Genomic DNA, 243793 nt, shown 5'->3' with positions numbered 1-243793 from the left:
TGACTGAGGGGGTTGCCCAAATAATCTTCTTGGAAATGAGATGTGCCAATGCCAATTCAACTGCATACCAAATATCATTGACCTACAACTAGTGGTTCCCCATAAACTGACCTAATCAGAAACTAATGCATTGTTGATGCCACATCCGCAAACAGCACATCTTAGTCTCGCTTTTTACACTTTGTCAAGGTGAGACAAAAACTTTTCTAGCATTTTATAAGCAGACCCTTAATGGAAAACACAATTGAAAATGAACTACAAAATGAGTATAAATTTATTAAAAAAATATCTGTATTAATAACAACAAATGAATATCAATAGAACGATTTAACAAAGACATTATATCTTTTCCATAAAAAGAGATCAGTCTGTAACAGATTTTGATTGTTCATACCACGTATTCTGTGAAGAATATAACATTTTCAACAATATAACAGCCATCATCAACAAGCCTGTTTCATATTCTTTTTTATTGTCATTTAAACTCGAAATTTCCTATGTATACATGTGAAGTATGACTTATTGATTCATTTGAAATATAACATACAAGAGATATAAAATGACTGCATTTAATCATACAGTATTATAATAAAAAAGGAATGAATTTAAAACAAAAATAATGTTTGAATCTTATTGGAATGTTTGAAAATGCTAAATATAAAAAGAAACATGGATATGTTAAAATGAAATGCAATAAGTACTGGTAAATAAAAAAATAAAAAAAATATATAATTGTAAATGTATATAAAAAATGTTTGATAATATATAATTTTATCAATTATGTGTTACATATATAAGATGTATTATCCTATACTTACATACATCATTTAACTATGATTGCTATACAATAACTAAATATATATATTTACATACATAACATATCATAACACAGAAATTAATCCATCTTTCTGACCTTAATTTGGTTCAATGAATGGTTTACTCCAAAAATAAATTTTTCAAAAACAAAACAAACAAAACAATACATCTAAAAAATTTAAAAATTGTACACAAAGGGTAAAAATATAAACAAAATAATTTCTTTTTTGATTAAATTTAAGAAAACAAATAAAACAAGGACATATTTTTATTTCATTAAGTTTGTAAAAAGTAAAATAAATGGAAAACTTTAATAAATTTTGAACATGGCCAGTTCAAGATGGAATCATTCTGAACAGCAATCTGAACATTCTTCTCCATGCACAATCATTCATGTATTCATCCACTACTAGATGCCACATTTAGAAATAAAAGTGTCTTTCATTCAAAGAATCTTGCAAACTGCTGTTCAACAGCTTCTATCTGAAACTGTCTTATGAGATTACTGGGTGGTATCTATATACACATCTCCTGAACGATCAACAGTACGGTAAACACTGCTGCCGCCATTGGTTGTTTGGTACACATCACCACCTGATACAACTCTTTCCTCGAGGACAACCTGCTCTGGTTTTCTAGATTTCTTCCTTCTCCTTCTTCGTTCCTCATCGTAATCAGGCATATACTCTACAGCTGGAAGGTACTGGGTCTGTGCCATTCTTGGAGATTCATATTGCCTAAAATACATTAATATTTACAGGTTATGTTATATTTGTTTGGTGATAATTAAACCCTCAATATGAAAGCAGCTAGCATCAAAGAAAACAGATTTATAAGTAATATTTCAAATGTATATGCCAGATGTCTTGGAAAATTTCTAAATAAACACATGAAAACACCTTTGTTGTTCAAAAAAAAAAAGAAGTAAAGGAAATTTTACCCATAAACCTTTTTTCCAAGGTTAAATTGATTGCCTCTCTTCATGCACCTGTACGTATGCATTTTGCTAAGTAAAGAAAACTTCTTAAATCTCCTGAAAGTCTTGATCAACAGTTATTCTAATTTTATTTGATGGGTATATTTTGTTGAAATACAAAGACTGATAAATGTGATACTTACAAATATTGTGGCTCTTGTTGTACATATTCAATAGTCCTGCAAAATAATAGGCACAACTTAGAAATACTAAATTTGGAGGTCTCTAAACTGTTGATTCCAATGGGTTTAAGTGCATTGATTTGGAGTATCCAATAAACCTCTTGTTTACTTCTTAAAGGACATCAGACCTTGGGTCATTTAGATCATTCGAGAGAACTTTGATGATTTCAAAAGACATATGGTGAATGTTGTGTCCTGGCACTACTTAATCTTCCCATTACATTTCATTCAAATAACATAATAAAAGAACATTGTTGTGTATCAGTAAAATTTCTGATATAAAATCATACAATCATATAAAAAATATTCCAATAATCCAAATGTAATTCTTTTTATACATGTATTGTGAACCTAGTAGGCAATTTTTCTATTTTAGTTTTGACTAATATGTATATTGGCTCCTGTTTGCTAAACACCTAAACATGTACATACTGGTTCACACAAAGATATAAATCTGTTGTATACGGTACACCTTTGGACTTTGGTAGATAGTAAGGTGACCAATAGTTGTCTCATGAATCTCTTATTTGTATATTGTGTCAAATCCACACTAACATAATACAATTGAAGGTTAAATATTGTTTTTTTACATGTTTAAAAAGCAGCTAGTCTATTCAAGCATCAACCCTTGGTGTTTTGTGTAGTAGAGTCATATCAGCAGTTTCTCTACAAAAAAGTGAATGTAGACATTTCTTTAATTGTTTTAGTGTATATTCGTTAATTTGACCTTACGAGGTAATCAGGCTTACTTTTGCACAATTTTCGAAGACAATTTTCTGCTCAATGAGCCAATCACAAGGTGATAATACTGATATTAGATGTATGTCATACACAGAAATAAATACTTACTTGTACTGAGGAACCATCTGTAAGTTAATGTCTTTAAAGTAAATTGGATCCCTAAAAAATAAGTGGAAAACACAATTATAAAATTTCAATTTATAATTTTCATCTGATACCAAAATTTTTTTCAGTAAAACCAGAGAATATTCCCACAGACTTTAGATTTCACAGAATAGCAAACATTGCAATTGATTTTTTTTTCTCATTCCTTCTTGTTTTGAATACTATATATGGGTATCTAGTTAGTTACCCCCCTCAGTTTACAAGGTCATGCTTATTGTCTCAGGTCACTTTTAAGCAAACTATACAGCTCTAATATGACCTGATTTCTCTATATGACAACTTAAATGAAAATGTCAAAAATATTTAATACCTTAAATGAAACAAATTAATTTTTATCTTTATAACTAATATTTGACAAAAAATTTTTTTTTCACATTTAACATAATTTACCATTTATTTCGATTTTTTTCTCTCAGAAGTTTCCCTTCATTTAACTGAAGGAGATTTTGTTAACTTACTCCCCTATGTTAATATCTTATCCTTTAATTGTTTTTGAAAACCTAAAAAATCTTCTAGTCAAATAATATAATGTCTTAATGTCTTGCCTAACTCTACATGCTGTAATATTTCATTTCATTCTTCTAGGAACTGCGAGAGATTTTGCATTGAAAAACAACTCTATATACAGGAATAGAAAACATAAAAAAATGTCTTGCATATAAACTATTGAAGACCCATTGGTGGCCTTCGGCTGTTGTCTGCTCTATGGTCGGGTTGTTGTCTCTTTGACACATTCCCCATTTCCATTCTCAATTTTATAGAAAGTATGAAATGTTTCTGTTGAGTTTCAGTCAATTCAAAGTAAACTGTTGCAGGGTAATTTGCATTCACATTTTTGTTTAGACAGTATATAAACACTATAGATAGCAAAACTATTTTTCTCCCACTAAGAAATGGAGGAGCCATGATAAAAATCAATCCATATATTGGTTATATATAAATTGTACTCATTTCAATGGAAGCTCAACCTTCCTAAATATATATTTTACAATAAGTTACATGGTCCTAAGCAACATATTGCAAATGTAGATATGGAAGCATTATGCACTTTCTACTACTACTTGTTTTAAATTCTACTACTATTTGTTTTAACTGAAAAGCTAAAAGCACTGGATTCATCACTGATTAAGTAAACTGACTTTTGAGATGATAACTTTCTGGATTAATATATAAAATATATCTATGGGTTTCATAGCATTACTAAGATTTATTGTAAGATTTATACAGTACTTACTTCACAGTAGTCATTGGTCTCTGGACTGGTACTTCCTCAATCATTCTTGGAGAAGCTTTCTTTGCACATAATCCTAGTACAAATAAAAATATATTACTTTAATACAACTTACAAAAATGTTGAACTTATTGGCATCCAGGTTGACCAAATCAGACTGACAGATGATAACTTCAAGTGTTTATGCCATTAAAAACAATATTTACAAAATAACAGTGCAAAACTCACTTTACTATTTAGCAAATTTACTGACTGTGCGAGGGCTTTATAGCCAGTCAAGGTCGTTAATAACCCCCATCTTCATATTTAGCAGAAAATAATCTAAATTACCATACAAGTTTTCTTTACTCTCAATATTTATAGTACTTTTAATGATCCCAGAATGTTTAACTATTTGTTAAATAAACTGTTAACACAGAGATATGTCTCGCCTATTTGTTATTTTGATAATGCAAATGTTGAAATTAAAATAACAATACTTTAACATGTAAGTTATGCAAATATTCAAATTCAATGAACCATGACTAAAGGTACAGGGCTAAACAATCTCCATGGAAATGAGATGTGCCAATGCTAATACAACTGCATACCAAATACCATTGACTTTTCATAAGTCATTCCCTTTAAAGAAACCTTACAACAAACACTAACTTGTAAACTAAGCAAAAGTTTCAAAGTCAATAGACCATGACTGAAGGGGCGGGGCCAAATAATCCCCATGGAAATGAGATATGCCAATGTTTATACAACTGCATACCAAATATAATTGACCTACCACTAGTGGTTCCCCATAAACTGACCTAATCACAAACTAATACATGAAAACTAAGCAAAAGTTTCAAAGCCAATAGATCATGACTGAAGGGGCAGGTCCAAATAAACTCCATGGAAATGAGATATGCCAATGCTTATACAACTGCATACCAAATATCATTGACCTACCACTAGTGGTTCCCCATAAACTGACTTAATCACAAAGTAATACACGAAAACTAAGCAAAAGTTTCAAAGTCAATAGACCATGACTGAAAGGGCCGGCCAAATAATCTTCATGGAAATGAGATATGCCAATGCTTATACAACTGCATACCAAATATCATTGACCTACCACTAGTGGTTCCCCATAAACTGACCTAATCAGAAACTAATACATGACAAGAGTGCACACGCTGAAATGTCTCGCCTTCTTTACTAATCATTGATATTATGTTGATAGTCCTAAATATAAAGCTTTATGAACCATGAAAATGAGGTCAAGGTCAGATGAACCATGCTTGGCAGGCATGTACAGCTAACAATTCTTCCATACAACAAATAGAGTTGACCTATTGCTTATAGTTTAAGAAAAACAGACCAAAACACAAAAACTTAACACTGAGCAATGAACCTTGAAAATGAGGTCAAGGTCAAATAAAACCTGCGTGACTGCCAAATAGATCATAAAATATTTCCATACACCAAATATAGTTGAACTATTGCATATAGTATAAGAAAAACAGACCAAAACACAAAAACTTAACTATAACCACTGAACCATGAAAATGAGGTCAAGGTCAGATGACACCTGCCAGTTGGACATGTACACCTTACAGTCCTTCCATACACCAAATATACTAGACCTATTGCTTATAGTATCTGAGATATGGACTTGACCACCAAAACTTAACCTTGTTCATTGATCTATGAAATGAGGTCGAGGTCAAGTGAAAACTGTCTGACGGGCATGAGGACCTTGCAAGGTATGCACATACCAAATATAGTTGAACTATTGCACATAGTATTAGAAAAAAAGACCAAAACTCAAAAACTTAACTTTGACCACTGAACCATGAAAATGAGGTCAAGGTCAGATGACACCTGCCCGCTAGACATGTACACCTTACAATCATTCCATACACCAAATATAGTAGACCTATGGCATACAGTATAAGAAAAACAGACCGAAACACAAAAACTTAACTATAACCACTGAACCATGACAATGAGGTCAAGGTCAGATGACACCTGCCAGTTGGACATGTACACCTTACAGTCCTGCCATACACCGAATATACTAGACCTATTGCTTATAGTATCTGAGATATGGACTTGACCACCAAAACTTAACCTTGTTCACTGATCCATGAAATGAGGTCGAGGTCAAGTGAAAACTGTCTGACGGGCATGAGGACCTTGCAAGGTACGCACATACCAAATATAGTTGAACTATTGCACATAGTATTAGAAAAAAAGACCAAAACTCAAAAACTTAACTTTGACCACTGAACCATGAAAATGAGGTCAAGGTCAGATGACACCTGCCCGCTAGACATGTACACCTTACAATCATTCCATACACCAAATATAGTAGACCTATCTGGCATACAGTATAAGAAAAACAGACCGAAACACAAAAACTTAACTATAACCACTGAACCATGAAAATGAGGTCAAGGTCAGATGACACCTGCCAGTTGGACATGTACACCTTACAGTCCTGCCATACACCGAATATACTAGACCTATTGCTTATAGTATCTGAGATATGGACTTGATCACCAAAACTTAACCTTGTTCACTGATCCATGAAATGAGGTCGAGGTCAAGTGAAAACTGTCTGACGGGCATGAGGACCTTGCAAGGTACGCACATACCAAATATAGTTATCCTATTACTTATAATAAGAGAGAATCTAACATTAAAAAAATCTGAACTTTTTTTCAAGTAGTCACTGAACCATGAAAATGAGGTCAAGGACATTGGACATGTGACTGACGGAAACTTCGTAACATGAGGCATCCATATACAAAGTATGAAGCATCCAGATCTTCCACCTTCTAAAATATAAAGCTTTTAAGAAGTTAGCTAACGCCGCCGCCGCCGCCGCCGGATCACTATCCCTATGTCGAGCTTTCTGCGACAAAAGTCGCAGGCTCGACAAAAACTAAGCAAAGTTCAAATAATCTCCATGGTAATGAGATGTGCCAATGCTAATTCCACTGCATACCAAATATCATTGACCTACCACTAGTGGTTCACCATAAACTAGACCTAATCGCAAACTAATACATTGTTGACGCTGCCACCGGAAACAGCATCCATATGTCTCTCTTTTTGACTCTTGTCAAGGGGAGACAAAAATGTGTTAATTATTTCATCAAATTTTTCAAAAGTTTCAACATGCAAACAAATGAGACAAATCAGGAAGCGGTTTAACAAGTTACACATGTTATTACCCATAATTCATTAGTTACCTTGAGCACATATAATTACTGACCTCTTGTGAAGCAACAGATGATTATAACTGCAGTGATGGCAATGGCAAGTAAGATACCAACTACAATGGCTGCTATCTCTGCTGCAGTCAGTTTTTCAGATGATTCCACAGTAACTATGGTTGCTAAAATAAAATTAAAAATACATCAGCATGTAGTGACATTTTTTCCAAAGGTGTGAAATTTTTTTAAAGATATGCCAAGCAACTGATATATTAAATATGGTGTAAAACCATAAAAATTTACAAAAATAAATTAAAATGTGCATTAAATTAAGTATTGAAGGAATGGGAAAAACCTCAATAACAAAAATAAATGAGCAAAAGCATTCTCTCTTTTTTTTCAAAAACAAAAATAATTCATACATTTTCTTCAAATATACATACAAAGGACAAGTTACTCAATATAATCAAGTAATGAGAAATCATAGAATATGCAAGTGTTGGGAAGGGGGAAGGGGGGAATGAAAAGAAACATACTCTTTACTCCTTCTTGAACGTGGAATTCTATAACAGATGACTGTCCAACGGTATTCTTAGCAATACAAGTGTAGGTTCCAACATCCTGAAGACTGTCCATATCTACTAAGAATGTATCAGAGTAGTGATTGAGTAGTGTTGTTCCATCCTTTGTCCAAGACCACTCTGTGGCAGCAGGATTAGATCTTGTAGCACAATGTAAAGTAACAGGGTTACCAAGAACCCTCTTGAACTCTGTTATTGTGACAGCACTGATTGGAGCAACTACAAAAGGCAATTTTCACATACTTATAAACCAGATCAATAAAATGTCCATATTCCCTGGTGAGTTGAGGATTTGCATACAGTATTGTATCACTCTTAAAAAGGAGCCATTATTACAGAATGATAATATCTAAGATGGCATTAGTCAAGTTTATTTGTACATATAATTGAGCCATCAGCTGATTTAAGTTAAAGACTCAATTTTTTGCATGCAAACTCAAACTTTAATAATGTAACAATACTATCACATCTATACATTGATAAGGATATTTATCCACTCGAGGTACTTTAAAATGCAAGGCATGCTAATCTTTTTATAATTTTAAAATTTAACTCTACCAGAGTGGATAAATATATTGTCAACAGACTTTAGTGGTAGAATACATTTCTCTAATGATTAGATGAAAAATGAAGAATGACAGATTTAAAAGTGTATGATTTTTCAAACCAGTCCAATTGCATATAAATTTAAAGCAATACTTACATCTAACATTAGCATCCATACTAGCTTGGGCCATTCCCTGTGAATTAGTGGCTACACAAGTATACAGTCCACCATCAGTACTGATAGTGCTTGTTACAGTCAGTTGTGGTCCAGTCTGAATCATTTTGTCAGCATAGTACCAAGCAAAGGTAGGAGCAGGATCTCCTTTAGATGTACAGGTAGCATCGAAATTAGCACCAGCAATCACATCCACATATACTGGATTAATTCTGACATCGAAAGGCGCAGCTGGAAAAAATATCAATAACCAGTCAGTAAATTGCTATAATGTATATACGGTACATAAAATCATATTGACTCAGTTTCACTTTTCCTAACATGAAGTATTAAAACAACAACTCTCATTTGCAATAGTTAATATGATTGTTTATGATTTCACCCTTCAGCTACTGCAGATACAAGTCAAAGAAGTGTAAACTAGTGTATAATAAATGCTTAAAATAATTGGTAACTTTGAGATTTCCTTATTTTTTAAAATTTTTTATATTGCTACTTTCTTAATACAAAAAAAAAACATTGAGAGAAGTCTTCATCTGTTGAATTTAATTAAATATAATTATGAAATGACTGAATCTGACAATACCACAACAATAGTCCTGACTGTACCACAACAGCAGTCTAATGACTGAACTAGACAGTACTACAACCAAAGACTAATGACAATACATAATAAAAAAAAAAATGTTTCCAGCATTTGCTTTATATATACCTTGTGTATCAACATTCAAAGTGACGATTTCACTCTCTCCTGTACCAACGTCATTTGTAGCCAAACATTGGTATGTACCGACATCACTAGCCTGTAGATTATAGATGGTAAGACCAGACTGGTATAATCCACCTCCAGCATATTTGTTTCCACCGACAGTCAATGTTTCTGTCACACCACCCGACACCTTTCTCCAGATTACTGCTGTTACAGCAGGGTTGGCAAGGTGTGTACATGGAATGTTGACAGAACCACCACCAACACCATTAAATGTTGAAGTTGAAGTTGAAATAGTTACATCAGGCTTGTCTGTAATAAAATTCATATTTATTCATATTAGGTAATGCTCACAGAACCACCAAAAAAATTACAACAACAATGAATGTGGAAGTCATTGATAAAAAAGTAACATCAGGCTTTTCTGTGAAGAGAGATACTGTTATATGTATAATAGCATCTACAAACTGTAATTTACACTTTCAATTTTTCCTACACATTTTGTTCAGTATGTGACCAAAGGTGTTAGTGCAATACTGAGTTAGGCATGTGGTTTCATAATTTGACCCAGGTGAATTTTTAAAATATGAAAATTATTGTTCAGTTAAAATTATTCTTAAAGATTGTTTTATGTATGTTTTATTGGCAACTTTTTGTTTCACAGTCCTCATATTAATATCCATACCTATGGGTCCATAAATTTTTGTTATGTTTACTTCCTTTATTTTCATTGTTACTGTGTGATGCAATTTTACAATTGAGACAAAAAACACCTTTTATTCTATTTTTTTTTTATAGCTGAATGGCTATGGTTTCAGGAAAGGTATCATTCAAACTAGTTGATATTCTACTTGGGACCAAATTTTGGGGACGCATGTGACATTTTCATGTCTTTAGTCAAACGCTTTCATGGATTATGAAATGTATACAAAATCATTTAGTTTGAAAATAATTTTGGCCACAAATTGTATCTGTTAAGATATCATTATCAATAAAAAAAAATTAGTAGAATTTGGGTAAAATCAATACTTACTTAATAAACCTATAGATATGTCATTTTAACCAAAAATAAGTGAAATATTTTTAATCATGTTGAGGGAGGAGCTATCCAAAGAAATACAACATTTTCCCACATAGTTATCAATGCAAAATACTATCCATCAATTTTCCTGAAAATAATGCTAATGCTTCATCACTCCTGTTTTGACTTCATTTTATCATGAAAATGTCTACATATACAGCTTCAAAACCAGCTCTAATAGCTTTTTCTGATTTTTAAAGTTCTTTTAACAACTTACACTGAACATCAACTGTAAGAGCTGCTTCATCTAAACCATAGTTGTTACGTGCACGGCAAGTGTAGGTTCCCATGTCAGTTCTGGCAGAGTTTTCAATCCTCAATTTATCACCAGTTGCGAAAGCTTGAACACTGTTATCTTTATACCAGGTGTATGTAGGTGTTGGATTGGCTGTACTGACACATGTGGCAAGTATTAAGTCCCCTTCTGTAACTGTTATTCTGCTTGGTGTTACATAGGTCAGTCTTGGAGGCTCTAAAAATCATAATTATTCAAGTTTTAGCTTTTAATAAAAAAAATTAAATATATGAAATCAAATTTTGATGTAAGAATGTCTTACTAATTTGTTGTAAGAATGTCTTCCTAATTTGTTGTAAGAATGTCTTCCTACTTTGTTGTAAGAATGTCTTACTAATTTGTTGTAAGAATGTCTTACTAATTTGTTGTAAGAATGTCTTACTTATTTGTTGTAAGAATGTCTTACTAATTTGTTGTAAGAATGTCTTACTTATTTGTTGTAAGAATGTCTTCCTAATTTTATTTGTTGTAAGAATGTCTTCCTAATTTGTTGTAAGAATGTCTTACTTATTTGTTGTAAGAATGTCTTCCTAATTTGTTGTAAGAATGTCTTACTAATTTGTTGTAAGAATGTCTTCCTAATTTGTTGTAAGATTCCTAATTTGTTGTAAGAATGTCTTACTAATTTGTTGTAAGAATGTCTTACTAATTTGTTGTAAGAATGTCTTACCTATTTGATGTAAGAATGTCTAACTACTTTGTTGTAAGAATGTCTTCCTAATTTTTTGTAAGAATGTATGTCTTCCTAATTTGTTGCAAGAATGTCTTCCTTATTTGTTGTAAGAATGTCTTACTAATTTGTTGTAAGAATGTCTTACTAATTTGTTGTAATAATGTATGTCTTCCTAATTTGTTGCAAGAATGTCTTCCTAATTTGTTGTAAGAATGTCTTCCTAATTTGTTGTAAGAATGTCTTCCTAATTTGTTGTAAGAATGTCTTACTAATTTGTTGTAAGAATGTCTTCCTAATTTGTTGTAAGAATGTCTTCCTAATTTGTTGTAAGAATGTCTTCCTAATTTGTTGTAATAATGTATGTCTTCCTAATTTTTTGTAAGAATGTATGTCTTCCTAATTTGTTGTAAGAATGTCTTACTAATTTGTTGTAAGAATGTCTTCCTAATTTTTTGTAAGAATGTCTTACTAATTTGTTGTAAGAATGTCTTACTAATTTGTTGTAAGAATGCCTTACTACTTTGTTCATCGTAATCTGTTAATAAAACAATACTACAGTTAACAACAACATCAAAAATGCCTTGTGACATAAAATAAGATGTGGTATGATTGCCAATGGGGCAACTATCCAACAAGTCCAAATAGAGTGGATTTAAGCAATTACAGGGCCACTGCTAGTTTACTTATTTAACTTAATATAAAATCAACATCATTTAAATGTAACAATAACACAGAACTTTACCTCCTACAACATCCAGATAGACTTGATTACTAGATCCTGTTCCTACAGTGTTAGTAGCTTGACATATATACTGTCCTTCATCATTGTCTTCTACGTTAGAAATGGTGAGAGCTGGAGTCTGGACAGTTCCACCAGAGTATCTATTGTTACTAGATATAGATAGGGTTGTAGGAACACTATTCACCACTTTTTGCCATGTGATGGAAGTTTCTTTAGGATCAGCTGTGACAATACAGTTAATAACAACTGACTCTCCAACATTGACTGTTGGTTTAATACTAGCTACTACAGCTGGTACATCTGAAAAATTAAAACAATAACTCAAGTTAACAACTTTGTTTTGATCAAAGTGGATAAACCATTTGCACTGCAAAACTTCCAGATCAATGGATACTAAAGGAAAAACAATTGACTCCATTGCTACAAGATATGCTTATCTAATTATCTATACTTTGTTGACAATTTATGTCTTTATGTCTCACCAAACTTTCCAACATGTGCAAGTCCTTTTCCAAAGACAAATGTTCGACACTTAAGTATTCAAGGGTGTCCGAAAATGAAAAGAAGCATGAAAATGGTTTAAATACACATACAATTTTTTTTAAGATTTTGGGGTTGGGGGGTGGGTGCATTCTCTGATTCTTCTAGGTGCCCAATAAGACAATCAAAATGTAACCACAACCATTTGCAATTTCATACAACATTTAACTTACATCCTTCCACATTGAGGAAAGTCTGTGAACTTTGACCCGCTCCAATTCCATTTGTAGCATGACAAATATAAGCTCCCTCATCACTGTCCTCCACATTAAATATGATCAATGATGGTGAACTAACAGTTGAACCTCCATATTTAGCTCCAGTCATGGTGAGTGTAACAGTCTGGCTGTTGACTAATCTGGTCCAGAAAACACTTGTATGATCTGGGGAGGAAGTGACTTCACATTCTAGAGTGATGGGGTTACCTCTTTGTACACTGTAGGAGCTCTGCAAAATTCGGACTGTTGGAGCAGCTGTTAATAAGAGAGAGAAATTAATCATAACTTTACATATGGTTATGTTTTAAAATTTATATTTATCCAAGATATAAAAGTGGCATCTGAGTAATAAATGTTACCTCATTTCATACACATAATAAAATGCTTCTCTTGTTTCTAAAAAATCCTTGAAAATATGCTGATATACAGCTATGCAATAAATTGTTGTCATTTAACAGTTGTTACTTTAGCCTGTTTTCAGCATTAACATCCCCCCCCCCCCCAAAAAAAAATACTAACCTCCTGTAACAGCTACAACTCCTCTTGAACTTTGACCTGTTCCAACAGAGTTGGTAGCAAAACAAATGTACTCTCCTACATCATTACCATCAGCAGTTAAGATAGTCAGGGATGGTGTCTGTACAGTAGAACCAGAGTATTTGTTGTTGTTTTGTACAGTGATGGTCTGTGTGACACCATTACCACTTATTCTCTGCCAGTATACACTTGTATGAGCGGGAGATGATGTAACAGTACATCCAATTACCAGTGTGTCACCATAACCAACAGTGTATGATGTCTGAGTTAATACAACAGTTGGAACATCTGAAAAAGTCATAAAGATGTTCTGTCATTTTGACTAGTAATACAGGGAATTATATGATAAAATTTAGTGGAACTATTTTATGTACTACCTCAGTTCTGTAGGTAAACAGGAGTGGATATTACTAAATACTTCAAAAAATTAATCAGGACACTTCACATGGAACAATCTAATTTTCATCAAATTTGTTGGAGTATGAAACAATTGTAAAGCCTCAAAATCATCACAATTCCTATGTTTATTCAACACATGTTAATTATCAAAAGTGTATCATATGTTAATTTCTCATAAGCTCATCAAATAAGCAACATTTGTAGAATATAAAAATTTTGAAAGGACAGGGTAAAAGAAATTGAGATATTCTTTAAAAACACAATCAATTAAAAACCAACAGTTCAATAATATAAAAATCACTCACAATGTCACTGAAGCATGGGGTAAAATAGGCCGATTTTTTTATCGAAACTATAAGGTATGGGTGCCAATACAGTAGCATTTTATATGTATTAATATCCTATCATGAATGCTTTTTCATTCAAAAACCTAATGGAACATTCAAAATTTGAACAATGCATATTTAAAAAAAATTTATATATAATCTATCAAAAAGGACATGTTTGGTATTTTCTTCAATATACAGTTAAATGAGTTCATATTGTAAAACACATATTTGTAATTATTAGTGTAGTTTGATTTCCAGTTTAAGAGGCTTTTCATTTTATGTACAATTTAACCGCCTTGGTGGTCTTGTGGTAGCGTGTTCGCCTCGAGTGCGAGAGGCTTTAAAGACTTTAAAATTGGTATTTGCTGCTTTTCCGCTAAGCATGCAGCATTAAGGAGTAAGAGCAAAGACTGGTTGGCTCAGAGTCAGAATAATGTATCTGGGTAAGATTACATGTCTTCCTGCGGACTGTCACCTTGTGAACTAGCATGTTAAAAATCCAGCTCAGCGTTTCGGTGTAGTACAAAGCAGGGTTAATATTCATATTACATTAACATGTTCTCGTCCTGAATATGCATATTGATTTGCTGCTGGACGTTAAGCAGCCATCCATCATCATGTACAATTTAACCAGTTTGTTACTTTTTCATGAATAAATGCTCTATTAAGAAAACTTTTCATTCACAACAGTATTATAATTTACTTAATTTTGACGTACACTTTTAAGATGTATACATTGTATGTCTCTGAACAAATAACACATAAATGCAAACAAAAATTATTGACAGTTAATTTCTAAATCTTTTTTCAAAGTATTTGCATTTTTCCATCAGATGTAAATTCATTTACTACCTAACACCACTTCCTACCTGATTTCTATGTGGAAAAGTAATTTTTTTTCAAATTTTAGTGTTAATCATCTGCTATTTTTGCACTTGGGAAGAATTAATCTATTATATTTTTTTATCAAACACTTTGAAAGTGTACATAGGACAATAATTACTTAGCCATATTGTGGTTTCATTCATTTTCATGGGTTGCAATTTTCTTAGATTGAGAAAAAATTATATATTCTTGGATATTTGATTGAGTAGTTTTGCCAGAGTCTGCCATCAAGCCTATAGAAAATTTGTACTTCGTTGAACATTTAAATTGGAGGGTTACATTAACCCCTGAAATCCATGGAAATTGGTATCCAAGGAATAAAAATGAATCCAAAGTAACTTATAGAACTTACTTCCGGCAACATTAAGAACAGTTATTTGACTCTGTCCAACACCAACACTGTTTTCAGCCAAACATCTGTAACTGCCAGCATCAGCAGCCTGAGTACCAGTTATAGTGAGAGATGGTGTATTCAGTGTTGATCCGCTATATTTATTGGTGTTGGTCACAGTAATGTCTTGTGCTTGTCCATTTATAATCCTCTGCCAGAATACCCTAGTATGAGCAGGATTGGATGTAACAGTACAACCCAATACAATGTCGCTTCCAATGTTGATAGAATAGGATATCTGAAGAACGTTGACAATAGGTGCATCTGAAATACAAATAGAAATAGTATATATATATATATTATTGAATTGAGAGTTTTACATTACATTTTTTCCTTAATTGTGTTAATTAACAACAACCATATTCATATTAATTTATAATAGAACAATTCTTTTTAATACTGTTTTTGCAGTATACTTCAAACCTATCCACTGCACTACTTAAGATCACCAGCTTTGATATGCTTACATCAAATATGAATGACTAAATACAAAACACTTCTAAACATCAGAACATACATTCAATCCCAAATGATGATTCCACACTTTAAAAAAGTGAATTTAAAAAAAAACTTTACACACATAAACACTTTTGATCTTTTGTGAAAGTAATACATGATAACCAATTTCACTATTTCTGGTATGTATGTATCTAAAAATACAAAAATGTGGTTGAAGAAGAAATTTTATAAAATCCTTCCATTTTCTGAATTCACCTTTGTGATTGGGTGGAAAAGAAGCAAAAATAAATGTCATGTGATACACTTTTTGAACCTCTACTTTCCTAGAATATCTGTATTGAAAATATGTCATTCATCTGGTATTGAATTTTGTTATGTTTTTGAATCCCAAAATCCACAAAACTTTGTAACCTACTACTGCTATTTTCAGTGGTCCGTTCAAGAACGCTGACCAAATTAGTGATGGCTACTTACTTCAAACAACTTAGAAAACCTGACCAGCTTATGGAGATTTTTTACTACTTTTATATTAGTTTTTAAAAAATACCAAATAAAAATTGGTGAGGATTTTTTCAAATTCCTATAGAATTTTGATACCATGTGGTATGAAAATCTTTTTCCATTATATCGTACTTAAAGTTAAGAAATGTTTGTGTGTATTTATCTTTGGGATGGTTCAACAATGGACACAATGGGAGATTCATTATTGAGACTTCAGAAAAATACTGTATACAAATAAAGCTTTCAAAATTCAAAATGTGAGATTTTATTTTTGCAAAACCCATCCAGTTACTGAGTTTGCACAATAATAAAAAAACATTGCAAAATTTTCTGACAGTACTTGTAAAATGATATATTTCTGTAGAACAACTTACTTCCGATGACATCTAAGAAAGTCTGAGAGCTCTGGCCAGTTCCTACAGAATTCTCAGCATAGCATACATAGTATCCTTCATCTGCAACAACGGCATTGTTAATGGTCAGTGATGGTGAGCTAACTGTTGATCCACCATATTTATTGTTAGCTGTGCCCATGATTATATCATTGGCAACACCATTAACTATCTTTTTCCAGTAAACTGATGTGTGTACAGGGTTAGCTGATACAGAACACTGGAGTGTAACAGAACTTCCAACATTGACACTGTATGTAGGAGCAAGAATGTTTACTTGTGGAGCATCTGCAAATAAATCAAGTGTATCAGTATAGTTTTGTAATTCTAGTTTTTGAACTTAGAGCAATGGATTTATATAAGAGCACTGCTCTTGTTTCCTAATCCCATTTTTTAATTACTTGTAGTTTTAATTACTTCGTATCAGTTTATATTAGCATTTATACATAATGAAATCACCAATAAAATATGCTAACACTAAATCAATGTATATACATAATAGGAATATATAAAATATGTGTTTTGGGTTCAGCATCCTTAGGCTAAAATCTCATTGACCAAAATTTCCTTTCACTTATACAGATTATTAATTAAATTCAACTTCTTTATTGTAACCAGAAACAGTGCAAAAATCTATATGTATGTATATGTATATATCCATTTATACTGCAGCTGTGTTATTTATACAGTCAAATTGCATTGACTGTATGATAATTTCTGATATACAGTCACTGACTGTATCACGCCTTGTTTGTGATGTTGATAATGTGTTCGTATAGAGTTTTATTTATGATACAAATAAAAAATAAAAGATTGCCACATGTTTATGACGCTTCAAATTAAAAAATGTTGGTTTTAACCAAAGATATTTTACTTTGAACAGTTTTAGGATTTGCAGTTTAAAGAGAACAGCCATACATTGTCTCAAAATATTCATTTTATTTGTACTCTGTGCTTGAAACAGAAAAGATATTCTCAGCAGAACCATATATTCTATTCTAAGCCTTGTACAAATAAATTTCATATTTTGATATACAAATATATTCATTTGATTAAAAAGATACTTTCTGACTGATGATAAAGAAGCACATTGAATAATAGAAATAAAATATCATGTGTGGATGTGAAAAACTGCAAAAGAAATTGTTAAACTTTCAATTTTCTGTTACCATTGAAATAGTGCAAAATAACAAAAAATGGAAGTTTTACATGTAAGTAATAAAAAAAATAGGACTTACTTCCTATGACATTGAGGAAGGTACTCTGTGACTGTCCTGTTCCAATACTATTTGTAGCATAACATGTATAATATCCACCATCAGAATTTACAGAATTACTAATGGTCAGAGATGGTCCGTTGACTGTAGCTCCACTGTACCTGCCAGTCGCTTCTATGTCAGTGTTTACATTGTTCAATGTTTTTACCCATTTAACACTGGTATGTGCAGGGTTAGAGGTCACTGTGCAAGTCAAGGTCACACTGTTTCCAACAGTAACACTATACTGGCTTTGTTGAACAGTGACAATTGGTATGCCTTAAAAAGATAAAATAAATTATAATTATTACCTTGAAGTCAGGTATTAAGAAATTCTTCCTTAACATAAAATTACAATAAAAACACAAAAGTATTATATGAATGGCAGCTAAAAACTATGGTAAATTAAATCTAAATAACTCACATGAGAATTTTCTTTTCATGAAAATTGATCTTACACCAAAGTACTAACAGAAAACAAGAGATGGTAATGTGGGTAAAATATCTTTTTGACTAAGGCCTAGACTCATAGCTAATATTAGCAAAAACTATGAGTAAAATTGCTAGTTTAGGTCAAAATGTAAATTCAGACATGTTTATAACATCATGGTGAGGCCACATGCCATTCTATCACACTTAAGTGTCAAGATTATGTCTGACTATTCTATCAATGAAATGAACATAATTATGAAAAGCTTGAAATTCTTTTACTGAATTTGTTAATTCAGTGGCCAAATAGTTACTCTTATGACACACCCTCCTTTAAACCCAAAGTAATTACTGTAAATTCATAAATTATTGCATGCATTTATTTTAAAATGCATAATTTGAAGAATGGACAAAAATGTGAGATTAATTATTGTGTTTTTGGAAAAATCTGCATACAGATATATGTATGAGATATCATAATGCAATTCTTAAAATATTGCAATACTCATCCAGTATCATTATGCGCAATAATAAAAAAACCTCGCAATAATTTCTGAATTATCAGTATAGAATTTTTGACTTACTTCCAGTTATATCCAAAAATGTTTGCTGAGACACTCCTGTTCCAACAATGTTTGTAGCTGAGCACTTATAATATCCTTCATCACTATTGGCAACGTTAGAGATGACCAGTGATGGTGAGTTGACCGTACCACCACTATATCTATTACTACCACTAATGACTACATTCTGATTTTGTCCATTAACTTCCCTTGTCCATTGTACAGAAGTGACAGCAGGATTGCCACTAACACTACATCCTAGTGTTACAGATCCTCCGACAATGATAGCGTATTGATTTGAACCAATTGTGGCTATTGGCAGATCTGCGGAGATAAACGAGATATGTATGTTAATAGAAGATCATTCTTTACATAATTTCTGCATGTGTTTTTCACTTAACTACATTCCAAAAAGAAGATTAAGGTGTTTGTAACCACTTTTCATCATATAGTAAGTCTAACTATGCCCTCTATTTTTGATCTAACTTTTCAAAAATTAGTAAAGGATTCTGCTGTGTCAGTGTAAAAGTGAAATGTTGACTGTACAGAATTTGAAATAAAAAGTAAAACATTTTCTTTAGATACTATTTCTTGATCTTGAACTTGAAGTTGAAGATTAGCTTCTGTCCAAGTTTCATAACAATCCATAAAGGTTTAAAAATTTGTCATGTAAAAAAAAAATCCCAGACCCGTCTGTAAATAATAATTGGCAAAACTAAGTCTATCTATCAGTAAATCACTAAAAAATGAAAAAAAATATATTTTCAGAATCTTATCATAAAAAAGCATCTTGCAAAGTTTCATAGAATTCAATGAAGGTTGGACAAAGAAATTGATGTGTAACAAACTAATCCCAAACTCTACCTACTTGTTAACAGAAAAAAAAAAAAGTGCTTTTTAACATATGGAAAAATGCAAAAATAAAATTTCATAATTTTTTCTGAATAGTCTTTTGTTCATAAAAAAGCTTCTGTGCAAATTTCATAAATTCCATGAAGGTTTGACAAAGCTATTGATGACTGAAAAACTTTAACCTAGACTGTATTTATATGTTAACTGTAAAAAAATAATTATTTCCATTTATTGGTACATGTACAATAAGGAAAAAAATGAAAATAAGAATATGCAAAATTTGCTCTGGATAAGGTCTTTTGGTCATAAAAAAGCTTCTGTCTAAATTTCATAACATTCCGTAAAGGTTTAAAGAAGTTAGTGATGTCTTAAAAAAACTTTAACCACAGACTGTTGATGCTGTTAATGTCGACACTGGAATCTAGCACCTAATTATGGTTTTCACCTAGTTGTCATTGATAACTTAATATGGAAGTGTGATACTGTGAGCAAGGCATGATGCCCTATGAAAACACATTCTTGTTGAGTTTGTCATCCACTAAAAAAATATATGCCCCTCCCAGATCTCAGAATCTAAAGAACTACAGGTATTCTAATTATATGTACAAAAAGATTAAGTAAATAGTGTTACCACAGTGGTTGGTAACCTTCACTGTAAAAGATATTTTGTTATCACAACATTTTTGTATATGCTTTTGAAATATTACCCAGAATGCATTTTCTTTAGAGATTTGATTGAGGTGCGTACAACATGCACCTCCATGATCTTAGAAACTAAAGAAAAATAGGTAATTTAAATGTTTGTATAACAAAATATATTGTTACCACATTGGTTGGTTATCCTTCACTGTCAAGAATGTTGTTAACCAATCAAAACAAACAACTTTGGGTATGTTTTTGAAATATCACCCTGAATCTGGGAACAGTATATCTAACGGGAAATGAATCTGATACGCTTTTCAGTATGAAATTGATAAAATCTCGGACTCCCCGAGACTTCCCGAGATTTACGGATATTGGTAGCGTCTGACTGAAAAACTATCAGAACTGCTCAACAAATAAACCACATAACCCTTATTGTAAATAAATACAAGTTTTATCATTAAGTAGATATATTTTGTCATATAAAATTACCAAAATAAGTTTGATTTATTTGATGTGAAGTGTTTTATAATAGTTTGGGAATTTGTAAATCATCGCGGCAATGGCCGCCATTTTTTTATTACCTGGTTTGCATTCTGCACAATTCTGTGATGAAATGCTTGCGATTTTAACAAATTTGAAGTGACAGAATACAAGTTTGATACACTAGCATCACTATAAAACTAGTTTGAATGACATTTTATTGATAATATCAGAAATTATTAGGATAATAGCGAGTCCGTTTTTAACACATGTCCGTTTCTGTTTCGTATCTTTATTAACTATGGCACGACGATAAAATCGACAACAATCAGGTAGTGTCAAGTCCCGTCAATATATATGTTCCTGCCTGAATGCATTAGATTCAGAAATGGTGAATTCCACATAAAGTAAAATAACCTAAACAAAATAAAATATATAAGTTTTAAAAATACTTACTTCCAACCACTGAAAGGGACGTCTGCTGACTTTGTCCAGTACCAATAGAGTTAACAGCAAAGCAGGTATACGTAGCAGTATCAGTATCATCAGCATTATTAATCGTAAGTGATGGATTTTGTGTAGTTGATCCTGTGTATTTGTTTGTATTTGTGTTGGAATTAATAGTAGATGTTTGTCCATTTTTCAGTTTCTGCCAGTACACAGATGTAGCTGATGGAGTACCACTGACAGTACATACCAGGGTTATGGCATTTCCATAATTAACACTGTACTGTTGTTGAGCAACAACAACTGTTAATACACCTTTGAATAGAAAAAAAGTTATTGGTAATTGTAATACACTTTTAAAAAGAAACAATTTATTGGTAATTGTAATGCAACTTTCTTTAAAAAGAGTAAATTGTTGTAAATTGTAACACAACAAGTATATCCTTTTTTTTATTAGATTCAAATTTTATAATTATAAGATAAGGAGATGTGGTATGATTGCCAATGAGACAACTATCCACCAGAGACTAAATGACATAGATATTAGCAACTAATGGTCACTGTACCGTTGACTCAAATTTTTTCAAAGCGTACTTTTCAACTATGATACCACATTGAGGCGTCATTATGGAAGAAAGGGTTAGCTGGTTTCTTTTCAATTTAAAGATACATTCCTCATTTATAAAAAAAATGTCTGACCCATGGAATTAAATACCAGTCTGCCCAGCTACACATGACTGGTCATCTCTTACAAAGTTTCAATAACTTGGTGAATGTCATCAGACAACATATCTATTTATTGAAATAATGGTTTGGATTACCAATATAGCATTTCTCAGAGTTTCAAATACATTAAATACTTACTGCCAATTACATCTAGGTAGGTCTGTGAACTCTGACCTGTACCAACAGAGTTAGTAGCCCGACAGATATAATAGCCTTCATCAGAGTTAGCAGCATTGTTTATAGTAAGAGATGGTGTGTTGACAGAAGATCCTGTATATTTGCCAACAGTTCCAAGGTTGATGGTTGTTGTTTGACCATTAACTAATCTCTGCCATTGTACTGAAGTGTGTGCAGGATTTGCAGTCACAGTACATTGCAAGGTCACAACGTTTCCAACTTGAACAGTGTATGTGTTTTGCAGCACTTGAACAACAGGTATATCTATAAATATAATAAAATTCATCATTAGCTCTCTTTTTTGTTATCAATTTATGAAAAAGCTGAGATTTTTAAAACAAAAAAATAAAGAAGAAAGTACACAAATAAGTGTATTTACCTGATATTCTGCTGATTCAAAAATATTTGTGCGATAGGAGGAAACCATGAATTCAAAAACTCAACAAAATACAATTTTTAGCCACTATATTAGAACCAAATGATTCAACCATGTAATCAAGGACCCTCAAAATATCAATTTTGTCTCAATCCATGAAAATTGAAATCAAGGAAAATAAGTGAATCCACAGTTTACCTTTTTATACATCACTTAAAAAAATAGCATACACATTTACAGATTATGCATATATTTAACACTGATTTCATGATTTTTCACTTACTTCCTTGAACATCCAAGAAGGTCTGCTGGCTGTTTCCTGTACCAACACTATTTGTGGCATAGCAAACATAGAATCCTTCGTCATTCTGGACAGCATTGGAGATAGTTAGAGAAGGACTTGAAACAGTTGATCCAGTATATCTGTTACCAATTGTCACTGATTGGGAAACACCATTAACAACCTTCTGCCAATATACATTGTTGTGTGCAGGATTGGCTGATACTGTACACGTTAAAGTAACTGTTCCACCGAAGTTAACTGAGTATGAAGGCTGAGATATGGCGACCACAGGTATACCTGGAAAAAAATATTTAAACATTATAAAATATACTCTGCATATGCACTTCAAAGAATTTGACAACATGCAACAGTAAATAAATCAAGTCAATGACATACATACATACAATGATAGAAAAACCGTTATATATGTAAAAATTTATTTTACCTATTTTTAGAAGATAACAGTTTTGTATTCAAAGATTTGTGCCCATCAATTCCATAAGACGTTACCAGTAAATGGATATATAGCACTGTCAAATTAAAACACTGAGGTCTGCAAAGCTTCAAATATAATACTGTTATCTACATCCGATACAACTAAAAGAATACTGCTAAATCCTACATAAAATCAGTCACACAATTTTAGTCCATCAATGGTAGAAACAAAACCTTGATATCTGTGGCATTATCCAAACAAAATGAAGTTACAAACAATGTTGTATTAAAATCATTTTCTCTGGTGGATATATGTCCAATTGGCAATTAAAGCACACCTCTAATTTTCACGATCAATACCATTCAAATGTTACCCAAATTTATTGAATTCGGTCTTAGGTATTTTAAACAATACTGTAAATGAAATTTTATTTTGTGATGAATATAAAATCGTGAACGTATCCTCTTGTGTTAATTTGATGTTCAAAGGAGATCAGAACCATGGACAAGGAAAAGGCAAATATAAAACCTCGCAAAGAGATTTCATGATTGAAATTGTGAAATTAAAACTCTGCCAAAATAAATCATTTTACAGTACATGTGTATTTGGGTATTGAATCAGTATTGCTAATGTAAGAACACCTTACTTCATGTGACTTTACAAAAAAATTAGTTTCACATGATTTCAATATCTAATGTCTTCAAAATTACAACTGATGAAATGAAGAAAAGAAAACAGTTTTGACGACTTGCAAAATAAGCAGCTGTGCAAAGAGTACATGGTATTTGAGTTATCATACTGAGAGATGACATACGGACATACACATAGATGAACAGACATAATGGGTCCCATCTAAATATAAGACTGGTGTATAAAAATTGGTTAAAATATGTATTGTTTTGGTTGTAATTGTAAATAAACTTACTTCCAAGAACATCCAAGTATGTGTTGGCACTCTGTCCAGTTCCTACACTGTTAGTAGCGAAACAAATGTAAAATCCTTCATCATTATTATCAGCATTATTAATGGTCAGTGAAGGATTACTGACTGTGGAACCACTGTATTTATTGTTGTTAATGGTAATTGTGGTAGATACCCCATTGATGTTTCTCTGCCAATATACATTAGTATGAGTGGGTGATGCTGATACAGTACATTCAAGTGTTCTACTGGCCCCAATATTCACAGAGTACTGGTTGCTCAGTACAGTTACTACTGGAGTATCTGAAAAAATATATGCACTACCGTAATTAATATCAGTAAAAATTTACATTATTTGAATATTCTTTACATATAAGAGCCACTACAATTTTCAGCTATTAGAACCCATGCAATCTGTTACATATATAAAATAGCATGAGTTCGCGGCGAGGGAAGAACAAAAATCTGCTTCCCCAAATTCGCAGATTTAACATTGTTGTGCTGATATTTAGAGTAGTTATGAATATAAAATGTGTTTTCAGCCTTGTATCACCTTCAATGGATGGATCTGTCGTAGAGTTGTCACTTGTTTAGACGTACTTATCAAAATAATTATTTCTGTGACTGTATCTTACGATCCTTTAAGATAGATATTTAGCTAATCTGCAATCAATTCCATCTTCAAACCTATGATTGCGTTGGATAAAAACCGCAATTTTTATACGTGTGCATGCAAAACAAATTTCTTGGTAGAGGGGTCTAAATACAGCACAAACAACATTTTCCAAAAGACCAAAAAAGTAAAAAGCATATTTAAACAAAACACATTAGTATATATATATATATATATATAAAATGACTGAATAATAGCCAACGATAAATCTTACGGGGCGATGGATCATATAAATATGATACTGTACACTACAAAATATAATATATAACCAGTCTAAAAGGGTACATCATCACCAAAAAATGAAAATAAACGAACAAATGTAACTATAAATAATTCGGATAACAGATATCCTACATTATAGTTACATTTGTTTGTTTATTGTCATTTTTTGGTGATGTTGTACCCTTTTAGACTGTTCATATATATATAAACAAGTCTAAATTGAAAACAACGTTCAAACCTATGATTGCGTTGGATAAAAACCGCATTTTTTATACCTGTGCATGCAAAACAAATTTCTTGTTAGAAGGGTCTAAATACAGCACAAACAACATTTTCCAAAAGACCAAATGAGTGAAAAAGTATATTTTAACAAAACGCATTTGACTAGCAGGTCGAACAACTGATGTTCTTAAACCCTGCTGACTGCCATTGGTGATTGCCAAATAAACGGATCACAAGATGTAACAAAACAGATCTTAATATTAAATTATTACCAAACAGAAAACAATAAACTTGCGGAAAAGATGGTATATGTATATATATATATATATATATTTATATATAAAAGAACAGGTATTCACAAATTAGACTGCTTGAAAAACAGAATTCTAAGATTTTCAGAGATTAATTATTGTAACAGTAAAATTAATAAATTTTGGATTATTTCTAACTAAGGACGATACCAATATTTGAACAGCTAATACACCAGAAATGAGAGTGCTCACTGATCAAGGAGTAAACACTCAATAACCCCCTCTCCTTTTCCCTTTAGAAACCTTTGTTTTCCAGTTGTAAGGACCAAGTCTGACTTATCCTATCTCCAAACATTTTACTTTATAAAATATTATATCCAATAATAATAATAAAACTTCTTTTCTTTTAGCCCCATCTGTTATTGTAAATATCATATCATTGATAAAAGAAAATAAGATTACTAAATGATTGTTTGGGATTGATTGTTGGTTTTCAACGCCACCTTGAGTACTATTGGCTATATTGTGGCAGTCAGTTTTATTGGTAGAGAAACCAGAGTACCCAGAGAGAACCTTGACCTTCGGCAGGAAAACTTACAATCCTAGTCAATTAAAACTGGAGTAGAACACACCTACCACATGCATGGTTTTGAACTCACAACCTCTGTGTTGACAGGCTAGTGATACAGTAAATGAACTATTCAGTCGAGGCCCCAGATTACTAAATACAAAACTTGTCTGAATAAAAAGAAATCTTGGATACAAGTGAATGACCTAATGTTAAAAGTGACAAAAATGCATGTTTCTTTTCCATAAACGTGGTTCTAGTCTTGACAATTTATTGCAGAAGAAAAATAATCTATCTATGAATCTACAATAATCAATTATAGTCAAGCAATTCTCCAATTGGTGACATCAAACAAATGGACAATTAAAAATTGTTAGTAAAAAACTTACTGCCAACAACATCTAAGAAAGTGTTTTGACTCTGTCCTGTACCAATACTATTAGTGGCATAACATCTATAGCTTCCTTCGTCACTTATAGCAGCATTATTGATTGTCAGTGATGGACTGTTGACTGTAGAACCACTGTACTTATTATTGTTCATGTCAACGTTGGTTCCTACGCCATTATTGCCAATTCTCTGCCAATACACCACTGTGTGAGCAGGGCTGGCAGTTACTGTGCATCCAAGTGTGACAGTGGATCCAATATCAACATTATAATTCGGCAGAGTTACAACCACTTGTGGTAAATCTATAAAAATGTAATAAATAATCAGAAATTCATCTTTACTCAATTATCAAAATTAATTGTCATATTTATAAAAATTAAAAAAAGAAAATTAAGTTTCTTAAAAAAATTGTTCACCTAAACATCACCTTCTGAGAAACTACCATCATCTGGAATAAAGACTGTACAAGAATTTGATTAAATATTCTAGGAAATTGAGTGTCACCAAATTTCTGTATGTTCTTCCTTCAGCAGTTATTGATTACATATCAATTACAAAAATTCAAAAAGTTTCATTTAAGATAAATAACCATCTACAGAATTATTTCCTACATATTGCTTACAAATTATCACCATGATTGAAAACGCTATCATATACAACTTACAAATAAATCAATATTAAATATTAAAAAAAAAAATTTCATTGTACCATAAAGTAACTTTTGCTGCATATAAGTGGATATACTATAAACCAACTAATTTCTCTAGAACAATGTATTTGTGCAAGGACAAAAATAATGGCTAACCTAAAGTCATGAAAATGTCAAACTAGGAACTTCTGTTGTATAAACACCCAAAAAAATGTTTAGAAATAAACCATCAAAAGGTATCCATGATAAATAAGTTGGTTTACAGTGTAAACAACAAAATTGTTTCTTACTTCCTGTTACATCAAGGTATGTCTGTTGACTGACACCTGTTCCAGCAACATTGGTGGCAGTACATGTGTAATAGCCTTCATCAGAATTGGCTGCTGCTGAGATTGTCAAAGATGGACCGTTTACTGTAGAACCACTGTACTTATTGTTTCCTGTTCCCATGTTAATATTTGTTGTTTGACCATTCACTACTCTTGTCCATTGTACAGAGGTGTGTGTAGGTGTGGCAACAACTTGACATTCCAATGTAACAGTATTACCTAAGATAACTGAGTACTGGTTTGAAAGTACTGTTACAGTTGGTATAGCTGGAAATATACAAAGAGATATTTCTCATGAAATAAAACAAAAATGCCTTAAAAATGATTTTATTCATTTAGAAATGTCTAATAACAATAGCATTTACATTGTGCATAGAGGTGTTTTCTTAACTGTTCAAACACATGGTTATGTTTAAATTTTTGTTTTAAAATGAAAGACATAACCAGCAACTTACTTTGTTTTTATAAACACCAGTTAAACAGTAACCACATGGAAGAAAGCTGCCATAATATTAGTTATCAAAGATACAAGCATTGTTTATTTATTAATAAAATGTTTGAAACTTGATGTTTTTAATTGAATCGAAGAGACAACTAACAATATTCATTGAGCAAGTCAATTTGTGGCAGTTAAAAAAAGAATACAAAAACTGAAATGTCTCATCAGCTTGAATTCTATGTTGAACATTTTACAGATCAATTTCTTTCTACAGTATCACAATCATTAACATAAAAATAAAGAGAAGTGGTATGATTGCCAGTGAAACAACTAACCAACAAAGGTTACTGTAGGTCTTATCATTATCAATATATGAAAATTTGGTAAAGGTAAAAAGAACCCAGTCAGGTTGACATTTACTTATTACAATCATTCTATATACCAAATACATTGACCTTTTATTTATTATTGAAAACAGTCAGTATTTGAAATTATTTAATAATGACACAGATGATACCCCCACTTGCATATAACATTATAAAGGGACATAATTAATGAACTGTAAGAGTGGCGCAGTTATTGAACCCTGAAAATGCAAAGAAGGACAACCAATTTATGCAAGATAGAAGAAACTTCAGATCATAAGACATCTGTATGCAAGATTACCCAGCTCTTTGATATACCTTCTGAAATATATAGCTATATACAAATAGTTTATGCTGGTGCTGGATTAGCATCCTTATGTCTCACATTCAGCAACATGTTCTGTTAGTGAGACATAAACCATACAAAACTTACTTCCGACAACATCTAAATATGTCTGTTGACTGTTGCCTGTCCCTATACTGTTTGTAGCGTAACATGTGTAGAAGCCTTCATCACTAATTGCTGAAGATGATATCGTCAGGGATGGAGTGGCAACTGTAGAACCACTGTATTTGTTGGTGTTTGTAACAGAAATGACACTTGTGACTCCATTAATTGTTCTCCTCCATTCTACTGAAGTGTGTTGTGGGGTAGCTGTCACCTGACACTGCAATGTTATAGTGTTACCAAAGTTTACTTGATACTGGTTTTGTGGAATGACAACTGAAGGGATACCTGAAAATATAAACATGATTTAGAATTTTATCAGATTTGCAAATAGAACTTTAATTTCAAAATTGTTTTAATCTACCTATGAAATCTCTGCAAGTACTCTTTTTCAACAATACATATATTTAGTCTATGTGACAATGAAAATGTATCCCAGGTTCAAATTCTTTTCCATACATTTCCTGTTTTATGTTCTGAATAAATTATGCTCTTCGTGGTTATCTTTGATTACATCTTAATCAAAATTCGTAATTCATTTTTTTATTCAATTTCAATGTGTTTCATTGTTTTACTGTGTTGTTAGGTTTCTGTTAAATTAAAACCCCAAATCTGATTTTATTCATATTGTAATTATTTCCTTTAAGGATTTGAGTAGGTGTGATATTACTTAAACATAAACATCACTTAAGTTTGGTTTTCTGCAGTAATAGTAACGGAACATGAACAACACTATTACTACACTTTAATTGTGGTGTAAATGTAAACTCCATATTATCATTGAAAAAAAAAAGGTTCTGTTTAAAAAAAATGACATTTCAGGCATAAAAATTATCATTCTTTTCTTTTCTTTTTTTGTTACTGTAAATTCAGAAATTATTGCGATGCTTTTATTATTGCGAAAAATGCGACAGGGTTATAATAATATTTTCTCGCGGTTCGAAGTAAAGCGGGAAAATATTGTATTGACGTTATGGGTAATATGCGTATGGTCCAATCAGAGGGGTTGATTTAGATCCGGGTATGTAGGTATGTTTGATTCGTTTGTCACTTTCTAGCCGCCGTTCGTACGTGCATGACTTAAAATGGACGTCGATATCAGAGAAATAATCCAAGCCGAAGTACAAAGTGCCATACTAGGAACTCAAGATAAACTATTGAACAGCTTTACTTCTCTGCTCGACACACGATTAAATGGTTTCCAGCAAAACATCCAGGATAGCCAGAAGGCATTGTCCGAGTCACAGTTGGCCAAAATCGACGAGACCATGACAGAGACCTTTAAGTTCCGTAAAAGGGGCAATGAAGAACAGTATAAACACAACAAGAAGGTTTTTGTGAAGGTTCTCGAAGCTAACAGCCAGTTAGAATCAGAAAATTTGAACAACGACAACATCCAAACCGCAAAAAGAAAGATTTACGAAGGTATGGAAATGATAAAGTCAAGGCAAAAGCTCATAAAGTTAGCAGATTCTTCAGACGCAGGATGGCGTGTTGTCGACGAATATACTACAAATCCTTTGGCAGAAGATTCCGAAGATGAAAAAAGAATATACAAGGCACAAAGTAGAGCCGATTCCAAGATAAAGAAAGAGAAGGCTAAACGCAAGACCGATCCAAGGCCAACACCTTATAAGACTAAACAACTGGCTCCAGAGAATCCGATTCCAGTTAATACAAACAAGATGTTTCGCCCTGGAAGATGTTTCAATTGTAGTGAAACTGGTCATTGGAGGAGAGAGTGTCCTCATGCTACGGTGCAGCATACAAACAAGATAAGTACTAATATGTTTTTATGTAACGTTAGTAGTAGTAGTCCGAGTACACCTTTGTATTCAAAACAAACGTTACGCAACACAACATTCCTTAGCAATACACATACTACGATTAATAGTAATCGTGTTCACTCAGGTATATCACCTGTAGGTAGCTTATTAGAAAATGTCAATAACTGGACAAAGATAGGTGCTAACGAACACGTTATTAATGTTATACAAAACGGGTATGTGATTCCGTTTTTAACAATTCCAGAGAGTGTAGTATTAGAAAATAATAAGTCGGCGTGCAACAATAAGATTTTTGTTGCGGAAGAAATCGAAAAGTTGTTGAAAAAAGAGTGCATAAGCAGAGTAAAAGAACAACCTCATGTTATAAACCCTCTAACAGTAGCTAACAATGGGTCAAAACTAAGATTGGTATTAGACGCCAGACATATAAATCCACATTTATTTAAATTTCGTCACAAATACGAAGACGCGGTCACAGCTAGACAAATGTTTAACAAAGGAGATTATATTTTTTCATACGATTTGAAAAGTGCATATCATCATATTAGAATTTCACATTTCGACACTACATACCTTGGTTTCAAATGGGGGGATGAATTTTACGTTTACAACGTGTTACCATTTGGCTTGGCAACAAGTGGTTATATTTTCAGTAAAGTAGTTCGGGAAGTCGTAAAACACTGGAGAAGTAAAGGGTTAAAAATAGTTATGTATTTAGACGATGGATTAGGGGGAGGTTCTTCTTATTCGGAGGCATTAACCGCTAGTGATGCGATTAGGAATGATTTAAATCATTTTGGTTTCGAAATAGCACATGAAAAGTGTAATTGGTCTCCAGTACAAAAACTGGAGTGGTTAGGTTTTTGTTGGTGTTTGGAAGAGGGTGTACTGAAAGTCACCGATAAAAGATTGAACAAGTTAAAAAGCGCTTTGAGTGATCTGTTACAGCAATATGAAAAGGGAATGAAATATTTCAAAGTAAGGTCACTTGCTTGTATTGTTGGACAGATCATCTCAACTCAGGCTGTTTCAGGGGATCTTGCACGTTTAAGATCTAGATTTATGTTTGATTGCATACTTACAAGAGAATGCTGGAATTCCAGCGTGATGTTTAGTCTCGAAGCTGTAAATGAATGCAGGTTTTGGTTAGATAATATAGAAAAAATAAATGAGATAGGATCTCAGTTATGTCAGTTGACATACAATGAAGTTCAAGACTATCACGTCTTTTGTGACGCTTCAGAAACAGGTTTCGGGGGTCATTTGACCACAGGTTCAGAGGACGAACCGATAGAGATATACGGAAGTTGGTCTTCCACTGAAAAAGTAAAAAGCTCTACATGGAGAGAACTTGAATCAGTAAAAAGGGTTTTAAGAAATCTTGTGATCAAATTGCATGGTATGACAATTAGAGTTTACACAGACAATAAAAATGTACCACACATTATGAAAGTTGGTAGTAAGAAGAAAGAATTACACAGAAGCGTTATGTCTGTTCATGAAATTTGTCAAGAGAACAAGATCAAACTAAATTTAGTATGGATACCACGCGAGCATAACGATAAAGCAGACAGTCTAAGTAGAAAATCAGATTGTGATGATTGGGAAATCGACGATTGGATTTTTACGTATCTGAATAAGTTATGGGGTCCATATACTTTTGATCGCTTTGCACAGGATTACAATGCAAAATGCAACAAATTCAATTCGAAATTCTGGTGCACAGGTACATCAGGCATTAATGCTTTTTCTGTGTCATGGGATGGCGAGAATAATTGGTTAGTTCCACCACCTCGTTTGGTCCCACAGACCATTAACAAAATGATACAGGATAAAGGTAGTCATACTTTGATTGTTCCTGAGTGGACATCTGCCGCTTATTGGCCAATGTTAGTTGACCAAGTAGGTCATTTTAAATCTTTCATAAGAGATTACCGGTTTTTTCAAGGTGAGAGCCTCACTAAACGAGGAAGGGGTCAAAACGGTATATTTGGCTCGCAGTTCTTAAAATTCAGATTAGTTGCTCTAAATATTAAATGAAAAACATAGATACTTATAATTTTCATTTTCTTAACAGGCATCAGTTTAGATCGTCATGTAAAAGTCGCAATAGAGGACAGTGGAGTAGAAACAGGAAGCCATTTGTATAGTCTATATCCGAAGATGTGTGAGTTATTATTGAACAGTAAAAGTGACAATACAGTCAAGTCGTATTTCTACGCTTTTAGAAGGTGGGAAAAATTCATTACAGAACATGGACAAGATGCTTTACCTGCACAACCGGTACACGTTGCTTTATATTTGACAAATTTATTGAACAATGGATCTACTAGTCATCCCGTTTCCAATGCTTTATACGGTATAAAATGGGCCCATGAAGTGAGTGGGTTACCAGATCCTACTATAAACTCTTTCGTTACTTCCATAGTTGAAGCTTCCAAACGAACCACAACTAAAACCTCCAACAAAAAAGATCCGGTTTCAGCAGAGATATTAATTGAACTATGTACGCACTTTAAAGATTCAGATGATTTACTCATTATTAGAGATTTGACAATGATATTACTAAGTTTTTCTGGTTTTCTGAGATATGATGAAATTAGTTCGTTAAGATTTAAAGATGTCGTTATACATGACAATTATTTGATTTTGTATATTAACAAAAGTAAAACCGATCAGTATCGTCAAGGAAACGAAATTCTCATTTCGAAAGGTTTATCCATAGCTTGTCCATACGTTATGTTCATAAGATATTTAGAATTGGCCAATTTCGATTTTGACTCCAATAAATATTTATTTAGGCAGATTTGCAGATCGGGCAAAAATTGTAAACTTATAGATAAAGACAAAAAGCTAAGCTATACGGCGGCTAGGGAGGCTTTATTAGGTAGAGTTAGGTTAGTTTCACCAAATTGTAATATAGGCCTACATTCTTTCAGAGCCGGTGGTGCAACGGCTGCTGCAAATGCAAACGTAAACGAGAGGTGTTTGAAAAAACACGGCCGGTGGAAGTCAGACTCTAGCAAAGATCGTTACATTGTTGACTCCACAGAGAAACGTTTACAGGTCTCGAAGGAATTGGGTTTATGATATTTGTTTAGCTCTTATTTATTCTGGCCCCCGTTCTTTGTGTAATTTCTATCAAATACGGCGGGCTGTCGGCAAATTGATATTTGCGTTTGTGTTGTTTTCTTTATAGGCATATGTAGTATAGATAATACTAATATTTTCTCGCGGTTCGAAGTAAAGCGGGAAAATATTGTATTGACGTTATGGGTAATATGCGTATGGTCCAATCAGAGGGGTTGATTTAGATCCGGGTATGTAGGTATGTTTGATTCGTTTGTCACTTTCTAGCCGCCGTTCGTACGTGCATGACTTAAACTTAAGTCATATATATATATGTATATATGTATTCATTTCAAGAAGTTTTGTTTTTTGTCATCTCTCTCGTTATAGAAGGTGAGGTCCGACTACCTTTTTCCTGAGATAGGCTTGTGCATTGTCGTCGGATACAGGTTTCCACTTAACAAAATATGGTTTTTCCTGGACGGCCTCGACTATCCGTGAGGGAAATATTTTGGAAAGATTTAAGAGAGAATGTTCATTTATAATGTATAGAAGCATTGAATTATAACATGTTTGTTATTTGTTGTTTAATAGAAACAATATTGTATTTGTTATTATAAAATTACATCCGGCGTCCATCAAATACGGCGGGCTGTCGGCAAATTGATATTTGCGTTTGTGTTGTTTTCTTTATAGGCATATGTAGTATAGATAATACTTGCAATAATTTTAACTCGCATTTTGAATTTTTTTATATGAATTAAACAGGATTGTTCTCAATATCGCAAAAATTAAAATTGCAATAATAAATGCACACAATAATTTCTGAATTTACAGTATATCAGCAATTTTTGACACATGAAGTGAAATGACTACTTTTGCATAAAAAAATCACACCGAAGAAAGAATATTTCATTAATCTACTAATTGGTCAGTTTATTTTCTTACACTTCTTTTTATGACTATTTTTAATCAACAGCAGATTTATAAAAAAAATACTATGTATGAATATGTGTAGTAACGCACTCATCAAATTATTATTACATTATTCATCATTATACTCTATAAACCTAAGACATGAAATCATTGCAGAAAGTATAAAGTCATACATTTCCCTCTAGAAATGGAGACAACCATTAACATAGAAACACAAAGTTTGCACTTATATGACAATTTTAAAAATTAGCCACCTTTAAACAAACCAAGCTTAAATTCAATGTTTTTCTATGTAATATCACTGAAAGGCCACATTCTAATCAAGGACTACTTGGTATGTAACAGAACTGCAACTTGCATTTTTAATTATCATTAATAAATAAAGTATGATGCACACAGTACTTTTGTGAATGGTGTATGGTGCAATGGAGAATAGTGCATAGTACTTTTGGGAATGGCATATTTAGTGCATGGGAGTCCACCTTTGTTATAAGATATTTTTCAATATTGAAATTTGTAATAGCCCCCTTTCTCTGTAAATAAATATTGGAAAATTGGAATGGTGCATTATTTTGTATGGTTCAATATGGAAAAGGAATGGTGTATGATGTATTTGGCAATAGTGAATGGAATGGAGAATGATGCTAGTAGGAAGTTTACACAGATCAAGGATTGTACTACCAGTAAGATGTTGTTCTACTGTAAATTCAGAAATCATTGCGTGCATTTATTATTGCGATTTTTTCAAAAATGGACAAGAAAGCGAGTTTAATTATTGCGATTTCAGAAAAAACTACATACAGATCTATGTTTTAGTTATCAAAATGCAAGTTCTTATTATTGCGATATTCATCTAGTTGCATTATTCGCTTTAATAAAAACCTCGCAATAATTTCTGAATTTACATTATATAAACTTTACTTAGAACAGTGGTCTATCTATACTGCTGGTTGTATTATTTATTAACAAAAATTATCATGAAAACTGAGATATGATTGAATTAACCTGTATAAAGGAAAGAGTGGTGTATACCTCAAAGGGAAAATCAAGTAAGTTTGTATGTTATTCAGAATTTTAAGCCTTTAAAGAAATTTTGTTAGTTATTACAGTACCTTACTAGGTCAAAAAAATGTATATGATATATTCAAATTTTATATTATTACTGTTGAATAATGAAAGCCAACTGCAACACAAAAAATTAGTAAGGGCGCGGAAACCTGTGTCTTGCCTGCGATTGCTGCTGTCAGTGTAAAGGAGTAATATTGACTTAAAAAGTGAGTCCATTTATCAGTAAAATACAGAATTTAAAAACAAATTCAAACTTTTTCTTTTGATGCTATTTCTTGGTCTTGAAGATTAATTTCTGTCCAAGTTTCATAACAATACATGAAGGTTTACAAATTTATCTTGTCAAAAAAATAGAATCCCAGACGGTCTGTAAATGTGAACTGTAAAAAACGAAGTCCATCTATCAGAAAAGTACTAAAATGAAAAAAATATCTTTTCAATGGTTTGCTTCAGACATTATCTCTTAATCAATAAAAGCTTCTGCCTAAAGTTTCATAAAACTCCATGAAGGTTTGACAAAGTAATTGATGACTGAAAAACTTTAACATCAAACTAAATCTGAATGTTAACTGTAAAAAAACTAAGTCTATTTATTAGAAAAATATGGAAAAATGAAAATAAATATTTTCAAAATTTTTCACTTGATACTGTATTATGGTCATAAACAAGCTTCTGTCCAAATTTCATAAAATTCCAACCATGTAGGTTTAACAAAATTATTGATGACTCAAAAAAACTTTAACAACAGACTGAGATTAAATGTTGATGATGACGGCGATGCAATCTAGGATCACTATGTCTTGCATTCGCGAAATAAATTTTGCAGGCTTAACAAAAATTACAAACAGTAAATCACATGGTTGTTCATCTTTCACGATGGTATAAGTGATTGAGGTACCCCCCCCCCCCCCCCCCCCCCCCTCCAACTTAAAATTATACATACTTCCAATAACAGTAAGAGTGGTCTGTAAACTCTGTCCTGTTCCAACACTGTTCACGGCAAAACACACATATGTGGCTTCATCATCCTCCACTACACTAAAGATTTGTAATGATGGATTCTGTACACTAGATCCTCCATATCTGTTGGTGTTTGTATTGGAATTAATTGTTGTAGTCACGCCATTTTTAATCTTCTGCCAGTACACACTTGTCTCAGCTGGGTTGGCAGTCACAGTACAACCAAGAGTGACAGGGTTATTTAGATTGATACTGTAGGATGTGCTTGATACAGTTACAACTGGTACACCTAGTTTAATGAAGAAAGACGCATTTTAATGATGTGAAAAACCATCAGAAAAATACATTCAAGTGTACTGAAAATTACCACAAACAAGACTCTCAAGAGCCTGAATCGCTCACCTTAATTTTTTGCTTAAATCTTTCATCAATGATTATTTTTGCTTTTTAATGTATAGTAATGAGTGGCTTAAAAATTCCATTGAGATGTTCTTTGTATCTGTCATATTTTCTTCAAAAGCAATACATTTTACCCCTATGTTCCATTTTAGCCATAGTGGCTATGTTTCTTGACATACAAGAAAATAAAATACAAAATTTATACTAGATACTCTGAAACTCATTCAGCCCAAGTTTGGCTGAAATTGATTCATCAGTTTCAAAGGAGAAGATTTTTTAAAGTAAGCAACTAGATGAGCAAATTGTGAAAAATTGTCTTTAAAAGGCAATAACTCCTTTAGGACACATTTGACGATTTTGGTCATATTAACTTATTTATAGATCTTACTTTGCTGAACATTTTTGCTGTTTACAGTTTATCTTTATCATTAATAATATTCAAGATATCTATGGTTGAGGGGTGGGGATCTTGACCACTTACAAGATATTAGAACTTTGTCAAATGGTAGGGGGTGGGGGTGACCCCTGGGGACTTACCCTTTATTTGACTTGATGTGCTTTATCATGTAGAACATTTTCAATTATAAAGATTGTGTCTATCACTAACGGTTTTCAAGTTATAATCATTTGAAAATTTAAAAAATTAAAATCCCATAGGGTTCTTTAGTAAACCCCTCCCTTCTTTTGGCCCCTCAAAGTACCCCTTTTTAGACCCCAATGCACAAACGAAACCCTGATTGCACCACTAGACATGTTAGTCTAACATATTGTGAAACCTTAAGTAAATCTGACCAGCGGAAAAAAGTGGCGGAAGAGGGAAGCCATTTTGCAGAAGCTAAGTACTGTTGGTACCTCAGGGCACCACTGCCAATATTTGCATAAAGTTTCATTAGGTTGGCTCTAATAACAAAAGATTTAGAATTTCGATTTTTTTCACATTTTTGCAGTTTCCATGGTAATGGCCGCCATTTTGTACCATTCCAATGTCTCTTGCACAACTTCTCATGGCGGTTCATATTATGGTATTGTTCCATCGACATTGGTCTGACCAATTCGGAGAAATACCATGGACAAAATGTGTGGAAGAATAAAAATAAGACACTAGAGGCTCTAAAGAGCCTGTGTCGCTCACCTTGGTCTATGTGCATATTAAACAAAGGAACTAGATGGATTCATGACAAAATTGTGTTTTGGTGATCGTGATGGTGATGTGTTTGTAGATCTTACTTTACTGAACATTCTTGCTCCTTACTATTATCTCTATCTAAAATGAACTTGGCCGGTAGTTACAGTGGAAAATATTTTGTAAAAATTTACAAAAATTTACAAAATTTATGAAAATTGTAAAAAATTGACTATAAAGGGCAATAACTCCTTAAGGGGTCAATTGAAAATTTTGGTCATGTTGACTTATTTGTAGATCTAACTTTGCTGTACATTATTGCTGTTTACAGTTTATCTCTATCTATAATAATTTTCAATATAATAACCAAAAGCTGCAAAATTTTCTTAAAATTACCAATTCAGGGGCAGCAACCCAACAACGTGTTGCCTGATTGGTCTGAAAATTTCAGGGCAGATAGATCTTGACCTAATGAACAATTTTATCATCATCAGATTTGCTCTAAATGCTTCGGTTTCAGAGATATGAGCCAAAAACTGCATTTTACCCTATGTACTATTTTTTAGCCATGTCGGCCATCTTGGTTCGCGGGCGGGGTCATCGGACACATTTTTTAAACTAGATACCCTAATGATGATTGTGGACAAGTTTGGTTAAATTTGTCTTAGTAGTTTCAGAGGAGAAGATTTTTGTAAAAAATGATAAAAATTTACGACAAATGGTTAAAAATTGACTATAAAGGGCAATAACTCCTTAAGGGGTCAACTGACCATTTTGGTCATGTTGACTTATTTGTAGATCTTACTTTGCTGAACATTATTGCTGTTTACAGTTTATCTCTATCTATAATAATATTCAAGATAATAACCAAAAACAGCAAAATTTCCTTAAAATTACCAATTCAGGGGCAGCAACCCAACAACGGGTTGTCCGATTCATCTGAAAATTTCAGGGCAGATAGATCTTAACCTGATGAACATTTTCACCCTTTGTCAGATTTGCTCTAAATGCTTTAGTTTCAGAGATATAAGCCAAAAACTGCATTTTTACCCCTATGTTCTATTTTTAGCCATGTCGGCCATGTTGGTTGGCAGGCGGGGTCATCGGACACATTTTTTAAACTAGATACTTGAATGATGATTGTGTTTAAGTTTGGGTGCATTTTGCCTAGTAGTTTCAGAGGAGAAGATTTTTGTAAAAGTTTACGGACGACGGACGACGGACGCAGGACGACGGACGCCAAGTGATGAGAAAAGCTCACTTGACCTTTCAGGTCAGGTGAGCTAAAAAAAGAACGGAACAATAACAATATGTCACCCCAACTTCGTTGAGGGTGCCATAATAACTAGATTTGCCATTGCAAGCAATAGTGGATGTCACCCTTCCCCTCTTTGCCACTAAGTGGCAGCCATTTTAGAAATTTTAAACAGTGAATGCAAATATATGCAGTTAGCATTAATATAAAGTTATATTAAGTTTGGTGCATTTTGAAGTTTTTGACATTTTTGCTGGTTTGCATGGTAACAAAGACCATTTCCAAAATTGTAATGACAGACGCCACATTGGTACATGGGATGGAACATACCATCAATGTTTCAATGGATTTGACCTACCATTTTAAGAGAGAAAATGCTACTTTGAGGTTTTTCCCATAGGATTGTAATGGGAAACCTTTCCCCAGTTTCCATGGCAATACAGTAGTTCCGATGATTCTCAAAATCATCCAAAACCTGTATATAGTGGATACCTATGTTGTATAAAAATTTGATGATTTTTAGTTCAGGCATTCTCAAATTAGTCATCAAGAACAAAAACAATATTTTTCACATTTTTGCTGTTTCCATGGAAACGGTGGCCATTTTAAAGTTCCAAAGTTTCACTGCAACTCCACTGATGGTGGTCCTTATTATGCTCAACAGTCATGAAGATTGGTTCCATTGCCTGCCGGACAAAATTAGGTAGAACAAAAATAATAATAATAGGGAAAAAGAAACAGAGGAAAAGCAATATGTCACCTGACATTGTCGATCGGGTGACATAATAAGAACTGAGCAAAAACAATAAGTCTTCCCAAACTTCGTTTGGGAGACTTAATTAAAGAGATGCAACTATGTATGTGGAAAAATAAATGAAACTTATTAAAGTGTTACAGATGGATATGTGTATGTCAATATATCCCCAGACCCTAAAAATATCTGCATTGTTTAATTAAATCATCACTGTTCACTTACTTCCAAAAACATCAAGGAAAGTTTGAGAACTTTGTCCAGTTCCAACCGAATTATCAGCATAACAGATGTAATTTCCTTCATCAGAATTATCAGCATTATTGATGACTAATGATGGTGAGTTGACTGTAGATCCACTGTATCTGTTATTATTTGCGACATTAATGTCTGTGAGGGCACCATTAATAACTCTCCTCCAGTAAACTGTAGTGTGACTTGGGTTGGCTGTCACTGTACATCCTAGTGTCACAGTGTTACCAATCAAGACTGTATACTGGGCTTGTTGAATAACAACTGATGGTACATCTGAAATTCAAAATTAAGATTTCTTAACGCCATGAGCATGGATGAAGGAATACAAATTAACAAAAGTTCAACAATTTTCAACATCTCAGTTTTGTTTTCTCATTTAGTTTATTGGATTATCAGTATTGCTTCATTTTTCAAATTATAGGATGATCGGTTTTGTTAACTGATTCAGTTATTTGGATTACCAGTTTTATTTGCTGTTTCAAAGGAATTTGTCTTAATTAATAATATGTATCAAATGGATGTTAAAGATTAAATTTATTATTATGAAAAATATAATCTGCTATACTATAACATTCAATTCACAATTTGTAAGACTTCATTCATATGAATTCTCATGTTTAACTTATTTTCATGTAAACATATAATTGATCTTAATCTATTACATCTGCAGTGGACATTAAGCAACTAACAATCAATCAATCAATCTATACATCCACATTCATATATCACAAATTTATTTAACTACATATAAATCATTCTACATGCAAATTTTTGATGATTTTGATTGTGAAATGTGTGCTGTAAATACAAATATAAATACATTAACATTACATATATAATGAAAAAATACAACAATACGCACATATTTTTTTCAATCATTACAAAATTAGATTTCATTGCATGACTTACAGATAATAAAAATGGAAAAAAAAACTGGTATTGCCTCATATAACTAACAAACATACTTCCTGTAACATCCAAGAAAGTCTGTTGACTCTGGCCAGTCCCAACAGCATTAACAGCAAAACAGATGTAATTAGCCTCATCATCCTGCACAGCATTCAATACAGTTAGAGATGGTGTGCCAACAGTTGATCCAGAGTATTTGTTTGTATTGGTGTTACTATTTATAGTTGTTGTTGTACCACCCTGAATCTTCTGCCAATAGATAGATGTTGCCGATGGTGATCCTGATACCAAACATTCCAGAGTTCGGGATTGACCAAGAAGAACAGAGTATGAAGACTGTGGAATCTGTACAGTTAACACATCTGTAACATAATCCAGTTTATTTAGAGTATATAGACGTATTTACACTTGTATGCAAATTTGTCCGCCATTACATAAAATCACACAGGTTCCTGTAAACTTTGACATCATAATTCAAAACATTTGACGTCACAATTTAAAAGTGATTGTTGTCTGACGTCAAAAGGTGATTCGGAGTACCGGTAGATCTAAAGTCATTCGGAGGCAAAATATAGCTAAATACCAAAAGTATAAATACGTTTATTGCTGTATACAACATCTATTATATAATGTGTGTATTAAACGGTGTCAGCTACAGTTTGTCAGAAAATCATTACTTTACTAATTTTATGAAAATCATGTGATGAAAGGAATGTTTAAAGATCACCTAAAATTTACCATGCATTCATTATGGAATATTTGAAAGCTTTATTAAAATGACACAGTTAAGGTAACATAATAACATAAGGGAACTGCTCAAAATATTTCTTAAAATAGAGAGATATTGAAATGATTTGATGTTAATTAATTATCAATCCATTAATGAAATTTTGTCACTGAAACAAAGACCCATTTATCTGAGATGCACAACATGTAGGATCTTTCCTTATTAAACTACATCAAGTAAATTTGAAAATCGTGAAATTAAATATCCCAGAAGTGGGCTAGAAAGGGCTAAATGCGAAATGATAGACATGAACTTTTTTTTGTTACAATACCATCAGCTGCAACATAATATAAAACTTACTGCCAACAACATCCAAGAAAGTTTGTGTGCTCTCTCCTGTACCAATACTGTTAGTTGCTGTACAGACGTAGTTGCCTTCATCACTAATTTCCACATTGTTGATGGTCAGTGATGGTGTATTGACTGTAGACCCTGTGTATTTTGCCAGACCTATGTTGATGTTACTTCTCTGGTTATTGATGACACGCTGCCATTGCACAGTAGTATGAGCAGGGTTGGCAGTTACAGTACATACCAAAGTGACAGTTGAACCAAAGTTTACACTGTACTGAGGCTGCTGAACTTGTACAGATGGTATATCTAAATAAAACAAGATAAATTAACTAATAGTTTTCTTTTCGGTTTAGTCAGCTTTCTTTGAGGTTTTATATTTACAATCTCTTATTACTGTCCACTGTTCCGACATTAAGCAATCATCAATCAATCAATCAATCAAATTACTGTCTTTTACCTTGTTTCATGTAATGACTTTTTTCACATTAAAAAACTTAAATCCTCCTTATTTGTTTAACAAATAGCAATAACATCAAATAAGTTGTACTTAAATCAAATGAAATGACCTTATTGTTTTTGTTGAGAATTGTCTTTTTTTGAAAATCAAAAATAGTTTGAATGCCTAAATTGCCTAAAATATACAAAATTTCTTAAGGGAGATAACTCTCTTGTGTTTTTTTTTAATTAGGTTTTATAATATAAATCATGTATATCATCAACTAATACAAAATCATATGTGCAATCTTTCCAGCAATTGTTGATTTAATTAATAAAGGTGAAAGCTAGCAATTTTTTCTTCTATTTTATATTAGTTTTGGGTTTTATTAAAAGTCTATTACTGGTACTTTACTATTGTGAAAGGCCCATTTAAAATAATATTTAGATTCTTGAAGAAAATAACAAGCTGAAGGACTTTTGTCTTGTCTGAATAGAAGACTTATTGAATAGGATTGAATAATAAAATTTGTTCATGAGATTCTTCCAATATTTAGTCTTTAATCTAGTAAAAATTATATTCCAAGGTATTTCACTCATATTTTTTTTACAAAACTGTAAAAGAGGATGAAAAGACCTCTGAAGGTATTATTCTAGAGCAGTGGATCAAGTGGGTTTAACATTGTTCTTTCTTTAGGCATGGCTTGTAGTCATGGTTCAAACCAAATGTTAACATGCTATATCTTACATCACATGTATTAAGCTCAAATTTTTATAATAAAAATACTTAAACAAATTTAAAAACATTTTGAGGAGAATTTTCTTCTTACATTTTGTAAACATTTGCACTCTTATCATCAATCCAGAAATATAACTTACTTCCAGTAACATCCAAGAAAGTTTGTGTACTCTGACCAGTTCCAACACCATTGGTAGCAAAGCAGACGTATGTTGCTTCATCACTCTGGTCAGCATTGACAATAGTCAATGATGGTGTGCTAATGGTGGAGCCACTATACTTATTTGTGTTGGTGCTTATGGTTGTTACAACATTATTTACTGTTTTCTGCCAATAGACAGTGTTAGCAGCAGGGGAACCAGTCACAGTGCACCCCAGGGTTACTGTTTGACCAATTGTAACAGTGTATGACGACTGCTGAATTGTTACAGTTAAAATATCTGAAAAGTAATAAAAACATCAACAAAATAATTTGACATTGAAAATAAGCTGGAAAAGTCCAAAGAATTATTAAAATAAACATAATTTCCTGCTTTTGATATTTTAATATACTTATGTACAATCATTTCCAGAATAAAATTTCATCCTGTTGTCAACAAGATATGATTATGATCTGGTATTTATAATGTTTTCACAACATAACAAAGCTTGTGCACATAATAACTGCAGTTCATAATGTATTGAAGGAATGTAATGTATATTATACAGGAAGACGATAAACACTCCTAAACCCTAAAATGCAGAAAAGACACTTCCTGGGCCCTTTCAAAAACAAATTTGGGCATGGTTCCCTTTTCCAGCTGGTCTAATTGCAATGGTCAATTATAATATTTAGGAAAAAAGTGTTATTATATTTTCACCTCTGTCAAACCCTTATTTGTAGTAAACTCTTTTTTGAAACCCCATTAATAATATGGCCGAGGTTTTCCTGACCTAACACAGCTGGTCTAGGGGGCATCTGAACAGTACTACCATTGAAAAATTACATTTTATAAAAATAAACAATGGTTATTCACATCAATTGAAACTCATTAGAGTAAACTTTTAGAGACCCATTTAATGGACATTCCAATTTCCACATCACTATAGAAATCTGAATTTGCAAACATATCAAATACTCAACTAACAGAAGCAACTCTTGAAATACAGAAACACAGAACTGGTTGTAATGCATCTTATCTTAAGTCCAGTTATTATTGATTTAAAGAATAATTAACATATTCTATAAAAAAAATAGTCGCTAAAGAATTATTGTTATTTCACCTTTTTTAAATAGAGCAAAAAGGGAGCAAGTTAAAGAAGCATAACTTCTAATGCTTGCTATAAATTTACCCACCTTCAATTCATTGCAAAGTGTTTTTAAAATCTTTACTTGTTGTAATGAGGCAATGATTTTTTTAATTTGTTTGTTTACAAATCAGCTGAACCAATTTTTCCAGTTTTAAGAAAAAAATTAAAATGTATATTCATGCTTTTTTTTATTCCTGCCTACTCTACAAAAATTGTCATCCCCGAAAATATATAAAATATCTATGTAGCTGCATTTACCTCAAACAATGTGCATTATTTTATTATGTTTAAACAAAAACAGAAAGGATAACACATCATCCGTTATGTTTGTGTTCTTAAAAATACAATTCTAAATAAGATCTGGAAATGTTTGTTACACAAATATTATACAGAACAAAAATCTGTGTTAAATAGCCCTTTATAATAAGTTTGTGTCATAATTCAGAAAGATATTTTAGGACAAGGTAAGTTGTTTCATCCTCATGCATGAAAAGAACCTGTCTACAAATGGGAAAGATGTTAAGTTAAAAGCAACAGAAGATGACCACAAACAATTAGGAATTTTCTCATTCATAGGTTATATAAAAATACTTCATCAATTTTAAAAATTAGAAGTGGGGTAACCTTGCAAAAAGGACCAAACCAATATCCCCATCATACACAAGTGGTAAAGTGTTATTTTGTGTGCATGTTTGCAATTTTTTTTCTCATGCTTTTCTGCTTGAAGCTTATTATTCACCCTGTTTTGTAAAAATTGATAAAAGCAACAGTTATTTTCTTTTTTTTGCTCATCATAAAATGACCATTTATTTCTCATTTATAAATGCATATTCCTCCATCTCCATTTTTTACGAATTTGTATGACATTGGCATGCATTATATTTTTAAAAAAGAAAATATGTTTAGCACTAAAATTTAATGAATGCTGACAAAAAATTAGAACAAAAATATTGTAATTAAGCTAAAGTACACAGTAATTCTATACATATTTATGTCTTGTACGATATTTTGATTTTTGTTTTTGTTTTGATGGACCGAAATTAAAAACCCTTCTTAAAATCTAATCAAATTTATTTTACTACGCCATGCCAGACATGACCAGGTTTCTCTGTCTCTTGTGGAATTTTTGTCTCAATTTTACATAATTCATTTTGAAATTTTTGTGACATTTTAATTATTGCAAAAACTGTGATAAATCTTTTATCTCATTAATTGGATCTTTTAATTGAAAGAGGGAACATTATAAACTGTATGTAGCATTTCTTTAAACAAATTTATTAATGTCACATTCTTGTCAGATGATAAAAAATTGCAACAAAAAATACACGTAATAATTCTACATAAAAGTTTGTAAAGAATATCATACTTCCAATGACATCTAAGAAAGTCTGTGAACTCTGTCCTGTTCCTAAGCTATTAGTAGCTGTGCAAATATAAAATCCTTCATCATTCAAGTCAGCTGAATTAACTGTTAAAGATGGAGTAGAAACAGAAGATCCACTATATTTATTATTGGCAAAGTTGATGGACTGAAATTGATTGTTGACTAATTTCTGCCACTGTACAGTCGTGTGGGTGGGGTTTGAACTAACTGTACACTCCAATACTCTAGTACTGCCAAAGTTTACTTGGTATGTAGATTGTAAAATCTGAACTACTGGGATACCTGTGAAAAAAAATCATTGTGCATCATTAAAATAATTTTTTTTTTATCTAAGTATACACCATCCTTTTATCAGAAATGAATTTCCAGATTCTACATTCAGACAACTTTAAGTTATCATGAAGATATTCAGCCAATTGGATTGAATTTCTACACTTTCAAATAAGATTTCCATTTAGAAAATGTTCAAATTTTTTGGAATATGTAATGTCAAAGGTTTTCATCGATGACTGATGCCTGTGTAATACTTTGGAATGGTCAACAGTAACTTTTTATCAACCACTGACTCATTATAAAACTTTGAAAAAAAACAAGAGAAAAAAGGAAATTCATATACAAAACATGCTAAAATTGCTGAATAAAACCTAAAAAAAAAAGGATATATATCAAGTTAAAATATATTTTGAAACAGTCTTAACATATTCCAATGCATAAAAACTGCCAATATCTATATTGTATCTTAATGACAAAATTTCATTTAACTGACATTTGTATAAAATAAGAACGTTATGTATCCATAGAAAACCATGCCTCACTAACGTTATTACACTTCCATGTTCAGTGAACTGAAAAATATGGTTCAAAACTATAATTTGGAATATTATAAAAAAACAAGAATGTGTCCATAGTACACGTATGCCCCACTCGCACTATAATTTTCTATGTTCAGTGGACTGTGAAATTGGGGTCAAAACTCTAATTTGGCTTTAAAATTAGAAAGATCATATCATAGGGAACATGTGTACTAAGTTTCAAGTTGATTGGACTTCAACTTCATCAAAAACTACCTTGACCAAAAACTTTAACCTGAAGCGGGAAAAATAACATCATCATTAACATGTGTACTAAGTTTCAAGTTGATGTAATCACAACGCCATGGTAAACTACCTTACTCCAAAACTTAAACCTTATAAGGATGGACAAATGAATGAACATACACACAAACAAATGGACAGAGGGATGCAAAAACAAGAAACACTATGCCACATACTTTTAAAGGAGGGTGAAGTAGCATAAAAATTAAAATCAATTCAGAATTATATATCATATATTCAAATTCAATCTGATTTTTTTTAAATATAAGTGTTCCTTCAATATGAAATCTCTGTATTTTTGGTAGACAGCTTTCTGTAAGTTTAGACAGAATCTTAACAGGTACTTGTAAAAGTAGGATCTGACAAATAAATAAAAAGGAGTAAAATACATCTCCATTTTACAAAGACAAAGAAACGGTTATAACAGTTTTGAATACCAGTAATAAGTTTTATAAATGAAATACTTTACTGTGATTCATTTATTTTCATGGATACCAATTTTCTTGGATTGAGGAAAAAGTGTATTTTCATGGACATTTGATTTCATGTTTTTGCTAAAGTCTGCTACAAGACTTGCTAAATTCTGGCTACAAGCCTATAGAAAATTTGTACTTCGTTGAACATTTAAATTCATATGAAACTTCAAATTTAAAAAAAAAGTTGAATATGTTTTATATACTTGAATGGCTAAGTTTTACTATAAAACAAGTGTACGTAAACTTTTTTTAAAAAGAAAATCCTTTATATATTATCAAAATCTTCATAATATCCATCTATTAAATTATTGTCTTCCTGGTCAATAATTCAACGATATTTTCCCGTATGCAGTGACCTTAGCCACATGACCTGTCGTTAGAACTTCAGCCGCAGCACAGCGCAAGTGCTTTGGGAAAACCCTGATGAAAGAATATAAACAAATGTGTACTGGAAGGTAAAAAGTAGTAACTGATTCTTAAAGAACACATTTAATGCAACAAATCGTTAAACAACATTATGAAAAAGTTTAATTAACAACTGGGAACGCATGGAAAATATAAAAAAGAATGTCATGGCTCTAACAATTTACTTATTCGTCACAAGCTACACATGCTTTGTATTGTATGTTTATCAATGTCACAACCTGGTAAACTTCAGCAACACACTCGAAAGTTAATTAGCTTCCTACCAACAAATACTGAAAGAAACCTTATTTGTTGATAATACATTATAGATTTGTAATAGATATAAAGTACGTGCATGCAGGAGTGTTACAAAATGGGGAAAAGATGGCTTAAATAACAATTCAAAGCTGTAAAGATATATTAAACAATCAATTTTGATTTGCCAAAAAAAACTTTTTATAAATATTTAAAAGAGCGGTCAAAGATACCAAAGGGACATTGAAACTCATAAATCGAAAGTCAACAGACAACGCCATGGCAAAAAAAGTATTTTACTTACTTCCAGTAACGGTAAGTGTAGTTGCTGAACTAGATCCTGTTCCAAACTGGTTCGTTGCCTGACAAACATAACTTCCTTCATCACTCTCGGCAGAACTAAAGATGGTCAGAGATGGGACATTTACAGAAGAGCCACTATACTTATTAGTATTTGCTAAACTGATTGTTGTTGTAACACCATTTGTGGTACGTTGCCAAACAACTGATGTAGCTCCAGGGGTGGATGTTACAGTACATACTAACGTAATGGTGTTACCCACTAACACGTTGTATGATGGTTGCTGTATTACAACTGTTGGTGGATCTGTAAAGTTAAGGTATTATATTAATCATACTGTTATCAAAAGGGGGGGTAACTTCGATATTTTTTTGGTAGGGGTGAGCAATTTTTGCATCAAAAAAAGTACCCATTTTAATATAACATTCACTGAAATTCAGTACCTATAGTTATACAAATATTTAAGAAAGAATGACCTATACTTATATACAATATCTAAAATATGACCTATGGTTATATAAGCACTTAATCTTTATCATCACTCATAAATATACAGGTACCCTTCAGTTTTTATATATGAATTGACATCCTGGGTTCATTTGGGAACTTATTTGAAAGTTGAACTTTCAAATGAATTGATTTTATTTGATATAATTGACCATTAATAACGTAAGATTGTCAATAGCATATTTATATATTATATGTAGATCATACCCCAAATCAAAATACAGTTATTAAACGTAAATGTATTTTAATATATTATGTCATTAAAAAGGAGGGTCATTTTTATATAAATCTCGCAAAATTATGACCCATATTTTTGGCACATCCCCATTTCCCAATAATAGGAAGTAACCTCCCTGTGGTTAAAATATTTCTATTTTTTTGTATTAAATTTCTCATTTATGAAAACATATTTACATTGTTATTTGAGGGAATCACAAAACTTCGTGCTCTAATCACTAACAACTTATACAAATGCTCTCATTGGGACTCTTAACTCATGGGTTGGAGTACAAATCTAGCCCATTGAACCACATCCACTTAATTGAAAAGTGGTAGGTCTATCTCTTTGTAACTCTCATGTAACTTAAGATCAAAAGCCTTAATCAATTCAATATTAGAATTGTAATTTCACATGTTTTCTTTTCAGACAATGTTTTATTTATCTGACAGCAGTCAATTCAGCTTTTATATATAGGTTAAAGGACCGCAAGAAGATCTAGTAACAGTCACACCAAATATCATATTTTAAACAAATGTCTCAATTTATGACAAATCTTACTATATGTCTCCCCCATCCTGATGATCCAACTAATAACCTTCTTTTCAGATGATAATCTTGCAGTTCTTATTCAATAATACTTTCTTTTATAGATAACATATTGTAAATCCTCCCATTGACCCCCCCACCCCCCCCCCCCCCCTCTTTCCCCAGCAAAAAAAAAACAACAACATTGGTTTAATTTAATGAAATATTTTAACTTTTGAATCATACCTCCAACAACATTTAAAGTAGTTGCTGTGCTGCTTCCAGTTCCTACAATGTTGGTAGCAGAACATACATATTGTCCGATATCATTCAGGTCAGCATTATTGATACTAAGTGATGGTGAATTTACAGTACCACCACTGTATTTCCCAGATCCGACACCAATATTTGTAGTGACTCCATTCTGTGTTCTCTGCCATTGGACAGTGGTATGTGTAGGGTTAGCAGTTACAGTACATACTAGTGTTACAGTTTGTGCCAGATTAACAGAGTATGATGATTGTTGTATTTGTACAACAGGAATACCTGTAAGAAAATACAGGACATGTATACATGATATAAATACAAAAAATTCTTCACATCCCATAAAATCACGATTTTCAAATCAAAGGACTGTGGTGTTCAAACCATTAATTTTAACATCAAATATTAATTACAGGAGATTTGGAATATACATCGATGAGTAAGCAACCCAACATCACAAAAACCAAAAGATATCAAATGTTCATCTTCAGCTAAAAATTAAACACCAAGAAAATCTCATGTTTTTATTCAAAGGTGCAACTGATTGTATTTTAGACTAGACATCCAATTCATCATGTTCCATTCCTATAAAAAAGGAGATGTAGGGTATATGTCAATGAGACAGCAACCCAACAACCAAAAGACACCTACCCTTATTTAGGTTGTGTTAAATGTCACAATACATACAGAATAACAGGAATTACCAAAAATGTTGTACAGTAAAACACAAATCACCAACACCAAACTCCTCTGAAAACATAGAGGTAAAAACAAAAAAACCAACAATGAATAACACAAGTCCAGATAGCGACACAAAATGTCTACAAAAAGGGTATAAAAAATGAATACAAGTACTTATAACATGGATGACTTACTATGGATAACAGGAAATAACGGACATAGTTTATGGATAACAGGCAGTAACAGACAAGGTTTTTTTTAGGACTAACTGTAAATAAAAGGCAATAACAGACACAGTTTTCTAAGGATTTACTGTGGATAACAGGCAATAACAGAGACAGTTTTCTGATGACTTACTAAGGAAAACAGGCAATAGCAGAGATATAAATTACTAAGTACTTACTTCTGATAATAGGCAATAACAGAGATAGTCTGAGGATTTACTATGGATAACATACAAGAACAGAAAAAAGTATGAATTTGTATTTACTCAAATTATTAATAATGGTTGAATTTCAAGAATAAATCTACAAATGGTGAATTGCAGTATGTAATAATACATGTACTTTAAGTGGTTTTATTTTTGTCAATTTAAAATTTGTGATTTCTTTGACCAAACCTGTTTGCAAGGTTTTATTTTCACATTTTACTTTTTCATGATTGTAATATTTTCTTAAAGATAAAATTTACACCAGGGGATATTTTCACAATTTTGTTTTAGTCAGGAACTTAGCCAAAATAAGCACTTCACGAAAATTTTCCACTTTATGCTAAACTGTAGAGAGCTTAGTGAAATATACACCAGGTCTACCTGTAGACAATGGGATAACTTTGAACTGACTCATCAGGAATAGACAGTGGGCTGATAACTGAGTACTGATTCACCAGGAATAGATTGATTGATAGATTGATTGGTGATTGCTTTACGCTGCATCAGCACAAAAATACACCAGGAATAGACAATAGGATGATATTTGAGAACTGACTCACCAGGAATAGACAATGAGATGATATTTGAGAACTGACTCATCAGGAATAGACAGTGGGATGATAACTGAGTACTGACTCATCCAGGAATAGACAAAAAGATGATATTTGAGAACTGACTCACCAGGAATAGTCAATGAGACGATATTTGAGAACTGACTCACCAGGAATAGACAGTAGGATGGTAACTGAGAACTGACTCACCAGGAATAGACATGGGATGATATCTGAGAATTGATTAGAACTAGACAATGTTATCTGAGAACTGAAACACCCGAACCGGGCAATGATATCTGAAATCTGATTCACTAGAACCAGGCATTGATAACAGTTGACTCACTAGGACAAGATAATGTTATCCGAGACTGATTCACCAGGACTAGATGTTATCTGTGAACTGACTCACCTGAACTGGCCAATGTTATCTGAAAACTGATTCACCAGGACTAGATGTTATCTGTGAACTGACTCACCTGAACTGGCCAATGTTATCTGAAAACTGACTCACTGGGACCAAACAATGATATCTGAGACCTGACTTTCAGCAATATCTAGTTCTGATGATAGAACTAAACAATGTTATTGGTGAACTGACTAATTTAAACAAATATTCAAAGAGATCTATTAACTTTTTTAAGTAAATGACTTACTTCCAGTAACAGATAGTGAAGTTTGAGAACTGGTTCCTGTTCCAACACTGTTAGTAGCAGTACAAACATAATTTGCAGAATCTGTTGTATCTGTATTAGATATGGTCAAGGATGGAGTGTTTACTGTAGCACCAGTATATTTAGTGACAAGTCCTGTATTGACATTACTTGTAACACCATTCTGAATTTTCTGCCAGACAACACTGGTTTGGAAAGGATTTGCCGAAACAGTACATTCCAATGTCACAGTGTTTCCTATGACAACATTGTAGTTTGGCTGTAATATATTCACTACAGGAATACCTAAAAAAAAATATATTTACATGATGTGTTTTGCAACAAAATTAACTCTGTTTAACAGTTATTCTAATGCAACATCGTTTATAATAGATATACGAAGATGTGGTATGAGTGCCAATGAGACAACTCTCCATCCAAGTCAAAATTTATAAAAGTAAACCATTATAGGTCACAGTACCGTCTTCAACACGGAGCCTTGGCTCACACCGAACAGTAAGCTATAAAGGGCCCCAAAAAATTACTAGTGTAAAACCATTCAAACGGGAAAACCAACGGTCTAATCTATATAAAAAACGAGAAACGAGAAACACTTATGAACTACATCAACAAACGACAACTACTGAACATCAGATTCCTGACTTAGGACAGGTGAAAACAAATGTTCATTTTGATTGGATAACATCACCAATTTTCATGGCATCAATTCACAATTGATACTATGAAAACGTACACGCAAGCGCAGATAACGTATGACAGATTTTAAATGTATGTTTTGACGTTGTTTTCCATCAGTTTCATTAGAATGGAGATAACAATATTGTATTTTAAGCTACGATGGCATCAATTGGTGATTTGGTGGTCGCAAATACCAGTTAACTGGCTCCGCTAACTGATCACCATTAAACTTAATTTGCGACCATCAAATCACCAATTGATGCCGTTGTTGCTTAAAATATAATACAAGTTACCTCCTAAATCAAATGAATGAAATCTGATTCAATAGCTTCTATGATAAATATTTTTGTCAAAATCATATAACTTCATTATAAAACAGAGACCAGAATGATGGAAAAGTGTCACTTAATAAGGATTTTCAAAAGTAGTTTATATAACATAACTCCACAATTAAAAGTTAACTACATTATAGCTAATCATTATGATTAATGCAATTTGATTAACACATGCATTTACAGAATGAATATGTTAAGACTTTATTGCAATTTGAACCTATTTGTACTTTTAACATCAATGAAAAATTCCAATCATATATATAGTCAAAATATTGATGATTGCTCACCCCCAAGGGAACCAGATAAGAAATGTAAGCACTCTGCATAAAACATTACTTGGGTTATGAAGCATAGGTTCAAAAGTCTACTTTCTAATGAAGGACTCCAAACTATACTCATTTATTTCTATTAGACCAAAGGGTATGCAATAACTGGGGAGGTACTGTCAACAGTCAAGTTTAATGTTATTATCAAAGGTATCAATGAATTCACGTAGAAAATGAATATGTCATTAAATATCTGAAAAAAATATTGGTGCACAGACCAATATTTTTCTCTTTGGATGTCGAATATGCACTGACTGAAGAAGGCTATGTCCCAAGTCAGGAGCCTGTTGTTCAGTGGATGTCGTTTGTTAATCTGGTTCAAAATTGTTTCTCGTTTCTCGATTTTTTATTTAGATTAGACCATTGGTTTTCCTGTTTGAATTGTTTTACACTAGTCACTTTGGGGCCCTTTATAGCTTGCTGTTCGGTGTGAGCCAAGGCTCCGTGTTGAAGGCCGTACTTTGACCTATAATTGTTTACTTTTTAAACATTGTGACTTGGATGGAGAGTTGTATCATTGGCACTCATACCACATCTTCTTATTTATATATACCAATATTTTAGGACAAATTTTTGATATATATTTAAATTTTCATCATGGAAATAGAAGATGCTAAGATTTGCTTGATATACCAGATATGGTATAATCCACCAGAAGCAAAACATGTTTTCATATGGACAAATAATTCAGGTAATTTCACACACTATTCAGTATTCTATTGAAACAGACAACAAAAAATACCCCCAAAAAATACAAAGACTGATAAAAATGCATATGAAAAGAGTTAATCAGTAACATAATAACACCTACTTCCAGTAACAGACAGTGAGGTAGTTGTACTCTGTCCTGTTCCTACACTGTTGGTGGCAAAACATGTGTAAACCCCAGCATCACTTTGTGCTGCATTAAAGATGGTTAGAGATGGTTGGGAAATAGTACTACCACTGTATTTGTTGTTGGTGTTGGTTGATGTGATAGTTGTTACTGTACCACCAATATTCCTCTGCCAGTAAACAGAATTGACAGCAAGGTTTGAGGTCACAGTACACACCAAGGTAATGGAGTTACCAGTGGTAACAGAGTATGTTGGTTGTTGGATGATTACAGTTGGTACAGCTAAAAATCAATAACAAAATATTTTTAAGTAATGTATCCTAAGCTTTAAAGTAATAATGTGAACCTTATTTCTGTAGAAATTTGACAGGAATGATAAGATTTACTCCCGAGATGTTATTTCCAAACATACAAATTTACTTACCAGCATGCAAGAACTGACTTTTATTTTGTGTCAAAGAACAAGATGATAAAATTGCTTGTCAAATCATTACATGGAAACCAATTTCTCATCTAACTGATGCAGCATTTCTTGATTTCAATCTCACGCTTGTTGGCTACACAATGTTTTTTCTCAATTTAAAAAGTAATCAATCTGTCCAAATTGTATAAAACATTTAACTGGAAATTGTTTACTAACTTAGAAAGATATATTTTCATCAGAAGTAAAGTGTAACTGCAGACTACATTGGAAATTTCATTCCTTTATTATGACATTGTCAAACTCGAAGAAACCACAAACGTCATTTATGTGAAAGCTTCCATTTCAAAGCAAACCTGATGATAAGAATCATAAACATTGTTGAAAGGGCAAACCATGAAAATCTCAGACATCCTCAGATGAAGTCAGAAGAAGTCATTGATAAAGAAGTTAAGGAAACAGATTTAGATCAAAAGACGATGAAAAATTTTACCTAAATCTGTGACATAGCCATTTACTGTTCCTTGACCTTAACAGTGAGATATTAATGATCAGAAAATTTCACAAAAACAAAGAGTATATGTCCTATGGACTCTATGCTCTGTTCCCACATTTTTTACATTTCCATGTTAAGAGGGTCTCAAAATTTTGGTCATAAAGCCTTATTTGGCATATATATTTGCTTTAAACTGACTATATGGACTAAGTTTTAAAGTTGACTGGACAACAAACTACCATCAAACCAAACATAAACCTTCCTATAACCAAAACTTTAACCTGATATGGGATGTACAGACTAACCTACTGATACAAAAACTAGAAATAATAATGCTGTTCTTTAGTCATAGTGGGCTGGTTGAACAAGTTATACATTATGTCATTTCAAAGGAATACAGTTTGATGATTTAAAAGAACTTTAAATTAAAAATCACAATTAAAGAATTAATCAATGATACAAGTCTACATTAGTGAAGGAGGTCATTAACAGGTAAGATTGCTGAAAATACCAAAAGGTTTGGTGTTTTGGTAATGGTAAATAGTTATGAACAGTATTTATTAGTAAATGGTTATGCAAAAGATGATAGAATCTTGATATACCCTCAAAAGACGAGAATATTAATATACCCTCAAAACTGAATTAACTTGGTGATGCTGGTGATATAGGAATGTGATTCCATAGTTGTCGAAGTGATACATGTTATTAGGATAATCGACAATTGTAGAAATGAAAGGATACCTGTTACAAAGATAATTGCAAATTATAGAAATGAAAGGGTATCTGTTATAAAGATAGTTGATAATAGAAGAAATGGAAGGGTATCTGTTATTAAGATAATAAACAAGTAAAGAAAAGACCAAAAACCAAGTGACGTGATAAAAGGAAAGGGATATCATCTTGTAGACAGTGAGACATACTTCCTGTTACAGTAAGAGTAGTGACTGCACTCTGTCCTGTTCCTACACTGTTGGTGGCAAAACATGTATAATCTCCTGTGTCACTAAGTTCCGTTATGGAAATAGTGAGAGATGGTGTGGTAACAGTATTACCACTGTATTTGTTGGTGTTACTTGTTGATGTGATGGTTGTAATAGCACCACCAACATTTCTCTGCCATTGAACTGAAGTCACGGGAAGGACAGATGAAACCGTGCATTCCAGAGTGACAGTGTTTCCAACAGTAATAGAATATGATGGTTGTAGGACTGTAACTGTAGGTGGTGCTGAAATAAGTTTAAGTTAAATATTCAATGAACGGAAAGAGATTTAATATGAGGGTAGTTATTTTGGGGGTGTCTTGTCCATAGGTCCAAGCATTTAACATATGCCAGACTAATTTTTTTCATTAGGAGGGCCAAATCAATAAGATAACCTCATGATCAAGACACTATTAGAGGAAGTATTGCTCACAAGGTTAACAAATTTACCCTTGATAAATTTATTCTTCAATATACTGCAACTAATTTGAAAAGCATAATCAGAAGAAAATTATATGAATTTTTTTTTACTACCCTTTTCACTAACATTCAAATCATAAATATATAGATATATACATGTAGAATGAAAAACCAAAAACAATGAAATATGATAAAACTTAATACTGGTTAGATGAATTAATAAAAACAAAAATAATGTAATGAAAAATAATATAATTAGATCAAATAATGAAAACATAAAATGAAATAAAATAATGAAAGCTACTACATGCATTTATATCAATTTGCTCTAGAAATGATGTTAAGTATAAAAAATAAGCATTAAGGTCCTAATAGGAAGTTTTTTAATCATAGTTTAAAATTTTTTTTGACGCAACAATTACCATTAACATTTGCAATGAAACCATTTGATCCCACAAAAAAAATCATAAAGGGCACAGCTCGAATAATAAGTACATCCAAACCAATCTTATTAGTAATTAGGGTGATTCAATTTGGACATAACTCAGTCATAGAAGGCAGAAATCTAACAAATGCACAACATATTCTCCCCCATACTGCAAGGGTTTTTTAAGTAAGATAACATGTTAACAAGGTTAACTAAGTTGAACCAAGTTTTTAACACTGACCATATATTTTCTTCAATCTCACATGTGACATACCTTCTGGTAGTGGTGAAAAACCTGCCAAGTTTCATTACCCAACTCCAGGGCTTTTTCAGTTAGATAGCAGAAACACTTTTGTACATAAGCAAAGGGGTGGCAAAGTTGTAGTAATTTTATATATGGTTTTCTTTCTTATTTGCAATACACCTTATTGTAGTGTTGAATGCTTATGTCAAGTTTCCTTACTCTCCCGAAGGGGTTTTAAATTTAGAGAGAGGCAACAATTTGTGACAGATGCACAAGCTGATAGTATAGACCTTCCACAGATTAATCAGTTGGGGCCCAAAAAAAGGAAGTTCACTTCAATTCTAAATTTTCCTCCACAGACTATCTCCTGATCATGAAGAAGCTTCTGACCAAATTTTTTAAACTTCCATGAACGTTAGATTAAAGATATTAAAGTCTAAATACATGAAACACAGACTGTATAAAAATATTAACTGCAAAACAAAAATAATAAGCCCATTTATATATAGTACATAAAAGTAATTTAAAAAAAACTTATTTTACAAACTTTGCTCTAGACGATATCTTTTGTTCATGAGAAAGCTTCTGTCCATTTCTTGTAATATTCATTGTAATATGTTGATGAGAAAATAGCCATGTCTTACTTTTCTTTGCAGGCAACACGAAATGACTGCAGACAATTAAATGTTGTTAAAATAAAGAAATGATTAGCTATTGATGAAGATCTAAGGAACAGTATAACTTTTACAACTGTTTAAAGTTAATAGAGAAGTTTTTGCAAATTAAACATTTATTTAATGCCATTAATCTTTTTCTTCAAACTCAGTCAGATGTAGTTGTTTGTTATTTTGGATACTTTCTCAATGAAGTTTCATCCAATAGAAGAAAAGACAAATGGATAAATTTATTTAGTCCTTAATCAGGTTGGCAATTCCAATGATAGAAATCACATAGTCCTTAATGGTTGGCAATTCCAATGATAGAAATCACAAAGTCCATGCTACAACAATTGTAACACTTCGATAAAAAGAATAAGGTTGTGTAGTAAACCCTTTCATTGAAAATAATTTGCAAATTTAAGATCAGAGATGACAATTAAATCAGTATTTATCCTTGAACCTCAAAAAGCCTTTGTTTTATTGAGGAAATCTCAAAAATGTAATTGATAAAACATTGATAAATAGAGTATGTAATGCAACACTTATTATTTTCTTTTAAATAATTTACTCAGCATGTTTGATTTTCTACCAAAATAATACTATATACTTCCTGTTAGAGACAATATTCTCCATTTGGTTTGTTTCTTTTGTATAGTATCAATTAATTGAAACATAATTTGCATATTCCACAAATCATGCAATAATAATACAAAGTTGACAGAAGCCAAAGAAACTTATGATGTTGAAATAAAATACATAAGTGCAATACTTCACTATCTGTGAAGATAAATTTCATTTTTTTGCCTCTGTTGAAAAGTTTTAGAGGTCTTCTTCAAAGTTATTGAAAACATGTATTTTCACTAAATATTAGAACATTCCAAAATGACTTACTATCCACAATGATATACAAGTGTTTACAGTAAGTAACATACCTCAGCAAAGAGTTTATAAAACAGTTAAAAAGATCTAAACCTTAATAGAAAGGCTAAATAAAGCACACGGATATGATTTTACAGGTGAACAGTATCATAGTTGGTCATAAGCATATAGGAGGTAAGATATAATACAAATACAGTTGTATGTGTTGACAGGGGAGATGCATGTGTAAAAAACAACATTGGCAGAATAAATGCAAATTGTGTAAATGCAAATGGGAATATAGGCCAATGTGAGCACAGCAGGTAGGAAGTGGGTAAATATATAAATGTGATTCCATTGAATAACAGGTATATATGTAAACATAATCAGGTGCGATAAAGCATATATGAAAAGTAGGTGTTTTCACATACTTCCTGTCACAGTAAGAGTGGTGACTGTACTTTGTCCTGTTCCTACACTGTTCGTGGCAAAACATGTATAATCTCCTGTGTCACTGAGGTCAGTAACAGAAATAGTGAGAGATGGTGTGGTAACAGTATTACCACTATATTTGTTGGTGTTACTTGTTGATGTGATCGTTGTAATAGCACCACCAACATTTCTCTGCCATTGTACTGATGTTACAGGAAGGACAGAGGTAACAGTACATTCCAGAGTGACAGAGTCACCAACAGTGACAGAATATGATGGTTGTAGGACAGTGACTGTAGGTGGAGCTGAAACATGTTATCAATGAAAGTTATTAGGTGCGGACAAACGATTTTATTTAGTGTTGAATCTAAGATACAAAATAAAAAATCTCTATTGTTCCACCTTCTTCTTTCAGTTTATTCACAAATTAATAATCATGATCATGTGTACTGAATATTATTAAAGTCATATGAAACTTCAAATTCAGCAAAAATATTGAATATATTTTATATACTTAAATTGCTTAGTTATACTATAAACACATGTAAATGGACTTTCATTTTGAAGAAAATCTTTTATTTTAATCCAAATCTCCAGAAATGTACTACTATTGAATTACTGTAAATTCAGAAATTATTGCATTGTTTTTATAAATTGTAATGATGCGACTTGGTGAGTATCGCAATAATAACTAGCCTTCTTATATCTGATACATCGATATATATGAAGATTTTCCTAAAATCACAATAATTAATTTCACATTTTGTCCATTTTTCAAAAATTGCAATAATAAACACATGCAATAATTTCTGAATTTACAGTTTTGTATTCTCGTACTCTAATTAGCCAACAGCTTTTCCCTATGCAGTGACCTTAACCATTTCACCTTTTGTATGAAATTTATCAACCTCACAGCGTAAGTGCGAGGGAAAACCTGATGAAAGAAAAGGTAATCAAACATGGAAGGAAGTTAGTATTAATTGATTATGTCCAAAAAATAATTACACCATATCATTTAACAACTAATATGACAAAGTGAATTAACAAATGGGAAACTCATGGAAAATAGAAAAAAAAATATACACCACTATGTCACTTATTTTTCATGTGCTCCATGATGCATGTTGATTTTTTATCAGTACATAATGATCCATTAACTTCAGCACCAAAACAAAAAAGTTATTTAGTAACTCAAGTTTTTGATTAATAATCACAGAATAAAATACTTTTTGTCAATTAGACATTACGGATTTGTAATAAATGTAAAAAGCACTTAGTATTATATATATTCGTGTATTGGTTTAATAATTTCCTTAAAATTATAATTACCAAAACTGGTTTCATATGACTTTAAAAATAAATATAGTCACCAATGAAAATTAACAAAACAGATAATCAAATGAAAAGAAATAAACAAGACTAGACAAAACAATGAAAACAATGAAAACAATAAAAACTAAATATAAAACTTAAAACTTGTTATATCCCGTTTACATCTGAACAGGCTTTCCGCTGGCGGTCGCCATTTATCCCATTTTGCGAAAAAATAAAAATTGTGGCGATTTAAATTCATTATTGGCGAAAGAAATATAACGGTTCAATTTCATTCATCTTGTTTACTTTTTACGGGTTTTTCTGACAATACTGGGAATTCACCTTGAACTCGTTACGATTTTGACAGAAAATCAATAATCGGCTGACTGCATTATATAGCTATAGGCAACAAATGGACTAATTAATAAAGGTGATGATTGTATTGTTTAATAAAATGGTGTGGTTAAATGGCGTCACATGTCACCTATGAAGAAATATATTCAAAAGTAAGAACAATCTCAGACTTTAGTCTTTATCCTTCAACTAGATGGGAAGTATATATCTGATAAACTTTATTGAAGATGAATTGCGTGTTCCAAGAAGTCAAAAATGACGATTTCATTATCTATATTGCAATTTTACAGTATCTTTTAAAGGAAATGTTTTTTTTTTTATCACAATATAGATTAAAATATGGATTTGTAGAATTATCATTGACAACAATGTGGCAAAATGATTCTTTTTTGTTAGAAAGAAGGAAAATTTTAAACAAAAACTATGTTAATATTAGTTAGTGAGGAAAAAATTGAAAGTAGCAAAAAATAAACTGTTTTTGGCAAAAGAGGTGGCGAAAATGAAAATTGACCCAGGGGAAACCTTGCATCTGAAAATAAATTTTGATGATAATATAAATTTATTCAGCAACCATTAATCAATAAATCAATCAGTTATTTAACAACACTTAAGTTCAGAAATTATTCAAAGTAATATAGAACAAATAATTCCTACAAAGAATATGAAAACAAAGGGGTCTGAGTGTATAAGGCAACACATTTCAATGAGTATAAACTATTTTATTATGTTTTTAAGATGCAGTATGTACAGAAATTAAACATGATGGCTTGTGACTGGCAAGGTGAATGCATAGAAATGATACTAAACAAGCAACTGTGAAATATAAAATGGAGATATAACCCAATGTGAACACAGCAAGTAGGTAGGTATACATATTTATATATGTGATTCCAATGAATACAATGGAGACGTTAATAAGACAAATCTATAAGCCGAGGTGATTAAAGTGGTAAGGTTTAAAGCAAATATGGAAACTGTAAGTATGGGTGTTTTCACATACTTCCTGTTACAGTTAGGGTAGTGACTGTACTTTGTCCTGTTCCTATACTGTTAGTGGCGAAACATGTATAATCTCCTGTGTCACTTAGGGCCGTAACAGAAATAGTGAGAGATGGTGTGGTAACAGTACTACCACTGTATTTGTTGGTGTTACTAGTTGATGTGATGGTTGTAATAGCACCACCAACATTTCTCTGCCATTGTACTGATGTTACAGGAAGGACAGAGGTAACAGTACATTCCAGAGTGACAGAGTTTCCAACAGTAATAGAATAGGATGGTTGTTGGACTGTGACTGTAGGTGGTGCTGAAACATGATGTCAATTAAAGTTATAAGGTGTGGACAAAACATTTTTATAGTGTATAAAATAAGTCTTTCGCTTGTTCCTACTTCTTCTCTCAGTTAAATCACAAATTAATAAAAATGAACATGTGTACTGAAAAATAATGAAACAAAATACAACAGTGAAGACTTTAAAAACAAAAGACTAGATAATTATCGAAAATGATAAAACAAAACAAATTAAAAAAACAATGAAAACAAAATAAAATAACTGTTGACACAGAGAAATGTCTCGCTAGTCAGCACAAAATTCTGAAAAATACAATCTGGTGGATAGTAACATTGCTAATTAATTCAAAGTTGCTGGACCATGACGTAGGGGGTAGGGCCTCGAAATAGTCATTAAACTGATATAGTCGTTAAACTGATATGTACAGATAGTAACTGCAACTTTATAGAAAATATCACTGATCTATCACAAGAAGTTTCTATCAAACTAACTTTAGCAGAAAAAAATCACATTGAATATTGTTAATTACTTCTAAATCACCAGACCACGACTTAGGAGGCAGGGCCTCGAAATTGTCATGAAACTGATATGTACCGAAAGTAATTCAACTTTATTGAAAATATCATTGACCTATCACAAGTAGTTCATATCAAACTAACTTAAGCAGAAAATTTAATATTGAAAATTGCTAATTAGAGCCTTGAAATAGTTGTCAAACTAATATGTACTGATAGCAATGCAACTTTATAGAAAATATTATTGATCTATCACAAGTAGTTTCTATCAAACTCACTTAAGCAGAAAACTTAACAATTGTTGAAGCAGATGCTGTCGTCATCATCACTGCCTAAAAAGCAACACCTTTGTCTCGCCTTCAACAAATTTTTTTCAGGAGGGACAAAAAGCGAATAAAAGCTTATAACTAAATATACATTTTTCACTACTTAGTGTCTCAGTTACTTCTGAAAATCATCAATGATGATAAGTGTAAGTAAAGAAAGCAGCTAAGCTGATTGATTGATTGACTGATGATTAATTTATATCAGCAAATCAACCAACCCATTAGTGATACAATTACATTTAAGTTCAGAAACTTTATACAAAGTATTAAAGAAAAATATACATACTTTCTACAAAAAATATGAAAACATATAAAATGTATGTATGTGATAGCTTGGGACATGCAATGTGAATGCATTAAACTAAAAGTATACATGCAACTTTGACATAACAGATTGGATATAAGACAATGTGAACACATGAAGATAAGTATATAAATAAGGGTTTGAGTGTATAAGTGAATACTGTTCTACTTGTATGAACTGTTATGTAATGTTCCTGGAGATATAAGCACTAAAAAAAAGATAAATCTATGTAATAGCTTGGGACATGCAAGGTGGATGCATTAAACTGAAAGTATACATGCAGCTGTGACATAACAAATTGGATATAAGTCAATGTGAACACAGGAAGATAAGTATATATATAAATATATGATTCCACTGAATTCAAAGGAGATGAAAAAACCATTTGTATAGGCAGTTGTGATTAAAGTGGTAAGATTTAAAGTAAATATGGAAACTGTAAGTAGGTGTTTTCACATACTTCCTGTTACAGTGAGGGTGGTGACTGTACTCTGTCCTGTTCCTACGCTGTTGGTGGCGAAACATGTATAATCTCCTGTGTCACTTAGGGCCGTAACAGAAATAGTGAGAGATGGTGTGGTAACAGTATTACCACTGTATTTGTTGGTGTTACTTGTTGATGTGATGGTCGTTATAGTACCACCAACATTTCTCTGCCATTGAACTGATGTTACAGGAAGGACAGATGAAACAGTACATTCAAGAGTGACAGAGTTTCCAACAGTAATAAAATATGATGGTTGCAGGACTGCAACAGTAGGCGGTGCTGAAACATTATTTATTGAAGGTCATTAATTTTTAACCAACTCTTATCTACTGTAGACAACAAGACAGCAAATTACAAAAATAAAGATATTTAAATCAAACTTTTTTACTGCATTGGGCATTATCATTATTCATATCATACATCTAATCTTCATAAACATTTAAGGCAAAATAGAAACATGAAAAAAATTTACTGTTAATTTACCTATGACCCCTTCTTTTGATATCTTCCTCTTGACATGGTGTTTTGATAAAATTCTAATTGTTTGTGGTTACAAATCACATGCACAACTTTATGTATGATTCCCAAAGAAAAAAGATGCTGTATATTTGAAACTGTCAAAATAAGGGTAAGCAAAAAGAGTTTTTAAAATCTGTGAATCAAAATGCATCTAAATGTCTAAAAATATAGAGCCTACACAGTCCAATGATTGACTCCAATCTCTGTTGAAATCTTTAAAATACATATTGTGGTGTTTGCACATGATGCAATAGCAGTGAATAATAAATAGGCTAAAAATAAATAAACAATGTGCACAAATACTGGCTTTTTAATGGAAATATTTGGTTTTTTCTCAATCTAAATAAGGCTGTAGGAAAAGCTGTGAACAGACTGACAAAGCAAAAACTATTAAGCCAAAATAAATGACAAATACTTATTGCCCTTTTAAAATTTAAGCATTTAAAGATAAACCTGCAAGATGTTGTTTTAAATTTTAAAGCTGTCCTTTCACAAAATTTCACTATTATCCCATAAACAGCTAAAAAATTATGTTCTCCAAGAATTGATACATTTATCTGAGGTAAAATGGCTAACTCAATTCCACTGAAATATGGCGTCATCATATAATTTTCATGAAAATGAACTAGAGGCTCTAAAGAGCCTGTGTCGCACACCTTGGTCTATGTGCATATTCAACAAAAGACACTCTCCAACATTGTAGACGAGAATAGAATTCATGACAAAAATCTCTGTTTTGTTGATCTTGTATTGCTGATCATTTAGTTTGTTTAGTTTTTCTCTTCTTTCTTTAGTTTTTGCTCAAAACACAAAAGAGGGTAAAAAAAACCCTCATTTAAGGCCAATCACTCCTATAAAGAGTGACAGTCTACTAACTATATCGACAAAATTTTACTTGTTAGTAGATCTTGCCTTGCTGATTATTTTTGTGGTTTAAAGTGTCTATTTATCTATTATAATTTTTATCATATAAGGCAAAACTCAAAATAAAAAGGTAAAAATCTTCATAAAAGAGCAATAACTTGAATAAGGAGTTGTCGGACAATTTCCTCCATAAGTCTTAATTGCAGATCTTGTTTTGCTGATCATTTTTGCTTATTTAAGTTTCTCTATCTATCAAATATATATTTTAAGATAGGCAAAAAAAATTGGTAAAAATCATCATCAAAGAGCAATAACTCAAATAAGTAGTCAACTGACGATTTCGACAATTCAGATTTATTTGTAGAACTTATCTTGCTGATCATTTTTGCAATTTAAAGTTTCTCTCTATGTATTAGAGTTTACAAGATAATAGGCAAAAACGAAAAAAAATGGTAAAAGTTGTCATTTAAGGGCAATGTCGTCTGACAGTTTTGATATATATGAAGAATTGGTAGAGCTTAACATTCTAAACATTTCTGCTCCAGATTTTCTCTATTCATAATGGTTTTCAAAATAATAGGCAAAACTTGCATTTTACCCCTAAGTTCTATTTTTAACCATGTCGGCCAACTTGGTTGGCAAGCGGGGTCATCGGACAGATTTTTTAAAACTTGATACCCCAACGTTGATTGTGGCCAAGTTTGTTTAAATTTAACTGAGTAGTTTCAGAGGAATAAATTTTTGTAAAAGATAACGACGGAAGTCAAGTGATGAAAAAGCTCACATGGCCCTTTTTGGCAGGTGAGCTAAAAATGAAATTGATGTGGTCTATTGTATTGTCCAGTTATTTTTGGAAATTCTGGGTTTATTTTTAGGGATTAATAAACTTGACCTTAGTATGCTTATAACAGAAATTATACAGCTTATAAAAACTAATGTCTAAGCAAAAAGTGCAAATACAAAAGTAAGTGTAATTGGAATAGGCATATAGGCTATTACAAATACTGCAGGAATATGTGCTGGTCTGCACATCTACACATACTTCCTGTTACAGATAGTGTGGTGGCTGTACTTTGTCCTGTTCCGACACTGTTGGTAGCAAAACATGTATAATTTCCTGAGTCACTTTGTGCTCCATTAGATATAGTGAGAGATGGAGTGGAAGGAGTACTACCACTGTATTTATTGGTGTTGGTTGTGCTTGTAATAGTTGTTAAAATACCACCAATATTTCTTTCCCATTGTACTGATGTGACAGGGAGATTGGAGGTAACTATGCAAACAAGAGTGATAGAATCCCCAATTGTAATGGAATATGATGGCTGTTGTACAGTAACAGAAGGTGGGGCTGAAAAAAACAAATTTTACATCACCTTTACCACTGAAATACAACTATCATAAAATATTAAACCAGATCCCCTCATGTGTATTTGTCTGATAAATGACACTGCATACAAACTAGAGGCTCTAAAGAGCCTGTGTCGCTCACCTTGGTCGATATGCATATTCAACAAAGGACACTCTCCAACATTGAAGATGAGAATAGAATTCGTAACAAAAATCTCTGTTTTGTTGATCTTGTATTGCTAATCATTTAGTCGGTTTAGTTTCTCTCTATCTTCTTTAGTTTTTGCTCAAAACACAAAAGTGGGTAAAACAAATTCCTAATTTAAGGCCAATCACTTCTATAAAGAGTGACAGTCTACTAACTATATCGGCAAAATTTGACTTGTTAGTAGATCTTGTCTTACTGATCATTTTTGGTTATTTAATTTTCTATCTATCTATTATAATTATTATCATATAAGGCAAAACGCAAAAAAAATGGTAAAAATCATCATTAAAGGGCAATAACTCCAATCAAGAGTTGTCGGAAGATTTCCACCATTTGTCTTAATTGTAGATCTTGTCTTGCTGATTATTTTTGCTTATTTAAGTTTCTATCATGATTTTTAAGATATGAAGCAAAACAGCAAAAACTTGGTAAAAATCTTCATCAAAGGGCAATAACTCTGATAAGGATTCGACGGACAAATTCAAGAATTAGAATTACTTGTAGAACTTGTCTTGCTGATCAATTTTTCAATTTAAAGTTTCTCTCTATCTATTATAATTTTCAAGATAATAGGCAAAAATGAAAAAAATGGTGAAATTTGTCATTTAAGGGCAATAACTCCTATAAGAAGTCATCTAACAGTTTTGATGTATATGGACAATTCGTAGAGCTCAACATTCTAAACATTTCTGCCCTGTCAGACTTGGTTGGCAGGCGGGGTCATCAAACACATTTTTTAAACTTGATACCCCAATGATGATTGTGGTCAAGTTTAGTTAAATTTGGCCCAGTTTCTTCAGAGGAGAAGATTTTTTATAAAAGTTAACAGACGACTACCGACGACAGACAACAAGTGATGAGGAAACCTGAGCTAAAAAGGAATAATTCACTACACTGTAATATAACTTACTTCCATGTAGCTCTATATTTGGATTGTGTATGCCATTCAACATTGTTGTGGCATAAATACAACACAGCATGCATTTAATTGCCTTTAAAAGTGCAAACACCTTGTTGGTAAATGCAACATTGACAACTGATCAATTATCTAAAAATCAAAACTTCTAATAATAAATCAGCAGAATAAGATTGTAACAAAACTACTCACTTCCAGTAACAGACAGTTGTGTAGTTGTACTCTGTCCAGTTCCTATACTGTTTGTGGCAAAACATGTGTAAGTTCCTACATCACTTTGTGCTGCATTAAAGATGGTCAGAGATGGGGTTCCTGTAGTGCTGCCACTATATTTGTTGGTGTTGGTTGTAATTTGTGTTATGCTTCCACCAACATTTCTTTGCCAATAAACGCTGGTGACAGTAAGTGTAGATGTCACTGTGCACACCAAGGTCACAGAGCTACCAGTGGTTACTGAATATGATGGTTGTTGAACTTGAACTGTTGGTACAGCTAAAAATGAAACATTAAAAACATAATTGATCACCAATTCACAGATCTTTTCCTTCTACCAATGTTTATTTTGAATTATCTTAATACCTTTGACTGAATTATCAGTTAAAACTGAATAGGATGTTTGTTGAACAGTAATTACTTTGAAAATATGTATGTAATGTATTAACTGAAATGGTATCATTTAATAAATAAACTCAATTAAGGTAGATTGAGACACCCTAGGTCTTAATTATAATCCATAGAATTTTTTAATAATTTGCCTAAATGTAGTTTATATCATGCTTTTTTAAAAAAAATAATAAAAAGAATGGGTCACGGGGATTATTTTCACGCTACAGGTTGCGCAAAATTGACAGATTTTGTATAGATTATGCATGGAAAACCCAATTTTCTGCCATAAAACGAAAACTACACCATAGAATTTTGAGATAAAATATGAGAAGATAGCTCTAATAGTATGCTTTCAGATAAGAAAAAGAAAAAATGGGGTCACGGGACCCGTTTTCTTGCTACATAATAAAATAGGTAAATTCCTAACACATTCTATTGTAAAAGTAACTTTATCTGAATTATCTGCCCTTACATTTGAGTTGCCTCCCCTTATGTGGCAAAGTTGGAAAAAATTGAATCAAACAAAAGTATTCTGTTTTTTTGTAAAATACAACCATAAATATGATATAATATGTCATTTTCTCTATTCAAATGAAAATTCTTACACATGAATTACCTACTACTCTCAAAATTTGCACCTTTTATTAAAGATCTAGACCGATTGATTTCTGGTATTTCAAAATCCAAGATGGAGGAAGACACCCTATCTACCTTAAGACAGTTTTAAAGTTTCAGTAAAGGTACATATACAAATAAACTTACATTTCTTACTTAAATCACTTACAGGGATTTATATTTTTGATTCGTCTGAGCTTTTAAATAACAGAGAAATTTTCTGCTTATGATTCTTTTATTTAAGGAACAACACAAGGAAAGAAGATTTTAAGATCCCAAAGACGCCAAAAATTAAACATTTTGGAAAAACTGCAAGTTTTGACATATATTTGTGTAAGAGACAAAGTACCATCAATTTGTAATCTTCATGATAGAATAATAGTGAATAATAAATATACAAAATATAAAAAGACAATGACCATATAAACTGGGTAGCTAAGGGAAATTATGGGATTCATATCATTCTAAACAAAGCTGTGAGAAAATTTGGATTCACAAAGTTAATGCACTAAAGATCCTGTGTTGATCACCTAGATCTATGCGCATCAATGAACACTCCAACATTTTAGACTAGATTATAATTCAAAACAAAAATCTCTTTTATGATGATTTTGTATTGCTGCTATTTTTTTCTGTTTACAATTCCTCTCTATCTTCTCTAATCTTTACCCAAAACACCAAAGAAAGGTAAAAATTGTCATTAAAGGGCAATTACTCCTATAAAGATTAAACTAAAAATTTCGGTAAAATATGAAATATTTGTAGATCTTGCCTTGCTGATCATTATTGCTGTTTAAAGTGTATATCTATCTTTTATAGTTTTCAATATAAGCTAAAACGTCAAAAAAATTGCATTAAAGAGCAAAAATTGCTCAATGATCTTCAACTGTGTACTTTATTTGACCTTTGTTTTTTTACTTTTTTGATTCAGACTGATGAGTCTTTTGTAGATGAAACGCGCGTCTGACATACAAATTTTAAGCCTGGTATCTATGATTAGTTTATTTATATTATATGAGGAGTTACTTACACAAAAAATATAGTTAAAATTGTCATTACAGGCCAAAAACTCCAATGCATCAACTGTAGATTGCGGCCATGTTGACTTATTTGTACATGTTGTCTTGATGAAAATTTTGGCTTTTAAAAGATTCCATCTACCTATTATAGTTTTTAAGATATTACGCACAAACGTAAAAAACAGGTAAAAATAGTCAATTAAGGCAATAACTCCAATAAGGAGTAGACTCACAATTTCCACCATGTTGACTTGTTCGTAGATCTTGTCTTGCTGATTAATTTTGCGATTGAAAATAGCTCTCTACATAATAGATTTCAAGATAATAGGTAAAATTCATCAATTAAGGGCAATAACGCCTATACAAAGTCATCTAACAGTTTTGATGTTAATAAACAGTAGGTAGATCTCAGCTTTCTGAACATTTCTGACCCTGTTAGATTTTATCTATTTAAAGCGGTTTTCAAGATAATAGGCAATACTTGCATTTTACCCCTATGTCCTATTTTTAGCCATGTAAGCCATGTTGGTTGGAATGTGGGGTCATCGGATACATTTTTAAAACTAAATACCCCAATGATGATTGCAGTCAAAATTGGTTAAATCTAGCCCAAAAATCGCAGAGGAGAAATTTTTGTAAAAGTTAATGGACAACAGAAGACAACGATGAAGGACGACAGACGCCAAGTGATGAGTAAAGCTCACTTGGCTCTTTAGACCAGGTGAGTTTAAATAATGTGGACAGACTGAAAAAAGTCAAAATTAAATCTTTAAGGCTCTTCCATTAGTGATATCTCATCCTAATCTCTCACTGAAAATAAAAGCATTTGAAGAGAAAAGATTGAATAAAAGCACAAAACCTTCCTTAAAACAAACAAACGATTAAAAAGTTCTAGTGCATCTCATGTAAAATTGCCAATCTAATATAAATGTTAATACATTAAATAACTAAATTCAAACTATAACTTAACATTCTGCAGAAGACAAAAAGCTTAATTACTTTATAAAACAACTATCACATAGTAATTTAAACTTATTTGATTAACATTCATTATAAAAACATTTTTCATTTCATTTTAGTTCTATTGCCAGATTTTTCATTTATTTTAGTTATAATAAATTTTTTAAAACTATAATACACCTGTAAATATATTGTAAGGCTGTTGAATTTTTCTGTACAAAAAAACACTATACCTTAAAAAAAATTGAGCCAATCTTTTTTTTCTTTTTCTGTCTATGTAAAATAAAGCCTGATCTAATACTTATAGTGCTACTACAATACAAAACAAGTGTGAAAGGAACAGGGATATAGGCTATTATGAATGCTGCATGCACATGTAGTGGTCTACACATACTTCCTGTTACAGATAGTGTGGTGGCTGTACTTTGTCCTGTTCCGACACTGTTGGTAGCAAAACATGTATAATCTCCTGAGTCACTTTGTGCTCCATTAGATATAGTCAGAGATGGAGTGGTAGGAGTACTACCGCTGTATTTATTGGTGTTGGTTGTGCTTGTAATAGTCGTTACAGTACCACCAATATTTCTTTCCCATTGTACTGATGTGACAGGGAGATTAGAGGTAACTATGCAAACAAGAGTGATAGAATCCCCAATTGTAATGGAATATGATGGCTGTTGTACAGTAACAGAAGGTGGGGCTGAAAAAATAAATTGTACATCACCTTTACTCTGAAATACTACTATCATAAAATATTAAACCAGATCCCTTCTGCGTATTTGTCTGATAATTGACACTGCATACAAAAAGGAATAATTCACTACACTGTAATATAACTTACTTCCATGTAGCTCTATATTTGGATTGTGTATGCCCTTCAACTTTCTAGAGGCATGCACTCAGTACAGAATGCATTTAATTGCATTTAAAAGTCAAAACATAGTGTCGGTAAACACAACATTGACAACTGATCAATTATCAAAAAATCAAAACCACACTCTCATAATTATAACCAATCAGAATGAGATTTCAAGAACATAAGCATACTCACTTCCAGTAACAGACAGTGTAGTAGTTGTACTCTGTCCTGTTCCTACACTGTTGGTGGCAAAACATGTGTAAGTTCCTGCATCACTTTGTGCTGCATTAAAGATGGTAAGAGAGGGTGTGCCGGTAGTACTGCCACTATATTTGTTGGTGTTGGTTGTAATTTGCGTTATGCTTCCACCAACATTTCTTTGCCAGTAAACGCTTGTGACAGTAAGTGTAGATGTTACAGTACACACCAAGGTCACAGAGCTACCAGTGGTGACTGAATATGATGGTTGTTGAACTTGAACTGTAGGTACAGCTAAAATGAAACATAAAAAACATTATTGATCACCAAATCACAGATCTTTTCCTTCTACCCATATTTATTTTGAATTATCTTCATACCTTGGACTCACTGATAAAAACTGAGGTGTCAAACTAAGGCTTTAGGAGGGCAAATTTTACTACAGCACATTTCAAACAATATATTATATTTTTGTAGTACATGTACCAATCATTTATTTTGGGGAGGGAAAAAACTAAAACATTGATGGCAGCTTATGAAATTTCTCCAGTAGCCAAACAACTTGTATTTTCACAAATACAACTATAGACATATTGTATAACTTAAGTGAATTTAAGGAATTGTACACAACTGCTGAAAAACAAATGTTTTTTTTTTAATCCAATTTTGATTTAAACTGGTACAGGCATGTAACTTTCTTGAATGCACATTTACTGGAGCTTTAGAAAAAAAGACCATTATTTTCAGGCAAACATTAACTACTTCAATAAAATATTCACACTTAGAATAAATTTGTCATAAAATACACATTCTCAAATCTGTAACCTCAATCTGAAACTTCCTTTTTTTTCTTAAGAAATCATCATTCCAAATTATGCAATTGGCACAAAAATGGAACTGTCCTGACCTTAAATTGTACAATTTAATCATCAGAGGTTTCCATTAAACTTGTCTGTACATAATCTTTAATATATTAAATATACTAAATTTTGTAAGTCAAAAGGCCATGTCTGAAAGGGCAAGGGTAAAATATCACCATGAAAATGCGATCAAAATACAAATACCAGTAACACTTTATAAATTTTGTGCTTCCAAAACCCTTTTTAGGATTTACCTTCATAAGGAATGCTCAAACTTCAATTTTTGACAGCCATGGTTGTGTAATAGCGTAGAAACATTAGGGCTATATTGACAAGTGTTTATTGATAAAGTGAGATTATGTCAGTTTTTGAGATGTGAGAAAGAGACTTATCATAAAAAATGTTCATAATAAGAAAGTAATGGCCATCAGATTACATTCATGTATTACAGTATCAAAACTAAAATCACAGGTACCACCAAAATGAAAACCCTTTAAAGGGCAAAATTCTTTTAGCTGAATACCTGTTTATTGTTGCTCGGCAGAAAGGAAAAGGTTACCTATGCGCATATGGTGCATAAACTTTGGTACTGTAAATTGTAATTTTACTGTTATCTTTTCAAGTCAATCTAATAAAAGTGTTTTAGTAAAACCTACTTCCAGTAACAGACAGTGTAGTAGTTGAACTCTGTCCAGTTCCTACACTGTTGGTGGCAAAACATGTGTAAGTTCCTGCATCACTTTGTGCTGCATTAAATATGGTTAAAGATGGTGTGCCAGTTGTACTGCCACTGTATTTATTTGTGTTAAATGAGGATGTGATGGTTGTTACTGTACCACCAACATTTCTCTGCCAGTAAACATTATTGACAGTTAGTGTAGAGGTCACAGTACACACCAAGGTTACAGAGCTACCAGTAGTAACAGAATAGGATGGTTGTTGAACTTGAACAGTGGGTACAGCTATAATTAATAATAATACCATGTTAATATCTCATTCCATGATTTTACATTGTAAATAATTTAAAAGATATATAAGAGGACTCAATGAAATGTTCTATTAAAAATTCAAGTTTTTTTAACTTATATATCCTCTTAGCAGTGAAGGTCATTAGGTGAAAAACAAAATGCACATTCTGTAGGTAAGTAATCAGTAAATCAATTTTTTCATATTGATTTATAAACTTTTGAAAGCAATCGATGTATAATAATATAGTAACATTAGGGGCTAAATTGACAAGCATTTCCTGATTAACTGAGATCATTCCAATTTGAGAGATAAAATCATGACAGAGACTTACAAAAAAAAAAATTATGATAAGAGAGTCATTGTCAACATATAACATGTATGTATTACAGTATAAGAACTAAAATCACTGGTAAGACAATCGGTAAAGTGGCAAAATTCTTTCAGATGAGCACCTCTTTATTGTACATGCAGCAGAAAAGAAAATGTTCACAATTATCTTTCATGAAATTATAAAAGGCACTAACTGAAAGATATGTTAAATACTGAAAAGCCAACATACATTTGAGAGAAAAATTACATCACCATTAATCAAGTCAGTCTATTAAAAGTGTTTTAGTAAAACCTACTTCCAGCAACAGACAGTGTAGTAGTTGAACTCTGTCCAGTTCCTACACTGTTGGTGGCAAAACATGTGTAAGTTCCTACATCACTTTGTGCTGCATTAAATATGGTTAGAGATGGCGTGCTGGTCGTACTGCCACTGTATTTATTTGTGTTAAATGAGGATGTGATGGTTGTTACTGTACCACCAACATTTCTCTGCCAGTAAACATTATTGACAGTTAGTGTAGAGGTCACAGTACACACCAAGGTTACAGAGCTACCAGTAGTAACAGAATAGGATGGTTGTTGAACTTGAACAGTTGGTACAGCTATATTTAATAATAATACCATGTTAATATATCAGTGCATGATTTGACATTGTAAATAATTGAAGAGGTACATAAGGAGACTCAAAGAAATCAAATGTCATTTCAAACAGACCCTTTTTTTTCTAAAATTCAATTTCTATTAAAAATTCAAGTTTTTTTAACTTATTTATCCTCTTAGCAATGAAAGTTATTAGGTGTAGGTGAGTAATCAGTAAAACTATTAAATAAAATAATACTGTACATTATATAAAACACTTACTTCCAGTAACAGACAGTGTAGTAGTTGTACTCTGTCCAGTTCCTACACTGTTGGTGGCAAAACATGTGTAAGTTCCTACATCACTTTGGTCTGCATTAAAGATGGTAAGGGAGGGTGTGCCGGTAGTACTGCCACTATATTTGTTGGTGTTGGTTGTAATTTGTGTTATGCTTCCACCAATATTTCTTTGCCAGTAAACGCTGGTGACAGTAAGTGTAGATGTTACAGTACACACTAAGGTCACAGAGCTACCAGTGGTGACTGAATATGATTGTTGTTGAACTTGAACTGTTGGTACAGCTAAAATGAAACATAAAAACATTATTGATCACAGATCTTTTACCACTGTTTATTTTGAATTATCTTCATACCTTTGACTGACTGATAAAAACTGAAATGTCAACGAATATAAAATTAAGGAGTTGTGGTGTGATTGCCAATTAGACAACTACCCACAAAAGTTTAAATGAAGTATATGTTAGAAATTAAAGGCAACTGTACAGCCTTCAACAATTAGAAAAACCCATACCTTATATTCAGCTATAAAAGGCACCAATATCAAATATATGAATCAATTCAATTAAGAAAACTAATGGCATAATTAATAACAAAACAATTTTCGAAAAAACAAATATGACAGACATGAACTAATGACAACCACAGAACTACAGGCTCTTGACTTGGGACAGGCTGAGGAGGGTAAATTTGACTACAGAACATTTCAAACAATATAATATATCTTTGTAGTACAAATCATTATTTTCTTTGGATGGAATAAAACTAAAACGTCAGTGGCAGCTAAATGACATTTTCCAGTTGTCAAACAACTTGTATTTTCACAAAAAACTCTTACAGACATATTTCTTAACTTAAGGGTCCATGCAAAATTGCAGAAAACTTAGGATTGGTGAACTGACTGGCACAAACCTACAGTTCACATTGGATTTGCTGGTAGGTGACAATAATTGTAAATCACTGTACTTATTATTGAGAAATGAGGGATTTAACATTCAATCACTTTGCAAAGATTTTACAGCAGAAACCCTTGAACAAAATTAAAAAAAAAGTATGGATAGAATTTAACAATTTGTTTGGAGGGGAAAAAATGGAGACAGCCTCTCTGTATTTTCAATATTTCCAAAAAAATATAAAAATTGGTATAGTCAGATTAAAGAATCTTCTCTGAATTGAATACATTTATAATTTGAAGACTCTACATGGTGATTTCTCCTGTACTTAATAAATAGTTTAGCTCTGTTTTTAATTTGAGTAAATGTTCGTTAGTTGGCTGGAAAAGCATATATAATTGTAAAATTAGGCAATTTGAAACATGGTTTGTAACAATGCACACCAAGTAGGACTTTATCCAATCTAAGGAGTAGAAGCAGTCACCCGAATTAAAGGCCCAGTAAAGATGAATTTTTAAACTTTAGTTGTTTTAGTAAATCTAATGTGTTTGAATTGCTCAATGTATTATTTTTGAAAGAATGATAAAAAAAATTGTATGTCTGCTTCAAACATTATAAATATTTTAACCTGAAATAGGAAATGATTTCATTTTAGTTAGTTTTTCCTGAAATAGTCACCTTCATCACCTCGCCCATTGAAAGTTTGGTTGGAAAATAAAGAATATGGTATATAAAGAATATTTTGGTAATAATATTTGTTGGTTAGGAGTGACACCACTCTTAATTTTGCAACTGTCAAAACTTTTGCGGAATTGTGCTGAAAATCAGGTTTTAATGAGTTGCCTATATTTATGCCGTCACAAATACATCACTAATGATGCAATTGGTGAAAAATCTTCTCTTTCTGACACAATTGGACATTTTAACATCAAGTTTTTACAACATTATCGCAGTTTAAAAAAAATAAGATTTTAGGGCCAAAATTATTGGTTAGTGAATCAACTCCTTTCAAATGTTCAGGAAGATTCAAACCAAAAGATTTTCAAAAAGTACAGGATGATCAACAGGCAAACAATTGACCCTAAAAATATCAATGGCTAAAATGGACCATGTGGGTACAATCTAAGGAATGGTACAAAACTGCTGAAAACAAATGGGTTTATTTTGTTTTCTATTCAATGCAATTAAACTGGCACAGGCATGTAACTTTCCTGAATGCACATTTACTGGAGCTTTAGAAAAGAAAAAAAAAAGTTGGATATTTTTAGACAAACAATAACTACTTCATTAAAAATTTCAAATTTTGTCATACGAATACACAGATCTCAAATCTGTAACCTCAATCTGAAACTTCCTTTTTTCTCTTTTTTTTTCAAAGATATCATCATTCTAAATTATGAAATTGGCACAAAAATGGAACTGACCATAAATGATAGAATTTTATTGTCAGAGGTATCTGTTAAACTTGTCTCAACATAATCTTTAATATATTAAAAGAATTTTGTAAGTCAAAAGACCATGCCTGAAAGGGCAGCAGTAAAATATTTCAATGAAAACTTGATCTTATCTTTCATGAAATTATAAAAGGCATGAAAGATATGTTAAATACTGAAAAGCCAACATACATTTGAGGAAAAATCACATCACCATTAATCAAGTCAATCTATTAAAAGTAAAACCTACTTCCAGTAACACCCAGTGAAGTAGCTGAACTCTGTCCAGTTCCTACACTGTTGGTGGCAAAACATGTGTAAGTTCCTACATCACTTTGTGCGGCATTAAATATGGTTAAAGATGGTGTGCCAGTTGTACTGCCACTGTATTTATTTGTGTTAAATGAGGATGTGATGGTTGTTATGGCACCACCAATGTTTCGTTGCCAGTAAACATTATTGACAGTTAGTGTAGAGGTCACAGTACACACCAAGGTTACAGAGCTACCAGTTGTAACAGAATAGGATGGTTGTTGAACTTGAACAGTGGGTACAGCTATAATTAATAATAATACCATGTTAATATCTCATTTCATGATTTTACATTGTAAATAATTGAAGAGATATATAAGAAGGCTCAATGAAATAAAATGACAATTCAGTTATAGAACCATTTTCTTTTTAAATTCAATATATTATTAAAAAATTCTAGTTTTTTTAACTGATTTATCCTCTTAGCAATGAAGGTCGTTAGGTAAAAAACAGAATGCACATTTTGAAGGTAAGTAATCAATAAAACTATTTTTTCATATGTATCTCCTGTGAAAATGTTATTAACACTAATAACATAAATAAAGGTTTATAACTGTATAAAGAAAAAAAAGTTTAGCATGCTATATGAAACCATATAATGCATATTAAAAATAATTCTAGAACGAAAATTGCAATAATAAGCAAAATCTAGAGGCTAAAAGAGCCTGTGTCGCTCACCTGCATCTGCAACAAAGGCCACTTTTGGTAAAAATTATTAGTTAAAGGGCCATAACCTTATAAAGAGTTAACTGACAATTTCAGTCATGTTGACATATGTGTAGATATTGTCTAAGTTATCATGAAAAAAATGGCTAAAATTATGATTAAAGTGCAATAACTCAAATAACAAGTCAACTGCAGATTTCAGCCATACCTTTTTTTAGTAGATCTTGTCTTGCTGATCAATTTTGCTATTTAAAGTTTTTATCTTTCTACTTTTGTTTTCAAGATAATAGGCAAACATGCAAAATATTGGGGAAAATCTTCATTAATGGGCAATAACTTCAATAACGAGTCGACTGACAATTTCAGTCTTGTTGACTTATATGTAGATCCTGTCTTCTTGATCAATTTGGATTATAAAATTTCTATCTAAATATTACAAATTTTAAAATAATAGGTAAAAATTAAAAGAAATTGAGAAAATCATAATTTAAGGGCAATAACTGCAATAAGGAGTAGATTGGAGACTTCGATTATGTTTGACTTATTTGTAGATCTTTTCTTGCTGATCATTTTTGCTATTTAAAGTTTCTGTCTATCTATTATAGTTTTCAAGATAATAGGCAAAATTGAAAAACTAGAGGCTTTAAAGAGCCTGTGTCGCTCACCTTGGTCTATGTGCATATTCAACAAAAGATACTCTCCAACATTGTAGACAAGAACAAAATTCATGACAAAAATCTCTGTTTTGTTGATCTTGTATTGCTGATCATTTAGTCTGTTAAGTGTCCCTCTATCTTCTTTAGTTTTCGCTCAAAACACATAAGAGGGTAAAAAAAAATCCTCATTTAAGGGCAATCACTCCTATAAAGAGTGACAGTCTACTAACTATATTGGCAAAATTTGACTTGTTAGTAGATCTTGCCTTGCTGATCATTTTTGTGATTCAAAGTGTCTATTTATCTATATTAATTTTTAACATACAAGGCAAAATGCAAAAAAAAATGGTAAAAATCGTCAATAAAGGGCAATAACTCTGATAAGCAGTTGTAGGACGATTTCCTCCATATTGTCTTAATTGTAGATCTTGTCTTGCTGATCCTTTTTGCTTATTTAAGTTTCTATCTATCTATTATAATTTTTAAGATATAAGGCAAAAACACCAAAAAATGGTAAAAATCGTCATCAAAGGGCAATAACTCTAATAAGGAGTCAACTGAAGATTGCGGCCATGTTGACCTATTTGTACATGTTGTCTTGCTGAAAATTTTTGCTTCGTCAATGCTGTGCTTAAGATGATCTGACAACTCTTTGTTCTTCTTTCTGTCCTTGTATTTATTAAATCAGCCAATGAAATTTCAGCCTTTAAATTTTGGAAAGTGTGTATGATCAAGACTAAACCAAAGAATCACGAAAGGTCTACAAAACATCAGTAGAAAAGAGCGCTGTCAGATCCTAGTAAGTGAATAGCGGACACAGGATCACTTTTCTTTTTATCAGGTTGAAACAAGAGTGCACACGCTGAAATGTCTCATCTACTATACTGACCATTGATTTTATGTTGATAGTCATACATATAAAGTTTTACTACAAGTATCACATTAACATTTATGATCCAAGAAATGAGGTCAAGGTCAGATAAACCAAGCCAGACATACATGTACACCTTTATTATTCATTCCATACACAGAATATAGATATTGACCAATGAACCATGAAAATGAAGTCAAGGTCAGATGAACCCTGCCAGACAGACATGTACACCTTTAAATCATTCCATGATTCAAATATAGTTGACCTATTGCTTATAGTATCTAAGAAACAAAGTTAACCGGGAAAACTGAACATTGACCAATGAACCAGGAAAATGAGGTGAAGGTCAGATGATACCTGCCAGACAGACATACACACCTTACAATCATTCCATACACCAAATATAGTTGACCTTTTGCTTAATGTTTAAGAAAAACAAACCAAAACACAAAAACTTAACATTGAGCAATGAAGCATGAAAATGAGGTCAAGGTCAAATAAAACCTGCCAGACTGACATGCACATTGTTCAATATTTCCATACACCAAATATAGTGACCTACTGCATACAGTATTAGAAAAATAGACCAAAACGCAAAAACTTAATATTGAGCAATGAACCGTGAAAATGAGGTCAAGGTCAAATAAAAGCTGCCAGACTGACATGTACACCGTAAAATATTTCCATACACCAAATATAGTTGACCTACTGCATACAGTAAAAGAAAATAGACCAAAACACATAAACCTTAACATTGAGCAATGAACCGTAAAAATGAGAACAAGGTCAAATAAAAGCTGCCAGACTGACATGTACATCGTTAAATATTTCTAAACACCAAATATAGTTGACCTACTGCATATAGTATTAGAAAAACAGACCAAAACACAAAAACTAACCTATTACCACTGAACCATGAAAATGAGGTCAAGGTCAGATGACACCTGCCAGTTGGACATGTACACCTTACAATCATTACATACACCAAATACAGTAGACCTATTGCTTATAGTATCTGAGATATGGACTTGACCACCAAAACTTAGCCTTGTTCACTGATCCATGAAATGAGGTCAATGTCAAGTGAAAACTGTCTGACAGGCATGAGGACCTTGCAAGGTACGCACATACCAAATATAGTTAACCTATTACTCATAATAAGAGAGAAATCAAGATTACAAAAAATCTTAACTTTTTTTTTTTTTCAAGTAGTCACTGAACCATGAAAATGAGGTCAAGGACAACGGAATGACAGAAACTTCATATCATGAGACATCTATATACAAAGTGTGAAGCATCCAGGTCTTCTACCTTCTGAAAAATCAAGCTTTTAAGAAGTAAGTTAACGCCGCCGCCGGATCACTATCCCAATGTCGAGCTTTCTGCGACAAAAAAGTCGCATGCTCGACAAAAATGAGAATGAAAATATCTAAATAGACTCAAATTTTAAAGTGAGGCAAATATCTAGCATACAACAAACTTTGGAAACCTTCAGAAGCACAATTCAAAAAAGGTTTATAATTTTTATTATCCAGGAACATAATTAGCAGCAGTCCTGCTCAAGGTTAATCTAAAAAAAAAAGGCCTCAGACTCACCCTATTTATATAATGTTATTTTCTTAAAAAAGTAAGTTGTGAGATTCCGTCAACACTGTCTAAAATTTATTGGAAAGGTTAAGCATCAGATACAACATTATTTGCTTATCAAAAGACTAGGGTTATATAACAAAAAAATAATGTGATAATAATAAATCAAATTATTGAATGGTTTATCATGCAAAAGCTGATTTTCCATAAAACTAACCAATTGCTAGAATCTAATTATATGAGCATTAAGCATTGCTGATTATTGAATATAACAAACATTATGGAAATTTCTTAGTGGCAAATTCTAATTTTACATTGACAAAAATATGGAAAATAAAACATCCTAAGTCATAAGTTAGTACAACCTAAGTACCAAAAATACCTAAATGAAGAAATACGGACCTACATGTTATAATCATCATTTTTGAGAGAAATGTAACAGATGGTTACTCTTTTAAAAGATGCCTCTTCTCAGGTACAAAATTTATATTGCTATAAAGAATAACAACACCTACTTCCAGTAACAGACAGTGTAGTAGTTGTACTCTGTCCAGTTCCTACAATGTTGGTGGCAAAACATGTGTAAGTTCCTACATCACTTTGTGCTGCATTAAAGATGGTTAGAGATGGGGTTGCAGCAGTACTGCCATCATATTTGTTAGTGTTTGTTGTTGTTGAAATGGTTTCTATGATACCACCAACATTTCGCTGCCAGTAAACATTAGTTACAGCAAGGTTAGATGTCACAAAGCACACCAGGGTGACAATGTTGCCAGTTATAGCAGAATAAGATGGTTGTTGTATCTGAACAGTGGGCACAGCTACAATAAAGCACAGGTTAATCCAAGCATTATCAGATGGGAAACCCTATAGCTTACTATGCAAGTTCCTTTAAATAAGCAAACTTTTCTAATCCTTTTTCTATATGCTGAACAACCTATATACTTGTTATAATTCTAAAAGTTGTCACAGCCAAAAAAAATGTTGCACATGCAAGGAGTGAGCAAGCTAGCAGCTAATAATAACAATATTAAAGCAAAGAAAAATACTACAAAAACACTACTAGATGGTGGAATCTAAACTAAGGCATACTGTATTTTGTGGGGTTTTCTATTTATATTATTATTGTTATTTTTTTTGCAGAAACTTTGATGTAAAAATTAATTTTTGGTGTTTGTAATTTTCAATGATGTAAATTTTTAGCACTTTTGCAGATATTTATTTTCACAAATTAAAACAAAAATTTCATATTATGCATTTAGAAAATTCTTCCCCTAAAAGGAAATAAGCACCAATGACTTTAATGGTAAATCCTCCAAATTATTAGCTCTTAAAGTTAACACATGTCACTTCTACTTTGATAACTACAAAACTCCATCATTATACAAAATTATTTTTATCATTGCTATAGATAAAATTAAAGAACCTATGAGAACAAGCTCACAAGACCCCCTAAAGCATTAAGATTGAATACCTCCCACACAAACTTTCTTTTTATTATAATTATTCTATTATCTAAACACATCCAAGGTTTTTGTAAGAGTAGAATTTCATATAAATTCCAAGTGATCAGTAGAAAAAATTCAATAAAAGTATGTTTTTTAACATAAAGTCTTTTCTCTTCCTATCTGTGACTATTTTAAAATCTTAAAATACCATGATAAAATACATTTCAAGTAATCAACTCTAAACGTTAAATAATTCTATTACTTAATTCCATAGCACTTCAAATATTTACCAAAACATTCTTATTGTACTAAAAATATGTAATGCACATTTCTAGAAGTTAAAATCAATCTCAAATAAAATGCTTCGCTGAGTGCAGCTGGATACAATCGCAGAGGTCCAACCCTGAACAGTTGGGGCGAAAATGGACACAATATTCGCCCGCGATACAGGTCTGAATTTGGATTGTAATTAAATATTTGACACATAATAGGTTTCTGACACCGAATAACTGTAGTCAAAGAACTAAGAATTGGTTATATGATTTGAATTTATATTCAATTTTTTGCTTTTGTGCAATACACTATGCTGTTGCAAATTGACCCCCCACCCAACAAAAAAAAAAAAATTTACCCCCCCTTTTTTTTGCTTTTGTGAAATACACTATACTGTTGCATATTGCGTATCGACACCCCCCTTCAAAAAATTTTTTTGTTTAACCCACACACCCCCCCCCCCCCCCCCCACCTTTTTTCTGCAAAAAAAAAAATTTTTGAAGAAATTCTCTTTTTAATTTCTGAAATCTGAACAAAATTGCCCCTCACAATTTCTTTTTTACCCCCCTCCCTTTATTGGCCCCTTTTTGGCCCATAATTCCTTAACTGTTGGTACCATAACCCCCAAAATCAATCCCAACCTTCCTTTTGTGGTATTGAACCTTATGGTAAAATTTCATAGAGATCCATTCACTTAAAACTAAAGTTATTGTGCGAAAACCAATGTGTCTTCGGACGACGACAACGATGACAACGTCATACCAATATACGACCGCAAAATTTTTGGCATTTGTATAAAAATAATTCACAAGTACTGAATTTCCTATATATATAAAAGACATTTCTGAATTTATATCTTCATGAAATATGCCGATTCTGCACATAGTAGTTATTACAGTTGTTGCTAACCATAACTCTTAAATATCTTATTCCAAAGAGCTCTGTTAACACTATTTGACAATGTCAAAAATAGAAAAATCCGACCTAGATATTGTAAGAAGCAATGGTGTCCAGTTTAATTAATACAGATTTTTTACTGTTGATTTCCTGTTATAAAAATTGAATTAAGCACATGAATATTTTAAATAACATCAATCTCGGATCTGAAAGAGGGAAAGACATAATACTTTTAAATGTTAGTTTGAAAAGACAGTTAAATAAAGTAAATACAAACTCATTAAAGAAACCAGACTACTAAGCATGGATCTGAGAGAGGGAAAGACATAATACTTTAAAATGTTAGTTTGAAAAGACAGTTAAATAAAGTGAATACAAACTCATTAAAGAAACCAGACTACTAAGCATGCAAATCTTTCAAACCACTATTATAAAATAACACCTACTTCCAGTAACAGACAATGTAGTAGTTGTACTTTGTCCAGTTCCTACACTGTTGGTAGCAAAACATGTGTAAGTTCCTGCATCACTTTGGTCTGCATTAGATATGGTTAGAGATGGTGTGCTGGTCGTACTGCCACTATATTTGTTGGTGTTGGTATTGGGTGTAATTTGTGTTATGGTACCACCAACATTTCTTTGCCAGTAAACATTATTGACAGTAAGTGTCGATGTCACAGTACAAAATAAAGTTACAGAGCTACCAGTGGACACTGAATAGGATGGTTGTTGTACACTAACAGTTGGTACACCTTTAGAAAAATAAAATGTACAAGTGTCAGAACTATAGAAAGCAACACAAATAAAAAAATATGTCAAATACATGACCCATTCAAGATTAAAGCACAACCCTTAAAACATTCAGTGAATTTCAAATCAAAAGAATCAATTGTTCCAATTTTGGAAGTAGTAAAATAGAATGATTAAAAATAATTTTGCTTTGTTCACGCATCGTTGTCAATATAATGAAATTTGATGCAACTGTCATACAAGTGAGAGGTTTAGCTAGCTATAAAACCAGGTTAAATCCACAATTTTCTACATAAGAAAATGCCTGTACCAAGTCAGGAATATGACAGTTGTTATCCATTCGTTTGATGTGTTTGAGCTTTTGATTTTGCCATTTGATTAGGGACTTTCCTTTTTGAATTTTCCTCGGAGTTCAGTATTTTTGTGATTTTACTTTTATATATATTATAAACAGTTTTTTTTTTTAAGTGAATTTAATACTTGGAATAAATTATGAACTCTATTTACTGAATAGTGTTAAAAACAATATATATACCATCAGTGTTTAAAAAATATTACACTTATCAAAGATATTCCACCCAAAAATGGTGTATGTTAATGTCTAATGCATAAAGGAAATACAACTATAATTCATTAATCTTTTTCAAAGCCAAATTACTAACTTTTCATTTTCAATTAAAAAAAAACCACTTGAATCACTCACAACAGTTATAGTTCCATGGACACTTTTGGTGTTCCATTGATACCGTGCAGCACAACTATCATAATTTGTTAATTAAATCTCTTGTTAGAAAGTTAAAAAAAAAATTGATAAGTTTTAAATTACAATAACAACGACAATGTCAACACATCTGCCTCAATACCGAATTTTCCAAATAGCAAAAACATCAAGACAACCAATGATGAGGTTCCTAACTAATTCTGTTGGAAAAATGTGGGGGAGGGGGGGAAGTTATTTATTCTTATACTGAAAAAAAAAAATTCTCAAAGGGAAATGGAAGCTTTCATTAATGAATTGAATTCTTATACCACAAAGCAAAACAACTTCTGTAAAAAAAAAATGGTCAAACAGTATATTTTCATTTTTTTTTGTAAAACTCACATTCTCTGAAATGACAATAATTTGGAATTAATAATTTTCATAATTAGCAATGACAGTTAAAATAGGACTACAGTATTATTAAAAAAACATTTTACCAGATGTATATTTAATTAAGATAGTAATTATGTATAAAATGTGAATTGCCATTTAGTTAGGTTATGTCAGAAGTGATATAAAGACAACAAATGACAATGTGAGATTGTATAAGGTGATTCATATGTTTGTTATTTTTATAAAAAGAGTTAGTATTTTTTTAATGTTGATAACATCAATTGTGCATTTGCTTACTCTGTGCCAGTACTGTAACTCTTGTGTCTATATTACTCTGTCCAGTTCCTGCACTGCTGACAGCAAAACAAGTATAATCACCAGCATCAATAATGTCAGCATTAAATATGGTTAATGCAGGATTTGATGTGGTACTACCAGAATATTTATTGTTAGGATTATTTACAGTAGGGTTTATAGTAGTTATAGCACCATTTGAGTTTCTCCTCCAGTAAACAGACGTTAGTGCCAGATTGGAGGATACAGTGCAATCAAGTGTTACAGAGTTTCCTTGCACCACATTAATGGCACCATTGAGTATGGTTACAGTTGGTGAATCTGGAAACATATTGTAAGTACAAAGGTATGTCTGTAAACATTAAATTCAATCATTAATACAACATAAAAGGTTTTATGCAACAACTGAATACCATTAAGACCTTAATCTTGAAGACATTTTTTTTTAAATTGTGTGTTAACTGTCACCTCAATTTAAGATTTAAAAATGCTTAGCAAATAAGTTTCAAAACATGTGAAAACCACTGCATTTTAATGTTGAATTCAATTTTTGTATGATAAGTTCTATGTCAATGCAAAAAGAATTCTTTAAGGGACAAAGCTAAATTTTAATTGAGGTTTTTGTAACAGCAAGTAACTTTTTTACAATAGCCCATTTGCATTGAGTATATTGAAAGGTGCAATATATTACAAAATACAAATTTTGTTAATATTTTTTTAAATGCTTAAAACAGACACTTGATAACCTCAGTTGTTGCAAGAGGATGTAATAACAAATTGTGCAAAAAAGGACGGTCAAATAATAAAGGGAATTAAAGTCTGTTCCACTTTTGATTTACTAAAGAATAGTACATCTAAACAAACAAACAAAAATCATAATTCACAAATCTCAGCAAAACTTTTGTGAAATTTATAGCAAATGGAACAAAGAATAAAACTGTTTCTTCATTAATTTCAAAGTATGCCCAATAATTACTTCTTTGAGGAATATACTGTAGTTTCCTGTAATAATGTTCAATAAACATTACTGATTATTTTATGTTGTTTTGGTTTTGTATTTTTTTGAAAAATGTTGCATTTACCTCATAGAAGTACTAACTGGGCATGCTCAAAAATGTATGAAAGGGTTTTATAACAGTAAAATTCTGTGCACAAGGAAGGAAAGAATATAATAATAAGACAGTCATAAATAGTGTGAAATAATAATACATTTGTTTAAAACTTTCATAAAAAAGACATGTTAACAGGGAATATCATTAATTAGAACAAGATAAAGATATGTCCCTTTCATCATTTGTTTCTTTTTCCTTTTTCTTAACTTTTACCCAGTATCCTAAATAATTATAAATATTTTATCATTTTTCAATTAATTGCTGTAATATTTTTTCCAATATTATTATTACCAATTAAGGAATGACTGTAATATTTTTTTTGTCTATGAAGAAATAACATCAAAAATGTGGTGCACACTGGAAAACAAGCGTAGCGGGTTATTTAACAGTGTGCACCACATTTTTTGAGGTTATTTCAAATAGAGAAAAAAAATATTACAGTCCTTTCTTATAATTTAATTCTAAAATCCGTTTTTAAGGAGTAAATCATGAAAAAACGTTGATGACATCATGGTTACATGACAAATAAATTTATGTCAATGAGCTGATAGAAAAAAAACTTTCAACCAATCAGAAGACAAGTTACATCCAAAATTAAATTACATGAAAATAATCATAAATAAAAGACAGGAAGGAACTGTTATCAAGTTACAAACATTAATTGTTTTGAACTCTGAAAACACATAATTCTAAGAAAACCATGAGCAAAGGCTACTGCAAAAAAAAACTACTTAAGAACCAAATAAGCATGCTTTGATCTTTTGGACAGTTGAGTTCAAAATACATGAGGCAAATATTTAGGGAAAATGATATTTTGTTACATTTCTTTTAATGTTTGTTTATACAAAAAGTGACTATAAACAGCAAAATATAAAATATTTAGATATCCTTGAAGTTAAAGGTCAATATCACAATTCCACCAATAAATAATTTATACTTTATAAATAATTATTCTGAAGCAAAAGAAAAATAAAAGGAAATTCAATGCACTAGCTGAACACTTGGTTTTAGATCATAAATGAAAAGGTAATTGTTATAGACGAAAAGATTTAAAAACAGATGACATTAAATACTAAATTAAACATTAACAAATTCAGCAATTTTATCTCTTGTGAAATCATTATCAATGCTTTTAGTCTCATCTCAATTTCTTTAATATTCTATCATTTATAACTGGCCACCTTTGATAATGTTAAATTGTTAAAAATAAACACTTAAAAGCATTATCAACAACACCCTTACCATGACATGAGATTAAAAAAAAGCCATCACACATGTTTTAAGATTTTGACAACCTTCACAAATAAGGACCTTATTTTTTTTCCAAAATCAGATAACCGTTTATTCTAATGGTACTCATTACTACAACATCAAATAAATCTTGCAAATAAAATTTAAGAAATCTTATAATGAATAAGTCATTACAAAAAAAAAGCTAGCCTCCATTACCTTCCCCTAAAATACCATTCTTATAAAGCATTTTTGGAATCACTCCATCAAATTCAAGAACTGCCACAGGAGTCTTTCATATTAAAATCAGATCTTCAATTGCTCCTGGGGGCCTTTGTGGCTGAGTGGTCTAAGTAGTCGAACTGCAGTATCATTAGCCTGCCTGTGTCAACACCAAGCTTGTGAGTTCGAATCCCTCACATGCCAGGTGCGCTCGATTCCAATCTTAATTGACTAGGATTGTCAGTTTTCCTACCAAAGGTCAGCGGTTCTCTCCAGGAACTCTGGCTTCCTCTACCAATAACAACTGACCACCATAAAATAGCACAATAGTACTAAAAGTGGCATTAAACAACAATCAATCAATCAATTGCTTCTGCTTACTAATATCCAATGAGAGGTGCTAATAAAGTGACCTTTAAGTTAAACACCAAACCATCAACATCATTATCAATTTAAGCTAAAATCAAATTAACTAATAAACTAGTCTATTACATTTGAAAACAGAAACTTTTTATATCTTTTGCATAAATAAAGTCATTAAACAACACTGAAAAGTCAAGAGGATACCAATTAAATCAACAACAGCGTTGCCTGTGGTGGCCATGATTTTATGGTCAGATCATATGTTTTTGTATGTCATATGAATTCGTACTATGCATGCTTTTTCAATGGAAATTGTGACGTCACAATTCATTCTTAATAGCACAAAAACCAATGAGACGAGGATATAAACACAATAAATTTTATAAGATCCTTTCATAAATTATCCCTCCTATATGCAAAATCTAATTACAATGACGCACAACAATAGCTTGAAAATAAGACTTGTGGTCAAGTTGAGATGAAATATATATTTTTTTATTCTGCGGAACTGAAACTAATTTAATCATCTTAGTGAACAAAATGACCTTTGATTCTTTTCAAATGATATTGTAGTGCATAAAAGGATAAAATGAGAAATTCAGTACTAAATATAGATAAGACAGAGAACTACTTTTAAACATAAAATAATACAGAATAAATAACAAAATTACTTACTATTTGAGGTAACAGACAGACTTGCTGTGTTAGCACTTTGTCCTGTACCAGCACTGTTTGAAGCAAAACATCTATATGTTCCAGCATCATTTGAATCTGTATTGAATATGGTGAGTGATGGAGTAGATGAAGTACTGCCGCTGTATTTGTTGGTGTTGGTAGTGGATGTAATTGTAGTGATAGCACTGTTGACTGTTCTCTGCCAGGTAACACTTGTTACAGTTGTAGTGGATGACACAGTACATGCCAAAGTCACAGAACTTCCTGAATTGACTGAGTAGGATGTCTGCGTAATGGTAACTGTTGGAACAGCTGTAACCGAAAGAAAAAAATATTTTTATAGGAATTTTTGACACTGTGAACTTAAGTTTTTTTTGGAGTTTGGACATTCAAAAAATGGCCTCTGATAGATGTGTATTTATCTGACACAATAAATTCTGAAAGATACTTTAATTAGTGGTAATTATCCCACCAACTTTTTTTAGACTGCAAAATAGAATTTCATAGAAAATGAAAATGTGCAAAATCTAAATACAATGACACACAACAATAGCTGGAAAATAGACTTTTGGTCAAGCTGAGATAAAATATTGTTTTAAATTCTACTGAACTGAAACTAATTAAATCATTTTACTGCACAAAATCACCTCAATTTCTGTTTATAATGCTGTTGTAGTGCATAAAAGTATAAAATGAGAAATTTCAGTACTAAATCTGGATACTATAAATTTAGAATTTATTGCAAGATTTTTATTAATGCCAATAATGCAACTGGGTGATGATCTCAATTAATAAGAACTCACATTATGATATTTGTTACATATATCTGTATGCAGATTTTCCTTAAATCGCATTAATTAATCTCACATTTTTGTCCATTCTTCAAAAATCGCAATAATTTCTGAATTTTACAGTAAAAGAGTGCTACTTTTAGACATAGAATAATACAGAATAAATATCAATATAATGTGAATAATGCGACTGGGTGATGATCGCAATAATAAGAACTCGTGCTTTGATATTTGATACATATATCTGTATGCACTTTTTTTTCCTAAAATCACAATAATTAATTGAGCATTTTGTCTATTCTTCAAAAATCACAATAATAAGTGCACGCAATATTTTGGGAATTTACAGTAATAGAGTGCTATATGCTATTTCGAGACGTAAAATAATACAGAATAAATATTAACATTACTTACTATTTGTGGTAACAGACAGACTTGCTGTGTTAGCACTCTGTCCTGTTCCAGCACTGTTTGAAGCAAAACATCTATATGTTCCAGCATCATTTGAATCTGCATTGAATATGGTGAGTGAAGGAGTAGATGAAGTACTGCCGCTGTATTTGTTGGTGTTGGTATTGGATGTTATTGTAGTGATAGCACTATTGACTGTTCTCTGCCAGGTAACACTTGTTACAGTTGTAGTTGACGATACAGAACATGCCAAAGTCACAGTACTTCCTGAATTGACTGAGTAGAATGTCTGTGTAATGGTCACTGTTGGAACAGCTGTAACAGAACATACAATTTATTTTTATAGGAATTTTTGACACTGTGTGAAATAAAGTTTTTATGGAGTTTTGACATTTAAAACATGGCCTCTGATAGATGTGCTTTTATCTGACATAATAAATTCTAAAAGATTCATTCATTACTGGTAATTATCCCACAAAGTTTTGTTTAGACTGCCAAATAGAATTGAAAAGAAAAAGAAAAAGTGCAAAATCTAATTCGATGACACACAACAATAGCTGGAAATAGACTTTTGGTCAAGCTGAGATAAAATATTGTTTTAATTATGTACTGAACTGAAACGAATTAAATCATTTTACCACACAATATCATCTCAATTTCTGTTTATATAGCTTTTGTGCAGAAAAGGATCAAATGAGGCATTTCAGAACTAAATCTGGATACCATCAATTCAGAAATTATTGCGAGGTTTTTAATAATGTGAATAATGCGACTGGGTGATGATAGCAATAATTAGAACTCACGCTTTGATATTTTATACATATATCTGTATGCACTTTTTTTTCCTAAAATCCCAAAAATTAATTGAGCATTTTGTCCATTCTTCAAAAATCACAATAATAAGTGCACGTAATATTTTGGGAATTTACAGTAATAGAGTGCTATATGCTATTTCGAGACGTAAAATAATACAGAATAAATATTAACATTACTTACTATTTGTGGTAACAGACAGACTTGCTGTGTTAGCACTTTGTCCTGTTCCAGCACTGTTTGAAGCAAAACATCTATATGTTCCAGCATCATTTGAATCTGCATTGAGTATGGTGAGTGAAGGAGTAGATGAAGTACTGCCGCTGTATTTGTTGGTGTTGGTATTGGATGTAATTGTAGTGATAGCACTATTGACTGTTCTCTGCCAGGTAACACTTGTTACAGTTGTAGTTGACGATACAGTACATGCCAAAGTCACAGTACTTCCTGAATTGACTGAGTAGAATGTCTGTGTAATGGTCACTGTTGGAACAGCTGCAACAGAACAAAACATTTATTTTTATAGGAACTTTTGACACTGTGTGAAGTAAAGTTTTTTGGAGTTTGGACATTCAAAACATGGCCTCTGATAGATGTGCATTTATCTGACACAATAAATTCTAAAAGATTCTTTCATTACTTGTAATTATCACACAAAGTTTTGTTTAGACTGCCAAATAGAATTGAAAAGAAAAAGAAAAAGTGCAAAATCTAATTACAATGACACACAACAATAGCTGGAAATAGACTTTGGTCAAGCTGAGATAAAATATTGTTTTAATAATGTACTGAACATAAACGAATTAAATCATTTTACCACACAATATCATCTCAATTTCTGTTTATATAGTTTTTGTGCAAAAAAGGATCAAATGAGGCATTTCAGAACTAAATCTGGATACCATCAATTCAGAAATTATTGCGAGGTTTTTAATAATGTGAATAATGCGACTGGGTGATGATCGCAATAATAAGAACTCACGCTTTGATATTTTATACATATATCTGTATGCACTTTTTTTTCCTAAAATCCCAAAAATTAATTGAGCATTTTGTCCATTCTTCAAAAATCACAATAATAAGTGCACGCAATATTTTGGGAATTTACAGTAATAGCATGCTATATGCTATTTCGAGACGTAAAATAATACAGAATAAATATTAACATTACTTACTATTTGTGGTAACAGACAGACTTGCTGTGTTAGCACTCTGTCCTGTTCCAGCACTGTTTGAAGCAAAACATCTATATGTTCCAGCATCATTTGAATCTGCATTGAGTATGGTGAGTGAAGGAGTAGATGAAGTACTGCCGCTGTATTTGTTGGTGTTGGTATTGGATGTTATTGTAGTGATAGCACTATTGACTGTTCTCTGCCAGGTAACACTTGTTACAGTTGTAGTTGACGATACAGTACATGCCAAAGTCACAGTACTTCCTGAATTGACTGAGTAGAATGTCTGTGTAATGGTCACTGTTGGAACAGCTGCAACAGAACAAAACATTTATTTTTATAGGAATTTTTGACACTGTGTGAAGTAAAGTTTTTTGGAGTTTGGACATTCAAAACATGGCCTCTGATAGATGTGCATTTATCTGACACAATAAATTCTAAAAGATTCTTTCATTACTTGTAATTATCACACAAAGTTTTGTTTAGACTGCCAAATAGATTTGAAGAGAAAATGAAAAAGTGCAAAATCTAATTACAATGACACACAACAATAGCTGGAAAATAGACTTCTGGTCAAGCCAATATAATTTATTGTTTTAAATTCTACTGAACTGAATTTAATAAAATAATTTTACTGCACAAAATCATCTCAATTTCTGTTCATAACGCTGTTGTGCAGAAGAGTATTAAATGGGTCATTTCAGAACTAAATCTTGATACCATCTATTCAGAAATTATTGCGATTTTTTTAATAATGTGAATAATGAGACTGGGTAATGATCGCAATAATAAGAACTCACGCTTTGATATTTCATACATATATCTCTATGCACATTTTTTCCTAAAATCGCAAAAATAATTAATTGAGCATTTTTGTCCATTCTTCAAAAATCATAATAATAAGTGCACGCAATATTTTTGGCATTTACAGTAATAGAGTGCTATATACTATTTCGAGACGTAAAATAATACAGAATAAATATTAACATTACTTACTATTTGTGGTAACAGACAGACTTGCTGTGTTAGCACTTTGTCCTGTACCAGCACTGTTTGAAGCAAAACATCTATATGTTCCAGCATCATTTGTATCTGTATTGAATATGGTGAGTGATGGAGTAGATGAAGTACTGCCGCTGTATTTGTTGGTGTTGGTATTGGATGTAATTGTAGTGATAGCACTATTGACTGTTCTCTGCCAGGTAACACTTGTTACAGTTGTAGTTGACGATACAGTACATGCCAAAGTCACAGTACTTCCTGAATTGACTGAGTAGAATGTCTGTGTAATGGTCACTGTTGGAACAGCTGCAACAGAACGAAAAAATTGCATTTTATAGGAATTTTTTACTTCGTGTGAAATGAAGTTTTTATGGAGTTTGGACATTCAAAACATGGCCTCTGGTGGATGTGTTTTTATCTGACAAAATAAATTCTAAAAGATTCTTTCATTACCGGTAATAATCCCACAAAGTTTTGTTTAGACTGCCAAATAGAATTGAAGAGAAAATGAAAAAGTGCAAAATCTAATTACAATGACACACAACAATAGCTGGAAATAGACTTTTGGTCAAATTAAGATAAAATATTGTTTTAATACTGTACTGAAACTAATTAAATCATTTGACTGCATAACATAACCTCTAATTCTGTTCATATTGTTATTTTAGTGCATAAAAGAATAAAATGAGGCATTTCAGTACAAAATCTAAATAAAATAGAGTACTACTACTAGATATAAAATAATACAGAATAAATATTAGCATTACTTACTATTTGAAGTAACAGACAGACTTGCTGTATTAGCACTTTGTCCTGTCCCAGCATTGTTTGTAGCCAAACATCTGTATGTTCCAGCATCATTTGAATCTGCATTGAATATGGTGAGTGAAGGAGTAGATGAAGTACTGCCGCTGTATTTGTTGGTGTTGGTATTTGATGTTATTGTAGTGGTAGAACCTCCGAGTGTTCTCTGCCAGGTAACACTTGTTACAGTTGTAGTGGATGATACAGTACATACCAAGGTCACAGAACTTCCTGAATTGACCGAGTAGGATGTCTGTGTAATGGTCACTGTTGGAACAGCTGTAAAAAATTAACAAAAATTGCTTTAAAACAAAAATTTTGACACTGAAAAATGAAGATCTTATAGAGTTGGGAGACTCAATACATCGCCTATCGAGGCCATGTTTTTATCTGACACAATAAATCATAAAGAACCTTTTATTACTGGTAATTAAATATATATAGTCCACCAATTTTTGTTTAGACTACAAGTAAGATTTCACAGAAAATGAAAATGTGAATAATCTAGTTACAATGACACACAACAATAGCTGGAAAATAGACTTGTGGTCAAGTTGAGATAAAAAAAAATATTTAAAATTCTACTGAACTGTAACTACCTAAATCATTTTACTGCAAAATATGACCTCTAGTTCTTCTTAAAATTTTAGTTTTTAGTGCACTGAAGGATCATATTAAAAAATTGATCTGAAACTAAAATGGCAATACTTCAACATGCAAATGATGCTATAACTTCAAAGTCAATAAACAATGACTGAAGGTGCAGAGGAACACAATCTCTGTGAGAATGAGAAATGCCAATGCTAATACAACTGTATACCAAATACCATAGACTTATTATAAGTGGTTCCCTTAAAACTGACCTAAACAAACATTTTAACATGTAAACTATGTATACTTTTCAAAATCAATGAACAATCATAATGAAGAGGGGGCATATAATCTCCATGGAAATGAGACCTGCAAATGATTATACAAATGCATACCAAATATCATTGTCTTACCATAAGTGGTTTACCTTAAACTGACTAAATCACAAACTTGGACATGGACACTAAGCACACATTTCAAGGTCAATAGATCATGAATGAGGGGGAGAGGCAAATAATCTCTCTTAGTAGGGGCAAGACTAAAAGCAGTAGGTACAACAATTTCACTATTAATAAATATATATTTGATTGATTTCATTCATATTCATTCAAAATAACTTTCTATTTCATATCTACTGTGTACTGATTCAATAAGATACAATTAACAAATACATAAGTACTATATATCTAGCATTTATCAATTTCTGCACTTTAATAATAAAAGACAAACTTGTTTTTTGTCAAATATGTGTCAAAGAAAGAATGCTGGCTTTTAAAATAATGCTTTATCTTCAATGACAAAACAGTAGTGTTAGATAGAACTGTAAAGCATGAAAAGGATTACCTTAACCACTGATGAAACTAGACACTATAATAATTGTACATGTTTATCTCTTATCTTTATCTGGATCTATGACAAACTTCACCAATGACCATTCCTAAAACTTATCAAATCTTTTCAATCTCATAGGTAAGACATCATTTAGCTTGGTTCTTTACAGGTTTTTTTTAGTTTTGAATTCTTTGCATTGTTAGCAGAGCAGAATTAAGAAATACTTCTGGCTATGGTGAGAGTGTTTCATTATTTTATTCCTACCAAGTTCATTTTTTAAACTAAATATAAAAAAGAAGATGTGGTATGATTGCCAATGAGACAACTCTCCACAACAAACCAAATGACACAGAAATTAACAACTATAGGTCACCGTACGGCCTTCAACAATGAGCAAAGCCCATACCGCACAGTCAGCTATGTAAGGCCCCGAAATGACAATGTAAAACAATTCAAACAAGAAAACTAACGGCCTAATTTATGTACAAAAAATGAACGAATAACAAATATGTAACACATAAACAAACAACACTGAATTACAGGCTCCTGACTTGGGACAGGTAAAGCTCTGTTGTAAAGATTTCCCATATGACTCAATGGGAGTGTATCCGACTTAAAAATGTCCAGCATTAGGTTGTCATGTTTAGAAAGATTTAGAGTTTAAGCTCCAGATGAAGAGGACAATTTTATCAATCTGAATAAAAATTGCCTATGGCAGCCACATTATTTCATCAATGACAAATTCTTGTAATTGACCTTACATATACTATTCTTTAATTTGCTTTGGCACAGCCATTTCAGAGAAAAAGATGAAAATGTGGTTTGGCAATGCAGTATTGAATCAATTGAAACCTATGTGGCATCATTGCCACCTTGTTTTCTTCTCAATCAGCATTAAATAAAAATATTTACCTTTTATAAATTAGTTTCAGAAGAGGATTATTTGAAGTTTACCAATCAGAATCACCATCTGCTTCTAGCAACTATTATTTTCATCCAAATGAAACAAAATGTGGAACATTCATTAAGTTTTGTATATGTGTTACCATTTGCATCAGCAATACCAATAACTGGTAATAGGGTATGATTATTAAAAATAAAAAAATATGACAAAGCAACTTCATAGCTAGTGGTCAACATTATTTATTTCACCATGACCTCCAATGTTGCAGGATGTTTTATCTTAATCTAAGATTTAATACATACTATTTGTAATAACATTCAGAGTTGTTGCTGTGGCACTTTGTGCAGTCCCCACATTGTTTGTAGCCAAACATCTATAGGTTCCAGCATCGCTTGAATCTGTATTGAATATGGTGAGTGAAGGAGTAGATGAAGTACTGCCGCTGTATTTGTTGGTGTTGGTATTGGATGTTATTGTAGTGATAGTACTTCCGACTGTTTTCTGCCAGGTAACACTTGTTACAGTTGTAGTGGATGATACAGAACATGCTAGTGTAATTGATCCTCCATTGTTTACAGAGTAAGATGTCTGTTGAATTGTCACAGTTGGGGTGCCTGGAGCTATAAATTAATAACAAAATGAAATCTTATTTCAAATGACACAGTTAGTATCATTTTTTTTAAATAAACCATACAATAATATGGGTCATTTTAAAAAAATGTTCAATTTTTTGAAATTGCAAAATCAAATAAAAGTTCCTAGTTTTAACAATCATCTTCATAAGAAAATCAAAACAAATATACTTCTTGATCACTATATAAATCTTTATGATGTCATACAAGAATATATTAAAACATTCTTTGACAGGTGGTGCAATATTTTGTCTATCCTGTTACCATTTTCAAAAGGAGTTTTGCACTATAAAGAAAAGATCTTGATAAAAATTTTAGCTTGTTTTTCATGAACTATAGTGGTTTTCTAGAACAAAACTTCTATTATTTTCCTTCTGTGTATTGATAGATTGTTTGTCAATTTTCCATGTTTAGTTCTATCCTGTTTCTGGTATTATCTATCCAGTTACCAAAAGCAGTATTACATGTTGTGTGTGCTAAATTGTCAAAGATAAAGGTGTTGTGACTTGTAAAGGAGTTCAAATAATCAAACATTTCATTATGTGTATAAAAATATATCTATATACTATATAAAACGCTTAGGTAAAAAATAGTTTATACTTTTACTGTAACCATAGTCACAGGATAGACAATTTATTATATTATGAACTGTATTGTGAAATAAATATTCCCTTTTTTGCAGTGACAATGTCAGTGACAATGTTTTTCTTTTTTTTTACAAGTATAATATTGTCTTTATTAACAAATTTGTTTGTAACAGCATAGACATGATAGAAGACTATGCACTCCTTTTTGTTTACTAAATTTCTTGAATTCTCTACAATTCTAAAAAAAAAAAAACTGTGATTTTTTGTTAATGTTGAAATAAACATATTCAATAGTTATCTATGTAAATAACGCAAACATTTAAATGAAATATATTTTAATTTCATCAAATAAGATGTAAATGGTGTTATTCAATTCTTGTTACGACTCTTAAATTCTACAAACATTCATTTCAACACTTAAAACAGTATTTTTCATTAAATTTTAGCAAAGGTGTACCGAAATTTTCTTTAAAATGACCTAGGAGGGAGGGTTGGCGCCTTCAAACATCTTTAACCCCATTACATTCTATATGTGCCTGCCCCAAGTCAGGAGCCTGTAGTTCAGAGGTTGTCATTGGTTCATGTCTGTCATATTTATTTTTTGTAAATTGTTTTGTTATAAATTAGGCCGTTAGTTTTTTCAATTGAATTGTTTCATATTTTTCATGTCGAGACTTTTATAGCCAACTATATGGTATGAGTTTTTATCATTGTTGAAGGCTATAGGGTTTTCAATAATTGCTTACATCCACTTCATTTAAACTTTGGTGGATAGCTGTCTCATTGGAAATCATACCACATCTCCTTATTTTCATATTGGAAAAAGAGAAATGTCTGCTTATTCATACATCATTGAGACACCAACCTAACAACACAAAAACTAAAAGACATCAAAAGGTCAACACAAAAACAAGAGAAGGGTTTCTATACAGAATGTCAAGTGTAAAAAAGTTGTTTATAATTAATAAAAAAATGTAAATAATCTGTCATCTCAGTCAGCACTGAAAATGATAAGGAGCTCTTTATTGCAACAGAAAGGAGAAAATTTTAAATCTGTATACATTCATATGCAAAAAGAATTCAATTTTGTTTTTATATAACCCTTATATAAAACCAAAATTCCTTTAAATATTTTCAATTGTTATATAATTGCAGTACATGTCATTCTAATAATAAACCTGAGAAAAAAATATATAGAACACATAAGTAAACTGTGAATTTTACTTATCATCTTTTCATTGATAAAAATATTTTAAAAAATCTATTATAACAGCAAATTTGCTTTTAAATTCATTTTTTTTCAAGGGGAAACAAATATCCTTTTAAAGGTTAAATCAAGGACAGACATGTTTAAGTTAGTACATAAGTCCTTGGTTACATAGACCATTGTAATTTCTAAAGAGTACTGTAAATTCAGAAATTATTGCATGCATTCAATTTGTAATTTCGACATGACAGACCAAAATGTGAGAATAATTATTGTTATTACAGGAAAAGCTGCAAACAAATATATGTGTCAGATTTTAGAATGTGAGTTCTTATTATTGCAAATCTAACACAATCGCATTATTCTCATTAATAAAAATCTGGCAATAATTTCTGAATTTACAATAAATATTTTTGCAATTATAAATAAATGGAGAATATGTCTATGGGCCACAGATGCCCCCGCTTGTAAAAATGCATGAGTCAACTTCCACATACAGATGCAGGATTCAAGTAGTTAGGACCGTTTTGTGATTATAAGCATTGTGAATAAGTTACATAACATTTGGTTGAGGCAAACTAAAGTTAGAGAACGGAAGCGACAGATTTAGCGAATTTTTCCATTTATACAGGGCATAACTCAAGAACGTTCAGAGTGATGCCACCCAATTTCAAACTTGATCTGTGTTTTGTGGTAATAAGCATTGTGTATAATTTTCATAACATTTGGTTGAGGCAAAGTAAAGTTAGAGAACAGAATGAAAAATTCAGCAATTTTTATGTTTATAAAGGGGCATAACTCATGAACGGTAAAAGTGATGCCACCCAATTTCGAACTTGATCTGTGTTTTGTAGAAATAAGCATTGTGTATAAGTTTTATAACATTTGGTTGAGGCAAACTAAAGTTAGAGAACGGAAACGAAAAATTCAGCAATTTTTATGTTTATAAAGGGTTATAACTCATGAACGGTAAAAGTGACGCCACCCAATTTCAAACTTGATCTGTGTTTTGTGGTAAAATAAACATTGTGTATAAGTTTTATAACATTTGGTTGAGGCAAACTAAAGTTAGAAACCAATTTTGGGGACGTACAGACAGGATGGACAGACAGACGGGGCGGACAAAGGTAACACTAAATGTCCCCTCCGCTATGGGAGGTCATAAAAAGAGTGTTAACTAAAGTACAGGTGAATCCAAAAGGTAGGGTCATTATGCATTTCTTCACTGGATATGTTATGAAATAATATCGATTTGGCTGATGGGATATGTTTTGAAATAATATCTATTTAGCTGAAGGTTCTATCATTTTGATTAATAGGTTAAACCGATAAATTCTAAATGACACTGCAAGAATTGATCATTCAGGCAAAGTTTGGTTCTAACTTGCCAAAAAGGATCATTAAGGCAAAGCTTGGTTCAAACTTGCCCTAAAGGATCTTTCTGGAAAGATCTTAGTTCAAACTGGCCAAGAATTACCTAAGTACATGTTTCAGTTTAACACTAAAACAATTATAAAAATATTTCACCAAGAAAGATTCTAACAAAGTGTATCAAAGAATTTCCTTCCCTTATAAAAATTCAGCATAGTTTATCTTATATTTTTTTAAAGAAGTCATTTCCAAAATATAATGTCTAAAATGAAAAAAAGAAAATTTCTTTGTAAACAAAAATCAGATAAGAAATCAAGCAAAGTAACATTTACTTTTCCCAACCTGTTCCTTAATATGTAAAAGTGCTATTGAAATTTCCTGAACATTACATTAAGAAGTTCTTATTTCTGGTGAATGATATTTTGAAATAAACGGGTCACATGACCCATTCTGCCTCCAAGTTTTGATGGACTTTTTTTAAATCATAACATTTGAACAGTAGATATCTTGCACTTTTTTCATTTTATCTAAAAAAAAAATTTCATAAAAACATAAGAGTAGTGTTAACTTTAGTAATGCGTAAAGCAATTATAAGGTATTTGACATATCTTTATGTCCTTGAACAATATTTAGTTTACATTATGTATAAAGTTCGTACCAATCGTTAAAATATTCCAATAAATGTCAATAATATTTATGTACAATTTATATCTACATTTTATTTGTTAACAAAGCCTGACTTCAAAATACTTCATAAAAAAAAACTGTTTTACCTAAAAGAGCTGTGGAAATTCATTGTACAATATGAAGATTTTTTAAGCCCAAGGTAGGCTGTTATCATCTTTTAAGCCCCAGGTAGGCTGTTATCATCTTTTAAGCCCCAGGTAGGCTGTTATCATCTTTTAATTATTTTCTTTCATTTTTCCTTTAAATGTAAACAAATTTGTTATAAAATGTCTTTCAATGCATGAATGAATTTCTTTTAATGTGAATAGTCTATAACACCACAACACTTTGTGGATTTTCCAAAATTAAATTTATTGGTAAATGGAAATACTGGTACTAAAATGACCTTTACTGAACATTTCAACAAAACAAACAATGTCTTTTCCAAGAAAAAATTCCTACTCATTGTGAATGAAATAAAACCTATTGTTTTAATATAAGGTATACATATATTGGCAATACTTAAGTACAATAGTGGAGACTGAAAATGGGTGCTTAACTTATTAAACATCGTGCATTGACTCCATTTTAGAGGAGATAAAAATAACCACTTCAAAGAGAAATGTAATTCACTCTAATGGCCATAATTTGGTCAAAAAATGTAAATAATGTAAACTAGATTAAAACTCATATGTTCTATCTAACTTCTCATTACATATATATATACCAAATATCACCACAAAATCTCCATGAAGAATGGAAAACAGAAGAAAACAGATCCAAAGGCCAAAACATGTCAAATTTCAAGTAAATGTTATTTTAATGTAACTTTATATTGGCTATAATTGATCAAAAGTTTATTAACAGGAACAAAACTCACACATAATTTAAAAAAAATTATAATATAATTAGAAGTACTAGCTTTCAAAAAACTTGTCTGAATTTAGCTTCTCTAAAATCCGAGAAGTGCCTTACCAGAAAGTCGGGCACATTCTGGTATAGCTTGATGACTTCAGTTGCTTGATGACTTCAGTTAAGGACAGACTTTGATTGTTTTTAGGTGGGACTGTCTATTGATAAGAAAATTCAGTATAGAATATGGAATTATGGTAATCATCACATGTACAACAGATTTAGTTTCTTCTTTTTTGTTGTTGTTTGGACTTCAAGTGTTCATAGTTAACCCCTGTAGCCTAACTGTTGGATATATTAATACATTCTTATTCTTTCATGATCAAACTCCACTACTTTTCACCAAGATTTCGATAATGACTATATTAATGCAGAACCAAGTACAGGGGATGGACTTAATCTTTTCCAATACAAGGAAAATAAATCATATACGTCTGATGAAAAAAAATGAACCCATAGGAAAACCAAAACCAATATGTATTGTTACCAAATCTAAACCAAAATGAGAAAAGTGTAAAAACGATGCTGATTTATAAATTATTTCCTTTCCAAGGTTTGAAGAATACATCATCCCCAAAAAATTCTAAAACCTCAAAAATTGTTTTTAAAGAAAATAGACAAAATGCAAAGAAATGGGTAAAAATCATCATTTAAGGGCACTAACTCCTATCAGTAGTTTACTAACAATTTAAGGTGTGCTGATATAAATCTTCTCTTGCTAATTTTTTTTTTGGCTGTTTTTGTTCCCCTAGGCCTACTGGGAATCGACTGATGATTTTAACAAATGTCCTGCTGACTGTTTTCCTTTCTTCAGTGTATTTTTATCTATTATGGTTTTTAAGAAAGTAATAAAAAAATGCCCCCAAAAATGGTAATTATTGTCATTTAAGGGCAATTACTCAATTAAAGAGTGAAACAACGATTTCACCGATGAGACTTACTTGCAGATCTTGTCTTGCTGATAATTTTTGACAATCAAAGTTTGTCTCTATCTATTATAGTTTTCAAGATTACAGGCAAAGTTGGAAAAAAAATTGTGATTAAAGGGCAACAGCATATGACAGTTTTTGGTGTAAATGGAGAGTTGGTAGATCTCAACATTTAGAACATTCTGCCTTGTCACATTTTCTCTATCTATAGTGATATTCAATCATGAAACACATAACTATACCCCTAAGTTCTATTTTTAGCCATGTTGGCCATGTTGGTTGGAAGGCGGGTTATTGGACACATTTTTAAAACTAGATACTCCAATGACAATTGTGGCCAAGTTTGGTTAAATCTGGCCCCGTAGTTTCAGAGGAAAAGATTTTTGTAAAAAATTAACAGATGACGGATGATAAAAAGCCATCTTAAACCTACCATTTTTCCTCTTTGTTCTTTAATAAGTAACAGTGGCTATGTTGGTTGATTGACAGGAATGTTGGGGAAATATATGAAATTAAACATCCAAAGGAAGATTCTAATAAAGTTTGATTATTATTTGTTTCAGAGGTGAACAGTTCTAAAGTTTAAAACATTTGTAAAAGGTTCTAGGGAAATTTGTGTATCACCTGCAATTGCAACTGCTGTCGGTGTACAAGTGAGTCCATTTGTCAGTAAAATACTGGAAAATATAAAAAAAAAAATTCAAAATTTTCCTCTGGATACTGTCATTTGATAATAAAGAGGTTGTGTCAAAGTTTCCAAAAATTCTGTGAAGGTATGCATTAAATAATATTTAATGAAACATCTGCAGGAAGCTCAACAGACATAACCATGCATTACCCTCTTACAACAAAGTACTGGTACTAGCTGTTAAGTTGGTAAATCCTAAACTTTACCATTTTTGACCTAAACAATGTTGCATGCATTCAGGTTATTTTGGGGGAGAAGGATTTGTAATTCTTGAAGAATTTTTAAAAATTTTAATTCATGTTTTAAATGAAGCAAATCCAAGGAAATGATACAGGAGTTGCAACTATAGTTATAACATAAATATAGGACGGCTGATAACATTAATGTCTTTACAGTATCAGTACAATATCCAGATGTTAATTTCATGAAGTTTTCTATTTTCCATGACTACAATTAGGTCACAAATTGGTCAACAGAGCATGACTTTTATATTCATTATATTATTATAAATCAAGTATCAGTTCAATGTTTGCATGGAAGGTTCACAATTATGGCTATTTCCTTTCACAATAAAAAAAAAGTTCTCTAATTCTTTCAACGAGATGGAATCCACAAGTAATTATTGACATTATGACTGCATACATATTTCAGAACAATACACTAAAAGCAAGTTAAATGTTTCAAAGCTTAGCCCTTAATAAATACATCTTTGTTCACCAGAGGCACAATTCAATAAAATGGGAGTCTTTTGACAAAGTCTTGTGTTGCCTGTCTTCTCCAAAAAATATAAGCAGAAATGCTGAAGTTCATGTTTTGTTTTGGGCAAACCATACAAATCATACAGATCAAAAATTAAAATAGCAGGTGTACCCTTGTATGTCCTGTAGAAGGATCTGAGCAAGATTGGTGGTAATCTGTCAAGGGGCTTTCAAGGAGTTGTAAACTTACAAACTGATATAAAGCATAAATGGCTTATTCCATATTTTGGTATGGAAAACCTCGTCACTCAGACCAACATTTAAATAGCAGGTGCACAATGTGTGTCCTGTAGGAGAATCTATGCAACTTTGTTTTAATTCTGTCAATCCATTTTCAAAGAGAATTAACAAAATCTGAAATAGACAACAACAACACAAGTGATTCCTTTGGAATGCCACAGCTTGGCTATATCAGGCAACAAATAAAGTCATGGTGGATAATAAGTGGCTTTCCTGGAGAAGATTTTTAAAAGAAAACCCTAGACCAATAAGTGACATAAAATTATGAATAAAGCTCTGCTCAAACTTGCCCCAGGTGAGCTGAGAAAAAAGTGTGTGCAGGTTACAGGATAATAGATGACATGATTACAATAGCTAAAACTTGTCATGGTGAACTTAAAACTCACTGAAAATGCCAAGAAAACAGTTGCTTGCAGCTTTTTTTCAATTACAGTATTAAAACACATAATAAGTTTTTGTTACAGGAATTGTATAGTTAACAATAAACAAATATAAAGGTGATAGATGTCAAGGGAAGTTCACTTTGCTTCTGGCCAGTTGTTTAATAAACCTATTCAGGACAGGTAAGCACAATTTTTTCATCATCCACTGAACTATGAAGAAGTTGTCCTGGTTTATTCTACAAAGCACACAGCATGTATTCAAGTTTAATAAAAAAAAAAATCTACTATAATGGGGTATTTGGTTTGCCCCAATGAACCTCTTATTTGCTTTCTTTACAAGGCCAAATTTCTTTTCAAAAGAATAGACTGTGACATTCTAGACTAATTTCTAGATAAAAATGAGATCATTTAACCGACCTGAAAATTATCACATACATTCCTTTATCACACGAATCAATAATAATTTGCATAAATTTAATTTGGTCGATTTGCCTTTTTTTTTAACCTCCATTTGAATATACAAAGTTTATAACTGTGCACCTAATTTTCATATTTAAATGGATCACAATTATATGAAACCCTAAACTTCTTGCAAACATTTCCTCTAGATAACCATAAACAATTCCACATTACATGAGCTTTCTATAGAAATGGTTAATACACATGTATTATTTCTATAGGTAATATTAATCAGATATTTTCACAAGGGGTATACAACTTTTGTAATTTCTGTCAAACTGTATAAGAATTCCATATCCAACAGAAAAGAAAACGACATATGCATAAATTACTTTTGTAGTACTTGTATTCAATTTTCCTTAAGCCTGGTAATATCATGTTTTAATTATGAAAATTTTAATGATTTATCTTTCATATAACTATGAATTTACTCTGGGGACACACAGACTAGAAAAATTTAAACCCCCTACTTTGCAGACAAGTCATGCATACAAAAGAATTACCCAACATCATGATGGCATAAATGGGATGTTAAACTATGATTTCTGAATAAAGTAATTCACCAAAACTTTACTTTTGATCAGCTATACAGATTAATGTTCATTAACATAATGAATTATGATTCTATCACAGATAATAGTCATAATACAACACTTTATTGTATTTACTTTCAACCTGATGGTATCTCAGCTACATGTAACAAGATGGTTTAATGGTGTGTTCAAGGCCATGCTATTGGTTGAGTGATAAACACAAGTCACATCCCCTTTTCCTAATAAAAATTCATGAAAAATGTACTACTCAATATAAAATATGCAAAAATAGCTGGTACTCCAGAGTAGGAGAGATAAAATGACAATGAGGAGACAAAATAATCAACCGAGATACAATGTATATTAAATTGCCTACAACTACTTCTGTATAATAGTTCATTTGTATTTAGCCACTTACCATCCATGCTGGGATAAGCACAGTTTAATTGACAGTCATTTGCTTAAAGGCAAATATTTTACATGTATGTTTATTCAGCCCAGTTAAAGAAACCTTAAGATTTCAAGGAAATGCTTGAAATTGCAGCAAGATGAGAGTTTTCCCTTAATGTTGAAGGCGCCACTGTGACTTTGATATGAAAAACAGCAATAAAGATCACTGTTCCTCTGCATGATTTTTCATGTGTGTGTAGTGATTTCGTGTCATGAATTGATACACAATTTATGCAATATCCATACTTTTCAATTGTGTCTATAATATCATAATTATCTATTCCTTGGTGTGTGAAGGTGGCACTCAGCAGCATCTGGTAAACAAGAAAATGGTTACTTAAAAAAGTTTAATGTAAAGAAATCGCACTTACTGTTTACAGTCAATGATGTAATAGTAGGACTCTGTCCTGTTCCAAAGGCATTACTTGCGAAACATTGGTAATTGCCCTGGTCATTACTGTCTGTATTCAATATGGTAAGTCCTGGTACAGATGTAGTAGAACCACTATACTTGTTTGTATTTGTATTGGAATTAATGGTGGTAACAAATCCATTCACAGTCCTCTGCCAAAATACCGAGTTAAGTGCAGAGGATGACGTTACTGAACAAGCTAATGTAACCTGTCCTCCAGCGTTTATTGAGTAAGATGATAGTGGAATAGAGACTGTAGGAACTACAACAAATAATAAGAAATTAAATGACAAAGCTTAGACTATGTTTCATTTCACAAGGGTCATTCAGGAAAAAATGTACAAGACTTACTTTTAGTGCAATGTTCAAATAACACAATTAATAATTGATCAGAATTAAATTTACATACAGTCATTCAAACAAATAGGGTAAGGTCACTAAATTAAAAATTTTGAAATTTCACAGAATCTTATATTAATTTCATGTAAATTGTCAACAAGGTCTTGACAAACTTAAAATTCATCAGTAACTTAGAAAGTTGATTTCATCCACAAATCATTGCTACTGTGACAGGGTATATGGATTCATTTATTTTATTTATTACAAATTTTTGTGGATTGAGGACAATTTGCATTTTCCTGCATATTTGAATTCCTGGTTTTGCCAAAGTTTGCATACAAGCCTAAAGATAATTTATACTTCATTGAACATTCAAATTCATGGTTTATCTATACCCATGAAATCCACAAAAATTGGTATCTCTCCAATAATAATGAATCCACAGTATCATTTCCAATGAATGTAAATAGGTTACTAAGACCTATTTGGTTGTAATATCCTTATTCTTAAGTGAACTAGTTCAACCCAGACTTATTTATGTTTCCATAACACCTTAGACTGATTGATTGATTGTTGTTTGCTTAACATCCAGTAGCAAAACTAGCCTGCAAGTTTGAGTAGAGAATAGATCAGCAAAAATCCAAAAGTTGGTTCTGCATAGTGGTTCACTGGGGATGAGGAGCAGGAATTTCTACTACTACTGGAAAATAATGGTATGCCACAGGCCACCTACATATGTATGGACCCCTCATAAAGTTGTTGTAAGGGTTCTTTAAAGTACAGACAGTGTGGTACTCTCCCTACAAGATGCATTGGGTTAAACTTACTTATTCCGAAAGGGATGTGGCTGCTTATTTATACATCACACCTAGCCAAACAGACACTCCTCTTATAGCATGGCTTTTTACTGCCAGATAGATAGGAAATATCCAGGGATGACCATATTTCTATGGAGAATTCCTTTTAAACCCCCAGCTGTTGACTGAATAACGGTAGCATGAATAGGGGTTCAAAACATAGTCTTTCTATTACTGTAACCTAGTCAACCCTTGTGTCCCATAAGACCTTATGTAATATTACAGTATAACTAATGCTGTGAAAAATAATACTGGTAATACAGAAAACACACTTAATGGATGCCTTTAATTTCCAAATATAACAAGAGGGTCCCATATCTATATATTTGCTCTATATCTATCATAGTTTCTGCTAAAAATGCACAACATGGGTAAAAAAAGGTTATTCAGGGGCAATAACTCCTATAAGAAGTCAGTTTACAATTTTGACTTATTTGTACATCTTAATGTGTTTTTAAAACATCTTAGCCAATGAAAACAATATGATATGATTGTAAATGAGACAACTATCTCCCATATACAAAATCAAAGAAAGAAGATGCACACTACAGATCGCAGTGCAGCCTTCAATGATGCAGCAGGCCAATAAAGCCATTGAAGATCCTTGAATAGCATCTGGTGAAACTCATTAATGATAATTGTACATGTATGTGAATAAGCTGGCTAAAATCATTCAAAATACTATGGCTATACTTTGACAGTTACATGTACATTGTAGCTAGGCCATGTTCCCCCAACAGAATACAGTGTCCAAATTGGGAGACATTTCTTTGAACAGGAAGCTGTAAATCATGTAAATATGTAAAACAATTTAATAATTGTAAGTTCATTCTACAAAATAAATTAGAATGCAATTAATTTCACTTGAGTGTTTTTATTACCGTACTTGAATTTACAGATGGTGTTTTCAGTTTTTCCCGCTTTTGGATTTGTTTTACAGGAATTTTTCATATAGTTCCTCCTTCACTCAGTACTATACTGTCTAACTGATCGCTCGTTAAATCTTAAAGTCTTAATTTCTACATTATAATTGTAGCTTTGATATGATTGTATATATTATTTATACATATATTGCCAGAGCAGTAACTACTGATGAGGCAGACGAGGCAGTGGTTAAGCCTTGATTCACGTCCATTGTACAGACAATGTTGGGCAAGTGAACGCAGAAGTTGTTCTCAAACGATGGAATCTTAGTGGCACAAGAATGGTAAAATTAGCATTCAAATTAGCATTCACAGACAGTGACTAGGTTCCACTCTTCACACATTATTATTAAAGTGTTATTAAAATGTGTGTTATTTTCAGTGCCTCAGTTCTCATCTGTTTCTGAGGCCCTGATTGCAATTGTATTTATCATATGAAATATGTACATGTTTAGCCGTGGCATTGCTGTGCGGCTGTTAACTTTATATGTTTTATTTCATTTTATACCAATATCTTATACACAGAATACAGACTATGCTATTGATTGGCATCCGCTATCCCTTTTACTTGTACATTAGCACCAAAAAAAACAACAAATAGCCGTTTACCAATGATCAGAAAAGTTGTTCCAAATATAATGAATTTCACCCCTTTTAGATTAAAAATGCTAAGTTTTTCTTTTTTCTTTTCTACAACAGCAAAATAACCCCTTGTCTGAGGGACAGTCCCTCGTTTAAGGGATATTCCTCATTCAGGGGGTTGTTCCCAACCTGATGATGGCTTCATAAAGGTGCACTGTGGACAAAATTTGTTAAGGGACTCTTAATTACTGTTAATTTCATTTTGCTTTAGAAGTGTTCACTGTTCAGGGTGGATGCCTACAAAACATCCCACTCCTAAAGGGTCATGCCCCTAGATACGATAACAGTACCCTGTGTCAACTTCTCTCCTAAGGGGACGACCATTTGATATTCTGGGGGGGGCCAGGAGGATTTTGAAAATAAATAACTCAGCCTTGATAATCACAAAAATAAATGGTTTGTTCTGTGGTAGTTTGAAAATAAATTACCTGACTTGCAATGTATTGAAAATAAATAACTCAGCAGGTCTAATCGAAAGTATGAGATGGCATCAGATTCTTCATAAATTCATATTTTTTCCAAAAAAAAAATTGGGAAACACTTCCCATATCTTTTAATAATAAAAGTATAAATATTATTTAAATATACTTGAAATGTCAGAAAATTGGTTTCATTTAACTTGAGGTTAATTGTCTCAGGAACACTTACCTCACTTTTATTAAATCAGGGCCGTAACTACATTATGACAAATGCCTCATGTAGGAAATTTCAAAACCAAACGCTTGTCTCCATATCAAATTGTGTTCACCGTGAATGCCTTGCTAGAAGCAAGTTCTGTTCTCCCTCAGACTTAGCCCCTGATTTTTCGGGATCAATGTTTCTTATTTATTTGTCTTTTGTTCATTGATTGCCCTTCTGTATTCTGTTAGTGTTGCATTCATTTTGTAATTTAGTAATTTTATTATTAACTTGATCATGAGTTTAAAAAAACACAGCAGCTACAGACTTAACTATGTGAATTACATTTTTGCTTTATCATGCATATTTGTCTTTTGATGTTGTTCCTAGAAACTTAAGTCTTACACTGAATCTATAATGTGATTTGCTTTGAGACCAAAATATTGTCATAAAATTATTAAAACAGAACTTGCATTTTCAGTTTAAGAAAGAGTCTGGGGAACACCCAGAAGGCATAATTTTGCATCATTTTTTCTATAGCTTCTTTGGCCTTCAGCGGTTCAAAAACCCTTAAAAAAAAATTTTGCCTCGCTCCGCTCGGCAAAACATTGTTTGCCAATACTTTTAAAAGAGCCTTAGTTACAACCAAACTTTAATACTGTGTATGTATGCAATACATGTATATGCATTGGGGAATATAGAAGATTCATTTCTGCAGAGGATAATAATTAATTCTGATTAAATGGTACATAATGACTTGACTATACATGAATTATTTATAATAAACAAATAATTTAAAAATTGTATGTTTTCGAATATCATGAATATTATAAATATAGTTGTGAAAATAAATAATCAGTCCCTTGCTTTAATGAAAATGAAAAATTTTGCTTCAATAGTGCAGAAAATAGATAATCTGTCCTCTTAGTTTACAAAAATAAATAACCGATCCAAAACAAATCCTCCTGGCCCCCCCCCCCAGAATATCAAATGGTCTTCCCCTAACAGTGTTACAATTCCATCCCATTTCTCACTGTCTCAGCTGGTTAATAATTCCATTATCTAATAGTTAATTGAAAGAACAACTGTTGGTGGCAATGAATACTGGAATACAGGAGTTGATTTCCATAACATTGGCCTCTAGATAGCTGCGGGTATAGTCACTAATTAATGGACTACATTGTACTGTGTTGAGCATTGTGACCTTTACTCTTCTTCTCATGTTTTCCAATGTCTACATTCAAGGGGTTAAAGAATGAATGTGAAGTTTCTGTATTTTATTTGCAACACTTCTTTCCCAGCAGGGTCGTCTATTCCATACCGGAAATCTATTTTCTAACAAGCGAACTCAAAGGCGGTTCGGCGGTTAATATTCCGAGTCATTAACAAGATCGGTACTAATACCCTGTCAATCAGTTTCAAACGTAGACCAGACAGATTTAGGGAGGGTTAAGGAGCTACATATATGGTTAATGCATAGACTTGTAACATTGCCCAACTCCTAACGTTGCCTAGTTTAATGGTCTCTAGCCACTTTTTTCAAAAACCTGGATCCGCATCTGTAGGCTAGTTGCTCAATCGGTTATGATATATTTCTAGAATAAACATTTTGTTGTATGCAAATAGTATATTTCCGAAAATGTACATTTATTGTTTTTATCCTGCTGTTTATAATCTTCACTTTAAGGTTTCAAGAGTCAAAATAGTTGTCTCTGATTTCCCAAAGAAATGGACACAGCAGGGCCGTAGCGTAATGGAGGCAACTGAGGCAAATGCCTCACTTTTGAAACGACGACCAAACTTTAGAAGTGTCATTTTTTTTTCAATTATGTATTTTACATTATCAATATGCGAGTTTCGAGTTTCAAATTATCTACCGGCACACTACATACAGTGTGTCCAATCTGCAGTAGCGATTGTAGCTTTTACCATAGCGGTGACGGTAAAAAAATAAGTGTTCCAAATACAAATCAAAATAAAAAAATTGAAACACAAATCTTAATGTCGTTACAAAACTGGTTGAAGACGGGTTCTTTAAAGAGAAAAAAAGATGAAAAATGTAACTCATGAGTATAAACAGCCCCTATGAGTATGCTGGCTTATTACTTTCCTTGGTTTATTTTTGAATCGATAACGCTATAGTTACCAATGTTTACATTATGATCAACTCACTGAACAACAAATGCTAATCGATAAAATAATGCATTGACCAAAAATATAATAATTATTTATAATTAATTTAAACAAAAGCATGAAGCGCCTTTTCTATGGAAGTCTTTAATGTATAAGACAATTCATGATTTTTATTTATCTTTAATAAAAGTATGAAATATATTTTTGGTATTGTTTGAAAATATTTTTTTCGTGTTTCTTTTTCTGATTATGATCAGCATTGTCTGGTTGTATGCTAGCGTGTTCCATTGATTCTAGTGCGGTAGATCGTGGGTTCGAACCCCGGTAGGTCAAACCAATGACTTGAAAATTGGTAGAATAATGTCTTCCAGCGTAATGTTTACAGGTAACTTGTGATCACTTGTGACATTAGCCAAAAATCCGGTTAAGTAACAATGTTGGTCTAGTCTTCTCTTTACCTATTCTTATGGTTAATGATTATGTATTAAAAATAAATATATCCTAATTGATGCTTATAACATAATCTCGTCTGTTATATTTTTTTTTTTTTTATTATAAATACATTGACCTCTCCCATAGTAATGCTGAAATAAGCTTCTCCCGTTTCAGGCACCCGAACCCCCCTAAAAAAAAATTTTCGCCTCGCTTCGCTCGGCGATTTGCCTCAGTTGATTTGAACATGCGCTACGGCCTTGCACAGTTTAACGGTGACGCGGACCGCCAAGAGAATCCAAAATGAACTATTCACATTACCGTTTGCTCGTCGATATGGAAGACTTTATTTGTACACTGAGTACCAAACGTTTGGAAATGCCAATTACATATGTAAGCGCGCGGAGAGCATGATTCTCATTAGAAAGATACACATCGTCACATCTGGAATCGAACCCGGGACCTCTGTGTTTCAAGTCAGCACTTTAACGAACTGAGTCTAACCGACTGAGCTAAAGAAGTACTTCCCTAAATCAACCGATTACGGCTGGCTACGTATCTACGATCATCTACTACTCAAGAAAAACAACCTCGTCACACATGATAGATCACTTGAGAGAATATAAATCAAAAGTGCCCAAACAGAACAAAACAATGTTTTTGAAAAACATGTATTAATGACACATTTTTCCTGATGAACTGAGTACAATTTCAAAATTTATGTGCTGTAATTTTACAAGAAAAAGTGTTTAAATACGTGCCGAAGCTTTGTCTTCTGAGTCGCGGAAGGTTCCCTTTATATAGTAGTGTCCACCAACAGTGATACCGATTGGGTAAAAGGATAACGACACCAATTTACGCGCTTAACACGTTAATTACAACTGTTTCCGGAATCTACTTCATAGGGTACACTCGAGGCCAAAAGTGTACAAAGCTAAACATAAAAACGTTTAGAGAGCATCACATCCATAGTGACACAAACAGAACATGCAAGTCTGTCTGGCGGCTTTTAGAACGGTCACATTAATTTTAAACAAAATTCACCACTCAACATGCGTTCTGACAAAGCTATATCTACAGGACGGATGGCACACAAAGGAACTAATAGTAACCCAAACCTATCAACACCACTGCAAGGCTGTAGTGTCAGTTTCCACTTCTATTATTAAAAATAATCGATTTATCTTTAAAATCTTTAAACTTCTATAGAACGTGTGCGTACAATTTTATTCCGAATACAAAGGGAATAGAGTTCCATTTAATATTTTAAATATCTTGTCTATAATTTGATTCAAAGATATTGAATACTTCTACCACGTGATTTTATATTTTTTTTCTAGGAAAAAAATTTAAAACACTTCAAACAGGAAACAATTGTGGCTTATCTGTGAATTTCGTTATGCTTCGACAAGTAAGCGAGTCACGATAGATCGGAATTGTAATCACACTGGGTGACTTCTGGTAATAAATTGAAACACAACGACAATCATCCCTGATTTTTCAGGGATTTTTCATAATCACTGAAATCATGAGTGGTTATATATAATCCCGAAAATGACCAGTGATTTTACATAATCACTGAAAATATTAAGAATTATTGATTCCTGTTCATTTATCAAATCTTAAGTGAGCAGTTTTTAATGTGATATTCTATTTAACTGTGTTAAACCACATTAACTCATATTAAACAAACAAAAAAATGCAAAATTGAAATTGATAACTAACACAGGCGCTTGGAGAATGAACCCCCCTTTTTCTAAATTTTGTGTGCGTGTGTTATATTTTTACAGAGGATGACCTTGAGGTCACTCCGATGTATTGCTATCGCCTAAATTTCCATTATGCAAATTAGTTTTGGGATTTCAACCGATCTATAAAAATTATAGATCCGCGGTCATTACAAGGGAAAAAAGTGCATTTTTATACCTGCGATTCCGTTCTCCGTTCGTACGATGTTTCATCAAAAAATGGAATCATTTCAGTTGTTGATTTAGTACTGAAAATTTGACTGAATTATCTCCTTATTAAATACGGTTTTATATGTTTAATAGGTGTTTAAGAAAGAGGTCAGGTGCTCATGTTCATTCATAAAATTATCGTTCATTCATGAATTTATCGTAAAATCAAAATCACTACACAGGTCACACAGGTTGTATACATTACCTGTATAGTATCTAAAAATAGACAAACTTAACTGACTCCCCTTACTGTAGTGTGTGATAACATTTTGTGAAGGAATTCGATGTTTGCTATACCACTGTTCATTTCAACGCACTTTATGACGATACCACTTTATCAATATGAATGAAATTTTTTGCAGTGTTTTAAGAAATAATTTTACTTTAAAATCGCGTATCATTTGTGAACTATTAAATGTTTTACAAGGACGAATTTTCTGTATAAAGTCAATAATTGTGTGAACTTTTGAAGCCCAAACTTTTTATAGCCTTAAATACGCTAATGAAAGATCCGAAACTTGCATTACACTATAATAATAGTAGAATAGTATGATATACATATAGATGAAAATTATATATACATGCAACCGTAATATTAATATAATATATAACAACAAACCAGTGTATTCTCTGGAACTATTATTATATTAGTATAATAGTCTAAGGTATACTGATTTGTATCACTACAATATAATAGTTATTACGGTGAGGTTGAATTTCCTGTCATTTATTCATCATCCAAGCACGAACTTGTATAAGAAAAAAAAATCTCTGTAAATTAACCTCATGCAGTTTCAGGTATAGAGATGTGATCTGTTTCTGTGACATGTGCTTTTGACCATCCACAAGAACCTGCGGTCATCCGATGTTCAGTACTTCAGTACTTTGATTGTTGTTGTTGTAAATATGCTGTAGTATTTTAACTTATTTTCAGTTTTTTAAAGTGTACTTGCTTTTCCATACGATATTACAGTAGTTTATAAATCTTGACCATCTATTTGAAAATTATAACCGAGAGGGTTTAAATTTATAAACTACTATTATTGTAATATCATATGGAAAAGAGCAAGTGCACATTAAATAACTGAAAATAAGTTAAGATATATCAGAAAAATTTCTTTAAAAAAATTAAAACACAAAAACAACTTGAATATTTAGAAAAAGGGGGTCCATTCCCGAAGCGAAACTGATAACTGAACATGTATGCCTTTAAATGCACTGTCACAATCTGATTAAAATTCAGACCTATATTAACTCGCGTGCTCATATGAGGATAACGCGATGAATTGTTATTGAATTTCTGTTTTATGTTTCCAATGTCCCAACGAACAAGGAAATTCAAACTAAGAAAAGAAATCCAACTAAACGTAAAGTAAAAATGAAGGCATGCTTGACATATTGAACCCAATTATGGCTGTATTGTTTTGATACCGATTCTGCATGTTGATAGCGGAAAAGGAGACCCACAAAATATAATGGCCATCGCTCATGCAAGGACTAACAAGGATAATGTCTGGCTACGAAACGTGACATTTTGCTCCTATCTTATACAAGAAATCAAATTTAGATGTCGGAATCACTTTTTAAGCACTTTCAGATCAATCTAATGAACACTCTATTTTTCTTCAACGAGCAAGTAGAATCAAATTCACTATGTTAAGGGCAATTTTTTTTTTCAAAGTTTTTTAAAGTGTTTTTGTTGCAAAAAAAAACCCAAACAAACAAAAGCAGAAACAATGTTTAGTAGTCATCCAAATTTTACAATGTAGTTTGTAAAAATAAATGATTTGTATTAGAATATTGTGCTTTAAAATTTTAATATTTATGTTTCTAAAGATGTTTAAGATGATTTTATAGAAAAAATATTAAACTGTTATTCATCGCCTCATTCCAGTTATTATGCATAATTCCTGACATTTTTTCTAGTAATTATACATAATTCCTTCAAATTTTAGTGATTATATATAATCACTAAAGTTACCAGTGATTATGTATAATCCCTTTAGTTACCAGTGATTATACATACTCCCTGAAAATTTTAAGGATTATACATAATCCCTAATTATACAGATTTACTAAAACATATACACACAGACACACTAAATCTGGTGTTTTTTGGCATTACTTACCTTGAGCATATGATGGTTGTAAGAAGATCCCTATCAACACCACCAGTGGAAGCACCATCTTTGTAGTGCAAACCATTTTGTCAGACTATCAAAACTGACAATTTCTGACCGTCTTTCTTTGGCAGCACTTTAACCTAAAAAGTAGTAATACATACATTCATATACGTATTTTATAATACATAGAAATATTTTGATAACCTAAAATTGTCTTGCAATGTTGAAATGAACATAAACTTTAATTCAGATAAAGACGAGATTATTTTGTGCATAAATGAGCACTTTATATTTTATAAACGTCCCAATTTTTTGGCTTATGTATGAGTGACTAAAATTGATTCGTGACATGTGGGTATCGGAAAAAGTCGGACGAATCAGTTAAAGAGGGGATTATTTTACGTATAATTGAGCCTTTTATATGATATAAACGTCCCAATTTTTGGCTTGTGTATGAGTGATTAAAACTGATTCGTACATTGTTATTCAGTGCTGTAAAATAAATTATATTGAAATCCTACTCCGTTTATCTGTCATACTCTATTCAACAACGCCCACCGTTACTTTCAGAACCAGTTCTATGGGGCGTTAAATGTCCGCAAACATGTTAAACGTATAAACTTTGAAGTTCGAATGGAAGGTATAAGCACTTACGAAAATACAAATAATGAAAATACCCCAAAGGTCAATACATTAGGAATTCGTCACTTATTATGATTGCAGATTGTTAAGATGACTGTTAACCTGTTTTTTTTGGGGGGGTTTTTTGTTTTAAAGAAGAGCGAACAAAATTATAATACCATTTTTTTTGTCGCGACTTATAATCAGTTCAAAGCCTTAGCTTAATGGATTTACCAGTTTTGCCATTCGAATGAAAATAAATATATTGATTAAAGTTGTATACACATCTTTTTCCCAATCGTTAAGGTCACATGGTTTGCCAATATTAAACTAAAGACGTAACATGGAGAGAATAGAGAGGAAAAATAAGTGTGTGGCATGTATACTCCTCCATACATTAGTACATTATGTACGGTTAAAAGCCATAGTTTGACCCTGGGGCTAGATTTAAAATGAAAGCAAGCACTTTATTTAATTATTGGACACATTCAATATATAGTAGTAAATAAAGTATCAATAAATGTCTGTGTCATTTTAGACCAGTAAGTGATAACTATGATATCATACAATGAACACTAGATATTTAAACTGCAATGATTTTAGTGAATTAACATAGTTGCACGATATCAAAAAAGAATAAAACTTGTTAAGTATACATTATTAAGGTACGATGAAGCTAATATTTCCGCTTGTATTGGCTGTTGATGAATTCTTCTATTTTTCTTTAGTGTTGTTTGATAAAATAGGTGAATAATTATTTGTAGTAAACCCGTATTACAAAATTAACCTGTTCTTATTGATCTGTTTGAATAAAGGGAATGTTAAACTCGATGTGGAAGACACTACATCATATTTTACACTAAATTGCGACACAGCTATTTAAAGAGCTTCTTTTTCACGCAGACAGTGGATCAATTGACAGCAAACTATCAACTTCCGATCAAAATTAACCTAATTTTAATTTTGTAGAAAGTTATTTGCTTCTGAATTTGAAATTGTAAACACATCCATACAAATTACATGCTACAACCAGTCATTATTTCCTTGTGTCGTTTGGGTGCTGTATCATTGATGTTTAGCTAACATATCTGTTTCTTCATAATCACTTAATCTGAACCATATATATAAATACATGATAAGACCATGTGGTAAGATTGCCAATTAGACAACTCTCCACCAGAGACCAAATGAAGTAGAAATTAACAACTATAGGTCACAGTACGGCATTTAACTATGAGTTAACCCACAGGGCATAATAAGCTTCAAAAACGCCCCGAAATGACAAATGTTTAAATAATTCGAGAAAACTAAAGGCCTGACTTATGTACAAAACAATAAACGAAAAGCAAATGAGATGTACAGCAACAAACGACAACCACCGAATTATAGGCTCTTGATTACATATGCACAGCTATTAGGTAGTCTTATTTCAGCAACATCAGAAAATGTTTATTTTGAATTGTTTCAAATGTGTTTTGTTTCAGTCCAATAAACCGTGATACGGGTAATTTGGGTCACAAATTGCGTTGCGTTTGCTACAATATATTATAACCGAATCAAACAGACACGGTTTCCAGTTTCTTAGTTTCTGAAAGTAGTGATCAAAATTATAAAGCGTTGGACTAATGTAATGAAAGTTTTCACTTTGAAATAAAACTGGACTCTTTAGAGTTGAACTTGACTTGAAAAAACGCATGTGTATGCATGAAGATTACCAATGACACTCATGGTTAGAATCAGTACTTAGTGTAATTCAAGGTGTGGCTATTATTTCAAATTCGTCTTTCTATTTCTACTACAACAAAGTCCTATTCACAAACCTATTCAATTTTCAATTATGACCAGCTTTAATCGTTTAAATGAAAGACAATTCGTATAAATAGTTATCTCAACATTTTTATTTCTGATTATCCGAAAATTAGCGCAACGCTGGCCATTTAATCTCCCTGCGCAGTAAAGTAATCTTCTGTTTCTACTACGACAAAGTCATGTATACAAACTTAATATTCAATTTCGACCAAATAAAAAAAATCAATTAAAATTAAACTTAATTAAATTACAGATATTTCGTACACGTACATGTAATAATACGAAACATTTTATCTCATCGAGAAATTTTCTTTAAATCACCTCGGACATGTATTCTTAACTTTCATATTAAAAAAATAAGAAATGTTCCTGACATTTCTATCGGACAATATAAGGGACACCGATATTAAATGAAACAAGAAATACTTACCATTACCCATTTATAATTCATATTATGTTTAGGCAGAATGCATATTTTTATATACAATTTTCATAGAAATTACAAATATACAACAATGACGCTCTACACTATATAAACATTACAGTATTTGTGTTAAAAGCAACATTTCTTTCACGTAGTAATTAGACTCCGATGATTCTTTTTTTTAAAGAACTCGTAGTTGTTCATTGTTATATTTTTATCAACATGACGATCCTTGCAACAACAGGAAAGTTGGTACTGATTTTGCGAATTCTGGCCTCACTCGATTTTAAATAAATTTAAAACGGGACAAAAAATGCTTTACTGTTTCTGCATACAGTTCATGTATTTATTTCCATCACTGATATTTGTCACGTTGAATTTTCTTTGACATATCATTAAGGATTCTCGAAATTCAACGTCAACACAAAAATATTATTAGTCCGAGTGTTAATGAAAATCTATGGTACTTAACGAATTGAAAGGTATAAGAGTAACTAAAAATCCGAATATGGTTTTCTTTGATTCCTCCGTCTGTTTTGAAATAAAGGAGATCCAGTGTAAGCTCCAGTGAAACGACATGATTTATGTCTTTAGCAGTTAATAAAGCTTTAGAGAAAAAAAGGTTTAGCATTGCATTCAATACCAGAAATTCCATTTTTAAGGTAATTTAATCCGGTTTTCATTCATTCATGTTGTCAAGTTTTATTTGTTACTGCCTTGGTTCTATAATCAAGTTTGCCTTTTTATTTTTTTTTATGGATTCCGAGATATATTGGGTCAAAAGATAAAAAATAGTACTCATGTTTGGCTTTATTTTTGCAACGTGAAGCAAAATGCTGAGTACGGGTCTTGGTGTGTCTATGGATTTCGAGATATATTGGGTCAAAAGATCAAACATACTTATGTATGGCTTTTTTGCTGCGTGAAGTAAAATACTGAGTACGGCGTAGGTTTTGAGTATTTCAGCAACAAAATACAAAATCAGGAACAACCAGCTTGTCCACAATATACCTTTGCATTTACTTATATTCAGCCTTACATCTCTTTAAAAACACTTGCCGTAAAACATCTTCGATTTGCTGATATATTTAAAAATCAAAAGTTTCTAGCCAGTAACACATCGTTCGTGTTAAGTGTAGTTTTCCGCTAATGGAGACAATAAGAAATCTAAATCCCGTTTAATCAGAATGGCCGCGAGCACGAATAAATTTGAAGTTAATGATAAATTCTTTTTGTTTATAACAATTCCTACTCAGATTGTTTTTTTTTTAAATACTTAATGTTGAAATACATGCAGCATATAAAGGCAAGCCTTCACAGACACTCCCATCTCATGCAGTTAATACCTGATACCAAAACATTACACAACTCAGAAACTAGTATACCTTGTTTATGATATAACAGAGGTTGGATGTACATAATCAGTCTTCATTGAATTTTAATCGGTTCCGTTATTTGGAGGTTCTACTCTGTTTTCTTCTGATGTAATGAGATTTAAATATACATATTGAATGACAGAGTTCAAATAAATTTAATTGATTTGTCAGCATTCTGGTCAGTGAAACTAAAATAGAGCAAATTTATTGAGCCGGAACAAAATTTTAAATGTCTATTAAATCCTAAAAACCGGTTTTCCTTCCTTTCAACAAATATTTCCAATATCAAATATTTGTAGAATTATTGAAATAATATGCTGTTAAATTGAACTTGATAATTGAATGGTTGCTTTCTTACAAACAAAATTATATTCGATTACGATTAATATTTTTTTTTAAACTGCTTCACAGATGCATATTCGATTATATTCATCACACTAAGCACAAATTTGATCAAGTAAGAAAAATGGCTGATTACTTGTTATATATATATGCAGCACACTTTAAATTATACTTCACATAAAGAAGACAGTCCAAAGTTGTTACACCAAGTTTTGCTGATATTGGTATTGCTTAAGTCTATGATTTTTGTTTTGCTCGCGCAAAGCCGAATTACAATAGTACTTGTACTGTTTATTGGCTGTGTGCATTTTATCTTATCTAGCAAGTTCCCTTTATACCACTGGCAAAGGCCATTAAACAGACATAAGTTAATTGTGTAATATGCATATTTTCTACCTTTGTGTCATAAAATCGTACGGTTTTATATTTTTTTTTACAAAGCCAACGATACATCTCCCCTTTTTATATATGGTAACAGACATATAATACAATACAATTGAATTATGTCTCTGATGGTAATGGTTGAAGTTTGTAGTTTTAACTGTATGCAATGCTTTTACTACAAAATTATATAGCCAACTTACAAAATGCACCAGCCTAAAATATTGAAACAAAGTGAGATAGCATCTTCACTTTTTAAGACCCCTTTCCAGTGTTGTCCGACAGATGGAGTGTCATTGAATTTTTATTTTAAGGATTCGTAGATCTCAGATTTTCAAAGACTATAATAATTGTCTAGCGGTAATCAATAGCCCACTAATTGTTTTAAATGTAAAAAATATAATTCCGTTAATAAAAATAATGGTTGTATAAATTTAGACAAAACTTACCGGTTAGATCTAGCTGACTACCTCCCGATGACTGTGAATTTAAATACCTGATCCTGAAAGTGACTATATACACGCCCACTATACCTTCACCAAACAATGTGTCAAATGACAATATATAGATCTAGATCCAATACTAGTTTTCAAAAGAAACTTTAATGTAGTGGTTATAAGGTATTTCAACTTCGTTTTAAATCTAAGGATTATTTATTTCGTAATGTTTTTAAATGCTCTTGCGGAAAGATTTACGTAATGCTAGTTCTGATCCTATATTTAGTGTAATTATGTCCTTTATTTGGTGATTATACAAGCTATATTTAATTATTCTCCATTCAATGAATCTCCGTTTTGAAATATTGTTGAAAGAAAAAATCTCTATTTGAATAGAACCAAAATGAGTTAAGAAAGAAGCTTCTTAAAATTGCATGAGTTTCCGTGTAATGTTATATAACCTCAATTGACGATTTAGAGACGTGATCTTTCTGTTACTTGTATGGTTGATAGATATTTCACTTTGAAACTGGACCAATAAGTAAAGACAAAATCATAAACTAACAAAAGAATTGTCCTAACAGTTGTAAGGTTTTTTTCCGTGACCTTTGACCTTGGTCCCAACTTGTAGATTATCAGGTTCCATCAGAAAACAGACTTACCGAGACTATATGAACTCTATTCAATAACATAAAAACTGAAAATGACAATGAAAACTAAGTCAATAAAAACTGAGATGAAGTCTGATATGCTAGCTAAGCTGCTTGAATGAGCATGTCCTTGTTTCAAGATATTGGCTACATTAATCATGCTGAGTCAGTGAAAAATGTCACATCCAAAAAAAGAGTAAATAACTCAGTTAGTCGTGGGCACGGTTAATCAAGTCGTTATGATGACCATACAACTTAAAATGGTCCGAATTTTCGACTAACTACCTATCGACAGGACTCTTGATTTTAGACCATGTGTAAAAAAGTAGATCTTTATTATTGTCTGTTTCAGTCTATAACAGTTTGCGAGTTAAAGCGATAACCTTTGAAATTCACGTTTTTATTGATACTCCATATGTCACCTAGCTTAGATGAATCTGGGACATAATATATAATAGTCCCAGGATGAATGGTTTCTAGAGTTTTCGAGTTACAAAACAAAAGCAAAAAGCATTTATAAACAATATTACCCCATAGGCAATAACTGAAATACTAGTCATCAGACTATTTCGGATATTATATATATATATATTATATACTGGGGCAACATAACATACAAATTTATTTGAGTGTGGATTAATCATGCAGTACAAAGATTAATCCAATTACACAAATACAATTATAGATTGCCTAACCAATTTTAACACACTATTTAGTATGTTAATATTAAAATGTTTAAAATATTTACAAAGCGTTAAAAAAGAATACGCAATATTTCGCTTGACAAAGTAGCTTCATCGGGCATGCATCTATGAAATCGGAAGCAGATAACATGGCAACTGTTGCAGCTCATTGTACATTTAATTCTGCTGCGTAAAAAACTTGATGACGTTCAAGATTTTTATTTAAGTTACGAAATTTGTTGTTTTAAAACATGGTAAGTTTATGTATATATTACGGGTTTTTTAGACCGATGAATTAACAGGCCGAAGTTAGAGAACAATAAGGCGATATATTTAAAAACCGAACAATTACAACAAACAGCAACGGCCGTTCATAAAAAAATTTCAAATAAGCAGAAATTCCGTCCAAAAATTGCAATTTACAGCTCCATCTAAAATGGGATAGTCCAAATCTATTAACAAAACAAGCACAACCTCTTTTGAGGGTAACATACAGTATCAAAGTAAATCCGCACAACTGAGTGAAATAAATTTTGTTAAAAACAATCAGTCATCTAGAGGAAATTAAAAGATATTGAAATTGATCGGTGAAAAAAAATCTAATATAACAACATGCCCATCCGAGAAGAAAGGTTGAAGTACATAAAAGTAGAAAGGTTGAAGTACATAAAAGTAGAAAGGTTGAAGTACATAAAAGGGAGATGGGTTGGTCTATTCCAAAGGTTCTAGGGAAAAATAATGAAGGGTGTCATAGGGCATGGCTATATATAGGTATTGTAGAGGAGATATATGTGCATCGTTTGCACAAGGTTTCCAGAGGCGCTATGCTCCAAAATATGAATATGGAACTAGGGCTCGAAATTTGTAAAATTACGTATTACGTTAAAATGTTAACATGTTAACAATTGGCCAACCATTGATATATATTTAAGTATACATTTCTAGAGCATATATAAGATAATAGGAGCAGAACTATGAAATGAGTTATTATAACCATTCCAGCCCATGTTATTGAATGATATTTCCTTTTCATATTTTTTTGCTGAACAATTGATAAAAATTCATTTTCCTATACATAGTCTAAGATTTTTCGATTTGATCAGCCTCGAGGGTTCAATCCACGGTCGGGTCAAATCAAAGACTTCAAATTAGTAATCTGCTTCTCCGATAAATACGCGGCATTTGGGAGTAAGAGCAAAGACTAATAGGTTCGAAGTTAGAATAATGAGTTCGTGACTGAGGATTACACGTCTTCCTGTGGATTGGTACCTTGTGAACTAGCACGTTAAAATCCGACTCAGAGTGTTGGTCTATATTCATATCACGTTTTAAAACATGTGTTCGCCCTGATATGCATGTAAAAGTTGCCACTGGAAATTAAGCATCAATGATCCATCCTCATCTTCATCGTTTTTGATATGCAAAAACTTATCGATGTGGCACTAATTCTCATTTTGCATATGGTACTTCTCACCTGAAAACTGGTCTTTTCAAGATCCAAAATATTTTTAAACTTCAAAATAAAGTTTATGTTTAACCAACTTGATAAAAAAATGAACTTTGTTTCTGAATCTTGTATATTTTCAAAATGAAATGTTTATTTTTATATAAATACCCACATTCACAACTGTCAAGTCTAAATTGAAAACAACGTTCAAACCTATGATTGCGTTGGATAAAAACCGCAATTTTTATACGTGTGCATGCAAAACAAATTTCTTGGTAGAGGGGTCTAAATACAGCACAAACAGCATTTTCCAAAAAACCAAAAAAGTGAAAAAGTATATTTTAACAAAACGCATTTGACTAGCCGGTCGAACAACTGATGTTCTTAAACCCTGCTGACTTCGATTGGCGATTGCCAAATAAACGAATCACCAGGTGTAACAAAAAGGATCGTATTATATAAATACCAACATTCTATATCATTAGAAAATATACCTTTGTTACAAATAAAGCATCATCCAATAAATCACATTCCATCTTTTTCTACTCGAAACAATATGTCAGCATTGAAGATGAATTGGTGTTTAACGTCACGTGGTTAAAATTACATGAATATCTAATTGTGATATGAATATGAACCCTGTTTTCGAACCCTAGATCGACATGTTTAGCTGGATTTTAAATGTGAAAGTACATAAGGTAGGAAGACTCCCAAATGTCGCGTGCTTAGTTGGGAACTTGAGCAGCAAACACAAATTTTCAAGTCTTTGATTTGACTCGACCGGGTATCGACGACCTCTCTTACACAATACAAGTACGCTACCACGAGACCACTACGGAGATGTGTCAGCATTGACAACACAACTAAAGAATAAAAAGGGAATTAATCTTCCAAGTTCTATAAATAAAACTGCTAAATGACAGAATTTTAATTAACACCTTAATATATAACCATTATTACACTGCATGTCATATATACATCAAACAAGTTTATTGTATGGTATATAAAGTGCCCAGAAAATCAACCTAACAATGTTAGAGCAGATTTGATTATTTTACTTCCTCCCCGACAGGGGCTGGAACCTGTACTTTTCACTTCTCACTTTTACGACAACACTGCCTAGTAATGCGCAGACGCCTTATCAGGCTCCTCTAACTTTAGCTGATAAGATAAAATATCAGCTATCGTTTTGGGAGGTGTTACCTTCTCGTACGTATCAAACAAGGACATCTAATCGCAATACATGAAGTATTTTTAAGTGTACAGGAATGATCATCTTCAGTATAATAACAGGATGCTATCCTATTTTTAGAAGCATACAATCGCTATGAATTTATAATGAGTTACATAATGAGTTATATCTATTAACACATTCTATTATATCTTTTGCAACAGAGATATTCGTAAACCTTTTCATCTGATTTTCCCAAACGTATAGTATTGAAGACTACAACAAAATCATTTCAGACGGCAATTTTAAGTCTAATATTTCATATGCACAACACCTGATATAGCAATTTGTTTTTTGAATTGTTGTCTCCCTCTATTCAACTATTTTATTCAAAACACATGCACAACGTGCTTGTAAGTGCTTTCAATTTTGTGTGTTGATATTTGTTCATAACATATGTTTATGCCTTTAAGTTATGTATATAACCAGTAACATGTTTTTATTTTAATTTCTCACACTGGACATCAGAAATAAATAGCCGAATACATGAATTCAATGCGACAATTCAACCATACAAGTAGAAATTTAAGTATATACTCTATATATTTATTTAACCTTTAAATATTGAAAATAGTCAATCTAATTGTATATGCATGGCTAGTTTCATCCCGTATAAGTTCTAAAAGGCCATTCAACAATTCTATTCGGATGCCCTTCGATATGAACAAAAATACTGTTGTTTTCGTTTTCCTTTTATTTCGTTTTACCATCTATTTTTTCTTTATTTTTTGTTCTTTTTTTATAGGCGATGAAAAAAGTATGCAAAGTGAGTAGAAGATACTTGTATGGTATATTCTGAGATCCTACCGTATTCAATGTATGAGCAATAACAAATTTGAAGGAATTCATAAAAAAAATTAATGCATATTCTAAGTCAGTTGGTTTCAGGTGGAGAGTTGTCTCATTGGCAATCATACCACATCTTCTTATTTTTTTTTATATATATGATGTTTTTGTCTGTGTCCTTGTTTCAAAAGGTAGAAAAGGACACCTCCACCTGAAAAACACACTATATTTCAATAACATGCAGGTACAAGATTTCTTTACAATAATCAATGTTGTTTTTCAAGTTGTATTTTAATTCAATTTAGAATAAAAACAAATTATTTTTGTTTAAAAAAAAATCAAATTTGCTAATATCAACGTTTTTTTTCCAAAATCAGCCAACTGATAGTTCATCATCGGGAGATATATTCTAACCTGGAACAGTGGTGTAACAGCATAATATAAACATAATGCCAATTTCTTTTGTATATGTTCCACTCCAGGAGTAAAACTCAGAAATTTGTTGAAAAATATCTTACAGAGTCCGAATTATAATACTCTCAAAACAGTTAGCTGTACTTCTTTATTTTGTCCATTATTAAAGACTGAATATTGCCCTCTATATGTCGTTTGGTTTTCTTTGTCGCTGGGTTGTTTTCTCATTGACGTATACTCACATGGCATTTATCAATATAAATATGAATGGCAATCGACAACGTAGATCGATTGGATTAGTTTCTATCAAGATAAATATTAATATACATTTTTATGTTATAAGATGTCGGTGGTTGTCTTGTTGTCATATATCTATGTTAGTCCTTTTATTTTGCTTTAGTTGATTCTTTGGGAAGAGATGTAACAGACTGTGTTGTTCCTCCTCATACGTCTACTAAATCATTACGATTTGTATTGTATAAAGACAATAAGTTTCTTAAAACAGCTTTACGTAAAGACAAAACGATACAAATGATATAAATAGAGATCAATCTAATAACAGTAATGCTGTGTCGGATAGAAATCGACCTTATACAAATGAATATCAATACATCTGTTACCTATTTCGGGTTGAAAAAATCTCTATGGAAAGTCTGTAACTCCTTGAAAATTGGATTGTTATAAAAAAACAAACAGACCAATATTCATCTTTTATTTCGTATTTGAATGTTCCAAAATTAATCAAAGTCTTATACATCTACATGTATACGTGCAGTGATTTATTATTTATTGATATTGGACATCGATTAGAGAAACTACAATCGATTGGACGTCGTTTTGACAATACATGACGTCACATTGGACGTCGATTAGAGGATCAAAATATTGGACACTGATTTGAGAATGTGACGTCAGATTTGGACGTCGATTTGAGGAACGGACGTCGATTTGAGTCTAACATATATAAAAATATATAAAGTATCGATGAATCTAGACATGATGAACAGAATTAGGGAACAGTTCTTATCACAATTTTATGAACATTATTGTACATATTTACAGAGTATATCAAAAGCCCATTACGTACGCTCACTGTGATATAAATTCCAGGCTAAACGGACTTGTGACATTTGAGCTAGCTTTTTGGATATTTAGTGCTGTATTTAATGGACATGATATTTTTATATTGTGCAATTTTGATACCATATAAATTTGTTAATCTGCTTTAAATTGATTTCTGTCGCTAAAATGGGCAATGATAAATTCACTTTTCGATAAAATGGCGGTAAACTGGGTTCTACTCTAGTGCTAAAACGTCCAATTATTTTCGCTAAAATGTCATATTAATGCGCCAAATTGTCATCCGCTGTGGTGGGCGACGACCTGCTAACATAAAACATGATTTCATACAGAGTTAAGCTATAGATATATTAAATTAAACAGCCTTTGGCAAAGTTGTATGAATTGGTCAATAATTCAAACGATAATCATGGACTAAATATAAAGTAGTACATTATTACATGATATTTAATCCAAAAGAACAATATCATATGAGTAAAGGGCTTGGTCTTGTCAACTTCATACCACCAGAACATATTTTAAAGGAAAATTGGATGTTACTTATGTTATACATACCTAAATTTTCATACCTTTCAAATTTTATGGACATTTTGGTTAAACTCCAACCTACGTTTCACAAAATATCTTACCACTCAATTGATCGTAAGTCTTGAAAACTTCAGTATATCTAGTCGTACGATTTTTGTGAAACGCAGACCAGATCATTCCTTATATAAGACATGCAAAATATCTTTCAAAAGTAAATTTTATTCTATTTTTTTTTCTGCATGGATGCAAGAAACCTTCCTTATTTTTCGCGTATACTTTTTTCGCACATGGCCATTAGAGCCGACTTTGCGGCAATTATTTTTCTATTTATATATTAGATTATATCATATTGGTATTATTTTAATAGGTCCTTCTAAACGAATTGTATTTTGTAAAAAAACAGTATATTCACATGGGGCTTGTTTATCGAAGGTGTCTTAGAATCTGCCCTGGGACATGATTTAAGATGGACTTAGGACTGTAATAATACATGTCTGAGCAAGCATATCGAAGTTCTCATAGGATTTTCTGACCTAACCGCAATCCTAAGTGGTTTACTACAAGTAATTAGCACCAAAAAAACTAAATGCATAAAAATTAACCAATGAATATAATAATGATATTTAAAGAATGATAAAATAATATCAATAATATCAATAATATTATTAAAATGATTATAAATAGACTTATATAATGATTGTTCATATTTAAACTTTTACGAAACAACACTAAAATATCAAGTTACGTTTTTGTATAAAAAAAGTAGCTAAGTTGTCACAGTTTATACATCACATAGTTCAAAGCTAAATCTCGTGCATCTTTTAAATAAATACAGTCCGCGTCTTTGGCGTAGGACCGGCGGTCTTCGGTAAAAAAAATGATCAGATCGAAGTGGCACATTTGTGTATTACAGCGTATTAAGTGGCACAAATTTGATATGACATAGTCCAAGTTTGTTTCATTATATAATTTAAATTCAGCATAGCTTCCCTAGAAGTTAAGATTTAAAATTACGGTTTAAATTTCCTGTGACCATATATTTTGGTCAACACCTGAAGTTTGAAGACACATTTTGCGAGTAAAAATAAGTTCAATCCGTAATTTTTGAGTTGATCAATGTACTAGACTCAAGCTGGCAGCCACTTTCAGCAGCCAATCAAGATAGCAGCCACTTTTTTTTTCCAGCAGCCAATTTTGATTATATGTCTAAAAACCAAAAAAATGTATAAGACTCAAACGTTTCAAATATCTCAAAATCTTAGTTAAATGTAATTTAACAGCGGAATTTGACAATTTCACTGCTTGTAGTCATTCTCAAAGGATTTCAGTCCGTTTTAAATACCAATAATGATAGCAGTCACTTTTTTTGTTGGCAGTTGTAAGGAATCGTGTTATATACATGTATATAATTCCAACCAATTTGGAATGAATAAACAAGATGCAATGCACGATAGAAAAGTTACATACATGCTTTCCATATCCCAAATATCAAGTATTTTTGCTGAAATCATTTTTAATATTTATTTTTGTACATATGAAATGAAAACACTTTGATATACTTGTAATGGTTATCCATATTTTAATGTGAACAAGTATTTTCACAAAACTCCTGCGTGGACTATTTTGTACGGCATGCGTCATTACCAACTCATTGAATTAAAACTGAAATTTTCCTTGTCAAAGGTGCCAGTACATATAATTGACATATAACTAAAACTGTGGTTAGACGGGCCCGGATCCCAGAAAAATATTTAAGCGGGGAATAACCTAGGTCAACACCTTAAAAATGAGCTAGGTCTGGTTCGGAACTTTGCCGTAGGGAGTTGCCGAGGAGTACCGAAAGCATGTGTAGTTTATACGAAAAGTACGTATAGGGAAAACTTTGAACCCCTGTGGTGGCCAGACGTATTTTTTCCTATAACAACAACTTTGAAAATCTACAAATACCGAATGGGCCTAACTCCCAAAAAAACCTTCCAGTGGGTCCTTCCCTAAGTTATTACCTTTCATTTGAGCCATGTCTGGTAGCGAACTTTGCCGTACGAAGCTGGCGAGGCTTACCGAAAGAGTGTAAGGTGGAGACGTATTTTTTTCTATAACAACAACTTTGAAAATCTACAAATACCGAATGGGCCTAACTCCCAAAAAAACCTTCCAGTGGGTCCTTCCCTAAGTTTCGTACGGCAAAGTTCGCTACCGGACATGGCTCAGATGAAAGGTAATAACTTAGGGAAGGGCCGCATGCAATTTTTTTTGGGAGTTAGGCCCATTCGGTATTTGTAGATTTGGTATTTAAAACGGACTGAAATCCTTTGAGAATGACTACAAGCAGTGAAATTATCAAATTCCGCTGTTAAATTACATTTAACTAAGATTTTGAGATATTTGAAACGTTTGAGTCTTAACATTTTTTTGGTTTTTAGACATATCATCAAAATTGGCTGCTGGAAAAAAGTGGCATCTTGATTGGCTGCTAAAAGTGGCTGCCAGCTTGAGTCTAGTGATCAATGTGTCTCTTATGTTTCTTAAGAATGTTCACTTAAAAACAATTTAGTTTTTATTCATGAATAAACCTACATTTTCAAATAAATAAATTTGGTGTATTTACTGTCTTCTGATTGGTTAAAAGTATTACCTTTATTTTCAATGTTGTCAATTTTTATGGCGACACGCCCACTCTGACGGTTGTGTATTCATACGCCAACATGTGTGTACGTTGTTATTGTTAATATAAATAATATAGAAAGCTCTTTGAGCCTTATTTTTGATAGAAATTTATTTATAATGAATGACAATAATTTATTTTGAATTTATTGAACCATAAAATTAATTTTTGACTCTTCACATTTTACATAATCCGCTTCGCAGATTATTCAATGTGAAGAGTCAAAAAATAATTTTATAGTTCAATAAATTCAAAATAAATAACAGTCATTCATTAAAGAGATGGGCTTCACTTTTTTTTGAAAGAAAAATCCCCAAATATGATAATCACTTGATATCCATTGTTGGTCAAACCGGGGTCAGCTTTCCGACTGGAGTAGTTATACTATTTAGGTACTGCTAAAATATGCAAAAGTATATGACCAAAAGCAGGAATCCTAACTTTGCACTTTACAGATGCCGAGTATAAATCCTTATTGTTCAGTAAAGTTGCCAATGATGCGACTTAAAGTCTTAAAAAGAGGGTTTGAGAAACAAATTACGAATCATAAAATATATCCTAAAGTTAGGACTGAACTGAAAAATGCAACTGATCACCACAATGTTCAACTATGCTCTTTCTACCTCAATTTCACAAGAAACCTTACACTTTTTTTGTTATTAAAACATTCAGTAAATGTACAACTACTAATATTTCTGTTATACAACTGTTAAGGAACGTTTTGAGTTAATAACAGTGACGCCTAATTCTGGAGTGTACACAATTCTGTCGAATTTATGGATAAGCAATATGTCTTTGAGTGCATGTTGACTGTTATCATTTGTCTACTCAATAAACGACACAACAAAAAATAATATTAAACAGGAATTTTTCTTTTTAAATCCCGTTCTTGCAATGAATCTTGGTGTTTCTTTATCTGTTGTAGTTTTTTTTATAATAAGAGTTACATTAAATATATGGCAAGCCGTTTTTATATTTATTCACTTTCAAGATATCTTATTAAGTTAAATCAGATATCTTTATAATCAAATAAGATATCTTATAAATGAATTGAGATATCTTGATAATTAAATAAGATATCTTATTAAACTGGTTATAAAGATATTTTATTTAACATATAAGATATCTTATTTAGTTAATAAGATATCTTATTTAGTTAATAAGATATCTTATTTAGTTTAAAAGATATCTTATTAAGTTTATAAGATATCTTATAAGCTATATAAGATATCTTTTATATAGTTTCTTATAAAGATATCTTATAAATTTAATAAGATATCTTTAAAACTAAATAAGATATCTTATTAACTATATAAGATATCTTCCTTTCTTTTTAAGACTTGAAATAAAGTATCCCTTTATGTTGGAAAAAAGATTGACCAATCATAAAATCAATAGCAATTCAGATCGAGATTGCTAATTTGTATCTGTATCTGTATTATAGATTCTGCCAGTGTAGGCACACCTCCAATGGAGTAGAATAAAAAATTAAGTGTCCTTCACCACTCACTTGACAATAATATATCATGAAAAATGACTTTTGTTTCGCCACCGTTATGTAAAATTAATATTTAATTTCACAATAAAAAGAGAAAATTATCTTTCATTTTAATTCGCATGCACCCATATAATAACCAAAATTTCTAATTGGTTAACAACGGTCTATTTGATTTTATTATAACTGATGATACCTGTGGATATTCCAACCCTGATCATCCGCATTATGTCAAAATAATTACTGTGCACTTTAGCTTTATTTCAATACTTGTTTTCTCCATTTTTGTTATCAATTAAGCCTTAAATTTTATTGGCAAACATTTATTCACGGCTGTATTAAATGGAAGGGCTTGTTGTTGACATACAAATTACTAAAAATGGGGGGGGGGGGGGGGGGGGGGGGGGAGTTAGTTATAATTGTTTATTGTTTTGTAGATTCTTATTTGATATATGAAATATATATAAGATATTTTATTTAGTTTATCAGATATCTTATTTAATATATATGATATCTTATTTGATATATTAGATATCTTATTTAATAATTAAGATATCTTATTTAATAAATGAGATATCTTATTTAATATATAAGATATCTTATTTAATATATAAGATATCTTATTTAATATATAAGATATCTTATTTAATAATTAAGATATCTCATTTAATAAATGAGATATCTTATTTAATATATAAGATATCTTATTTAATAATTAAGATATCTTATTTAATAAATGAGATATATTATTTAATAATAAAGATATCTTATTTAATGAATGAGATATCTTATTTAATATATAAGATATCTTAATTACTGTAAAAGATATTTTATTTAAAATGAAATATATCTATATAAGTCTCACTTAAAATGTATTGCCAATCTCATTTCAATCTGTTTTCTGTTTATCTAGAAATAAGAATTTACGAAATTATTATCAAGAATTAAAATATTTTATGAAATTCCAGTTGTTTTTTGGGTTTTTTTTTGGGGGGGGGGGGGGGATTTCTTTGATAAATTCAAAATGTTCTTCCTTTCAGAATTCGGCAGCCAGAAACAGTAACAGGAATGAGACTTAGTTCACAAACTGACATGATACAAAAACTAGGGGATGTTTCAACTTCTTTAAAGAAGTCACTTGTGCTGGCATGGTCATATGTGATCTACATTTTTTATGAACATACTTTACATACTTTTAACCATACCTTTCTTTTATTCTATCCAAATATGACAAAAAACGTTTTGTAAGCTTACGGTTATTATATTTTGATGGTGTTTTTCATCACGATCTTTCCTTGATCATCACTTGCATCAAAGTCAACAGATTTTATATACAGTAACTGGGTTTTTTTTTAGATAATATGTCATATTTCAAATAGCTTGAAAAAAAACCAAATCACAAAAATACAGAACTCCGAGGAAAATTCAAAACGGAAAGTCCCTAATCAAATGGCAACATCAAAAGCTCAAACACATCAAACATAAACTATACAAGAGAGCTCAAGAACCATACTTTAGGACGCCAAAAAATCGTTTTTATTCTGATTGCAAAAGTTAATATACACTTTTTGAAACAGCTAACGTGTCTGTAACGCGATTAATCTCAAGGCCAAGAATTAATTCAGGTCGCAGTTTGTCATTTCTAATAGTATTATTACACCCATATGCTTTCTGGATATTAACATCTCGAATATTTATTAATAACCGACTCTTCTCAACTGCCATTTTGAAAGTGCGATCACATGATCTATTTACTGCCTCGTAGTTCAAGAGGGAGCGTTCATTGTTGAATTATTTAATAATGCTTTTTTAAATAAGATATCTTATATAGTTAATAAGATATCTGATAAACTAAATAAGATATATTATTAACTAAATAAGATATCTGATAAATCATTCATATGAGATATCTTGTATAACTAATAAGATATCTTATATAGTTAATAAGATATCTTATAAAGTAAATAAGATATCTTATATACTTTTAAAGATATCTTATAAACTATACAAGATATCTCATAAAGTATTTGTTTAAAAGATATCGTTAAAAAGATATAAGATATCTTATAAACTTTACAAGATATCTTTAAAAGTTAATAAGATATCTTATAAAATAAATAAGATATCTTATTAGATTCAAATTAAATAAGATATCTTATAAACATTAGAAGATATCTTATATACTTTATAAGATATCTTATTTTCTTTATAAGATATCTTGAAATTGAATAAATATAAAAACGGCTTGCCATATAAATACACTTAGTCATGCAAACGAATAGAACAGTCACTGGTTTTTTTTTCTATATACAATTTACGTAAATGTGATATGATTGTTGACAGGGTTAAACATGTGTGTAAGCGCCCAACCCCCTTTTAAATTGAGACAGTGGTATAATAACACAAATTTTGAAAAATCTGTAAAAATCTTGTTCAAAGGGCTTGACTCATAAAACTCAAGCACAATACAACTAACAAAATGACAAAAGTACCAACATATTTTAAGAGAAGTCATAAGCAGATTGATAAAAGTTTGTCAAAGTCTGAATGCAAATGTATTTGCTATAATTCAGATAAAGCCTTCTATTGTAATGAACAAGTAAGATATACGCGCTAGAACTGTGATGATATGTGATGAGATGTGTTGAGATGATTAGAGCTATGAATTTTCTCCTGGAAAACTATTTCTAAAATTTATTTTCGTTTCGCCATTAACATTTATCGACAAGTTAATTGTAGGCATTTCTATGGTCATCAATTGCGACTGTTTAATAGCAGATTTGTTCCTGTCATTAAATCTAATAGTAACAGCAATAACTGTTCGTTTGTCACACGGGAAACTGTATACTGAAATATATGAAAAAAGAGACGATTTTTCGTTCCTTATTGTTATTTTTTTTGACGGTGATGTTCCCTTACCACCTTCTAACAGTGGTTGTATTTCCCAATTGGTCTGAAGTGAGGTTCCAGATTTAAGATTACCTGGGTTTGAAAAATGATTAAATCATATATTTCATTAGCACAAATTGCTTTTAACATTCACCAACGTAAATATAAAGATGTGTTTCGTAAGTTTGGCTAGACCAGTAGAAATCTTATCAAAAATTGGAATATCACATCCTAACTTTTCTGATGATACGGTTAATAGAGCCCATACATTAAGATATGGATCATATAAACTTCTTGTTTTCTTTTTAAATAACTAATTCTTAAATGTTATCAAAAAGAGGCGAAAGATATCAAAGTGATATTCAAACTCATAAGTCGAAAACAAACTGACAATCCCATGGCAAAAAAAACTGAAAACGACCAAAATAACAAACAACAGTATACACAACACAAAACACTTAGGGCTGAGCAAACCCGGTGATAAGTCTATTTTGGTAGGTCACATTCGAGGTAAAGAGGACAGGATTGTGGTTACGACAATTGGAACATATCTGTTGTCATCTGTGAAAAGATATTCCATAACGGTCAACCAACTCATAAGATCGTCCGTAAAATTTTCGAAGGATTAAATTCAACTTCACACCTTCTAACGCTTGGTTTAATAACTTCCTTGTCAGCAGTAACCCTTTATCAAGGAAATCATCATAAAAAATGCAAGCTATGGAAAATCATATCAATTCGGAGATATAAAATCCATGTGCAGGTGCTAGATGTAAGTCAAGATATGAGGCATATTCAACTATATCTGTTGTATCCTTTTTTCAATGTCGATGGGATAGAAGCGTTCAAAAATTCAAATTCTTAATTATATTTAGTGAGAGAACATCATCTATAAAGCGAGCTTCTTTTCATTCTTCGTAAGCTCCAATATGAAGTTTCTCTTATGAATAAAGGAACAAGTCGACAAGAAGAGGAACACAGTTTGTTCCCATCCTACGTTGGCCACTCGTTTTTTATGAAACAAAGCAGGACCAATTCTTTCAATTTGCCTTTTACTATTAGTTTGGAATGGGGAGTACGAGTGTAAAGGATTAAAAAGTCAAATGTGTTAATACTATTGCAAGCGGAAAGAGACTAAGATTGTATGTACTTTAACAGATCTTTTGAATTTTTTAGTATCTACATTTAGCATTGTAGTAAGATCCTTAAATATTATCAATTATCGGTCATCTTACGGCCTTCGACGGTAAGAAAAACCCTTACCGTATAGTCCGCTATAAAAAAAACAAAATGAAAAATGTGAAACAATTCAAACGAGAAAACTTACCCCCTAATTTATAAGAATACAATTTACGAAAAAGAAAAATGACAGACATGAACCAAAGGTAACCACTGAATTACAGGCACCTGACTTGAGACAGGCACATAAAAAAATGTGTCGGAGTTTGTAAGCGCTCCCCTAACCTTGTGCAATGCAAAAAAAAAAGTGAACAGTATCGACAGGATGTAGCATCATGAGTATATACTCATAACTGTACGTATATAGCAAAATACATGTGGTTATGATTTGATTTTTCAAAAAAAAAAATCGATGTTAGTATCGATAAACCGACCTTTTAATATTTCACTACGAGATTTAAGAATAAGTTTATTTAAAGGATCAACAAGCTTACACTAATCAAATCTAAGTTTACGGACTGTATAAAAACATCACAGTAAACAAGATTTCATATCCCGATTTCAATAAGAATTTTGTATGTACAGCCAAACTCCCTAACCAAATCCTTGTATTTGTAAAAGAATTTAGTAAAGAATTGTGGCAACGAAATCCTGGACTTGATAATTTATCAGTTATACATAAATCACACTCATTGAAATGTAAACCGCGACTACAACACGGACATAGCGAACAAGTTATAAAATATACACACCGTAAATAGGGACAAAGGAACATCACGTCCAAAAAAGGAAAATTAACAATAGGGAACGAAAAATTGTCTCTTTTGCAGTAATATGTAGTAATATGTGTAAATAGTTTCCCGTGTGAAACAGAAGCATTCAAATCTAGAAAAGGACAAATATTGCTGTCTGTATAAAATTTATTTAAAGTAAGATCATATGGGAAAATATCATCAAGGTAACGGTAAGTGTTTTTAAATCTATCAATTGAATGTAACTTAGACGGATTTTTGCTGAGTTTGACCATAGCAATACATGAAAAGGTCTGATATTTTAGGGGCGCGATTGGTGTCCATAGGAAGACTTACAATCTGTTTGTTAAAACCAGTAAAATCCCTTGGATAACTTATCGCAATATAGCAATATTGACAGACACTTCTTGATGATTTAGCGCAAAAAGCAGTTGTTATTGTGACAGTAAGTATCGTTGCATTTTCTATCAAATGGGATTTTGACAGATCTTTATTCAAATGATCCATAACAGTACCATTACAAATCTGATTATAAGGTGGTGTCCATTGGAATACCTGTAACTTTCGATAAACATTATTGTCGAAACATGCATAGATATTTTAACAAATCCAAGCATCCAAGCACAGTTCCAGTAAGTATAAAGATACATAAAATGATATCAGGAATTTCTAAAAAATATTGGAACGTTCAACAGTCAATACCAATCACCGACACCCGACTCCTCTGAAAAAAATAGACGCATAAACAAGGACAAACAACCCCCCTTTTGTTTGCCTATCTAGACCATGTTTCGTAAAAATAAAGCTTACGTTGCAGATTCGTCCTTTTTTGCCTCACTGTGACTGAAGACTTTACATTGTTAGACCAAATTTATTGGCAATCATATTTTTTTTATTTGATTGAATAAGAAAACTTCTTTTTGATCAGAATGTGTGTAAGAATAGCGCAAAGAGTCGAAAAGTCATAACCGTTAATGAAAGGATCATTAAAAGCACGAAATTTATCTAAAACATCCAAAAACTTTTTTATACTCCAGAAATATTTTTTTCATATGCTTTATTACAAATTGTAATAATATTTTTTTTTAAAGTAGTCAGGGAACTGGTCAAAGGGAGGGACAGAAAGATAAATGATGAAGCCGAAATTGAAAACGAAATTTGAAGGGTATTTTATGAAGTTCCGGCTACTTCAGTGATCTTCAAATGTCCAGAGGATGCCTTACGTTGAAATCCGATTATTATATGATTTACAAGTGTTTAACTCTGCCTATAAACGCTTTCAGAGTACTTGAAGTTTATTTCATTAACCCAACTTGTAATTTCTAAATTATTTTCGAAAAGTTTTCTCCAAATATCCACAATATTCATACATTTACGTTTATTGAAATCAAGTGATTTTTTTAATAATATTCTTCCGATTACATAATATTTCAATAGGATTAAATACCATCTTTAATAACCTGGACGCACTCTTTTCAATTTATTTTCGATGGCGGACGATATTTTGGTCCTTTTTTCAGAAAGTTTATTACCTCTCGGGTCGAACAATGTTGCAGTTCCCTGTTATAACATGGTCACATGGATCTTATCTTTCACAGCCGTTTCATTTTGAAAAGGAATTATTTCCTGTTCTATTTAAAGTCTGATGTAACAGACGTATATTTTACTTTAAATGTCTAATGTGCGAAATAATTAAGAACTAGATCTATGTTATATTAAATTTAATAAGGAAGTACACAATTAAGGACGATTATGTCATTAATTATAATAGATAAGCTACTAAAATTTGGTTATGCATTTAATTGTGGAAAATTCCTTTTATGTAAACGACATTGTATAGCTGCCAAATTCATGCCCACAGTATTGATTCAAACTTTGAAATTTTATTTAATATATACTGTAACGTATAAATTCGGAACAAAAAGCACCCTCGAAAACATTATACATTGTTACGTTATGGAATCGTTATATAGTATTGATCAGCATTCGTTTGTTTTCCTGACTGGGCGCCATGTAATAATCCATCAACATGACCAATGGAAACTGTCGAATGGCATGTGACCCCGTGTTAATTATAAGTATATAAACAGGCAGGTTAAAATACAAATAGACAGATAAGTAGATGCATAATGTCGATTTTCTTAGTTCTTATCCTTTTGGTCTCACCAAGGATTTATATAAAGTACTATATAAATCCTTGGTCTCACGTCATAGATGAAAAGATAAAAATTAAATATACATCATTTACTCATAACTTGTATAGGTGTTAGACCGCCAATTCAAAACCCCTATATAATCAACCATTTTTTTCAATCTTCACAGCTTTCTAAATATTTTACCTTAAGTTTAACTGTATAGAAACCAGATATATCCTCAATTGTACATGTATCACCTTTCTATATGCCAACAAATGTTTAAAGTCTTCAAGTTGTAATAGAGTACGACCGTTCGGAAGTCAACTACTACTAAAAATAATCCCTGGTTTTCTGGAAATCTTAAATAAGTACACTAGTTAGTTTTAGGTAAACAATGACATCAAAGGCACTATAAGTTTTGTTAGAGAAGGGCAATTTTTAAGTTCTTAGTGGAAGAATCGAAGGCTGACACCTATATTAGACCGATTTTTTTTGGCGGATTGAATCAATCAACGAAATCGGTCTTCCTGATGTTGTCATCACTAGTTTCACTTTTCAGTTGACATTTGTCTCTAACAGTGGACATGATCAGCACATGTGTAACCTATATTCAATTAAGAGCCAAATTAAATAGTGCATATAGACCAAAATGAGGTCGAATTATGGTCTTGCATGAAAAAAGTCTACCAGCGGTGTTTTTGTGTTTATTGGTGACAAAAATTAACCAAATGTATGAATCTCATTATATAGACATTTTCAACAATATTCAGATAACATTTTCATGATTTGTTTAAGTTATCAACGAAACGTATTCACCTGAATCTAGTCCGATAGCGCGTTGAAAAACGTTCTTTCCGCTACATTCTGTATGTGTTTGTCTCAAATCAGGAGCCTGTAATTCAGAGGTTGTCATTTGATGCTGTATATCATATTTGTTTTTCGTTCATTGTTTTGTACATAGATCAGGTCGTTATTTTTTTTTTCGTTTGAATTGTTTTACATTTGTCATTTTGGGGCCTTTTATAGCTGACTATGTCGTATGGATTTGCTCATTGATGAAGGCCGTACGGTGACCTATAGTTGTTAACTTCTTTGTCATTTGGTCTTTGGTGGAGTGTTGTCTCATTGGCAATTATACTGCAGTGCATCTTATTTTTATATTTGTCCATTATGTATGCCTATACACATATTAAACCTTATGGAAAACAAGTGACATCTTTTTTCTTCCTTTCCTTGATGGTGGTGTTCTGTTTACGCCTTCTCAGGAAATGTACATTTTCATTTGTTCCGATATGTGCACACTTGCCGTGACTTCTCAGATTTCAATTGAATCATAATTTTATTAATAAAAGATCACAACTGAAATACAGAAATCGTTATTTAGTCAAACTTTTACTTAAGTTTATGACAAACATAGGAATTTATTGTGGAAGTGTGATTCTACTTGTCAGAATTTAAAAAACTTTTATTTCCACTCCAATTTTTTTGTATTTGTTTATAAAGCTCACAAGATTGTGTTATTGTACCTCAGATCAACACGTTTGTATATGAAATGATTCGGAAATACAGCAGCCAAAATTGAGTATGTAAGACATGACGATTATACTAAGCACTATATCGAGAGGTTATGCATTTCGATCTTGCTTTCAGTTACTGCGAGGATTCTTTAACACGGTGTTATTTGGTTTTGTTGTACTTGTACTTGTGTTTCGGTTGTCTATGATTCAGGTCCGATAGAGTTCATGTTTTTTTTCGTAAGACCTAACGTTTTCTATGATTTGTTTAAAACCCTGCCTCTTATTCCTGCGGCTGGCACGAGTCAGAAATATTGTTAATAATTAGTCGTGACTTAATCGTTTCGTCCTTCGAGGATTTGAATGTTGATGGAAAACTTTTAATAAATTCTATCAAAAAATCCCCTACTTGATTAGACTCGGTATGAATGTAAGGTCTACATGTTGTAAAGAAACTTTCTGTTGACGTCATGGTGTATACCCATATTTTCTTTTGTGCATATAAACCGCATGAACTCCATACCTAGGCCATTTTATCCCGCTGAGATTTCGTGAAAGCTAGCACAGTTCTAACTGGACCACGCTGTGATTTTCATGTAGATTTTAAAACAGATGTGATTTGATTTTGATTTTTTGGTGTTTTAACGCCACTTTTAAGCACCGCTTTTGGGCTATTTCATGGCGGCCAGTTTTTATTGGTGGAGGAAGCCGGAATGCCCGGAGAAAACCACCGACCTTCGATAGGAAAACTGACAATCCTAGTCAATTAAGATTGAGTCGAGTGCACCCGCACGAGCGGGGTTCGAACTCACAACCTCAGTGTTGACTGGCTAGTGATTACAGTAGTAACTACTTAGACCACTCGGCCACCGAGGCCCCTAAAACAGATATGACTTAAATGTTAAAAGTGTAATTAATACCTTAGGTTCGCCATAATTTCGGCTCCTTTTATTTGGAAACAGAGGACGTTTCATGATATTCAACCAGTATATCGACATGCCTATGACAGAAAATACAGAAAAAAGAGAAATAACAAAAATATCGAACTCCAAGGAAAATTCAAAAAGAAAATCCTTTAGCAAATTCAAAAGCTCAAAGTTTTAATTGGAAGAAACATTGGTCCTTGATCTAACATCCTTTAGATTCATTGTTGTTTTATGCATGATACATTTTCGCGTTCTATACGATAGTTTGAAAGTTTAAAACAGGTTGTGTTCAATCCGGGAAAGGTTATTTATTTCTTGTCGTAGAAAAACCTTAGTGTTTTGAATGATTCGAAAAATTTTCATAATGATATAATTCGATTATTTAAACTAGCTGTGAGACAGTGGGTGTTCAAAAACATTGAGGTATTGCGATGACTTTTATAAATCTATTTTTATACAATTTAATTTTGGATGTAACACGTCTTCTGATTGGCTGACAGTGTTTTGTCTATCAGCCCATAGACATAATTTTGTCATGTGACCGTGACGTCATCAACGTTTTTTTTACGATTTAATCCGGCTTAAAATGGAATTTAGAATTAAATTATAAGGAATGACTGTAATATTTTTTCTGTCTATTCGAAATAACATAAAAAATGTGGTGCACACTTTAGAATAACACGCTACGCGGGTTATTCAGTGTGCACCACATTTTTTATGTTATTTCTTCATAGACAGAAAAAATATTACAGTAATTCCTTAAATATATTTAGTTTCGGCTGGAATAGGGGTTTCTTTTTGATTCTTGCATTTTATCCTTCATATTCTGATTGTAAAATAACTTATGTCTAGTCTGTCTCAAGATAAACTCAATGAACCAATTTTGAAAAAATCACAACACATTTCTCATCTCGTAAAAACTTCTTTTGCCATGGGTAAAACCAACCTCAGAGAAACGAAAAATATGAAGGCACGATGTCATCTTTCGCTCACGAGTTGTAGGGTATACAAAATCAGCTATACAACGCATGTGTTACGTTTTTCTTCATACTATTTAATTACACGAAGCAGAAAGGCGTGTACCACTGAGACAGTTTACATCTTAATCGACTATAATTTCTTCAACATGAACAATACAATCCCGGTTAGGGAACAATAATTTAATTTTTATTAGTCAGGATCTGCTAAGTTTTTCGGAGCACCTGAGGTCACCCCTGTTTTTGTTGAGGTTCTTATTTCTCAGTCTTTAATTTTTTATTTAGTATTTTGTAGACTGCTTTTTTAGCTCACCTGACGCAAAGGGCCAAGTGAGCTTTTCTCATCACTTGGTGTCCGTCGTTCGTCGTCGTCTGTTAACTTATAAAAAAATCTTCTTCTCTGAAACTGCAGGGACAAATTTAGCCAAACTTGGCCGTAAACATCATTGGGGTATATAGTTTAAAAAATGAGTCCGATGACCCGGCCTGCCAAACAAGATGGCCGACATGGCTAAAAATAGAACATAGGAGTAAAATGCAAGTTTTGTCTATTATTTTGAAAACTGTTATAAATAGAAAAAATCTGATGAGAGCAAAACAAGTTCTACAAATAAGTCTGCATTGTCAAAATCGTCAGCCGAGTTATTGCTTTTTGATGACGATTTTTACCATTTTTTTTGCGTTTTTGCCTTATATCTTATAAATTATAATAGATAGAAAGAAACTTAAATAAGCAAAAATTATCAGCAAGACAAGATCTACAATTAAGACAACATAGAGGAAATCTTCTGACAACTCCTTATTGAAGTTTTTGCTCTTTAAAGACGATTTACACCGTTTTTTGGCGTTTATCCTTACATGATACAAGTTATAATAGATAAATAGATAAATAGTAAATCACAAAAATGACCAGCAAGGCAAGATCTACTAACAAGTTAAATTTTGCCGATATAGGTAGTAGACTGTCACTCTTTATAGGAGTGGTCGCCCCTAAATAAGGATTTATTTTAGCCTCTTTTGTGTTTTGAGCAAAAACTAAAAAAGATAGAGAGAAACTAAACAGACTAAATTATCAGCGAGACAAGATCAATAAAACAGAGATTTTTGTCATGAATTATATTCTCGTCTACAATGTTGGAGAGTGTCCTTTGTTGAATATGCACATAGACCAAGGTGAGCGACACAGGCTCTTTAGAGCCTCTAGTTTGTCTCTTCGTCGTTTTTCGTGGTTTTATTTTGGCCGGTCTCTCTTAAACTTTTGTATTCTAATTGTGGGAAGGCGCGAAAAGTTTAAAAATACCATTATAAACGTAATGATATAAACCCGTGAACAGTTTTAGTACACAAAGCATGTGCTTCAGGAACAAAGGTCCATTTGAGACAAGAAAATATACTTTAAACATAAAAAAGGTTGATTTTCATAGTTGAGTCTTTTGCTTTTACACAACTACGTCAGATTAGGGAAAGATTGAGCGCTTACAAACATGTTTAACCCCACCATATTCTTTTGGTGCCTGTCCCACTTCAGGAGCCTGTAATTTCGTGGTTATAGTCAGTTGCTGTCTGTCATATTTGTTTTCCGTTTATTGTTTTGGCATAAGTTAGACCGTTGGTTTCCTCTATTGAATTGTGTCGCATTTCTATAGCTTGATAATAGATAGAAAGGTTTTCTCGTTGGTTGTTTAAGGCTGAACGGTGATCTTTGGTTGCTTACATCGACGTCATTTGGTCACTGGTGGGGCTGTTTATAGCCGACTATACGATGTGGGTTTTTCTCATTTTTTAAGGCCGTACGGTTGCCTATAATTGCTTTCATCCACTTCTTTTGAACTTTGGTGGATAGTTGTTTCATTGACTATCATACCACATCTCCTTATTTTTATTTAGAGGAAATAAGTCTGTAATTTTTTATGACCACACATACAGGTTATCCAGTGTACATGAGTACATCCGAGTCGTTGCTTACAAGTCTTGTGTCAGAACAAACTTTTTGATTTACTCTAGTGTATAGTGCTTTCTTTTAGGTTTTATGATCTCGTTAATTTAGAACAGATCTATGTTTTAACATTATTATGAAAAGTCTCTTAGTAGACATTAGCGGAAACTGTCATACACCTACGATTAGGATTACAATTACACTTACAGGTAGCATTTAAATCTTGGGTCGTTTCAAAGTGTAAATATAAACCGTCGGTTCATAACAAAGACTAACTCCTATGATGTTTTCCTATAGTTAAACAACGGGATTTCAAAGAAGTATCGACAAAAAATGGTATCTTGGCAGCTTGAGGTGGAATCTGGACAACTCGGACCCAAAGGCAAATCGGACTAAGACAACTCGGACCACTTTTATAGACAGCTCGGACCAGTTTGAAAGACAACTCGGACCAGTTTGAAACACTTGTCAGACCAGCGGCTATTCGTGGTTTTTACGTTTAATATGATTTTTGTTTGTGTTTGTCTATATTTTTTCTTCTCAGTTTCCCCCAACTGACCATCTTAGCTTGCTGTGACAACTTGTCAGTTTGATGCATTTCAATAAGTTCTGTTACTATAAATTAAAAAATAAAACAACAAATATCTTTCAATGCAATAAAAATATAAAGCAGATATATATTCGTCTTTACATATACGGGCACGTGTTGTAATAAGTGATCCTAGAAATCTTTCAAGATGGTGCCTTTTACCGTCAGGCACCAAATGTTAATTTTCGACTATCGTTAGCGACAACTTGGTTCAATTTATATTGTCGTTTGTCAAATTATTCTTATTTATCAGAAGACTCAATTATTTAAACTTTACTGTTATAATTGGAAAACATATACCATGATTCGTCAAAATCAGTTGATTTTTTTTTTATCGTCATGGAGAAATGAACTCTATGTTTCTTTGTGGAGTTTTTGTGGACTTTTGTTCGTATTTTCGTCGTTTTTCTTTTAACCATGGTGGAGTCTTTTTTCTTCGACTTATGGGTTCTAAATGCCCCTTTGCATCGTTTCCTCGTTTAAAAAAACGAAAAGTAACTTAAGCTGCATTAAACATATACATGCATTACATTTTTAAATTAAATCAAGAATTTCAAAGTATAGACCCTCAAGAACTTCGTTTAAATATTCTTAAAGCACTCAGGTTGTCTTTTAACGTACACGGATGTCTGTGAACCCTATTTTAGATTTAATGCAAGTCATACCTTTTTTTTTAAACGAGGATTTTGATTTTTTTTATTTCTTTAGAAATAAAGTAGTTATATGTTATCAAATAAAACTATATTACATCATTCTTGACTAACATGCTCTTTGCTTGTAAAGATATTTGAATGCACACGAATATTAATTGGATCCGAATCTTAATCAAACACATGACACATCATTTATAACGAGATATTTTTATATTTCATTAGGAATGAATTATAAGCTGACATTTAAAAAAAATCGCCAACGCGATTTTTACTACATGTTTCATTAACGTCAAAAACAGTAGAAAAATACCGTTTACATTATTTGGCAATATTCAAACGTTATTGTTAAAAAAAAATCACACACTATTTACGGCGGTTATGGAGCATTTGCGGATACAAAAGTGTAATCGTATAAAAGATGTACGACTTCCAATTACTATATACCGCCCGCTTTTGTAAAGCGAGTGGAACTATTAATACGTAAAAATGAATAAATGATTATTGTATTTCGTGCATTTATTTTATTTTCCCCCGTTATGGACGAATAACACAGATTAACCATGACAGCACTACCTGCCCTGATGCAGACTCCACCAGATGTAAGGTACACATTTCATTCGCCATCTGATTCTAACACTGGTAGTCCTAGCTTGACTACCGACAAACCAATCTTTTACAATCAGGGAAATATTTTAGGCAATGATGTATACTTTTGGAATGGAGAAATGTGTTCACTTGTTTTGCAAGCAAACGATATTCCTTTTACATGTGAAACTCCTGAAACGTTACTTTAAATTGTAGCCGATGTTAATGGTCTCTTCAGACAGAGAACCGATCGGGATCATAAGCTTTGAATTCCCCGGGAAACAGAATTCTTCTTTTATGTTACGGTTACAATCGTATCCGTCTTATCATATGATTTCTGAAATAGTTGACCTTAGTGTTTCGACTACCAAAGATGAAACACATACATGTATACCTATTTCAAACATATCAATATAACCGTCTTATCTATTGGCCTTCTTTCACTGGATGATTGGCAGAACTTACAAGGTGGGTGGCCAAAACTTCCGTTTGCAGTAGGGCTATCGACGGGAAGTTTGTGGCCGATAACGAGTCTTAGGATAGTATTTGCCAGGACACAGACATTGTCACTGCATTCACACTCAAGTTGTAATGTTGAAAGAAGACAGGAAATTTTATGTTGAGTGCGGATTTCTTTGGCATCAGCAATATATGTTGATAAGAAATATAGGACAAGAATTACCTTTCCCGACTGAGCTGTTTTTGCAAGGCGACAAAATATATCCGAACAGATATCCAGTATTGACACATTACATGAGACAAACCCCAGAATATGCAGAGGAAGTGTAGAAAATTAAATAGACATATTACACACTATAGAGTAGAGGTTGAACACGCATTCGGAGAATTAAAAAAAACACACAAAGTTATGGGGACTTTGTGGCGATTCACATCTGTTGTGACCATAAGTTTCTGCATTTGTGACTCGTCGAAAAGACTTATTTACATGATAAAAATATCATTTCATTTTACTATATATATATCTCAATTGGGTTTATTTTCTTATTTTGAGAGGACCCCATGTTTTTCATTAACTGTAATCGTAAGTCTAAGTGTAACACTAGGTAAAGACCTAGTTTCCGCAAATGTCTATTAAGAACGTATCAGTGTATAGTGCTTTCATTATGGTTACGATGACTGATTTCGGAAGAATATGTTTATTATGCAATCAAAAACTGTGTTTTAAAGTTATTATCAAAAGTCTCTTTTAAATAAAACTATTTTTTATACTATTAACCTGTATTTACCTGTATTATTGGCGCAAATGAAATATGGTTTGTGGGGCAAATGAAAGATTACTTTGGCGCTAATGAAATGCCAATTGGCGCAAAAGCAAAGCACCGAGCATATGATATGAAATTACATGTTTGTATAAACACAGCAAGATTATAACGTTTAATGAAGACACCAACAACAACAAAAAAAACCCATTGCATTCAGCTTTATTCAGAAAATGATTTGAAACTGGTATTTTGTATGAACAATTTATATGTCAAAAAAGCGAATTTTTACTGAAAGATGGCGGTAAATTCCAAAGTTAAATCTAATGTTAAAAAAAAATTAAATGGATGTATCAAAAGAACTTTAATCATCTTAGTTTCTTTCACAGATATATCTAGTTGGAACCGTACAAGGTCTGTCATTCCAACCATAATAGCTCTTGTGTCATTTCCTTTCACAGTATTTTGCACAGTTTTCTCCTTTACCACCATCTGGTTCACCAGATTGCCAATTGGTATAAGTACTAGAAGCCCCAGTCTTCCATCACCATCGTCCTTCACTATGACTGTCGGTTAAGCCAACCCATACTTCGCCTGGGTAAGAATAGAATAATAAACAAATGTAAATTTGAAATAAGTTTTGTATCAGTTTACCCCGTTTTTCATTTTCTACATTTCGTTCCTTGTGCTATCTACATAACTGGTGTGAGAGATTTAAAGAGTCTAGAGGACAATAACAATATATAAAAAAATATAAGTTGAAGTAGGACAATAAAACAAACAAGTTAAAGAAGCGAAAGAAGTTAACCATGCAGCACAAGCCACAATAAAACCGGGATATACTTATATACATTTCGACAGAGCAAAATAGGCTTATAATAGAACATCATCCAACCTCTGTGGCGATGCAGCATCAGTATTTCCCTCCCCAAAAATCACATAAAATTTGTAGGTATAGATATAAATACTAAATGAATAAGTGGAGGGTTTCTATTACACTATTTCGGGAAATCGAAAGGAAAAATCGGGGTGCCCGCTCTTCCCTTTTAGGATCAAAACAAAAAGCAAATATGCATGAAAAGGTCATCTTTTAAACTGGAAAATCAAAAAGATTTATTAATTTATGAATAAATAATAAAGTTAATAGATATTTACCTGTCAGATATCTCTATTTATATTTAAAAGAAATTGTCTTACATATTTGCTTCAGGGCTTTATAATCTGCATTGAGTTGGAAAAAATATTCAGTCTGTATGTGCCTGTCCTAATTCAGGAACTATAATCAGCGGTCATATTTGTTTTTCTTTTATTGTTATGTTGTTTTCAGACGTTTCACATTTTGTCATGTCGAGGTTTATAACTCCATGACGATATTGGTTTTACTTATGGTTGTATGCCGTACAGTGAGCTATAGTTGATTCAAACCACGTTATGTGGAGTCTGGTGGTTAGTCGTCTCATTTGGAATCATAACACATCTCCTTTTTTTTTTATAAATCGAATAGAGAACCGAAACGGGGAATGTGTCAAAATGACAACAACCTGAACAAAGACCAGAAAACAGCCCAAGACCACCAATGGGTCTTCAACGCAGCGAGAAAACCCCGCAACCGGATGCGTGTTTCAGCTGGCCCCTGAATAATAATGTATACTAGTTTGAAGCTAAATGGACGCCACACTAAACTCTGAAACATACAAATGAACCAAAAAAAAAAAAAAAAAACATACAAGACTAACATAGGCTAGAGGTTCCTGACTTGGGACAGACTCAAAAAAGCGGCGGGGTTAAACATGTTTTGTCAGATCTCAACCATCACCCTATACCTCTAGCCAATGTGGAATAAACAAATACACAGAAAAACGCACAGTAAATCTAAGTTCAAAAGAAGTTTGACTCCGATGTGAGAATAGTCTGCCAACATAGTCTCTTTTTGAGATATTAACATTACTATTTACACCTTTACATTTACATTTTGTAAGAATAAAAACACCAGGGCAAAAAGAAAAACAAAGACAAATAAAAGGCCACAAAACTATATATTGAGAAACACGAACCAACCAAAATTTAGGGTTAAAGTTTAGATCTCCGGACGGGTAAGCAGTTCCCGCTCCACTAGTACCACCTGTCATGTAATTAGTTACAAGTAAAAATAATTTCATTCGTAGCATTTGGCATGTTAGGTGATATCAAAATGTATAAGGTATTGGATAGGATTGTCACTACGGAACACATGAATAACTTACAACAACAGATCCAGTTGATGAAAGTAAGTATTGTAAGCTTTAGGAATTGAGTCCAAAGCGCATTTAAACAAACCATCAGTCTAGGCATTTACGTTTAACAGTCGGGTAAATGTAATGATAAAAAAATACCTTTCAGCATTGACACCAACCATAAATCTTGATCTCCTTCAACAAAGTATCCGCCTCTATTTGCACATTCAATCTGAAACAAACATCGAATAAGACAAAAGAAAAAATCATTATATGCAAGACGTCAGTGTTATTCGCTTGCCACTAAGGTATATCACCCTTAGGAAATGAAACACATATATAATAGAAATTAACATTATATCTGTTAAATATGCATACGATGATGTCACCACAAGGTATAAATGAAAATAAAATGCCATCTGTTTTTGTCTTACTTTTGATTGTTGTCAGTGGGAAGACGATACTGTGTAGATCATTTTGAAATTGATTGTTACAGCTAAACCCCTTGTCTATATAGTGGAAACAACAATTCAAGCATGCGACTACTTTTTGTATTCTAATTTTCTACTTATTCTGTTTTTATCATAGGCTTATTTCAACCATTATCATCAAAGATCCATTGTATAGTACTTTCAAACACAGCAATACTCTCATCTAAATAGGAATAAAAGAGAGGCGAAAGATACCAAAGGGACATTCAAACTCATTAGTCGAAAAATAAACTGACTATGCCATGGCAAAAAATGAAGACAAACAGCAATATACAAAACACAACATCGAAAACTAAAGACTGAGCAAAGGAACCCCTCCAAAAACCGGGGTTGATCTCAGGTGCTCCGGAAAGGTAAGTTGTCGTAAAACAAAGAGTGAACCTTTTATTTTCAAAGAATGTACGAAACGCAGCAGATAAAGAATATTCACATACCCTTGCGGTATTCCAAGTTGTCAAATCATGGCTGAAATAGTAACAACTTTTTCCATGCAGTATCCAGTCGACGGGACAAACTACAATTAAGATAAAACAATCCATATAACATATCAAGTAATGTATACTAACTACGCAAATTAATTAATGCATGCTGGTCACTAGTACATTAATGATAAGTTTATCCTCGTCAAGTGCCTTTTAGTTCATAACTATCAAAGATATATCTAACAATACGGCATGAAAAATACATTTCTTTCTATGTTTTGCAATAATCTTACGACTTCTTTTTCTCTAACTCTATTTTTCATACATACCTGCTTTTGGAGTACACGTTTTTTTTCTGTCTCTGCAATATATGCATTCATCATTGCTACAACATCATTTGAGGTTGCACTTTGTAAATACAGCTGTTTTACAAACCACGCCTCTTTTGGGGAGAGATATATAATATTCATAGATAACTAATTTTGTTTACGTACTGGTTCCCAGATATGATCTCTATGTTTCATCTCGTAAAGATATACCTTGGGAATGTTACTAGTAAATATACATATGCATAGCGGTCAAATTGAAATCTGTGAAGTCAAGGAAGGGGTAGTACAGACTTTTAGTGTAAGTTTAAACTCTTAGAAGTTCGGGGCATATAAACGTTGAAAATATGCCGCACAGCCCTATATTTTGACCTTTGAAAAAAATAGTAGTGCATATGAACTTTCCATTCTAGGATATAATTTTTTTCAAAACTTCATAGTAAAAGTGGTACAGTTTTAGCCGTAAAAGGATTTCCTATGGGAAATTGCATTGCCGATATTTACAGAAATGCAACCTTAAACCTAACGTTAAAAATAAAACCTTCTAATATATAGATTTTAAAGAATATTCTGAGTTAAAAAAAAGTGTTTCAGAAATAATAGACTAAACATAATAATAAATAGATTTTAATCTAAACATATCAATAGATAGACTTTACTTTAACCATAACAGTAAATTAATATACTATATTTTAAACATAACAATACATAGACTATACTTTAAACATAACAATAAATAGATTACCATGGTAACAGAGATAATTAACCATAAGATGCAATGTTTACTCAACCAAAAAATTATTAAAGAGTTACTTCCGCGACTTGGAAATTTAAATTTAAAGTTTTGCAATTAAATGATATATTGGTAATCTTGTTTTACTCAGTATAATGGTTCCACAAAAAGCGGTATATTGTTATTTCAAAATATGAAAATGTTTTATACAAGTGACAGCAAGTATTCACGAATAAATTCTGAATTTAGGATACAAAATATAAACTCAAAGGAAAGACCATATATATGCGTTCATTTAAAGTGGTAATGCTTAGATTCTTCCGATTTCTATTACGACTGAAATCAATATTTCTTGCAAGTGGTTGATCTAATTTTATTCATGGCAATTTTTCAAACAAAAATTGTTCAATTGGAATTCGGGAGTTGTTGAACAGGCATTAGTATTCTTTCTGTATAAATCTAAATCAAAATCTTACCTTTTAGGTTAGCGCAATTAGTGTTAAAATCAGTAACTACTGACTGTACAGAACCGCAGTTGTAGACAACAATTACAGCTACATACTAAAGGTACGTTGAAGACATGGCTGTATTACCAGAACGCAAAGTAAACCTACAATATTTCACTTTTTATACAGTTCTACGACAAGGAAACTTCCTTTTTATTTCAATGACAATTCTGCTCAGTCTGTTTTTTACTGTTTTTGCTGATAAAAGAGGGGAGAAAGATACCAGAGGGACATTCAAACTCATAAATCGAAAATAAACTGACAACGCTATGGCTAAAAAAGAAAAAGACAAACAGAAAAACAATAGTACACAAAACACAACATAGAAAACTAAAGACTAAGCAACACGAACGCCACCAAAATCTGGGGGTGATCTCAGGTACTCCGGAAGGGTAAGCAGATCCTGCTCCACATGTGGCACCCGTCGTGTTGCTCATGTTAGTACAAACCCGTTAACAAGTCTAATTCGGTAGGTCACATTCGTGAAAAGGGGACGGGATTGTAGTTACGACACTAGGAACAAATCCGCTATCATCTTTGAAACGGATATTCCATAACGGTCAACCATGATAACATGCATCAATGAGACTTATGGTATAAAATAATAACAAAATACTTAAAATATACGGAAGTGAAAATATAATTTTATGAGATGTCGAACTGTACCTCTATTGTTTTTTAAAAGAGGTTGTTTAAACAAGGAAAAAACTTTAAAATAATTGTACAATAAATTGCAAAGGTGTGAATAATAATTTGAAAATATGCAAATTTTGTCTGTTCTTTTTTAGAAAAATCTCCGAAAATATTGATGATATTTCGAAGATATGACAATTTAGACTTTGCTCATACTTAACGAATACTTCAAAGCTAAAATCGATCAGTTTTGTAATACGTTATTTTTGAAGGCCGAAAAGGGCTATTTCCGCACTTACTCTTTTGTATTTGCAGCTTCCCGGCTAAACCAGCGGCATTTAGGAGTAAGAGTAAAGACAGCTTTGCCCGAAGTCAGAATAATGTGTCCGGGTATAGACAATTATATGGGGTCCCTCAAATGATGTCAATAAAATATAAAATCAATTTCTGTTTTTCGTGTAATTTCTGGAATTATGTTCAAACAAATTTTCGTAAATCTTTTCTTATTTGATATCGTGGTCATTGTTGTCAATATAGTGGAATTGTATGCGACTGTCATACAAGTGAGAGGTTTAGCTAGCTATAGAACCATGGCTTAATCATTTTTTTTTACGAAACTTCATAGTAAAAGTGCCATAGTTTTAGTCGTAGAAGGAGTTTCCATGGGAAATTGCATTGTCCATAATTACAGAAGTGCAACCTTAAAAGAAGTTTGGATATTTCCCTTCAATTGATTCGCACTTATTGTAAATATCTAATCATATCGGTGAATATCGTCTTCCATAGATTAATGATTATAATGTTTTCAGATAACAAACGGTGGGTATCTTTTGGAATCAGGAAGGGTCGGTTGCAGAATATGAATAATGTCTCATACTTGGTACAAAAAGTAGTAAAATGTCACAAACTCAAGGAAAGATACTTGGACAAACATGTAAAACTTGAGAAAACCGAAAGAAGCTTTTCCCTTTTGATACCTTAGATAACCACTGACACATTGAAATGAAAATAACACTAACGTTTGCTTTGGCGTCTTATTAAATTATCTTATTTTGTACTATTCAAATAACCTAAAAGTAGGTTCAGTATGTTTATGCTTCAGACATTATAATGTACCGATTGTCAGATTTTCTATATATTGGTTTTGTAAAATATCAGCTGCGAAATGCAATAGGAAGATATTTGCTTGGTGAGCACAAGGCTTAACAAGATGTACTATTAGCCATTGCGTCAATTATTATACTAAAGTCCATGCCGTTGACCGAATGTTGCAGCTAAGGACAGAAAAACAGACGAACAGAAAAGAGGTAAAACAGTACCGCCCTCATTTGAAGCAGGATATGAAATAACCATGTTGTGTCGTTAAGCTGAAATTTTGCAGTATCTTTATCAGGAAAATCCGATTATCCATTGATTGGATTGTATATGTGCGATCTTTATTTTGGAATAGTTGTTTTAGTTTTTCTTTGTTTAACAAGTTAAGCATAGTGCGCTCAGTCAAACTCTATTTACTAATAAATTAATAAAATCAATTTACTACACACTATTACATCTTATGCTAATGTAGTTCATGAAGGGATTAAAGAGACATTTTAATGTAATATAAAGAGTGCTACTTCTCAGCATGAAAAAAAGCAGTACATATATCAAAATTACTAACTATATGACGTAACAGCCAAACTTGCTGTGTATGTACTTAGTCCACTTCCATCACTGTTTGGAGCAAAACATCTATATGTTCCAGCATCATTCGAATCTGTATTGAATATGGTGAGTGATGGAGTAGATGAAGTACTGCCGCTGTATTTGTTGGTGTTGGTATTGGATGTAATTGTAGTGATAGCACTACCGAATATTATCTGCCAGGTAACACTTGTTACAGTTGTAGTGGACGATACAGAACTTCCTGAATTGACTGAGTTGGATATCTGTGTAATGGGCACTGTCGGAAAAGCTGTAAGAGAACAAAAGAAAATAGAATTTCATAGGCATTATTTACTCTGTTTGTAATAAAGATTTTAAGGAGTTTGGAAATTTGAAATTAATTTTTTCACGGTTATTGTTAAGCCCTTGGAGATTTTACTATATGATATTTGCTTGTATTCATCAGTGATTTGAAAGAGGATGTGATTAATAAAAAGAAAATAAATTATTACAAAGCTAGTTGTGATTATTATTTATTTCACCATAACTTCCAATGTGGCAGGAATTTTTTAAAACTAAAATCTAATGTTACACATACTATTTGTAATGATATTCAAAGTTGTTGCTGTAGAACTTTGTGCAGTTCCCACATTGTCTGTAGCCAAACATCTATATTGTCTTACATCATTTGAATCTGCATTGAATATGGTGAGTGAAGGAACAGATGAAGTACTGCCGCTGTATATGTTGGTGTTGGTATTCGATGTTATTGTATTGATAATACTCCGGACTGTTTTCTGCCAGGTAACTCTTGTAACGGTTGTAGTGGGTGGCACAGAACATGTTATCGTAATTGAGTCTCCATTGTTTTCATAGTAAGATGACTGTTGAATTGTCACAGTTGGGGTGCTATAATAACAACATTAAACCGACTTGTAATGATCACGAAACAGAAAAATTGGTACCGTTAATGTTAATAATAAATTAACTAAAACAATAACATACACTAATTTTGAAAGGTTCGGAAAAGTACCAAATATTTTTATTGCATTATTTTCACATTAAAAAAATGATTTTGGGAAAAAGTCAGAATGATAGTCAGGTAATAGGAAATTATTTTTGAGGGTTTTCTTATTAAAAAGTAATAAGTCTGAAATGCTATCTAGTTCTTTGTACAATAGGAAGGAAGCTGTCAATGAAATTGCTACTAAAGTTATAAAAAGAAACATGAAAAATACATCAATGAGACAGCAACTAAATAACATCAAAAACAATCAAGGCATCTAGAAGTCCAAACGTTCATACAAAATATATAGCTCTAAATTGAATCTATAAAAGCTGTGAATAAATTTGATAAAATTGAGAATGGAAATGGGAAATATGCCAAAGAGACAACAACCCGACCGAAGAGTAGAAAACAGCCGAAGGTCACCAATGGGTCTTCAACACAGCGAGAAAATCCCGCACCCGGACGGAGGCGGACTTCAGCTGGTCCCTAAAAACGTGTACTAGTTCAGTAAAAATGGACGTCATACTAAACTAAAAAAAAAAAAATGAACTCCGTGTTGAAGGCCGTACTTTGACCTATAATGGTTTACTTTTACAAATTGTGACTTGGATGGAGAGTTGTCTCATTGGCACTCATACCACATCTTCTTATATCTATAAAATAAAATAAAAACATACTAGCCTAGCAAAAGCCAGAGGCTCCTGACTTGGGACAGGCGCATAATGCGGCGGGGTTAAACATATTTTGTGAGATCTCAACCCTCCCCCTATACCTCTAGCCAATGTAGAATAAACAAACACACAGCAATACGCACAGTAAAACTGTTTGGGACTGATAAAGAAAACCATTGACATTACTGCAAAGGTTAAATTACTGTGTAATCCTCCAACAATGGTACTTACTTCCAGTAACAGACGGCTGATTAGTTGTACTCTGCCCTGTTCCTACACCGTTGATGGCAAAACATGCGTAAGTTCCTTCATCACTTTGTGCTGCATTGCATATGGTAAGGTAGGTGTGCCGGTAGAACTGCCACTGTTGGTGATAGTTGTTGAAGTGAAAAAGAGGCAAAAAATACCAAAAGGACATTCAAAATCATACCACAAAAAAAAAAAAAAATAGTAATCAAATACATGTCCCTTTCAAGATTATAAAAAGAACAAGCAATTGTTTCAATTTTGCAAGAATTAAAATAGATTTAACGTAACTTTATAACTATTTTTCAACAATATTTTTCTATAATTGAGTTGAATACTTGGAAGCAATAACAAATTATATATCAAGAAGTCTGCTTTCTAAAAAAATCAATAAAATCGAACCGAAGCTTTTAGAGTCGGTACCTAAATAGAAAAATACAAATAAAAGCTCATGAGAGCTTTTAAAACCGACATAGATACTTCACAATTATGCATATCACATACATATAACATATCATGCACAATACAGATAAATATACACATTTTAAAATCATGCATATATCAATAGCAACATGTAATAAACAAGTCATATCATGCATTTTAAAGAGTTCAAACTAAGAAGCATATATATATTATATATGTATCAAGCTACAGCACGTAAACAAAATATTCATGTTCTAAGATAAAGCCACAAACCATTATATGTATGTACTTAGCTAAAGCAGTAAAAACTATTTATCATAAATTAAGCTAAAGAACCAAAGCAAAATATCGTATTGATTCATACATCTAGATAATAACAATATATTTATATTAAGAAGAGAAAACTTTTGGATCCACCAGTTCCATACTTTAGAACCTGATGGTCTAAATGAAAAAGATGAGAAAAGGGTCAGGAAAGATACGTTTATTATGTGGCATAGTCGTTCATATCTCTGTGATATTGGCCAATGGACGTTTAAAACTTACACTACTGAAATATATATATTTTTTGAGCTTCATCCAATTGATTTATTAAGCAGCAAAATGAAATGTACAATGAGCTGTAAAAGTTTCTGCATCCGATTTCACCTGGAGAGATGCACGCCCGATGAAACTAGTTTGTTCAGCGAAATATTGTGTTTATTTTTATCGCATTGTAAATATTTTTTTCCATTTTGATATTTACATACTAAACAGTGTGTTAAAATAACATTGTAGATAATTTATATATATATATATATATATATATATATATATATATATATATATATATATATACCAACAGTGTACATATATTCTTGGAAATACAAATCTTATTTTTTGAGATCTGAAAATTTTTCTCAGAAATATTTCCGTTTATACATATTATATACATTAGTATAATTATAACGCTAATCATACATCCTTTGACATTCTTTGCCAATTGTAATTCTCTGTATCACTAATTTGACTTCTGAAGCAATTCTTTGATGCGCGACCCCAAATATATTGTATCATATTGGTTGGTTTCTTTTACTATCAAGAATGTTGTTACACAATAACAATAAACAACTTTGTGTATGTTTTTTGAATTATTACCCAGCATGTTTTAGTTTCAGAAAAAGTGAATTCTACATAAAACCTCTAAAATAACTTAGTCTTCGATAACGATTTTTTTTATTAGTTGTTATTGACTTCAAACTATCTGTCAGTAACTGTGTGTACTCTCAGATCTGTACTCAGTCTGTTTTGTTAGTAGGGATGAAGGCAAGATATCTACCATTCCACGTCAGGTCTGTGTTTTTGTTTGGGTTTTTTCTGCTTTGTATCGATCTGATGAGTTAAGCCTTTCTCCACTTATTTTTATAGTTTGTTCTTCTGTTGTACTGTAATACCACTGTCCCAAGTAAGGAGAGGGTTGAGCCCTCACAAACATGTTAAACTCCGATACATTCTTTATGTGCCTGTCCCAAGTCAAAAGCCTGTAGTTCAGTGGTTGTCGTTAGTTCATGTCTGTCATTATTGTTTTTCGTAATCTGTTTGTTATACATTAGGCCGTTAGTTTTCACTATTGTTGTGTTCATATTTTTATGTCGGGGCCTTTTAAAGCCGACTATACGGTATGGATATTTCTCATTGTTAAAGGTCGAACGGTTGCATATAATTGCTTACCTTCACTTCATTTGAACTTTGGTGGATAGTTGTTCACAAAAAGTGATACCAACACAAGTATTGAATCCGCAGTATACCTTTTTAAACCTGCAAGAAAAAAATGGCATACACTTTTAGAGATGTCGCATATATTTAACACTGATTTCATGATTTTTCACTTACTTCCTAGAACACCCAAGAAAGTCTGCTGGCTATTTCCTGTACCAACACTATTTGAGGCATAGCAAACATAGAATCCTTCATCATTCTGGACAGCACTGGAGATAGTTAGGGAAGGACTTGAAACTGTTGATCCAGTAAATCTGTTTCCAATTGACATTGACTGGGAAACACCATTAACAACCTTCTGCCAATATACATTGTTGTGTCCAGGATTGGCTGAAACTGTACAGGTTAAAGTAACTGTTCCACCAAAGTTAACTGAGTATGAAGGCTGAGATATGGCGACCACAGGTAGACCTAAAACATTTAAACATGATTAAATATACTCTGTATATGCACTTGAAAGAATTTGACAATATGCAATAATAAATAAATTAAGTCAGTGATATATATACATCGACAGAAAACCGTTATACAAAGCTTCAAATATAATACTGTTATCTCCATTCAAATGCAACTAAAAGAGTACTGCTAAATCATACATAAAATGAGTCGAACAAATTCAGCACATGCAGACACAATTTTAGACCCTCAATAGTACAATTAAAACCTTGAAATCTGTAGCGTTATCAAATTCCAAACAATGCTGCATAAGAATAAATTTTCTATGGTGGATATCTGTCTCATTTGCAATCAATGCACACCCCTTACTTTTACGATCATTAACATTTAAATGTTACCCAAATTTATTGTTAAATAAATTATGATACTGCATCATCATTACACTGTTTTCCTTTGCATTAGACTATAGCATTGCATAAATATATGTTATGTACCTGATTTTATCTTAGAAAAAAACTTATATGTGTAAGATGCATTCTATGTAATCTTGTAAAGCTTTGTCTGATGTAAGAATTAAAATATGTTTTTTTTTGGTTTCAAACATTTATAAAAGCGAAATATAGAATTGTGTCCTTCCTGTGCCATACAGATGGGAATCCAGATGTGATGTAGGTTATCCTGATGATTTAACTAATTACCTTCTTTACAGATCATAATCTTGCAGTTCTTAAACCCTCCCCTTGTCCCCCATCCCCCCTAACTCGAAAGTAAAGAAAAATAAAGTTGGACATTCCACATCACCAGTAATCTGAATTTGCGAACATAACAAAATACTCAACTAACACACGCAACTCTTGAAATACAGAACTGGTTGTAATGCATCTTATTATAAATACTAGTTATTATTGATTTAAAGAATAAAATATTCTAAAAAAGACGCTAAAGAATTATTGTTATTTCACAAAATATTGTAATTAAGCTAAAGAACACTGTAATTCTATACGTATATATGTCTTGTAAAGATATTTTCCATTTTGTTTTGTTTTGATGGACCGAAATTAAACACCCTTCTTGAAATCTACTTAAATTTATTTTACTACGCCATGCTAGACATGATCAGGTTTCTCTGTCTCTAGTGGAATGTTTTTCTCAATTTTATATAATTCTGAAATTTTTGTGACATATTAATTATTACAAAAACTATGATAAATCTTGTATCTCATTAATTGGAACTTGTAATTGAAAGAGGGAACATTATAAAATGTATTTATCATTTCTTTTAAACAAATTTATTAATCTCACATTTTTGTCAGATGACAAAAAACTGCAACATAAAATACACGTAATAATTTCTATATGAAAGTTTGTAAAGAATATCATACTTCCAATGATATCTAAGAAAGTCTGTGAACTCTGGCCTGTTCCTAAGCTTTCAGTAGCTGTGCAAATATAAAATCCTTTATCATTCAAGTCAGCTGAATTAACTATTAAAGATGGAGTTATAACAGAAGATCCCTCATATTTATTATTGGCAAAGGTAATAGGCTGAAATTGATTGTTGACTAATTTCTGCCACTGTACAGTCGTATGGGTTGGGTTTTAATATCTCATTTCACGATTTTACATTGTAAATAGTTGAAGAGATATATAAGAAGGCTCAATGAAATAAAATGACAATTCAGTTATAGAACCATTTTCTTTTTAAATTCAATATATTATAAAAAAAAAAAAAATTTTTTTCTGATTTATCCTCTTAGCAATGAAGGTCATTAGGTAAAAAACAGAATGCACATTTTGTAGGTAAGTAATCAATAAAATTATTTTTTCATATGTATCTCCTGTGAAAATGTTACTAACACTAATAACATAAAGAAAGCATTATAACTGTATAAAGAAAAAAAAGTTTAGCATGCTATATGAAACCATATAATGCATATCAAAAATAATTCTAGAACTAAAATTGCAATAACAATCCAAACCTAGAGGCTAAAAGAGCTGCAATAAGGAGTAGATTGGAGATTTCGATTATGTTTGACTTATTTGTAGATCTTTTCTTGCTGATCATTTTTGCTATTTAATGTTTCTGTCTATCTATTATAGTTTTCAAGATAATAGGCAAAATTGAAAAACTAGAGGCTCTACAGAGCCTGTGTTGCTCACCTTTGTCTATGTGCATATTCAACAAAAGATTTTTCATTTATTTTAGTTATAATAAATCTTTTAAAACTATAATACACCTGTAAATATATTATAAGGCTGTTGAATTTTTCTGTACAAAAAACACTATACCTTAAAAAAAATTGAGCCAATCTTTTTTTTCTTTTTCTGTCTATGTAAAATAAAGCCTGATCTAATACTTATAGTGCTACTACAATACAAAACAAGTGTGATAGGAACAGGGATATAGGCTATTATGAATGCTGCATGCACATGTAGTGGGCTACACATACTTCCTGTTACAGATAGTGTGGTGGCTATACTTTGTCCTGTTCCGACACTGTTGGTAGCAAAACATGTATAATCTCCTGAGTCACTTTGTGCTCCATTAGATATAGTCAGAGATGGAGTGGTAGAAGTACTACCGCTGTATCTATTGGTGTTGGTTGTGCTTGTAATAGTCGTTACAGTACCACCAATATTTCTTTCCCATTGTACTGATGTGACACGGGGATTAGAGGTAACTGTGCAAACAAGAGTAATAGAATCCCCAATTGTAATGGAATATGATGGCTGTTGTATAGTAACAGAAGGTGGGGCTGAAAAAATAAATTGTACATCACCTTTACTCTGAAATACTTCTATCATAAAATATTAAACCAGATCCCTTCTGCATATTTGTCTGATAATTGACACTGCATACAAAAAGGAATAATTCACTACACTGTAATATAACTTAATTCCATGTACCTCTATATTTGGATTGTGTATGCCCTTCAACTTTCTAGAGGCATGCACTCAGTACAGAATGCATTTAAAAGTCAAAACATAGTGTCGGTAAACACAACATTGACAACTGATCAATTATAAAAAAATCTAAACCACACTCTCATAATTATAACCAATCAGAATGAGATTTCAAGAAAATAAGCATACTCACTTCCAGTAGCAGACAATGTAGTAGTTGTACTCTGTCCTGTTCCTACACTGTTGGTGGCAAAACATGTGTAAGTTCCTGCATCACTTTGTGCTGCATTAAAGATGGTAAGAGAGGGTGTGCCGGTAGTACTGCCACTATATTTGTTGGTGTTGGTTGTAATTTGTGTTATGCTTCCACCAACATTTCTTTGCCAATAAACGCTTGTGACAGTAAGTGTAGATGTCACAGTACACATCAAGGTCACAGAGCTACCAGTGGTGACTGAATATGATGGTTGTTGAACTTGAACTGTAGGTACAGCTAAAATGAAACATAAAAAAACATTATTGATCACCAAATTACAGATCTTTTCCTTCTACCCATGTTTATTTTGAATTATCTTCATACCTTGGACTCACTGATAAAAACTGAGGTGTCAAACTAAGGCTTTAGGAGGGCAAGTTTTACTACAGCACATTTCAAACAATATATTATATTTTTGTAGTACATGTACCAATCATTTATTTTGGGGAGGGAAAAACTAAAACATTGATGGCAGCTTATGAAATTTCTCCATTAGCCAAACAACTTGTATTTTCACAAATACAACTATAGACATATTGTATAACTTAAGGGAATTTAAGGAATAGTACACAACTGCTGAAAAACAAATGTGTTTTTTTTTTAATCCAATTTTGATTTAAACTGGTACAGGCATGTAAATTTCTTGAATGCACATTTACTGGAGTTTTAGAAAAAAGACCATTATTTTCAGGCAAACATTAACTACTTCAATAAAATATTCACACTTAGAATAAATTTGTCATAAAATACACATATCTCAAATCTGTAACCTCAATCTGAAACTTCCTTTTTTTTCTTAAAAAATCATCATTCCAAATTATGCAATTGGCACAAAAATGGAACTGTCCTGACCTTAAATTGTACAATTTAATCATCAGAGGTTTCCATTAAACTTGTCTGTACATAATCTTTAATAAATTAAATATACTAAATTTTGTAAGTCAAAAGGCCATGTCTTAAAGGGCAAGGGTAAAATATCACCATGACAATGCGATCAAAATACAAATACCAGTAACACTTTATAAATGTTGTGCTTCCAAAACCCTTTTCTGGATTTACCTTCATAAGGAATGCTCAAACTTCAATTTTTGACAGCCATGGATGTGTAATAGCGTAGAAACATTAGGGATATATTGACAAGTGTTTATTGATAAAGTGAGATTCTCTCAGTTTTTGAGATGTGAGAAAGAGACTTATCATAAAAAATGTTCATAATAAGAAAATAATGGCCATCAGATTACATTCATGTATTACAGTATCAAAAACTAAAATCACAGGTACCACCAAAGGGAAAACCCTTTAAAGGGCAAAATTCTTTTAGCTGAATACCTGTTTATTGTTGCTCGGCAGAAAGGAAAAGGTTACCTATGCGCATATCGTGCATAAACTTTGGTACTGTAAATGTTAATTTTACTGTTATCTTTTCAAGTCAATCTAATAAAAGTGTTTTAGTAAAACCTACTTCCAGTAACAGACAGTGTAGTAGCTGAACTCTGTCCAGTTCCTACACTGTTGGTGGCAAAACATGTGTAAGTTCCTGCATCACTTTGTGCTGCATTAAATATGGTTAGAGGTGGTGTGCCGGTCGTACTGCCACTGTATTTATTTGTGTTAAATGAGGATGTGATGGTTGTTATGGCACCACCAACATTTCTCCCCCAGTAAACATTATTGACAGTTAGTGTAGAGGTCACAGTACACACCAAGGTTACAGAGCTACCAGTAGTAACAGAATAGGATGGTTGTTGAACTTGAACAGTGGGTACAGCTATAATTAATAATAATACCGTGTAAATATCTCATTCCATGATTTTACATTGTAAATAATTTGAAGACTCAATTAAATGTTCTATTAAAAAAAAAGTTTTTTTTAACTTATATATCCTCTTTGCAGTGAAGGTCATTAGGTGTAAAACAGAATGCACATTCCATAGGTAAGTAATCAGTAAAACAATTTTTTCATATTGATCTATAAACTTTTGAAAGCAATCGATGTATAATAATATAGTAACATTAGGGACTAAATTGACAAGCATTTCCTGATTAACTGAGATCATTCCAATTTGAGAGATAAAATCATGACACAGACTTACAAAAAAAAGTTTATGATAAGAGAGTCATTGTCAACATATAACATGTATGTATTACAGTATTAGAACTAAATCACTGGTTAGACAATCGGTAAAGTGGCAAAATTCTTTCAGATGAGCACCTCTTTATTGTACATGCACCAGAAAAGTAAATGTTCACAATTATCTTTCATGAAATTATAAAAGGCACTAACTGAAAGATATGTTAATTACTGAAAAGCAAACATACATTTGAGAGAAAAATTACATCACTATTAATCAAGTCAGTCTGTTAAAAGTGTTTTAGTAAAACCTACTTCCAGCAACAGACAGTGTAGTAGTTGAACTCTGTCCAGTTCCTACACTGTTGGTGGAAAAACATGTGTATGTTCCTGCATCACTTTGTGCGGTATTAAATATGGTTAAAGATGGTGTGCCGGTTGTACTGTCACTGTATTTATTTGTGTTAGATGAGGATGTGATGGTTGTTACTGTACCACCAACATTTCTCTGCCAGTAAACATTATTGACAGTTAGTGTAGAGGTCACAGTACACACCAAGGTTACAGAGCTACCAGTAGTAACAGAATAGGATGGTTGTTGAACTTGAACAGTTGGTACAGCTATAATTAATAATAAAACCATGTTAATATATCAGTCTATGATTTGACATTGTAAATAATTGAAGAGGTACATAAGGAGACTCAAAGAAATAAAATGTCATTTCAAACAGACCCTTTTTTTCTTAAATTCAATTTCTATTAAAAATTCAAGTGTTTTTAACTTATTTATCCTCTTAGCAATGAAAGTTATTAGGTGTAGGTGAGTAATCAGTAAAACTATTAAATAAAATAATACTGTACATTATATAAAACACTTACTTCCAGTAACAGACAGTGTAGTAGTTGTACTCTGTCCAGTTCCTACACTGTTGGTGGCAAAACATGTGTAAGTTCCTACATCACTTTGTGCTGCATTAAAGATGGTAAGAGAGGGTGTGCCGGTAGTACTGCCACTATATTTGTTGGTGTTGGTTGTAATTTGTGTTATGCTTCCACCAATATTTCTTTGCCAGTAAACGCTGGTGACAGTAAGTGTAGATGTTACAGTACACACCAAGGTCACAGAGCTACCAGTGGTGACTGAATATGATTGTTGTTGAACTTGAACTGTTGGTACAGCTAAAATGAAACATAAAAAACATTATTGATCACAGATCTTTTACCACTGTTTATTTTGAATTATCTTCATACCTTTGACTGACTGATAAAAACTGAAATGTCAACTAATATAAAATTAAGGAGTTGTGGTGTGATTGCCAATTAGACAACTACCCACAAAAGTTTAAATGAAGTATATGTTAGAAATTAAAGGCAACTGTACAGCCTTCAACAATTAGAAAAACCCATACCTTATATTCAGCTATAAAAGGCACAAATATCAAATATATGAATCAATTCAATTAAGAAAACTAATGGCATAATTAATAACAAAACAATTTACGAAAAAAACAAATATGACAGACATGAACTAATGACAACCACAGAACTACAGGCTCCTGACTTGGGACAGGCTGAGGAGGGAAAGTTTGACTACAGAACATTTCAAACAATATAATATATCTTTGTAGTACGAATCATTATTTTCTTTGGATGGAATAAAACTAAAACGTCAGTGGAAGCTAAATGATATTTCTCCAGTTGTCAAACAACTTGTATTTTCACAAAAAACTCTTACAGACATATTTCTTAACTTAAGGGTCCATGCAAAAATTGCAGAAAACTTAGGATTGGTGAACTGACTGGCGCAAACCTACAGTTCACATTGGATTTGCTGGTAGGTGACAATAATTATAAATCACTGTACTTATTATTGAGAAATGAGGGATTTAACATTCAATCACTTTGCAAAGATTTTACAGCAGAAAACCTTGAACAAAATTTAAAAAAAAAAGTATGGATAGAATTTAACAATTTGTTTGGAGGGGAAAAAATGGAGACAGCCTCTCTGTATTTTCAATATTTCCAAACAAATATAAAAATTGGTATAGTCAGATTAAATAATCTTCTCTGAATTGAATACATTTATAATTTGAAGACTCTACATGGTGATTTCTCTTGTACTTAATAAATAGTTTAGCTCTGTTTTTAATTTGAGTAAATGTTCGTTAGTTTGCTGGAAAAGCATATATAATTGTAAAATTAGGCAATTTGAAACATGGTTTGTAACAATGCACACCAAGTAGGACTTTATCCAATCTAAGGAGTAGAAGCAGTCACCCGAATTAAAGTCCCAGTAAAGATGAATTTTTAAACTTTAGTTGTTTTAGTAAATCTAATGTGTTTGAATTGCTCAATGTATTATTTTTGAAAGAATGATAAAAAAAATTGTATGTCTGCTTCAAACATTATAAATATTTTAGCCTAAAATAGGAAATGATTTCATTTTAGTTAGTTTTTCCTGAAATAGTCACCTTCATCACCTCGCCCATTGAAAGTTAGGTTGGAAAATAAAGAAATGGTATATAAAAATACCTGGCTGAGAAAAATTCATAGGCCGATGCAGCTCTCCGAAGCAGGGGCTTAAACTTTTTGTCCAAGCCTCCTACAAAAGAATATTTTGGTAATAATATTTGTGGGTTAGGAGTGGCACCACTCTTAATTTTGCCAAAAACTGTCATAACTTTTGCGGAATTGTGCTGAAAATCAGGTTTTAATGAGTCACCTATATTTATGCCGTCACAAATACATCACTAATGATGCAATTGGTGAAAAATCTTCTCTTTCTGACACAATTGGACATTTTAACTTCAAGTTTTCACAACATTATCGCAGTTTTAAAAAAATAAGATTTTAGGGCCAAAATTATGGGTTAGTGAATCAACTTCTTTCAAATGTTCAGGAAGATTCAAACCAAAAGATTTTCAAAAAGTACAGGATGATCAACAGGCAAACAATTAGCCCTAAAAATATCAATGGCTAAAATGGACCATGTGGGTACAATCTAAGGAATGGTACAAAACTGCTGAAAACAGATGGGTTTATTTTGTTTTCTATTCAATGCAATTAAACTGGCACAAGCATTTAACTTTCTTGAATGCACATTTACTGGAGCTTTAGAAAAGAAAAAAAAAGTTGGATATTTTCAGACAAACAATAACTACTTCATTAAAAATTTAAATTTTGTCATACGAATACACAGATCTCAAATCTGTAACCTCAATCTGAAACTTCCTTTTGTTCTCTTTTTTTTTTTTTAAGATATCATCATTCTAAATTATGAAATTGGCACAAAAATGGAACTGACCATAAATGATACAATTTTATTGTCAGAGGTTTCTGTTAAACTTGTCTCAACATAATCTTTAATATATTAAAAGAATTTTGTAAGTCAAAAGACCATGAGTGAAAGGGCAGCAGTAAAATATCTCAATGAAAATTTGATCTTATCTTTCATGAAATTATAAAAGACACTAACTAAAGGATATGTTATATACTGAAAAGCCAACATACATTTGAGAAAAAATGACATCACCATTAATCAAGTCAATCTATTAAAAGTAAAACCTACTTCCAGTAACAGACAGGGTAGTAGCTGAACTCTGTCCAGTTCCTACACTGTTGGTGGCAAAACATGTGTATGTTCCTGCATCACTTTGTGCGGTATTAAATATGGTTAAAGATGGTGTGCCGGTTGTACTGCCACTGTATTTATTTGTGTTAGATGAGGATGTGATGGTTGTTATGGCACCACCAACATTTCTCTGCCAGTAAACATTATTGACAGTTAGTGTAGAGGTCACAGTACACACCAAGGTTACAGAGCTACCAGTAGTAACAGAATAGGATGGTTGTTGAACTTGAACAGTTGGTACAGCTATAATTAATAATAAAACCATGTTAATATCTCATTTCATGATTTTACATTGTAAATAATTGAAGCGATATATAAGAAGGCTCAATGAAATAAAATGACAATTCAGTTATAGAACCATTTTCTTTTTAAATTCAATATACTATTAAAAAATTCTAGTTTTGTAACTAATTTATCCTCTTAGCAATGAAGGTCATTAGGTCAAAAACAGAATGCACATTTTGAAGGTAAGTAATCAATAAAACTATTTTTTCATATGTATCTCCTGTGAAAATGTTATTAACACTAATAACATAAATAAAGGTTTATAACTGTATAAAGAAAAAAAAAGTTTAGCATGCTATATGAAACCATATAATGCATATTAAAAATAATTCTAGAACTAAAATTGCAATAATAAGCAAAATCTAGAGGCTAAAAGAGCCTGTGTCGCTCACCTGCATCTGCAACAAAGGCCACTTTTGGTAAAAATTATTAGTTAATGGGCCATAAACTTATAAAGAGTTAAGTGACAATTTCAGTCATGTTGACATATGTGTAGATCTTGTCTAACTTTTCATGAAAAAAATGGCTAAAATTATGATTAAAGTGCAATAACTCAAATAACAAGTCAACTGCAGATTTCAGCCATACCTTTTTTTAGTAGATCTTGTCTTACTGTTCAATTTTGCTATTTAAAGTTTTTATCTTTCTACTTTTGTTTTCAAGATAATAGGCAAACATGCAAAATATTGGGGAAAATCTTCATTAATGGGCAATAACTTCAATAACGAGTCGACTGACAATTTCAGTCTTGTTGACTTATATGTAGATCATGTCTTCTTGATCAATTTGGATTATAAAATTTCTATCTAAATATTACAAATTTTAAAATAATAGGTAAAAATGAAAAGAAATTGGGAAAAATCATCATTTAAGGGCAATAACTGCAATAAGGAGTAGATTGTAGACTTCGATTATGTTTGACTTATTTGTAGATCTTTTCTTGCTGATCATTTTTGCTATTTAAAGTTTCTGTCTATCTATTTTAGTTTTCAAGATAATAGGCAAAATTGAAAAACTAGAGGCTTTAAAGAGCCTGTGTCGCTCACCTTGGTCTATGTTGCATATTCAACAAAAGATACTCTCCAACATTGTAGACAAGAACAAAATTCATGACAAAAATCTCTGTTTTGTTGATCTTGTATTGCTGATCATTTAGTCTGCAAAGTGTCCCTCTATCTTCTTTAGTTTTCGCTCAAAACACAAAAGAGGGTAAAAAAAAATCCTCATTTAAGGGCAATCACTCCTATAAAGAGTGACAGTCTACTAACTATATTGGCAAAATTTGACTTGTAAGTAAATCTTGCCTTGCCCGTCTTTTGTGATTCAAAGTGTCTATGTATCTATATTAATTTTTAACATACAAGGCAAAATGCAAGAAAAAAATGATAAAAATCGTCAATAAAGGGCAATAACTCTGATAAGGAGTTGTAGGACGATTTCCTCTATATTGTCTTATAGTTAAGTTTCTATCTATCTATCTATCTATCTATTATAATTTTTAAGATATAAGGCAAAAACACCAAAAAAATGGTAAAAATCGTCATTAAAGGGTAATGACTCTAATAAGGAGTCAACTGAAGATTGCGGCCATGTTGACTTATTTGTACATGTTGTCTTGCTGAAAATTTTTGCTTTGTCAATGCTGTGCTTACGATGATCTGACAACTCTTTGTTCTTCTTTCTGTTCTTGTATTTATTAAATCAGCCAATGCAATTTCAGCCTTTAAATTTTGGAAGTGTGTGTAAGATCAAGACTAAACCAAAGAATCACGAAAGGTCTTCAAAACATTAGTAGAAAAGAGCACTGTCAGATCCTAGTAAGTGAAGAGCAGACACAGGATCACTTTTTTTTTATCAGATTGAAAAAATGAGAATGAAAATATCTAAATAGACTCAAATTTTAAAGTGAGGCAAATATCTAGCATACAACAAACTTTGGAAACCTTCAGAAACACAATTAAAAAAAGGTTTACAATTTTTATTATCCTGGAACATCATTAGCAGCAGTCCTGCTTAGGGTTAATCTAAAAAAAAAAGGGCCACAGACTAACCCAATTTATAAAATGTTATTTTCTTTAAAAAGTAAGTTGTGAGATTCCGTCAACATTGTCTAAACAATTTATTGGAAAGGTTAAGCATCAGATACAACATTATTTGCTCATCAAAAGACTAACTTCAGTTGTTGCAAGAGGATGTAATAGTGAATTGTGCAAACAAGGACAGTCAGATAATAAAGGGAATTAAAGTCTGTTCCACTTTTGATTTACTCAAGAATAGTACATCTAAACAATCAAAAAAAATATCATAATTCACAAATCTCAGCAAAACTTTTGTGAAATTTATAGCAAATGGAACAAAGAATAAAACCGTTTCTTCATCAATTTCAAAGTATGCCCAATAATTACTTCTTTGAGGAATATACTGTGTAGTTTCCTGTAATAATGTTCAATAAACATTACTGATTATTTTATGTTGTTTTGGTTTTGTATTTTTTTTAAAAATGTTGCATTTACCTCATAGAAGTACTAACTGGGCATGCTCAAAATGTATGAAAGGGTTTTATAACAGTAAAATTCTGTGCACAAGGAAGGAAAGAATATAATATTAAGACAGTCATAAATAGTGTGAAAAAATAATACATTTGTTTAAAACTTTCATAAAAAAGACATGTTAACAGGGAACATCATTAATTAGAACAAGATAAAGATATGTCCCTTTCATCATTTGTTTCTTTTCTTTTTTCTCAACTTTACCCAGTATTCTAAATAATTATAAATATTTTATCATTTTTCAATTAATTGCTGCAATATTTTTTTTCAATATTATTATTACCAATTAAGGAATGACTGTAATATTTTTTCTGTCTATGAAGAAATAACATCAAAAATGTGGTGCACACTGAAAAACAAGCGTAGCTGGTTATTTGATAGTGTGCACCACATTTTTGAGGTTATTTCAAATAGACAAAAAAATATTACAGTCCTTTCTTATAATTTAATTCTAAAATCCGTTTTTAAGGAGTAAATCATGAAAAAACATTGATGACATCATGGTTACATGACAAATTTATGTCAATGAGCTGATAGACAAAAAAAAACTTTCAGCCAATCAGAAGACATGTTACATCCAAAATTAAATTATATGAAAATAATCATAAATAAAAGAAAGGAAGGAACTGTTATCAAGTTACAAACATTAAATATTTTTAACTATGAAAACCATGAGCAAAGGCTACTGCAAAAAAAAATACTTAGGAACTAAATAAAATAAGCATGCTTGGATCTTTTGGACAGTTGATTTCAAAATACAGGAGGCAATTATTTAGGGAAATCGATAATTTGTTACATTTCTTTTAATGTTTGTTAATACAAAAAGTGACTATAAACAGCAAAATATGAAATATTTAGATATCCTTGAAGTTAAAGGTCAATATCACAATTCCATCAATAAATGATTTATACTTTATAAATAATTATTCTGAAGCAAAAGCAAAATAAAAGGAAATTCAATTCACTAGCTGAACACTTGGTTTGAGATCATAAAGGAAAAGGTAATTGTTATAGACGAAAAGATTTAAAAATAGATGACATTAAATACTAAATTAAACATTAACAAATTCAGCAATTTTATCTGTTGTGAAATCATTATCAATGCTTTTAAAAAGTCTCATGTCAATTACTTTAATATTCTAACATTTATAACTGGCCACCTTTGATAATGTAGTTAAAAATAAACACTTAAAAGCATTATCAACAACACCCTTACCATGACATGAGACTAAAAAAAAAACCATCACACATGTTTTAAAATTTTGACAACGTTCACAAATAAGGACCTTAATTTTTCCGAAAATTAGATAACCGTTTATTCTAATGGTAATCATTACTACAACATCAAATAAATCTTGCAAATAAAATTTAAGAAATCTTATAATGAATAAGTCATTACAAAAAAAAAGCTAGCCTGCATTACCTTCCCCTAACATTGTTAAACACATGTTAATTACACCATTTTATTTATCAAAGAGACAATCAGCATATTTAAAACAAAAGAGTTCTTTACAGAGTAACTACAGTTATCTTTCTTGGTACATTAATTTGGTCATCAACATTAATCAAAATGTCTTCTTTTGTAACATGAATCAGTTTTTATGATATTTCTCTAGCTGAATGAACATGATAAAATAACAAAATACTTTTTGAGGTGACCGTCATTGGATTAGACTATCCTCAGGTCACGGGGATTATTCTGCCCCATTTCCGAAAACAAAGAAGTAAAATGTATTATTGAAGTGATCGTCATTGGATTAGACTGTCCTCAGATCACGGGGATTATTCTGCCCCTTTTCCAAATAAAGAATTAAAAATGCAAAAGTAAAATTATATTACTGTTTTCACACAAATTCTTCTGGCATTTGTCCTTTCTGCAGCACATTTAAAAGTTCAATGCCAGAAGCTCCTCTTTTGGTCATAGAATTTGCAAGCTGAACTTTTCCTGGACACCATTTTACCTCAACATAATTGTGTTGTATCATTTCACATATAGCTGCAATATCTATTCTCAACCTTTTAGCCTCTACCAATTTGGTTGATTTTAGTTCCTCAGTAACACTTTTGCTGTCAATAAAAGCTGTAATAGGTATAATTTGTTCCTCAACAAATGTCTTCAATGATTTTTCGAAAATATAAAGCTGTTTCCAATCCATCTTTGTAAACTTAAAGCTTCCGCTACTATAGTAAACCGAACTACCCTTTTAATCTTGATGGCTTGCCATGAAATGGGACAAAATTTTCCAATTCAATCTTTTATCCAAACAATGTGAGCTCCTGTACTCCCTTCACCATCATTAATATTTCCTAAAGCTGCATCACTAAAAACAAAAATTTCCCAGTCTTCTGTTACATTTCCTTATAATGATGGGAAAAACTGAATAGGCCTTATGTCCTTTAACTTTCCAATGTTTTTAATAGCACGTAGAAGATCACATACTAATGCACTTTTCAGTTTAGTACTTAAATCAACAAGTTCAAAGGCTAAATCTGGTCTTGATCCTTGCACTGCCCAGTTCAACTGCCCTACCATTCTGTGATAATCTTTCTGCTCTTCTTGGGTAAGTTGTTTTAATTTCTGAAAGGCACGCTGTGGCTCTATGTGTTTGTGATCTAGTTTTTCCATGTCTATTGAATGATCTAGTTGTATACCTTCATTGTTTTGCTTTATCATGAAACCAATATAATGAAATCCTCTTCTTTAATTTTTCCTGCTATGAACGTCTTCCATAATTTTTCCATCAGTTTTTCAAATTCTTCATTTCCTGCATGAAGAACGTCATCTACATGACAACAGAAAATACCTTGGACAGATCCCTAAACTGTCAGGATTAACAAAGTAGGATTAAGTTTTGATTGTCTACATCCTAAATTTAAGAGTTCATCTTTAACACTTACATAGAACTGCCTAGCTCCATCATTTAGTCCGTACAATCCATGTTTAAGTTTCCAAATGAATCCTTTTGGTGTATCACTTCCAACTGGAGGTTTAATATGGACGTTCTAATTTGTTTCCTTGTAAAAATGCTGATTTGATGTCGGTAGTTTTTATTGTCCATTTCTTGCTTGCAGCAAATGTAAGGAATATTCTAATAGATCCTATTTCTATTGTAGGACTATCTTTAGGAATGAAAGATTGTTCTTCAAAACCCCGAGCTACTAGTCTATCTCTAGTGTTTCCATTTTTATTTGTAATCACCCATCTAGTAGAAATTGTCTTTTGGCCACCATCTTCAACTTCCTCATAAGTGTTAAATTGTTTCAGCTTTTCTAATTCTAGCTGCTTTGTAATGTCACTGTCTGTCTGATCCACTTCACCAGTTGTATGAACTTCAATGTCATTGATTAGGTCTTCTAAAACATTCCATTCTAGACTGCCCAAGTCTACACTTTTTTTGTTCTTCGCTTACATAATCTTTCACATTGTACCATGTTTTGTTACCTCCTGTTGCTTTTCCAGCTCTTCCAAGCACACTTGTACTTACCCATTCATCTGAGCCTGGTAGTTTATATCGAATGTTATCATCTTTCTTTATAAGATTCAAGTTATGACTGACGGCTGTTGCTTCATGAGATAAATCCTCTTGTGCATTTGTTATAGTTTCTGCAATAATGTCAAGGGATTTCTTTTGTGCAATAGTTGGTTCTTTAAGTTTCTTGCCAATAATAGTATCACTATTCTTCAACGCTATGTTATCTTGTTCAGTATTTTCTCCCAAAATTGGTATTTATTTTTGCACAATCTGTTTGGGGATACCCTGACAAATACTCCGCCATTTCTGACAAAAACAATTTTTCCATCTTGGAAAACCACTTTCCCCGGTCCTAGCCAACGCTCTTCCATTTCTCTTTTATAAAACACCATGTCACCATTCTCATATACTTGTTCGGCTGCTCTTACTTTTGACCGCAAAGCTCTGTGGATTCTTTCATCTGCCTCAGTCTGAATGTATGTTTTCCGTGTCTCATGTAAATTATTCAAATGTTTGGCAAATGCCTCACTACTAGTTGTTCCCTCTAACGCTGGTAGTTGTGCTTGCATCAAATTTGGCAAATGAGGATTTTTACCAAAAAACTTACTGGTGACTGCTGAAACCATTCCACATTTGCAGTGAATTCCGTGCCATATTTGCCCATGATAAAAGTGTTCCTGATCCTACATTTTTGTTTTCAGCCTCAAGTTTAATCAGCATAATATCAGTAATAGCATGTACACGTTCACAAAGTCCATTCTGGTATGGGCTCATTCCAGCTGTTGTACATACTTTAACATTTAAAAAAGATGCTACCTCCCTCATCTCATAAGAACTAAATTCTCCTCCATTGTCAGACATGAGTGCTCCCATTACTCCGAAGATTCATACCGAGTTCTTCATTAATGGCTCTATTACATTAGTAGGTTTCTTTCTATTTATAAAGACGGACACTGTATACCTTGACCACATGTCTATCATATGTAGAATCCAACGGTCCTTATACTGTTTCAAATCTATAGTAACTTTTTCGTTAAATTGTTTTGCCATAGGCATTGAGACTACCAGCCTTGGTGGTGTCACAGCATACATTTTGCAGAGTTCACATTTAGATTGAATTTCTGAAAGGTCCTCGTCATATTCTTCTTTCCAAATTCCAGCATCTTTCAGCAATCCTACAAGACGTTTCTTTGGTGGATTGACGATGAAGTTTCAATAAGGCTGATATCCTTTTCGAAACATTCAATTCATCTAACCTGACGTGTTTACTTCTTCTACTTTCAATGTTTCTGTTTTATCTATGGGTATACAATACTGCCCTGATGATGTTAGGTTCAATGATACTTCCTTTCCCATTATCATTACTGTGTCATTCTCTAATTCCATTTTGACTCCTGCCTCTTTCATAGCTGACCTCGAAAGCAAGAGAGGAATATCTGAGTCAACCACATCAGTTTTCAGCTTCACTTGCTCACCAACCATACAAATTGGTAAATCATACTCTCCAACTGATTTCGTCTTGTCCCTCCTCCAAACTTAAACACTTTATGTCCGCTGCGATTGACAACCTTTTCTCGATCTTCTTCATTCAGTTAAGAAATGTAACTATTGAGCCAAGTTTTTCCACATACTGTACTACTACATGCACTGTCCAATACTGCACAATTACGAGCATCATTTCCTAGCTGTTTAATGTCTTGCTTTTGGTAAATAGTGAATAGAACAGCGTGTTCTTCCTCTTCTATAATATTTACTTTTGACAAATTTTCCCAGCTATCCGGACATTTTGCAACAAGATGCCTGCAAGAGCCACAAGATCTACATGTTAAAGGTTTTCCATCTGGTCCTGTTGGGTTTAGATTCTTTGCCCCTCTTTGTGATGACTGAAATCCTTGTCCACGTCCACCACCTCTACTATATTGCCCTCCACGCTTATAACTGTTGCTGTTACCCCGTTTAACATAACCTGCCGCCCACAAAGCTTCCTCGTTTTCAGCTAAAAAGGTTGGTTCAATTTTTATACTCTGACCTATATCTTTCACTTGACCTCCTTCTCCCTTAAATTTTTTATAATGCCGTTTTGCTTCTTTATAAAGTGTAAATTTATTTTCATAGTTCATTCCAGTCAAGACTAGCATCTTTTCCTCTTTTGTGGTATTCGCTTTAGGTAACAATCTAAAAGCCAAGATTTCTGATGGTAATTTCATATTTTTCTTTTCATTTTTCTATATTTGCTGTCTAATTTAGCAACATACTCATGAATTGACTGACCTTCAGGTCTTGTGAAATCTTCAAAATCTTCAAACTTTTCCAAGCTGTCAGCAAGGTCATTCTTAGCAAGATGCTTATCCAGAAATTCTACCAATGTAGTAAAACCAGTGTCTTTTTTCAGATCTTCAAGATCAATTTGATCAAATACTTTTTCTCTGATTTTTTTTTTCATCATCCTCTGGCAAAGTGAGTGCAACTGCTATGCCTCTTTTCATTTTACCTAAATCTGTAATTTCACTCCATACTATTAATTCCTGTTGTTTGTAGAGTTCATATGATTTTGATTTGCTGAAAGATGGTAGATTAATTCTTGTTGCCATTATACTTTTTACTTTTCTCCTTTTTTTTCTATTTTTCTGGAACTTCTATGCATATAAAACCCTCAGGGGATCAGATTATTATGACAGATATACTTTTTACACCCAATATTATTGTTCTTTTACACTCTTGACAACTACACTGGATTCACTAACTCTTAAATTCATGTACGTTCTGCTACCATTGTTAAAGGTGTAATATCACCAAATCATAGTACGTCACATCCGGTTGCATACGAAAATAGGTCGAAAAAAAATATTCCCTTGAATTTGACAGTTGTAGGTAATTGATCCTACATTTCATTGCAGTAAAACATTTCTGGGTCATAAACATATATCTTGGGTATTTCAAAGCACCATTATTTTTTTATTTGGGGTTTCTATAGAATATTTTGGAAACTTGAGGTTACATGGTTACTAAAGCTTGTACACAGGTTAAAACAGGGGGAAAATTTGATTGGTTAACTTCCAGTGATGGTTATTTTCTTATATGCAATGAAATGTTTTGTGAAATTTGTTCTATAGTACTGGACAGGATAAAACTTTACTCATGCCAAGTATTTCTTTATTTGAAACAAAGATAAATTCTGCACAATTTTTGAAAAGTGCAAATTTAACAAAGACTAATAGGGGAAAATCAATGGTGGTATTACACCTAAACACATGTTAATTACACCATTTTATTTATCAAAGAGACAATCAGCATCTTTAAAACAAAAGAGTTCGTAACAAAGTAACTAGAGTTATCTTTCTTGGTACATTAATTTGGTCAACAAAAATACCATCCTAAAAAAGCACATTTTTTGGAATCACTCCATCAAATTCAAGAACTGCCACAGGAATCCATCATATTAAAATCAGATCTTCAATTGCTCCTGGGGGCCTTTGTGGCCGAGTGGTCTAAGTAGTGGAACTGCAATTTCATTAGCCTATCCGTGTCAACACCAAGGTTGTGAGTTCGAATCCCTCATATGGCAGGTGCGCTCGACTTCAATCTCAATTGATTAGGATTGTCAGTTTTCCTACCAAAGGTCAGTGGTTCTCTCCAGGGACTCTGGATTCCTCTACCAATAACAACTGACCACCATAAAATAGCACAATAGTACTAAAAGTGGCATTAAACACCAATCAATCAATCAATTGCTTTTGCTTACTAATATCCAATGAGAGGTGCTAATAAAGTGACCTTTAAGTTAAACACCAAACCATCAACATCATTATCAATTTAAGCTAAAATCAAATTAAGTAATAAACTAGTCTATAACATTTAAAAACAAAAACTTTTTATATCTTTTGCATAAATGAAGTCATTCAACAACACCTTGAAAAGTCAAGAGGACACCAATTAAATCTACAACAGCGTTTCTTCTGGTGGCCATGATTTTATGGTCAGATCATATGTTTTCGAATGTCATATGAATTCGTACTATGCATGCTTTTTCAATGGTAATTGTGATGTCACAATGCATTCTTAATAGCACAAAACCCATGAGACGAGGATATATACACAATAAACAAAAGATCCTTTCATAAATTATCCCTTCTATATGCAAAATCTAATTACAATGACTCACAACAATAGCTTGAAAATAAGACTTGTGGTCAAGTTGAGATGAAATATATATTTTTTTATTCTGTGGAACTGAAACTAATTTAATCATCTTAGTGAACAAAATGACCTTTAATTCTTTTTAAATGTTATTGTAGTGCATAAAAGGATAAAATGAGAAATTCAGTACTAAATATAGATAATAGAGAGAACTACTTTTAAACATAACATAATACAGAATAAATAACAAAATTACTTACAATTTGAGGTAACAGACAGACTTGCTGTGTTAGCACTCTGTCCTGTTCCAGCACTGTTTGAAGCAAAACATCTATATGTTCCAGCATCATTTGTATCTGTATTGAATATGGTGAGTGATGGAGTAGATGAAGTACTGCCGCTGTATTTATTGGTGTTGGTAGTGGATGTAATTGTAGTGATAGCACTATTGACTGTTCTCTGCCAGGTAACACTTGTTACAGTTGTAGTGGACGATACAGTACATGCCAAAGTCACAGTACTTCCTGAATTGACTGAGTAGAATGTCTGTGTAATGGTCACTGTTGGAACAGCTGTAACAGAACGAAAAAATTGCATTTTATAGGAATTTTTTACTTCGTGTGAAATGAAGTTTTTATGGAGTTTGGACATTCAAAACATGGCCTCTGGTAGATGTGTTTTTATCTGACAAAATAAATTCTAAAAGATTCTTTCATTACTGGTAATCATCCCCCAAAGTTTTGTTTAAACTGCCGAATAAAATTAAAGAGAAAATGAAAAAGTGCAAAATCTAATTACAATGACAAACAACAATAGCTGGTAATTGACTTTTATTTAAGCTGAGATAAACTATTGTTTTAATAATGTACTGGACTGAAACTAATAAAATCATTTTACTGCACATACTCATATCTCAATTTCTCTTCATAATGCTCTTGTGCAGAAAAGGATAAAATGAGGCATTTCAGAACTAAATCTGGATACCATCAATTCAGAAATTATTGCGAGGTTTTTGTCGAGCCTGCGACTTTTGTCGCAAAAGCGAGACATAGCGATCCTACATTCCGTCGGCGTCGTCGGCGGCGTCCACAAATATTCACTCTGTGGTTAAAGTTTTTCAAATTTTAATAACTTTCTTAAACTATCCTGGATTTGTACCATACTTGGACAGAAGCTTGTTTATGATCATAAGATAGTATTCAAAAGTAAATTTTGTTAAAAAAAAATCCTGTTTTTCCTTATTTTACTTATAAATGGAGTTTTTCTGCCAGTTAACATTACATTCACTCTGTGGTTAAAGTTTTCAAAATTTTAATAACTTTCTTAAACTATCCTGGATTTGTACCAAACTTGAACAGAAGCTTGTTTATGATCAAAAGCTAGTATCTAGAAGGAAATTTTGTAAAAAGAAAAATCCTGTTTTTCCGTATATTACTTATAAATGGACTTATTTTTTCTTCCAGTTAACATTACATACAGTCAGCAGTTAAAGTTTTTAAAACATTTATTAGATTCATAAACCATCCTGGATTCTTACCAAACTTGAACAGAAGCTTCTTACATTCAAAAGATAGTATCTAGAGGAAAATTTTTAATAATTATTTCCCCATTTTTGTTGAGCCTGCGACTAACAGCAAAAGTAGGCGAGACACTGGGTTCCGCGGAACCCTTACGAATTTTTATTAATGTGAATAACGCCACTGGGTGATGATCGCAATAATAAGAAGTCACACTTTGATATACTGTCATACAAGTGAGAGGTTTAGCTAGCTATAAAACCAGGTTCAATCCACCATTTTCTACATAAGAAAATGCCTGTACCAAGTCAGGAATATGACAGTTGTTATCCATTCGTTTGATGTGTTTGTTTTTTTGATTTTGCCATTTGATTGGGGACTTTCCTTTTTGAATTTTCCTCGGAGTTCAGTATTTTTGTGATTTTACTTTTTGATATTTCATACATATATCTTTATGCACATTTTGTCATAAAATCACAATAATTGATTGAGCATTTTTGTCCATTCTTCGAAATAATCACAATAATAAGTATACCCAATATTTTTCGAATTTACAGTAATAGAGTGCTATATGCTATTTCGAGACGTAAAATAATACAGAATAAATATTAACATTACTTACTATTTGTGGTAACAGACAGACTTGCTGTGTTAGCACTCTGTCCTGTTCCAGCACTGTTTGAGGCAAAACATCTATATGTTCCAGCATCATTTGAATCTGCATTGAATATGGTGAGTGATGGATTAGATGAAGTACTGCCGCTGTATTTGTTGGTGTTGGTGTTGGATGTAATTGTAGTGATAGCACTATTGACTGTTCTCTGCCAGGTAACACTTGTTACAGTTGTAGTGGACGATACAGTACATGCCAAAGTCACAGAACTTCCTGAATTGACTGAGTAGAATGTCTGTGTAATGGTCACTGCAGGAACAGCTGTAACAGAACAAAACATTTATTTTTATAGGAATTTTTGACACTGTGTGAAGTAAAGATTTTTTGGAGTTTGGACATTCAAAACATGGCCTCAGGTAGATGTGCTTTTATCTGACACAATAAATTCTAAAAGATGCTTTCATTACTGGTAATTATCTCACAAAGTTTTGTTTAGACTGCCAAATAGAATTGAAGAGAAAATGAAAAAGTGCAAAATCTAATTACAATGACACATAACAATAGCTGGAAAATAGACTTTTGGTCAAGCCAATATAAAATATTGTTTTAAATTCTACTGAACTGAAACTAATTAAATCATTTTACTGCACAAAATCATCTCAATTTCTGTTCATAATGCTGTTTTGCAGAAGAGGTTTAAATGGGGCATTTCAGAACTAAATCTGGATACTATCTATTCAGAAATTATTGCGAGGTTTTTATTAATGTGAATAATGAGACTGGGTGATGATCGCAATAATAAGAACTCACGCTTTGATATTTCATACATATATCTGTATGCACATTTTTTCCTAAAATCGCAAAAATAATAACTTGAGCATTTTTGTTCATTCTTCAAAAATCATAATAATAAGTGCACGCAATATTTATGGCATTTACAGTAATAGATTGCTATATGCTTTTTCGAGACGTAAAATAATACAGAATAAATATTAACATTACTTACTATTTGTGGTAACAGACAGACTTGCTATGTTAGCACTCTGTCCTGTTCCAGCACTGTTTGAAGCAAAACATCTATATGTTCCAGCATCATTTGAATCTGCATTGAATATGGTTAGTGATGGAGTAGATGAAGTACTGCCGCTGTATTTGTTGGTGTTGGTATTGGATGTAATTGTAGTGATAGCACTATTGACTGTTCTCTGCCAGGTAACACTTGTTACAGTTGTAGTGGACGATACAGTACATGCCAAGGTCACAGTACTTCCTGAATTGACTGAGTAGAATGTCTGTGTAATGGTCACTGTTGGAACAGCTGTAACAGAACGAAAACATTGCATTTTATAGGAATTTTTTACCTCGTGTGAAATGAAGTTTTTGTGGAGTTTAGACATTCAAAACATGGCCTCTGGTGGATGTGTTTTTATCTGACAAAATAAATTCTAAAAAATTCTTTCATTACCGGTAATAATCCCACAAAGTTTTGTTTAGACTGCCAAATAGAATTGAAGAGAAAATGAAAAAGTGCAAAATCTAATTACAATGACACACAACAATAGCTGGAAATAGACTTTTGGTCAAATTAAGATAAAATATTGTTTTAATACTGTACTGAAACTAATTAAATCATTTTACTGCATAACATAACCTCTTATTCTGTTTATTTTGTTATTTTAGTGCATTAAAGAATAAAATGAGGCATTTCAGTACAAAATATGTTGTGTTAAATGAGGAGGTGATGCTTGTTACTGTACCACCAACATTTCTTTGCCAGTAAACATTATTGACAGTTAGTGTAGAGGTCACAGTACACACCAAGGTTACAGAACTACCAGTAGTAACAGAATAGGATGGTTGTTGAACGTGAAAAGTGGGTACAGCTATAATTAATAAAAATGCCATGTTAATATATCATTTCCTGATTTTACATTGAAAATGATTGAAAAGATACATCAGGAGACTCAACTAAATAAAATGTAATTTCAAACATAGTCCGTTTTTATGTATGTTGGCGTTTGTTTTTGTAGCAGTTCAGTGTTTCTGTTGTTCCGTTTTGTTTCCTCTTATAGTTGATGTGCTTCCCTCAGTTTTGGTTTGTGATCCGGATTTGTTTCAGTTAAATCGATTTATGACTATTGAACAGCGGTATACTACTATTGCCTTTATTTATAGACCCTTTTTTCTAACATTCCATTTTCTTTGAAAATTCAAGGTTTTTTTTAACTTATTTATCCTCTTAGCATTGAAGGTCAGGACTGGAGGATTTTGAAAATAAATAACTCTGCCTTGATAATCACAAAAATAAATGGTATTGAAAATGAATAACTCGGCAGGTCTTTAAGCCATTTTATAAATGCTATTCGAAAGTATGAGGTGGCACCAGATTCTTCATAAAATTCATCTTTTTTTCAAAAAAATTCGGGAAACACTTCCCAAATCTTTTAATAATAAAGGTATAAATATTATTTAAATATACTTGAAATGTCTGAAAATGGGGTTCATTTAACTTGAGGTATATTGGCTCAGGAACACTTACCTCACTTTTATTACAGGGCTGTAACTACATTGAGGCAAATGCCTTTATGTAGGAAATTTTAAAACCAAAAGCTTGTCTTCATATCAAATTGTTTTCACAGCGAGTGTTTGCAAGAAGCAAGTTCTGATCTCCCTTGGACGTAGAACCTGTTTTTTCGGGATCAATGTTTCTTTAAATTTGTCTTTTGTTCATTGATTGCCCTTCTGTATTCTCTTAGTGTTGCATTCCTTTTGTGATTTAGTAATTTTGTTTTCAACTTGATCATGAGTTTTATTTTATTTAAGATTTTTTAGCTAATTTTACAACTTAACTACTTTAAATTGTATCCCAGTTAAGAGCTACATCAAGTTGTAATTGAAATGTGTTATTAAAAATTACTTGACCTAGTTATATCACTGATAATCAGCCCCCTCTTAACTTAATTTGAATAAAACCCCATATAATTTACAGGTATAAAAGATTTAAAATCTGCATGCCGAAACAACAACAAAAAAAAAAACAAAAAAAACCAGCAGCCACATACTTTACTATGTGAATTACATTTTTACTTTATTCTTCATATTGGTCTTTTGATGTTGTCCATAAAAACTTAAGTCTTACGCTGAATCTATACATTTTGCTTTGAGACCAAAATATTGTCAAAAAATTATTAAAACAGAACTTGCGTTTTCAGAATAACTTCAATAAGAAAGGGTCTGGGAACGCCCAGAAAGCACGATTTTGCATCATTTGTTCTATAGTTTCTTAAGGCCTTCAGCGGCTTCAAAACCCTTCAAAATTTTTTGGCCTCGCTCCGCTCGGCGTACATATATTTGCCAATACTTTTAAAAGAGGCTAGTCACAGCCCAACTCTAATACCGTGTATGTATGCAATACATGTATATGCAGTTTAGAATTCAGAAGATTCATTTCCGCAGAGGATGATGATTAATTCTGATTAAATGGTACATTAATGACTTGACTGTACATGTATTATTTATAATAAAAAATGAATTTAAAAATTGTATGTTTTCAAACATTATTAATATAGTTATGAAAATAAATAATCAGTCCCTTGTTTTAATGAAAATGAAAAATTTTGCTTCAACAGAGCAGAAAATAAATAATCTGTCCTCTTAGTTTACAAAAATAAATAACCGATCCAAAACAAATCCTCCTGCCCCCCCCCCCCCCCCCCCCCAGAATATCAAATGGTCGTCCCCTAAGTTCCTACATCCTTCTACCAATGTTTTATTTTTTAATTCTCTCTTTTATACCTTTGACTCTGACTGATAATAATTGAAATGTCCAACTTAAGCTTTAGGAAGGCATATTTTACTACAACAAAATTCAAACATAATGATATACTTTTGTAGTACCAATCGTTATTTACTTTGGAGGGAAAAAACTAAAACGTTTATTGTAGCTCATGCAATTTCTCTAGTTGCCAAACAACTTGTATTTTCACACATACAACTTACAGACATATTGTATAACTTAAGGATCCATGCAAAAATTGCAGAAAACTTTAGATTGATGAACTTACTGGCGGAAACCTACAGTTCCCCTTGGATTAACTGATAGGTAACAATAACTATAAATCACTGTAAAAGAGAGGCGAAGGATACCAAAGGGACATTCAAACTCATAAGTCGCAAATAAACTGACAACGCCATGGCTAAATAAAAAAAAACCAGACAGACAAACAACAGTACACAAAACACAACATAGAAAATCAAAGACTGAGCAACACGAACCCCACCAAAAACTGGGTTTGATCTCAGGTACTCCAGAAGGGTAAGCAGATCCTGCTCCACATGTAGCACCCGTCGTGTTGCTAATGTTAGTACACACCCGGTGATAAGTCTTATTCCGTAGGTCTAATTAGGGGAAAAGTAGACGGGATTGTAGTTATGACAATTGAAACATATCTATTGTCATCTGTGAAACGGATTTTCCATAACCGTCAACTAACTCGTGATGGCGTCCGTAAAATTTACGAAGGGACAATTTCAAATTCACCACTTCGAACTTTTGGTTTAAGAGCTTTCTTGTGAGCAGCAACACTCTATCAAGGAAATCATGATAGGAAATACAAGCCCTGGCATATCGTATCAACTTGGAGATATATACTCCTTTTGCAGGCGCTGCTGAAACGTTGCTACATAGAAATGAAAAGTTCACAATTGGGAAGTTGAAATCATCTCTTTTGTCGTAAAGTTTTGTTTTCAACCGACCATCATTGTCAATTTCTAGATGTAAGTCAAGATATTAGGCAGACTAACTGTATCTGTTGTATCCTTTATTTCAAGTTCGATAGGATAGATGCTTTCAACATAATAACCAAATTTAGAATTATTTAGTGAGAGAACATCATCTATATAGCGTAAACTGAAGTTAAAGGATACTGCTAACTTCTTTTCTTTCTTCATAAGAAGTTCCTGTATGAAGTCAGTCTCATATGAATAAAGGAACAAGTCGGCAAGAAGAGGAGCACAGTTGGTTCCCATGGGAATGTCAATTGTTTGTTGAAAAACACGTCCTCCAAATATAACAAATATGTTGTCAATCAAGATGTGCTTGACAATGCCAGTTTCAGAGAATTTTTTGTTTGACTCAAAGTGATCTTTTATAAAGTATGATTTATCCCTCCCAGGCCATTCTGTTTTACGAAACAACGCAGGACCAACTCTATTTGTCTTTTAGTCTTAGTCTGGAATGTAGAATACTTTTTATTTAGAAATGACATTACAGCAGAAAACCTTTGACTGAAACTTAAGGTATGGATAGAATTTAACAATTTTTTTTTTGGGGGGGGGGATGAAAACTGCCTTTTTGTTTCCAAAAAATGTAAAAAATGGTTCAGTCAGATTAAATAATCCTGTATGAATTGAACACATTTGTAATTTGAAGACACTAAATGGTAATTTCTCCTGTACTATTCAATTAGTTTAGCTCTTTTTCTAATTCTAGTAAATGTTTGTTAGTTGGCTGAAAAATCATATATAATTTCAAAATTAGCGATTTAAATAATAGTTTGTAACAAATGCATACTAGGTTGCACTTTGTAAATACAGTTGTTTCACAAACCACGCCTATTTTGGGGATATATATAATATTCATAGACATTTTGTTTTGTTTACCTACTGGTTCCCGGATATGATCTCTATGTTTCATATCGTAGAGACATAAATTTGGAATGTTACCAGTATAAATACACATGAATCGCGGCTAAATCGAATTCGAAGGAAGACCCAAAGTGAAGGGAGGGGTAATACAGAATTTTAGTATAAGTTAAAACTCTTAGAAGTTCGACGCATATAAATTTTGAAAAATGCCGCACAACCCGATATTTTGACCTTTGAAAAATTAGTAGTGCAAATGAACTTTCCATTCTAGGATATAAATTTTTTACGAAACTTCATAGTAAAAGTGACACAGTTTTTGCCGTAAAAGGAGTTCCTATGGGAAATTGCATTGCATTTATTTACAAAAGTGCAAACTACTAAGTAGGATTTTATCCAAGCAAATTTCCAAATGTTCAGGAGGAATTAAAACAAAAGATTTATAAAAAGTAAAGAACGAAGAAATGGCAAACAATGGACACTAAATAATAACAATAGCTAAAAACAGACTAGGTGAGTACAATCTAAGAAATGGTACACAACTGCTATTAATAAAAGTTTTTTTTCTTTTAATGCATTTAAACTTGCACAGGCATGTAACTTTCTTGAATGCTTAATTCATTCAATCACCCCTAGTTTTGTTTTAAAGGGGTTCGTGTTGCTCTTGCTTTAGTTTTACATGTTGTTCTTTATGCTTTTTAATTATTCAATGTCTGTGTTGTTTATATCGGTAACAGTCTTGTCTATCCTTTGTCGTGAAAAACGTTTCAATTTCAAAATTTCACATTTGGTCAAGTTTCAGGGTTAAAAAATTTACATGACCGATGGATTACGAATTTGGTGATGTCTTAGGGTTAGATAAGAGTCGATTACCAATCCGCTATTGTGTGATACCTTATCACTTGATATAGCCTATTAACATATTTTTAGGAGAAACACGACGGGTGTCGCATGTGGAGCAGGATCTGCAAACCATTCCGGAGCACCTGAGATCACCCCCAGTTTTTGGTGGGGTTCCTGTTGCTCATTGTTTTAGTTTTCTATGTTGTGTTTTGTGCACTGTTGTTTGTCTGTTGGTCGTTTCCCTAGATACGATAATGATACCCTGTGTCAACTTCTCCCCAACAGGATTGCAATTCCATTCCATCCCTCCTTGGCTCAGTTGGTAAATCATTCCACATTCTAATGATGATAGAAAGATCAAATGTTTGTGTCACTGGATACTGAAGCTGATATCCATTATATTGACCTCTAGATTTTGAGAATAAGATTCTCCTTCTTGAATAAGGTTTAGTCACTAATTTATGCACTACTTTGTAGAGCATGATGACCTATGTTCTTATTCTCATCTCATTCAATGTATACCATTAAATGTGTTAAAGCATACATATGATGCTACTGGTGATCTTCTAGTGACCCATGACAAATCAACCGCATTTCATTTTTCACACAATAAGTAAATGGGTCTCAATTGTTTAGCATTGTGTCTTGGAACTTTCTTGGATATGAGCTGATGTTTCTACTAAGAAAAGCCGTGAATGTTGTTTGCTTTCTTTTCAACGTGTTGATGTGGATATAAAGTAATATAAGTAATATTCATTTAAAGTCATGTATAAATTTCCAAGATAGGTCGTTGCTGATTTTAAGGTCTGTATTCTAAGATAAGTTGTTGTTGATCCTAAGTCTTAAGTATATGTACTTTGCTGCTTTTACTATTCCCTGTGTTTTGACTATTATCAGAGACATATGCTATTGTATTATATGTCTCTTATATTATATATTTGCTCTATTCTTTTATAATTGGGTTGCGTTTGATTTTTATTCTCAATACATCACACTTTATCAGGGGCAATGTATGATCCACATAGGGTTGACACCCCACTGTAACAAAGCATCCAGATAATAATGTACGATTTATGTCTTCTACGTTTGGGATCCTGTACTCATCTCTGCTTCGCGATGAACATAAAACAATTCTATTTGGAACACTTCTTTTTCTCAACCGGAAATTTCTTTTTTAATAAACGAAGTCAAAGGAGGTTCGACAGTCACTAACTCGGTACTCTAATAACATTATAATACCTGTCAGGTTCACAAGCTAGACTAGTTGCTCTTCTACCTTATCTCTTCTTTATATACTTATATACAAAAAATAATCAACTGGTTGATGGTCAATTTCTGACGCATGTCTGGTTTCGCCGTAATAAGAAATGCAAATCTATTTTTCTACTTTTTCATATCTATATTTGTATCACTAGCCTGTCAATACTGAGGTTGTGAATTCGAATCACGCATATGGCAGGTGCACTCGACTCCAATCTTTATTGACTAAGATTTATAATTTTCTGCGTTTCGAAGTATAGAAGAAAATTATTGTACTAACGGTTCTTTCATATATATGTATGGACACGTGATATTAATTGTAGTATCACGTGAGTGGTCATTTTTCGCGGGTTAATTTCCCAATTAGACCATTCTCTCGCCAACTTCGAACTGGTCAAGATGGACACCGAGTTAGATGATTCAATTAAGGCAGTAATTCTACGCGAGGTGAAAAATGCAGTTTCCTCTTCACAGCAAGATCTTCTAAACAGCATAACTACAGTGATGGATAGTAGGCTTACATCTTTCCAGTCAAATCTGCAACAGTCACAGCAGGAGATTTCCCAAACTCAGATAGCCAAGCTTGAAGAAACAATGACTGACAATTATAGTTTTCAGCGTAAAGGAAACGAAAACCAGTATCGTCATGAGGTGAAAGTGTTAACCAAGCTGAAGGAAGCTAAAGCTAACCTGGAGGCTCCAGAATTGGGAATTGATTCTGTGCAGATAGCAAAGATGAAGATTATTGAAGGTATTGACTTAGTGCGTGAAAGGCAAAAACTTATAAAACTGGCCGACTCTTCCCAACTTGGATGGAAAGTCGTCAGTGAGTACGTAGCTAATCCTATCGCTGACGACTCAGAAGACGAAAAGAAAATGATGAGGGCTCAGTCTAGAGCGGAAAGAAAGAGTAAGGCAGAAAAAGTAAAGAAAGGCAAACCAAGACCAACACCTTATAGCAGGAACCCAGAGAAAGAAACCAAATCGGTTAAGCCTGGAAGATGTTTCAAGTGTGGAAATAAGGGTCATTGGATAGACGAATGTCCAGATATGAAAAATAAGATAAGTAATTCTTATTCACAAATTTTAGTTTTTGATAACATTAATGTAATACAAGGTCACTTTGTGCCTGTAGCCAATACTTCAAGTAATAATCTTGTTACAGAAGTGAATACTGTTAAAAATGCTCAGACGGTAATGTGTATTGATACGAATACAACCGTTCAGCATGAATGCGTCTCGCCAGTTGGTAGACTCAAGGTCAATATAGGTCAATGGAAATTGATTACCGAAAACAAACACATTATTGACGTTATTGAAAACGGTTATAAAATACCATTCAAAACCGAGCCTCAACACGCTGTAATTAAAAACAACAGATCGTCATTAAACAATAAGATATTTGTTCAAGATGAGATCGGCAATCTTTTACAGAAAAAATGTATTTCTGAGGTACAACAGGTTCCACAGGTAGTTAACCCTTTAACGGTCGCATACAACAAATCGAGCAAACCTAGACTTGTACTAGATTGTAGACATATAAACATTCATTTGTTCAAATTCAGATTTAAGTATGAAGATACAAAAATAGCCCGAGAAATGTTTCAGAAAGATGATTTTCTGTTTTCTTTTGATCTTAAGTCGGCTTATCATCATATTGAGATTTGTCAAATACATAGAAGTTTTTTAGGATTTTCATGGGATTTTGAAGGCAAAGTTAGATACTTTGTTTTTAATGTACTGCCTTTTGGTTTAGCTACGGCTGGGTATATTTTTTCAAAAATACTACAAGAACTGGTCAAACATTTGAGATCTGAAGGCAAAAGGATCATCATGTTTCTGGATGATGGTTTAGGTGGTGATCGAGATTTGAGCTCGTGTCTTAAAACTAGTCAAGAGGTAAAACAAAAATTGGAAGTTCTTGGATTTTTGATTGCACATGAAAAATGTAGCTGGTTCCCTTCACAGTATGTGAAATGGTTAGGTTATATTTGGGACACAAAGATAGGAAAAATCTGTGTGAGTGATGAGAGAATTGACAAAGCAGAAAAAGCTGCGAATCGTATTTTAAGCGATATTGGTAAAGGGGTACTTTTGTTCAGTGCTCGAACATTGGCTAGTATTATTGGTCAGCTGATTTCAATGCAAATCGTCTTGGGTGATATTGTAAGACTGAACACAAGATTTTTATATGATTGTGTTCAAGCGCGTGCTAGTTGGAACGCACCTGTTAAAATAACAGTAGAGGCTATTGATGAGCTTGGTTTTTGGAAAAACTCTTGCAGAACACTTAATCTTGTAGGTGTTGATATTTGTTCGGTTAATTTAACTGACATTTATGATATTGAGTTATTTTGTGATGCCTCAGATGTAGGCTTTGGTGGATATTTCTCCACAGTTTTGGATTTTCAGAGTGAAAATCATGAGATTTATGGAAATTGGTTTGCGGGTGAACAATTTGAAAGTTCTACCTGGCGTGAATTAGAGACGGTAAGAAGAGTTTTGAACACATATGATTCATTCCTTGAAAACAGAACAGTTAAAGTAAATTCTGATAATAAGAATGTGACACATATATTGAATGTTGGTAGCAAAAATTACAAATTACAGAAGGTTGTAACAGATATTCATAAATCTTGCTCGAAGAAGAGTATAGGTTTACAAACCAATTGGGTACCGAGAACTGAGAATAAGCATGCCGATTTTTTAAGTAGACACACTGATCCCGATGATTGGAGTATTGAAAGGAATGTTTTCCATGATCTTAGTTGTAAATTTGGTCCTTTTACTATTGACAGATTTTCTACTCATTACAATGCACAGACCTCTCGTTTTAATTCGAGAATTTGGTGCCCAGGTACTGAGGCAATAAACGCTTTCAGTCAATTTTGGGGAGGTGATACTAATTGGTTAGTGCCACCTCCATCATTAGTTGCCATGACAATAAACAAGATCATTAAGGACAAGGCCAAATGCATGTTGGTTATTCCCGAATGGAAATCTGCTCCTTATTGGCCACTTTTATATAAAGACGGCGGATTTAGAGATTTTATACAAGAGGTTATTTATTTGCCTAGAGACAACATTATAGTAAGGGGTACCGGAAAAAATGGGATTTTTTGTGAAAATCCTCTAAGATTTAGCATGATTGCTTTAGTTATCAAATTTTAATAAGGATTTTTGCGTTTTTTAGGTTTAAAACTGAGACAGAACGTTGAGAATGCCGTTGTGAGCAGTGGTGTTGGAGAAAACAATGTGTTGAGATCTTTGGCAGGAAAGATGGCTTTGTATATAGTTGATTCGAAAAGTGAAAATACGTCAAAGAAGTACTTCGCCGGCTTTAATCGTTGGAAGTCATTCATTACTGAACATGGTTTTTCTGATTTACCAGCCGAACCTGTACATGTAGCGTTATATTTAACATTTCTTATTGATAAACATTCTTCACCAAGTGTATTGCAGTCCGCAATTTATTCTATAAAATGGGCTCACGAATTAAACGGTTACATAGACCCTACAAGCAATTCATTCATTACATTTCTATTAGAATCTTGCAAAAGGCTGAACGGTAAACCAGTCGTGAAAAAAGATCCAGTTGACAACATTATGCTTATAGAACTATGTACTATATATCAGGATTCTAGTGACTTATTAGTGATTAGGGATTTGGCTATGATACTTATAGCTTATATATGCAGGTTTTTTACGTTTTGACGAATTAAGTTCATTAACTTGTAAGGACATTAAGATATATGATGAATACATGTCTATTTTTTTGTCACATAGCAAAACTGATCAATATAGACAAGGCAACGAAATTTTGATTTCTAAAGGGAGTTCTCAAGCATGTCCCCTTCTGATGTATAAGCGTTATTTGGGTTTATCTGGTTTGGACGTTCATTCTGATCATTTTGTTTTCAGACCCATGTTTAGATCGGGTGGTACAGCTAAGTTAATTTATAAGAATAAGAAACTTAGTTATACAGCGGCCAGGCAAAATATCGTTAAAAGGTTAAAAATGGTTGCTCCTCAGCTTAACTTAGGTTTACACTCATTACGTTCAGGTGGTGCTTCGGCTGCAGCTAAGTCAGATGTTAATGAGAGATGTATAAAGAGGCATGGGCGTTGGAAATCTGATTTAAGTAAAGACGGATACATTGCAGATTCGTTTGATAATAGAATTTCAGTTTCTAAGAATTTAGGTTTATAGACATAACATTTTTTCGTTTCAGCCCTTTCTTTGAGTTCTCTAGTCTTGTGGGCGATCGGCAATTGTAAAATTGTGTTTGAGATATTTTTGCCATATATAAGTATAGTGTGTACTTATAATTTTCTGCGTTTCGAAGTATAGAAGAAAATTATTGTACTAACGGTTCTTTCATATATATGTATGGACACGTGATATTAATTGTAGTATCACGTGAGTGGTCATTTTTCGCGGGTTAATTTCCCAATTAGACCATTCTCTCGCCAACTTCGAACTGGTCAAGTTCAGATATAATGTTGGTTCATTATTGTTTGATTCTTTCTTATTTTGTACTATATATAGGTATATTGCTTAACAGTATACATTTTGTTGTATTTTGTTTATGTAAACATAAGCCAATTTTCAGTACTGTCCAATGTACACCTCTCGAGACGATCTTCCGAGCATTAGGGTTTGGACACAGGTTTCCATATCGACTAAGGTAACTTGGTTGTTGGTTTTTCCTGGCCGGCGGGTTCGTTTATGACAGAGTAATTTTTTTTTTAATTCGTATTGAAAGCTTGAATATTGTTTATATGTATATAGATATTATTTGCATAAAATTAGTATGTGTATTAATGATAGATTATAATAAAATCCGGTGTCCTTCTAGTCTTGTGGGCGATCGGCAATTGTAAAATTGTGTTTGAGATATTTTTTGCCATATATAAGTATAGTGTGTACTGTCAGTTTTCTACCCAAGGTCGATGGTTCTCTTCGGGCTTTCCGGCTTCCTCCACCGATAAAAACTGACAGTCACAAAATAACACTATAGTGTTGAAAGTGGCATTAAACACCAATCATGTAGGTATGGGTAAGTATCAAGGAATTTCTTCTTGAAACAGTCAGTAGTGGTCCTGCATGCTATTAGCAATAAACTGCAGCACCACAACTAATTTGTTCAGGTAATTAATCACTAGTCAAAAGAAAGAGAACTGTCTTTGCCGCATCGGATTTATCTGTATGTTTGTTCGTTATCAGACCTGGTGTTTCTTCGCTTTTAATCAGGATGTCATCATATGGGATAGAAATTTCATTATTGTTCATTCTACTTTTAAGTCTTCCTTCTTGTAATGCTGCCAATAGAAGTGTTACTTGTAATACTTTATACTTTCAGTGTATATGTATTTGGAAAATACATATCCTGCTGCTCACTGGTATTTTGTCAGAGGAATAGTTACCTAGTATAACTGTTTGTGTCTGATTAAATTGAAAAGAATTTATCCGATTTGTATCGCTATTATTAACACTAAGGGTGTGAGTTCGAATCCCGCACGTGACAGGTACGTTCGACTAATGTTATAAGTAATAAAAACTGGCAGCCACGAAATAGCAAATAGTGCTGAACGTGGCATTAAACATCAATCAATTAAATTTGTAGCTTGTTCTGATATGCCAAAATATTTGCTTGAACGGTTACGTATCAAAAATGTATAAAACCGATTTCATACTTCTATTTATTGTATGTTTCTGAACTGATTAATTATCATGGATGCACCGATGAAATCAACCCGGAATACATAAAAAAGACTTCTGGCATATATGATCATATATGATTCGAATTAAGAGTTAAAAATAGCTCTTTTCATAAGCAAATGTTACGATCCAAATTTAAAAAACCGATACAAAACAAACAGAAATTCGAATGCATACAGAACAAATGTCGCAATTTTGTAAGAAAGTCGAATGAAAATAAGTAAATATATATAGTTCAAGATTAAAATTACAAGGCTTCTGATTGTTTTTTAATCTTATTATGATAATCATAACCATGGCTTAATTGAATCAGAGCAACCTATGGTAAAGAAATTCAATAAAGAAGAATCTGCGTTATAGAATGATCTACCTGATGCCTTTTGAGATAAAAAAAAATGCTATTTAGTTTAAAAAAATTTTGAAGTTGACGAGTGTAAGTGCATAAGCTTTTTTATGTTGTTCTTGTTATTGTTGTCTTTTTACCAGCGTATGTCATAATATATCCATCTTTAATGTTTTTAAATTGTATGCTTATTATACCAGCTTTTATGTGACTTATTTTTACACCAGCTTGTTTTACATGTGTTTAGCTATATCAACTCTTATTGCGTATGTTACCATCTATAATTATAGCGCTCTCTACTTGTTTTGAATAATAACATAAACGGTACCAATGTTAATGCACAAGATGCGCATTTCGACAATTATTGTCTCTTCAGTGATGATCAAGGCCACAATATTTAAATATCCAATATCTAATACAAATGTTGAAGAGCAGATAAAACCAACAAGGACCTAAAATGTAGCCAAATCAGGACAAGGAAACAGAGCTTTGAATGATGGAGATATATTCCTTAACTTAGAATAATTTTCAAAATTTTATAACAGCAAATTTTAATCAAACAATATCCGTTTTTCATGCCAGTACCGAAGTACTGGCTACTGGGCTGGTGATACTAACAGTCCAACAGCAGAGGTATCGACCCAGTGGTAGTAAATACATAAACGGTACCAATTTTAATGCACCAAATGCGCATTTCGACAATTAATATCAAACTGCATATTTGTTAATTCTTACAAGTCATTCCAAAAGCATATGTGCTGTAGAGAATATCTTATGTATATTTTTTTTAAATCACCCCAGCTTTAAAAAAGCTTTATTATTATTATTTCAACCCTTATCAGTAACACTTGAGACCAAAAGTTTGGAAAGACCAATATATTTAATTGGAGAGCATGAATCTCATCAAAAGGTTACAAATCGTCACTTCTGATTCAAACCAGAGAGCTCTGTGTTCCATTCAGAGCAGCTCTAACCAACTGAGCTAAAGAAGTACCTTCCTAGCGCAGCCGATTAAGAATTCAAAAGTGCCTAAACAAAAAAAATTATAGCATGTAATAAAGGCACATTTTGCTTGATGAAGTACAATTGTCAAAAATAATGATCTGTCAATTCATAAACGAAGTGTAATATTTAATAACAAGTGCCAAAAATTGTACTACTGGGGCGCGGAAAGTTAAATATCTAATAAGTGTTGAAGCTATGTGTACGGCAGCGGAAGGTTCCCTTCATAGCAGAGTCCACCAACAGTAATACCGATTGAGTAAAAGGATGAAGATACCAAGTTAGGCGCATAGCACGCTAACTATACGTGTTTCCGGAATATACTTCATCAGATAAACGCTCGAGACCATTTGAAGTTTGAAAAGCCAAATATTCCAAACGTTTAGAGAATATACAAAGGGACATAAACAGAACATGCAAGTCTGTCTGACAGCTTTTAGAACGGTCACATTATTTTGGATCTTGAAATTCAAACAAAATGCACCACTTAACATACGACCTAACAAAGCCATGGCCACTGGACGGATAGCACACACCAGAACTAAAAGAAGACCAAAGGTAACAACCCAGTGAAGATTGTAATGACACAAAAACAACGGCTATGATGAAGTGTCAGTTTTCCTTTCTATTATTAAAAAATAACCGGTTAATCTAAAAAAAATCAATTTCTATAAAATGTTTGTGTACATTTTTTTAACACGTGACTTCTCTATCGTTAAAAATAGTTAACAATTCAAACTTGAAGCAATTGAGACTTATCGGTCATTTGCTTATGCTTCAACAATAGCAAATCACCATAGATCTAAATTGTAATCAAACTGGGTGACTTCTTGTTATAAATTGAAATTGTCAAAATCTTGGCCATCGACAAGCATCAAGTACGCCTTCTCCCTACATATATACACACAAACACTAAATATGATGCTTTTAGTATGACTTACCTTGAGCATATGATGGTTGTAAGAAGATCCATATTAATACAACCAGTGGTAGCACCATCTTTGTAGTGAGAACCAATTTTCTGACTATCGAAACTGACAATTTCTAACGGTCTTTCTTTGGCAGCACTTAAACCTTAAAGTAAAAGTATGTTCATGCATATACGTATATTATGAAACATGAACATAAACTTTAAATCGGCGGAAGGCAAGCTTATTCTAAGCATCAAGGAGCCCTTTTATGATAAAAATGTTCCAACATTTAATTATGAGTGATTAATATTAAATCGTACATGTGGGTGTGGGAAGAAGGCCAATGAATAGATATATGTTGATGCTGTCAAATGAATTATATTGCAATCCTTCTTCGTTTATCCAAATAGACAATATTTCTTACTCTGTTCAACAAAGCCCTCTGTTACTTTCAGAACCAGTTCTATATGGGGCGTCAAATGTCCGTTGACATAGTTTTTATAGTGATTAAGATTATGACACAATGTTGACTGCTGTACCCCAATTTTTTACATTTTTAACTATCATAGATATAAAAAGATGTGGTATGAGTGCCAATGAGACAACTCTCCATCCAAGTCACAATTTGTAACAGTAGGTCAAAGTACGGCCTTCAACACAGAGCCTTGGCTCACACCAAACAGCAAGCTATAAAGGGCCCCAAAAAATGACTAGTGTAAAACCATTCAAACAGGAAAACCAACGGTCTAATCTATATAAAAAACGAGAAACGAGAAACAATTATGAACCACATCAACAAACGACAACCACTGAACATCAGTTATTATGTTTGTTTTTGTTTTTTTTTCACATTTTTGTTGTCAATATGATGGAATTTAATGCAACTGTCATACAGGTGAGATGTTTACCTAGCTATAAAACCAGGTTTAATCCACCTTTTTGTACATAAGGAAATGCCTGTACCAAGTCAGGAATAGTACAGTTGTTTTTCATTCGTTTGGTGTGTTTGAGCTTTTGATTTTGCCATTTGTTAAGGGACTTTCCGTTTTGAATTTTCCTTGGATATTTTTGTTATTTTACTTCTAAACATGTTAAACGTGTAAACTTTAAATTTCGAGTGGAAGGCACAAGCACTTACCAAAATACAAATAGGGAAAATAGATACTCCAAAATACAATATACATTTGGATTTTGTCACCTGTTATGATGGATATAAAGTATGTGCCAGAAAGCTGATAACCCGGGGGTTGATCTTTTATAAGGAAGGCGAAAAATATAATAAGTTTTCAAAATCTTAGTGGTGACTTATAATCAGTTCAAATCCTACAACTGAAAATGAATAATCTTGACCAAGACAGGGTGAAAATTACTAATCTTGACCAAGACAGGGTGAAAATTACTAATCTTGACCAAGACGGGGTGAAAATGAATAATCTTGACCAAGACAGGGTGAAAATTAATATTCTGCAACAAAAATGCAAGATATAATACTGTGCAGAATTGAAAATGAATTACTTATAAATAAATTAGTAAAGCTGCAGAAAAAAAATAATGTTCCATCCACAAAAAAAAAAAATTTTTAAAATGGGTTTGTTTCATTACAGCGAACATACGGGTAATTTGTGTCACATATTATGTCACGAATTATTTATGAGTTTGCTACATTATATTATAACCGAATCAAAATGAAAGCGATGCACTAATACATACGAAAGTTTGTGTTTCATTTTAAAATAAAACAGAACCCTGTAGTGTTGACCTAAACAACACACGTCTATTCATGAATATTACCAATGACATTCATAGTTAGGGTCAGTAGTGAAATTCAAGTCGTGGCTATTATTTGATATTAATCTTTCTTTTTCTACTTCAACAAACGGTCCTGTACACTAACTTAATTTTCAGATTATCCAAACAATACAACAACGTTGCCCATACAATCTCTATGCATGTATTACTCTTTAAATTGCTACTACGCAGTGGCGCAAGGATATACTGGAAAATGGAGTTGTGGGCAAACCTCTGAAAGTTACGAGCTATACAAAAATTTTTATCGTCTAATAATCTAGTGTTTAGCCATTGTCCTCTATTATATTTATTCTTTTTTTACTATATATATATAATAAAATATTAATTTTCGCGAACCATTTAGGTCACAGAAATTCCAAAAAATGGCATCAGTAAGGAGAGTTGTACAAATGATGTGAATACACAGAACCCGGATCCAAATTATCTTTTACTAAAAGTATTCATCATTTTCTGTTTTGCATGTACTAACAACATTTCATTTTTCTACAATTTCGATTAAAATATTATAAAACCTGCAGTTCAATAGGTCACATGCCCCAAATAAACATTCCCCGATTGGTCGAACTACTGTGGCCTCGGTGTAAAGCAACGCAAGCCTCGATGTAAAGATCACGCTTCCAAAAATAGAGGTATGTCCCAACTTAACATTCCCCGATTGGTTGAATTGCTGCTCGATGTAAAGCAACGGAAGCCTTGATGCAATGAAGAAAAGGGGTTGACAGGATAAACGTAATCGTTATAAATTTTAACTTCATGGTTCTTATGCAAGCAAATTTAATAAACAATGATTTTATACAGTTGTGTTATTGTTTTCACCTTACATAGGGCTTTATTTCTGATCTTATTTCTGTGTACACAATTCTGAATCTACATATTTCACCTAGTATATCAATATTATAGGTAATCCGTTTGGACGATTCCATATACCATTATGTTTTAGGGTTTTTTAGCTTCAGTGTCGAGTTGGTGTATAGTATTGAGGGCTATCTGCGAGAAATAAATCCTTTTTTCTGATAGATTAACTAAATTCAAAACCAATATAAAAATAGTTAACACATATATTTTATTTAACTGAGTAAATTGATCGGAATGTGAATGATACATAAACCTAAAATTCGTTTTAGTCTATCCCAGTGATGACATTTGCGCGGGAAATTAGTCCATTGACATCGTAATATAATTTACTTTGGATTATAATTATCTTTAGATGTAATGTTACAGGATTTAATGTGAAATTATTTGTCTCTTCTTTTATATATAGTACAGGAGTTTGACGTCAGGTTTGTACACATGAAGTCTCTAATCTAAAAAAAAGCCAGTGACAGAACGATAAACAGATAAGCAACTGTCTAGGGCCAAGTAAGGGCGGAGCGTCTTTTTACCACAGAACACCACAGAATACCACAGAACACTCAAAATGTACCATAGAACTACACAAATTACAACAAAACTACTGAAATATGCCACTGAACAGTAAAATTACTTTATAAAACGCAAATCTAATCATTTCGAATTATATTATTTCTTTAATTCGGGTTACACCAATGACATGATGATTGACTGGATGAGATAAAAATGATCATAACTTTTTTGTTATTTGCCATATTTTGTTTACATTTGGAGACCTTTGAGACACTAAACTAATGCATTGTAATAATGAAAATCTAAAATAAACATTTAAAAAAATAGTTGTTAGCAACAAAAAAATTACTGTACCGTTTTCTCAATCGCTGATCAATATACGCTTTGAATATATTGAACTGATCGATAAAAAGTGTTAATAACTCTATTGTTTTACAATATTTTTTTCGTGAAATTAAGAAAGAGCTAATATTTCTCATATGTAACTATTTATTCTGTGAAATTAATAAACCTATAAGACAATAATTTTAATTTCCAACTAAAATGATGGTGATCATCGGTTCACATTTTAATCTTGAATTTTTATTATCATAAAAATTTTATTCTTAAATTAAATCAGAAACATATATACACATGTATATATGTCTCTGATTAAATAGAAAAAATATAAATTTTAATTGAAAAATAAATGTCAAATTATTGAGAAAATTAACAATAACACGAAAATAATGTCTGATGTATTATTATTTCGAAGTTTTGTGGTAAATTTTGGGTGTTCTGTGGTATTCTGTGGTAAAAAGACGCTCCCAAGTAAGGGAGGTGAAAAAGCCAGTATTACGCAGAACGATAAACAGTTACATAGACGGATCCAGGGGGTGGGGAAAATTTGGTTGATTTTATAGGGAAGCAGGGGCGGATCCAGCCATTTTATAAAAGGGGAGTTCCAAACTCGGGGGGGGGGGGGGGGTTCCAACCCTCGGAACTGTCCCCCCGGATCCGCCACTGGGGAAGCATGACGGGAGTGGGCAACCCTTAGGTCAGTCAGCAGCCACCCCCTTTTATGAAAAGTTGTGGATCTGCCACTGAGATTTATATAAGCAGGTTTTCTTTGTGTAGATACCTTAAAATATCACCAACTGTGACTGAGTACACAATTTGATTCATTTTAGCTCATTAGCTGGGCTCACTGGCTAACATTTTACAATATTCATGACTCGTGTAGAAAAGCCGATAATCTATACATGTGTGTGAGGAGTAGTGATCAAGCTTGCTTTCGTCTGTAAAAACTGTCTTAGGCCAAGTTAGGGAGGTGAAAAAGCCAGTAATAGAACGATAAACAGATTATCAGGTTTTCTTCATATAGATCCCTTAAAATATCCCCCACTGAGGACACAATTTGATTCATTTTAGCTCATTAGCTGCGCTCACTCGCCATAATAGGTCCATTGCGGCTTACTGGCTAATATGTGTAGAAAAGCTGATAACCTATACATACATGTACATGTATATGGTCAGATCATATGTTTTCGTACGTCTTATGAATTTGTACTATGCATGCCTTTTCAATGGAAATTGTGACGACAGTATGCATTCTTAATAGCACAAAAAACGATGAGAAGAGGATACATATGTCAACCAAAATTTTTCAGCAACGTCAAAATATGTGAGGACACCCTATTAAGCTTGCGTTCATGTTGCGTTAAAACTGTTTTAGGAAGGTAAAAAATACCAACAATATAACAATAAATAGATAATCGATATTGTTAAATATCAATGTGTTGAAAAGCCAATGATCTTCATATATACTTAAATATGTCAACCATAAAATAAAACTGATTTAATTTACACCACAACTGTTGAAAAAACCTTTATGTTTATATAACTCATCTCATTCTAGTCCATTCAACTGACAGAATCAGTGTACATTCCATGAACTCTTTAATAACAATAATCATCATGGACTATTCTTTATAGCAATATCTGTTAGCCATTTAGGGGTCTTTTGCATTCAAAGTTTAGTTTAAGTGGGTTTATTTTGCGAAAAAGAACTCAATTTCCAGATCAAAGTTAACATTTTCTATATATTTTGCTGTGTCAAAATGACCTAATGAATATAAAGGACAGTACCCATATAGACCCAAAAATGGTATATCACATTCTACACATGACATTTTAGCAGGAAAGACTGCCATTGGAGTATATATCTTTTAACCTGTGTATGTATAATTAAAATATGATAATAAAATTCATATCTTTTTCAGGACTTCTGATCGAACCATGTACATGTAGTATGGCATGTTTGTGAGATATGGTTTTGGTGGATAGGATGTTCATGAAGGACCTGTAGTACAAAGTATATCACTGGATTGAGCTCTTTGTCTAAGTGTATTATTAAAGTGCTTTGCTTTGAGCTCAGTTCATTGTTATGCAATTCATTCTTTGTGAAATAAAGATTTGACAGACAACTCTCATGTACAAGGATTTGTCAGGGTAGTATCCATTCTATGTACAATGTAAGTAATAAGGAGATGAAAGCATTTTATTATGATTTGAACCAAACATTTTTTGTCCTTTAACCAAATTTTAAAAAAAGAACAAATTTACCGGACAATGCTACACTCGCTACTAGCAATATGATGCTAGGTTGTTTTAATACATCTGTACTGCCTACTGATGACTCGGTCCTGAGTGTAAATGGTCATTCAGTATGTTAAAAAAAAAAAAAAAATTTATAAGGCCTATCTGGCCTAATTGATTTCTAAAACTATATTTCATTGTACATGTTCAACATTTTTCATTCATTTGTTTATTTCTTAATTTGTGTGAATTAACATTGTTACAGTAAATGTTAATTACTACACTTTCATACCACAACAAATACTGTATTGGTATCACTTATATTTGTATCCATAAAACAAAAAAAATTAAAAAGAGAATAATTTTGCAATACCTTTTTCATATTGAATACTATAATTTTTATACGACCGCAAAAAAATTTTGTGGTCGTATATTGGTATGACGTTGGCGTCGTCGTCGTCCGAAGACACATTGGTTTTCGCACTCTAACTTTAGTTTAAGTGAATGGATCTTTTTGAAATTTGACCATAAGGTTAAATACCACAAAAGGAAGGTTGGGATTGATTTTGGGGGTTATGGTACCAACAGTTAAGGAATTAGGGGCCAAAAAGGGGCCAAAAATAAGCATTTTCTAGTTTCCAGACAATAACTGTGGAACGGTGTATGGATCTCTCTGAAATTATACTACAAGTTTCCATACCACAAAGGGATGGTTAGGATTTGCTTTGGGGGGTTATGGCTCAAACCGTTTAGGAATTAGGGGCAAAAAAGGGGGAAAAACAAGGTTGTCCTGGTTAATGGACAAATACTTTAGTACAAAACATAATTTAAAGCAGTGTTAGGGAGATAAATCAAATACATCATTGTAATTATCTCCCTTACACTGCTTTTAAATTATGTATAAAGTAATGGTTAATGAACAATAAAGATAATTTAAAACAGTGTAAGGGAGGTAATCCAAATACAACGTTTTGGTTACTTCCCTTACACTGCTTTTAAATTATGTTTAAAGAAATACATATTTATAAAGGAAGACCAGTAAAAATATCTGCAAATGTTGCATCTTTTTTTTTACAAAAAAATCCATATGAAAGATTTGGCACTATATTTTTAATTCTATTATAAAATAGATTAAGTTAGCACTATGGTAAATTTAAATGGGTAATTATGGTTGCCAACTCCATTGGAAATTTGAATTGAGATTATGACCATATCTTGAGGGAAAGAATTTTTTTGGGGAAAAAAGGGGGGGGGGGGATAAAAAGAAATTGTGGGGGGTCAATTTTTTCTCATTTCAGATTTCAGAAATTAAAAAGAATTATTCTTAAAATATTATTTTTTTTTCAAATTTCAAATATTGAAAAATTTCAAGAAGTAATCTTTAATTGCACAGTATGGCGCATTAGATTTGTAAAATCTTTGATCACATTTATTTATTTGTTATGCCGAATCTAACAGTGTATTTAGATTTTTAATTTTGGGTCCAGTTTTCAAATTGGTCTACATTAAGGTCCAAAGGGTCCAAAATTAAACTTTGTTTGATTTTAGCAAAAATTGAATATATGAGGTTCTTTGATATGCTGAATCTAATCATGTATTTAGATTTTTGATTTTTGGCCCAGTTTTCAAGTTGGTCCAAATTGGGGTCCAAAATTAAACTTTGTTTGATTTCAACAAAAATTGAATATATGGGGTTCTTTGATATGCTGAATCTAACCATGTATTTAGATTTTTTATTTGTGGACCCCGTTATCAAATTGGTTCATATTGAGGTCAAAAGGGTCCAAAATTAAACTTTGTTTGATTTCATCTAAAATTGAATTATTGGGGTTCTTTGATATTCCAAATCTAACCGTGTATTTAGATTTTTAATTTTGGGTCCTGTTTTTTAAATTGGTCTACATTAAGGTCCAAAGGGTCCAAAATTAAACTTAGTTTGATTTTAACAAAAATTGAATTCTTGGGGTTCTTTGATATGCTGAATCTAAACATGTGTTTAGATTTTTGATTATGGGCCCAGTTTTCAAGTTGGTCCTAGATAGGGTCCAGTATTTAAACTTTGTTTGATTTCAACAAAAATTGAAAATATGGGGTTCTTTGATATGCTGAATCTAAACATGTTTTTAGATTTTTGATTATGGGCCCAGTTTTCAAGTTGGTCCAAATTGGGGTCCAAAATTAAACTTTGTTTGATTTCAACAAAAATTGAATATATGAGGTTCTTTGATATGCTGAATCTAACCATGTATTTAGATTTTTTATTTGTGGGCCCCGCTATCAAATTGGTTCATATTGAGGTCAAAAGGGTCTAAAATTAAACTTTGTTTGATTTCATCAAAAATTGAATTATTGGGGTTCTTTGATATGCCAAATCTAACCGTGTTTTTAGATTTCTAATTTGGGTCCCATTTTTTAAAATTGGTCTTCATTGAGGTCCAAAGGGTCCAAAATTAAACTTAGTTTGATTTTAACAAAAATTGAATTCTTGGGGTTCTTTGATATGCTAAATCTAAACATGTGTTTAGATTTTTGATTATGGGCCCAGTTTTCAAGTTGGTCCAAGATAGGGTCCAGTATTTAAACTTTGTTTGATTTCAACAAAAATTGAATATATGGGGTTCTTTGATATGCTGAATCTAAACATGTATTTAGATTTTTGATTATGGGCCCAGTTTTCAAGTTGGTCCAAATTGGGGTCCAAAATTAAACTTTGTTTGATTTCAACAAAAATTGAATCTATGAGGTTCTTTGATATGCTGAATCTAACCATGTATTTAGATTTTTTATTTGTGGGCCCTGCTATCAAATTGGTTCATATTGAGGTCAAAAGGGTCTAAAATTAAACTTTGTTTGATTTCATCAAAAATTGAATTATTGGGGTTCTTTGATATGCCAAATCTAACCGTGTTTTTAGATTTTTAATTTGGGTCCCATTTTTTAAAATTGGTCTTCATTGAGGTCCAAAGGGTCCAAAATTAAACTTAGTTTGATTTTAACAAAAATTGAATTCGTAGGGTTCTTTGATATGCTAAATCTAAACATGTGTTTAGATTTTTGATTATGGGCCCAGTTTTCAAGTTGGTCCAAGTTGGGGTCCAAAATTAAACTTTTTTTGATTTCAACAAAAATTGAATATATGGGGTTCTTTGATATGCTGAATCTAACCATGAATTTAGATTTTTTATTTGTGGGCCTCGCTATCAAATTGGTTCATATTGAGGTCAAAAGGGTCCAAAATTAAACTTTGTTTGATTTCATCAAAAATTGAATTATTGGGGTCCTTTATATTCCAAATCTAACTGTGTATTTAGATTTTTAATTTTAAGTCCCGTTTTTTAAATTGGTCTACATTAAGGTCCAAAGGGTCCAAAATTAAACTTAGTTTGATTTTAGCAAAAATTGAATTATTGGGGTTCTTTGATATGCTGAATCTAAACATGTGTTTAGATTTTTGATTATGGGCCCAGTTTTCAAGTTGGTCCAAGTTGGGGTCCAAAATTAAACTTTGTTTGATTTCAACAAAAATTGAAAATATGGGGTTCTTTGATATGCTGAATCTAACCATGTATTTTGATTTTGGACATTGGACCATAATAGGTAAATTAAAAAAATTCAAGTTCTTAGACCACATTCATTCTGTGTCAGAAACCTATGCTGTGTCAAATATTTAATAACAATTCAAATTCAGAGCTGTATCAAGCTTGAATGTTGTGTCCATACTTGCCCCAACTGTTCAGGGTTCGACCTCTGCGGTCGTATCAAGCTGCGCCCCAGGGAAGCATTTTATTTTGATATTTAGACATATTAAGTAGATTTTCATAATACCCACTTGACATGCTTGAAATTCTATCAGATTACTTTTGGAGCAGTTATGAGTCTTTGAAGCATGCTCACAAAGGTTTTTTTGTTGATATATCGTTTTCATATTGGTCAAAACTTTTTTTTGCTTAGGCCAGCTTTGGAAGAGATGTTATCAAAGAATTGATAAAAAACAACACAGAAGTTTACTTTCTAGCTCATCTAGCCCCAAGCATCATGTCAGGCATTTTCATTACTAAAAACCAATAAATGTCTTCTAATCTGAGAAACAATTTCGACATTTTAACAAAATATTTTACTAATGATACTGACAATCCACCACAAAGTAATATAAATAGAACCATACAAATAGTGAGCAAATACATATAAAAAAGATGTGGTATGATTGCCAATGAGACAATTCTCCACAACAGACCAAAATGACACAGAAATTAACAACTACGGTCACCGTACAGCCTTCAACAATGAGCACAGCCCATAACGCATAGTCATTTATGTTATTTATGTACACAAAATAAACGAAAAACAAATATTATGTAACACATAGACAAACGACAACCACTGAATTACAGCCTCCTGATATCATGTTCTCAGATATCATCTCCCATTTAAAAAAAAATCACATGAAAAAATGAACCTATTATGTGTTGCTCTCCTAACTACAAAATTTATCCAAAATCAAAGATGTGGAAAATATTCTATCATAATCATTTGGTCATTAATGCAATTAGTGTCTCTTCCATGCCCTCTTGAACATAAAATCTTAATATTAAATAAACAACACTCCTCATGCTCAGGTTGGTTGTCATCGTGCAACACAGTTAATAACACCATATAGGAAAAACATAGAACTCCTTTTGTCATATAAAACAGTGTCAAACATCCAAACATACTATCCACATTCATCTGTGTCCACACTTGTTTCCAATACAAAAAAAAAATCAAAAATGCCCTGTCACTCCTAGCTCAGCTGCTACGCCCCTTCTACTACGACAAAGTCCTATACGCATACTTAATTTTCAATTAATATGACAACAACAAAAAACAAATTAATCTTAACTTGATTACAGGTATTTTCGTACAATTACACAGTTATGCGAAGCATTTTATTTCAACGAAACATCTGCTTTAAATCACCTTTGAAATATACATACATATACAGTAATACATGTATTCTTAACTTTTGTCAGTATGCAGTACCGTTTTGGGGAGAGGACAGGGTAAAGGGAGACAGGGAGAAATCGGTGGGAGAGAAGACAAAGGGGAGGGAGAAAGGAGAGGAATGGTTCTAGGTTTGATATTACAAAATTAAGCCATGTTTCGAAATTTCTCTTTGATAATATGAAGAATATTGATTTTAGGTAAAACACTATGTCACAAAGAAATACTTATCATTACTCCTTAATAACACCATATAGGAAAAACATAGAACTCCTTTTGTCATATAAAACAGTGTCAAACATCCAAACATACTATCCACATTCATCTGTGTCCACACTTGTTTCCAATACAAAAAAAAAATCAAAAATGCCCTGTCACTCCTAGCTCAGCTGCTACGCCCCTTCTACTACGACAAAGTCCTATACGCATACTTAATTTTCAATTAATATGACAACAACAAAAAACAAATTAATCTTAACTTGATTACAGGTATTTTCGTACAATTACACAGTTATGCGAAGCATTTTATTTCAACGAAACATCTGCTTTAAATCACCTTTGAAATATACATACATATACAGTAATACATGTATTCTTAACTTTTGTCAGTATGCAGTACCGTTTTGGGGAGAGGACAGGGTAAAGGGAGACAGGGAGAAATCGGTGGGAGAGAAGACAAAGGGGAGGGAGAAAGGAGAGGAATGGTTCTAGGTTTGATATTACAAAATTAAGCCATGTTTCGAAATTTCTCTTTGATAATATGAAGAATATTGATTTTAGGTAAAACACTATGTCACAAAGAAATACTTATCATTACTCCTCTGTAATTCACATTATGTTTCATCATTATAAAATTACAAATATACAACTTTGATCCTAGAAACTATACATGTCAGCATTTCTTTTAACAGCACCGATTCTCACACGTTGTAGACCTCATTTTCCAAAATCTCGCAGTTTAATGTTATAGATTTATTAGAATTACGATCCTTGCACATAAGGAAGGTTGGTACTGATTTTGCGAATACTGGTCCCACCCTATTCTGTAAAAGGTCAAAACTGTTTGACCTTATACAGTACATTTATTTATTTTCATCACTGATTATTGTATTTTTCTTTAACGTAGCCGTTTTATAAGTCCAATCGTAATTTTTTAAAGAGTTTTGATTCAAATTACAAATTAGTGGTACCTAACAGAATTTAAGTTATGAATAGCTGAAAATCATATCGAACTCATGTTTTACGGCGAATATTAGAGGGATTGTTTTACCTTTGATTCCTGTTTTAATATTTAATGTTGAAAAACATGCGCATAAAGGTAATTTTATTACAGACTCTCCCAGATCATGCAGTTAATACCTGATACCAAACAATTGCGCAACTCAGAAACTGGTATACCTTGTATATCATATTGCTGATGTTGATAATCATTCTTCATTGGATTAAGTCGATTCCGTTATTTGCAAGATTCTTTATTTATTATTGTCTACTCTCATTTCTACTGATTCAATGCGATATTATTAAACATATTGAATGACAGAGTTCAAACAAATATAATTTTTTTGTCAGCATTCTTGTCATTCGAACTAAAATAGTTCTATTTTTTTTTTATCTAAATGTCTATCAAATCCTAAAAAATGGTTTTCCTTTCTTTCAACAAATATTCCTAATATCAAATATTTGTAGAATCATTGAAATAATATGTTGTTGAATTGAACTTGATAACAAAATGGTTTTTTTTTTATATAACAACACGACACGAATGGTCCCGCTCGCCAAAAAAAGCTTGAAGCCATTTTTAGGAGTAGAACTTTGAGAATGAAACCCCGTATAACTGTTATTATCACGAAATATCGGCAAATCAGTGAACCGGAACCATACATAAATTCAATCTGTAACTCACCATAGTAGACTCACATACTAAAACTCAGCTCAATATGTGAAGGCGTTTAGAAAAAAAGTCGGTATAACCGTTATTATCACAAAATTTTCAAAGTCCAAAGCCCGTAATGTCAGCAAAAATCAATGGAGCGAAACCAAATGTAAACTCGATCTGTAACTCATCAAGTAGACTGACATACTAAAAATCACCTAAATATGTGAAGGTGTTTAGGAAAAAAGTCCGTATAGCTGTTATTTTCACTGAATTTTTTAAGTCCAAAGCCCGTTGTTTCGGCAAAAAATCAGCGGAACGGAACAAAACGTATACTCGATCTGTAACTCACCATAAAAGACTCACATACAAAAATTCAGCTCAATATGTGTTTAGAAAAAAAGTCCATATAACTGCTATTTTCATGAAATTATCAAAGTCGAACGCCCGTAGTAATTTCAGCAAAAATGAATGGAGCGGAACCAAACGTAAACTCTATAACTATCTGGAAGAAAGTCCAGAAAGCTCAATATGTTTTATTCTTTACATAATGGGACTGCCCCTGATTTTCTCTGCGATTTAATGCCCCCACTTGTTGGTCAAATATCTATATATATAATTACGATTTGCGAAACAGTAATAATTATGTAGTACCAAGTTTTAGACTAGATATAACCAGAAAATCCTTTTTTTCCATCTACTACTATTGAATGGAATAACCTAAACCCCGACATACGTACTTCCAAAAAATATAAATATTTTTAAACGAAAGATGAAGTCTAAATTGATACAGCCACCCTCCTATTTCAGTTGTGGTGATAGAAATCTTAATATCATTCATCCACGTTTGAGAAATATGTGCAGTTCTTTAAATTCAGATTTACATAATGTTAATATCAACCCAGTCCCGCATGCAGCTGTGGCCACCCTGTTGAGGATAGTATTCACTATTTTTTTTAGTGCCCTTTTCACAACGAAGCAAGAGAAATATTGTTTTCAAAATTAGAAAGGTATGCTATATCCATTGAGCTTCTATTGGCTGGTGACGGTGACCTTTCTTTTCAGCAAAACAAAGAAATTTTTGAGTCTGTACAATCATATATCAGAATAACACAAAGATTTAAAACAATCAATTAACATTCTGAATTCCTACTTTCCAACTCTTCACTCCAGTCCAGTTTTATATATTATTCCATATTATATTGTATTTTTTGTATTTTTTTTGTTTTTTGTTTTTTGTTTTTGTATACAGTTTGTATTTATGTACATGCATTCCTACTATGTTTTTCGTCATTATTTAATGTACTTGGTGTTTATATTTATATAGGGAGAAGACGTCACTAATGTTGTTATACTTGTGTCCAATCCCTTTTGCTACTTTTGCAAATAAAATATGTTTAAACTATCTGTAACTCATTATAGTAGACCCATGCGTACTAAAAATCATCTCGGTGTTTTTGATATTGTACTTTTTTCTCAATATGTGAAGGCGTTTAGAAAAAAAGTCCGTTTAACTGCTATTTTCATGAAATTATCAAAGTCAAAAGCCTGTAATTTCGACAAAAACCAGCGGAACGGGACCAAACGTTAACTCGATCTGTAAATCATCATAGTAGACTCACATACTAAAAATCAGCTCAATATGGGAAGGCGTTTAGAAAAAAAGTCCGTGTAACTGTTATTTTCACAAAATTGTCTAATTCCAAGCTCGTTGTTTCGGAAAAAATCAGTGGAGCGGAACCAAACGTAAACTCTCGTGAAGAAGGCGTTTAGATAAAAAGTTGTTTTTCATGAAATTATCGAAGCCCAAAGACTGTAATTTCGACAAAAATCAGCAGAGCGGAACCAAACGTAAACTCGATCTGTAACTCATCATAGTAGACTCACATACAAAAAATCAGCTCAATGTGTGAAGGCGTTTAGAATAAAAATTCGTATAACTGTTCGTTGCGGAATGGCGGAATGTCGCATAAGGGTAAAACTATATGGCCCTGACAACTCTGTTGCGGGCCATGAAAAATACAAACAGATAACTGCTTCACAGATGCATTTTCGACAATAAGCAAAATACTTAACACAGATTTTCTACAGTTAGAAAACGATGGATTATTACTTGTAAAGCAGCACACTAATAATTATACTGCACACAATAAAAACAGACAAAGTTGTGAAATCAATTATTGATATCGGTATTGCTTTCAAAATGTTTTTGTTTTGCAATTCGCTCAAAGGCTCATTTAAAATAGTACTGTGCACAATGTGTCTTATGTAGCTGCATTCGCACGAACCAGAGGCAACTGACATAAAAAAGGAATTGAGTTAACTATGTAGTTGAATATCCATCTTTTCTACCTTTGAATCATTAGAATCATACGCATTTTTTGTCAGCGTAAGTCAGCGATAAATATTTCTTTTATCGTGTATGATAATGGTGGAATTGTATTCCAAACTGTCTGCAATACTTTTGCTACATGATTTTAAAGCCAACTTGCAAAATATACCGGATTCAAACCTACTGATACAAAGTAAGATAGCATCTCCACTCTTTTAGGTTCCCTTTTATGTTCTTTTCTGACAGATTGACTGTCATTAAATTTTGCAATGCATTTTACCAATTTTTAGGACTAAGATTTTAAAAGACTATAATAAACTTCTACCAATACTCAATTACTCACTGTTAATTTAAGATGTAAAAATGTAACTCCGTTGTAAAACAAATATTGTATAAATCTAGACAAAACTTACTGGTTAGATCCAGCAGACTGCCACCTTATGACTGTATACCTAAAAGTGACTATATACGCCCACTTTACCTTCAGCAAACAATTTTTAAAATGACAATATACTGATCTAGATCCAAAACCAGTTTTCAAAACAAACTTTGATTTATTTGCTAATTGTATTTCAGTTTCGATTTAAATGCAAGGGTTATTTATTTGGTAATGTTATAAGGTAGATTCATGGTATACCGCCGTCTTGGGTTGTACAATCTCAGTACAAAAATGGTCTAGTTATTTACCCAAATCTGCAAATTTGGAGACAGATTTGCAATTTAATGGTTAGATTGTTTATTTATATAAAGAAAACTTGGTGATTTATTGTATTATTCAATATATTTAAACAAATATCAAATTTTGTGTTTTTAGAATCATTTTTTTCAAATAAGCCATTTAAGGGGAGATAACACTTTTAGTAAAAAATATATACTGGAGTGATAGGGAAATTTTCAATTTTTACTTTTAGCAAGAAAACAAGTTCGGTGACACCATTTTTTCTGTTTATTTTCTTAAAACATTTTATAAAACCTATCTTCTTGCAATTTATTTCAAAATTCTATTTTTTTATGCACACAAATGTGTTTTTTCATGAACAATCTAACCAAATTTAGGCAATTTTCAACGACTCATAGCTTGGAAAATAGCACGGTGACCCATACTTTTTATCATATTTTTGAAAAAAGCATAGTAAAATCTTCCTTTTGGCAAAGTATAAGAAAATTCTATCTCAAAAAGTATATACTTATGATCTACCTTAAATGCTCCTTTGCAATGTTCTACGTAATGCTAGTTCTGATCTTACTAATAGTGTAATTGCAATATTGTTGAAAGAAAAATTTCTATTTGAATAGAATCAAAATGAGAGAAGGAAAAATCTTCTTAAAATTGTCTGAGTATCCGTGTAATGCTATATAACCTCAATTGACGTTTAAGAGACGTGATCTTTTCACTTTGAAACCGAACCTCTAAGTAAAGACGTGTGCATAAACTAGACAGATAATTGTTCTAACAGTTGTAAGGTCTTTTTCGTGACCTTTGACCTTGGTCCCAACTTGCTAATGGTCAGGTAATATCAGAACACTATGAAATATATTTAACAACATCAAAACTGAAAATTACTATGAAACTAAACCAATAAGAAATGAGATGAGGTCAGATATGCTAGCTTGAATGAGCATTTCCTTGTTTCAAGATATCGACTATATTGTTCATGCTTAGTCCGTAAACCATGTCACGTCCAAAACAGAGTAAATAACCAAGTCTGTCGTTGGCACGGTAAATCAAGTCGTTATAATGACAATAAAACTTGAAATAGTCCGAATTTTCGGCCAAAACTCTGTATCGACTAGACCCTTGATTTTAGAACCGGTGTAAAAATGTACAAACCAGAAAATATTCAAAATCAAAGTGGGTTTTCCGTTAATAAATCGCAATAACAGCTTAAAGTTTTGAGCAAATCGATATATGCAAACTCGTGTTAGTGTGTTATATGTGAAAAAATATCATTAATATAGTTCCGTAACCGTGAACAACAAACAAACAAAAAATCAAAATCGAAAGGGAGCTTTCTTCCATCAATCTTAATATTGTGGTGTTAAAAGTAAAATAACAAAAATACCGAACTCCAAGGAAAATTTAAAACGGAATGTTCCTTATCAAATGGCAAAATCAAAAGCTCAAACGCATCAGACGAATGGAAAACAACTGTCGTATACCTGATTTGGTACAGGCATTTCTTTACGTAGAAAATGGTGTATTAAACCTGGTTTTACAATTAGCTAAATCTCTCTCTCTTGTATGACAGTCGCATAAAATTCCATTATATTGACAACAGTGTGTGAACAAACCAAACAGAAAACAGACATAAAAGGTAAAAATGTCAAAAATTGGGGTACAGCCGTCAACATTGTGGTATAATCTTAATCACTTTAAAAACAAATAACTATGTCAACAAAGAAAAACAATAAAATATCATGAGATTTGGTATAAGCAAGTTTGAGTAATTGTACGCCATGTTGACATACGGATGGACGGACGGACGGACGCACAAACGGACGAATGGACGTGAGGACAGACCGACTACGGTATACAATCCTCATTGACGGGCGTATAAAGCAGAGTTTGTCCTGCACCTTGTTGGTATGCAGTCCAGGCACACTGACCTTAATTTTACACATATATTGATTAAGTTAACTGTATCGAAACCCTTATAAAGTATGGCCACCGTGATTATGATTGCCTGAAATTGAAGAGATCGTTTGCTGAAATCACTTGGCATATCAAAGAGGGACGAAAGATACCAGAGGGACAGTCAAACTCATAGATCGGAAACAAACTGACAAAGCCATGGCCAAGATAAAAAGACAAATAGACAAATAATAGTACAGATGACACAATTTAGATCATTCTAAGAATGACAACAGATAGTGTAAGACCAATTAAAAATTAAGTTGGAAGTTCAAATTCACGATGGATGTCCACCGCCATTGATTTATTGATTGGTTGTTGTGATTAACACCACTATCAACGCTATTGGCTATATCGTGGCGGACAGTTTTTATTGGTGCTGAAAGCCGGAGCGCCCGTAGAGAACCACTGACCTTCGGTAGGAAAACTGACAATCCCAGCCAATATAAATTGGAGCGATCACACCTGCAGGTGGCGGTTTCGAACTCGCAACTGCAGTGTTGACAGGATATTGCTACAGAAGCTGAACTACTTAGACCACTCGGCCACGTAGCCTCTTCTTAGAACAATTCAAACAAAATCAGCAGTAATAGGATTTATTCCAGTATAGAATAAATTCAATTATCTTAGGAAACTGATATTCCTGTCGTAGGAGTTATCCCGCTTTATCCATGATAACATATGTTCACTCCTTTTTATATATTCTAGCAACAGTAGATATACTTCACAGAAAATTCAAGGTCACGCTGCCTTTTCAACTTGAATGTCGGAAGAAACGGCAGCACACGTTTTGGATCAAGCAAGTATTGCACATAGGTTATAGGAATTATCTTTATTGGATATTTTGGTTATTATTAGAGTGAAGATATAGCAATATTAGGTATACATATTGAAAAGTTTTTGAAAATGAGAAATATTCTCCAACAACCTTCGCAAGCATGTTAAAGCATTTATCTGCCTAGTGGTCGACACGTTCTTGAATAATGATTCCGAAATATTCTTTTAAAATTGAGACTACCAATAAAAGGAAGGGAATAATCCAAAAATTTTTATTTTACAAATAAAGCCGTTGAAATTTTACACCACCACGTGGTCCATGCCAGGATTGCTTTGTCTGTACGCTCACAAGGATTCCATGTGATTTATGGCATTTTACCATATTCTCTGTTTTCATTAATACGCAACATTTTTTTAACTGTTTGTTTGAGATGCTATATGTTGAACTTAATACTAATTTTTGGTAATTTCGCTTAGTAGCTATTTCAATTAAATCTAGAGCTTTAGTTTTACAGATACTGATAGATATGGGTAGGACTTTGGGATGTCGTATGATAAATCGGGGAGTGCATATGCTAGTAGTCGCAAACGTACAAAAGTCGACACAGCCGAAGACAGCTACCTAGGCAACACAAGAAAGACATAGGAGGCCAAGATGGAAAACTGACTCTCCAAAAGAAGATGAAACGGTGATCTGGCAGAGAGTTAAGTCGAAACACGAACTTCAGAAGGACCAACTAAGAAGACATTAGTTCAGTAGCAGAACAGCTTGTTCCGGAACTTCGACAGGAGATTATACAAGCTGTTGATTTGTCGAAGGGTTCAGGATCATCATATCATATGCAAGAACAAGAACAAGTCTCATGTACAATCTTGCATTTTCTTCATTTGCTTCAATTGCTACTGGACTAGGGGTTACACCGATTACAAGCATTACTGACGATCTTAGTTTCACCGTTTCACAACAGAGTAAAGGCAAGATAGTCAACGGGGAATACGTTAATTTGTGTTCATTACTTGAAAGATCAAGTACTGATAATCTTTATACTTTGTCAGTTGTTGATTCAAATGGTCTATTGATACTGAAAGTAAAATCTGTAAAAACTATAGTTGACATTAATATGTGGATTGATGCATATCTTATATACACAAGCATTTATTCTTCTGCTCACCACGGATTATACTCAAGGTTTTTCAAAATATATGTGTACTGTAGAATTGGGGACAAGTAGATGCCATGGTATTGGCTGGAGAGATTATGCCCAACAGTTTAGACTAAAAAGAGCTCAATCTCATACCAGTTCATGGGACATCGTTGATCAAGAACTGATGCAACACTCTTCACCACCAAATATTAACCAATTTTATACAAAACAGAGTTCAATTCTGAACATGAAAAAAGCTATGAATACAATAACAAAAGGAAATGCATACACCCATATTGTCGGTACCCACAAACTGCATAGATTGTAGCGGACAACAACCGACAATAAGTTGTCGTGTTGCCTCGTCAAACTGGGATACCAGCTTTCAAAAGATTTTTCGTGGCTTTGCAAAAACAGGCTTTAGAGTTGACAGAAACACCAATAGAACAGATGACAATAGACAGATGCAAAACAAACGAGTTACGGAAACTGACAAAAACGCCTATTTAGGTCGACAAATTGAAAAGACTTTTACATTTTTTTCCAAATAGATACGATACAACAAATTTAGATTTCTGCATATATGTAACACTCCCAAACGTGTCCATCCCCCCAAACGTGTCCGATTCCCCCAAACGTGTCCATTCTCCCCAAACGTGTCCGTTATATTCAATATTGCCCAAACGTGTCCGATAATTGTTATTCGCCAAAACGTGTCCACTATTAAAGGCCAGAACGTCTCACGTCTTTTAGCGCTAATACATGTATGTTCCTAATGAAATCAATAACGTGAACGGCAATTTTATGATGGGGGAGACAGTTGATGCAGTGGTCATTTATTAGCATTAGTTTGTATAATTGCAAATTTAATCTGTAACATATGAATTAACTTTTGACTGAAATTGCTTATTGTCCAGTTGCAAGATTCATGCTCAATAAGATCGAACATACATATTCTAGTACAGTTGAATTAATCGTTTACTGTGTAAATTATTTTGTACTAATAAACTCCGATGATGCCTTTTATATTAATCCGAATATTGCACGGCGGGCTTTCACCAGAATTGACTTCCCTTTTTTCAACAGTTCTGATATTTTAAAAGCTTTTCAAATTATAAACTGGTTATCAGGTTTTTAGCTCACCTGGCCCAAAGGGCCAAGTGAGTTTTCTCATCACTTGGCGTCCGTCGTCCGTCGTCCGGCGTCGTCCGTCGTCGGCGTTAACTTTTTACATTTTGAACTTCTTCTAGAGAACCACTGAATGGAATGAAACCAAACATGGCATGCATGTTCCTTATGAGGTGCTGACCAAGTGTTGTTACTTTGTAGCCGATCCATCATCCAAGATGGCCGTCAGCGGGGGACTTAGTTTAACATAGGACCCTATGGGAAATGCATACAAATGACTTCTTTTAGAGAACCACTGTATGGAATGAAACCAAACATGGCATGAATGTTCCTTATGAGGTGCTGACCATGTGTTGTTACTTTGTAGCCGATCCATCATCCAAGATGGCCGCCATCGGGGAACTTAGTTTAACATAGGACCCTATGGGAAATACATACAAATGTCTTCTTTTAGAGAACCACTGAATGGAATGAAACCAAACATGGCATGAATGTTCCTTATGAGGTGCTGACCAAGTGTTGTTACTTTGTAGCCGATCCATCATCCAAGATGGCCGCCAGCGGGGGACTTCGTTTAATATAGGACCCTATGGACAATACATACAAATGTCTTCTTTTAGAGAACCACTAAATGGAATGAAATAAAACATGGCATGAATGTTCCTTATGAGATGCTGACCAAGTGTTGTTACTTTGCAGTCGGTCCATCATCCAAGATGGCCGCCAGCGGGGGACTTAGTTTAACATAGGACCCTATGGGAAATACATACAAATGTCTTCTTTTAGAGAACCACTGAATGGAATGAAACCAAACATGGCATGAATGTTCCTTATGAGGTGCTGACCAAGTGTTGTTACTTTGTAGCTGATTCATCATCCAAGATGGCCGCCAGCGGGGGACTTCGTTTAATATAGGACCCTATGGACAATACATACAAATGTCTTCTTTTAGAGAACCACTAAATGGAATGAAATAAAACATGGCATGAATGATCCTTATGAGGTTCTGACCAAGTGTTGTTACTTTGTAGCCGATCCATCATCCAAGATGGCCGCCAGCGGGGGACTTAGTTTAACATAGGACCCTATGGGAAATACATACAAATGTCTTCTTTTAGAGAACCACTGAATGGAATGAAACCAAACATGGCATGAATGTTCCTTATGAGATGCTGACCAAGTGTTGTTACTTTGTAGCCGATCCATCATCCAAGATGGCCTCCAGCGGGGGACTTAGTTAAACATAGGACCGTATGGGAAATACATAAAAATGACTTCTTTTAGAGAACGAATAAATGGAATGGAACCAAACATTGCATGAATGTTCCTTATGAGATGTTGACCAAGTGTTGTTACTTTGCAGTCGGTCCATCATCCAAGATGGCCGCCAGCAGGGGACTTAGTTTAACATAGGACCCTATAGGAAATACATACAAATGTCTTCTTTTAGAGAACCACTGAATGGAATGAAACAAAACATGGCATGAACGTTCCTTATAAGGTGCTGACCAAGTGTTGTAACTTTGCAGTCGGTCCATCATCCAGGATGGCCGACAGCGGGGGACTTAGTTTAACATTGGACCCTATGGGAAATACATACAAATGTCTTCTCTTAGAGAACCAGTGAATGGAATGAAACCAAACATGGCATGCATGTTCCTTATAAGGTGCTGACCAAGTGTTGTTACTTTGCAGCCGATCCATCATCCAAGATGGCTGCCAGTGGGGGACTTAGTTTAACATAGGACCCTACGGGAAATACATACAAAATGTCTTCTTTTAGAGAACCTCAGAATGGAATGGAACCAAACATGGCATGAATGTTCCTTATGAGGTGTTGACCAAGTGTTGTTTCTTTGCATCCGATCCATCATCCAAGATGGCCGCCAGCGGGGGACTTAGTTTAACATAGGACCCTATGGGAAATACATACAAATGTATTCTTTTAGAGAACCACTGAATGGAATGAAATAAAACATAGCATGAATGATCCTTATGAGGTTCTGACCAAGTGTTGTTACTTTGTAGCCGATCCATCATCCAAGATGGCCGCCAGCGGGGGACTTAGTTTAACATAGGACCCTATGGGAAATACATACAAATGTCTTCTTTTAGAGAACCACTGAATGGAATGAAACCAAACATGGCATGAATGTTCCTTATGAGATGCTGACCAAGTGTTGTTACTTTGTAGCCGATCCATCATCCAAGATGGCCTCCAGCGGGGGACTTAGTTAAACATAGGACCGTATGGGAAATACATAAAAATGACTTCTTTTAGAGAACGAATAAATGTAATGGAACCAAACATTGCATGAATGTTCCTTATGAGATGTTGACCAAGTGTTGTTACTTTGCAGTCGGTCAATCATCCAAGATGGCCGCCAGGGGGGGACTTAGTTTAACATAGGACCCTATAGGAAATACATACAAATGTCTTCTTTTAGAGAACCACTGAATGGAATGAAACAAAACATGGCATGAATGTTCCTTATAAGGTGCTGACCAAGTGTTGTAACTTTGCAGTCGGTCCATCATCCAGGATGGCCGACAGCGGGGGACTTAGTTTAACATTGGACCCTATGGGAAATACATACAAATGTCTTCTCTTAGAGAACCAGTGAATGGAATGAAACCAAACATGGCATGCATGTTCCTTATAAGGTGCTGACCAAGTGTTGTTACTTTGCAGCCAATCCATCATCCAAGATGGCTGCCAGTGGGTGACTTAGTTTAACATAGGACCCTACGGGAAATACATACAAAATGTCTTCTTTTAGAGAACCTCAGAATGGAATGGAACCAAACATGGCATGAATGTTCCTTATGAGGTATTGACCAAGTGTTGTTTCTTTGCAGCCGATCCATCATCCAAGATGGCCGCCAGCGGGGGACTTAGTTTAACATAGGACCCTATGGGAAATACATACAAATGTATTCTTTTAGAGAACCACTGAATGAAATGAAACCAAACATGGCATGAATGTTCCTAATGAGGTGCTGACCAAGTGTTGTTACTTTGCAGTCAGTCCATCATCCAAGATGGCCGACAGCGGGGGACTTAGTTTAACATAGGACCCTATGGGAAATACATACAATTGTCTTCTTTTAGAGAACCAGTGAATGGAATGGAACCAAACATGTCATGAATGTTCCTTATGAGGTGCTGACCAAGTGTTGTTACTTTGCAGTCGATCCATCATCCAAGATGGCCGCTAGGGGGGTGGGGGGTGGGGGGGGGGGGTGCTTCGTTTAACATAGGACCCTATGGGAAATACATACAAATGTCTTCTTTTAGAGTACCACTGAATGGAATGAAACCAAACATGGCATGAATGTTCCTTATGAAGTGCTGACCAAGTGTGGCTACTTTGTTGCCGATTTACTGTTCAAGATGGCCACCAGGATATTTTATTAAATAACGGGACCAATATTAATCCAAATTTGGCCTCAATCATTATTTGGGTATCTGTTATGATTTTTTACATCTTTACATGATTTCTAAAACCAAAGTAGAGTCAGGTGAGCGACACAGGCTCTTGAGAGCCTCTAGTTTAATAAATTTTAGGTTTCGAGCATCACTAAAGACACAGGAACAAGAGACATAACGTCCGGTGCCAAATATTTCATGCATTATTTGAACGACATCAGTAAATACTGTAGATAGATTCTATTATTATTCCGGGAATTTTGGATTGGGCCTAAATTTTTACGGTTATTCGGGATTAGCGCTAGTTGGGATTTTCATCTAAAAAATTTAAGAGCAAGTAAAGACCGATTTTTTTATGACTTCAGTAAGAAACTACTTCAATCTCCGTTATGTAATAGAGGCCGTTTTAATAAAAGTTGCGGAAATTAAAAAAAAATGTTGCCTCCCAAAATACTACTGCTGGCACCATGAAAGAGTGAACTGCTACAAAGGTTTTAATACGCAGAGATAGTGACATTCTTTCTACACGAGGTATCTGATTTGATATCTACAGTTTAACTGAGCATGGCTGCTTACATTTACATCCACCATAGCCGAACAGACGCCCCCACTTTAACCCAGGTTATACTGCTGGTTTAAAAAAGACCTAAAGTAATTTATTTCTATTTTTTTATGAAATAGTAAAATGAGTATACGTTAATGAAAAAGCAATAACCAAATAACCTACGTATTTATAATATGGACACGAATGATAGTTCCAGTAAAAGAAAAAAAAATAAGCTTGACACGTTTGGGGGATTGGACACGTTTGGGCGTTTATACAAATGACACGCTTTAGCGCTCTTTTACAACTAGACATGTTTTGCAGTTCAGTGACGTCGATGTGGACACGTTTGGGGGAATCGGACACGTTTGGGGGGAAGGACACGTTTCTGAGTGTTACATATGTACCAAGAAACAAATTTTGAAAGAGGTACAGTTAGGCAAAAATGTTGTCTCATTTTTAAACAGGGTACTCCCTATCTTAAGATTATCCCCAATTGGACTAGTTGTCATTTGATAAAGTACTAGAAACTATAAGCAAACTAGGAAAAAATGCGAATATAGCCAAGATGGACGTCCTTTCGTCCTTTAGATTACTAATTATTCATCCCGACGAGTTTAACTTATATGGGCTTGAATTTAAGGGCAGTTTATACTTTCTACATTCTTTACATTCTAAATGGCTACAATGGGCCTTTCAGCATCCAATTTACTATTTACAAAATTTTCTTCAATGGGCTGTGCGATTCAAATCTCCAGAGGATTCAATTGAACACTACCTTGATGTTTTTTTTTATATAACCGGTAAATCAGGCACACAACTTTAAATTTTCTCCTAGATAACATATATGTACGTTTCGGCGATAAAGTGTATCGTCAGGTAGTAGGTATTCCTATGGGCACTAACTGCGCCCCTTTAATAGCAGATTTATTTCTGTATTGGTATGAATCTCAGTTTATGACCAAACTCAGTAAAGACACATCATTGTTACATTAGGTTGATATATTCAACAATACCTACCGTTATCTGATATTTTTTCGTTAAATAATCCAGAGTTCTCTAAATATACTACCGAAATTTACCAAAAAGAACTTACTTTAACTAAATCTAACACAAACAGCAGCAGTTGTCCTTTTCTAGATTTAGAAATTTCAATTTCTAAAGAGAAACTCCATACTAAAATTTACGACAAAAGAGACGATTTTTCATTCCCTATTGTTAATTTTCCTTTTTTAGACGGCGATGTGCCTTTGGCTCCATCATACGGTGTTTATATATCCCAACATGTCGTTATGCCCGTGTGTGTAGTGATGTCATAGATTTTAACGAACGTAATCAATGCATCACTGGTAAATGATTAAGTCAGGGATTTCGTTACCATAAATTACTTAAAACTTTTACTAAATTCTATCATAGATACAAAGATTTGATTAGTAAATTTGGCTGTACCTGTAGAAAACTTATTAAAAATGGTATTTCACATCCTAAATTTTATGGTAATATTGTACTTAAAGCGCGGAAATCATTATGTGATCCGTGTAAACTCATCGAACCTTTAAACAAACTTATTAGTAAGGGTTATCGTACCAATGTTGTAATTAGATCTCTGAATATAGTTTACATTGGCACTTATATCGATTTTGTCATTAGCAAACTAAAACATAACTAAATGTGTATTTTCTTTTCAAACGGGATGTATAGAGACATACACACGTTCATTTATCTATAAAGAAGTCACTCCTAACTATCCTACTACCTGTCGATACATTTATTTTTGGCATTGCACAAGTCATGTCTTCTATGACTGTTCATGACGTTAAAATACTAAATCCCTGGGATGTATTTTAGTTGATTTTAGTCTCTGATGCATGATTTTTTATTATTAATTGTTTTGGCTTTTAACTAGCTGTCAGTAACTGCGAGTACTCTCATATCGTACTTTCTTTTTAATTTGACCTGTTGATACTATTTGTAATGCTTTTTTGCTATTTAATGTTAACATGGATCTTGTCTCTATACCAGCTTTGATTATTTGGTATTTAATTTTCACTTCTTCGTTCTATGAACATCAAAATTCTTTCATTTTTCCTTAGATGCTGTTCTTGGACCTGTACAGGAAGTTTTATCTAGCACTAATTGTATATTTTTATTGTTGATATTCACCCCATATGTACCAAGTGTTAGATTAGTTTTACTGATATTAAAGAAATTTCTTGGTATTTCTAAACGGAAGATTTTATACACACAGAAGAAGAAGTATATTTAACAACAAAATTATTTTCATTTACCTGTGTATAATATGACGCAGGTGTCTTCAAAAGTGATGATTTTCTATAAATTGTTTGAAATTTCACAGTGATATCATACTTTAACTTTGTTTATACCTGTTTATTTACTTTTTACTTTAATTATTTATCCCTTGTAATTTTTTATTCACTGTGTATTTGCATTCAGGTGTCACAGGTCAAATTTATTCGTTCATTGCGTGTTAATTTACGTTTTTTGATTGAGTTAAGCCTTCCAATTGATATTTTATAGTGTGTTTTTCTATGTTGTGATGTTATACTATTGTTTCAGAAAAGGGAGAAGGTTTGGTACCATTAAAACGTTTAATCCCGCTGCAAATGTTTGCACCTGTCCTAAGTCAGGAATCTGATTATAGTAGTTGTCGTCTGTTTATGTAGTTCATACGTGTTTCTCGTTTCTCGTTTTTATATAGATTAGACCGTTGGTTTTTCCGTTTGAATGGTTTTACACTAGTAATTTTTTGGGGCCCTTTATAGCTTGCTGTTCGGTGTTAGCCAATGCTCCGTGTTGAAGGCCGTACCTTAACCTATAATGGTTTACTTTTATAAATTGTAACTTGGATGGAGAGTTGTCTCATTGGCACTCATACCACATCTTCCTATATCTATACACAGTAAATTGATGACGATAAGATTTCATCAAGTTTATGAGGAATAAGGTGTCCCTCTAGCAGAGGAAAAACCATTAGTCCTCCAAAAACCTAGTTTTTCTTGACCTTGAAATAGATACAATTGAGATGGTGATCAAAATTACAGAGAACAAACTAGAACAAACATGGCAAAATTTAAGGTTTAATTTAATTCAAAAAGTCACTTTACAAGAGCTACGATCACTCGTAGTTTTGTTATTTAATTGTAGCAGAGCTATTCCACCAGTAAGGGCGTTCAATTGGCGTTTTTTGTGACGCGGTGTGTGGTATTCAAAAGCCGGAAAATTATGTAAGGGTCTCAAAAAAGTTAAACATAGAATTATATTGGAAATCCAAAGACACAACTTCTTCTCTTAAGTTTTCATGAACATTATAACCAGCTATTGAATAAATGACACGATGGCAATTTGATCTTTTCCTCCTAATCTGAAATTACAGATGGCCGTAGTATACGACCCTATACAAAAAAGACACAGAAAATAGTACAGAAAGTACCAGGTGGGGCTCCTTCATGCATTAAAAAGCTTCAGTTGGCTCATATCTAAAAATTAGTGAGAAGATCTGAAAATCAGAATATTTAAGCAGTATTTGCAGATTTGCACTAGATGCAAGAATTGTGGAGCCCTAAATGCCAAGATACAAGACATAATTTAAAAAATACAAATACTGATGTCTGACAAACAAAGTCTTATGAACATCTGAAGGATGCTGTTTAGTAGATGTACAGTATTTTTTAATTTTCAGTGTTTGGTTGCCATAAATAAAGTGGCCTTATCATACCTTCTCCTTTGAAATAAAAACAAGCGACAAGAATCAAAGATAACTACTTCCCTCATTTAACCTCCCACTCCCAAAAAAGATAAAATGATAAAAATAAACAGGATAGAATGTCAAAACAAATAACTCATCATAGACACCAGGATTGCATTTTTGTACGCCAGACGCGCGTTTCGTCTACAAAAGACTCATCAGTGACACTCGAACAAAAAAATTAAAAAAGGCCAAAATAAAGTACGAAGTTAAAGAGCATTGATGAATACAAATTTCTAAAAGTTTTGCCAAATACAGCTTAAGTAATCTATTCCTAGGATGGAAATCCTTAATATTTCGAAAAATCAAAAGTTTAGTCAACAGATAATTTATGATTATGACCATATCAATAATATTCATGTCAACACAGAAGTACTGACTACTGGGCTGGTGATACCATTGGGAAGAAAAACTCCACTAGCGGTGGCATCGACCAAAGGCACCAGGATTGAAAATTTTTACTCCAGACTCGCGTTTCGTCTAAAAAAGACTCATCAGTGACGCTCGAATCAAAAAAGTTTAAAAGGCCAAATAAATACGAAGTTGAAGAGCATTGAGGACCAAAAATTCCTAAAAGTTTTGCCAATTACAGCAAAAAAGCAACTATTCATGAACGTCATAATACTCAAAAGTGTTGTTAAAGCGAAATTAAAAAATAAAACAAATCATATGACAAATACAGTCTAACAAGGGATGGCACAATCATTACGTGACCAGACTATCTTTGATCAAATATAAAAGAAACTGTTTTATCAATGCAAACACAATTTGGGGTGGACGGATATAAGAATCACCTATTCATCTTTGTTTTTTGTAGTAAAGACAAACGTCCTTCTTATTAGAAATGAACTTCAGTGAATCACTACATTACGTGTAGGGAGCAAATTTATTGCAGCCCGAATCTTTTTTTAAAGGGATCTGACACATCAGTTTATTCCCCGGTTGGTTTCATCATTTCAGAAGTTCCGTGGTCTTCATCATCTTGATTTTTTACATGATATTCACCTCTAAAATAACACCATCCGTAGGTTTTTCCTCTTCCATATTTTGACATTTCATCGACTTGACATGAGTAAATCATTGATAGTTATTTAACAAGAGGTAGTCTTTATATGGACATACAATAGACCAAAGGATTTTTTCAGGCGCATCTGACTGATATTTCATTGCCAACTATAAGCTGCTCAAGAAATAGGTCATCTCACTTAACTACAGTATTAATGATTTCATGATGTACCTAACAGCTTGTTAAACTTAAATAAAGCAGATAAATACATGTTGATATGAATGTGTTTGTATAACAGCTATACAATAATCCGATACAGAGTGATGCACTTTCAAATTGAATGGACAATCTTCGAATTGACAATATGTAAAAATAAAATCAAGGACAATTTCAATCGAAAAACAGTTAATCTCAAATATGAAGTAACAAAATATAGGATTATTTTCCTTTTAAGAGCCCCATAAAATCAAGTGTTATGAAAAACCATGTAGTTGAGGTAGATATACATGAGACAACATTCAAAATTGAATCTATTTAAATATTGTATATGTCTTTTCGTCTTCTTTTCTTTTTCGCAATTTCATTTGATGTATGATACTTGATTGCCCCTTTAGTATACAGGCCTTACTGTTACTTTGCGATGAAGAACAGCAATACAAGCGCTGTTCCTTTCCTTTTTGTGTGTGTGTGTGTTTTTTTTTCTTTTTGCTGTGTATGTACTGATTTTGTGTCTTGGATGGATACTCCATATACTTTGTTTTTCTATTCTATCTCATTTTAAAGCCATCATATTTATTTCTTTTATTTAAAACTTGCTGTGATGCGGATAACGAAAAACTCAAGTTGATCTTTTTTTTTATTCACAAATGTATTTCTACCATGAGACAGGACAGGATTGTTTATCTAAATAAGAAAGAATTTGAACGTGGAACTATATTATTACATCCTTTTCAATGATTCATAGACAATTATATGAGGTACATCAAACGATGTACATAAAATGTAAAATTAATTTCTATTTTTATTTGTAATTTCTGGAATATTGTTCAAATAATTTTTAGTAGTTTTTTTTCTTATTTAATATCGTGGTTTTGCCAAAAAAACAAACTTATAAAGATTTAAAGAGGCATTTATGTTTACATTTTTTGCGGTTTTGCCTCGTATAAACTACAAGAGACAAAACAATTGGTAATAGTGTTTAAGTGTATTTTCCTTACGACAAAAAGAAATTTAGAAATGTCAATAGAAGCAAAAGTGGAACAGCCTTGACTGTGATTGCCTCCTTGGAATCTTCTCCATATTCACTAATGATATTTCGAAGTATTCATGTCCATGTATGGAAATAATGTGACAAAGTGAGTACAGACATCACGATTATGTGTTCAAAAAGACAATCATTGGAGTAAATCAATCTCAACTGTAGTGGACAAAACGGAAAATGCCAATGGCAAATGACTTCCTCCATTGCATGAGCAGGATGTTTGTGTATTGAGAAATATTATATCAGGTTGCACTTTGAAAATACAACTGATTCACAAACTACGCCTCTTTTAATGAGATATTTAATATTCATAGATATTTTGTTTTGTTTTCCTACTGGTTCCCAGATATCAAAGAGAGTGGTAGTAGAGAATTTTAGCTCAAGTTTAAGCTCTTACATGTTCAAGGCATATAAATGTTAAAAAATATGCCGCACAACCCTATGTTTGTTATGACCATTGCCAAAAATAATAGTGCATTCCATTCAAGGACATGATTTTTTACGAAACTTCATAGTTAAAGTGCCATAGTTTAAGCCGCAAAAGCAGTTCCTATTTGAAAGTGCATTGTCTTTTTTTACAAAAGTGCTTACAAAGTTTGGATATGTCCCTTCAATTGATTCGCACTGTAAAAGCTTTAATCATATTGGTGAATATTATCCTTCATAGCTTATTTATTTAAAAATGCATTTAGTAGAGTAGATGCAAACATGATAGTAATGTTTTCAGATAACAAATGATGTGTATCTTTTGGAATCAATAAAGGGGGGTATAAATTGTATAAATGTCTCATACTTGGTACAAAAAAAAGTCAAATGTCACAAACTCAAGAATAGATCACTGAATTAAAATATAAAATTGGAGAAAACAGAGAGAAGCTTTTCCCTTTTGATACCTGAAATATAACCACTGACACATTGTATTAAGAAATTACACTTGTTTTGGCGTCTTATTAACTATCGCATTTTGTACTATTCAAATAACCTTCAAGAAGGTTAAGAATGATTTTGCGTCAAACTTTAAAATGTACCTATTGTTAAATTTTCTATATATTGATTTTGTAAAATGTCAGCCGCGAATTGCAACAGGAAACTATTTGCTTGGTCAGCGCAGAGGTTAACATGTTGTACTGTGAGCTGCTGCTTCAATTATACCAAAGTCAATGCTGTTGACTGAATGTTGCAGTTAAAGACAGACGGACGAAAAGAAGTACCGTCATATTTTGAAGCAGGACATGAAATAATCATATTGTGTCGTGGAGCTGACAAATTGCAGTATCGATATCAGGAAAATCCTATTACTAGTATCAATCAATTGGATTGTAAATGTGCGATCTTTATTTTGAAACAGTTATTTTAGTTTTTCGTTCTTTTACAAGTTAAACAGAGAGTCGTCTTACTAATAAACTAATTAAATCATTTAACTGCACAAAATGTCAACTTATTTTTTAATGCTATTGTAGTGTATGAAGGGATGAAATAAGAACTTTTAATGAAAAATAAAGAGTGCTTCTTCTCGGCATGAAACAATACCGTACAGATAAAAAAATGTCTTACTATATGACGTAACAGACAGACTTGCTATGTTAGCACTTTGTCCAGTTCCAACACTGTTTGAAGCAAAACATCTATGTAATCCCGCATCATTTGAATCTGTATTGAATATGGTGAGTGATGGATTCGATGGAGTAGTGCCGCTGTATTTGTTGGTATTGGTAGAGGATGTTATTGTAGTGATATAACTTCCGACTGTTCTCTGCCAGGTAACACTTGTTACAGTCGAAGTAGATGATACAGTACATATCAAGGTCACAGAACTTCCTGTATTGACTGAGTAGGATATATTTGTAATGGTCACTGTTGCAACAGCTGTAACCGAACAAAATATAGCATTTTATAGGAATTTTTAACACTACGAGAAATCAAGATTTTATAGAATTGGGAGATTCAATACAAGGCCTCTAGTGGCCATGCTTTTATCTGACATAACAATTTCTAAAAAATCCTTTCATTACTGGTAATTATCCCACTAATTTGTGTTTCTACTGAGGTAGAATTTCATAAAAAATGAAAGTGTGCAAAATTTAATTAAAATGAGACACAACAATAGCTGGAAAATAGACTTGTGGTCATGTTTAGACACAGTATTGTTTTATACGCACCGAATTGTAACTAAATCAATCAATTTACTGCAATTTATTACTTTTAATTCTGTTTGATTTTTTTTTGTAGTGCATAAAAGGATAAAATAAGAAATTTCAGTATTAAATCTGTATAATAGAGAGTGCTACTACTAGACATAAAATAAAGCCGAGTATATATCAACATTCCTTACTATTTGAAGTAACAAACAGACTTTCTGTGTTACAAGTTAAACAGAGAGTCGTCTTACTAATCAACTAATTAAATCATTTAACTGCACAAAATAAGATCTTATTCTTTAATGCTATTGAAATGTATGTAGGGATAAAATCAGAACTTGTAATGAAAAATAAAGAGTGCTACTTCTTTGCATGAAATAATGCCGTACAGATAATAAAATGTCTTACTGTATGAAATAACAGACAGACTTGCTATGTTAGCACTTTGTCCAGTTCCAACACTGTTTGAAGCAAAACATCTATATGTTCCCGCATCATTTGAATCTGCATTGAATATAGTGAGTGATGGATTTGGTGGAGTAGTGCCGCTGTATTTGTTGGTGTTGGTAGTGGATGTAATTGTAGTGATAGTACTTCCGACTGTTCTCTGCCAGTAAATACTTGTTACATTTGTATTTGACGATACAATACATACTAACGTAATTGATCCGTCATTGTTTACAGAGTAAGAGGACTGTTGAATTGTCACTGTTGGGATGGCTGGAGCTATAATAACAAGATTAAATCTGATTTGAAATGATCATGAAGTTATCTACTAAATAGACTAAACCATTACATAAACTAAACGGTATACATAGTCAGAAAGGATGCTTTGTATTTTTTATAGCAACTAAAAGGGATAATTTGAAACGTGATTACATTACAAAGAAGATTTCAATTTAGATTTACTTTAACCAATGTTGATATAAATAAGAAGATGAGCTTTGAGTGCCAATGAGACAACTCTCCATCCATGTCACAATGCATGAAAAGTTAACAATTATAGATCAAAGAATGGCCCTCAACACGGAGCCCTGGCTCACACCTTTACACTATTTTTAACAGTAAATGCCATTGTATAAAAAAAAATGTAGTTTATGATTTTATTAGATAGTAAATCAGTGTATTTCTATTCAAAAGGACAGTAAGATTTTAAAACAATTCCATACTCATTCTTTCAAGGGAGCCTAATAGCGTTAAATGTTTTATAACGGACATGTATTATAAATAGTAAGTTGTAATATTCAGTTATGAAAACGTTATTATATTGCATAGATGATTTAAAAATTAGTTCAATAATAATTTTCCTTCTGTTGTGTGTTAAACTGTAATCAAATAGTACTGCTAGAAATATTGGATGTAAAGCAATGTCAACGTGTTTTTCAGGTAAGGTGAATGTAAATCATTGATAAGTATGAAGTTTGTTAACAATTGACTCGTGTACTAGAGATGTCCAATAAAATGACATACGTACTTAACTCGACGAACTAACCTTATTGGACTGGATATTGCAAACAGATGAGTTTTGATCCTATGCTATTTATTTTATTGGTCACATGCAGGTGTTTTCAAAATTTATACAGGTCATGATAGATAAAATGATGGCAATAACATAAGGGCTATTTGACTAAAATAATCAGACACAAGTGCACATCCAGGATGAAAAGTATTATGAAATATTAATTTGTTTGTGACCAATAGTTAGTTTATGAAAGAAACAGTTGCCTTCTCATGTTTACTTGGCACAAAGGAGTAGGTCCGGTAAGGACCGATTTTGGCCTCAAATTTCAGATTCATCTGATGAAAGATTTTGGACACTTTTTAAACACTTAAGTGTCTACTTCAGTCAATTCAATTAGTTTATGTGAAAGATTTGAACTGATTTAGTCATTAAAGACGCTCAAATTCAAGCTTAAATATGAAAAATCTATCAAATATGCCATAAAATGTCACTTTTCAGATGGTTTTTATCAAAAATGAAAGTGGCCGCATCCGTGTTCACTCCCAACCTTTATATATGTTATGTATTAAAATGAAATACAACTTGCATTTAGATATTATGAATGAACACAAATCCGGCCACTTCCATTTAAGACGGAAACCGTCTAAAATTTAACTCAAATGCTAAAATTGTGAAGATTGCATTAATTTAGCATGACTTAATAATGCTAGTACCCAATATATGTGCATTGTATTGTCAAAAACAGCCCATATTGATGTAGCAGAAGTATTCTACTTTCCAATAAATATCTAAAAGTTTACATTTCAACAATTTTGTAAAACTGCTATATTTTGGGGCCAAATAGTGTTCTTACTGAACCTACTCCTATGGGCTTTTTACTGACTATGAAGTAGTTTTTCTCATTTATTATACACGACACGTCATTGTGTCTACATACCACATAGAATGTATTACAATAACATTTAGATTTTCCCTTGTATATATAAAAATAGGATCATATGGTATGTGTAGCTTATGGGTAGCGTTGTGTAATGTAAATCGTGATCGTAAGCTTGACTAAGGCGTTAAAGATATAAATACGTCTGCCATTACAACTTTCTATTCAATAAACATACTCGTACATCACAATAACGCGGCGTCACAAAGATAGCGGCCGCACCGTAAAAGGGTACGTTTAACGTTAGTGCAATTCTTAACATTCTGGGGCCGCAGAAAAAGATATTTAACTCAAATGTGAAATACAATGTGAAAAATACTTAAGTTCAAAATTAGATGTTTCTGATCAATTGCGTCACAAAATAAAATAAATCATAATTACACACTCTCTTAATAGTTCTTTTAAAACTTCACAGTTCACGTTTGAATAATTTAACACTTTTACAAGTTAATCTGATAACCATAGTTAATTTTAACAATCTATATTTAAACTAATTTCTCCCGGGCGGAAAAAGTTCATTCACTGTCCCCATTTGTATCGCGTATTTCCAGCGGATAGTGCTTCACAATTGGGCGGTTGGTAATTCCTGTGTCGGTCTTGATAACAGCTGATCGAATGATTCCATCTTTTCCACGAACTAAATCTTGTACAACTGCTAATTTCCACATTATACGATTTGTATCATTGTGTACTTGTACAATGTCTCCTATTTGTATTGTTTGTTCGTTTCTTCCAGAGGTACGGTGGAATTCACGGAGTGACGTCAGATATTCGTGTTTCCATCTTGATCGAAAGTGGTTGATAAGTTCATTTTGTCTCTGTAGATTATAATTCAGTTTAACGTGCAAATCGTCAGATGTAACACTGTCAATAATCTGTTTCGATCGGGTGTCAAGTCGGCGACCATATAACAGGTGCGCTGGCGTCAGCGGTTCGGGATCTTTAATGTCAGTAGAAATATAAGTTATCGGAAGATTGTTTAGAGTTCACTCAATTTCGATTACAATCGTATTTAACATTTCCGAAGTGACACATATCTTTCCTAGTATTGCTTTAATTGACTTTTTCGTGAGTGAATAAGGTGTTCCCAGAAGCCTCCAAACCACGGTGATCTATTGGGTATGAATTTCCATTCAGTTCCTTGATCGGCAAGTTTTTCTTGTATACGGTTGTCTTGGTTTGATCTTGTTATCCTTTCGGCAGCTGCCTTGAAGGTTGTTGCATTATCGGACAACATAATCCTTGGTATAGATCTTCAGGCAACAAATCTTTTAAATGCAAGTATGAAAGACTCCTCGGTTAAATCTGTGACTATCTCCAAGTGTATAGCTCGTGTAGCGGCGCATGTGAATAAACAAATATATGTTTTGTTTAGTTCGTTGTGTTTTCCTTTTGTGTACAAAGCTCCTGTAAAATGAACGCCGGTTACTGAAAAAGGATAATCGTAGTTGACTCGATTTTTAGGTAGCGACGGCGGATCGGGTGCGCTGTAAGGCATTCCTGATATTTTAATGCATTGAATGCATTTACAAATTTGTGATTTTACGCATTGCCTTATTCGGGGTATCCAATATTTCTGTTGAATATGAGCGATTGTACTGTTAAGTCCGGCATGTAAAGTCTTCGTGTGCGCATCCATTACGATTAAGGACGTAAAACCATGATGTGTTGGCAATAACAACGGATATTTTGTACTCAACTCCACAGGTGCATTTTGTATTCTCCCGGTACATCGTAGTAATCCATTTTTGCCTGTGTAAAATTTATTGGTATTTTTTTACATATAGCTCTTCAACGGTTTCGGTACTTATACATCTTCGGATTTCAAATGTTTGGCTTTGAGCGTTCCTGATGAAGGTAAATCTAGAAAAGCGCTTCGGACGCAAGAAATTATTAAACGTGTTGTTTTCAATTTTTTAAGTTGTCGAACAAGTGGCACTTTTTTCTGTGAAGATGAATTCAAGCTATCGATTCCAACCTTAAATGTTTCCTGTTGTACTGATCCTATTAGAACTTTTAACGCTTTATATCGCTCCTCAACACTGATAAATCCGATTTGCCGTTTATCTTTTGAATTCAGTATGTTCTGTATAAAACGCAAGACGTATGCTGTTACTCTAATTGCTATTTCTAAAGATCTGTATCGTTGTATGTCTATATACGGAATTGTATGTGTTGAAGCATTTAAACTTTCATCGTCTGTATAGTCATCGCTAACAGTTACCATCGTGCTGCAGTCTTCTATTTTCCACGTCCATGTCGGCCAATTTTCATGGTTTAAAATCCATTGTGGACCGTTCATCCATAATTTGTTGTGATTAAGATGTTTAGCGTAAATTCCGCGAGTTAAGTAATCAGCTGGATTGTCATCTGTTGGGCAGTAATTCCATTCAGCATTCTCTGGATTTTCTTATTTCTTTAAGTCGATTTGCTACGAACTGTTTCAAGTCTTTTGAAGATTTAATCCAACTCAAAACAATTTGACTATCGCTCCACATATAAACATGTTCTGTTGTTATGACTTTAAGGAGATGCTTGGCTAATCTGGCTCCGATAAGCGCGCCCATAAGTTCTAAACGTGGTAGTGATATCTGTTTTACTAGTGCTACTCTGTTTTTAGCCATGACGATGACCGATGAACTTGCTGTAACTAAGTAAGCACAAGCTCCGTATGCTAACTGACTGGCGTCTGTGAAAATATCTAGCGACGTTGTCTCGTTAATAAGTCCTTCCGTTAACATTCGTGGAAATACTATTTTGGTAGCCTCCTCGATATCCACAGCGATTACTTGCCATTAACTTCTCAATTCGTCAGACAAACATTCATCCCAATCCAACTTTGCCTTCCATAGAGTCTGCATAAACAGCTTAGCTTTCACCGTAATTGGCGTGACGCTTTGTTACCATTTTGTCCTTTTCCATAAAATCAATCTGTTGAAATCTCAGATCTCATCTCATGCAAAGAATTTGACAATGGCGTCATTGTCGCCGATCTTGTCTCGTCTAGCGACATTCGGTAATTCTGTACTATTAGAATTCCAAGACCGTAGGTTGAATCCTGCCTCTGACAATAATTTTCTTGACTGCGTGTAGAATTTCAAAAGTGATTGTTCATTTGTAAAACTAATCAAGACGTTATCCACGTATAAATTTCTCTGTAATTCTGTTGATGTAGTTGACGGATTGCCTCTTAAATGATTCGTTAGTGTAGCGCGAACAGGTGGCGCCGAAAAATACAACTTAATCAAACGACTTTCTATGTCCATGGGATTATCTAACCAATAAAATCTTGTGACATCTCTGTCATTAACATCTAATTCAATATGCAAAAATGCTTTTTCAATATCCGCTTTAACTGCATATTTATAAATTCTAGACTACTAATATCTCCGTCAAATCAGTCATAATTGGTTGATATGTTCCTATGCAATCGTTAAGACAAGGACTACTGTCGTTCGCTCTACAGCTACAGTTATATACTATGCGTATCGGGGTGGTGATTGAATCGTCTTTTACGGGATGATGCGGAATGTAATGAACCTTGTTTATGCATGTACTTTCATCAGATACCTTTTCAATGAATCCTCTTTGTTCTTGGTCTGTAATTATCTCACCATACTTTCAGAACATCTCGGGATCCTTCTTGAGGCAACGAATAACGCTTTCCGTTCTGCGTTTTGCGATGTCTTCATTTGGCGCATTCTCTCTCTATGGTAATTTCGTAATATACCTATCATTTTCCTTCGTAATTGAGGTTTGTATATAATTTTCAATTGATTCGGCCAGTTCTGGATCATTTTGTTCTTTAACGTCAATTCCCAACGATTCAAACTTCCAAAATTTTTCATGATCACTCTTCTTGTTTGTGATATACTAGTATGTTCATCATTGAGAAAGATGCATTACTGGTTCGTGTAGGGACATGACCGGAAAGTAAATATCCAATTTACGAGCTAACTGCGGTTGGACCGTTTCCACGCACGATTTTGTCTTGAACTATGTCCCAGTAAAAATCTCCTCCAATTAATAAGGATATCTCAAATTTTCCTCCTTCCCTTGACTGGGTGTGCTAATTGTAGGCCACGTAAATATGGAAAATTCTGTGTCATTCTTATGTTGTGACTTTGAAGTAGTGAAGCAATGGTTGGTACACTTAAAACTTTAATAGGAATTAATTCTCCTTCGGTAGACTTTAGATTAATTGTTGTTTTATCAAGATTTCTCACCTTTTTTGCAGTGCTTCCAAATGTAGCTATACTCAAAGTTTCAGATCCATCTTTTTTAATGTCCAATTTAGCTGCTAGTTCTTCGGTAATAAATGAGCGCTGGGCTCCCTCGTCAAAGAGTATGTTTGGGTCTATACATGTATTCTATTGCACGGCTGAACTGAATGCGGTTTTCAATAAAACAGTGGACCTTTCTTCGCTAGCAGTATAAAACATAGAAGTTTCTGTGTCTTTTTTGTTTTGTTGTTGTTCAGCTTCTATAGGATGTTTATTTGAGTATGAGTTCTTTTTGCATAGTGACGAATGATGCTTTCGGTGGCAAAACTTACATGTATTCTTGGATTTGCAATCGGCTACTTTGTGCTTACCTAAGTAATTAAAGCATAACCTCTTTTCTTTTATAATGGCTACTCTTTCATCGTGATTTATGACCTCTTTACATTCGTTTGGCCAGTGGTTTCCGTCACAATATGTGCATTGTTTCTTCTGACTCGAGTTTAATTACTTGTCTGTTGTGTTTATCGGACGGGTTTTATCTTTATTTACTCGTTTAATGCCTGTTATGAAATTTGCGCTAGGGGTAACGGTTGAATACTTGTGTGTATTATCCCCGTATCCGGACTCTTCAATAGAAATCTCTTTACCTATTGCGTTTATAAGCGATTGAATATTTCAACTGTCGCTCCCGTTTTCCCATGTAATATTTTTCCGTACTTCATGCGGTAACTTCCCGAGAATCACTGGTATCAATAGCGATCCGTACATTTCCTGAAATTGTCTGAGAGACTCTAGTCCCCGTATGTATGGTTCTGATTTATCGTGAAATGTTCTCAAACTTTCTAAATTATCCCTAGGTGCGGGTATATCAAGTAGTGCTCTCATATATGCATTAATGATTTTGTGTGGTTGGCCATAGCGATTTCTCAATAATTCAATTGCTTTGTGATAGTTTTGATTTGTCATGGTCAATCTTGAAATTACGTTTGCAGCATCAAATTGTAGCAAAGAGTTCAAGTTCGAAAATTTCTGAATGTCAGTTAAAGTGTGATTGTGATGTATCGTGGTTTCGTATGAATCCCAGAAATTTTGCCATTGTAAATTATCTCCGCTAAAATTGGGAAGCGATAACTTTGGTAGGCAATGATTGTTACTTGAGATCGAACTTGATTGTGACAATTCCTGACTTGCATGTGTAAATGGTTTTGAATACGGTACAAACTCTGGGGCGTTGGAATCTAGTATTGAAGATGTGGTTTGTGCTACGGGTTTTAAGAACTTTTTGAATTTTCGAATTTTACCCTCTAATTCTAGATAATACTCATCTGTTTCAAGTATTTCATCAGTAATATCCTCGGATTCGACTGCATTTAGTATCTGTTCATCTAGTGTGGCTAACGTCTTCTTTTTCTTCTCCACTGCGTCGAGCAATGTTGATACATCCTCCGTGTCTATTTGCGAATCTCTGATGGCTTCTTCCAGTTTTTTTAAAACTTTTGTCACCGCTGCTCTGTTCCCCGCTCTCAAAGATTTTAATCGACTGATGTCCATTCTCTCCGTTTATCACGGCACCAATGTAGCTTATGGGTAGCGTTGTGTATTGTAAATCGGGATCGTAAGCTTGACTAAGGCGTTATAGATATAAATACGTCTGCCATTACACCTTTCTATTCAATAAACATAATCGTACATCACAATAACGCGACGTCACAAAGATAGCGGCCGCACCGCAAAAGGGTGCGTTTAACGTAAGTGCAATTCTTAACAGTATGATTGCCAATGAGACAACTCTTCACCAGAGACTTGTCACGAGTTTAGCCTGCAAATACAGCGGCATAATTTCTTCTAAAGTTTCAGATCATTTTATAGATAAAGTTAATTACTCTTAAACAGAACTTGATGGTCTCATATACATTCCTTTTTCATATGAATCATTACATATATTGGTGTTGGTAGGTTCACTGTGCAGGTTTTTAACTGTGAGTGTTTTACTTTTACGACACATGTATTATATAGGTAGGCAAGTGGGACGTATGTGCGCAGGTAAAACTGGTTTTAACACCACCTTACAACCAGGCTATCTTGGTCGTGTGTTATTATATTTACATATTATTTTATTTTTCGATTTGTCTTTGAAAATGTTTTTTTTTTTGGTTCAGCTGTTTGGGAACTATTTTAAGGAACTTTTGTAATTATCGTGTTGATGGAAATGTGGTCCTTTTTGGAATTTAGGGACTGTTGTGACACATCTAGTATAATACTAGATTAGGCTTAACTCGTGACAGTTTCATATCTCCCACTAAAATGATCAAATTCAAATTTCATCGAAGTCAAATACATTTAATAGAGATACAATGATGTATTTAAACGAAGAGTATTACCTAACAGGGATAAATACTAAATAATTTAAAAAGAAGACGAATGGCTATATGATTGCTTCTTCATTCAGTACGTTTGAAACTGCCTATTCTAGAGGTGGCGTGAATCAGATGTGGATACTAAAAAAATCCAAAGCTCTTTTATAGTACATACCATCTAAGACTCTCTCATCTAGCAATAGTATTAAAACATTTGACTTTTCTATACTTTACACAAGTATTCCCCATTCCAAACTAAAAGACAAATTGAAAGAGTTGGTATTAATTTGTTTCATTAAAAAGAATGGCGAACGTAGATGCAAGTATCTTGTCTTGGGGAGGGATAAATCCTACTTTGTAAAGAATCACTCTGATTCAAACAAAAAATTCTCTGAAACTGACATTATCAAGATGCTTGATTTCTTGACTGACAATATATTTGTTACGTTTGGAGGACGTGTTTTTCAACAGACTGTCGGAATTCCAATGGGAACCAATTGTGTCCCTCTTCTTGCCGACTTGTTTCTTTATTATTATGAGGCTGACTTCATACAGGAACTTCTTAGGAAGAAAGATAAGAAGTAAGCAATATCCTTTAACTCTACGTTCCGATATATAGATGATGTTCTCTCACTAAATAATACAAAATTTGGTGACTATGTTGAACGAATCTATCCCATCGAACTAGAGATAGAGGATACTACAGATACAGTTAAGTCTGCCTCATATCTTGACTTACATCTAGAAATTGACAATGAGGGTCGGTTGAAAACAAAACTTTACGACAAAAGAGATGATTTCAGCTTCCCAATTGTGAACTTTCCATTTCTATGTAGCAACATTCCAGCAGCGCCTGCATACGGAGTATATATCTCCCAATTGATACGATATCCCCGGGCTTGTGTTTCCTATCATGATTTCCTTGATAGAGGATTGCTGCTCACAAGGAAGCTATTAAACCAAGAGTTCCAAATGGTGAAGTTGAAGTCATCCCTTCGTAAATTTTACGGACGCCATCACGAGTTGGTTGACCGTTATGGAATAACCGTTTCACAGATGATATCGGATATGTTCCTTATGTCGTAACTACAATACCCTCCCTTTTCACGAATGTGACTTACCGAATTAGACTATTTACCGTATTTTTTATAATAACATAAGCAACACGACGGGTGCCACATGTGCAGCAGGATCTGCTTACCCTTCCGGAGCACCTGAGATCACCCCAAGTTTTTGGTGGGGTTCGTTTTGCTTAGTCTTTGGTTTTCTATGTTGTGTCATCTGTACTATTATTTGTCTGTTTGTCTTTTTATTTTTGGCCATGGCGTTGTCAGTTTGTTTTCGATGTATGAGTTTGACTGTCCCTCTGGTATCTTTCGTCCCTCTTTTGTATATGATCTAAAGGCAATTGTTTTAAGTGTAGTAGGTCGCATTGCTTACAGAATGTAAAATAAATGCTTGATTATAATTTTATAACTGGAACAACAAATTGGCAGCATGATGTTAGCTAATGATACATACTTAAAACAAACAGACGAGAAAATCAGATATGAAATGAAATAACACTTTATTAATTTCGTTACGACGTCTTTTATCTAGATTCACCCTCATCAGGAACACTCAGGCCTAAACATTGATAAATCACACTTACTGTTTACCACCAATGTAATACTTAGACTTTGTCCTGTTCCAAAGGCATTACTTGCGAAACAATGGTAAGTGCCCTGGTCATTAATGTCTGTAGTCAATATGGTAAGTGCTGGTACAGATGTAGTAGAACCATTATACTTGTTTATATTTGCAGTAATGGTGGTAACAAATCCATTCACAGTATGCTGCCAAAATACTGAGCTTACAGTAGATGATGACCTTACTGAACAAGCTAATGTTATCTGTTCTCCAACGTTTACAGAGTAATATGTCGAGTAAATTACGACTGTAGGAACTACAATAAAAAGACATCAAATGCCGAAATCTATTTTTTCAGGGGTCAGATAGGAAAATACGTTGTACCTGCGTTCAGAACTGATTAAGACTGAAGTTAACATGTATGTGCAAATTACTTAATAAAAAATTGATCAAACTGAAAATTAATAGCTTATTAATGAAGCAAACGAATAAATTTAATTTTTCACTTTTGATAGAAATTGATATGAATTCTAAATAAATAGTACACAATGTCCTGTCAAACTTATAATAACCCAAATGAATTTGTTATTCATTTTTATTATTTTTAATGAATATAAAACGATCGCTGCGACCTGCATTGAGTAATTAAATTTTGCTTAACAGATTGGTACCCCTCGAAAAAACATTGTCAACCTTGGTTCCGCCTCGGTTGAGAATATTTTCTCGAGGTAACAATCTGCTCTATCACCTTCTCGGCTATGTGTTATTTATATAATGTCATTCGAATTGTGAAAAAACACTGGTTATTGTTATACACACATACTAGACTTAAGGAGATGCGAAGGGGGCAATTAAAAATCATAAGAAAAAACGAAAATAGACAAACAAACAAACAACAGTTCACAAAAAGCTACACTGAAAATCAAAGTTGTTTGTTGATATTGACTTTAGAGTCAAGTGCTTGTGATTGTCTGTTCTATTGTCCAATATTTGGTAATTCGTGTAATCCTTTTTTATGTATAATCAAATGCCCGATTACAAGCAAATGCTAACTTATACTGACTATAGTACCAACTTTACGGACATTGTTTTCGAATGCAGTAAAACCTGTCTAAGGAATGCTGAATGTGGCAGGTGGTCAGTTAAACCATGTTCAAATATTTGTGTTGGTATAAAGGGGCTTTGGAATTGTTTTGGTCTAGATATGTTTCCGGTCTTATCAGCGTCTTATTCATACATGTTTTACTGTATATCAAATTTATGAACTGAAAATCGGTTTCTTGACATGAGATCATAATCAAATATTTTTGAGAATGTTCAAATTGCTTCATCTTTCATTGATATGTCCTTATGGGTATTTTTCTATTATCAATCAACAATAGTTTGAGTAATATATTGTTTGCTTATACAATATTGGTTGTCTTCCAGATTGTTTCTCTTTAAATGATTCCTGGTCAAAAATGGTAAGAAATTAAGTGGAACAATAAAACAAGTGTTGGTCGCTGTTATTGTTTGATAACTGTTATTTATTTTGATTCAAATAGTATTGTCATTTCTTAATTTTTCTGAAAATTTGAAATATTAAATTCACATGATTTTTTTTCATCAAAATTCAAATAAAATAGCAAATGTCAAGCTATACCAGCACTCAATCAAAAAAACCCACATAAAGCTCAACTGTATACAAGCTATAAATTACACAATACACTGTAGCACAGTCAAATACAGTAAATACAACGATCGCTGATAATGTGTTTCAGAAATGCATCCTTTATCAAAACCAACATTCTGTTGGAAAGTAAAGGTATATATTGTCTTCCATCTTCGAACCGACATCGCTTTTCAGTAGCGGTTCAAAAGAAATCATTGTAGGATAAGCTTTTGGTGAGTAGTCGCACCTATTCCGAGCATAAAACGCAGTCAATTCGCTGTTCTTTATGTTGTCTTTTGTTTTCCTTTGTGTCATATTATTTACCTTGGGCATATGATGGTTGTAAGAATATCTCTGGTATAAACATCAAAGACAAGAATATATTGATAATGCAAACCATTTTTGTTCGACTATTGAAAGTGACCTCTTTTTTGGCAGCAAAATATATATCATGATTAGAAATATTTACATTCAAGGAAATTCTT

At 32.5% G+C, this 243793-nt stretch overlaps 1 protein-coding gene and 1 long non-coding RNA gene across 14 annotated transcripts; both read right to left on the bottom strand.

Moving 5' to 3' along the window:
- Positions 1–262: 262 nt before the first annotated feature.
- On the bottom strand, positions 263–213727 carry LOC127698596 (hemicentin-1-like). Of its 13 annotated transcripts, XM_052202108.1 has the most exons (58): positions 213636–213727; positions 198320–198452; positions 183572–183883; positions 182575–182886; positions 95324–95635; positions 94547–94858; positions 93551–93862; positions 92559–92870; positions 91566–91877; positions 90361–90672; positions 86762–87079; positions 85068–85373; positions 82519–82824; positions 78159–78464; positions 75568–75867; positions 75003–75308; positions 74064–74369; positions 72542–72841; positions 71885–72190; positions 68483–68782; positions 66862–67167; positions 64410–64715; positions 62513–62818; positions 59844–60149; positions 56745–57050; positions 54884–55189; positions 52716–53018; positions 50380–50679; positions 48885–49187; positions 46333–46632; positions 43817–44116; positions 42509–42808; positions 41478–41783; positions 40483–40785; positions 36713–37018; positions 28895–29197; positions 27619–27924; positions 26679–26981; positions 24357–24656; positions 22996–23292; positions 22298–22600; positions 21443–21748; positions 19031–19333; positions 18000–18296; positions 16744–17049; positions 15371–15673; positions 13388–13693; positions 12824–13123; positions 12111–12410; positions 10618–10872; positions 9323–9631; positions 8593–8841; positions 7845–8108; positions 7368–7490; positions 4115–4187; positions 2824–2874; positions 1936–1971; positions 263–1553 (listed from the first exon to the last, which is right to left on the bottom strand). In XM_052202108.1, exons 2-58 carry the CDS (start codon positions 198375–198377, stop codon positions 1319–1321), a joined length of 15993 nt encoding a protein of 5330 aa, XP_052058068.1. In that variant the 5' UTR covers positions 198378–198452; positions 213636–213727; the 3' UTR covers positions 263–1318. The 13 variants fall into 13 exon arrangements, with proteins under 13 accessions (XP_052058068.1, XP_052058071.1, XP_052058072.1 ...); XM_052202111.1 differs by lacking the exons at positions 56745–57050; positions 59844–60149; positions 62513–62818; ... (3 more) ...; positions 198320–198452; positions 213636–213727 and adding exons at positions 97985–98302; positions 107869–108171; positions 117941–118074; positions 123337–123419; XM_052202112.1 differs by lacking the exons at positions 56745–57050; positions 59844–60149; positions 62513–62818; ... (4 more) ...; positions 198320–198452; positions 213636–213727 and adding exons at positions 97985–98302; positions 107869–108171; positions 117941–118074; positions 123337–123419.
- On the bottom strand, positions 149854–153714 carry LOC127698631 (uncharacterized). The gene is made up of 4 exons (XR_007980919.1): positions 153114–153714; positions 152797–152876; positions 152031–152103; positions 149854–150252 (listed from the first exon to the last, which is right to left on the bottom strand). It is a non-coding gene; the product is annotated as an uncharacterized LOC127698631 (long non-coding RNA).
- Positions 213728–243793: the final 30066 nt, after the last annotated feature.

Source organism: Mytilus californianus, unplaced genomic scaffold (genome assembly GCF_021869535.1).
Source record: "Mytilus californianus isolate M0D057914Y unplaced genomic scaffold, xbMytCali1.0.p SCAF_4, whole genome shotgun sequence".
NCBI classification, from domain to species: Eukaryota; Metazoa; Mollusca; class Bivalvia; order Mytilida; family Mytilidae; genus Mytilus; species Mytilus californianus.
The sequence above is the reverse complement of the archived record's forward strand: the minus strand, read 5'-3'. Positions and strand labels throughout refer to the sequence as shown.

What these genes read in the sequence shown, in the direction of transcription:
- LOC127698596 (XM_052202108.1), bottom strand. Translation starts at nt 198,377, where the DNA reads ATGGTGCTACCACTGGTTGTATTAATATGGATCTTCTTACAACCATCA. An exon ending in CACTCTTACTGTTATTGGAA is followed by an intron (nt 29,198 to 36,712) that starts GTATGTATAATT and finishes TTATATTTTCAG; the next exon opens with GTATCCCTTCAGTTGTCATT. An exon ending in TTTGAATGTTGATACACAAG is followed by an intron (nt 8,842 to 9,322) that starts GTATATATAAAG and finishes TATTTTTTCCAG; the next exon opens with CTGCGCCTTTCGATGTCAGA.